Below are 288,358 nucleotides of genomic sequence, written 5' to 3'. Positions count from 1 at the left end.
AGCTGTGCATACCCATGCTATGTTATTGGGTGACAAGTGTGCCTACAGCTTAGGAATAATGGGGTAGCCAACTTCTGTTGTGGATGGAAGCAAGACTTGTTAAGTCTTACTAATTTGAACCTAGATGCAAATAATAGTTTGTGGAATTGAAAGCTTAACATTCAAGAAAGTGATTACACTTTAGCTCTCTGACTACACATGCAAGGACACAAACAGAAATTTGTTTCTTGTTAAGCAGATAAGATTCTGCAATGCATGCCGAGGGTAAGGTTCGCATTACTGTATGCTTCTGGGTTTTGTAAGACTAAATAGTTTCCAGCCAATTTGTTCTAATCATCGCAGCAATCACTTGATATGCACACTTTCCCTGGAAATGCATTAATTTCCCATTTTAAATCAGTTTTTTCAATTGGCCCATTTCCCCTCTGATGATTTAAACCAATCCACTGCGGTTTTCAGCCTCCTTAGGTACTTGGAAGCTTGGTGGTGGGCGAATTTATTTGAGCTTCAAAGAGAAGGCCACAAATCAGTGTGGTATTTTAACCTTAAAGCTATGTCATGAAAAAAGTTAGATTAAGGCCTAACTTGCCAAAGCCAATTACAGGGCAGTCAATGAACATATTTCTTTGAATGAAAGTTCCAATGATTCAAAGGAAGATTCCTTCCAAATAAAAGTGCCTAGAAGTGTGCAAGAGCAGCAAAAATGTTCTAACCCAGTGTGCGTGAGCCTTGGGTCCTCAGATGTTGCTAGATTGAGACAGTGGATAGAGAAACATTTCTCTCTTTCATAGTACAGTGGTACCTCGGGATGCGAACAGGATCTGTTCCGGAGCCCCGTTCGCATCCTGAATGGAATGTAAGATGTGATGGCGCGGGTCGCGTTGTGCCACTTCCGCGCTTGTGCGTGACATTTTGAGCGTCTGCGCATGCGCGAGCGGTGAAACCCGGAAGTAATGCGCTCTGTTATTTCGGAGTTGCCGCGGAGCGCAACCCGAAAGCGCTCAACCCAAGGTATGACTGTACTAGAACGCATGGTCATCCAATGTAGCTGAATGCAAGAAGAATCAGGTGAAATAAAGTAGCGTATTTTTTGCTGTATAAGACGTACCAGACCATAAGACGCACCTAGTTTTTGGAGGAGGAAAACAAGGGAAAAAATATTCTGAATCCCAGAAGCCAGAACAGCAAGAGGGATCGCTGCGCAGCGCTCCCTCTTGCTGTTCTGGATTCTGGGATAGCTGCACAGCCTGCATTCGCTCCATATGACGCACACACATTTCCCCTTACTTTTTAGGAGGGAAAAAGTGCGTCTTATAGAGCGAAAAATACGGTAATTCTTCAGGGCATATTTGAGCTGTGGAAATCGCTCCCACAGGGTTCCGGTGCTATCAGCTTAGAAAGTTTTAAAAAGAAGCTGAGACAAAATTCATGGAGGAGAAGACTAGCAATGGCCATTAAACAGGATGGCTGCATACTCTCTCTACTGTTGGAGGTAGTATTGCGCCTGAACACCAGTAAACTGCAGTCCGGTAGAGTGCTCTTGTGCTCAGGTCCTGATTGCCAGTTTCTGAAGAGCATCCATCTATGAGAACAGGAGGCTGGATTAGATGGGCCACTCTGCCTGATCTAGCAGGGCTGTTCTTGTGCACTTGGAATGGTACTCAGAAGTTTATAACGTTTTAACTGACCAGTTGGATAGGAGGGGGTGAAAGCTGATTCTTTATTCAATACTGTAAGTCACTTTGAAATTCAATACCTGTTCCGTTCAAATTGGAGTACCGTCGCTTAAAGGTTAAAGAGGTTGTGTGTGAGAGAGAACTGGAACTGAGCTTTGCCTTGAGTCTTGATCACAATTTTCTAGCGATTCATTCTTATTTGGCATGCTGATACACTTGAGAAGCTTGGAGAAAATGAACAAGAAGTGGAGTGTAAGAGGCTCTAAATTGAATATTGGCACCGCCCTGCTTCCAATTTGCCTATGGTCAGACTGAGAGGAAAGAGATGGGCTCAAATCCTATGTCAGTGGGGACCTGGACAGATGGGTGTTCTCCCCCTTTTTTTTTACTCTCCTGAAAGACTGTGTACAGTGGTGCCTCGCAAGACGAAATTAATTCGTTCCGCGAGTTTTTTCGTCTTGCGATTTTTTTGTCTTGCGAAGCACGGACTTTGGAAAAGCTTCAAAAATACCAAAGTCTTCAAAAACCTCAAAAAAGCTACCACACCGCGTGCTATGAGTTGCTCTTCGAAGTGAATGCACGGTTTTAAGAAAAAGGAAACAAACTTGCAAGACAAAGGAAACAAACTTGCAAGACGTTTTCATCTTGCGAAGCAAGTCATAGGGAAATCCGTCTTGTGAAGCAACTCAAAAAACGAAAAACTCTTTCGTTTTGCGAGTTTTTCGTCTTACGAGGCATTCGTCTTGCGAGGTACCACTGTATCCTGTTTGAGGACCACAAGCCTTTCCTGCTCTAGTTCCTGTCTTCTTCTTGTGGATAATACAATTTTAAATCTTTGTTTTGATTTTGGGGGTGCAATGAGTTTTGTGTTTGCATTTATGTAGCTTTTGGTTTTTTGTTTTGTTTTGAACTTATTTTAATTTATTGTAAGCTTCCCAGAGAAACATGCTATTGAGCAGCATGCAAGTGTCAAAAGTAAAATGATGAGAGAGGAGGCTGAGTATACTCTAGTTTGCCTTGGGAAGTTTTGCACCCAAAAAAATCCCCTATAGGGTGGCAAATTAGTGCACAATAAAATGTTTCTTTTTTAACGACGACAGCAAACATCTGTCTTGCTTTCTTTTTACATTTCAGAAACAGCACGATATCAACTCAGCCAGATCTTTTCCAACTGGCATTCCCCCCTGTGCACCAAGTGTCCCTTACCGCACAACCAAAAGTTTGGACTCCAGTGATGAGAGCTTCTCAGATTCAGATGAAGACAGCTGTCTGTGGAAGCGGAAGCGACAGAAATGTTCGAATCTTCCTCCCGCCAAACCAGAGCCTTTCAATTTTGGCCCGATCCCTCAGAAACAGATTACTGTAGGGGGTAAAAAGATCAACAATATCTGGGGTGCAGTGCTTCAGGAGCAGAACCAAGATGCAGTGGCCTCAGAACTTGGGATTCTAGGGATGGAGGGAAGTATTGATAGAAGCCGGGCATCAGAGACTTACAATTACCTGTTGGCGAAAAAGCTGATGAAAGAATCTGAGCCGGAAGTGGCTGAAGCATTAGACAAAGAGTTAGATGAATATATGCAGGATGACAAAAAGACATTGCCAAAGGAGGAAGAGGAGGAGGAAATTGGACAAGGCCTATTGAAACGGAAACGGCCTGTTAAGGACAGATTGGGTGAAAGACAAGAAATGAATTACAAAGGGAGGTATGAAATTACTGAGGATGATCCTGAGGAAAAAGTGGCAGATGAAATTGCCTACCGGTAAGATTTTGATCTTTTAATACACCTTCGTCAGATTTTCAATAAATGTCACCTTACACAATAACAAAACTTGAGGGACATTGGGTGTTTATTTTATTTTTTAAATAACGGTGCTAAAGAAAAGCTATTACAGGGTGACCAACCCGCCAGTGCCATGCTTTCATTGGCTCAGGGATACCAGATCCTTGAGATTCCGTTTAAAAAGAAACCAAGCCTTTAGCAAAATGCGCAGGTACCCATGTAAGCAGTTTCTGTGACTGAGCCAGTCTGGCTGCTCCCACCTGCCAGTGTATTTAATCATTGCGTGAAATCAGAGTTCTGAGGTTTCTGTTTCAATTCATGGTGACTGGACAGACAAATGCTTTGGCTTCTGCTTAAAACTGACTGAATAATTTGATCTTGTGAGTAAAGTTGAACCTGGGAGCCTCTGCATACTAAGCAGATTCTACAGCTCTTCCCCAAACCAGAACCCCAGTTCATAATGTTTATTTGCATGAAGTCTCCTAGTCGCCCAGATACTCAGTCAAAATATTACAGGTTTATATAGCCATCCAATAATTACTCGGTACAACACTACTGCACTATACAGAAACCTCAGGACTCTGATAAAATCCAGCTGTTTAGACTCACCCTGAGAATGCATGCTATTCACATGAATTGTGTGGCACCCTCCGCTGCACAGCCATAGAATATGCTTGAAATATATATTGATCTACATAGACGCAACTAAAAAATCACTGTGAGAAGTTAGGAATGCACATTGGACCCATTTTGGTACTATCTCGTTTTCTCCTCTTTAGACCAAATCTGTGTCCTATTGCATGGGGTTTGTGAAATTACCAGGGTGGTGGTTAACTGGAGAAAAGCATGAAGTTATATCAATGGGAACCAAAAGTAATATGAACAAACAGAATTACAGTTTGTCGTGATTATTTGGTCTGTGCATGTGTGAACGTTTTAATGGCATTATCTTTTTAATTCTGGTTTATTGGCTGTGTGCTTCTGGTTTCCCACTGTGGCCTTGGACTGATACAGTTGTAAAATTTTGCGGTTTTGTACCTTGTCAGGAAGGGAGCATGAAGGCTCCCCGCTCCCTCCCCCCCTTTTAGAAGATACTTATGAGGCCAACGGGTGCTGTGGACGATGCAGTCTTTCTGTTTGCCTGGTTTGCAGTTGTTGCAGAGGGCACAGCTGCCCCATGTGAAATTTGGAGCAAATTAGCCATTGTGCATCCTATGCTTTAGGCTCCAGAGAATAAGACTTTATAAAATTAAAGTTTCAAGGTAAAAAGTTCCACTAGACCATATAATTATCATTGGACCATTCTTTACCCTCATAATTTGATAGCTGGTAATAGGTGTCTGTCTGAAATTCCCAATAGCTGAAAACATTCTTAAACCATATTCAAAGGACTAAAGATAATTTTGGGTTGCACTCCCACTTGCCTGGAAGGTTATCCTTAGGGGGGAGTGTGTGTAAAATTGGGGGAGTAAGTGACGGTAAGCGGTAAGGTCAAGGAAAATTAAATGTAGAAAGTACAGGCTGACATTTCAGTTTTTTAAAATATTACCAATTCAGATATATTCCACCCTTCTTCCCAAAACTCAGCACAGCGAGCCTTCACTACAGCAATGCTAGGCGAGTGTCAGATAGTGCTAAACTTGTAACAGTGGGTACATTTGTTCATAATTATGTTTTGTCATTCAAGCAGGTTACAAAATGCAATGGTTTCCAGATTTCATAGAATTTCCGTTCTCCTTTTAGGCTTTGTGAGCCAAAGAAGGATCTGATCGTACGGGTTGTGAAAATCATTGGGAAGAAAAAATCTATTGAACTACTGATGGAAACGGCTGAAGTGGAACAAAATGGAGGCCTTTTCATAGTGGTAGGAAATAATTGCTTTTTCAGCCTACATACTTAATCTTTTAACAAATATAGAACCCTGTTACAAAATTTTTTTGACATGATCTTTGCTCCAAGGGTTCTGTGCACGACTTCTTAGAAATATTTTGAGTTTTTGAGGAACAGCATATTTACAGCAGCAAGTCCTATTGAGTTGAACAGGGTATAGGATTGCAGCTGTTATGTCTACAGAAAGCTTTAAAAAGTTTTCTTTTTCCATTATGCAGAATGGCACTAGAAGAAGAACACCAGGAGGAGTTTATTTAAATTTGCTGAAAAACACACCTAGTGTAACTGGAGAACAAATCAAGGTAAATAACATAATATATGTAAACCATTTAAAAACAGCACATTTTTAGATTACTTTGAAAAGCAAATGTTAAATGAGGATGTTTAAATTATATCTCCTCTTGCTGACTTCTGATTTCAATTTATACATCTTCTAAAGTAGAAAATGGACAGCTTGTTAAGCCAGCTGTTCTTTAAAGATCCCATTTTTAATATTCTTATTAAAAGTATGCTTTCTGAGCACAGTTCAAAGTGTTGGTGCAGACCTTTAAAGCCCTAAACAGCCTCCACCCACCCACATCATTCATTCTGGATACTGAGGTCCAGCTCTAAGGGTCTTCTGCTGGTTCCCTCGTTGCGAGAGGTGAGGTTACAGGGAAGCAGGCAGAGGGCCTTCTCAGTAGTGGCGCCCGCCCTGTGGAATGCCCTCCCATCAAGATGTCAAGGAAATAAACAACTATTTGACATTTAGAAGAGACCTGATGGCAGCCCTGTATGGGGAAGTGTTTAATGTTTGATGTTATATTATGTTTTTATATGTGTTGGAAGCCACCCAGAGTGGTTGGGGCAACCCAGTCAGATGGGCGAAATAATAGTAGTAGTAGTAGTAGTAGTAGTAGTAGTAGTACCCAGTCAGATGGGCGAAATAATAATAGTAGTAGTAGTAGTAATAACAACAACAATAATAATAATAATAATAATAATAATAATAATAATAATAATATCTTCATTATTATCATTATTAATTAGATACAAGAAGAGTAACAACCATTCCATCCCATCGAACAACTCCCCCCCCCCAAACAGCCCCCCCAGCCCAAGAGTTTGTTCAGCAGCCTCAGCTTTTGTAGCTGGAGTCAGTCTGGGCCCCACCTTCCCAGGCTAGGTACAAAAAAATCTGCAGGGGTAGGGAACGGGTCTTCCAGGACTTCCAGGACTCACAGACAAGATGGCCTCAGGCCTTTTTAGCAGTCTTAGCATTTGTATTTCTGAAGGTTTGTTCTTCAAAGAACATGACAGTAAAAAAATACCCCCTAACATTTTTCATAATCCAAAAAGTCATCATATTTCCCTGTTTTTTCCCTAGTCTATTAGTAAATCAGTGAAATCATAAAATTGAAATCTTCCTTCTAACTGCAAAATATGTAACAAATGACTTTCTGTATTCTGGGCACAGACTTGCAGCTGTTTAAAATAGAGCACCTCTCTCACTTTAGGGAGCTGAAGTCTTAATTTTCAAATATTCTGTAGCAGCATTTGAAAGGATATGGCATTCTTCAAAAGAGATTTTTGTTCTTTTGTCATACAGTTAGCTTTCATCTCTAGTTTAAAGGTTAGCAAAGGAAAGTGGTGGTTTCTGAAAGGTGACATTGCCTATTATTCCTCAGCACTTCATGGAGTGTTAACATTCTCTTTGAAGGAAATCTTCTACATTGAAAACCAGAAGGAGTATGAGAACAAGAAAGCAGCAAAGAAGAGGAGAATTCAAGTCCTGGGGAAAAAGATGAAGAAAGCTATTAAAGGGCTCAACCTTCAAGAATATGATGATGCCTCGAGAGAGACTTTTGCTAGTGATACAAATGAGGCATTGGCTTCACTGGATGACTTGCAGGAAGGACATGGAGAAATGAAACTGGATCCTGAAGATGCTATTGAAATTGATCACACTCATGACGTGGATCTCTTTTAATGCATCGGGTACTTGAGAGACCATGCTTTTTGTGAGATATATTAAATTGCAGTTTTTATATTAAGACTACGTCTTGTTTTCATTAGTGGCGATGGTTGTATACTGAAGAGGGCCTTTGTTTTCTAACTTAGTGTCCATACTTGAGTTTTCAGTTTGATTTAGATCATGAAAATACTTTGATCCGCTATCTCCTTTGTTATATAACTCAGCACCTAGTTAGGCTATGTTCCCTCACCTGTGGGATAGTTTCTAGGTAAGAGCAAAACTGAATATTCTCATTCCAGAGTAAGGCTCATGTCTGGCGCCTGCTAGCTGCATAGAAATGTTTTCTGTATTATTTAACTAAAGGTAATATGCAACAAAGTGACATACCACACTTGGACATTTAATCTGCCATGGAAGCATTTATAATAAGCATGGTGTTCATGGTTGCAGAGTTTGGGAACATTTTTCTAATACGGTATTCCAAATGCTTGCAAATTACTGGAAATGTCTCTTTAGGTGCAGCATTAATAATAGGAAGGAATGCAGTGCAGAGGTATTGGGTGTCCTTTGTCTGAATGTGCATTACTATCCACGAGACTGTTTTCTCTAGAAGACTGTAAGGAATGTTCAGATTTATGTTTTGTTTTAATGACAAGGTACCTGGGCTTTTTTTTTTTCTATCTGAAGCGGTAGATGCAAAAATTTGCAGAACTCTCATCCCATTTTTGAATATTGTGCAGTAAGACAAATGGACTTACTGCACCACACTTTTAGTTATGCTGATGAGTTTTGTGCTAATGGTGTGATATTGTGTCAAATTACATGTACTTAAGTACCACTGAAACCTGTTGGACATCGAACACAATGTAACTGGGTACAGACTTGCAGCCCCCAGTAGGCCAGACTCAAGATTCTTGGTTACCATTTAGGACTACAGTTCTTTTTCTAAATGCATATTTTTGTTTTGTTTTGTTCATTATCTCGGGGGGGGGGGGGTCTGAGTTGCATAGTTTAGCTACATGCAAGTGTTGTGTTGTACACGGCAGTTGTGCACAGTACAGTTTGTCGGGTGAAAAAAGGCCCTTCTGAACTTTGCCAGGCTGACTTTTTGGCTCATTCTCCTCTGTATTTTTGTGTTAATACCCAACAATTTCACGAAAGGGTTGTTGAGGCTTAGGCTGTGGTCCGCTGATAGCCTTCAGAGGGTCTAACAGTCTGCTGCATATCACTTACGCTGAAAATTCATGGCACTAAATTGCCTTAAATCTTGACTACACTGACTTAATTGTTTTGTGAGTTGCTGCTCAAATAACAAGTATACCAATTATCAGTGGATCATTAAAGATCAACAAGGCTAAAGATATCCACAGTAACTAAATTTCTTGGGATAGAAATGTTCTTTTCTTAGTATCTGGTATCCGAGATGACCTCACACGTGTATGGGGTATAATGTGAAAGAACCCCAATTTATTTTTGTGTTTTCATTCCAAAATGTTAAGTTAAAACTGCTGTTCCGGATGTGGAAACAATGACATGTTATTGCCAGCTAATAAAGGATTGCTCCCTCAAACTGTATTGTAGAGAATTCAAACTTCACTTATAAGATGGTTGTACTGTACTTAAAAGATAACTATTGCATATACTTCAAGTTGGACATCCTTTTGCAGTGGTCTTGGTAATTTTCCATTTATTTATTAATCGGTATTCTGCAACTCTAGTCCTTAACATCCTAGGGACTACAGTCCTCTGCTGTTCTAGGAATATGCACATGAAAGCAGGCTGTTAGCTAGAAAACTATCTGAAATGCTGCTCTAAACATCATTATAGTGTTGGTAAAGTAGGGTTCTTTGCCAAGGCTGTTAATAGGCTGCATCCTTAGCAACCTTATGCTGGGTGTAGGAAGTCTAAAAGAATCACCCCACAGCCTGTTTCTTAATTAAAACCACTTAATTGGAGTAAAACTGTTTTGCCATCTGCAGTTGCCAAGAGCACTTTATTTTTGCTTTATTTAATATTTTAACATTTAACTGAGACTGAACATATAAATCCCCGATTTTTCCATCACAGTTTAAGATCATTTCCTTTAAGGTCATGGGATTTAACAGTTAAAATCTAGCAACACATTTGCCTGAACCATAATGATAGGCATGCAAATATCCCATTTGTAAAGACTCTGAGAGGACAAAAACAGAGTTTCTCACGTATGATTTAATGTTCAGTCGTAGGAATTAAAAGATAGTTTGATTTTTTTTAATAAAACTTGGTGTGTATCGAATGTTTAATTTCTAAACACCCCACCCCACAGCTTGAAAGAGGCTTAAAAAACAATATAGGAAGTGAAACAGCACAGCGTTGGGGTTATTGAGTCAAGAATAATCAGCACTGTATGCTTATTCTCAGTGTATGGACGCTTCACTTCTAATGCGGTTTCTGTGAGTACCTGACTACTCAGCTCAGACCTGCACAATGAATCACTGTAAGAAATTTTATTGCAGGAGAAGATGGCACTGAGCACACATGTTTCAATCCCCTGTTATGTCAAAAAGTATTTGATCACTTAACTGCCTTTGGCAAAATTTTATTTTCCCATACTCCTGTAGTCTCCTTTTATTGCCTTGCAGTCCTTTTGACATGACAGGTGTACTCAGGGAAACTAACAATACAAACTCCCATTGCACTTAAAAGGGAACCATATTGCCCTGGAATTCTTTTAATCCTTCTTTAAGCTATTGCTGCGGGGATCAAAAGGGGGAAGAAAAGTTGATAAAATAGGTGATGGCCGGAGGCCTCTGTCTGTGGAACGGATCAATATTGTCTTGTCGTTTGCTCGAGTTTAGCACACCCATTTTATCTACTTAGTTTCTGGAGCGTGAGCCCTTCAGGCGTGAATGTCTCTTACGGCATTTTATACAGTGAGCAGGATAAAAATAACAGATTTTTAGCCACTAATATAGAAGATACAATTGATTAAGGCTACGGATATAAACATACTTAAGGAGCCTGTACTGTCAGCTTTGCCAGACTTCTAAGGGCAAGCTAGATGTGACTTGAATCACATGGTTGGCCATTGTGTGTTTTTTCCTTAAGCAAAGAGCAGCTCTTGGCCGTGGTCTCATCCCGGTAGGGAGCAAGATGGGGACAATTGCTCGTGCATATTTAGTAAAGAAAAAGCAAGTGTACTTGGGTCACTCATGCAATCACCATTGCATCCAGTCCATGCAGGAAATGTTATAGGGACCAGGAGAGGAACAAGCTGATATCACCCGGGTTTTTCTCTTCATAACTCAGCTACCCAGATTCCTTCACCAGACCATGCATTTGAATGGGTTTGCATCCAATGATTCAAATGCATTGTAGAAAAGGAGCATGCGGGTACCCACAACGAGCACTGCTGGATCAGACCAAAGGTCCGTCTAGTCCAGTGTCACAGACTGGATGCAGAGAAGGCACCAGCTGGGGAACCCCCTAGGGAAGAAGAGGGTCAGAGCCAGGGAATTGGTGGTGGGATGACGGTGAGCTGTTCAGAGGGAGAAGAGGGAGCAGACTGAGAAGAGGTGTCAGCAGCAGAAGAGGCGATGGGGTTTAGTGAGCAGGAAGAGGCTGTGCAGAGAGCAGTTCAGACTCTGAGGCTGGAGCAGAGGGAGACAAAGAGGCAGAGTGGAGGCGGGATGCTGAAGAATCCAGGGAGTCTTCCCCTTCTGCTGTGACCAGCTCCCCTCTCCACTGGTCTCCTGGAACACACAGATAAAAGAAACAGGCTGAGCAGAGGGTGGCTGTGTGAAGACACTCCTTGAAAGAGTTGCTGAGGGCGCTAGGCCTGAGCTGTGGTTTGCTTGAAGGAAGAGTTAACTTTGTGGGAATGTTCAGGGTGGCAGGAGAGGATATGTTGTTTGTTAATATCCTTCCTAACTTGTGCTAGCAAGTTCCTTTACTTAGCAGAGTTTACATTCCCCTTCTCACGCACAGCAGATAACTGGTTGCAGGCTCGTGTGAGCCTCTCACTATTATACAATTCAATCTGTCTCAGATTGAATTGTGCGTTCCTGGTAAGTTCCCTTGAATCCCTCTTAAAAAAAATAAAGATTCCACAATCTTTTTAAAATATGATAAAAGAAGTTTACTCACATCAGTTCATAGCTGGATTCCTGAAAGCAGACTTAGTTACAAATATGTACATGTGGATCTACCCCATATGGGGGAATAATCCCAGTGCTCCTGCTAGCTGAGAGCTAGCAGAGCAGTCCAAGCTAAAAGCTGGTCAAACAAAGGAGGTGAAAAAAGAGAGGGGGGTGCTGTGTGACTCCTTTTATTACCTGGACAGGTCATAAAAGGTCACGCCCACCTTCTATCACATGCAAAAGGAAGGATGCTCCAGCCAGGAGAAACAGGAAGTTTCAACTGGCTGGACCAAACATTCCCCTCGTGTTCTCTAGCATTACAAGGAATGTTGTACTTGACTGCCTCTCATGGATCACATCCCACATACTTCACTGGCCTCTGGTGAGTAATTGCTTAGTTGAGGACCTGACTCCAGCCCCGACATCCAGCAGGGGTGGGGAACCAGCCAAACAAGCTATCGTATGATGTTGAGGGTGAGAAACATAAACAAGATCATTCCTTTACCATCATAGTTTTACCTAGGCCCCTTTCCCAGCTTACGGTAGGCACGCTTTGGAGAAGTGGGGTTGTGAAACAGCAAGCAGGAATTCTTGAGTCTATCTGATCACTGCCGGCACGTGGCTGACAATGTAAGGCGCCAAATTCAAACCACCAAAGGCAGAGGAACTTCCTTTGCAGCTTCCACTTGGATTTGGTCTGTTTAGGTGATATCGCAGACACGGCTGGCGCTGTGGGTTAAACCACAGAGCCTAGGACTTGCCGATCAGAAGGTCAGCGGTTCGAATCCCCGCGACGGGGTGAGCTCCCGTTGCTCGGTCCCTGCTCCTGCCAACCTAGCAGTTCGAAAGCACGTCAAAGTGCATGTAGATAAATAGGTACCGCTCTGGTGGGAAGGTAAACGGCATTTCCGTGCGCTGCTCTGGTTCATCAGAAGTGGCTTAGTCATGCTGGCCACATGACCCGGAGGCTGTACGCTGGCTCCCTCGGCCAATAAAGCGAGATGAGCGCCGCAACCCCAGAGTCGGCCACGACTTGACCTAATGGTCAGGGGTCCCTTTACCTACCTAGGTGGTATCGCATGGGGTTTTTATTAACCACCAGTAGTCGGCATGGCCAAAGCTTCACACTCCCAGGAATAGTTTAATTCAAGCAGTTTTGATTAAGTATTTGCAACTCTCCAGCGAACCTAATTAATGCCTTTCCTTCTAACTTCGTCCGCTTTCATGAAGTTGTATCATGATGTTCTTCTACATCTATCTTATCACACCGTTTTCAAATGGACCTGATCCCTTCCCGATATTTCTTAAATTACATTTTCCCTTGTTGTTGCTCTAGTGTCATCAGCCTGACAATGGCTGATGCATCATAATCTCCACCTAGGCACACACAGGGACTGGCTGTTTGCACAGATCTCAGCCCAGAGAAGCAGCAGTGACAACGGCGGCAGCATGAGTAACCCAAATGCTGTGCCCGGACAGGGCTCTAATCCCAGTTTGGTTTCAAAGGCAGTCAATACTGACCTGAAAGGGTAAGAGAGAGACTTCATTTCCAGCAGGAGCATTCAGGAGTGGGTAGCCTCCCGCCCCCATGGGCTAGCTAGCACAGTAAACCATTTTGGAAAGGAAAGTTGTGATGTTAAAGATTAACAATCTTTGGCGATCACTCGCAGCGGAGTAAGATTGTCTTCCATGAACATGGTCTTAACAGTGAGTCCGTAAGTGACTGTGGAGACCAATTCTGGATCCACACGTCCTTCCACAGTGGGGACATAGGTTTCCAAGCTGGAGTTGATCACGGTGAGGGTTTGCCAAGCGTGCCTTCCTCTAGCACGTTTCTTGTCCTGAGTTTGAGCTTCTTCAAAGCCCATGACACCTTTGGTAAAGGCTGTTCTCCAACTGGAGCGCTCGCAGGCCAGTGTTTCCCAATTGTCTGTGTTTATACTATATATTTGCCTTGTCTTAAAACCTCTTTTGTTGACCACCAGCATTACGCTTTCCATTTTTCAGTTCGGAATAGAGTAGTTGCTTTGGAAGATGGTAATCAGGCATCCAAACAACACGACCAGTCCAACAAAGTTGATGTTGAAGAATCATTGCTTCAACGCTAGCCATCTTTGCTTCTTCCAGTACACTAACAATAAAGCAGGCCTGCCAAACTGGGCTGATTGTGCAATCCTATTCATATCTACTCATCATTCAAAGCTTTATGGTGCAGCTTTAAACATCCATGCCATCCCCCCAAGAATCCTGGGAGCTGTCGTTTGTTAAGGGCGCCGACAGTTGTTAGGCGACTGCCTTTTCCTCCCGCAGAACTATAGTTCCTTGGGAAGAGGGGTTGATTGCTCAACCACTCTTGAGAATTGAAGCTCTGTGAGGGAAAATGGGATGTCTCTTAACACCTGCCAGCACCCTTCACAAGCCACAACTTCCAGAATTCTTTGGGGGAAGCCATGACAGTTTGAAACAGTATCACAGTGCTTTCAACATATGGGGCGGATATTCCTTTAGTTCCAGGTTGGTGCATAACATAAAGAGGGCTAACCATCAGCTCATGGACCAAATTTGTGTTGCCAAGCTATTTGGGGCAAGCCACACCCAGCTGTTCTACACCTGACATCATGCGAAGGGCAGACATCCATGGCTAGTAAATGGATTAATTCCAGAAGATTCATGCAGGAACTGGCAAAACTTGACAGGGTTTCAGGCCAGGAATAATATTTTGGTTAACTTCTTTCCTAACTGCGCGATTTGATTCCGGACCATTGTCAAGGAAAGGGGTAAATATGTGACTTTGTTTGTTTGTTTGTTTTCCGTTTATAAGCACCACCTTTCCTCCAAAGACTCCATAGTTTCTTCACCTCTGCTTATGCGCAAAACCACCCTGTGGTAGGGAATGTGGCAGGCCCAAGGTTGTGGCCAAGTGGGGACTTGAACGTGCACCCTTTCCACTCTGGTCCAACACTCTTAACAAGTGGACCTCCATGACTAAACCACGTGCTGGTTCTTTTTGTCATATAAATAGCACTTTATAGATAAGTTCAGTTAGGGGTGGGAAGGAAGGGAATTGTTCTCCTCTGTGTTGTTTGTCTCCCCTCTCTGTATTTAAATAACAGCATCCACATGATGTGTGTTTGTGTGTGTGTGTGTGTGTGTGTGTGTGTGTAAAACCAACTCTGTCATGTTCCAGGCTGATTCATTGCCATTTGCCAAGCTTTTCGTACAGACATGGAATGATTCCAAAGCTCTATGTGATGCCCTGGAAACAAGATATGAAGTATCGGGATATGGCTTTAAAGGTAAGGGAAATACATTTATTCCTTGGAGACTCTCCTTTTAAGAAGGACTCAAATTTTTGAAAGATGCTAAGCATCGACAAAGTACTTGTTGAAGTCACTGCAGGTTGAGAGCATTTCTCCTCATTAACATAGATATCATTCAAATGTAATAATTTTATTTTTTAATATCCTGCCCATCTGGCTGGGTTGCCCCATCCACTCTGGGTGGCTTCCAACACATATAAAAACATAATAAAATGTCAAACGTTAAAAGCGTCCCAATACAGGAAGTTGAATGATGCATATATCGTTCAATAATATCCTCCATTGTAACTTTTATATTAATAATAATAATAATAATAATAATAATAATAATAATAATAATAATAAATGTCCTGATACAGGAAGTTGAATGATGTATATATTGTTCACTCATATCCACCATTGTAACTTTTCTATCATCATCACTATTATTATTATTATTATTATTATTATTATTTCTTACCCACCCTTCGTCCTAAGGTCCTGGGGCATGTTACAATCTAAATTACAGTATTAAAAACATTTTCAAGCAAATGACAATCACAGGAATAGGATGGGTCCTGAAAACATACATCTCAGATGTCAAAGGCCAAAGCACAGAGGCAATGTTAAGATATAAATAAAGGCTGTTTAGAGTTGGTCTTTTGGTGACATCGCAGTTCTTTGAAGAAAGCAATTGCCCTGTGGGGATCTTCTCCCCAAATTAGGCTTCTTCTTCTGATTCTGTGTCCTGTTGACTGCACAGAATAAGGAGTTCACTCCATGCTTTCTCATATACTCTAGCGCAGATAAAGCTCACTTCACACCATTTTGCAAAGCAATTTCCCCTAATATGATGCATCTCTGTTGGTGATTTTCATACTGCTTTTACACACTGAAGAACCGAACGGCAAAACCAGAGAAGTACAAATCCCGAAGGACTTCCTAAGTTCATAGTTGCTTAATTCTTAGTGTTTTATTATCGGCGGTGATGTTGTTATTTATTGACAATTGCTTGAATTCTTTTCCTTAGCATGCTAAACTTGTTGAGCTATATACCGGCCCTCTTGAAGACAGTCTGTTTCTGGAGAAGCGTGAAAGGCATTGTCATGGAGAAGACCGAAAGCAGCTTCTTCAAAAAGTTCCCTGTCAACTGACCGTTGAAGACATTCCCATTTATTCCCATCTTTCTAGATACCATAAGTCCATGGTGGCTTATGGCTTCAGGATCAGACTCTGAGGTGCTTTTCTCCAGCAACAGCTGCATCGGACACAAATTAAACAATGCTGCATGAAAACAGCGCACAATTTGTTCACCTTTTTCTAATTGTGTTAACTTTTGCTCAAGTCTGTAAGATGCTCTTAAACAATCCAGTAGTAAAATCAGCAGCAACTAGGCCTTTGACAACCTTCGAAAATCTCCTCCTAACAACATAGGGACATGGCAAGGGGATGGTATCCACAATATACAAAATACTGCTCCAAAATCCCACAAACCCCTTGACATAATAAAAAAAAAACAATGGGAGGATGAGATTAACCTCACCCAATGGACTAGAATGTGGTCTAAACCTCCCTTTAAATCCATATCGGCGAAAAGAAAAGAACTCACTCTTAAACTGATTTACAGATGGTACCTAACCCCACAGAAACTAGTGCTGATACACCCAGGAACATCACCAAAATACTGGAGAGGATGCACCTCCACAGGCACATACCTGCACATGTGGTGGGAATGTCCCAAAATACAACTCTGGACACCAGTAATACAAGAAATGTGCAAAATAACTAAGCAAGTATTAGAACTCACCCCAGAACTGGCCCTACTGAACACCTTCCAAGATAATAATGCCCACTCATATTATAAAGAGCTCATAACCCACCTACTCTCAGCAGCCGGAAGCAGCATAGCCAGATACTGGAGAGACCTGTCAGGAGTGAACATGGACCAATGGTATCAAATAGTATGAGAAACAGTCTTACTAGAAAAACTAACCAATAAACTGAAACTGACATGGGGACAAATAGAAGAAGACTAACCTGATCCAAAAATCCACACCCACTCAAGCACAAAAACAAGTCTGACTACAGCCAACCAAAGACAACCAACCAGACCCACATTTTAAAAAATAAATAAATAAATTGGAAGGTGTTCCGTTAAACGAATGATGTGACTTTATTCCTGCATGGGTGAATTTGAAATTTGATTGGCAACCACTTCCGGAGATTTAGGCTAGGGTTTTTCCTTATTAAATAATCAGGTCATTATACAGAGATATTTTATGAGGAGCATCCAAGTCTCTGTGTCAAATCTAACATTCTTTTCTTGAGTCGGGTAGAGTTGAAAGGGAGCAGACTTTCAGAAATGGAAAAAGCTGCGAACACACTACCCCCAGTTCAGACACTCCATTGTGAGCCATGCCTGCTCAATCTCCTTTAATTTTTCTTTTTTAATAATTTGGCCTTGGCAGTTTTGTTTTGTTTAAAAAAGATGGCACCGAATGGTAATTGTCCGATTGTGGAAGGTATGGAAATAAAGTTTACCTCTTTCCTTCCTCACGGCAATAATGAAGAAAATCCCTCCTCTGAAGCTGAACCTTGACGCTAATGGGGATTTTTCTCCCAGTGCAAGTAGCACCTTCAAAGGGGTCCCAAGGGACCACAAGAGAAGAGGAAAGCATTATCACTGCAGTCCCAATGATTCCTGGCACACACACACACACACACAGCCTGATGCTATTTGCATTTTTTAAAGCATGCTGTTTAGGGGAAATGTGTGTGCGTCTTATGGAGCGAATACAAGGCTTCACAGCTATCCCAGAAGCCAGAACAGCGAGAGTTGCTGTTCTGGCTTCTGGGATTCAGAATAATTTTTTTTCTTGTTTTCCTCCTCCAAAAACTAGTTGCATCTTATGGTCTGGTGCGTCTTATAGAGCGAAAATACGGTAATTCCCTTCCATATCTATGATGCTGTGATTCCGTTACAAGCTCTCGAGTTCTTGCAGCTCCTGAACTGACCATCAACACACCTATTTTTCCCACTGAAGCATTCGGGATTACCTTGTCTATAGAAATGGCCCGAGATGTATCACACACGAGCATCGGTGGTGCTCCGCGGAACTCATTTGTTAAGTTGAACCGAAGCCTTCAAAGACAGGCTGAGCTTCCTTCGCGCTCAAACTGTCGCTTTTAACGAGTTATTGATCTTTCTGCGGTGCCTCATATTTCCAGCTGGAGGTTGTTGTTGCTTTTTCTCCTACACTCGATCTCATCTTTTAAATCTTGCAAACAACAAGACCTGAGCTTCACAGCATAAACTTTCTGGTCTGAATTCAGTAGATATTGACTGTCCAAAGTATGTTTTGTGAAGCATTCTTCTTTCCATCAATGGAGTTTCTGTTTCCAGTAAAACAGCGTTAAGGTCCAAATAACATTTCAACCTCTTTTCTTCATGTGGTGGCATTGCAAAATGGCTGTGACCTCGCATTGCCTAGATTTATGAGGCAGTCAAACTCCAGTTTTTGGCAAAGCCGAGCGGAACAGATGAATATATGGGGACAGAGAGGTTAAATTTTATCTTGATCCATCTCCAGGACTGAGAGCTTCGTGCTATAAAAGAGCACTGGCTCCTTCTCTCCCTTCATCCTGATTATTTTGCAACAACCATGCTTTATGTACTTCTGCGAGGAAAGCATGAGAAACCAAAAGTGGTTTCTGAATACCAATGTTCAGGTTTCAAGGATGTGTTTTTGTGAGGAATTCTACCTTAGAGATCTGGAGTCGAGAGAAATAGAAATCGAGATGTTTCTGCTTACGACTGAATTTTCCCCAGTTGAATCTGTCAGATGGATAAAGTTAAGTTCCGAAAGAGGGTTGCTGTTGTTGTTGTTGTTGTTGTTGTTGTTGTTGTTGTCGTATTGAAGTTATATACTGCCCTATACCTGGAGGTCTCAGGGCAGTTCATGTAATAAAATAAATATAAAACCACAAAATGCATAATCAAAATAAAAACAACAACCCAATAGCCCCCCCCAAAAAAAAACCCCACATAGGATCCTCACAACATTTAAAGTAAGACAATTAACCTGGACAGGAGCCACTACAGTGGTACCTCGGGTTACATACGCTTCAGGTTACATACACTTCAGGTTACACACTCCACTCCTGTTCCATTGCACCAGAAGCGATTTAGGGCAAGTGCTTGCCTGCATGAGTGCCATGCTTGATCTCTCAACATATTCACTTTTCTGTAATAAAGGTCTGTTCTCCAAACATCTACCGCCACCCAAGGATAAATTGAAGCACACACAAAATGATTGTAAAATTAGTGAAATGTCTAAACTTGAAAAGTAAAATACAAATACATAAAAACGGGGGGGGGGGGGTGATCTGCCACTGAGCAATGGATATGCAGCAATTTGTTGCATATACTTCCCCCCTTTCTAGAATGGATATGGGAGCCGTTCTTGAAATAGGGTGTGTGCTTCAATTTATCCTTGGGTGGCGGTAGATGTTTGGAGAACAGACCTTTATTACAGAAAAGTGAATATGTTGAGAGATCAAGCATGGCACTCATGCAGGCAAGCACTTGATTGACAGATAAATGTGTATAGAGCTTGCCTTTCCATGATTGCGCAAAGTGGCTCACAACATCATTTAACACCATTTATTTAAATGAAAAGACTATGGCGAAACTATTAGGTCTATTTTATTGAGTTCTGCAAAACACAGACTATTCTGAACTTAAGCAAATCCAACATGAGCTTGGGAAAAAATGAATTCTGGCATAAAGGAGAAAACGCCATCTTGAGTGATACAAGTCTTTTTTAAAAATATTACTGAAAGTAAAAATAAATAATAATGTGGTTGTGAATTCTTATGATTCTTATGGCATCAAATGCCATGGATAATGGCCCAAATTTTAAAATTGTGATTGGATAGCGTTATACATATTAGAAGTAATTAAAAAAACTATTTCACAGATGTCATTCGCTATTTTATTTACCAGAGCAAAAATAATCAGTGCGAATCAGGAGCCAGGGAAAGATCTTGATGTTAAACCGCAACTAATTGAACTTTATGCAATGTGTGGATTAAGGTTTTGCAGAATTTTCAAAACATGCCTCTTAACGCTTTTGGAATTGATTGGCTTGCATTAAATTAGCCATTTCAACTGGTATTTTCTAGTCTTTTAGGCTGCTACTGAAACACTTCATATATATTTAGTTATATACAACTGAAATAAAGTTATATTTTGATGCTGAAGTCGTTCCTTAGTCAAAACTTACGTATTTCCAGCAGAGGGCAGCCGATCGCTTTGCTCGTCAGGTTTGCCTGCTTTGAGGACAATGTCAAAATTTATTAAAATATTTTCCTGTAAGAATCAATCTGAATGAGATCTGAAATTAATGGCAATACGTAAAAAAAAAAAAAAAGGGAGTTAGTGATAGCATTGTTTACAGCGATGGTCCCAATTTTTGAATGGCAATTCTATTAGAGAGATGCTATCTCTTTTCAATTCAGATGTAATGGAAAGATCAAGAACACTGATTTAAGAAGCCAGCGCTTGCCTGAAACCGCAGCTACAAATAATGAACACTCAAACAACTATTACTGGCGGAAAAATGAAGCAAAATGGCCAGCAGATAACGACTGCACATTTCTTTTACCACATTAAGCTTTTGAAAACAAGGACATTGAATCCTATTTGTTGAACCAAGGAGATTCATTTATGGTATGTGACATGCCGAAAGCATTTAACTAAGCGCAGTAATTCTGATATCCAAATGATACTGAAAGGGCATGCCTGCTCTCACAGTTAAGTGGGCATAGGATTGCAATCTAAATTAGTTCATTCTCCAGCTATGCTTGCTGCAAAACCATTATGATTCGCCGTTGGCCTCTCCTTGACTTTTCAGCATGACACTATGTTCATCCCTCCCACTTCCTTATTTTTCTGTGGCTCCCAAACATTCCCCCCATGAACCGCTTAAAAGCCGCAGAGGGGTCGTCTCAGACCACTTAACGATTTTTTCTGTCCCCTTTCTGTAGCAATTGCAATGTGCTGCGCTACAACCTGTATGATTTCCAAATGCATCTGTATCGCTATTTTTATTTCTTATATTGTCTTTTGCTTTAATAACAAGATGCAATGCAAAAAATGCATTGATTCCTATGCCCTTTTAAAATGTGGGGGTTTTTTTGTGTGGGTGGGTGGTTATTGGGTTGTTGCTTTTATTTCGATTCTATATTTTGTGGTTTTATATTTTGACTTTGTGCTGTGAACCGCCTGAGACATCTGGGTATAGGGCAGTATATAAATTCAGAGGAAGAGGAGGAGAAAACAAATGTAATTTAAAAAACCCATGATAAATATTTTGCGTGGCTGATATGCCAACTTTCATCGGGCCAGCATCATGCTCATTTGTGAAATGAGAATCTTGCAAAGAGAGGAAACCACATAATTATACGATTACAGTGGTGCCCCGCAAGACGAATGCCTCGCAAGAGGAAAAACCCGCTAGACGAAAGGGTTTTCCATTTTGGAGGTGCTTCGCAAGACGAATTTCCCTATGGGCTTGCTTCGCAAGACGAAAATGTCTTGCGAGTTTTTCCGACTTTTTCCCCCTCCCCCCCTTTTTCTAAGCCGCTAAGCCGCTTATCCGCTATGCCGCTAAAAGCCGCTAAGCCGCTAATAGCGCTAATCCGCTAATGGGCTTGCTTCGCAAGACGAAAAAACCGCTAGACGAAGAGACTCGCGGAACGGATTCTTTTCGTCTTGCGAGGCACCACTGTATATAGGATTTGTGGGAAAGGAGGGCTTTGTGTTGATGCATGTCCATGAAGGTGCTCTGATGAAGAATATATCTGTGTAAAAATGGCCAACTGTGGCTTTTCTTTTTTTAAAAAATATATATTGGGTTTTACAAATTCATTCACAGGAAAATATTCTTGCAAATATTAGAATTTTACACAAGATTCTTTCGAATCCTAGGACTTCCCCTTCGTGGGTCCATTAAAAAACTTTTCCAACTACATATTTTAAGTCCATCCAGTTTACAGCCCTCCAGTATATCTAAAGTCTATGTACCATTGCAAGATTTCCTGTTTTGTTGTTGTTTAGTCGTTTAGTCGTGTCCGACTCTTCGTGACCCCATGGACCAGAGCACGCCAGGCACTCCTGTCTTCCACTGCCTCCCGCAGTTTGGTCAGATTTCCTGTAGGACAGGCCAAACCCTACGCCAAAGGATAAATGGACATAAATCTGACACCAGGAATCACAAGACAGAGAAGCCAGTAGGAGAACACTTCAGTCTCCCAGGACATTCAATTTGTTGTTGTTTGGTCGTTTTGTCATGTCCGACTCTTCGTGACCCCATGGACCAGAGCACGCCAGGCACTCCTGTCTTCCACTGCCTCCCGCAGTTTGGTCAAACTCATAGGACATTTAATACAGGATCTCTAAGTACAGTAGCTGTCTTATTACAAAAGAATTTCAGAAACAGACTTGAAAGAGAAGTTGCTGAATTACAACTTATCACTAAACTGAAAACTATGGAGAGACCTAGTCCTTAAAGAGATATTGGATTCCTGTCTCATTACATATGCTAATTGTTATGTACTGAAGTTCTCACCCTGGGCCAGCAGGGGGATACTGTAGATAGTTTTCACTCAGGTCCGCATATGCAAATAAGGAATTGAAAGTGGCGTTCAGTGATTGGATAGTTACAGAAAGTTGTTACTGTTGCGTTGTAGTTGAGCTCTATATAAGCAGGCTGGCTGAACCCTTCAGCCCAGTTCTGTTCTGGCCTGTGAATAAACAAGAGCTGTCTGAAGAATCGCTGTGTCGTCTGATATGTTCACCCACAACTTAACACTAATCATCTGCATACTATCCCTTGCTTTTTCCCGTAGTAGGACTATTTGCGTCTTTAACAGTCGTCAACAGGTTTACCATACCCATTGAGTCAATCACCCATCTCCTACTACCCTCCTGAGAAACCCCCTCCCCACCCTCTCACTATATATATAAGGGTCTGGTGACTTCTGTTTCAGTGTATCTGAAGAAGTGTGCTCATACCCAGAACAAACTACCGTATTTTTTGCACCATAACACTCACTTTTTTCCTCCTAGAAAGTAAGGAGAAATGTCTGTGCGTGTTATGGAGGGAATGCCTACGGGTGGCATGCCTACGGATTTTCCTCCTCTAAAAACTACGTGCGTGTTATGGTCGGGTGCGTGTTATAGAGCGAAAAATACGGTATTTGCTTTAAAATGTAAATTTCCCCCTGGTTGGGCATGTAGGACCCCCCAAAAGAGGACATGTCTGGGAATTCCTGGATGTATGGCAACCCTACTTATGCATGAGTAATCTTTCAAACTATTTAGCACAAATCAAATAAATTTGCAGCCTAAAGGTAAAGGTAAAGGTACCCCTGCCCGTACGGGCCAGTCTTGACAGACTCTGGGGTTGTGCGCCCATCTCACTCAAGAGGCCGGGGGCCAGCGCTGTCCGGAGACACTTCCGGGTCACGTGGCCAGCGTGACATTGCTGCTCTGGCGAGCCAGAGCCGCACACGGAAATGCCGTTTACCTTCCCGCTGGTAAGCGGTCCCTATTTATCTACTTGCACCCGGGGGTGCTTTCGAACTGCTAGGTTGGCAGGCGCTGGGACCGAGCAGCGGGAGCGCACCCCGCCGCGGGGATTCGAACCGCCGACCTTTCAATCGGCAAGCCCTAGGCGCTGAGGCTTTTACCCACAGCGCCACCCGCGTCCCTAATTTGCAGCCTACACGATTGCTATTTCTTGCAAGAAACAAACGGTTTCCATCAGGGGAGCCGACTTATAAAAAATATTGGGGGGGCCCATACCGGGGTCCTGCCCCGGGAAGTTTTCTAAATTTTAGATGAAAATTAGTGAGTTTTAAAGTTTTTTAAAAGTATTTTAGGGTCACATGATCAACATTAGAACCCCGAAAACTCGACTCTCTATAACTCCACACTCTGGGAAACTCGACAAGCCTGAAACACTTTTTGGCTTTGAAAAAAGAAACAAAACATAAACACGCACGGTATTTTCGTAAAAAGCTAATTTAATTTACAGTAACAATTATGCTTATAGACTATTACAGAGCAGTGAATATATAGCTCTGAAAAGACTGAAATGATATTTAAATAAATCCTAAACTATCATTAAAAGAATAAAACATAAAATATTGCTGTCGCACAGTAATAGCACTTTGATTAATAAGTGAAATAGCTAATTTAAGCTTACTTTGAATAAGGCTGAGGGTTCATTAAATAAAAATAATATCTCAAAGTTAATGCTTTAATACAGTTAATAAAGTTAATACAGTATGCCTAATACTGTATGTAAATACTGTAATACTGTATGTAAATAACGGGCTTTAATTGGGTCTTACACCCTAAAAATATTTAAGTATTTGAAAATAACTAATACAGTACTATAGTAATATAGAAATACAGAACTAAACTAGTACTAATATTTCGAAACTGAAAATTTAACATTCTGTATGTATTTAATTCTCTATTTTATAAAGATTTTTAATATCTGACAGTGAGTTTGGAGTAGCCCAATGCAAAAATCCTGAGGATCCATGTGGATCCATGCTTTGTCACCACGTTTTAAATGGGGAGGGAAGGAAAAACACAGAAGGGACAAGAAGCACAAGAGGGGTGTGCGGAGAAGCAGCTGGCTAAGAATGCAGGGGAGGAGTTTAACGGGGTGGGGGGGAGGAAAGGAAGGCAAAAGTGCCCCCCCCCAAGCCAGCCCTCTCTCTCTCTCTCTCCCACCTGCGAGTCCCTAGAGCACGGAGAGGAGGAGGTGGTGGGCTGGAGCCTGCACACAGTGTGACTAGGAAAGAATTAGAAGGAAGGACTCGATCCTTTCCTTAACCCTCTGCTTGCCAGGAGGGCAGGGGATTCCCTGCTCTTTGTTGAGTTTGAGCAAACGCAGCAACAGAAGCGGGTGGGCAGTAAGACCCTGAGGCAGAATGCAGGAAAGCAGCAGCTTCTGCCTTCCCTCCGCCCCCGACCGACCACCCGATCTTATTTTTGCCTGATTTTTGCCTATTTTTGCCCCTGCGCTCCGGCGAGTCAGCTCCAGGGACCACACATTCGCTCAATAACACACACAGACATTTCCCCTTACTTTTTAGGAGAAAAAATCTGCGTGTTATAGAGCGAAATTTACGGTATCTGGGATTTGGGGGGTTTTTTATATATGTATATGCAGTGCTTTTTTCTGGGGGGACGCAGGAGTACGCATACCCCTAAACATTTTGAGAATCTATGTTTGGCCTCATTGAGGGGCAGTATTTCAATATGAGTAGGAAAATGAGAGTACTCCTAAACAATTTTTTTTTAGAAAAAAGCACTGGGTATCTGTATCTGTACCTGTACCTGTGCCTGTACCTGTTTCTGCTCTGGTGGCCCTGGTTCAGGCTCTGGATCTGACTTGGGCAGCCCAGGTTTTAGCTTGGGCTCTGGCTTTGGTGGCTCAGACTTGAGCTTGGCAGTGGCAGAGGGGCTGCCAGGCAATTGCCCTAAAAAAAATTTTTGTGTCCGGATTTTTACCTCTTGAAATATGGCCTTGAGCTTGTTTAGAGGTTCTAGCAGGCGAGCGCAGCTATCGTATACCCTTGACCGAAGAACGGTACAGTCATACCTCGGGTTACAGACGCTTGAGGTTCGGTTTTTCCAGGTTACGGACTGCTGAAACCCGGAAGTACCAGAACGGGTTACTTCCGGGTTTCGGCGGTCGCACATGCACAGAAGCGCTAAATCGCAACCCATGTGTGCGCAGACGCAGGTTGCGAACACTGCGGGTTGTGAACGTGCATCCCGCACAGATCACGTTTACAACCAGAGCGTCCACTGTACACTCCTACTCTCTGGGATGGTCATCCTCTTCCACCGAGTGTGCAGCTTTGGGAGGGACGCACATGGAGCGGTGAGGGAGGAAGGGGACAACCGCCTAGCCAGCCAGATCAGCCGAATCAACCCTGGCGATCATTGGGGTGACAGATGTCACAGCCAGATCACCCTCACATCCGCCTCTTGAAATATGGCAACCCTATGACACGTGGCTGGCGCTGTGGGTTAAACCACAGAGCCTAGGATTTGCCGATCAGAAGGTTGGCGGTTCGAATCCCCGTGACGGGGTGAGCTCCTGTTGCTCGGTCCCTGCTCCTGCCAACCTAGCAGTTCGAAAGCAGGTCAAAATGCAAGTAGATAAATAGGTACCGCTCCGGCGGGAAGGTAAACGGCGTTTCCGTGTGCTGCTCTGGTTTGCCAGAAGCGGCTTAGTCATGCTGGCCACATGACCTGGAAGCTGTACGCCAGCTCCCTCGGCCAATAAAGCAAGAGTCGGTCACGACTGGACCTAGTGGTCAGGGGTCCCTTTACCTTTACCTTTATGCATAAGGCTGTTGGAGAATTCCGACAAAAATGGAAATGGAAATTGCCCATGTTCGCTTATTTGCCCATGCCCAGGATGAAAATCAACCCTGTTGTTGTTGTTGCTTTAATCAAGGATAAACTTTGGTCTTTCAAATTTCAGCATCATCTTGTGCGAGGCCAAAATGTGATCCGCCCCCTTCCATTTTGCTCCATCCACATTGTGCTCTGTTCTGCTTTCATTGATGACATCCCCTTCCTGCGCTTTCACTGAGTTTCTTTTGCATTGAAATGAATGGAGCTGGCGATGAAGCCTCGCCGCTGATGAAGAACATGAACCCCAGCTGGGCTTCTGCCAGAAACTAGAGAGGTACATAAACATGGGACGTTGAGATGGTTCAACAGGTATGCAAGGGGATTAGATACAAGGCTAAGTGCAAGCGAATGCACTGATCCAACAAGTGACTCACACCTGCCACACTTTCCTTTGGAAGGATGGGTTGGGCACAGCACTTAGCACGGGAAATAGCCGTAGTGCGATTTGCAAGCAAACTGGCGCTTCTCTGGGTTGGCTGAGCTTGTGAGGCCTGTTTGCACCAGCATTGGTGTCTCCATGTCCGAGGAGATGGAGATGATGTCTATGCTGGTTCAGTATTTGACTGAGTCTCAGCAGTCCCGTTCTTTGAAGAAGGCTCATCACTGACAGGGAGAAGCACTGGTTCCATCATCATCATCATCATCATCATCATCATCATCATCATATATTATTTGTACTCCGCCCATCTGGCTGGGCTTCCCCAGCCACTCTGGGCGGCTTCCAACAAAGACCAAAAATACACTAAGATGTCACACATTAAAAACTTCCCTGAACAGGGCTGCCTTAAGATGTCTTCTGAATGTCAGGTAGTTGTTTATCGCTTTGACATCTGATGGGAGGGCGTTCCACAGGGCGGGCGCCACTACTGAGAAAGCCCTCTGCCTGGTTCCCTGTAGCTTTGCTTCTTGCAATGAGGGAACCGCCAGAAGGCCCTCGGTGCTGGACCTCAGCATCCGGGCAGAACGATGAGCAGACGCTCCTTCAGGTCAAATAGGACAAATCTGGCAAGGGGTGTCTGGTGTCACCAGAGCAGAACATGTTTCTGCTAGCCCATTTGGTGCCTCCCTGGCTCATCATCCCCCAGGCTATCAGACATGTCCCTAGGCTTGGACAGCTTCATGCATCCAACCAACACTTTCTCCAACCCACAGAACCCTCCAAAGGGTTGCTCAGCTTTCTGAGCTCCTCTCATTCTTCTTCAGACCACCCACTCCATGACAGCTAAAGGAGAACCCAGGCCAGGGGTGGAATAAAAGAATGACAGCATAATTCACATAATTAATTATGTAAGTCATAAAAAGGTAAAGGTAAAGGACCCCTGGGTGGTTAAGTCCAGTCAAAGGCAACTATGGGATTGTGGCACTCATCTCACTTTCAGGCTGAGGGAGACAGCATTTGTCCACAGCCAGCTTTTTAGGACATGTGACCAGCAAGACTAAATCGCTTCTGGTGCAATGGAACACTGTGATGGAAACCAGAGCGTATGGAAACACCGTTTACATTTGCGCTGCAGCAGTACCTGTTTATCTACTTGCACTGGCATGCTTTCGAACTGCTGGCTTGGCAGGAGCTGGGGCAGATCAATGGGAGCTCACCCTGTTGTGGGGATTTGAACTGCTGACCTTCTGATGGGCAAGCCCAAGAGGCTCAGTTCTTTAGACCACAGCGCCGCCTGCTCCCCCCGTAAGTTATATAATTTCACCACAACAAATAGCAAGACTAATAATGCAGTTTGGGGCAGAAGATGAACTACAGCAGAACAGGAAAGAGCACAGCATGGAAGAAATATAGGGTGGAATGTAATATGATGCCTTCTTTCTTTTGAGGTTTTCTCTTATTTTCATTGCTTACCTATTAGAAACACATTCAGTGTGCATTGTGGACACAGCACAGCATGCTCGCCATCTTCCTTTCACGTCTCTCCTAGACAGACATTTAAATTTTTATTGAGAAATGCATTTATAATAAGCAAAAACATCAAAACAAAGTGCTTCATATGAATAGCACATTTCCAGATATGCGTCCCTATTGTTCTCATGTTTTGTGAAATCTCTTTATTTCTTTCCATGCAGAGAACATTTGCGCAGTTAACTGTGCCAGTTTCACTCGGGAAGAAAGAAAAATGCACTTATAAAGGAAATAGGAGCATATGTTCTCCAAGGAAGAATGATCAAATAAAACGCCCAAAGAGGAACTGTGTTTCTCTTTGCAATTATTGGGTAATGTAGGAAGTATGAGCATTCACTTCTTCACTGTGGGGACATGTGTGGGCTCCCAATGCAGGAACAGCTCATGAAGCTCCTCCTGATGAAGTAAATGAGTTGTCCCCTCATTCACTAGGCCAGATGCACAACCACAGGAAGCACAGCTTGCTCACACTTCCTAGATATGGGTGGATTCATCCTGCTATAGACAGTCAGTTGATTCCAGAGTCCAGAGAACTAGCAAGCCATCTTAATTATGCTGGCATGTAGCTTTGGGGTTACAGGCCCATGACATCTGAGACTGCATGAACAGTACAGCGGTACCTCTGGTTAAGAACTTAATTTGTTCTAGAGGCCTGTTCTTAACCTGAAACTGTTCTTTTTTTTTTAATAAAATTTTTATTAATTTCCAAATTTTTAACAAACACAAAAATAACATAAAAACAAACATAAAAAGTCATACTTTCTTTACCTCATTTCCATAAGCCTCTTTTCTCGGACTTCCCCATACCTTCCCCTTTTTGCATCCTTTATTTTAAACAATTGTTCAGCAACCCTTCTTAGCCAATTAAATATAAGTTCATTCTCCTTTTCAATTTCACCCTAAACTTAACACAATTTATCGCTGCAATTCTACGTCTTCCTCTCCCTCTGCATTTTAGCACTCCTCAATTTTATAGTAACTCTTAAGATATATTTTAAACTTCTTCCAATCTTCTTCCACAGTCTCTTTCTCTTGGTCGCGGATTCTGCCGGTCATTTCTGCCAGTCCCATAAAGTCGAACACTTTCGCCTGCCATTCCTCCAGCGTGGGTAGCTCTTGTGTCTTCCAATACTTTGCTAGGAGAATCCTTGCTGCCGTAGTAGCGTACAAAAAGAAATTCTTATCCTTCTTCGGCACCAGCTGACCGACCATACCCAAGAGAAATGCCTCTGGTTTCTTGTTAAAGGTGCACTTAAACACTTTCTTAATTTCATTATAAATCATTTCCCAGAAGGCCTTAATCTTTTGGCAGGTCCACCAAAGGTGGAAAAAGGTACCTTCAGTCTCTTTACATTTCCAACATTTATTATTGGGCAAATGATAAATCTTCGCAAGCTTGACTGGGGTCATGTACCACCTGTAAATCATTTTCATAATATTTTCTCGTAAGGCATTACATGCCGTGAATTTAATACCTGTGGTCCATAACTGCTCCCAGTCAGCAAACATAATGTCATGACCTATGTCCTGTGCCCATTTGACCATAGCTGACTTCACTGTCTCATCTATTGTATTCCACTTCAACAGCAAGTTATACATTCTTGATAAATTCTTAGTATTGGGTTCTAGCAGTTCTGTTTCTAGTTTCGATTTCTCCACCTGGAAACCAATTTTCCTGTCTTGTTTGTAAGCCTCCATTATTTGAAAATAATGGAGCCAATCTCGTACCTTGGACTTTATTTTCTCATAACTTTGTAATTTAAATTCACCACCTTCTTGTTCTAAAATTTCAGAATATTTCGGCCAATTAGTTCTCAAACCTGAAACTGTTCTTAACCTGAAGCACCACTGTAGCTAATGGGGCCTCCTGCTGCTGCCGCGCTGCCGGAGCACGATTTCTGTTCTCATCCTGAAGCAAAGTTCTTAACCCGAGGTACTATTTCTGGGTTAGCAGAGTCTGTAACCTGAAGCGTCTGTAACCCGAGGTACCACTGTACAGGCGACTCCCCCCATACGCAGGGGTCACGTTCTGGGCCACCTTAAGTGAAATTGCATAAAGTGAGGAGCATGTTTTAAATACCCTTTCAATGCCCTCTCTGCTGCTCTCTCCTCAACCCATACCAAAAACACTGTATCAAAAAATATCCACACCCAGAATTGAAGCTCTGGGGCTGGCAGGAGGCTGGAGGACACGTGGGAAAGCAGGTGCTGCTGCTGTGCTACCCCACATGCCAGCTGTTAGACAGGGAGGGTGAGCAGCATTAAGAGGAGAACCTCTGCTTCTTAATGGCACTGTTGGAGGGTTTCCGCAAGGTGAAGTGTTTTTGTACCCAGCGCCTCCCTGCCTTCCACATTCCGTGCTGGAGCAAGAGTCAGGTTCCTGAGATGAACTGTGAGTGAAGCCCATTCCCCCTGTCCCTGGGGAGAATTTGCAAGGATAATTACCCTCAATCATCCTTGTTTTTCCTTCGCCAATGATCTCCCGGTGTTGTGGGGGCTGCCTCCACAAAGTCAGAACATTTGTCCATCTATCTCTAGCCTCTCCTGGTATGTCCCACGGAGGACCTTACGGTCTTCAAACAAAAACATCTTGGAGGTCCTGGGCCACAGAGAGGTTAGACTGGCCTCAACCAGAGCCAGGGCTTTTTCGGTTGTGGCTCCAATCTGGTGGAACACTCTGTCACAAGAGACTAGGGCGCTGCGGGACTTAATATATTTCCGCAGAGCCTGCTAGACAGAGCTGTTCTGCCAGGCCTTTGGTCAGGGCACAGCCTGACCCCCTCCTTTGGTAATCCTCATAGAACTCTAGCCCAATGGTTGCCATCAATTTGATTTGAACTGATTTTATAATGAATTGATTTTATAATGCTGTATTATTATACTGTTATTAGCCACTCTGAGCCTGGCTTCGGCTGGGGAGGGTGGGATATAAATGAAATATTATTATTATTATTATTAGCTCAGTATTATCTATGCCAAGGAAGGGAACAGCTGAGGCCCTTCAGTCTGCAACTCCCACAATCCCTGGCTATGCTGGCTGAGGCTGATGGGCGTTAAGAGACCAGCAAGGGCCATAGGTTCTCCATCCCTGGTTGCGCAGAGTTTTAGACAACCATACCTAGAGGGCTAGAGAATGAACCTGCGATCTTTTGCGCCCACTGTCCTTATCCACTGTGCTTGAGTTCTTCCTACAACTACATATTGTGGCCTGCGCCAGGAATAGTTTAAATGTTTTTGATAGCACCGCAGCCAATTTGAATTTTGGCAGCCATCATTTTCATACTCCAACAGTGGGTGTAACAAAGTGATAAACTGAGGAACGTCTTCCCCGCAGAGGTGTGTCTAGACTCTTCATTGCTCAGCTTTCATTGAATGGTGTACCACAAACACTGGAAAACCCCAGCAAACATTCTATTAACTGCATTTGTTGAGGAATAAAACTCTACTTAGCAAGGCATTCTCTTATCTTATGCAAGCTCATAAATCTCTTCTTTTGGCACAGGAATACAAGAACACAATGAAGCTGTCATTCCATATCTAAGCAGATGACATCCTTGCAAAGCAAACTCAACAGAGAATCAATTCAACATCAAGGTAGTTGTGAAGACTTGTATTAACTTGTTCAAGACATGCAAAATACTCTCAGTATGTAGTCCAACACAGCAAATATCTTTGTGTTAATAAACATTACAAAGACCAAAGCCTTTCATCAGTTGCAGGCAGATCAATTTCTCCGAAAATACAGCTGCCAAACACTCCACGATGGAATCTAACCCTTCATGAGATGCCACATTAAATTATATTCTTATCTGCTTAGCCACAAAAAGCTAATTTTTAGGATTCCAAGCATTCTTTTGGCACCAGCAAAGCCTGAGTGTAATCCTTTAATAATTCAATGAAAATAGAAATATAACTCTGGCAGGGGAGGAAGCAGAAATATTAAAGCTGTATTTCATTAGCTGACCTAGTGTCAGGAAAACCTAGCAGAAACATCTGCAGAATGCTCTGCATACAAGCAAGATCAAAGCTCTGTAAGTAGACAGTTGAAGCAAATTTTGAAGAGGCGTGGGGGGGGGGGAGAGTGTCCCATATTGATAAAAGCATCAATTCTTCGGCGATCAGCCTTCTTTATGGTCCAGCTTTCACTTCCATACATCACTACTGGGTCCTAGCCCCCTACAATTTCCAGAGTTCACGGAGAAGGATTGGTCGTTAAACACACCGAAAATTGTAGCTCTACAAAGGGAGTAGGGCTCTCCCATCAATTGTCAGCTTCCTATGGCAAATCAAGTTGATGGACTATGCCGAAATGGCAAAACTAACTGGGAAGCTCAAGAATCAAGAAGACAAGAAATTTAAAAAAGAATGGGAAATGTTTATAAGGTATATACGAAACCATTGTAAACGGGTCAAAACATTGGCAGGATTTTAAACACACTTGTAACAGAACGTATAGATAACCTAGGAAGATGAAAAATTGGAGAAGTATCGATATGCAGTTGAAAACAGAATCAATAGGACCCATGGAAGGGATGGAGGGAATTTAGGAGATTCAGAGTAATTTTGATAATTAGATTGGGAATTGTTTTTGTTGTATGTTTATATTTTGGAAAATCAAATAAAATTTATTTTAAAAATAATAATTGTCAGCTTCCTTAACAAACTGCAGCTCCCCAATTTTTTTTTTTTTGGGGGGGAGCCATGATTGTTTAAAGCGGTAACATAGTGCTTTGTGAATATGATCTGGAAGGGGCAAAACTGGCTAATGAAGGAAATGGGATGACTGGAAAAGAGAAGGAGACAGATTTTAAAAATATAAATCTAGAAAAACAATCTAATTGTCTGGATAGTCACTTCCTGGTTCACATTTTGCTAAGGATCCCACTTGTGAATTTCATTCCCAAGTAAGTGTGTCTAATACTGCAGCTTAATAGTGCAAAAAATTAGTACAAATTTCCTCCTTGCTGCAGGATCGGAGAGAGACAATTTCCATTTTGTTTTAAATGGTTTGACTTATTTACAAGAGCAATGGGAGGAGGGATGCTATTTTGCATTTTTTAAGTTAATTCTCAACGGCCATCTAATCAAATGCAGAAGAGTTAATCTTTCAAATATGACTCTAAAAGCATAACTAAGCAGTTTCAAATTGCTTCATTAGACATACGCCTCAAAAAAATGGAAATTCTTAACTATCAATCTTTTATGAAGCAAGAACTAAAAATGGAAAATTCAGAGTGTCAAGAAAGGAAAGTCAATCAATCAATCTTTTTATTTTGACCGTCAGTCAAAGAAAAGAATACAAATACATTTGTCAATACACAGTTAAAACATCCAAGAGGATTTTAGAGCCTAGCCAACACTAAAAGGGCTAAACAGATAGCCCCATGTCAATACAATCAATTATGGTCTTGCGACGCTTAAAGGCTAAAAAAAGGAATTTGGCTACCAAGAAAGGTATAGCTCTAGTGACATTATTCAGCAAGTATAAAACCTGGTTTTCTCCGGTTAGGAAACTAAGTTGACATAGAAGTGGGTCTATAAAGTTTTGTCTAAGCTCTGCATAAGAAGGGCAAGTCAAGAGAATGTGTTCGGTGGACTCAACCACACCGATAGCACAATGACAGGTTCTCTGGGCGTATGGTACTCCCCTGTACCTTCCCCACAATATTGCAGAATCAAGGACATTTAATCTAGCCGCTGTAAGAAGTCTGCGGTATTCCACATAGTGGATTTCTGCAAGGTAGGGGGCTGGTATGGGCCGATAAATCTGGTCCCCAGGAACATCCCAGGTTTTACCTGGGCTATGTCCTCTTGTCTGGCAATATCACTCAGTCTCCGGGAGATCACATCTCTAGCTTGATTGTACGTCATAGACTCAAAGTAAAGGTGAGACAATCCACAGGATTGAACCTCGTTAATGACCTCCCTTTCCCACGATGATTGAAAATCATCCCTCAAAAAAAGGAAAGTTGGGAACATCAACATTTTGGGACATCCTTTTAAGATTGGAAATACATTACATTCACCATTTGTTGTCTTCATCAAAGCATTACGTATATTAATTTTGACACCTGATAACAGCAGAATCATGTCTTACATGGGTCGTCCAATCATTTATTTGTCTATTTAAGGCACTTCTGTACTGACATTTCTGTTGTCTATCCCAGAGCTGTATATGACACAAGTTAAATCAATTGTAACAGAAAATGTACAATTAAACCCAAATCCCAGCTGTTAATTGGAAAAATCTGAAAAGGTTTTCCATGCAAATTTGGGTAATTTGCCTAGAGAGATTGACAGTTTGTGCTGGAAAATATTTGGATGCCCTCCTAGAGAAAGTGACAAGGAGATAAGTAACTAGACAATCTTTAGGAAAGTTTTTAAATGTTTTATTATGTTTTCATATATGTTGGAAACCTCCTAGAGTGGCTGGAGCAACCTAGTCAGATATCTAAAGGTAAAGGGACCCCTGACCGTTAGGTCCAGTCACGGACGACTCTGGGGTTGTGGCGCTCATCTCGCTTTATTGGCCGAGGGAGCTGGCGTACAGCTTCCGGGTCACGTGGCCAGCATGACTAAGCCGCTTCTGGCGAACCAGAGCAGCGCACGGAAACGCCGTTTGCCTTCCCGCCAGAGCGGTACCTATATATCTACTTGCACTTTGATGTGCTTTCGAACTGCTAGGTTGGCAGGAGCAGGGACCAAGCAACGATAGCTCACCCCGTCGTGGGATTCGAACCGCCGACCTTCTGATCGGCAAGCCATAGGCTCTGTGGTTTAACCCACAGCGCCACCTGCGTCCCAACCTAGTCAGATAGGTGGTGTATAAATAATACAATTATTTATTATTATTATTATTATTATTATTATTATTATTATTATTGGAATAGGCCATTCCTATTTTCATTGGAGAAATGTTGTCAGGTTTGATATTGTATGTGTAATTGGTAGCCATTCATTATTAGTAGAGAACTTAGGAAACAGAAAACTTTCTGACCATGACACTGTCTACACCTGAGCCGCAGTCCTTCCACTGAATTTACCTTGAATCGATCATCTTTATTGTTATGGAATAAGGTTGCATTACTTAGTGCAATGTGATCTTTGTTAGTTAAATAAAAACAATGGCCTAGAACTTATGGTAAGCTAAGTTAAGGATCCCCTTACCCTATATATGCCTAGTCAGCTGCTTCAATCTGCGACACGGGCACTTTTACAAGTGCCACATAATGCTTGTTCTGCACTTGCAAGAAATTAATCCTTCCACCTGGCAGACCATACACGGTGGAATTCCTGTCCATTGATATCAGGCAGGTGCTTTCTAAGTACTGTTTACAGCGCCCTCTTAAAAAAGATGTTTAGGCAAGCCTCTCCAGACATGTCTCTTTCAATAAGTAAATTTATTTTATTGTGTGTTCCCTCCAAACATCTGTGACCATAGAAAAGGTTCTCCAAACACTTTGGATTGGGGCCATTCTTTATACAGTGGTACCTTGGGTTAAGAACTTAATTCATTCTGGAGGTCCATTCTTAACCTGAAACTGTTCTTAACCTGAGGTACCACTTTAGCTCATGGGGCCTCCCGCTGCCGCCACGCCGCGAATTCTGTTCTTATCTTGAAGCAAAGTTCTTAACCTGAGGTACTGTTTCTGGGTTAGCAGAGTCTGTAACCTGAAGCATCTGTAACCTGAGGTACCACAGTATCGGTTTTGCTTCCCCACACAATGAGTCAAATACCTTATTTTGTTTTATTATTGTTATGTAATGAAGTTCTCACCCTGGGCCAGCAGGGGGATACTGTAGATAGTTATGCAAATAAGGGATCAAAAGTGATGTTCAGTGATTGGATAGTTTTAGAAAATGGTTACTGTTGCGTCCTAGTGGAGCTCTATATAAGCAGGCTGGCTGAAGCCTTCAGTTCAGTTCTGTTCTGGCCTGTGAATAAACAAGAGCTGTTTGAAGAATCGCTGTGTCATCTGATATGTTCACCCACAACTGAACAATTATGTTTTTTATTCTGCATGGAGCAGGCCGCCACCATCAGGTGTAGCAGTCCAGGGCCAAAGGAACTTCAGCCTGTGTGGAGGCCTTGCAGTGCAGAGCACGCCTGCAGTAACCTTGACGCAACCACCACAGAGGCAAGTGAGAGCCTTATACTGCTTTCTCAAAGCTCTTAGTTCTGGCTCCTTACTTTGAATCACCTGTATCTAGATTGCCAAGAACATTTTTCACGAATGATTACAAAGAAATTCAGTCCTGCTCTGTCAGGAATCAGCAACATTGCTCAGAACAGCGCAGGGATACTCCAGACATATTGGTTATTCTCAGATTTAACTTCAGCCAGAATTGCGCCAGCATTCAATATGATACCGCTAGCAGTGAGAGATTGAAAAAGGGAAAGGACTCCTGGACGGTTAAGTCCAGTCAAAGGCGACTATGGGGTTGCAGCGCTCATCTTGCTTTCAGGGTGAGGGAGCCGGCGTTTGTCCAGAGACAGCTTTCCGGGTCTTGTGGGCAGCAGGACTAAACCGCTTCTGGCGCAACAGAACACCGTGACAGAAGCCAGAATGCACAGAAATGCTGTTTACCTTCCTGCCACAGCAGTACCTATTTATCTACTTGCACTGGTGTGCTTTCGAACTGCTAGGTTGGCAGGAGCTGGGACAGAGCAACGGGAGCTCACTCCCATCGTGGGGATTCGAGTCACTGACCTTCTGATCGGCAAGCCCAAGAAGCTCAGTGGTTTAGACCACAGCACCACCCGCATCCCTAAAAGTTAGCATGCACTATGCTATACAGTGGTACCTCAGGTTACATACGCTTCAGGTTACAGACTCCGCTAACCCAGAAATAGTGCTTCAGGTTAAGAACTTTGCTTCAGGATGAGAACAGAAATTGTGCTCCGGCGGCACAGCAGCAGCAGGAGACCCCATTAGCTAAAGTGGTGCTTCAGGTTAAGAACAGTTTCAGGTTAAGTACGGACCTCCGGAATGAATTAAGTACCCGAGGTACCACTGTATAAAGTGATGTGCTTCCCCTCAAAAAAGTCATTTTTTTCAAAGTGCCCAAAGCCTTTCTTCATTTGCAAAAATGTTGCTGTAATGGGCAATGATATATTCCTATAAAAGGTCAGAAAACACAACCGTTTCCATTGCCTATTGTCAACAATGAAGCCGAGTTAAAAACAACAACAATTAATCATTCTCCGAAAGTCTGAAAAACAGGGATGAACCATTGATGGTTTCAGCAAAGAATTAAAAGTAGCTGAGACTAACATTCATATCGGGCTGTTTGCTGATATTTTTTAGTATCACAAAAGAAGGAAAAACAACCCCTTACTGAATTTCTGCTCCAGGAAGCTACCCAACCAGAAAGCGCCCTTAACTTTTTAAATGAATATTACCAGCTGCAGTGGAACCAAACATGCAGAAGGTTATTAATAGCAGGTGCATTTGCTTTGTTAGAAGTGGCTGATTGCTTCTGCACTAGCTATTAAATGGCTGCATTAACTTTATGTACTTCTTAATTAAAAAGCAAATAGGTTTTAGAAAAACTGTTTCACTGGATGCTGAAACGTAGCACTAATGTGAAGCCTGGAAGGAATGGCCTATAATATTAAATTAAGAATATACTAGGGATTAACATATCCATTTTTAATTAAAAGATTATAGTCTTGTGAGAGTCCAACACACGGCCAAAAATGCAGCAGAAGAAAAACCGCCATCTGCAACTATACTATTAAAAAAAGTGTTTAGCATTTCATAGATATGGTAAATAGCATCAGCAGAAACTCCATGATCAGCCTCATTTATCAATCAAATTCTAAATGTACTGTTGCAACCCATGATTCTAAACCTATACCAATTAGCATTACTGAATATTTTATCCACAGTACAGAATTCCGCAATGCATACGATTGGATTTTGAATTTATTTGTGCATTGCAACAACAACAGCACACATTAATGCACCTATTGTTATTTCTTCGCCTTTTAAGTCACACGGCATAAAATATTTGTTCATCTTAACGATCTTCTTAAATCTTACCCATCAACTTTCTAGATTACTTAATCTGTTGGACAAAGTCGGTTTTAATCCGCAGAACTTAATGTCACAATATTGTCTCACAGGTCAATTCTATTATTTCATTTTCATAATTTTATTACGGTCAAAGACCAGCTCGAAAAGCACAACTGGGACAGCTTTCACAAGAATAAAATATACATTTAAAACATTGTACAACATCAGTTTAAAGATTAACATCTGAGATAAACGCGTATACACATAAAGACCTAAAATTTGGGCTACCATACAAATTGGCCCTGCCACCATTGAGACTGACTTCGACTGTTTTCCTAGTGAACTAATTTCTTTCAGAGAGTGGTCTGTGCCTGCAAATCTGTGTGCAGGATCTGGCGACCTTCCAGGTCGTCTTGTGGTCTTGGTCTAAGAGGAGAAAATTGAGTTTAGACTTATCCGAAAGGTTAGCAAGCCTCCCCAGCTGAGGGTCAATGGTATCTCTGCGTATCTCAGGTCAATTCTATTAGCCTTCACTTGGATGTAAATGGGATGTGCAATGCAATCCTAATCATATTTGCTGAGACTGCATACATGTTGTTGTTGTTTTGTCGTTTAGTCATTTAGTCGTGTCCGACTCTTCGTGACCCCATGGACCAGAGCACGCCAGGCACTCCTGTCTTCCACTGCCTCCCGCAGTTTGGTCAAACTCATGCTGGTAGCTTCGAGAACACTATCCAACCATCTCGTCCTCTGTCGTCCCCTTCTCCTTGTGCCTTCCATCTTTCCCAACATTAGGGTCTTTTCCAGGGAGTCTTCTCTTCTCATGAGACGGCCAAAGTATTGGAGCCTCAGTTTCAGGATTTGTCCTTCTAGTGAGTACTCAGGGCTGATTTCCTTCAGAATGGATAGGTTTGATCTTCTTGCAGTCCATGGGACTCTCAAGAGTCTCCTCCAGCACCATAATTCAAAAGCATGAGACTGCATACATACCATACATTATTTCCTCCTACAGAATCTATGTATGGTGGGTACATAGCATAAGATGTGAACAGAGCCAGATTTAGGTTTGATGTGGCCCTAAGATACTAAAGGTAATGGGGCCCTTTATATGTTCAACTGTGCTGCACTGCAGTCTGCAGCTGCATGCTGCATGTTGCGATGCAACCAGTCCATGCAGAATGTAAAGCCTGACCATTAGGTCCAATCGTGACCAACTCTGGGATTGCGGCGCTCATCTCGCTTTATTGGACGAGGGAGCCGGCGTACAGCTTCCGGGTCTTGTGGCCAGCATGACTAAGCTACTTCTGGCGAACCAGAGCAGCGCACGGAAACGCCGCTTACCTTCCCGCTGAAGCGGTACCTATTTATCTACTTGTACACTGAGGTGCTTTTGAACTGCTAGGTTGGCAGGAGCAGGGACCGACCAACAGGAGCTCACCCCATCGCGAGGATTCGAACTGCCTACCTTCTGATTGGCAAGTCCTAGGTTCTGTGGTTTAACCTACAGCGCCACCCGCGTCCCATGCAGAATGTAGGCACCCTATATATAGAAATGAGCAAACCAGGGATATTTTAGGGAGAAGGCGGGGCCCATTACTTACATCATAGGAGCCTACACAACACAAAACACTGTTGCTGTATGTAGGTTTTATTTTATTTGTTTTTTATCTTATATTTTGGAAATGTACATCCAGGTTTTTTTCCTTTAATTTTTTGGGGGGCACCCAAGAGAGTGGGGTCCTAAGCTAGAGCTTGTTTAGCTTATATGTAAATCCGGCACTGGATGTGAACTCCCATTGCATTCAGACACACTCTTTAGTTAAGTGTGTAGGATTGCGGACCAAGGAATTACAGTGGTACCTCGGGTTACAGACACTTCAGGTTACAGACTCCGCTAACCCAGAAATAGTACCTCGGGTTAAGAACTTTGCTTCAGGATGAGAACAGAAATTGTGCTCTGGCGGCGTGGCGTCAGCGGGAGGCCCCATTAGCTAAAGCGGTACTTCAGGTTAAGAACTGTTTCAGGTTAAGAACGGACCTCCAGAATAAATTAAGTTCTTAACCCGAGGTACCACTGTACTCCCAAGATAATTTGCAGACGATCACAGCTTTTCAGCAAAGTTATTTGCATTTTACTCGTAAGTAAGTCCCACTGAGTTTAGTTATTATCTTGGAAGTCTTACTATACCACAGTGATATGCATCCTTTAATTAATTACATTCCTGCTATTTGAAATTTAGAACCGGACCATGAATTATGGGCTATGTATGCATTAGAGTCAGCCAAACACATGATGTTGGCACACTAGAAGAAGAGCTCGTAACCTTTCAAACAGCGATGGATTAATGATTTGCACTCCCTGCGCTTATTTGAACTGGCAGTGTATCAATATGCATGCAAAGAGAACAAGTATGAAAACATTTCCTCGGCTTGTTTTGAGATGCATGCATCATAGAGGAGAGAGAAGTATAGGACAAAAAACAACGTAAGCCATTGTCACAGCTTGGGGTGCAGCCTGCACCACGAGAGGGAGGGAGAAAACCAGTTAACTGTGTTTTCCCTGGTTGCCTGCACTAAAACAGCCCTTAGCCCTCTGTAACTTTGTCATTTCCTATCAACTTCCTTATGGACTGAGCCAGTTCACTAAGCTAGATAAAGAGGTGAGTAAAGTCCGCAAGGTACGGAAATGAAAACAGAGTCATTAAGCCAAGGTGAAACCACAACAAATTTAATTTTTATCAAAGGTCTTGAAAAGCAGCAGTTAAACAGTTGCTGTCTAAACATTTTCTAGCAAAAAGTAGGTCTTGAAACAATTTAACCACAAGAGCAATTATAATATGAAAATCACAGTGGGGAAACCCACATCCTTTGAAATGTAGAACCAGATATCTTGGTTCACTGCAAATCCTACTCTGATCGAGCCAACTTTATTTCACTCCGACTTGTTTTACAAACTGGAGTTTGTAATCAACCAATCTCCCCGGTTCGTAAGAAATGGCGAAAGGGAAACTAACCTGGACAAAGTCCTCCTGGAAGAGGACAGGGCATTGTGAGACCCCAGAGCTTTCCATGGGTTCATTCCAGGTCATGCATGTAGTTCTAGACTCAGGGGTGGCTTATTAAGCTGTGGCCCTTTAGATGTTGATAGACTACAAATGAGGTGAGGCAAGTCCTGGACCATGTCTGGTGTTAGTGATGGGCTAAAAGGTAAAGGTAAAGGGACCCCTGACCATTAGGTCCAGTCATGGCCGACTCTGGGGTTGTGGCGCTCATCTCGCTTTATTGGCTGAGGGAGCTGGCGTACAGCTTCTGGGTCATGTGGCCAGCATGACTAAGCCGCTTCTGGTGAACCAGAGCACGTAAACGCCGTTTACCTTCCCGCTGGAGTGGTACCTATTTATCTACTTGCACTTAGACGTGCTTTCGAACTGCTAGGTTGGCAGGAGCTGGGACCGAGCAACAGGAGCTCACCCTGTCGTGGGGATTCGAACCGCCGACCTTCTGATTGGCAAGTCCTAGGTTCTGTGGTTTAACCCACAGTGCCACCCACTTCCCAGTGAGGGGCTACATGACGGTTAATACAGAGCCGTCTTTCCCATTGGGCTTACTGGCGCATTGCGCCAGGGTGCCAGCCTCTGATGGCCTGGGATTCGGACTCGGATGCTGAACCTGAGGGATCCCAGCCTGCACAGGATTCCCTGCCTCCAGAACCAGCTGAGCCGGGGCTGGGGCTTGAGTCTGAAGGGTCCTCACCTGTGCTGGATCCTCAGGTGCAGGCACCAGCTGAGTCTGCTCTGGCTCCTGAGGTGATGGAGGACCCGTTGCCTGCAGGTGCTCCACTCTCAGCCCCGTCAGGGGAAGCTAAGGTTGCCTCTGGGTCCGGTAACCCTCCAGCCTCTCCTGAGCTGCAGAGGCTCAGGGCAGAGAGGTGGAGGGAACTAAGTTCCTGCAGGAGGAGCGCTCGCCTCCAGGCCAGGAGAGGCAAGTCACCTGTGGACCGGGGCTGCCCTATGCCTCGGGGCAGATAAAAGCCAGCCAGCTCCCCAGGTTGTGGGAGTAACATTGTTGGTTGGCTGTTCCTGCCGGCACCCTGTCCTGCTCTTCTGCCAGAATTCCTGACCTCACCCGACTCCCTGCCTTGGACCCAGCTTCAGCTTTGACGGACAGCCTCCATACCGCACCCTTGACCTCGGACTGGACCCATACCTCGCTGCACGGTTAACCCTCGGGACCAGCACTCGGCCCCTCAGGGGTGCCTCAGTGAGTGGGGCTTGGCCGGCGGCCTCCCCTTTCCCTGCACACCTGCCAGCTGCGCCCCATCAACCATATGGCTGGCGGGCATGTAGCTTGCCGCCCAAGCCTCTGCAGGCGGAGAGCGATCCCCGCAGAGGCTTGGGAAAAGGTTGACAACTCTGGGAAATGGGGGGTGGGGTGGGGCACCGGAGGGATCTTTGCACCACAGCACCAGATATGCTTAAGACGGCCCTGAGTCAATAAACTGAGGCTGAATTCTGGTATGATGTAAGCCCTGTGTGAGTGTGTCGTTCCCTGTTGGTTGCCTGTTCTTGGCAGGGTTGTACTGTCTTGTGAAGGAGCAGGTATGTAGCTTGGGAAATCTCTTAGATCCGTCACTGTCAACGGAGGCACAGGTGTCCTTAGTACTGCTGAAGAGTCCTTGCAGCTTCACCTGCTACAGCTGTTCCTGGACAGAGGCAGTGGGGCAGCAGGTTGCTAACCTGCAGTCTGAACTGCTGGCAATGTGCTCTACACTGCGCTTGTCTTTCATTGAGAAATTGTAGCTAGTGCAGAATGCACCAGCTGCCAGTACATTCCTGAGCAAAGTTCAAGCGTATAAAATCCTAAATGACCTGGATTACCTTGTCCCTTAGGCAGATCACTGTGTTTATCTGGAGGAGTCATCCTGACTACCCAACACTGATTACCGTACATTTGTTTAGCTTCTTTCTACACAAACTAAATCGTTGCTTTTGATTTTGTTATATTATTGTGTTTTTTTAAAAAATATATTTTTATTAACCAATTTCCACATAACAATTTATCAATCCTCTTAACCAATTACATCATTTTCCCCTTCCCCCCCCAACCCTCCCTCTCCCCCCACCACGGACTTCCCTCAGCTCCCCTCCCTGATTTCTTTACATATATTGTTTTCTGCATGTTATAAAATTGTACATATCCTTACTTTGTCTATCATATGTTCAGCTAATAAATTTGTGAATGTCCTGTTCATTTTGTTGTCTTTTTAGATAGCTTGTAAAAAGCTCCCTTGAAGTTTCTTCCTTGAAGTTCTTCCTTGAAGTTGTCCTTTTCACATAGTTTCTTTGTTAATTTGGCCAAATTCCGCATAGCTCATCAATTTTTCTTGTCACAGTTCTTTCGTTGGGATTTCCTCATTCCTCCACCCTTTTGTTAACAAGACTCTTGCTACTGTTGTGGCATACATAAATAAGTTCTTTACTTTTCTTCGCAGATCTTGTCCTACAATCCCTATTTATTGTGTTTCAAGGGTTTTATGATTTGATGCTGTTTTAATGATTTTATTGTGCAGGCTCCATTATATTATTTATGAGTTTGCAGTTGAAACACACACAAACACACACACAAATGAAGATGCTTGCTTGGGCCTTACGAGTAAAAAGAGTCTCCCTCAGGGCTGACCCCCCTGTATCTGCTGTCTGAGGTGTTTGCCTCTTTCTGTCTGATAATAGTCATCCCTGATCTTCCTTTCCTTGGTGGGTGGAAGAAAGGTCCATGGCAAACAAGACATATTTTGAGGGAGAGCAGGGTTTGGAGTGTTTGTTACAGTGTCCGTTTCAAGTGGAATTAATTTTAAATATATGCCTGATTTGCACATCACCATGATTGCTACTTCTGCTGATCTTGATTCTACAGCACAACAGGGACATTTAAGAGGTGAAATCATAATGTAAGTTTCCGCAACTGTGCCTCCAGCACCGATGGGGTGCAAATCTCAGCACTTAAATATAATTGATATTCTGAAACATGTTTAGGTGGCTGATTTATGGTTGTCAGGGTAGAGTTTGAAAGCATATGAGGACACCACCTTGCTGAAGCTAGGCAGGTAGAGCAGCCGCTTACATACAGTGGTACCTCGGGTTAAGTACTTAATTTGTTCCGGAGGTCCATACTTAACCTGAAACTGTTCTTAACCTGAAGCACCACTTTAGCTAATGGGGCCTCTCGCTGCCGCCGCGCCGCCAGAGCACAATTTCTGTTCTTATCCTGAAGCAAAGTTATTAACCTGAAGCACTATTTCTGGCTTAGTGGAGTGTGTAACCTTAAGTGTATGTAACCTGAAGCATATGTAACTCGAGGTACCACTGTATTGCCAGAAAAGGAAGAAAACGCATCTCTGAAAGGAGGGACAGAAGAGGATATGGATTTGCATATATTAATTTATGTGTCTAGGGGCATATTTAGAGTTGAAAAAGAAAAAGAAAAAGAAAAAGGACCCCTGACAGTTTAGTCCAGTGGCGGACAACTCTGGGTTTGCAGCACTCATCTCGCTTTACTGGCCGAGGGAGCTGGCGTTTGTCCGCAGACAGTTTTTCTGGGTCATGTGGCCAGCATGACTAAGCCGCTTCTGGCACAACGGAACACCAAAACCAGAGCAGCGCACGGAAACACCGTTTACCTTTCCGCCGGAGTAGTACCTATTTATCTACTTGCACTTTGTGCTTTCGAACTGCTAGGTTGGCAGGAGCTGGGACTGAGCAACGGGAGCTCACCCCATCACGGGGATTCAAACCGAATAGGACAGCATTATGGGATTTTAAATTGGCCACAACTTTTATTGATTACAGATGTAGGTAAGCTTTTGATCAGGCACTGGGTGTATATTCATTTTCAGCCTCCGTATGGAGGGCTGACACTTCAGCAGTGTCGCATCTGACAGGGCAAATTCGAACCTTGCGATGCCGGCTGGCTGGGAGGCATTCCTGGCTATGACAAAGTCATTTCTCCCTCTGGGGATGTGAAGGGCTTCTGTGCCAGGCCCGTCATGGAATTCTACTCAATATTCATCCAGAGCAGATTCCAATGTGTAGTTAGCAGAGTACCAACTTAAACACATTGCAGGATTCCCCCCAAAATAGACCAGAGGCAATTAATATTTCATCCAGCAGAGCTTTACTGCTGCTGAAGGCAAATGGACATAATGGTCACAAATCCAATACATTCAGGATTGGCACCATCCCTAAGACTTAACTTGCAGCAGACTTAACTCAAACTTACAATAACTTATAATAAGTCTAAACCTTAACGCTAAGTGTTAAGTTGTGGGTGAACATATCAGACGACACAGCAATTCTTCAAACAGCTCTTGTTTATTCACAGGCCAGAACTGAACTGAAGGGTTCAGCCAGCCTGCTTATATACAGCTCCACTACAACGCAACTGTAACAACTTTCTGTAACTATCCAATCACTGAACATCACTTTCAATCCCTTATTTACATATGTGGACCTGAGTGAAAACTATCTACAGTATCCCCCTGCTGGCCCAGGGTGAGAACTTCAGTACATAACACTAAGCATATTATGTACAGAACACCACACCAGAAGGAAAAGAGATAGAAAGAGAAAGCGAAACCCAGGCTCCTTCTGGCCTATTACAGTGGAACCTCTACTTATGGATGTAATCAGTTCCGGAGGTCCGTCCGTCTGAATCGCGGTAAACCCAGTATTTTCTTCCGGATTTGCCGCAGTCGCAACTTGGATCAGGCCCAAGTAGAGGCAGTCGTAAGTAAAGGTTCTACCAGTGGAACCTCTACTTACAACCATAATCCCTTCCACAAGTCCGGTCATAACTAGAAACGTACATAAGTAGAGGCACACTTTTCCATAGAAAGTAATGGAAAAGTGAATCAATCTGATCTAGATGATGAAAAACACCCCCTAAAACAGCAATTTAACACGGATTTTACTGTCTAACGAGTCCATAGATCCATAAAATGAAGGCAATAATCAATGTAAGGTAAAGGTAAAGGTACCCCTGCCCGTATGGGCCAGTCTTGACAGACTCTGGGGTTGTGCGCCCATCTCACTTAAGAGGCCAGGGGCCAGCGCTGTCTGGAGACACTTCCGGGTCACGTGGCCAGCGTGACATTGCTGCTCTGGCGAGCCAGAGCCGCACACGGAAACGCTGTTTACCTTCCCGCTGGTAAGCGGTCCCTATTTATCTACTTGCACCCGGAGGTGCTTTTGAACTGCTAGGTTGGCAGGCGCTGGGACCGAGCAGCGGGAGCGCACCCCACCGCAGGGATTCGAACCGCCGACCTTTCGATCGGCAAGCCCTAGGCGCTGAGGCTTTAACCCACAGCGCCACCTGCGTCCCAAATAATCAATGTACTATAAAATAAATAAGACAGTATTGTAGATGAAAAAATTAACATTTTATTTTCCTTATGTGCACTGAGAGTGGATGGGCTTACTTGACTACAAGTTGCGGGTGGGGCAGTAAAGTGCTGATTCACTTCGGCCAGGGTCACTTTTTTTTCTTGCCAGGCCAGGTTCTTCTTTGGAATTCCTCAGGTTAGTTTCTCGGTGGGGTTTGGGGCTGCAGTGTGCCCTCTGTGCCTCTTGCAGGCAGAACCTCTTCCACAGCTTTGGAGGTGGGATGGGGGCCCTCTCCCTGGCAGCAGAGGCCTCAGCGCAGCTCTGCAGCCGGCCAGGTGAGCTCCAGGCTGCTGGCAAGGCCTCTGTTTGTATCTAGAGGAAAGTTCATAAGCCGGAGCACCTACTGAAGGTCATAACTGGAATCGTACGTAAGTAGAGCCGTACATAAGTCAAGGTTTCACTGTATGCATAGGTAAAGGTAAAGGGACCCTTGACCATTTGGTCCAGTCATGGCCAACTTTGGGGTTGCGGCGATCATCTCGCTTTATTGGCCAAGGGAACCGGAGTACAGCTTCCAGGTCATGTGGCCAGCATGACTAAGCCGCTTCTGGCGAACCAGAGCAGCGCACGGAAACGCTGTTTACCTTCCCGCCAGAGCGATACCTATTTATCTACTTGCACTTTGATGTGCTTTCGAACTGCTAGGTTGGCAGGAGCAGGGACAGAGCAATGGGAGCTCACCCCGTCGCGGGGATTCGAACCGCTGACCTTCTGATCAGCAAGTCCTAGGCTCTGTGGTTTAACCCACAGCGCCACCCGCGTCATAGGAAAGGTTAAAAAAGCAGCATATGCATAAAAAATAAAATGCATACACTGCAGAAATAAAAAGTTATGTAAAGTGATCGTGCTCTAAATGAACAAGATATAATCTTGGCTATTGCTTTATTTTCCTCATTCTGGCTGAAAACTGGTTATACAATAAAGATGGAGAACTGGTCATTCCACTTGCTAAAGCTTGGAAGTGTTGTTTACATGACTTTAAAAGTTCTTAAACTTTTTCTTCCTTACCAAGTTACCTCTGTTATAAGAAAAAAACCTGCTCTTTTCCCCTTATGGGGTACCCAAGAGCCTGTATAGAGTCCTCTTTTTAGGTTCTCTGTCTATAGGAGAAAATAACAGAGGCCAACCAGAGAATATTGAGAAGCAAGGCAGCTAGTAAGCCTGATCTTTCTTAAAGCTGTTGCAACAGGGTGCTCCCCCCATATATGGGGGTGGGGGGTGGGGGATAGAGACCTCGAGCACAGGCGCATAAGCCCTTATATAGACATTTGAAATTGCCTGCCCTGGAGAATAAGACCACCTCCAAAAGAAGGGGTGTAGCCCAGACCACTCCCTTAACACGTCAGAAAAGGAGTAGAAATTTGGGTGTGTTGTTTCTTCCTGTCTGGCAGGTTAGCTGATCGGATTAAATGGCATCCTGGCCACTCTTTTGTTATGATAACTAATTCCTGACTCTAGGTCACAGGCTCACACCCTGATCATATCTTGAATGTGCCCTTAAGACAGGATTTGTGAGGACAGGATTTGTGAGGAAAGAGACAATGGGGAGGTTTCCCACTTTTTCCTTGCAGAGAAATATTTGAGATCAATTTGTTCAGGACCTTTTCTACGGGGTTTCAGACATGTGGTTTATTTATACAGTTATGAACATTTTAAATATATATATGATCTTAAAATTCTTATAACACCTCCTACGCCTATTTGTGTCTGCAATTGTTCATATGTGCAGTAGGCAAGACAGCAAGAGAGACTGGGGTGGAATCTAGACGCGTATTAAAAACGTTGTGAAAATGTTTCTTTTAAAAAAAACGTTTTGAAAAAATATATTGAATTTGCTATAGCTCACCACCGCCGTAAAGTGTCTCATTTGTATAATGCCCTTTACAATACACTTAAAACGTTTTATTTGCAGCTGTGTAGCTGAGTCCTGGGACGTGGGTGATGCTGTGCTCTAAACCAATGAGCCTAGGGTCTTTATATCCACTCAGTTGCCAAGGGCTTTTGTGACATCACAAGAAACCCACAGCCAATGGCAACAGCTGGGGAAGCATCATCTTCATTGCTTTGAGTCTCACAATGGCGGGTGGACCTATCAGTGATTGTGTGCTTGTTTATTCGGGACACGGGTGGAGCTGTGGTCTAAACCACTGAGCCTCTTGGGCTTCCCAATCAGAACGTTGGCGGTTTGAATCCCTGTGACGGCGTGAGCTCCCGTTGCTCTGTCCCAGCTTCTGCCAACGTAGCAGTTTGAAAGCATGCCAGTGCAAGTAGATAAATAGGTACCACTGCAGCAGGAAGGTAAACGGTGTTTCTGTGTGCTCTGGTTTCTGTCACAGTGTCCCATTGTACCAGAAGTGGTTTAGTCATGCTGGCCACATGACCTGGAAAAACTGCCTGTGGACAAACGTCAACTCCCTCGGCCAGTAAAGTGAGATGAGCTCCGCAACTCCAGAGTCGTTTGTGACTGGACGTAACTGTCAGGGGTCCTTTACCTTTAGCTGAGTCCACTGAAAGGGCCAAACTGAAGCTGTACCTCCATGATACCTGACACTCATCTATGGAAACAAACCCAATGATTGATTTCACTCCATTTCCCAATAGAGGCATTGCAGTCAGCTAATTGAATCCAGCTAGTTTTGCCATGGCCTGATGATAATCAGCAGGTGCGCCAAGGGGGGTGGGGTGGGGTAGGGTGGGGACAGGCCCCCCAAGTTCTGCAGTGGCTGTGCGCACACACCACAGGGTGTGCTCACATCACATGTGCAAACACGGGGCATCCACATCACAGATAAGCACGCCCAGTGCTCTGAGATAGCCACAGAACCACCCATATTTCATATTTCTTTATAACATTTTTCATCGGTGTTCTCCTTGCTTCCTCCTCCTTGTTCCCAGAAAACCTTGCAAAAAACAAACTCAGTGTAAAAGGACTTTTTTGACATCACAACCCCGTTGCCCTGGGAACCTCTTCCTTCTAGGCTTGCCATACATGAAGAAAATTCCTGACATGTCCTGGTTTTCGGGTGTAAAAATGGTGTCGGGGGAAGATCTACAAAATGTCCGGAAAAACTCAGGTGTATAGAAAAAGCAGCTTAAAATTACAATTTTGGTGGTTCTCTTTTTAAAAAGCCCAACAACTTTGCGGGTGTCAGGAATTTTACTTTCTGAAATATGGCAACCCTACCTTGGTTACCTTGGGCCTTTTGCCTTGTAAGATGGCTTAATGGCATGTTTTTTGGATATCCCCTTATATTCTACTCAAGGAAAAAATGTCGTTTTTTTTTTACAGGAATTAAATATTTGTTAAGCTGTGAAACCTTTTATATGTATGTACCCAGAAGTAAGCCACTTTGAGCCCAGGCGGCAGCCTAAGAAAGGGAATTGAAGCCAGCACTAAACATCTGGAGGGGACCTCAACTTCCTCAGCACCGCACACAATTTTATTATTTTGGCTCTGAGGTTATGTGTGCACACAGACTCTTTCACTGCAGCGCCAGTTGCTACACAGAGCTATTTAATGCTGTAATCCTAACTCTATGGCAACTTTATATTGTGGCAGGTGCAGCAAGGCAGCTTGTTCTGTAGCTCTTGTTCTTAAGGCATCCCTTCTGGTTACAACAGACTGGGGAAAGCGGAGAGGAAAAACCTGTGCATGTTCCATATATCATTAAAGGCCTGAACTGTGTAAAAAAAAAAAAAAGAGGAAACTGCTCTTTAATGTTTTTATAAAGGACTAATAGGATGTGGTATGAATGTATACATAGCAGCAGTTGCTACAGTTTTAGTCTCCCCTGAGGTGCGCCTGGATTCCTCCTGCATATTTTTCCAGAAACTCCAATGTTCAGACATGCAATGTTCAGACATGGTTCAGGTAGACTTTATTTCTTTACCTTTTCAAAGGGCATGCTCCTTTATTCAATTTAGCATCCATTGGTGCCTTCCTGCCTTCCGTCTTTCTTTCTCTTTCTTTCTTTCTTTCTCTTTTTTCTTTAAAAAAGCACAGTGCATTTTTAGTTTTCTCAAACCTCTCCTGGATTGAAGGATGAGGGAGAAAGGGATGTCCTATTGTGACATCACAGAACCAACCAATCAGCATCATGCACACCGGTGGCCAGCTACTGCTGACAATGAGTAGAATTAGTTTCCTGAAGCTCAGCTCTGGAAAGCGACATTGATAGCTGACCCGAGCATGGTGAGTATGCTTTCAGAGTTGTTCCAATGTAAATTTGCAAATTCCAAACTTAAAAATGGAAAGTGTAATGCTGGTGGGCAACAAAAGAGGTTTAAAGACTCTCTCAAGCCAAATCTTTAAAAATGTAGTATAGACACTGACAACTGGGAAACACTGGCCTTCGAGCGCTCCAGTTGGAGAACAGCCTTGACCAAAAGTGTCAGGACGAAAGGGAGAAACATGCCAAGAGGAAGGCACACTTGGTAAACCCTCACCATGATCAACTCCCACCTGGAAACCTATGCCCCACTGTGGAAGGATGTGTGGATCCAGAATTGGCCTCCACAGCCACTTATGGACTCACTGTTAAAAGCCTTTGTCTTTCAAATTCTTTTTTAACATTCATCTGCTTGAGGGGGGGTTAGTTTCCTCTTTTGATTCAGATTTGACCATGTTGGCTTTTCTTGGCAATTGGCCATGTACTTGTATATTTCATTTAATAGCACTATGGCTACTGCTTCCAACTGGCTTAACAGCACTACTTATACCTCGTGCCAGGTTCTAGGGTCACCACTCCTCTGATCAGTTCCATGAGCAACTGTTCTAGGGCAGAGTCATATTAGGGTATCTAGAAATTTTTCCTTTTCGTTGTGACTGGAACACATATGTAGCCAGTCTATGTGAGACTAGTTCCAGTAGCCCATTACTAACATAATCAACATTTCTTCTTCTGGATGCTTCCTTGATTTCATTCTTCTTAAGATTTCCTTGAGCATTTTCATCAGTGGGACGATAGCACACCCCCTGTACTATGTTATTCTTAGGGCCAGGTTCACCACCCACAATGTTTCTGTGGAGTAGTCTGTCCCTTTTGGGATTTCTAGCATGTTGGGCTCGGTCAATGACCTCTTTAATATACAGAATGATACCAGCTCCAGTACATTCTTCTGACCTTCCTAAAGCATTGTATCCAGACATAACAATGTCCCACTGGTTTCTCTATTCCTCCAGTTTTGCATAATTCCTATTATATCAATGCAGTCCTCTAAGACTAAGCACTCTGTTTCACCCATCTTGGCTCAGAGGCTTCTAGCATTAGCATATAAACACTTGTATATTCTCTCTTTTTAATGGACTATGACTCTTGCTTTTGGACCTGTGGTGCTTTGGCCTTGCTGACTTACTGTCCTTTGCTCCTGCACTCACAATGCCTAGTTGTACAGTCATTTGCCTCCAGAGGCATTTACTTACGAATTACATTCCATTTCTATTACTCCAGAACATGAGATGATAGTTAATCTCGTATAATTTCCTGATTTTTCTCTATAACCAATGCTTCCTGACTTCATTTTATCTGCAGATTTCACCACTCCACATGTACTTTAGATTTCTAGCAAATGTTAAAGACTATATATTTCTGTCCGTGTTTCCTTGAAAAAGCACTCTCTTGAACTCAGTGGGACTTCTTCCAAGTAAACATTCCTAGGTGCAAAATGTGGGTTGCCACAGCTCTCCTGAGATTCTAATGCTGAGATTTAGATAGTTTGAGATCAGGATTAGTGCTTGTGAGAGGAAGCTGGTTTGCACTGATGACTAACAGATGAAAGAGGAAGTCTACCAAATCAGTGTGTGGTGAGTCAAAAATGGAAAGCTACATATATTATGAGCAGTGTGAATAAGGAACAAAGGATTACCACCTCTTCCAATGTAGGGAGACTTATGTACATTGGCTCCCAGTACGTTTCCGAGCACCATTCAAAGTGTTGGTGCTGAACTTTAAAACCCTAAATGGCCTCGGCCCAGTATACCTGAAGGAGCATCTCAGCCCGGACACTGAAGTCCAGCTCCAAGGGCCTTCTGGTGGTTCTCTCACTGCGGGAAGTGAGGTTACAGGTAACCAAGCAGAGGGCCTGCTCGGTGGAGGCGTCTGCCCCGTGGAATGCCCTCCCATCAGATGTCAAGGAAATAAACAACAATCTGACTTTTAGAAGTACAGTCCTTCATTTCAAAATGCCAGGAAACTTAGAAATACTTTTGGAAAACTCTGTATGCTAAAATAGGAACTTCAAAAGAGCTTCAAAATTTTCAGTTATGATAAGGAAGAGCATTTTACATAGAATATTAGCCATATATCTCCTGTCTCATGAAATATTGTTTTGATTAATTTAAACCCAAACTAGTTTCAGTATGAATTGAAAAAAGAACTTGGCTGTATTTTAAGACCATAATATAGTTTACCCTGCATTGCTTTGGAAGTGCAATTATGTAATTCTTAATCCATATCATTTTCTAAATAAGCTGCCTGCCATTTCCTCTATGTTGCTACATTTCCCTTCAAAGTTCACTGAATTTGTAACATTAGTTTCTGAATGATGCATTATGCATCAATAAAACAAGTGATTTGTTTCAGTTACCTTTTTGTGTATGTAGTCTTCTATACATACAGTACTGGGCTTATGCTTTACGCTACCCCAGGGGATGGGACTCTCCGGCCCTCCAGAGATGTAATGAAGACTGCAGCTCCCAATCACCCTTGACCATTGACAAAAAAGTATTTGCTGGCGAATGTAAATGTGCCATCGAATCTAATGCACAACTTAAATTTTTGCAATGCGATTTGGCAAAAAAAGGTGTGCATTAGATTCAAGTAAATATGGTAATTAGTCAAAGGCCCGGGAGACGGGGAATGTTTTTGCCTGGCACCTAAAGATAATGAAGGCAGCAGACGAGCCACCATGGAGAGAGCATACCACAAACAGGGAGCTATTGTAGAAAAGGCCTGTTCTCATGTTGCAACCCTCTGGAGTGAGCAGACAAAAAAGGGCCTCAGATGGCGATTGCGGAGTCCAGGTTGGTTCACATGCAGAGAGGCGATCCTTGAGGTATTGCGGTCCTGAGCCATTTAAGGCTTTATAGGTAAAAGCCAGCACTTTGAATTGGACCTGGAAACTAACTGGCTGCCAGTGCAGTCCGACTAGGATTGCTTAAACTGTCTTCCCCCAGTGAGCAACTTGGCCTCTGAATTCTGCATGTGCTGAAGCTTTCCATCCATGTTCAGAGGCTGCCACACATATTATCGCACGATAAAACATTTCTCTCTCTCTTGGTTTTTAGTCTCCAAGGAAAGGTGCACAAGAGATCAGAGTCCAGCTTTCCTATACAGTCATACCTTGGGTTCCAGACGCTTCAGGTTGCGTTTTTTCGGGTTACGGACCTGCTGAAACCCGGAAGTACCGGAACAGGTTACTTCTGGGTTTCGGTGGTTGAGCATGTGCAGAAGTGCTAAATCGCACTTCGTGCATGTGCAGAAGCGCTGAATCGCAACCTGCATGTGCGCAGATGTGCCGCTGCGGGTTGCGAACGTGCATCCCACATGGATCACGTTTGCAACGCGAGCGTCCACAGTATGTCAGGTGTACAGGACAGCTGTTGACAAATAATGTTAACAGTGGCTTATTGGAAGAGAACCTGCTGATGAGTTTTTGTTTTCCTTACGGGGATGATCTGCTCAGTATTGTCTTATAAATCTTGGTTCGTCTTGTGTCCATTGCCTCCAAGCGAAATGCCAAGAAACCTCCACCCGTTGGTCCTCTCTTCGTTGAGGCAAGGGGAAAGCTGTAGTTTTGCAGAAATGGAGTATATATTTATGGGGGGCAGAGGACCTGGCAGGCTGTAACGAAATGGCCACTTGCTCCCACTTTCCTGGCAAGGTAGGACAGGCGGGGAGGCACTCCCTTCACATGATTTCCTAAATCTGAATACATGTAATCTGAATTTATTTGCGGAGAAAAGGCAGGCCTTTTTTTTAGAAGGCTCCCCTTTTCCTCCTCAAACCTTGGAGCGCAGATTTAAAGGCCAGTTAGCACTGCGGCAGTCAAATATGTTTTCATTTTCTTTATGTTGTGAACTGCCCTGTGAGGTTCAGCTGAAGGGAAGTGTACAAACGTAAGAACTAACAAGACAGAGAGCAGCAAAAGGCATCCCTGTCAATGGAGAGGTGTGCGGCCAAGTTACTTTATCATTGTTTTTTATATTTATGATTTTCAGTTATTTCAATAGTTTTACTGTCATTTTAACATTTCGAAACCTGACTTCCTTCCTCCTCTTTGTGCCGTTCCTTAATTTATTTTATCATTTCCCGCCTATTCTAAATTAACTTCTTTTATTCATTGACTTTAACTATTTACTCTTATCAAACTGCTGGTTATTACAATAATCCTGCCAATGCCCTTGTTGCCGGGAATATTTCTTCATTCCACTTCTCGGGTGCCTGCGGAAGAACATCCCTGGCAGAAAAGGACAAGACCTTTTTTGTGTGTGTGTGTGTGTGTGTGTATATATATATATATATATAATGTGTGTGTGTGTATACACACACACACGTACATACTGTACACACAAACACAAATTTCCAGTTTTGCCATTTAAAATACTCATTTAAACATCCTTAAAATCATTGACTTCCCTTCTTCTCTTTCCATAATTCATTTTGCATATCATAAATCCCAGCCTATTTTACAAAAACTAAACCATTCAGTATTCCATTATTGTATCCATCAAAACGGGACGAGACCCTTTCGACGGGGCGCCTGAAGCGCTCACTTGTCTCCTCAAGGGCAGGGCTGAGCCCGCCTGTTTGACAACCTTGGCCTTCCCATGCCCGCATCTTGGACGCCACCCCGAGCCGGCCATCGCAGCCCCTTCGGTTCCCCTCAGAGTTTTCCCGCCGAAAGCCAACGGTCCGCGCGTTCAAACAGACCCAACGGAAGAGGATGCTTAACAGCGGCCAGGGGAAGTTTCACGCCGCCAGCCCTCACATATAGCCGGGAAGGACAAGTGCGTGTGCGAGGGGAAAGAAAAACAACACAGCGGCTCCTTCCAAGCGCTCCAGGGCCCGATAAACAAGCAGCCCGTCCGCCCGCTCCTTTCCTCCGCCTCCACAAGAGATGGCGGAGAGCGAGGGAGAGAAGAAAGGAACGTCGGCGGCCTAACCGCGCACGCGCACTTGGGGGTTTCAGCCGTGGGTGGGCGTGTTTGTGTGTGTGTGTGCGTGTGAGAGAGAGAGAGAGAGAGCGCGCGCGCGCGCCGCTGCCTCGCCGGCAGTTGAGGGTTTTGAATTTAGCGTCTAGACCTAGGCGAAGAGCCCCGCTCGGCGCCCTATTGGTTGAGCGCGGGTCACGTGCGGTGGGGGCATAGGCGAGCGGAGGAGGAGGAAGGGAAGAGAGGGAGGGCCGGCGCTCGAGCGCGCGACGGCCATATTGGTTCGGAGCAGAGCCCGCCTGTTTTGTGTGTTCTGCCCGGGGAGGAGCGGCCGGAGGCGGGATACGCGAGGCTGGTCGGGCGGGCGGCTCCGCTCCTTGCAGCAGCGCCGGGTCCCAGCTGAGCAGGAGCCGCTTCTCCTCGCTCCCTTTCTTTATTTGCTTGGACCATCCATTTCGCCTCAGCGAAGCACCTGCAGAGCCGCCTTCGTTTCTTTTCGCTCCTCCTCTCCCCCCCCCTCTTCTCCCTTTTTTCCCGCTCGCTCGCTTCCTCACCCTCGCGGGTTATTATTTTTTTGTTCATTCATTTGCATCCTCGGTTCGTTTCCTTTCGCGCCTCACTTTTCCCTCTCGCTGCTCGTTTGGCAATTTGCTTTTTTTTTTTTAACCTTTGCATTGCCGAGTTCTCCGCTTTTGAACCCCCTTCGGGCTCTTTTTTTCCTTCCTGCCTCCCCCTCTCCCCGCGCGTTTTTTGCGCGCCATGGCGGCGGCGGCGGTGGCGGCGGCCATGGCCTCGACGCCGTCGGGGCAGCGCTCGCGGGGCAGCGCGGCGAGCACCCCTCTGAGCCCCACGCGCATCAGCCGCCTGCAAGAGAAGGAAGAGCTGCGGGAGCTCAACGACCGCCTGGCCGTCTACATCGACAAGGTGCGCAGCTTGGAGATCGAGAACAGCGCGCTCCACCTCCAGGTCACCGAGCGAGAGGAGGTGCGCGGCCGGGAGCTCACCGGCCTCAAGTCCCTCTACGAAGCCGAGCTCGCCGATGCCCGGAGAGCCTTGGACGACACGGCCCGGGAAAGGGCCAAACTGCAGATCGAGCTGGGCAAGATCCGCAACGAGCACGACCAGCTCCTGGGCAAGTAAGTGGCCGAGGAGGAGACGGAGGCCCCCTCGATCTCTCGTCCTATCTTGGCTTCAATAAGAGTTCATAGAAGCCAATTCCTAGGGCTAGGCCCCCCCCCAATAAAATATGTGAGAGGGTTCCCCCCCCTCGCCCAAAGCTGATGGGCATTCAAATGTTGCGCGTGCACAACATCATGTGATTGTGTGAGGCGGGGCTCCCCCCCCCCCAATATGTCACTCCATTTGGCACTCGGTGTTTCAAACTCCCATTGTTCTGGGCGCGTTTTGCGTGCTGTTTCTGAGCTCTGGGCATAGCACTGCGCCTTAGATTTCCGATTAAAACTGCAGAGTGGAAGGAAAAGAGGAGCTTTTCCTGCCTCCCCACTTCCAAAGACCGGAGAAGAGACCCTCTTAAGGATATTAGGGGGGGTGGGCTAAACCAGGTGAAAAATGAACATAATATTTTAGCTGCCGTTCATTCATTTTCAGCACTGTATTCCTGTTATAGAAAGCATGTGCCCAGACATTCCGTTGTTGCGCCTGTAGCCTCGTTTTAAGGTGCCGTTTAGGTCCTAGTTTTCATATCCCACTTTCTAACACTGGCTGGCACCCTTGATGGGGTCATCAGGCCAGGAGCATGTGGCCTCTCTTGGTCCCCAAGAGGCTCCCTTCTCACATTGCACCACATGACTGAAGCGGACTGCCTGCTGGGGAGACCAGGGTCTGGGTCTTACTCCGCTGCTTGCATGTTGACGTCATAGACCCTCTTCCATTTCCTGCCTCCAACCCCACCCTGTCCCTTGGAATCTCCACACCATACTTCCTCTTGCCTTCTCTACTCCTGCTTGGGGTGGCCACCTTAGATTTGCGAGTCCCCAAAGCAGTTAATATAGGTCAGCATGGAACTCCTCCATGAAGCTCGTTTCATAAGAGGGTTTGATAACTTCCCCTCACTTTCATGTTTGGGGAGATACCATGTCAGTAGTTAGAATCATGCTATCTACGTAGAGATTTTGGTGTGAGAGAACTTTATTCATGTTTCCCCCTCGGCAACACTTTTCATGCTGTTTTATAGAGGTGCGCATGATGTTCGGTTCCTCCTTTCTGGTTCCTTCTGTTAATTTATTTGTATTTCTGTCCATGCATGGTCTCTATGCTCTATTTGTAAAGGTGAGCAGTAAAGTAAGAGCATGTTTTCACTTTAAAACAAGGCAAAACTTGAGCTAACAACAGATTCAAAATCCACATTTTACTCCATTGAGAGATGAGAATCAGGCATGGTTTGAGAGCGTGTTATTGTCTCCTCCTCTTTCCTCCCATTCATTTCTCGAGTAGTGAGCATATTAGTCTGACTCCTCTAGCTGCTGCCATGTGCTATAGCTAGTGTGGTAATATTTGAATGAATGAAAAAGAGGGCTGGGAGGTTTCTTCTTAAGAGCAGTTTCCGGCCTAACTGACAAGATGAGGTGTATGACACTGGGGTGGGCCATGTTTTCATCATCATTTCATATGTTCAGATATTATTATTATTATTATTATTATTATTATTATTATTAACATGTGATACTTATCTACAAAGTTGTCAACTTACACAATTTGGCTAACTTTTTAAATAGCTTATCTAAAGTGGTAGTCCCCCTTAGAGCTAAAATAGAAGGGGAAGTTTTTCTGTTTGCTTTTGTTGATTTTAGAAAAAAACCCCACAAGATATATTGCAACAACATAGGTACTTACTTGAAAGAGAAGCGTTTAATACGAATTTTTCCCTATTTTGGTAAGAGCATTCCTGTTCAAGCATTAACAATGCATGTGAGAATTGAAATCACTCCTATTTATGTTCATGTTACGTTTTTGAGCTTTGCAGAGCTGCCTACCTAAAGAAATGTGTGTAACTTTGGAAGAAGGCAGATTGCTCCTTTTCTCCAGTGCTCAGTTAATAATTTGGTTCATAACTCCATGGAACCTTTTCATTTTGTAAGCTTTCTGGTATTGGGTTTGTTCCTTTTGCCGGCTGGCTTCACTTCTTTGGAATGAGCAGGTGCTTGCTTGCACTGATAAGCTTGATTCATACACCTCCAGAGCTCTGCAGAGGAATGCTTTCAGGGGTGCCATCGAAGTTTTCCTTTAACAGTTGTGTGCTGTCAGTTTGCTGTTGCTTTGCCTTTTTATTTTTTGTTAATGGCATTCAAAATCGGTTTCTTAGGAAGCATTCACTTGCTTAGGAAGCATTCACAAGCTATTTCTTGTTTTTTAAAGCATTTTCAAATCTGGTGTGTGGCCATACACTTGGGGTGAGAAGACTTTTCTCCCCGTAGACCTCTGTCCCCCAGTCTTATTCTGAAACAGAATGGGCATAGTGGAGGGGTAGCAGAAAGACACTAGAAGTCTTGTTGCCTGCCATTTTCCCTGTTCTCTTCTCTGATCCCCCTCCCCAGCTCTGCGTTTCTTTGTTTGTTTGTTGGCAGTGTACAGCTGCAATCGTGTAAGTGAAATTGGGTAAGATGTATTTAATTATATGTTCTAAAAGCTTTTTAAAATTCATTTAGGACAATTTTGGATACCTTGAAAAAATGGTTCAGGTGTTGCAATTTTTGTAGTATATTTCACAGTGAAAAACTATGCAAAGTAATCATCTTTTGCTCACTTCATCATCAAAGTTGGCCAACTTCTGTATTCTTATGGCAGTACTCCTGGAATTACAACTCTGAGGGGGCAGTAAACTACAGTTCCAGAATTCTTTGAGGAAAAGAATGTACTGCAAATGTGCCTCTCCAGTGGCCTAGGAGAAGTAGAATGTTTTTGCCTGGTGCCTAACGATATGTAATGAAGGCACTAGGCAATGTTAGAAACTGGGATAGAAAAGCTAGGAGCCAAATGGCTTCTGGGATCTGGCTTGTGGGCACCAAAACAGAATGTCTAGGGGCGGGGGGGGGGTCGGCAACAATTTTTATTTATTATTTTGATAAGCATGAACTAATATGCAATTCACATAAGTGACACATTGTTAATACCACATTTTTAGCAGAAATTGTTGATACATGTTTAATATGGTGTTTACAATAAAAAAATTGGTACCATGCTTCAGTTTTCAAAACACACTACTCTTTATTGTGAAACTCGTTAACATATTGTCTATCCTTAACGTACACTTCAAGGCTCCATACATTTCAGTAATCCTTGCGTGACAGCCGGGGGGGGGAATGGCATCCAGACTTTTTGAGGTGCTCGCAAATGGAGAATCTTTAGGTGCAAAATGCTCCTGACACCCTTCTAATTTCAAACTCTGGTGCCAGGGGAGCCTCCCTGTGGAGATCATCCTGCAAACAGGGAGCCACTGCAGAAAAGGCCCTTTATCACGTTGCCACTCTCCAGGTGTCTTGTGGAGGGAGCAAAGAAGCGCCTCAGATGATGATTGGAACTCCTTGCGGTCTCTTTCTGTTTTTAATGCTCTGAATAATTTGGTATCATCGGAAAACCTGGTCAATTCACTGCTCACCCCAACTGCATTATATATATATATATATATATATATATATATATATATATATATATATAGTGGACACTCGGGTTGCAAATGTGATCCGTGCGGGATGCACATTCGCAACCCGTGTCTGCGCACATGTGGCTCGCGATTCAGCGCTTCTGCGCATGCGCAACTGCCGAAACCCGGAAGTAACGCGTTCTGGTACTTCCGGGTTTCAGCGGTCCATAACCCAAAAAAACGCAACCTGAAGGGGCTGTAACCCGAGGCATGACTGTACTGGTTCCAATACAGATCCTTGAGGGACCCACTTCTTACATCCTGTCCATTAAAGCCTACACTCTGCTTCTTGTTCTTTAACCAGTTACTGATCCATAAGAGGGTCTGTCCTCTTATCCCATGTGTTAAGATGACTTTGGTAAGGGACCCGATAGTAAAAGCTTTTTGAAAGTACCATGTATGCAATGTCTATTGGATCATCCCTGTCCACATATTTAAATTGGATAAAATTGCTGCAGTGGTTGCATTTTACCTGCTGACTGCCTTTGATCCATGATCTAAAAGCTTCTTCAAGAAGAAAGTTATGTTCATTTTGCTGTTATGCTTATGGCGTCCTTTGCATCTGCTTGCATGCTTTCCTTGATTCAACTTGCACGTTTGAACTGCTAACTGGTTTTTTAATGCTATAAATTAGAGTTCAAAGCTTTGTTGTCACCATATTCAAAGCTCTGTTTTACTAATTGTGCCTTCTCACCAACATTTGCTGTGGTATAATTTGTGGTGGGCAAGTTTTAAAGCTTGGGAAAAGCTACTTCTAAACATTAGTAATAGTCTCAGATAACAGTCTTCTGGTTTTGTGAGGTGCATTAGTATATATAAATATTTGAGAAGAAGAATAATGTGTCTAGCTGCTGCAGCTTAGGGACTTTGTCTTGCAGTGAGGAAAAGAAGGTGGTGCTATCATTCCTGTAGAGCCAGGTATGTATCTTTTTGTGTTAGGAGATACGTTGCACATCCATCATTCCATATGTGGTGGTAATGGAGTCATGAAGGATAAATTTGTAGAACCATCTATCTGTACACACACTCGTTAATTTTTTGCTGGGCACTTTCAAATTGACTATAGAGTGGTTGAGATAAAATTATGTTTTCATTTGTTGGCAGTAGAATAGGAGAATCCACAATATTAGGTTGGAGTTACGGTGTTCTGCTTTTGTGAAGACCATTGCTTGTGTCTTGGTGGTGGTTCTTAACTCTTGAGGCCATCTTTACTGAGTTTCTGTTGCCTTGCTCTTTTTATAATTAGGTTTCTATGTAGCAGTAACTTCTAGGGTTTTGTATAGCTGGGCTAAATTGTAAGGGTGAAATTAAGTGTGGGAATTATGCATGTGAAATGGCTTTTAATCCAGCAGAAGTGTCTGCTAATTAAAGAGATTTTTTATTACTTCTCAGTCCACTGCATTCTCTCCAATAATGTTCTAGATGGTTTTGGGGGACCCTCCTGTGGTAAGTGGCATGTAGAGGAGGGATGAAGAGGTTATCAGCAAAAAAGGCCTCTTTTCTTAAGTTAGCAGATGCCTCTGCTGCATTTTGCCCTAAAAATCATTACTTGAAAAAGCAGTGCATGGGTCCAGAAATGATTGCAGGAGGATGAACTCATTCATTCCTTCTGTCTTTAGATACAGTGGAAGAGTGCACCTTTGGGGTGCACATTGGAGAGTTACAGCGTCTGCTATGGCTATAGAGATCAATACAGGAGAGACATGTTTTATTGCAGCTGGGGCAGATGAAGGCATCTGGTTTCACTGCTACAGATGCGTCATGACATCTCTTCTCTCTGTGCTCCTCCAGCAGCCATTTCTCCTCTGGTCAGTGCTGTGGATACATGACCTGACTGTGTGTCTCCAGGCACTTCATCATTTGTCAGTCAATTCCAAAAAGAGTAGCTTTGTTAAATCTGTAGCACAATGAAGTTGAGAAATATTGTGCTTAACTATTGCCCCTTTTCTTGTTGCTTCTGTTCAAGTTGTACGCTTTCTAAATTACATTTATTCTTTTTTTAAATACCTGGAAAATAAACTAGTGCTGTGCACATGTTCGCTTGCCATAATTAGCTCTGAAGCATCTTATAGTAGAAATATGTGGTTTTCTGCCTAGTGACTGAATAGTGTAACTCTTGATATGGATTCTATTTCTCTGGGAACTCCAGCTTACCACTGAAAAGCTGGATTTGCAAATTGCTAGAGTAATTATGGTGAATGGGATACTTTGAGATCAAAGTAAATGTACATCTTTTGAAGGGACAGGAATTTCTGTGCGGACTACCCCCTTAAACCTTTAATAAACAGGCTTTTCCATATTAATGAAAACAAGGTTGGAAACTGGGGGTGGGAGGGATATCTTAAAGTGCCAGTAATTTGATTCTCATCTATTTGTTTTAAATCCTAAGGCCCTGCTTCTCATCTTAAGGCCTGATTTGCACATGATTGGCAAAAGCAAAGCCGTTTATCTAGTTCCAAGCCCCTGTGGGGTATTTAGATGTCATGTTCTAATTAATCAGATGGTGGTTGAGTTATTGTATTCCTACCTCAAAAACGAGTTGAAACTTTATTTATTTTTTTGCAAAGGTTTTGAGTTAGAAGCAAATTTTATGTGATTTAGAAGTAGGGCTTGGATTAAAGTACATCTGTGGTAACTCCTGTTTGAGCTGTGAAATGTGCACTTACACGTAAGTATAATACTTAATCACTGGTTCCTTTGTTACTTCTTATATTAGCTTATATTATATTATATTATATTAGCCAGATAAAATGCAGAAATCTGTGATTCCTAATTGTGGGTAGTGTGTTTTGACACATTTCTTAAGGTTGTATTCAACTTTAAGTAGCAGGTTGGCTTTCTGGAAGCTAAGAAGGGAAAAACCAATATTATGGAGAGCTGCTTTCTTCATTAATGTTAAGAACAATCTTGTATAAGCACTCATTTCTGGGTGAACTACTTAACTTCTGCTGTTAAAATGAGTAACAACCCAGTGAGAAAGACCCTTGTAAGAGATATTACTGTATACAGGTGAGCACCCTGGAGAACCATAGTGGCTCGTGAGAAAACCCACCTGAGATCCCAAAGAGGACCTCTTCGGGCTCTGGGAAGGATCTCCTCGCAAGCTGGAGGGGCAGTGGGGCTTTATTGAGCTGCTCAGCCTCACTTCCTAGCATCAGATGTGTCCCCAGAACCCAAAGAAGATCTCAGCGTGAGCTGGAGGGGCAGCAGGGCTTGCTCAGCTGATGCACTGGGATGCGGCTGCTGCTGCGCTACCCGGCACACAGTGTTAGAATCTGGGATAGAAAAGCTAAGAGCCAAATGGTTCCTGGGACCTGGATTGTAGATGCCAAAACAGAATGTCTATGGGCCATTTTGGGGGAGGGGGGTCGGCCACACTTTCTATTTATTATTTTGATAAGCATGAACTAATACGCAATTCACATAAGTGACACATTGTTAATATCACATTTTTAGCAGAAATTGTTAATACTTGTTTAATTTGGTGTTTATACTAAAAATATTGGTATCATGCTTCAGTTTTCAAAACACACTACTCTTTATTGTTAAACTCCTTAACATATTGTCTATCCTGCTCTGATGGTGTTTTCTGCTTGGCAGGGGGTTGGACTCGATGGCCCTTGTGGTCTCTTCCAGCTCTATGATTCTATGATCCTTATTGTATACTTCAAGGCTTCAAAGCACATATAGTTCAGTAATCCTTTAGTGTAAGCCAGGTGCAAAAAATGGCACCCAGACTTTTTTGAGGTGCTCGCAAATGGAGAACCTTTAGGCGAGAAATGTGCCTGGCACCCTTCTAATTTCGAACCCAGCCTGCACGTCAGTTGTTAGGCAGTGAGGCTGAACAGTTCAACAAAGCCCCGCTGCCCCTCCAGTTCACGATGAGATCCTCTGGGGTGAGTTTCCTTGCAAGCCAGGAGTGTGCTCGCTATTTCTGGATACCTGGCACCACGCATATGTGCAGTCACATACAAATAGATCACATGTAAATGGGAGTTGCCTGCATACATATAGCAGTAAATAGGGATGGATTTGTGTCCTTGGTAAGTGTATTGCCTATTACCCTTGTGCATTCTACTGTAGGAAACAGAAACCTAGCTGCTTGTTAATTGTACCTCAACTTGGCTTCATTCCTTGTGCTGCTACTGCATGATTTTGAATATGGTCAAAATAAGTTTGACAGGGTTGGAAAAGTGAAATGGATATGTGAAGTTCTGTGGTATAATACTTAATGCTTGTAAAATCTGTATTGGGTGGCATTACCTGAAACCAAATACATCCGTTTCAAATTGCTTGCAAGATTGTGAAATCTTGCCTAAGAGTAAATTGTAAAGCATGGTACTTTTGCCATTTAAATATTATTGTGGAAAACTAGTAACAGGGGCTTCTGTAATCTTCAGACTTTGTGTCTTAATTTTCCTCATATTATTTAAATGTTATGAAAAGTAAGTTTTAAAACAGTTAAATAAACTAGAACACAATTTAAAAAGAATATACTGCATGTAGTGCCAATTTCACATTAATCAATACCGTAGTGTTTGAAAGTTCTGTGGTGAATAAGTGTATAGACTATATTTTGGAACTACTAGGTTGAGGATTGCCACAAGAGAAACTCTTAAGCACACAGCTGCAGATGTGAAAGGTTGTACAGTATCTATAAGCTGTCAATCATTTACCGTATTTTTTGCCCTATAGGACGCACTTTTTCCCCTCCAGAAATGAAGGGGAAATATGTGTGCGTCCTATGGGGCGAATGCAGGCTTTCGCTGAAGCCTGGAGAGCGAGTGGGGTCGGTGCGCACCGACCCCTCTCGCTCTCCAGGCTTCAGGAAGCTATCTGCAAGTCTTGCAAGCCCGGCGGGAGGTCCTGCGGGCTCGCAAGGCTTGCGGGCAGCAGCCTGCAGCCCAAAAGCTCGGGGGACAGCGGGGAGGCGCAGTGCCGCCACCCGGCTATTCCTCGACCTGGTCTGGAGGCTGGCGGGGGGGGGGAGAAGCAAGCTTGCTTCTCCCCACCCCCGCCAGCCCCACAAGCTCGCAGGATAGCGGGGAGGCGGAGCGCCGCCACCCCGCTATTCCCTGACCTGGTCTGGAGGCTGGGGAGGGGGGAGAAGCAAGCTTGCTCCCCCCCCCCCGCCAGCCCCACAAATTTGGGGGACAGCGGGGCAAGCCGCTGCCCCACGGAGGCTAGAGAGGCTGTCCCTGAAGGCAGAAGAGGGAGACGGAGCGCTCCATCTCCCTCTTCTAGCTTGGGGATGGCTGCGCAAACCTGGGGGGGGGGGAATAAAAAATTTTTCCTTGATCCCCCCCCCCCAAAAAAAAACCTAGGTGCGTCCTATGGGCCGGTGCGTCCTATAGGGTGAAAAATACGGTAGCTTGCATAGTAAGATTGCCAGCAGCTAAGAGGAACAGAATCTTGTACAATTTTTTTTTCTGTTACTATCATCCAGTTCCAGGAACAGAAGATTTCTTTTAAGGAAATAACGTTTTTTTCATTCTTACTTTCCTGCTTCCATTTTTAAAAAAGGCGTATTTATGAAATTGCATTGAAAATCTACATCCCTATGGGCCTGTTATTAAGACAATGACTTGATTGATTCAGCAAGTGTTAAGTATAGTTCAGCTGGTGCACAGGGCAAGTGTTCAGAGGGTAAACATAGTTGAAACAGCTGTCCCAAGTCCATATTGCTGTGTTAAAGTTTGGACCTCAATAGGAGAGTTATTATAATCTGATTTAAATGAATGTTTCTCCCTCAGTTGCAATTCAGTCTATTATCCAAATCATCCCTTTTGCACATGGCCGTTGTACTGTTGGCACAATGATTATTTTCAGTGTTTGAATCCTTGCGCTTGTGAAATCAGACTATAGGTAGATGAAGCTCTTGTCTGTCATTTACTCTGATTCAGCATACAACTACTATCATTGTAAGCTTTTCAGTGATTTGCCAAATGTGCCATATGGTTACGGCAAAGTAAGGCAGCTGGGTCACTTCAAGTATTTACTGAAAACTGTCCAATTTGTCATGTGCCGGCCCCACGTGTTTGGTGTAACACAGTACTCAAATCAGGAGTTTTTGAACTTTCATGAATTTAATATGTCTCAGATACTCCTTGGCATACCTCACCCCCACTCCCAAATAGGACATGCATGTAGAGTGGCATTCTTTTCAAGATAAGATAGGTATACACTATCTGAGCTTTCTATAAACAGAGAATTTACCAGCTGGGTGACTGGGTCTCTGCCATGAGTGTCTATTTTGTATTGTTTTGATTTAAATACATCTGCTGTTTTTGTGTGTTCTAACTGTGTTTTTGCTGGTTTTATTGTACATCATCTTGAGCTGATGGTGTAAAAAGCCATTGATAACTAAGGACAATAATAATGCAGAGAGAAAAAGCTAGTAAATATTATTCTTTTAAGGTCATTGGTGCTGAATATTACAGCCTGTAATAATTAGGCACTATACGTTTTTAAAGGCTGTGCTTGAAATCCTAAAACTAAGATACTTTTCACTGTTTTTTTTATTGCCTTTTCACTTTTTAAAAGCATATATGGGGTAGGGGCGGGGAACAAACTTGGGTTCCCAGGAAAGAGAGAACAAATCACCATCTACATTACAGTAATTTACTGTTTTTTTGAATTGGGTGCCAAATTTAAAAAGCAGAGAAGTATACCACCAGCAGCAAAGGCGGACTCAAGAGTGCCCTTTGAGTGCACTCCTGATGCTTGGTGATTAATTTGCCCTACAGGATTACCTGTGCTGTGCCTGATGCCAGGTGATAACAGGTGGGCATAGTTCAAGCCAAATCATGTCATGGGCCCAATGGGGAGGCCTGGCAGACCTAACCCTAATTAGGCTCCAGACTGGAGGTTTCCTAGTACGGAACAGTGGCTCAGTGGCATATGTGAACCTAGCATCCCTACTGGTTTGTTTGGCCAGCAGCTGCCTGCTTCCTTTACATTCAGTCTAGCCCATTGAATTGCAAGCCCTAGCTGTGGTGAAATTGTAGTGGCCCTGAAACTCATGTTTTGCAAATAGTGTTGTAAAGGGTTTGAGACTACTTGCATTTTTACCTAGGAGACTCAGAAACTGCCCTTTACTAAGCCAGACCATCTTGCTCAGTATTCTGGAAACCCAGAAGGGTAATAGTAAGTAAAAGAAAAGAAACTCAGTTTTGTCCAAGAGGTAAACCAGGCTCCTGGTAAAAATGAATAAATGTGTGCGTTCTTAGTATTTTCCACCTCTTGTTATCTCTTCCGGGTCAGACTAATCAAATCACCTTCCTTGCTGAGAATGGAATTTCTGTTTCTTCTCTGTAGCCCGGACTCATCTTGGTGACAGTATTGAGAATAATGGATATTCCAGTTATGGGGTATGGCACCCCACAATAAGGAACTGCATTATAAAATCACACAGCTTTGATAGCTTTAGCTGTGAAGTAGTTTATAAATAAACAAATACATAAAAACCACAGTTGTACAACACAGCAAATAAGCAAATGCTTGGAAAAGTACTTGTTACATATAGAAACTCTCTAGTATGTTCTCATTAAGATGAGGATTTCATAAGCTGGCTTCCTATGAAATTTATGAAGGCCCACCTCAGTGTTTGCATTGGGAAGAATTGTGGTTTTTTTGGTCTCTGCTGCAGGCCTGCCCACCAACTTACGTACTGTTGGAGTAGCTTCCATTCTGGGGCCTGAAGGACCTCAAATCAAATCACTCTTCATCTAAGTTTTCTACCTAAGAGCTCTATAGATGTTGTGATTGTGTAGGACCAAAGAATGTGCAGCAAGGAGAGAGAAAATTATAGGTCATATCCAACCAAGTTTTACTCAGCGTAGACCCATTAAATTTATTCCAGTGGCTGTGAGTGGAGTTTTAGTAACTTGAGTAGCTGCTTGCCTTTTCCCCATGACTAGGAAAAGCACAGTAGATTGTACACATTTGTTCTGCTTATGTATTTTATTCAGGTCACAGAACTGTTTTCCTTGGTACATAATTTGGATTGTACCAAATTCAAAGTTTTTTGTAGATATGCTTTGGGCTTTTACTTTTTACAGTGCTAGTATCCCAGCTGCACAATAACAATTTTATGATGGTGCTAAAAGCAGTTGAGTGTGCTGAATAACTTGAATTTCAGGTTCTACAGTCATTCAGCAAGTTAATATTGCACTTTGGTTTTTCTCTATAAAATAGAGGCTATACTTAATCTTAGCATATCTGCAATCTTATTCTTCACTCTTTTGGTATAAAGTGCTTGCGTTGCAAAAATAGCTAACTGTTGTTGATTGGTTTATATATAGCCAGCAAAATCTTTATCGCTTATGAAAATCTAGCTATGTACTATGATAAAATATTAGTTTAGTGTTACAGTGGTACCTCGGGTTAAGAACTCAATTCATTCTGGAGGTCCGATCTTAACCTGAAACTGTTCTTAACCTGAAGCACCACTTTAGCTAATGGGGCCTCCCGCTGCTGCCGCACCGTCGCTGTGCAATTTCTGTTCTCATCCTGAAGCAAAGTTCTTAACCCGAGGTACTATTTCTGGGTTAGCGAAGTCTGTAGCCTGAAGCGTCTGTAACCCGAGGTACCACTGTACTAGTTCTTCACTAGAAATGATTACACAGAATAAGGCTTTTCTCTTCACATGGCTTATATATTAAGAACTGTAAGGATGAAGTAAATTACATCTCACCAGAGTTTCAGTCTTTTAGAAGATTTTCCATTCCCCACATCCCAGTGGAATCCAACTATAGTCATACAGCTCTTTTTAAGTTTCATCTTGCATTGAAGAAAATATTTGAGGCAACTTATTGAACTACGTTTTTCTGTTTTTTATTATTGTTGTTTTTAGCTATGCAAAAAAAGAATCTGATCTAAATGGAGCAATGCTTAAGCTTCGAGAGTTTGAAGCTGCTCTGAATGCTAAAGAAGCTGCACTTGCCACAGCACTTGGTGATAAGAAAAGCCTGGAGGTGGACCTTGAAGATTTAAAAGATCAGATTGCTCAGGTAAATATATAAGTTACTACACAATGTGCTTCTGGCCAGCTTGGAATAAGCAGCAACAGCATCTTACAAATGTGGCTACAGCTCGTTGAGTAGTTAATAATGCTCACTATTTTAATTAAAACAAAACTGGTGAGTGTGTTGAGAAATTACAGGGTGGGATCTGCACACCAGCGCAGATTTTGGGGCAAACAGGAGGCTACAATGGGGGGGGGGGGCGGGGAGGAAGGTGAAGTCTGTTCAACCTGAAGTCTATTGCACTTGTGCACTGTGACACCATAGGAAGCAACTTAGTTTCTCATAATAGCCTAGTTTGGATGTAATGATAATGGTTACTGTAATGTACAGTAGCCTAGATCTTATGCACTCGCACCTCAGCTGTTTTGGTGCAGCCAGGAGGCAATCAAAACCTTTAACTTTTGATTTAAATCAACTACAGTTTAGCATTGTGGTCAGAGTGTAAATTAGTTAATCCTAACTATTTTTATTTGAAGATCCGTTTTCCTAAACTATGGGTTGAAATTTACTTGTTTTGGCCAATCATTGCTAAGACCAGTATTTGACATTAGCCAGGTGCCAGGCGCATTTTGCAGCTGGCTTTTGACCACTTGCGACCACGTGAAGATTCCTGGGCGCCAGCATAACACCTGGCATATCCACCATCTGGGGATCATTGAATGGACTGTTTTCACACATTAAGACCCCATCTTGTAGAATTGAATTAGATATATATTATCTGCACAATCAGAATGAATTTCTGGAACCAGATTACGTTTTCTGTGCACCCTGAGCAGGAACAATCACCATTAAGAAAAAGAGGTTGGAATAGGCCAGTATATATGTGGACTGTTGCTGAATCAACAGTCTTCTTTAAGTTCTCAATGCTCTTGACCTAGCCCAGAGTCGTCATCTGAACTAGCCATATGTTTAACTGATAATCACAGTCACTCCATTTGAACAATAAGGCTATAGAGCTGTCTTGCCCCAAAATGGCAACTAGACATTCCATTTTGGTGAGTGTAACCTTGATTTAAGGGGAGCTATTTGGTGCCTAGTTTATATATGCATTTTTCACACTGGCTAAGACTAACTGTGGCTTGTCTGGGTTCACATATAATACTTATCTAATGTTAGTTTGGAACTGAAGCAAAAACCTCCCAGCTCTTTATGCCAGGTGCAAAGGGGTGCAGTGTGTAAGCCCCAAGACTTGCTGTTGCTTGTTCCCATGATGATAAACCAAACAACAGTATGTGAGACATTGTGGATCAGTAAATGAGCAGTACTTAATAAAGAGTGAACTTAACTTCAGTGCATCAAATGTGCTTTATTCTATAATTGGCCAGCTTTATGAAAACTTTGCCAGATGGCACTTAATTTTTACTTGTGATATTTTTATGTGATATTTTATGCTGGAATTGTGTTTTTGCTAATTTGTAATTATTTCTTTTAAGCTTGAAGCCGCTTTAGCTGCTGCTAAGAAGCAGCTCGTGGATGAAACTTTACTGAAAGTGGATCTTGAAAATCGCTGTCAAAGTTTGATTGAAGATCTGGAGTTCCGAAAAAATATTTATGAAGAGGTAATATAGTTCAGGTTCTAAGGTAATGTTATGCAGTGACAAGCTAGTGTGCACCCTGGCTTCAAATCAGGTCTCTGTGTCTGCCTCCAAGTAGTGATAGATGGATCAGTCTATTTCTGATCTGTGTCAATTTTGCACATGTGTGTCTTCCAAAGTCTGTCCTGTTACAGCACTAAACTTCGATTTTAAAAACCACAACACAAATTGGTGTTTTTGAACTTAAATATGGATGTGTGCTGTGTCTCAATGTATGTATTTCTAAAGGTGATTTATCCTAAAATACATGTTTTATACATTTTGGTAAAAGTTTTGAGTGGAGAACTATCGTAACATTTGGGAAAGCATGCTGTCCGAAGGATTATTGTGTTTTGATCCATGTATTAGTATGGGAAGTGAGTATAAGGTCAGTTGCTTATAAAAGCAAACCAAATACATTTCTCCATCTTTACTTCAGACTCTCCAAGACTGTGGGTTTCTCAGCATTGCTTCCAATAAGTGAAGGAGGAGATATGCCCTCCTTTTTCTCTACCTGAAGCATCTCCAGCTATTTCCTGTGCCAGCCCATTGCCCTAGCTTACATGGCAAAAGGGGGTACTTAAGAGACATGGCCAGGACTGTTTACTTAACAGAAGAACTGGTTTGACCTTTTTAGCAATATTCTCAGATCCAGTCTTACAAATAAAGAACCCTAAGACTGGAAGCTATCCCAAGAGGATACCCATTCTAATCCCCAATCTCATAACAGTAATATATTGGAGCACATTTAGTAAGAAGATTGGGGAGGGGGGCATCCTCGTAAAAGTGGCATATCCAAAAAATATATTTGGAGTATTTATCTTAAAAGCTGAGCCCCAAGAAACCTATTTAAGCGAGACTTTCCTTCTTATCAGTACACAAAGCAATTGCAATATAGCTGGAAAGCCAATGGGGTCATACTTTATTTAATATGCCATCCTTGCTTTTCTTTGCTTAGTGAAATTGTGTTATTGAAAAGTAATGTTATTCCTCCTTAGGAAATCAATGAGACAAGAAGAAAGCATGAGACCCGTCTTGTTGAGGTGGACTCCGGGCGTCGGATAGATTATGAGCACAAACTTGCTCAGGCGCTTCAAGAAATGAGAGAGCAGCATGATGTGCAAGTGAAAATGTATAAGGAGGAGCTTGAAGAGACATACCATGCCAAAGTATTAATATTTACTCTTGCATATAATAAAATCCTGATAGTTGTGTTACAAAAACTTTGTCTGAGTAATTGAAATAGAAACTGTTTCTGGATGTTAGCTTAAATTTCATTTCTTCTAGAGATTGATAGGTAGTAATGGGTTAAACACCAGCATTCAAAATAGAAATTTCCTTTAACATGAATGCTCCTTTTAAAAACAAAACTTATTTTGAACTAGTGTAGCTGTAGCGAATAAATCAACAGATTTTTTTTTAATCTGGGCAAAGAAGCAAAGTGGAATATATATTCAAGTCAAGAAGGGTGCATGTTAACATTTCAGAAAAGCTTTGCTAATGTTAAAGATGAGTTACTGTAGACAATTGGAATGTTTGAAGAGCCGGGTGTTTTCTTATAGTCAACCTGGGGCTGCAGGCTTCCCTGTGTTGTACTTGACTGATCTAGTACAGAATGAGCTGTTCGGAAACCACTTGCTTAAGAAAAGGTAGTGCGGGCCCCCAACATTTAATCAGTGCAGCCAGTGTTACTGCTAGTCGTCCATATATGGCCAACATTCCAGGCTATCCCATTTCCTTGTCTTGTGCATCCTACTTAGTTGCAGTTGAGCTGAAAGGGCCATGGCTATGCCCCTAAAGACTCCTGCTCGCATTTGTAGATTTACTTCTATGGGGATCCTGAAGGTCTTAACATGGTGAATAACAGTGGTACCTCTGGTTGCGAACGGGATCCGTTCCGGAGGCCCGTTCGCAACATAAGCAGAACGCAACCTGCGTCTGTGTGGGTCACGATTCACTGCTTCTGCGCATGCACGTGACGTCATTTTGAGCGTCTGCGCATGCACGAGCGGCGAAACCCGGAAGTATCCCTTTCTGGTACTTCCGGGTCGCCGCGGGATGCAACCTGAAAATGCTCACCCTGAAGCAAATGTAACATGAGGTATGACTATAGTTGTTTTTCCAAGACGGAGTCATTTGGCCATTAAATGAATTTCCTTCTTACTGTGTTTCTTTCCTTCATATGTAGCCTTAAAACTTAGCTAGCCCCAGAAGGCATTCTTAAGATACTGTCTGTTAATCTTTGTGCTGGCTTGTGAAGCTGTACTTCATTGCATTGGAAAACTTGCAGCTGTAGTATAGCTGATGTGGATTGTTTTCTTTTAAAAGCATTAAGCAACAACACCATTACCTTCAACTAAATTGAGTTCACTTGTAGCTGTATGACTCTGAACAGTTTTGGATCACTGTTGAAAGTTATTGAGGAGCCATTCTATAAGTTCAGAAGGTCACTTTGATGGTTTTTCTAGTAAATCTTTGCATTCCTTTGAACATTATTTGCTATCTTAGTTCCTTTGCTTATTAAATGCTTCCATATTTAGTTGATAAAAGAGTTGAGGAAATGGCACGTGGCCTAAGGGGAAAATAAGGATAAAAGAATCTGAATATTTTTTGTGGTTGGAGGGGTTGTCCCGGAGAAATACTACATATGTTCTTAGCTGTCAGATTTTCAGGAAAGCCTGCATGACAGGTTTCCTGTATTACACGCAATGTGCGCCTTACTTAATGTTGTTGCAGATATTTTAAAGTACAAGCACTTGCTTCTCTATTTGTTGGCAGACCAAATGTGGAGTGTGTTCTGCTTGTTTTCCTGCAGCTTGAGAACGCCAGACTCTCTTCTGAAATGTCTAGCTCTGCAGCCAACACTGTCAGAGAAGAACTCATGGAAAGTCGCATGCGCATTGACAGCCTCTCTTCCCAACTGGCTAATTTGCAGAAAGAGGTAAGGGATTCCACAATCCTGTCTTTATCACCTTAGTAGCAGGTAAGTACTTCTCAGATATTTTATGCATTACATTACAAGTAGTTCAGTGGTTTTCCGGGCTACTGTTGTGTGTGTTGTACTTTAATCTTTTTATTCTTTTTTTAAAAAAATCCTGCGTTTGAAATAGACTGGGCCAATTTGTTGTCCATTTTTGGGTCAATTCCACCTTTTGTTCTCCTCTTGATTTATGAAACTTTTACTATCGTTAAGTCTGACTCCATTGTATTGATTTCCAAAAATGAACAAGTGCTTCTTTTTGGACAAGAGGAATTCATTGTGTGTTTGTGCTATAATTCTGCTAGAGCATAGAATTCAGTTTCCTAAGATTCTCAACTTTCATTTCTAATTTTTAAATAATAAACAGTGTTTTTGGCCCTTATGTTTATGAAGATATGCTGGAACGTTTGTAGGGAATACCCAAATTTTGGGTGACTTTGTTGGCCAACCAAAAACTTGTCACTAGGGCATGCCCAAATGAGTGGGGTCTTCTCCCTGACCTTATGCTCTATCTTTGAAACATAGCACTTCAGAAACAAACAGAAACTCCTCTATTGTTCCTCTCCAACTTGGCACTGGGGAGGGGTGGATTTGTTTGTTTTTGCCTGTCACTTGGTGCTGCAGCCCCCAAAGTCAATCTTAGTCAGCAGAGCCTGGTTGACTTTTGTCACCATGTCAGGATAGGAGAGTGAAATTGATAAACAGTAGTGATATGTAGTGATACCTCAGAAGATTAGAGGGGTCCAAACATGATTTGCAGTGTCTGGGGTAGGGCTTCAGGCTCCTCCATAGCCCCTTCTTATAACTAGTAAAATAAAAATGGTCCTTCATAGCCCCCTCTTATAACTAGTAAAACCCAGATATTTATGCAAGCTTGCTATATGGGTTGCAAAATTGAGATTATTTTGGTTCACTTTCCATTTTCTGTTCAGTGTGCACAACATCACTGAATATGATCAGTTACATCTTAATGCCATTCCCTTTCTTAAACCATGCCCTTGCCCTTTGCGTAATATGCTAGCAAATGAGAAAATATAAGAAGTGCTGCAGCTTGTCTGTGTTCCAGTAATGAGCCAGTTCTGCAATTGTTCAGTGACTTGCCAGATTTATTCTTGCCCAACATAGGAAGTGTCTGTACGTGTGTGTGTTCTTTTTGTGCTTTTGTTCAAAACAGATTCACAACCATAGACATCAGCTTTGTCACTTTAAAATATGAAGCAATAGACACAATACCTTGCACAACAGGCAATTTGTATTAAAAACAGGAATGTAACACTTGTGTAGCTCTTCATATTCATTCTACGTCTTTGAATATTGGCTTTTAGAAATTAAAATTCCTGAAGTTGGTGTCTGTGCATTTTTTATTTTATTTTTTAGTCTAGAGAATGGCTAGAAAGGATGCAAGAACTGGAGGATATCCTGGCTAAAGAAAGAGATAACTTTCGCAGGGCACTGTCTGATAAAGAGAGAGAGATGGCAGAGATAAGAGACCAAATGCAACAGCAGTTGAGTGATTATGAACAACTCCTTGATGTAAAATTGGCACTTGACATGGAGATCAGTGCATACAGAAAGCTCTTGGAAGGTGAAGAAGAAAGGTAAGAAATAGTTGTCATTTACAGGAGACTAGAAGTTATCTTAAAGATTATGCACTCCAACTACCTGCCCAATTACTCCAGTCACACACTGTCCACGTCTAAGGAGGGGGAGGGATATTGGCCACATGTGAAGAGCAAAATGTTTTGACAATTAGAGATGAATGATGGAAAGAGCTTCTCAGTCAAGTGTAAAACTTTTTTCCAGTCGCTGAATGTGAACACTAATATCTCTCCAGGTATATAATGTCTTATGAAGTAGAAGGCAATTAAATTAGGGTTTATAGGTATATCCAGCCAAGCTACTCCTCTTATGCTTGGTGTTTTGCAAGGTAAATATTTTCTCTTGAAGTTTTAATGGTTGATTTAAATGTTGCTCTTCACCCTGGGCACTCCCAACTGAAATAGTATAATAATAATTTTAAAAGAAAACTTAATCCCTCATTCCCAGGCCAACCCTATCCTTGAAAACCCTTAGTCCCAGCCCTGGTTCTTCCCACCCACTCTAAATGGTGGGGAAATAATCCAAAATGCACATACTTGCTTGAAATCCAACCTTGCAGGTAATTAATATACTCAAAGTAATTATCAGAGTTCACAAAACATGTTACTAATCCATGCTGCCTGAGGAGGAGAGAGATGAAAGCACACTTGAAAAATGTATGTTGATTGGTTTCCTTTTTTCTCTTCTTCCACAGATTGAAACTTACTCCCAGCCCATCTTCTCGTGTGACAGTCTCTCGGGCCTCATCCAGCCGCAGTGTGCGCACAACCAGGGGAAAGAGGAAGAGGGTTGATGTTGAGGAATCTGAGGCCAGTAGTAGCGTTAGCATCTCTCATTCAGCTTCCGCTACTGGAAATATCTGCATTGAGGAAATAGATGTAGACGGGAAGTTTATCCGCTTGAAAAACACTTCTGAGCAGGTATGGAAACCTGAATAATCAGATGAGGTGGTTAAAATGTAGATGACGTTTCCCTGGATGACTGGAGAAAGAAGCAGCAACAACAAACAAAGGTTCTCCTGTGACTGATAACTTGTCCTGCAAGTCTTGAGAGTGGTTTAAGAGTGTAGAACTCTTAAATGGTCTTACAAGATGTGCCCCAGGTGACACAATAAGGGTTGCATAGTGATAGAGTTGATAGAAAGGGTTAGAGGGCATATCTATTTCACCATCCTCCCCGTGTTTTGAATGGCTTAACGTTCAAGTGTATTTAATGACTTAAATGGTAAGGCAGCTACTTGGACGTTCCAGGGATAGTGCCTAAAGCCAAAATCATATCTAGTTAAAACAAACTGGGTGGCATGGCAGGTGCGATTGCCAAAGCCCTCCCCCCTCCAGATGCCCCCCTCTTTCCACCCCATTTTTAATTAATATTTTTGCCAAGCACATTAAGCTGAATGCGCACATGTTAAATGCATATAACTTGCAAGTGCACTGTAGTGACATCCTATACATGGATATTCAGAAGTACGCCCCATTGAATTAAGCAGGACTTCCTCCCAGGTAACCATATATAGTCAAAGTGGGGTACCTCTAGCCTGCGGTCTTAATTATGCCTACCAGAGCATTTTGTCCCAAGCCATGTGCATTTGTCCTACATTTGACATACCGGTATCTGGGGGGGGGGAGGGAGGTAAAAACCTTACTAACTGAAAGGGATGCCTCCAGGCACTAGCAGTTGGCAAAGCCCTTTTCAATGTGCTGTGCAAGATCACAAATGGATTTCTGAAGACCCCTGCAGGCAAAAAAGGTGATGTCAGGTGATTGACAGGTGGGCAGCCTGTCTGTGTCAAACTTTGCTCATAAGGGGTCAGGTGGGGATAAAAACAACCTGGTTTATAAGACTGCAGTCTTAATGTTCAGAAATAAGTACATAATTGCTTGACATGAAAACACCTGCTTTTCTTTAGGACCAACCAATGGGAGGTTGGGAGATGATAAGGAAAATAGGAGACTCTTCTGTCACTTACAAATATACCTCAAGATATGTGCTGAAGGCAGGCCAGACTGTTACAGTAAGTGAAGCCTACTTTTTGAGATATCAAAATGTAACTTGGGATTAGCGTTGGAAACGTGCTTAGGGTCTAACGTGGGTTCTTTGGTAATTGCTGCTACTGCTCCAATCTAGGTGTATGTATTTCATTTTCTATTAAGGACTCTCAGTGGCTTCCTAAAGAGTTGCAAACATTGTTTACACACAGTGATCCTAGTAAATTCATCTCTTGAAAACCCTTTGGTGGAATAATAGGAATATGGTGGTGGAATATTTATATGGTTGGAACAGAATGAGCTTTTAACCTTTTCCCTGTGCCAGTCTCGGTATGTTTCTCTCAGACTTGGGCTGTTTCTTCTACTGCCAGGCTTTCTGGTGCTGAGCCTGGTTAGAAGCAAAATGTAAAAGGTGGAGATGGGTGGGTTTGTCACTCCTCCCCAACACCAGTTTTCCTTTGTCAGTATTTTGAGGGAAACAGTAACTCCTGCTTAGCAAGTGATGCTACTTTGCACTTAGGCACCTCTAACTGGAAAAGTTTGGAAAGCTCTGGTGTGAGCCATCTAACCTGCATCCATGGCAATTACAGAACTCTCCAGAAAGCTGTGGGTCCTGGGTCTGTTTTGGAAGGGCATGACTCCACCCTGCAGATATCTGCATTATCTACAGATATTGCAAATAGGGTGCAACTTGTATGGTGCTCTATAAATCGCTTTTTATAAAGTTCAGTTAAGAAAATTTAACTCATTACAAATGCAGTTATTATGGATCAATCCCTTTAAGCTGAATGTTTTTGTCTAGGTCTTCCACCATTTATTTGCTTCCAGAACTATTGCTGTAGATAGAGCTTGCATAATTCTTTTCTGGAAGACGTATTTTAATCCTTGACATATCTTTCCCTTTCCCAGATATGGGCTGCTAATGCCGGAGTAACAGCCAGTCCTCCTTCTGACCTCATCTGGAAGAACCAAAACTCTTGGGGCACTGGCAAAGATGTGAAAGTTGTGCTGAAAAACTCTCAGGGAGAGGTAATGTTGGAAACCTGGCTAACCTCTGCTCATCACAAACTAATTTGTATAATGAGAATAGCCCCCAAAGTGGAACAGAACTGTACTTTTTGCTTGGATATATGGTGTACTGGTACATGCCACTAGTACAGTCTGTGTCAGATTCTAGATTCACAACAGTCATAGTAACATCCAGCAAATGGTCACTAAAAAATGCAAGATAGCTTAACATTACCTTAATGTTGCAAGCACTGAATAACTGAACAGCTGCATCTGTTACAGGAAGTTGCTCAGAGAAGCACCGTCTTCAAGACAACTTTACTTGAAGTTGAAGAAGTCGAGGAAGTAGATGAAGAACCAGCTGAAGCTGTAGAAGAAGAGGATCTATTCCACCAGCAGGTATCTTATAACTTACTCGCACTGGTATGCTTTCGAACTGCTAGGTTGGCAGGAGCTGGGACAGAGCAACAGGAACTCACCGCTGTCATGTGGTTTTGAACCTCCGACCTTCTGATTGGCAATCTCAAGAGGCTCAGTGGTTTAGACCACAGTGCCAACCGCTCCCTGCAACTTAAATAGTGATATGGAAAATAAACCTATTTCCGTAGTGACCTTGACAGGAGAACAATCCAGGTAATTGTTTTTTAAAAATCAAAATATCGGTATTTGGAAGAATTCTGCAACTCTTTCATATTCCCACAGTGAAGTAAAGTTATGTCCATAGTAACCTTCTGTGTATCTAAAGGTCTTAATATGTAGCAATTTTAGTGGCTACTATGAAGTACCGTAGTTTTCGCACCAAAACACGCACTTTTTTGCTCCTAGAAAGTAAGGGAAAATGCCTGTGCGTGTTAAGGAGCGAATGCACGGATCGGAGCCATGGCTGCCGTCAGTCAAGCAAAGCGGGAGCCGCTTACACACTCTAGGAGGCTCTCGCTTTGCTTGCTTTAAAGCGACCTGGAGCCGGGGAGGAGGGAGGGAAGGAGAGCCATGGCAGCAAAGCGGGCAGCAGCCGCTTACACGGGAGGAGGGACAGACGCTAGCAAAGGTCCGTGCGCTCTCTAAACAGAGCAATGAGGCTGCAGAGGGACGGCAGGAAAGATAAAATTTAAGCAACCAGCAGCAAAATAAAACCAACCTCGAGCTCTGAGCCACGCAGTGAAAACCAGGAAGTTAAAAAAAAAAGGCTGGGGATGAGGGAGAGGGGAAAACTTCGCAAATCCCCCCCCCCCCCCCCCCCGCTGAGAGGGAGCAGCTTGTTTTCAGGCAGGATAGATTCGAGCATTGTCTGGGTCCTAGTGCCCCTACCACTTTTTTGTGCTCCATTCTATTGCTGCTGGTGGCTGCTTATCACTCAGGCTACAAGGAGGAGCGCTTTTACACAGCTAATGGTGAATCCCCTGCAATCCAAGTCCTCCTCACTTGCTCAAATCTATTCTGCCTCAAAACAAGGAGCGGAAGGAAAAGGCTGCAAACTGTTAAATGGAAAAAAACCCAGGCACAGGGCAAGTACCTTAAGTATACCTTTAAAGCAACAGTGCTCTTTCCCTCCCTCCTCCCCGCTCAGCTCGCCGAAAAGCTCCTTCTCCACGCGTGCTCCTTGTCCCTTGAGTGCTTTTCCTTCCCTCCCCACTTAAAACGTGGTTACAAAGCACGGATCCACATGGATCCTCAGGATTTTTGCATTGGGCTACCCCAAACTCACCATCAGATCACATGTCTGTGGCCACAGCATGAACCATAAAAATCATGCACCCACTGTTTCGTTCAGAATATTTTTTTCTTGTTTTCCTTCTCTAAAAACTACGTGCGTGTTATGGTCAGATGCGTGTTATAGAGCGAAAAATACGGTAAGCATTATGTGAGTCCCAAGCAGAGCCCAAAGGTGGGGAACCTAGCCCTCCAGATGTTATTGGGCTAAGTTTCATCAGCCCCAGCCAGGGTGACTTAATGGTCAGGGATGATGGGAGTTGTAGTCCAAACAGGAGGACCATGGGTTCCCCATCCCTAACATAGGCTCTCATTGGTAATTTGAGAATCTCATGGCTGCAGAGACACTGATGTGCTAGAGAACATGTGGGCCAACTCTGGCTAAAAGGGCTGAAACTAAATTGTATTGCTGATCACAGCTTTAAACATGCATGGCTTGTATTGCACTAAATCAAAATCATGGCCTAGAGCTGTGGCAGGCAATATTCTGTTTAACTCATTGTGCAGCCTACACTTTTATACCAAGCATTACATTTTGAAACTTGACTTTCCAATATTGTGGAAAGCAGTGGTTTTGGTTCCTCTCTCAGCAAGATTTCCTTGCTCATCAGCCATGAATTTAGAATGTACTGGTAGTTATCCTTTTCACATGAACTCCTGCTCAAGCCCTTCAAAGGTTTCCATCCCTGAACATTGTTCATGCTGGCAGGGACTGATGGGAGTGAACAATATCTGAAGAAAGTACATGTTCTCCACCCCTGGCTCAAAGTGTTTCCTGCTTGATAAAACATGTGCCCATGAATTTGTCCACAAACAGTTCCCATGACAAAAAGCTCAGTGAAGAAGGCAGACTGTTTCAAACAGTTCATCAAACTACAATTATTGAAAGATACTTAAAATGTCCCTACTTTAACCTTAATTAAAGCTGTCTTTCCTCTCTTTAAAACAGGGAGATCCACGAACAGCCAACAAAAGCTGTGCAATCATGTAAACTCGTCATCTGTTTATCCTCAGTTATGTTAATCCCTTCCTGCAGAGGAGAACCTGCTTGGAAGCACAATATTTTTGTATTTCCTTTTGTGAATTTTAAAGCTGTGTCTGGCCTTAATTTCATTTGTCACAGAGATGGAACTTTTTGTAAGTGAAACCCATATATATAGCTTTTTGAAATGTGAAATATTGACACTGAATAATGTACTGTTTTTCAAAAACAGCCCTCATTTTTATGCTGGTCCTTTTCTAATATCTTCCTTTAAGAATAATAAACTACTGTGTGGGGGGTTTGTTAGTTAGATTAGCCATCTACTCTTTGTCCTTTTACATTATTAGATTTTTTTTTTTGAAGGGGAAGTAAAGGGGCACTCAACAAAACCTTTTGTACTGAAAACTTTTGTATTTTAGCTATCAGGTTATACAAGTTTTACTTGGAACATTTGTAAAGAACATTATCCAACAATTGCATCATAAATAGAAGGATGAAGGATTCAATAAAATTTGTTTGCTAGTTTTGCTTCACTTAGAAACTTCACCACAAATCAGGCTTATGATAATGTGTTAGGTGTGTTTTTTAAATTCTAGTGTAACCTGCATACCTTTTCATGTCAAATTAACAAATAAAAGTTACCTTAAGAAGGGACTTGTATTTTTTTTGGTGGGGGGGTACTCTTTTCCTTTAGAAATGAAATGTTGAACCATCAGATTTGTTGGTGAAAGAAACTGTCTTTAATGACTGGTGTACCTTTTGTGCTTAGACCAATTCTTTTTAGCTATGTACTTGTCTTTATTTTTATTAAACATTTATTCAAAAGTTACAATACAGCTTTGTCCACTGCCATAATATCACAGAATGATCACTCCTGTCCTCAATCCCAATTGTACTTGCCTTCAACATTTTACAATATGCTTGTCACTTACACCTTTAAAACATCAACCAGCTTTCAGTAACCACTACAAAATACTGTTTAGATTTTTCTTGGGGTGTTTGTGTGTTTGGAGTTTCACCACCTGATCTTGTACCCAGCCTACAACAGGTTTTCAAGATGAGGAGCAGTCTTCCTGCTTTTGTCAAGCGTCTTGTAGACTGGATGCTTCTGAGGTGCATTTCCCCACACTTTTCTCCAAGGCAAGGAGGTGCCTTGCACCCCGCCTGGAGCATATTTGGGAGACCATCCCTCTGCTTTGCAAACCGTCCAATTTTATTCAAGGTCTGAGAGATCCCTTGCTCTTCCAAGACACGAGAATCTCAATGTCTTTCTCCCCTTAGGCTGTTTTCTGAAGGGAAGCAAGAATTCACCTGTAGACCAGGGATTCCTCACCCCTGTAAAGGGTCACCCGCATTTGACATTTAGAAGAAATTATTTTTTCATGCTAATAAAACACTAATAGAAGTTTGATATATGAAGTAGGTAAAGGAGGAGTTCTAGTCCTTTAGGCAACCTTACATTGTCTGCATCTACCATGTCTCAACCAAACTAGAGATTCCGTGCTTACAGCTGGGTCAGCAAGCATCTCAGAACCATCTCTATTGTTCATAGATGCTTTCCCTTTGTTCATTGGTCTTATTACAGATTGCCTTTTCCTTACTGAGTGGGTGTTAACCCTCTGTTATTAGTTGGATTGATTAGAGCTCCATAGGTTGCCTACAGAGAAGCCTTGATGTAGTTGGTTATAATTGGGAAAGTGGAATGTGCCTTTTTTTGTTAGTGTTCTCAGTTAATGAAAGTGGAAAAAAACAAATATTATGGCTTGTAGGTGCATTGTTTTAAATGTTTTGCAAGCAGAAATGTCCCTTTGCCAGGATACAAAATCAAGCTAAATTGGCTTCCAGCCATGAAGAGGAATGTTTAACGATACATATTTTGAGAAAGGATACGGAAATCAGAAATAGACATGACCTATTCTAAATGCCATGAAAGCCAAAAGCTTTCTTTGGCGATTCATGTTCTACAACGATCCATTCCGCCACAAGATGGGAGTCTTGCTATTGGAGTGTTCATTGAAGATAGGAAAAGGGTAATTCACTGATAAAATTGACTTCCACTTTGGCCAGGTTCATTACAGCACCGTATCAAACCCAAGAAGTAAACATTTGAGCTGTGCTGAAGTACTGGAAATTAAAATTGTCTAATACCTGCTTAATGTCCAAGAAGGATGCTACATTTGTATTCATTATTAGCTATCATACAACAGTTGTTACCTAAGGATACGAATGTCGTTGAAATGAAACAACACCCCAGAACACTTCCCTTTCACTTCTGTTATCCTTCCCCACAATACCTTTTAATGTGTGAAGTGAAGATTTGGACTGTTTATCCCCTCAAAGAGGATAAACTAAGTGGTGCTTGGTTCAAGCTGAGGATGGAGGAAAGTAGTCTGTGTTGAACTCAGGTTGATAATGTGTTTGAAATAGGCTACAAGTGTTTCATAGGGTGTGTGAAATAAAAAAATAATGTTGATGACAGGACCCAAAAGTGGCCATCCTCCTGCACCCTTTAATTCTGTATGAGTAATGTTGTTTGGCAGGGAAGTGTGTAAGAAAGTTGGTAAATGTTAACCAAAATTAATGCCCATTTAAAGTTTAGTCTTGTAACAGAAATAGTGCTCTAGCTAAATAGCTCTGAGAAGAAGCCATGAAATTCAGGTTTGTAGACATTTGTTCTTGTTTATCAAAATAGTGTAATGGAGTCATGGGAAATTAAAATAAAATGGGATTTGCTTAAAGATACTTTGAAAATCATTCTAAATGATAGACTTTGTGTGCTGAGGAGCTGAAGTAGAGTTGCTTACATGTTAGATCTTTTGCTCTCTTCAGTACTGTTAAGACACCAGGAAAGGGACAGCTACTTACTGATTAGCATCTAATTTGATAATTATCATTTTTTGCAGTGTCATAAAATATCAGATGGTGTAATGTTATGTAAAGGATCTTTATAGGATAAATTGCCTAATTCTGTGTCTTGTGTTTGTGAGAGAATCTTGGCAAAAGTAGTATACCTTCTTTTTCCATGGTAGAAGAAAGAGCACGATAAGCCAAGAGGTCACTTGACAGTATGCACATTAATAGGATTAAAAGAGAGAGGCAGTCGCTAGGCCATATTTTGTCTTTCCACCCATATTTATGTACAAGTTCATCTAATACATGCAGGCAGTCCCTCTCCTGATATAACTAAGGATACTGGATGAGTTGAACATGTAGTTGGGGAAAAAATATATAGATCTACAAAAAATACATAGATCAATCTAGATCAACTTTCCCCAGCTTTATTTTCGCCATAAGTTTTGAGCTTGCAGCTCCAGCCAGCATATCCATGCTGATGGGATGATGGGAGTTTGAATCCAAAACTTCTGGAGGGTACTAGGCTGGGAAACTAACATGGACTCATAGAATCAGGGAGTTGGAAGGGAATCCTCTTGTCCCCAGCGATGCAGGAATTCTTCGCTCAGCGTGGGACTCAAACCCATGGCCCTCAGATTTAAGAGTCTCCGGTTCTACTGACCGAGCCGTAGTCCCTCTTATCAGCTGTCCTGATGAGTGTCTTTGATGTGCAATTAGGAAATAATTAAATGTACGATTGTATTTGAATGTCAGCTAAAGATGCAGTGATGAGACATGTTCTTCCTTTGGAGGAGAAAGTGTTACATATTCTGTTGTCGGCAAGCTCTGCCTCATCTTATTTTTGAAATTTCCTGTTGGGTGACAAGCCAGAAAAGTGAACTTCCAGCTGTTCTAATTTGGTTAGTTCTGGTCAAGGCATTTTCTTGGGAGAAATCCGAAGCCCTGCTTGTCAATAACTTCTATACCATAGGCTGAAGTAGGATTTGCACTTTTGCTAAGTGTCAAGGTGTACAGATCTTACTGCTTTGGCAAAGCATCTTGAGACAATCGGTGCATGACGTGGGATGGGGAAGGGGGTTCAGTGGAAAGGCATTTTCATGCCAAATCCAAGCTTGTGTTGAAATAGTATCCAGTACTAGGAAGTGTTCATTAGGTTGATGGCTGCTGGTTCCTGTTAGCTGTAAAAAAAAGATGTTTTTGCTTTTCATATGATAGTTTGAATTCTATCTAGTTTTTTTTTGTTTGTTTGTTAAGACAAATCTTGGCATCTTGTTCAGTAGCTGGGAGAAGAAGCATGGGAAGAAACAGGCAACAAACTTCTTCATTGTCTTTTTAATTCCATTTGTTCTGGACAAATTTCCCTTTACAGCTGCAAGGAATAAATTTATCATAACCTGTATAATTTTTAATCTCAAGTTTGTATAAAAGCAAGCCTTTCAAAAACTGGCACAAAGTTGCTTTGGAATTTAACATGGTAACAAAAACTACAGGATAGAAAATGAACTTTTTAAAAGCAGCTTTCTACTGAGAATCTATCAGATGGCACAAACTACTTACCTGTATTAAATACCGCTCATCCTCTTCTTTGAAATGCCTCTATATTATATAACTTTCTGTTGGAAATTAATGAATCTGCTACTGTGAAAAGCTGTTTGCAACCACCACCCTCCTGGTTTACAAACATTTATTGAAATTGAAGTTTCATTTTTGTTTTAGTAGTAATTTCAGATACTTGGTGGCGGCTAATATTTAGGGAAGGCTCCAATGTTATCTTTCCCTGTATAATTGTGAATTGTAGCAAATGTTTTGCCCAAGCCTAGTAATGGCTCATTGTGATATATTTACAATATCTAGCTTCATGGCTTTTGCTCTGGAGGCTGTTTGCACAGAGAATTGGTTCTTCATGGGAAGCCTTATTGCTTTTAAAATTATATCTTTCTCTGCTTTTTTTACTCGGAGTAGCTAAGATTTGCCTGGACTATAGACCCAAAACAATTGTTTTCTTTCTAATGAGGTACTAGAGGTAGTTGTTGTTTTACATTCTCTCTTTCCCTCTCAATTAAATATCAGGGCTGTCATAACGATACTCCGAGTTTCTTTGGATTTGGCAAGTCCTTAAACCTAACCCCATTTTTTTCATGCTAAATTGTTAATTAGACTTATCATTGCAACATAAGGTGTAGTCTTTGTATCTCAGCAGGTTCGCTGCATTGTGGTATCTGCTAAGATTTTACAATAATGCCTGTATTTTATAACATTCCCGTTCCCAGTTTATTTTACTGTCTGAATGCAGCACAATGGCAAGTTCTGTATCTGTCTGCTTTTTGTACAAGGTTATAGCCCGGCATAGGCGGTAGTCAGATGATAGAGTGGTGGGAGCTACAAAACATCTCCCAAGAAGGAAGCCGTGATGCAGACACCCTTCATAGATAGCTCTGCTAATAATTTGTCTTAGCTGAGACACTGTTCTGCCTGCCTTACACCCCAAAAACAAAAATTGATCCCGTTGTGACTATATTACACAGTTATACGCTCCCCAACCATTTCATTCTTTGATCACCTTGCTATTTTGTGTTTTTTGAAGCTATGAGGTTTCTAGACTTGTTTTTCTTTGTTCATTCTGTAATGAAGTTAATCACTTATAATCTCCCCTATAATCGCCATACCTGCCCTAAATTTATATTGGACAAACAGGCCAAACCCTATGCCAAAGGATAAATCTGACACCAGGAACCACAAGACAGAGAAACCAGTAGGAGAACATTTCAATCTCCCAGGACGTTTCTATACAAATCTCAAAGTAGCTGTCATATTACAGAAGAATTTAAGAAATAGACTGGAAAGAGAAGTTGCTGAATTGCAACTTACTACCAAACTTAAAACCATGGAGAGATCTGGTCTTAATAGAGACATTGGATTCTTACCTCGTTATACATGATAAAGCTGTTTTTAGCCATCTCACCCCTTGCTTTTTTCCTGCAAGTCCAATTGCAGTTGTAACAGGTTTACCACACCTATCAGCCAATCACCCATTCCCACCACCCTTCTGAGTAATACCCCTCCCCACCCTCTTACTATATATAAGGGTCTGGTGACTTCTGTTTCAGTGTATCTGAAGAAGCGTGCATGCACATGAAAGCTCATACCAATAACAAACTTAGTTGGTCTCTAAGGTACTACTGGAAGGAATTTTTAAATTTTGTTTCGACTACGGCAGACCAACACGGCTACCTACCTGTTACTGGATTACTGTTTGTTACATCTTGGGTAATGATCCTTCACAGAATGCAACTTCATGCATAAACCAATATCTCAAATTGAGAGCTTTGTTCTGCTTTCTCCCTGGGTTCATCTCTTAACATAATATTGGTCATCCCCTTAACGTTTTATGGTCCAGGAAAGCTATTTACCAGACTGGAGTAGTGAAAAAGCTTTCTTATTGAACCTCTGTGTTCTCAGTGAAAGCACTCAGGGTATAGTCAAATGCAGCTATACTTTGAAATAAGTCTCAATGTCTTGCTCGTCAAATGTATGTATTAGAACTTCCATTAAACTAAATTTCTGATTGCACATTGATCGAAATGCCACAACAGTATCACAAACCATCCAATTTTGCATCAGAACTTTGCTACCAATGCTAAATGTTTTCTCTTGGTTAGATGGCAAGGTACCCTAGAATAACTTTTTTTGTCACTTGGTGACACAGTTGCTGCTTGGGAAGCACTTCTTTCTGCCTTCTGCTGAGCTAAGCAATAATGTAAAACCTACTTCTTAGATCAGCTTTATTCTAGGATAAAAACCACACAGAAATATTTCTCTTTGCTTTCCCTATTGAATGTACTCTTACAATTAAACTGTAAAGTGTGAAGATTTTGGTATCTACTAAGATCAGCCTTTCGGATTCTGAAAGTTAAAAATGGATTTATCACATGTCTAAAATGCTGATATCGGAATTCTCACATTGCAAGGCTGCTGTCCCTAGGGAGCCGCAGGCAGCTGCTAAGGAGTGATGGAAATCCTTTCCTTATGCTTTTGCTGCCCCATCTTGTATTTTTGCGCCTGAGTTGGGTAGATGAGGAAACAGCAAAACCTGAAAAATGCCTTGCAAATGATTCCCGCCCCCCCCCATTAAAGTATTTAATTGCATGATTCTCAGTTGTGTTAACTAAACAATAGAAAGTTGTTTCTCAAATTGTAGAACTCTGAGAGCCTTCTCTACCCAGGTACAAGTTGATGGACAGGTCAACACTCACATTTGAAGTTTATGTTCCTGTCCTAAGAAAATGGACAGGCTTTTTGAGTCTTCCCTGTATAGGTTGTGCACCGACAAACTGGAACGAGGCATTTTCCCCCTTTCTAGTTTGTTCATTGCACTATTTATGGTTCACTAGGCCAAACACACCCAGAGGACCACTTCACACATTCTCAAAGGAGATGATAAAAGATACAGCTTTGCATAAAATTTGTGCATGCTAATTCATAGGTGCCAGCCCACTCTAAGTAGAAATACACTACATTTTGCCATAGTTGAGAAGACTGGCATCAGGTAGCTTCTGTCCCTGCTCAGTCTGTTGCGCATGTGTTAAATGTTTCATGGGCATCTTCAGTTCTCTTCTCCCTTATAGTTCCTCAGCAACACTTGGACCTTTCAAAATAAAGACTGTCCTTTGAAGACTAGGATACATGGTGATCCTGAACACAACTCATCCTCTGAATATGAGAGCCTACCAGGGCTTAATGAACTTAGGTTTGTTGCTGCACATTATTTATTATTATTAGTAAAACTTCCCAATACAGGGCTGCCTTCAGATGTCTTCTAAAGGTTGTATAGTTACACCTTGACATCTGATGGCAGGGTGTTCCACAGGGCGGGTGCCACTACTGAGAAGGCCCTATGCCTGGTTCCCTGTAACTTCACTTGTCCAGGCTGAACAATGAGGTGCAGATGCTCCTTCAGGTATACAATCTAATCAGCGGGCCAATCTATGTGCTTCTCCGTCATGAAAGCCCCCCTTAGGCACCTGCCAGTGTTCTGGGAAGGGGTAAGAAACCCCTGCATAAGGCGTAAGTAGGCCTTCCAGTGCCAAAAGCCTGAGCAGGCATAAATCCTTGGCTCTGGAGTCTTAAGTCACATAGGTGCTATGATGAAGCTGCAGAGCTAATCCTTTGAATAAGCCCCGGGAGCTTTGGCACTCGTTGCTCACATACCAAGCAGGTATAGATTGGGCAGTGGGGGGCCATTTTAATTAGGGTTTTGAGTGAAGGACCTCAGGCTCTGGTGCACTGCTGAAATAAGAAATGAAATACTGAAGTTGTTCTAATATCGTAGCTTTTACTGGATTGTCATTTCGAAGAATTCTGCAGTATCTAAAGGGCACCCATGCTCTTGTTTTGAATGTATTCAAAATTATATAAGGATACATTCATCTGTTCAAAAAGTCAGGTGGTCGAACTTCTTAGTTTAATTACGTGGGTTTTGTTTTGTTTTGCCAAATAACAGTTGCTTATTCCATCTGAAATATAAGCCATATTTTTTACATATCCCCTCCCATTCGACCCCCCACAACTGCACAGGAAATTCAAGCCAAATGCAGGGCTTGCCCCCTATATATTTGCCATGACTTTGAAAAAGATAATAAATTGCACATAAGCTACATGTCACCGCCTTGCCAGTGGTAACTGTTGGTACAAGCAAGTCCATTTGATAGCTTAACTCTAAAATGGGTAAGGGGATGAATAAAACAATTCTTTTTTTCTCTTTAGGAAGGGGCAGTCGTAAGCAAAGCGTACCACCACCTAGGAATTTAAAAAAAGAATTCCAAATTGGAATTGGCCACAATTACAAAGCTTGCTGTAAACATTTGTTCACAAATAGACCTGAAGTCTCACTGGTACGAAGAAGTACAGTCTTATATACTCTCATCTAAATTTACCTGTCAAGCAGAAAATCCAGCAGAGAATTGTAGCTTTACTTGATTGTTATGCAACTCAGGCCCAGGCTTCCTAGAACATGTCTAATGAAGCAGTCCTTTATGTATGCAGAAGCTCCTCTTACAAAATAAATCTGGAGAACTAGGGCAAAACTCTGTTCTGATGCAACGTGGCTCACTCAAGATTTACACCAGTATTTACAGCACTGATATGTTTGATACGTGAGGTATGAAGCTACAACATTACTCTGGCCTTCAAGAGTAATGCCGCAGAATGTTCTGCTATGAATCCCAGAAGGAGGGGATCAATAGGAAAAACATGCAGAATCTCCTGTCTATCCCTCAAGGAAATTCCATCTGGTCAGATACAATATCAGATGTTTTAGACTACAGTTTTACCTCGGGTTACAGACACTTCAGGTTACAGACTCTGCTAACCCAGAAATAGTACCTCGGGGTAAGAACTTTGCTTCAGGATGAGAAGAGAAATAGCCCAGCGGCAGTGGGAGGCCCCGTTAGCTGAAGTGGTACCTCAGGTTAAGAACAGTTTCAGGTTAAGAACGGACCTCCAGAACGAATTAAGTTCTTAACCCGAGGTACCACTGTACAACTGTCAGACCCAGCTAACTTTGCTGGGTGATGTGGGAACTGTAGCTCAAGCTTCTTTAGGGGCCAAGGCCAGCAAAGCCTGTACTATACATTGCCTATTCTCCTCTGCAAACTCAGCATTCATGGTTAGCTATAATCCTATTCCTACTTTCCTGGAAAGAAGTCTCGCTGAACTCAACTGGACTTATTTCTGACTAAACGTGTACAAGACTATTGTTAGTAACCAGTCCATTATCTTTAAAGGTAAAGGACCCCTGACAGTTAAGTCCAGTTGCAAACGACACTGAGGCTGCAGCACTCATCTCGCTTTACAGGCCGAGGGAGCCAACATTTGTCCGCTCTGCAGACAGTTTTTCCAGGTCATGTGGCCAGCATGACTAAGCTGCCTCTGGCGCAACGGAACACCAACACCAGAGCAGCGCACGGAAATGCCCCTCCCGCCAGAGCAGTACCTATTTATCTACTTGCACTTTTTGGGGTGCTTTCAAACAGCTAGGTTGGCAGGAGCTGGGACTAAGCAACGGGAGCTCACCCTATCATGGGGATTCGAACTGCCGACCTCATCGGCAAGCCCGAGAGGCTCAGTGGTTTAGACCACAGCGCCACCCGCGTCCTGTCCATTATCCTTAGCATGGCCAAAATAAGTTTTCTTCCTTGTTTTTCTCTGCTCTTAAGATGATAATTTTAAAATAACCAATCAAAATATTTTAACCTTGCATGGAGCACATGAGTGGAGCAGACCACCCAACATTTGGCAGATTATGCTAATTGCTACCTAATTTGCAGGTTTTAAGCATTTTAAAGCAGGGGAGGGCAGATGCTGGACTCCCAGCTTTCATCAGCTGCAGCTAACATGGTCAATGGTCAGAGATGGTGGGAGTTATAGCCCCATACTTGAGCAGCAGCTACCTTCTTCCCCATTAGTGGGGGAAAGGCACACAGGAGCAGAATTTCATCTGCCATTGATTGGGAAGCTCTTGTTCCCATGGCGTGCATGTATGTATGCTAACCAAATAAAGGGTGATCAGTAAATAGACTTTCTTTTGCACATTTGGCAAGTCTTTGTGAGGCTTGAGCGGAATATCTTAAGTCTCTTATGAGACCAATGTGCTGTGTGTGTCAAACCAATACTTCTCTCTCTTTTCAAATGGCATTTCACTTATTAAAGTTCAATTGCAGCACAACATCCTCCCATTCTTCTCGTTTAATGTGGGTGGGAGAGGAGGAATGTGGCAGGAAACCTGTCAAACCACTTAAAGAAATACCGCCACAGACGTGTTTTGCATTGTTTGCCATCATAGTTTAATAATCTTTAAACAACAATAAAAAAGGGTTGCATCCCTAGCGATGCAGCTATCAACATGGGATTGAGGAATTTCATACAGTATCTGCTAAAGTTTAAGCAGGTTTGGCAGCTCAGCAAATATCATATGGTTGCAGCATCCATGATTTCAATTCCAACAGTCGTGTTCTCTCCTCAGCGTAAAGAGTCTTGTCTTTTCATAATAACCACTATCAGGTTTGGATGGAATTAGACCCCCACATGTAGTTCATGGCCCCAGCTCATGATTATCACAATTAAACGATTGTCTCTTTTGAGTTCCTTTTGACTGAATGCAGGCCCAGCAATGACTGCTGGTTTGAAGGGATGCTGACAGACTTTGGGATGAGGAGGATAACTCTTTGATTGGTCCGACGCCATTCATTATATAATCTACAGTGGTACCTAAAGGATACCTGCAGGAAGAACAAGGGGAAAGGGCATATTTGAGATGAGAAGAGCGAAACACGGAGAGCAAAAAAAGAAGAAGTGCATTTCATATAGTGCATCTTCACTCAGCTATAGCATTTCAAGGTCCAGCATTAATCTGAATTTATGATACGGTTTATCTCTATAGATCACGGCATAAGTATAAGATCAACTCTAATATGATAGACCCTCCATGATGAGCTTTGGCGATCCTGGAATAAGCCAGATTCTAACCCCCTTCTGAAAGGCATTTGGGCATATCCTGAGTTGACCCATAAATGACCAGAAGACAAAGACGTGCAAATTTAGTTTTCAAGTACAGTCGTACTTTGGAAGTTGAACAGAATCCATTCCGGAAATCTGTTTGACTTCCAAAATGCTCAGAAACCAAAGGGTGGTTTCTGATTGGCTGCAGGGAAGCTCCTGGAGCCAATCAGAAGCTTCTTGGGAGTTCGGCTTCCAAAAATAGTTCACAAACCAGAACACTCACTTCCGGGTTTGTGGCGTTCAGGAGCCAAAACATTAGAGAACTGAGCTGTTTGAAAACCAAGGTACGACTGTACCTGATACTCAACTCCTCAGTGAGATCTATCCCTACAATGGTAAGGTGATGTAAAGGCAGATCACCGACAAGAGATGGGCAGGTGCAGATACCATCAAAGTCTTTTAATCTTTTGTTAAGCAATCAGGAACAGGATGGCCAAAGATGGGCAAGGTGAGAACTAGGCAGGAAAGTCTGGAAGGGATTGGGCAAATTGTCGGACACATTCTGCAGCCTCTCCCCTCTCCACTGGCATACCTTGGCAAAAAGGTATACAAAAAAGTATATACAGGTAAAGGTGAAAAGGTAAAGGACCCCTGGATGGTAAAGTCCACTCAAAGGCAACTATGGGGTTGCGGTGCTCATCTCACTTTCAGGCTGAAGGAGCCGACATTTGTCCACAGACAGCTTTCCAGGTCATGTGGCCAGCATGACCAAACCGCTTCTGGTGCAACAGAACACTGTGACAGAAACCAGAGCACACGGAAACACTGTTTACCTTCCCACCACAGCAGTACCTATTTATTTACTTGCACTGGCGTGCTTTCGAACAGCTAGGTTGGCAGGAGCTAGGACAGAGCAATGGGAGCTCACTCCATTGCGGGGATTTGAACCGCCAACCTTCTGATTAACAAGCCCAAGAGGCTCAGTGGTTTAGACCACAGCACCACGAGGTTAGTTGGGTAGCTGCAACAGGACAGCGCTTACCCAAGTGTTCCCCAGGACTCAGCATATTTCTGCTTCACTTAAAGAGTAGGTATACTTTCCTTCCCCCCCTTCACTTCAAGTTTATGCCCACGTTTTTGTAAGCCTTTCAGAACAGTTAGGGAATCTTCTACTCTTTAATCAAGGTGTGTATAACTTGCTACCTGCTTAGAATGTAACTTGCTACCTGCTTAGAATAACTTGCTACCTGCTTAGAATGTAAGTTTGCTGTCTAAAGCAGCATCTTTATAGATTCTGTCACTTCCATTTCATCTAATAAACCAAATGTTCTTTATTTCTTTATGAGAGCATCCTGTGGGCATAACGTTAACACACATCCATAACAAGCGTACGCCATAACTCTAGTTAAAGATCCCAAACCTCTCAGCAGTTGTGTATATGAACATACATGTGAGTCCAGGTGCGCACTCATAACAGGACCAGACCTATTAAATGTTACAGAATAAGGTTGCGGTCCAGCCATCAAGAAGCAGTTCTGAGGCTCTTGCAAGATTATAAAGAGCCACCCAGCTGTGCAATGTATAAGCTCACAGTAGGGAGGTATGATTATTTCATTAACTTATTTCCTGCCCCTCCTCTTCCCAAAGGAGCCCAGGGCCACAAACACATCAATACTGAAAACACTGTTAATAGCATTCTAAAAAACAGTTACCGTATTTTTTGCTCTATAAGACTCACCTTTTCCCTTCTAAAAAGTAAGGGAAAATGTGTGTGCGTCTTATGGAGCGAATGCAGGCTGCGCAGCTATCACAGAAGCCAGAACAGCAAGAGGGATTGCTGCTTTCACTACGCAGCAATCCCTCTTGCTGTTCTGGCTTCTGAGATTCAGAATTTTCCCCCCCTTGTTTTCCTCCTCCAAAAACTTGTGGTCTGGTGCGTCTTATAGAGCGAAAAATACGGTAAATACATTTTCTCAACCAGTGACTTCAGTGGTGCCAGGAACATGGGCGAGATTTACTCAGCAAGTCCCATGAGTTGAAGCCCTGAGCAAAGACTTCTGCTTGCACAACAGGGCTTCCCTCCCTGTATCCCCCCCTCCAAATGCCTTGGGGGTGTTGGGGGAAGAGAGAGGAGTTTTTTGCATCTGGCAAGCTAAAATGCTTGCACTGATGGGATGATTGTCTCAGAGTGACAACGAATTTCACCCAGTACCTTTCAGCCATCAAATGCCTAGATGTCAGTAAGGGAGACAGATGCACTTCACTAAGGTGGGCCTCCACAAATGGGGACCTACCACCCAATAGGCTCTGCCATGGGTCAATGCCTATTGGGCAGTCCTCAGTGATGGCACCACCAATCAAAGGTTGGTTCTATGCTCTATGTGAGGGATGGGAGATTTGGCTTTCCAGGTGATATTGGGCTCTAGCTCTCATCAGCTGCAACCAGCATGGCCAATAGTCAGGGATGATGAGATTTGCAGTCCTACAATATTCCCCACTCCTGCTCTAAGTCTGTTCCAATCCCAGGTCAGCCAAAATTCTGGCAGGATGTATAGCCAACTTAGCTCAACTTGTTCTTGTTCCATGTCCATGTTTTTTAAACTATTTAATTTAACAACAACAACAAAAACAAATTTATACCCCAGCCACTCTGAGCAGCTCAAAACAGAATATTATTATTATTATTATTAATAAAGAGATAAAACATCAAACATTAAAAACTTCCCTAAACAGGGCTGCCTTCAGATGTCTTCTGAAAGTCAGTTGTTTATTTCTTTGACATCTGATGGGAGGGTGTTCCACAGGGTGGGTGCCACTATTGAGAAGGCCCTCTGCCTGGTTCCTTGTAACCTCACTTCTTGCAGTGAGGGAACCGCCAGAAGGCCCTCGGAGCTGGACCTCAGCGTCCAGGCAGAATGATGGGAGTGGAGACGCTCCTTCAGGTATACTGAGCTGGGGCCATTTAGGGCTTTAAATGTCAGCACCAACACTTTGAATTGTGCTCGGAAATGTACTGGGAGCCAATGTAGGTCTTTCAGGACTGGTCTAATATGGTCTCAGTGGCCACTCCCAGTCACCAGTCTAGCTGCCATATTCTGGATTAATGGTTGTTTCTGGGTCAACTTCAAAGGTAGCTCCATGTAGAGCACATTGCAGTAGGACTTAGTATATTAGCTTTCTACTCCCAGTTCCACCTAACACAACCAATAAATGTGTATTAAAAAACGGAAGTACATTCAATCCATATTGTGGATTGCCACTAGACAAAAAAAAAAACCCTCTGATGAGAAACAAATTTTAATTTGCTAGCAGCATCAAAATTGCTGATTATTAGATGCCAAGGGGGGGGGGGGGGAGCTATATCCCTTGATATGATGGAAGGCTTCTAAATAACAGGGGGACCCTCCAGAAGTAGAAAACTTTCCACTTCGTAAGAATGATGGTCAACTGTTAAAATGGAGACTGACAGGCTGGAGTGGGGAGATTTTGCCAGATGTGTGGGGAAGGAATCTGAGAGAAATGAATGCTTGAATATGGCTAAGTGGTGTCACTTGTGCCCACTGCTGCCAGTGGTCAGTGGTCACCACTGTCATTGGTCACCACTGTCATGAAACCCCCAGGTGGTGCGCCAATAGGCAATGCAGCACTCGGTTGAAAATGATTCCCCATTTTAAGCCACAAAATAAAAATAAAAATTAAAGTGATTAGGGTTGGGTTAAAAAAAATACTCAGTGCTTGCAGCTGCCTACTTCACAGTGGCCATTTGGCTTCCGTGTTCACCATCATACTGATATCCTTTTGTAGGGTGGTGAACAACCACCTGGGTACAATTTAGGATGTAAAATTTTGGCTGGAAAAACCTAGTGGCGCCTCTTGAAAAAGCAGGATTTTCTCTTAAGATCACCATGCAAGCTCAAGCAAGGCTTCTCCAGGAATAGCTGCTTTGTTGAGCCAGGCTCCAAGTGGCTGCTCGTTTGTTTAAGACATTTTCACAGGATATCCTAGTTAAGCCTGACAGCTTGTTTACAACGGGTTCTTGCCTTCAGGCAATCTCCAAGTGATGTCAGCTACTGAAATTTCAGCAGCGGCCAGGACAGCTCAGCCTCGCGTTTCGCCAGCAAGCTCTCTGGGCAGCAGCTGCAACTTGCTCAAGTGTTAGAGAAATAGTTCACAAACCCAAAACGTGAAGCCTAACCATTTCTAAATTCCCCTTTGAGTTTACTGAAACACTGTGCAGTATCTTTGGTGAACTATCAGCCATTCTAGGGAGATGTAATTCTGTGCAATCTTGCTGAGGCGAGGCTCAATGAGCCAAGGAAGGATTTGCCCCTTCAATGCTTAAAAAAAACACACACCCCAGAATCTTGGATTCAAAAGCTTTCCTGTGCAGAACAGAGACAAGGTTTGTGTGTTGATCATGGAAACAATGATGAGATTCATTCAAATGGATAAACAGCAGTCTCTGTGGGAGACAGGATCTTATTTAAGGATGACGGAAAAGAGCTTCTCTGCAAATGTATGGGTCTCGGTTCTCAAAATAGTTACCGTATTTTTCGCACCATAGGACGCACTTTTTTCCCTCCAAAATGAAGGGGAAATGTATGTGCGTCCTGATGTAGGAAAGTTTTGTTTCTGCACAACAGAAAACATTGCATTCTGACTCGTTCTTGGTCTGACCTGTTCTTAGTGCTTGGCTGACCACATCTATGGAACAAGTTTTGCTATATTAATCACTAGTAATAGTTTAACAAGGAGGTTTTCACGCCTGCCCAATTCTGTGTTCCCTTTCCCAGCCTTTGGTCTATTGATGATTAATGCCTATATGCAACCCTTGTATTGTATTTGTGTTGACCAATCAGCAACAAGCACATATGTGGCAATGCTGTAATATTCAATAAAAGAGACTTCTCGAGACATGCTCGAGAGACGCTCCACATGACACCCACTACTCGTCTGTCGTGATTTTCATTCCTACATCTGGTGACCCCCGACGTGCCAGATCCCTTACGCAGCCAAGCCCCTGTACTTCACTCGACTGGAAAAGTCTCAGCGCGCTACTTCGTGAGTATGGGGGGGGGGGGAACTGACAAAAATCCAAAAATTGCATGCTAGAGAATTGCTTTCTCTAGTTAGACAGCGGGTTGTGGGTGTTCATGTTTCCTTAAAAGAAATTGAACAATTGCTTTGTGAGATTGCTTGCCAATGCCCCTCCTACCCCGAAAGTGGGTCTCTGGAGGTGGGGACTTGGCAAAAGATCGGAAAGACCCTCTTTGCAGAACCAGGGGCTCCGATTCATTGTCTGCTCACCTGGCAGAAATGTGCAGATGCCGTTGCTAAAATAGGACCCCAGGCGTCTCCTTCGGCCCCTGCCCTTCTAGCTGTAGCAGACAATCCCCCCCTCCTTATCCGAAGCTTTTGCTTCCATCGCAGCCTTGCCAACCCCTCCCTATGCCTCAGCCCACAAACCCATCCACCCCTCCCATCCCTCCCTTGCCTGCTTTGCCTGCTTTGCCTGCCACAGCCCCTGCGTGCTCTCCTACAGGAGCTGTGCGCACTGCGCTTTCTTTAGCTAGGCAAAAAGGGCTCCTATCCTTAGAGGAGGAGTCTGCATGGGCTGGTGAAATGCCATCTGCTTTCCCTATCACCTATGCAAATGCAGGAACTGCTCAACCACAGGTGTTTTATGAGACACTTCCTTATTCTGTTTTGAGAGAACTGAGGAGGGCCATTAGTGATTCTGGCTTAAAATCCTCTTATGTGATAGGGATGCTGGAGGGGATAGCCACTGGTTACACAATGTTACCCCAAGATTGGAAAGACTTGATGCGCATGCTGCTCTCACCAGCCCAGTATGTGGTTTTTGACAGTGAATTTAGGCTTAGTGCTTCAGCCCTGTCTGATCCGCAGCATACAGCTAATGAACTTTATGGTGCTGGTCCGTTTGATAATATAACAGCCCAGGCGGCGTTGACACCTGTACATTTTAGCCGCACCGCGATTTGTGTACAGCGCGCCTTTCGGAAAGTCCCTGTCTCAGGCCAACCGCTGAGCTCTTTTGTTAATATTAAACAACAACATTCAGAGCCCTACCATCAATTTATAGATAGATTGAAAAAAGCAGTTACTAGATTGAAAAAAGCAGGTGCGAATGCAGGCTTTCGCTGAAGCTGGAGAGCGAGAGGGGTCGGTGCGCACCGACCCCTCTCGCTCTCCAGGCGTCAGGAGAGCCCCACCGCCAGCCCCACAAGCTCGGGGGACAGCGGGAGAGGCGCAGCGCGCCCTCCCGCTGTCTCCCGACATGGTTTGGAGGCTGGCGGAGGGCTTCCTCCTCCCCCAGCCCCGCAAGCTCCCAGAGCGATGCCAAAGCTGCGTGCAGCTTCGGCATGGCTCTGGGTCCCGTTCTGGGGGAGGGGGAAGCTCGGGCTTCCCCTGCCCCAGCCCCGCGTCTCCAGCCGGGAGAGGGTCGCGGGGGGGGGGCTGCTTTAGCCCCGCGCGCGCTCTCCCGGCTGGAGAGGTGACGCGCGCCTATGGCAGGAGCCTCCATAGGCGCGCGTCACCTCTCCAGCCGGGAGAGCATGCATGGGGCTAAAGCAGCCCCCCGCGACCCTCTCCCGGCTGGAGAGGTGACGCGCGCCTATGGCCGCTGCTCCCTGACCTTCTCTTTGGGGCTGGTGGTGGGCTTCCCCCGCCAGCCCCAAAGAGCAGGTCGAAAGGAACCTGAAGCCTGGAGAGCGAGAGGGGTCGGTGCGCACCGACCCCTCTCGCTCTCCAGGCTTCCAAGGTAGCCGCCTGAACGCACCTTAAACGGCACCTTGTTTTAGAGCGGGAAAACAAAAGGGGGAAAATTCTCCCACTCTCTGCGCAGCGCTTCCTGCCGCTTCGCTGAAGGGGCGCTGGGCAGAGAGCAGAAGAATTTTTTCCCCTTGTTCTCCCCCCTCTAAAACAAGGTGCGTCCTATTGTCCGGTGCGTCCTATGGTGCGAAAAATACGGTACTTCCACTAAACTCTTAAGTTCAATGGGCTGCAGTAGTGCATTGATCGCCCAGACGGCAGCTTTTGATATATGCATACCCTCCATCATACCCTCCAACATTTATCCGATGAAAATACAGTGGTACCTCTGGATACGAACTTAATTTGTTCCGGGTGTCCATTCTTACCCCAAAACATTCACATCCAGAGGTGCACTGTTCTGTGCAGGAGCTGCCAGTGGAAACCTTTCCTTTATTTCCGGGTTTGCCGCATGCATAGCCTGAAGCATTCACAAAGGGGGTGGTTCGTATCCAGAGGTACCACTGTAGGGACAACTTATTCCGTAACAATGATGGTGATAATTTTATTATTTAAACCCTGCCCATCTGATTGGGTTGCCCCAGCCACTCTGGGTGGCTTCCAACAGGCAACCCTCTTTAAGGAAGTTTTTCATAGAATCATAGAATCATAGAATCGTAGAGTTGGAAGAGACCACAGGGGCCATCGAGTCCAACCCCCTATTTGATGTTTTATCGTATTTTTAATATTCTGTTGGGAGCTGCCCAGGGTGGCTGGGGAAACCCAGCCAGATGGGCAGGGTATAAATAAAAAATTGCTACTATTATTACTACTACTACTGGTTGTCTAGTTACTTATCTCCTAGGCTCGGGGGTCGCATGACTCCACACCCTCCAACATTTCTCCGATGAAAAAGTGGGACATTCCGGGATCAAATCAGAAACCAGGGTGGCTTCTAAAAATCTGGGTCTATCCCTGGAAAAAAGGGACCCTTGGAAGGTCTGTGTCAGGGACAATGTAACTTAAAAAAAGACATTTTAATGGCACGGTACCCAAATACCATAAATAACCACACCTGTAGTATAGCTATTAACAACTATTTGTTTTCTCTACCATAACCTCCAACATTTCTCCGATGAAAATAGGGACGTCCTAAGAAAAAGCAGGACATTCCAGGATCAAACTGGAAACCGTGATGGCTTCTCTAAATTAGGGACGTCCCTGGAAAATAGGGACACTTGGAGGGTCTGCTATGGTAACCATTCCTCTAGGCATTGCCATTACAAAACTCAGAACTGTCCTGTGCAAGTCATTTGGCCTCAACCTATCTGTGGGTATCTCAAAGCCAAAATTAAATGGGTGCCACTGGGCGCCAAAGTTTAATCAAGCACCCATGGATTCACCTATCCTCTTGTGATCCAACTGGCACACGGAATGCTTCTCTTTGGCCAGTACTCAGTTGTGGCAGCCAAAAGCACTGCAAGGCAGCACATGGACTGCAACTATTAGAAACAGAAAAGCCAGCACATTTTGGAAGCTAGCAGACTGAGGTCACTACCAAACTTAAAGCTTGGCTAGCTACTTTCTGTGATTATTTGGCCGTGTGTGCGATTAGGCAGCGTGAATTATCGGAGCTGCACTCATGTATTTCCTGCCGAAGAGTTTTTAATGGGCTAAAAATAAGCACCATACAACATTTGAAACCAAAGTGCTCAGGGAATATTACAGTCGAATGTTATGAGTGTTTGTCCGAGCAAAGGAACAATTAGATTCGCCTATAATGATCACTGTGTAGTTTGGGGTCACCTGCTGGGCCATTGTGTGTGAATCTAAGAACAATGATCTAGTGTCAATACTTTTAAGCAACAGGACCTAATGAAGCACACTGAAATATCAAAACTCGGCATGCAGCCGGACAGAAATTGAGATAGGGCTTGAAAACATCTATATAGCATCCCAGGAGGTTAGTTGTACCGAGCCTTGCCGGTGAGATCAGTCGGTGAGATCGTGGGGCTGATAACGTCAAAATCATAGGTTTGAGCCCTGTATGGGCATATATTCCTGCATGGCAGGGGGCTGGACTCAAATATCAGGGGTCAGCAAACTTTTTCAGCAGGGGGCCAGTCCACAGTCCCTCAGACCTTGTGGCAGGCCAGACTATATTTTTTTTGGGGGGAAATGAACGAATTCCTATGCCCCACAAATAACCCCGAGATGCATTTTAAATAAAAGCACACATTCTACTCATGTAAGAACACCAGGCAGGCCCCACAAATAACCCAGAGATGCATTTTAAATAAAAGTACACATTCTACTCATGTAAAAAACACGCTGATTCCCGGACCGTCCGTGGGCTGGATTTAGAAGGCGATTGGGCCGGATCCGGCCTCCGGGCCTTAGTTTGCCTACCCATGGACTAGAGGATCCATGGGATCCCTTTCAACTATGATTCTATGACTTTGGGGCAACTATGTTGACCCATTAGGGGTTCAGCTGGCAAGCAGATCAGAATTGCCTCCCATCTCAATAGTGAAGACCCCTATAACAGATCAAGGCAAGTCATTCCATACTGTGTTCAACAGTGCCTTACAGAAAAAGACACATACAGTTGTACTTTGGATCTTGAACGCCTTGTGACTTGAATGTTTTGGCTCCCGAACGCCGTAAACCCAGAAGTGAGTGTTCCGGTTTGGGAACGTTTTTTGGAAGCCGAACGTCCAATGCGGCTTCTGATTGAGTGCAGGAAGCTCCTGCAGCCAATCGGAAGCCGTGCCTTGTTTGTCAAATGTTCTCGGAAGTTGAACCAACTCCCGGAACGGATTCTGTTCGGCAACCAAGGTATGACTGTACTTGAATGCGAGGGCTGGTTTGCCTGTAGGGCGGCCTCTAGACTAGACAGAGAGTCAGGCGAGAGTAAGGCTCAGGCTTGTATCATCTTCCATTATGTACAGAACCTTAATGTGAACCACAGCCTTTACGCTTGGGCCTAACAACATCTGTGCCCCACTTTTCATGGATGAATCATGCCGGCTGCCCCTCTATGCACTAAAACTTCCATGTGCAGTGGAACGCAGGAAGTTGTCATACATGGAGTCGGGTCCATCTAGCTCATAATGGTCTGCACACTAGTAATGGTTCTCCAGGATTTCAGCCAAAGGAAAGTCCCAGCCCCAGTGGTGTGGTGTGGGGAAGGGAGCCACAGGGGTGGTTGCCCTGGGCACAAAATTTCAATACGTGGCGCCGCCTCAATACAGCTACATGCTTCCGTCTCTGGGCTCCACCGAAAACAACTTCTCAATGAGAACCAGGAATGACCTCTCCAGACAACACGACTCTTCTTTTCTTAACCCCGCACCTGTGATCTCCTGGGTGATGTGGACACCTTAGGCAGTTGCGTGTGCATGTGTACTCAATCCATTTCCTTCCTACTCTGCTTCTGTGCAGCCCCGGGCACTGGTAACCCCTGCTACGCCACTGCCCAGCCCTACCAGGAAATGTTAGGCATTGAATCTGGGCCTTTTCTGCATGCAAGGAAGATGCTGTACTACTGAGCTATGCAGCCATTCAGTGGGGGAAGTGTGTGAGTTTGCAGCTTCCTCCAGCACATAGCCCACATGCTCGGGCCACGTGTCGCATAGTTTCCTATGGAACTTGTTCCCATTATATATGTTTAGCACTACAGTGTACAAGTCCTCTGTATACCCACTGCGTCCTCTTATTATATTGCCAGCTTTGTGTTCCAACAGTTATGTATGTTCCCTATTAAATTGATCCCCTGCTGATACACAACGAAAATTTGAAATCTCTTCCTCGCCTGAGCTGGAGAGCACATTGCCTCATTAATAAAGCCCCCTCCTGTTGGACTTAATAGAATAGGAATGGAATCTGATCTCCCACTTGGCTGCAAAGACAAGCTATAGGTTACCATGCAATTGATAATTTATTAGAAGTACACTGATCTATCTAGTATTCGTATCAGGCTTATGACCACGATATATAAAAATGTGAAACAATGCAAAAAATATGTGCAGCTTATAGATATTTTGTTCCTGGCTGAAAAATACTTAAAAAATAATAATCTCATGAGTTATTTTAAGATGCAAATTATTCTGAGGAGTTGCACTGATAAATAGTTGTTAGCATCCGCAGTTAAAATGCATATTCACCTGAGCAGCGATTAAGCATATTCAGGGTGCATGTTAAATACTGTGTTTCAGGAAAGAACTCCTCCTACATCACTCCAAGTCACTAGCAGCAATTTGGGAGACATAATAAAAAATAGGAAGCTTTCAGGGCCCAGAGAAAGAGCGGCCTGCACCCTATAGTTAAAATGTCAACTTAAGATGACATTTACAGTCCATGGAGTGCAGCAAAGAAGCAGAGGAATATTACTGGAAAATAGAAACCATCAGTGATAAAAGTGTTAATATGCTCTGTATGCTCTTAATGTGCACAGAGTAATAGTTTCACAGCCCTTTTCTTTGAACAGCTATTTTCTGGAGAGAAGAGAATCCGTTATGAAAGGCTGACCACCATGTAAATGCTTATTAAAGAAATACAATATACTAGAGAAATATGAAAAAGATCTGTATTAAAAAGGGGTATTACTTTCCCTCCTTTGTTACTTGCCTGTTTTTTCAGTGTCTATATGTGTTGTGTTGTGTTGTGTGTGTGTGTAGTCGTACCTTGGAAGTTGAACAGCTTAGTTCCCAAACATTTTGGCTCCTGAACATTAAAAACAAAGAAGTGAGTGCTCCGGTTTGTGAACTATTTTTGGAACCTGAACGTCTGACAGGGCTTCTGTGGCTTCCGATTGGCTGCAGGAGCTTGGCTGTAGGGTTGGCTCTGCTATTAGCGGGGGCGCCATCTATGGGGTCCAGAGGGCCGAGGATCCCCCAATTGTTTGTGTGTGTGTGTGTGTGTGTGTGTGTGTGTAGAATGGTACCTTGGGTTAAATACTTAATTCGTTCCGAAGGTCCGTACTTAACCTGAAACTGTTCTTAACCTGAAGCACCACTTTAGCTAATGGGGCCTCCTGCTGCTGCTGCGCCACCAGAACACGATTTCTGTTCTCATCCTGAAGCAAAGTTCTTAACCTGAAGCACTATTTCTGGGTTAGTGGAGTCTGTAGCCTGAAGCATATGTAACCTGAAGCGTATGTAACCCGAGGTACCAGTGTGTATGTGTGTATATATAATTTAGTTTTACAAATTAAAATTTACATTTAAAAATCATGAATTATGAAAAACTAAACAACGATTTAACAAAATCCCTGGATTCCCCGCGCACCCCTCCATGGGTTCCGTCGCCAGTCCTTTTCCGCTGCATATTTTAAGTCACTCCATCCAGTTTTTAAATATCCCATATGTCCCTAGTTCTTGTTACGTTACAAGTGTTATTCAAATCCTGCTAAAGAGCTCAGCTGTGTACAGTGGTCTCCAAGGTAAGTTATAAATTCCCCCCATTCTTTATTGAAATTCTGTTCTTCCTGGTTTCTGATTTTCCCAGTCATTTCCGCCATCTCCGCATAGTCCATCAGTTTGGTCTGCCATCCCTCTCTGGTGGGAACTTTTTCTTCCTGAGGACCCTCCAAATTATAAGCAGAGAGATGGGCCCCCTCAATATTCCTTGGCCTACAACAGGGCCCCACCAGTGGCCGGCCCTGACAGACCTCCTTCTGCCACATCATGTCAATTATGTGCACTGGGCCCCCCCAAAGTTGGGCGGAACCCATCCCCTGTGGGTATGAGGCAAAGTGATGCAGGTGCAGATATTGGGGGACAGAGCCTTCTATGCCATGGGGCTCATCCTAGCCCCTCTAAGCTAGCCTACTGCCCTCAAGCAAGGAGGTTGTGGGGTGCTGTCACAGCAGCCATGGTGAAGCAAGATTCAGTTGCCAGCCTCTATACATGGCAATGGTGAGAGAAGTGGTGCCATCACGCCATCATCTCAGGCAGGCCAGCCCTGGCAGACGGCACTGTTTTATTTTAAGAGATTCTGCGTCTCCACAAAAACCTTTCATATTTTGTCTGGGATCCTTAATCCACCCCATTCAGAGTCCCCGAGGTGAATGGCAGCTCTTAGCACCACTTGATATGAAGCAATTACAGAAATGGTGATTGCAGGATTTTCCATCCCTCTTAAGAGTCTGCTATTTTAGGGCATCGCAAGTACGATCTGCATTAAAATGTTGCAGCGAAGAGTGTTCTTGTTCATTGTTCCAGGCAGTCAGACCACACCCTCCTCCAGGACAATCCATTCCACTTCTCCCTCCATTTTCTATGTGCCCCCACTTAAAAATAAAACCACTCCATGGTTACTGAGCACATTCAGTTCTCAATGAGCTGTTTTCCGCACGCAGAATGATCACCCCCCCCTTTTAAAGGAGAGGTTAATTTCTGCAAACTTTAGGATTCCTACAAGCCAGAAAATACCACCTGCTTGTGTGCAGATGGTGCCAATTTAGCTGCATAATATTTCGTTTATAACCCATTCCCTTTGTATTTAGAGGTCCTATTCCTTCCTCAGCTTGGCAGAAAGTGAAAATAGTTGTTTCCAGGAAAGCTGCCATTGTCTCACAGCTATATGGGTACTGGAGTGACAGTAACTAATACCACAGCTTCCTTCCCTGAAAACCTTTGCTGGTTGCAGAGATAAGGCTGTTGTGTCGCAAGCTGCTGTCGTGTTTAGGTGTGGAGATTTCCTTAAGGGAGGGTGGACCAGGTCAAACTGAAGGCTATAAAGATTTCTGCAGCATCACAAACTGGTAGAGGAAACAGGGCACCAGCCACCCACTGATTTATGTCGAGTATTATGAACGCTAGACAACACAAAGAAATAGCAGCCCGTCTAAAATTAAATGGTTTAACTTATGCAGAGGTTGCGCAGCTGACAGGCACCCATTTCTTTGGAACATTTATTTCATTTACTTGGTCTTAAGGTAAATGCCAAAGATGCAGTTTTTGAAAATCAGACAGGAAAGGACTTGAAAAGCAGAGCAGGAAAAGTACAGAGCAAGTGAAACTAAATATGCACCATATATATATATATATATATATATATATATATATATATATATTTGTCCACTCCAGTGGTTTCCTAGCTGGGGGCAGTCAAAGAGCTACACACATGGCATTTCTTTAGAAAGTTACATATTTGGAGGAGACCGAAGCAAATCATGTTTCAAATCATTTGGTTTACTGACTGGAGGAGACTGCTTGCAGTGTAATCAGAAAGCCGGTGACTTTCAAAGCCTAGAACAGATAACAACCAGTGGGGTGGCAGAAACAGAAAAATGTTAGTGTGAAATTACAGATTATGAAATTGGGGAGGCAGATGGAGGCAAAAGAAAATAAGGTCAGAATTATACCTGATAAGAGTCTTACAGCACAACCCTCCAATAATAATAATAATAATAATAATAATAATAATAATAATAATAATAATAATAATAATGGTGATGTAAGGTAAAGGTAAAGGACCCCTGGATGGTTAAGTCCAGTCAAAAGTGACTATGGGGTTTCGGCGCTCATCTCGCTTTCAGGCCAAGTAAGCCGGCGTTTGTCTACAGACAGCTTTCTGGGTCATGTGACCAGAATGACCAAACCGCTTTTGGCACCACGGGACAGAAACCAGAGCGCATGGAAATATTGTTTACCTTCCCACCGCAGTGGTACCTATTTATCTACTTGCACTGGCATGCTTTCGAACTGCTAGGTTGGCAGGAGCTGGGACAGAGTGACGGGAGATCAGCCCATCGCAGGAATTCAAACCACCGACCTTACAATCGGCAAGCCCAAGAGGCTCAGTGGTTTAGACCACAGTGCCACCTGCATTCATAATAATAATAGTAAATCCCTCCTCATCTGATTGGGCTGCTCCAGCCACTATGTGCAGCTTCCAACATATACAAAAACCTAATAAAACATTAAATATTTAAAAACTTCCCTATACAGGGCTGCCTTCAGGTTGTCTAGTTACCTTGACCTCTGATGGGTGGGTGCCACTACCAAGAAGGCCCTCTGCCTGATTCCCTGTAACCTCACCTCTATCAGCTGATTGTCTAATTTTTCAATACGAGATGCTTTCATTAGTTTATTGTTTATATGACTACATTTGTTACATCTTCTGTTGGTGAATTACACAACATGTTTTGATGCCAGGAGCCACCTTGAAGATGGTTTACTATGGAAAGGCAGCATTCAAAGGAGCAACGATATTGATAAGTTTTAAAAGTTGGATTTTCTGAGATATGTGGGGGAAAGTAGAGACAAGAAGTGGTGTTGTGTTAATGACATTGAACGGATGCTCTGTAAAAGGTGAGTGGAACTCACTGTGGCTATTCTCCAGTAAGAGCCCAATGTAAAAGCTGCCAAAGTCTTCTGGCACCTTAAAGGCAAAACAGATTTATTGTCACAGATTTATTGTCACATAAGCTTTTGTAGACTAAAGCTCACTTAAGCAGATATATGAAGTGTCATTCTCATTTGGCGGGGGGGGGGGGGGAATGTGAACGGGGAGTCCAAAAGATCACGAAATGCAAGAGGCACAGTCACAGAATGTCAGACTGTATCTCTCACTGCATGACCTTTTGGTCCTGCTGCTTACAATTTTCTTTGTAGGTCTCTCTCTCTCTGTAATTTCTCTCTTTCTGACAACTGAGGATAACACTCCATGCATCTTTGAAAGCTTATGGCACACTAAATCTGCTAGACTTGTAGATATGCAAATCACTAGCCTATCGCCCCAAAATACTAGCCAACTAAAAGACTTGTCTCTCCTCCTTCACAGCCAGTGTAAAAATACTGACTACTCAACTTCCACTGAGTAGGATGACAGATGAGGGAGGGACACATCACTCTACATCCTGTTTGGCATTTCCATGCTGGTCATGGAAGAACTTTACTCCCTTGATGGCTAGCACAGAAACCAGGTGGGCTTCTGGAGGAGGTATGGAGATTCTTCTTCTTCTTTGGCGATCACTCGTAGCCGAGTAAGATTGTCTTCCATAAACACGGTTTTTACAATGAGTCTGTAAGTGACTGTAGAGGCCAATGCTGGAACCACACGTCCTTCCACAGTGTTGATCACGGTGTGCATTTGCCAAGCATGCCTTCCTCTTAGCACGTTTCTCCCTTGCGTCAAGTGTCTTCAAAGCCCATGACACCTTTAGTAAAGGCTGTTCTCCAACTGAAGCGCTTGCAGCAAGTGTTTCCCAGTTGTTGGTGTTTATACTACATTTTTAAAGATTTGCCTTGAGACAGTCTTTAAACCTCTTTTGTTGACCACCAGCATTACGCTTTCCATTTTTAAGTTTGGAATAGAGTAGTTGCTTTGGAAGACGATAATCAGGCATTCGCACAACATGACCAGTCCAACGAAATTCATGTTGAAGAATCATTGCTTTGACAATGGTGATCTTTGCTTCTTCCAGTACACTGGCATTAGTCTGCTTGTCTTCCCAAGTGAAGTGTAAAACTTTTCAGAGACACTGTTGATGGAATCTTTCGAGGAGTTGGAGATGGCGTTTATAAGCGGTCCATGTTTCACAAGCATACAGTAAGGTTGGTAGTATAACAGCTTTGTAAACAAGTATTTTGGTTTCCCTGCGAATGTTCCCTCAAACACTCTGCACTTCTATCGGGAGAAAGCCCCACTCGCAGAGCTCAGGCGATGCTGGATTTTCGGCATCAATGTCAGCCCTTGTGGAAAGATAACTGCCCAGGTAGGAGAAGTGATTGACATTTTCCAATGTTACACCATTGAGTTGGATTTGTGGCGCTGCAGAGGGGTTATTTTGTACTTGTTGGCGAAGCACTTTGGTTTTGGAGATATCTGTGTCTCCGTCCACTAACCCACTCTTACTGTATGGAATTCCGAACTTTAAGATGCCACAATATTTTTCGTTCACAAAACTCAAAATATCTATTTAATGCAGGGATGGGAAATCTCAGGCCTAGGGCCCAAATGGGGCTCACTGTTAATTCTTTGGGACTCTTCAAGCCACAGCCACCTTGAGAGCTTCTGCCTGGCTGGAATGTGTCCTTGAACTATGATGAGGCCCACTTGCTTCCCTGAATAGAGGCCGGGGAGATATGCGTCTGTACAGAAACTTCTGACATTTGCGTGGCTCGAAATGTAGGCTTTTGTGTACAGCTAAGAGTCACGACTGTTGGTCCACCTGCCTCTCACTCTGCCCACCAAAGAGATCCAGTCCCCACATGATGGAATGCACCCAAAAAGCACCCCACTCTCGATTTAGTGTGTCAACAGGTTAGTTATTGCACATTGCTGAAAACCTGAACATAGATGGAACTCACTTGTTTCCATTACTACAACTTCGGTTATTACAACAAGCAGGAGGGGAGGGTGCATGGAGGAGCAGATCAGGTACTGCAAAATTTCAGATAAAGAGAAGCAATTTCAGGGATGTCAGTTTTTGCATTTCACATCAGGGTATTTCAGATGTGATGTACACACAGTTTAAATTTGCTATCTCATAGTAACACGCACACAAAAGTGCAACTTCGAAAGCACTTCTACTTCCATGTGAAAATGCCTGTGGGGTGCTGAACTCAGACTCTCATCTGCTGCAACCAGCATGCCTAATGGTTAGGGAAGAAGGGGAGCTGGAGTTCAGTAACACCTGGAACACCAGAGGTTTTTCCATCCCCATCCCTGCTTTACGAGCTGCTCCTTTCTCCAAATCCGTGTACCACAATAAGACATCTTCCAGGCAAGAGAATTCAGTGCAATTTCTCCATGCCTGTGCATCAGACTGGCAGTCCCCTGGAAACAGATAAGGCCAACTTGACGTATTCATGTATTCTGTCTCCAACGAACTTGTGATCGAGCTGCCAACCTTTCCCACAGATTAGAGGAGCAAGTTCAGTCAGTGACACCAAGTCACAGATGTCTAGACAAGGAAACCAGATTGTATTTTTAAAAGTGCTAGAACTCAAATTAGTGCAGTAACCCCCCCCCAAAAAAAACCCCACCCTTTCAACACTGTAACAACATTATCATTGTCTAACCTACAGTGTTAAGCAGACTTGTTATTTCTGAACTTCACTGAGCCTTGGAAAAGGTTGACTTTTCGGCACTCCATATCAAAGGAATGAGAACGGTTCAGTTCTTTCCCACTGTAGTTCGTTCAGTGCATTCCAGGTTGCTCTTGCCCAGTGTCAACAGAAGACCTATTTAGGGAGACTGAGAAAGGTCTTGTGAGCTTCTTGTCCTGAGGCAAGTTCAGCTGTCTTGCAGAATTTGCATTAGAATAAGAAAGCACACTTGTCTCAAGTGTTTTTTCTTCCAACACTCACTAACTTTTTTGGGAGGTTTTTGGGAGTGACTATCGATCAGGGCATGACTTGGAGCGCAAATACCACTGCTCTGGTGAAGAAGGCCCAGCAGAGAATTTATTTCCTCAGACTTTTAAAGAAGAACAATCTGAGTGAGAGACTGCTGGTGTCCTTCTACCGAGGCTCCATAGAGAGCATTCTCACATACTGTATTTGTGCCTGGTTCTCCAGTTGTACAGCTAGGAAGAGGAAGGTGCTCCAGAAGGTCATAACCACAGCCCAAAGGATTATTGGTCATCCTCTCCCATCTTTGGAAGAACTGTACGGTTCCCGTTGTCTTAGGAAAGCAAACAACATCCTGCAGGATGCATCTCACCCGGGATACAGTCTGTTTGCACTACTGCCTTCTGGCAGGAGATATAGAAACATCAAGTCAAGGACAAATAGACTGAAAAATAGTTTCTATCCAAGAGCTGTGGCCTTTTTAAATGCTGTAACTCGATAGTGTGACCTGGGAGTTTGATGGGTGTGGGTGTGGGTGTGGCTGGAATGTGGTTTGTTTGGTTGTTGTTGTTGTTTTGCTTTTGTTGTTTTTAAGGGATGGCATCCAATTTCGTTGCACTTGTGCAATGTTGCACTTGTGTAATGACAATAAAGAATCTATCTATCTATCTAACTGAGGAAAGGAATGTATGCTGGGTGGGATCCCTATACTCCAGATTTTATTTTGCATTTAGCTGATATGAAAAGGTATTGTTTTGTAGGAGGGAAGCATCCACCTCTCCTTTGCGTATACACATTAGAAACTGAAGTGCCCTGCCTCTTTAGCCTATTTTTCCAAGTCCATTCAACTTCGCCGTTCTCTAATTAGAATCTGTCCAAGGTTCCTATGTTTAGAGGCTAACTTTGCATCTCTCAGGTGCCAAAATCCCAAAGGAGCAGAAAAGACTATTTATGTATGTGACCATGGCTGCACGGATGTTACTGGCCCAGAGATGGAAAGAAGATAAAGTCCCTACCGGAGAAGAATGACGGATGAAGTTAATGGACTACGCTGAAATGGCTAAAATGACCAGAAGAGTGAGAAATCAGGAAGACCAAAATTTTAACAAGGAACGGGGGAAATTTATAACTTATCTTGAAGACCACTCTAAACAGTTAAAATTGTTAGTAGGATTGGAATAGCACTCATAGTTTGAGGTTGATTTTGGACATAATGGAAGAAGTAAAAGGTTTGATTATCATAAAATATGTGGGAGGAACTGATTAATAATAGGACCCACATTGGGGAGAATGGTAGTCCAGGATATTCCTTGGAATCTTGTTTTTATGGTTTATGTTTGATATATTTCTGTAAATTTTAAGTTGAAAAATCAGATAAATAAATTTACATCTCCGCAGTCAAAATCAAAGTTACAAAGCTGGATCCCCTTTTGATAAGACAAGAGTTGTGCGGGGTGATCTCTGAACACTGCTACAACATGGCGACATGAAAAAAACCATGGCTCTCCAATCTAAATGATCGTTAACAACAAAACAACAAATTAGAGTACTTACTAGTGTCCAAAAGAGGTAAATTGTGAAGAGTGCGACAGTGAGTGCAATGAGGCCAACAGCTTCTAGCCTACTACTAAAGTGCAGGTGGTCCACTGCTCCCCGAAGACACAGCCAGCCAGAGATGGTAGCCAACGGAGTAATAAACAAGAAGCACACCATGTCCCCAAACAAAGTTCGCTTCTCGTGCTGGGGACCGGGATTTCTTAGCCACTGTAGAAAGAATTAGCACAGAATAAGTCTCAGCAAAATCAATGCTTTCATCTGGATAACTTGGCTCCCTTCCCTTAACACAACTCACAACATTCCACTGTCTTTTTAGTTAGTTCTCTGCTCAGTTTGTAAAACGGATGGTTCAAACAACCCAAAACACAAGCCAGAAGATTGCAAAGGAAGGAAAGAAGGAAGGAAGGAAGGAAGGAAGGAAGGGGTAAGGTTCACAGGCTATGGAGGACTTGCCCACAAATTTATTGACAGCTGCATGAATTATTATAGCTAGGAAGTGGAAGGGGCAAGCAGAATATAAAATGGAAGAATGGCATAAAGAGGTGTGGGATATAGCTATTAACAAAAAATTAACATGTGGCATTAAGGTAAGATGGGGAATATGCAGGAGAAATGATTTTGAGGAGATGTGGAGGATGTTTGTAGAATTTGTACTGTTAAAACAGAAAGGTGTCAAGCCATCACAAGAGGTGTTGAAATTTTGGGAGGTTGGATAGTTTCAATGGAATGGTTTCAGTGGCGGGGTGCACATGTTTATTCTTATTTATTTATGATTATTACTTTGTCAAAACAAACAAACAAACAAAAAGGAAAAAGAAAATGCTATTAAAAACCACTATAAAAAGAGGTAAAGGGAAGGTGCTTCATCTGAAATAGGGCAAGTTGGGTTTATTTGCTATTTTCATTGACTTTTTTCATTTCTGGGGTGCAATACTTGCAAATAGCTGATAATTCATTCAATGCTGTAAAAATTATTTAAGAATTTCTGTGTCACGTTGCAAAGCAAAGTCCACACCCCACACACCCTGCTCCAAGATGGCTTACAATCAAATGGAAAAATATAGAAAATATAAAACCAGTATATAAAATGTTAAAACAGCAGCACGAAATTACTCAGACCAGGAAACTAAGTCAAATGTACCGTAATTTAAAAGCATTTTAAAAGCAGTATCAGTTTAAAACCCGCCCCGCCCTCTTTCTCTCAAAAAAGTATTTAATGCTTATCTAAAAGAAGATAGGGAGGGAGCCAAACAAACCTCTTGAGGGAGGGCGTTTCAAAGATATTAGGTAACTGCTGAAAAGGCTCTTAGAAAAAAAATCATACAGACCAAGTATATAGGACAGAAAAGCACTTATTCTCACCCTTTCCCAAATCTGGACATTTCACAGCTTATCCAGGGAATGCTGGCTTTTACAGGTGTGTTTTGGAAACTGAAGGTAAAACTAATTTAATGAAGACTAGTAATAGCTCTCTTGTTGAAACAGCATCAATAACCTGCCTATAAGCCTTGTGTTGTATTTATATATTTGTGAATGGATGGGCATGGGCATAGGAACAGGCTGAAAAGATCACTCTTTTTAATAATTTGGCAAACCTCTAGACAGGGTCTGGGAGAGAGAAAACCACTGCTGTTAGAGGTGCCATGAAACCTGTTACTTACTTATTTCTTTAAAGAGGGAATAGCTAAAATGCAATGCTAAACAGTTTCAGATTACAATGCAAGAGTAGTGCATGTATTACAGTTTGGGACCAGGAAACCTAAAAGATCGTTTTCCCCTTTATATATCCAACCAACCATCAAAATTGCCTCCTGCGGATAACATCTTAACCAGGAGATGCATGCAATGTGGAAATCTGGCCTTCAGTGTGGTGAGACCTGTTCTTTGGAACTTCCTTCTGTTACATTAGACAGGTACCACCCATGTTGTCTTTTTGGAGCTTCACCTTTCAACAAGGCTTTTAGGTGGAGATATTTATCCTAGCCTGCACATCTATTGGAACTACAGTGGTACCTCAGGTTAAGTACTTAATTCGTTCCAGAGGTCCATTCTTAACCTGAAGCACCACTTTAGCTAATGGGGCCTCCTGCTGCCGCCGGAGCACGATTTCTGTTCTCATCCTGAAGCAAAGTTATTAACCTGAAGCACTATTTCTGGGTTAGCGGAGTCTGTAACCTGAAGCGTATGTAACCCGAGGTACCACTGTATTTTAACTGTTTACACACACACACACACACACACACACACACACACACACAGAGAGAGAGAGAGTTTTTGCACTTTTCCTGTTTTATGGTTGTAACTGTTTTGTTTGTTTTATAATCGTATTAAAAAAAATATGTACCCCACCCTGGGACGTTATGGTAAAGGTTAGCCAAGAAAGCTAATGAATAAATAAGTTGTGCTGCATTACTGCTGTGTCTCTCTTTTCTCAAACTAGCAGAGCCAATGCACTTAAAATCCTAAACTCTTAAAACGTCTATCGTATCCTTATTCACTTAGATCCCAGCCCCTAGAGAAATAACTGTAGAGATCACTATCCCTGCTTATAGATCGCACGATTGTTGCTGTTCAGTTAATTATACGTGCTTCTTGCCTTTCAAGGCAACGTACACAGATATCCTCCCTTCAATTTTATCATTGCAGCCACCTTGTGGGGTTGGTTAGGCAGAGATAAAGTGACATGCTCAAGGTCACCCAGTGGAGCTAGTACTACTTCTTATGAGAAGAGTTTTGACCACACTGGTTTTCACTGATCATTATACTAGAGGTACAAAAGTATTCCACACTAAAATCTTGCCGATCAGAAGGTCGGCGGTTCGAATCCCCGGGACGGGGTGAGCTCCCGTTGCTCGGTCCCTGCTCCTGCCAACCTAGCAGTTCGAAAGCACACCAAAGTGCAAGTAGATAAATAGGTACCGCTCTGGTGGGAAGGTAAACAGCATTTCCGTGTGCTGCTCTGGTTCGCCAGAAGCGGCTTAGTCATGCTGGCCACATGACCCGGAAGCTGTATGCCAGCTCCCTCGGCCAGTAAAGTGAGATGAGCGCCACAACCCCAGAGTCGGCTACAACTGGACCTAAAGGTCAGGGGTCCCTTTACCTTTTTTTAAAAAATTAAAAATCTATATGGCTCATGACTTGTATTTTTTCCTGCTGAGTCTAGAGATTTTTCTAGCAACAAATCATGTTCCGAAGTGACCACTCTGTTTTATATTTGGAGTTGTGGCCGGGGTCTCTTCCTGCCTTAGAACAAAGGATTTGACTAAGTTGACTTTTGTCCTTTCCAAAGTCCTAATTTGCAGCGCCATATCTCAAAGCACTTTTCACAATGAACTAAGAGAGGGTAAGGCTGCAATTGAGTTTTCTAACCTAAGAAACTTCTCCTGTGTTACTGGGATACTAAAAGTAATATGAAGCCAGTAATAAATCTCAACCGTTGAGAGGAGGGAAAAGGGCAGAGGAAAAGAAGATGGGAAGAGCCGAAATGTCACCAAGTCCGCACAAAATAGGAAGGAAGATTTGGAAAACAAGAGCAGAAAAAACAAATCTCTCAGTTCCTACAATTGTACCAAGAAGCATACAAAAACATAGCTCTAATGGCTACATTTCCCCCTCTAAAGCAGGCTTAATAATATCCCCACCACCCCAAGTTACAGTGTATGCTACGAATCATGAACTGAGGAATAAACCAGAAAGGTAACTGTAGCAAAGAAATATCAGGTCTCATATCTGTAGCCTTTGACTTGCTCTAATTGTTTTTTATCCGACAGTTCAATTACAAGATCGCAGCAAAATTTAACTCCTGTTTAAAAAAATGAGAAGAATGCAAAATTCTCAAGTGTTAATAACTGTAAAAAATATTCATTAAAACCACCCAGATAAATGCATCTTTTAGTAGACCCAAGACAATTTCATTTTCAGACTATGGTTATTTTGTGGGTGGGATTCAATCACATCCCATGCAATTCAAGCCGATTTGATGTCCTTGTGCAATAAACTCCCTTCCGTAACAACAAGAACAACTTCTGGGGAAATAGACAAGTGTGGAATAGCAATGCTCAGTAAACAGTGTCTAACCTCCCAACACGACTTCTGCAAACAAATCAGGGTGAATGAAAACTGGGGCAAAACTAACAAAATAATTTTGACTAAACATCAGAAAGACCTTTTATTATTATTATTATAAATTAGACTGGCCTCGACCAGAGCCAGGGCCTTTTTGGCCGTGGCCCCGGCCTGGTGGAACGCTCCCCCACAAGAGACCAGGGCCTTGTGGGATTTGACATCTTTCCGCAGGGCCTGCAAGATGGAGCTGTTCTGCCAGGCCTTTGGGCAGGATGCAGTTTGACTCACTTTCCTTTGTATAAAACAAGCCCGAAGGAGGCCCCCAACCTGCTCACAGGTCCTTGTATGATCAGTGGAAACTGTTGGTCCTGGCAATTATTAACCACTCTCAATTCCACCCTGATAATTGCCACCTGCCCGGATTTTAACTTGTCTGAATTAATTTTAAGATGTATTTTAATTAATTGATATCTGTTTTTATGCTTATTGTGTTGTTTTTATGATGTTAGCCGCTCTGAGCCCGGACTTGGCCAGGGAGAGAGGGATACAAAAATATTATTATTATTATTATTATTATTATTATTATTATTATTATTATTATTATTATCCACCCATCTGGCAGCCCCTCTGGGTGATTTCCAGCACATAAACAAACAGAATAATACTTTTTGATGGTAAGAGCTCAACTGTGGGATAGACTCCCTTGGAAAGTGGTGAGCTTTTCTTCCTTGGAGGTTTTTGGGTGGCTACCTCCCCTGCAGGGATGCGGGTGGTGCTGTGGGTAAAACCACAGAGCCTAGGACTTGCCGATCAGAAGGTCGGCGGTTCGAATCCCTGCGACAGGGTGAGCTCCCCTTGCTCGGTCCCTGCTGCTGCCAACCTAGCAGTTTGAAAGCATGTCAAAGTGCAAGTAGATAAATAGGTACCGCTCCAGCAGGAAGGTAAACGGCGTTTCTGTGTGCTGCTGTGGTTCGCCAATAGCAGCTTAGTCATGCTGGTCACATGACCCGGAAGCTGTACGCTGGCTCCCTCGGCCAATAAAGCGAGATGAGCGCCACAACCCCAGAGTCAGTCACGACTGGACCTAATGGTCAGGGGTCCCTTTACCTTTACCTTACCTGCCCTGTATGATCTAGTTGAGATTCCTGCATTGGACTGCACTGGGGTCCCTTCCAGCTCTATGGTTCTATGAATGCTCAACCAACAGGTCACCTGGAAGCAACCTTTTCTTTGTACCTTTTTTCACTGGGCTGTTGCCCACGGTGTCACTTAGGAGAAAGTAAGGTTCCACCAGTGAAATAGGGGCAGATTGATGGTAATTCTCTGTGCAACTCTCCCTAAACCCATTCCAGAAAGTTGGGGGACCCTTCAGACCAAACATGAGGGGAGCACGTGAATGGCTTCAAATGGTAAAATATTCAGTGTGGACTGTCAGGAGTTCAGCCTACACTCGAGTAGAACTCTGGCAGAGACACATGCTCGACTGGCATGTTCTCTCCCTCCTAATCAATCGTTCAGGAGCTTCAAAAGCTTTCTTCAGCCCGAACATCACAGCGACTGATGCCAACCGACACTGGCACACTTAGGGATCCACAGAGTTTGCGCATCATGCTTAACAGACCTCAGCAACTCAGCATTTTGACTAATCTACTTTATGTACATATAAACACACACGGAGCACTGCAACATGGCTCCCTCTCTCTCTAGCATCAGACAGCAAAGAGCGAAAGAACAAAGGACAATAGTCCCACTTCACGGAATACAGTAACACAAACATCCTGTTTCCGTCACTTCCCACTCTGTGGAGTCAAAACATATATTGTCATGTGATAGACAACAATCCCATGACTGCAATCATGGAGCAGGAATTCTAACATTCATACAAGCTGAAAAATGAAAGTGTGTGAGACTTATTTGTGGCTTTATTTGCTACATTCTTCAGTGAAAAAATAAAGTAGTGGCACATGTAGATTCCATGAGTCTTAGATTCTTTGGCGTCAATGTTTTAAAGCATGATAGCTGCACAATTGTAATAACAGAACCAGCAAACCAGGCCTAGATGCAGGAAAGCAGACCTAGAATATTCCCAGAAATTGGCTGTTGAATTGTTCTTAATTGTAAGAGGAATTTCTTCTGATATTCAGCTGATTCTACCATCCTGTAACTTAAACCCTTAACATCTTGCCCTCTCTTTTAGGGCAGCAGTAAACAAGTTGTCCTCCCCTTTTTGTGGCATTCAGCTATTTGGAAATGGCCTTAGGTTTCCCATTGCTACCACCACCTCAGTTTCCTCTTCTCTAGGCTAAACATACCCAGTTCTTCCAATCTTTTCTCATAGGACTTATTCTCCACACTGCTGGCAATCGTTGTTTCCTTCCTCTGAACCTGTTGCAATTGGCCCATGAGTCTGTAATCTATTTAACACACACACAATTCAGACGTCTTTCCTCAAGGTTGTATTTCCTTTGTGAGAATAATGGGTTCTGTGACCTGTCTAAATTGCATGTTTTCTTATTTTAATCCTATAAGAGATCGCAGCAGTGATTTCTGGCGATGCTAAGAAGGCCATTCCCTTCCAGAAGGCTAGAAATGCCATTTCACAAACATTCTATTTTGTTTTTCAGTATTTCTGTTTCAGGCTAGGAAGGTGCAGCACTTTAAAAAATAATCTGAACATTTCTTAGGGAAGTCTCTTGGAGTTGAGATTGCGAGATGTTTTTCTGTGCCCATTGATCTGGCACCAGCAAAGACTATGATGTAAAACTTTTCCAAAATAAAACAAATAAAATATAGGTAAAGGTAAAGGTACCCCTGCCCTTACGGGCCAGTCTTGCCAGACTCTAGGGTTGTGCGCTCATCTCACTCTATAGGCCGGGAGCCAGCGCTGTCCGCAGACACTTCCGGGTCACATGGCCAGCGTGACAAGCTGCATCTGGCGAGCCAGCACAGCACACGGAACGCCGTTTACCTTCCCACTGGTAAGCGGTCCCTATTTATCTACTTGCACCCAGAGGTGCTTTCGAACTGCTAGGTTGGCAGGCGCTGGGACTGAACGACGGGAGCGCACCCCGCCGCGGGGATTCGAACCACCGACCATGCGATCGGCAAGTCCTAGGCGCTGAGGTTTTACCCACAGCGCCACCCGTATCCCAAATAAAATATAAATCCATACAGAAAATTCTTCACAATCTAGGATAGATAATCATTTCCTTTAGGCATCACGTCCATCCTGAAGTTCTAACAAAACAGGTAGAGATAAAGAAATTTCATATTCCTATAGTTCCACTTACATTTGCTAAATATCTAGTTGGCCTTTTCCGCCTCAACATAACACTTAACATACCAGTGAACAAGAAATGCAACTCATACAAGTCAAACGCCCCCCTCCCTTAAATGCAGTTTAAACTGAACTAGTCAGATTTGTAGGGATGCGGGTGGCGCTGTGGTCTAAACTACAGAGCCTAGGACTTGCCAAACAGAAGGTCGGCAGTTTGAATCCCTGCGACGGGGTGAGCTCCTCTTATTCGGTCCCTGCTCCTGCCCACCTAGCAGTTTGAAAGCATGTGAAAGTACAAGTAAATAAATAAGTACCACTCCGGCGGGAAGGTAAACGCCGTTTCCGTGCACTGCTCTGGTTCGCCAGAAGCGGCTTAGTCATGCTGGCCACATGACCCGGAAGCTGTCTGCGGACAAACGCCGGCTCCCTCGGCTTATAGAGTTAGATGAGCGTGCGACCCCAGAGTCGTCCGCGACTGGACCTAATGGTCAGCAGTACCTTCATCTTTACCTTAGTCAGATTTGTGCTGTAACCAACAGGTTGGGATAAGCATGAAATCTAAAGACCCCAAATCAATCATACACTTTGCCCTCTGCTATCAAGCAACAGGGGGACGCGGGTGGCGCTGTGGGTAAAACCTCAGCGCCTAGGACTTGCCGATCGTCAGGTCGGCGGTTCAAATCCCCGCGGCGGGGTGCGCTCCCATTGCTCGGTCCCAACGCCTGCCCACCTAGCAGTTCGAAAGCACCCACGGGTGCAAGTAGATAAATAGGGACCGCTTACTAGCGGGAAGGTAAACGGTGTTTCTGTGTGCTGCGCTGGCTCGCCAGATGCAGCTTGTCACGCTGGCCACGTGACCCGAAAGTGTCTCTGGACAGCGCTGGCCCCCGGCCTCTTAAGTGAGATGGGCACACAACCCCAGAGTTGGACACGACTGGCCCGTACGGGCAGGGGTACCTTTACCTTTACCTTTACCTATCAAGCAACAGTACTTCTAACTTCTCCTGTATCTATTTCTTAAATTTTCCAGGATTTTTATTATTAATACATTATGAATTTGAATTATTACATCTGTGTATTGCATCTATCCCACTACAAGTTGGATGGCATCTACCAAAAGCAGGGGATGAGAAGTAGGTGGAAGAATACCCTAAAGTAGATTTTTGAAGAAGGTATAGGTGGGATTCTACTGACTAATCCCATCACTGGAAGCCTGCACAAAAACTTCCAATAGAGCAATGGAAAATAGACTTTAGGGTAGGGTTCCCAGACATCCCTGGTTCCCGGGGACAGTCTCTGGATTTGCAAATCTGTCCCCGGGAAACATGGCAGCGACAGCCTCAGCAGCCCGGAGTCAGCCTGGTAGTGCAGTTGGCTCTGGCTGGCTTCAGGAGCTGCTCGCTGCTGTTGGGCCTGCCATATTTCCTCTCTGGAAGTCCCCGTATGTTGTGTCTTGTATGCAACACATCATATGGGGACTTCTGGCAAGGAAAAATGGTGGGCGACATGGCAGCAAACAGCTCCTGAAGCCAGCCAGAGCCAACTGTGCTACCAGGCTGGCTCAGGGCTGCTGACTGCCACTGCTGCCGCCACTGCCGAAGGGGAACCAGGGACATCCAGCAGTACAGATCTCCTGCCCCCTTGCCCCTTTGTTTTGACTGATCGGGGGAGGCTCGGGAGTTGCGGGCAGCATGCCATTGCCCAGTTTTTAAAAAACTGTGCACATTTATGTTTCACAGGGTGCAAAAGAAGAGCTTTGTACCTTTATGCAATATGCATGTGTACTTGGGCCCAGGGTCTTTTGCCTCAACATCCCCACTACTGACCCCCTGCTGCTACTCAGCTTCAAAATAAAAATAAAAAAGTGTCCCTGGATTCATTAAAAAAATATCTGGTAACCATACTTTAGGGGGGAACTAGGAACCCCCCCCCAACAGTGAACAGAGGGAGGGGGCATCGTTCCATCTGGCAAGCTAAAAAGCTTGCATTTCTGGAACAACCACCATAGCACCTCTTTGAACTCCCTAGATTTAATATCAGCATAAAATGAATTAGTAGGATGCCAATAGCACAGGAGAAATTGATACAGCACCTTTCCAAATGCAATGGCAAAAAGTTAACCGACAGGACACAATCTGGAAACAAAATGGCTCTACTCACGAAGGGTGAGAGGTACGACAACTGCCATTGTGGAAACAAAGTGAGACTTTGGCCCAGATAAATAGTGAAGCTCTTTCATGAAATGCTCAATCCGTCAACTAGTAGCCACATTCCCTGCAAGAGACACAAATATCTGCCAAGCTCTCCTGGTCTGAATGCAGACTCCATGCTTCAGAACCACAGAGATGATTTTTCACACACAGCAGAATCTCTTTCGTGCCTGCCGTGTGCTACGTGTGGATATATTCGTTTACTACAAGATAGGATGCAATTGCCAAAGATATACTGCATATAGGCGATTGGGAATAAAGGTTTTTTACATTCACCGGTGGCCAGTAGAAGGAAATGCTGACACAGGAAGCCTCACTGGTGGCAACATCTTGAGATCTTAACTCCTTGAGTCTGAATTCGCCACTAGGCCCGTTGCATTTTCAGGCACGCTCTTTACCTCTCTCTTTTATAATATTGTTTTACTGGTTTTCCAAATTATTACAGATCAGACCAAATTACTTTAATACAATTTCTTTTTTTAAAAAAATCAGGTTTCCCGCTTCCACTTCATCTCTTCTTTAATAGCCACTTGATCCTTCACTTGATGTTAATCCATTATCACAGCTGACCATTATCCTCTCCTTACATACAGTGCCTCTGTTACTTCTCATAAATATAAAATCCATTTCACATGTGTGGTTCCACATAAACGTTGTTCTTGGACCTGGTGTGTTTGCTCTTTACCTCTCTTTTTAAAAAAAATAATAATATTTTTTAACTTTTCCATTTTAACAATCCAGTAAAAACCACACCAAAACATTCCAAATCATAATACAATAAAAAAGCCAAATATTCATGCCAAATTATATATCTTTTGGTGACTTCCCATGCTCTGAAGTTCGGGGAGTGATGATCCAGTATTGTACTGCATTCCTTAATTAGTCCAAACAGTCCCGATAAAACATTTCCAGTGTTGATCCTTCATTTATTTTTAACAGCCTCTGAATTCGTTTAGCAAGTGGATTAGGCCTTTGTAGTTCTGTGCGAAATATTTTAATTTTCTCCTCCTTTATTTTCCTGTTGTAATCCAAAGTTCTCATCGACGCTCATCCACTTTTGCTTTCTGCACAGAAAGGCAATTCTCAGTGCATCACACCCAAGACAAAGGGAGATCTAGCCTTCTGCCATTAGTGCCAGGCAGATATCCAAAATTCCCTTCTGTGATCTCATTCCAGCTCTTTACCACTCTTGACCCACTGACAGATCCTGTAAAGGGGAGTAACTAACTCAAGATGCCTTCACACCAGCTTGCCTATCGATTGTTACTGCACAGGAGGAATGGGGAAACCCCAACGCACAGGTCTAGCTAGGCTTGTCAGGCACCTTCAGTTGACCCACGAGGCCATTTTGTCCATGTCACAGCCACCTGCTCAACATCTGACATCATATATGACATTGATGGCACCAGGAAAGCCCCTTTCAAAGATATGGGATGGGCTTCTTGTGATCCAACCACGTCTTCAGAGGGTCCTCTCACGGTGCTTCTAACAGGACTTCAGATCTTCAAAGTGGCTTCTGAAGATCCCTGTGGGCAAAAAAAAGGCTTCCTGACATCACTGTGACATCAGGAGATGGACAGGTCCACCCACCTGTCTAACATAGCCCATGAAGGGTGAGTAAGAGAAAAACCAGTCCCACCAGGCTTGAAAAGTTCTCCACTCCAGATCATACAGCTGAATGTGTGCAACGACTGCACTGAAACAATGTATTTTGTAGGGACAGCAGGAGGTGTGAATACTCTCAGGGCTGCTAGATGTGCAACAGCTCATTTGCACATACAGTCGTACCTTGGTTCTCGAACAGAATCCATTCTGGAAGTCTGTTCAACTTCTGAAAAAGTTCAAAAACCAAAGCGCAGCTTCCAATTGGCTGCAGGAGCTTCCTGCACACAATCGGAAGCCACAGAAGCAGTGTCGAACATTTGGATTCCAAAAAAAGTTCGCAAACCGGAACTCTTACTTCTGGTTTTGCGGTGTTCAGGAACCAAAACGTTCAAGTCACAAGGAATTTTTGAACCAAGGTATGACATTTCATGTTTATCACCAGAGGTTGCAGTTATGAAGGAATGATTAGCATGTATTAATCATGGGGTATACTTTTGGAGGATTAATTCAATGGCATTTTTTTTAAAAAAAATTCAGGGATAGAAGGTCTTTGCAAATGCCAAATTTTGCTTGAACGTGGGGACTAAATGTTCAAATTTCCTTGCATATCACTTATTGCTGTCACCTCAAGGTTAGTCAAACATTTTGGCAAGGCAGTTGGGAAGATGACATTTTAGAAAAAAACACACACAAAGTGGCGTGTTAAATTACATTCAGACAGAACTCCTGTGCAGTTCTCGGGCATTTTATGCAAGGTTGAAGGGTTCTGTTGTTAGGATTTATCTCATTTCCTTAGAAAATACCGCTGAGGATAGCAGCTGGATGAAGGTGCTGTTGCAAACCCCGATTACAATTGGGCTGCTTCTAGACATGATTGATTGCAACCTACACCTTGTTCAATTTCCATGAATCCTTGTAATGAGAAACTGTAAGACAACCAAGAGGAACTTGAAAGTGCTTCTTTCAAAGCCGACTGCCAAAGAGTTGGAGGGAAAGTTGTTTGCTTAAAAGGTGACCTGCAGCTTTAGAGAATGAGCACCTGGACTTTTCATTGATTGTGGTGGGAACTGCAGGTGCATAACCTGAGCTCAAACTACTGGGAACTTCTCTATGCACAACCCCACTGAACTGAGTTTGTTTTCTTTGACCCCTTGTTTCCAATTCTACTTTACTCAAATTAGATTCCTTAAACTGCATTTGGGGCGCAGGTGGCGCTGTGGGTTAAACCACAGAGCCTAGGACTTGCCAATCAGAAGGTCGGCGGTTCGAATCCCCGTGACAGGGTGAGCTCCCGTTGCTCGGTCGCTGCTCCTGCCTCCCTAGCAGTTCAAAAGCACGTCAAAGTGCAAGTAGATAAATAGGTACCGCTCCGACGGGAAGGTAAGCGGCGTTTCCGTGCGCTGCTCTGGTTCTCCAGAAGCGGCTTAGTTATGCTGGCCACATGACCCGGAAGCTGTACGCCGGCTCCCTCGGCCAATAAAGTGAGATGAGCGCCACAACCCCAGAGTTGGCCATGACTGGACCTAATGGTCAGGGGTCCCTTTACCTTTTAAACTGCATTTGGCCAGGCCATCCTTCTACAGTGGCACCTTGGTTGTTGAACGGCTTGGCTCCCGAACAAATTGGCTCCCGAACGCCACAAACCCGGAAGTAAGTGTTCCGGTTTGCAAACATTTTTTTGGAAGCCGAACATCCGACATGGCTTTCGTGGCTTCTGATTGAGTGCCAGAAGCTCCTGCAGCCAATCGGAAGCTGCACCTTGGTTTATGAATGGTTCCGGGAGTCTAATGGACTCTCGGAATGGATTAAGTTCGACAACTAAGGTACCACTGTATACATGAACACAGGGATGGCGAAATGGGATTCCCTGCCCTTCAAATTCTTTTTTTCTGAAACAAGAAAATAAGACAGGAAGCCAAAGTGTGGGATTAAGGTAGCATCTAAATTTAGACCTCACATTAGTGTCACAATGGCATCTGGCTAGATTCAGGTGCCTAAGACTAGCAATATTGCAAGACTGGATATAATAAATAAATAGAAGCACACCACCCCCACGCAAATATATTACTGGGAAAACTTCACTATACACAGAACACAACTGAATACATTACATGTTATTTTACCCTCTGGTATAAATTAAGATGTATGATATTAAGCATCAGCAGTTACTGAAAATGGCATATGCATACATCCTAATATAGCATGCACTAATTTCTCCTAGACATGTTTCTGTTCTAAATGTAGTTTCCAGGCTGTGTTTCAGAAAAGTGCACCGTCAACCTACTCTACAGAGGAAAAAGTCAAGCCAGCAGATCCATTCATGGAGGCAAAGGCTGCACAATGATCTCGATAAAGTGCTGAATGGGCTTTTTGATGCAGACATATGGTAGGTGCTAGCAAGCTGTGAAAGACTCCTGTCTGGGGCGGAATGCCACCGGTGCATATGTGGAGGTGACCATGCACAGAAACAAATTAAAGCTATGGAAAATGCCAGTGGGGAGAGATCTGTTAAGTGGATGGCTATTAACAACAGAGGCAAACAGCAGAATTATTATCCATGCTCCAGTGACCCTAAAATATCACATACTCTGGGGTTGTTTTTTTCTTTCTTCACAAAGCCCTGCAGAAATGCATTTCTGTAAGTACGCAGTTTAAATGGGAAGATTCATCTGAAAGTTGCACGAGCCTGCTACAGTCTGAAACACTTGAGGTAGACAAGGATTAGGATAATTCTCCCATCCCCTTAATAAATTGGCAGTAATGTTTACTCGTCAATCCTAGGGATATGGGTGGCGCTGTGGTCTAAACCACTGAGCCTCTCGGGCTTGCCGATTGGAAGGTCAGCCATTTGAATCTACGCGACGGGGTGAGCTCCCGTTGCTCTGTCCCAGCTCCTGCCCACCTAGCAGTTTGAAAGCACACCAGTGCAAGTAGATAAATGGGTACCGCTGTGGTGGGAAGGTAAACAGCATTTCCGTGCACTCTGGTTTCCATCACGGTGTCCCGTTCGCCAGAAGTGGCTTAATCCTGCAGGCCACATGACCCGGAAAGCTGTCTGTGGACAAATGCTGGCTCCCTCGGCCTGAAAGCGAGATGAGTGCTGCAACCCCATAGTCGCCTTTGACTGGACTTAACCGTCCAGGGGTCCTTCACCTTTTACCTTTACCCATCAATCCAGCTATCCAACTGTCTGGGATGTCACCTGTTTTCATGACATATGACAATGACAAAAACATCGGGATTGGAAATATGAATGGCTTCGTACATCTTTCTAATCATCCTGATTCTGAAATGGCAGTGACTTGGAGAGGATTTGCAAAGAGGAGTGGGACAAAATACCTCCTGAGATGCGTGCAAACCTGGTGGCCACCTACAAGAAACGTCTGACCTCTGTAATTGCCAACAAGGCTTTTGCCACCAAGTACTAAGACATCTTTTGCAAAGGGATCAAATACTTATTTCACTCATTATAATTCACAACAATCTCTGACTTTTGTCTTCTGGGTTTCTGGGGGGTTTTCCTGTTGTTATTCTGTCTCTCACAACTAACTACAGTAAACCTACCATTAAAATTATGGACTGGTCATTTCTTTGTCAGAGGGCAAACGGGCAAATTTAGTAGGGGATCAAATACTTTCCCCCCTCACTGTATACTACCAGATCTTAATTTATACTCACATATATCAGTATATAGTCTTGAGCCTCTCTTGTTTTGTACAAAAGAAATAAATAGTTCATAGAACCATAGACTTGTAAAGCTGGAAGGGATCATGAGGATCATCTAGTCCAGTCTTGGGTCTCCAGCTGTTTTTTGGACTACAGTTCCCATCATCCCTGACCACTGGTCCTGCTAGTTAGGGATGATGGGAGTTGTAGTCCAAAAACAGCTGGAGACCCAAGGTTGGGGAACCCCGAACTAGTCCACGCTCCTGCAATGCAGGAATCTTTTGCCGAGCGTGGGGCACAAACCCCCAACCCTAAGATTAAAGAGTTTTAATTTTACACAGCTAACGAGAATGAACACTGAGCACTTCTTAAAGAAAAGTGTGCCATTTTTGTACAGGCACTTTTCAGAACAGAAGCAAATGTCAAGCAATCATTTGCCTTAGGTGGATTAAATGGGAACTCTTGACCTTCTCTGGATGAGCAATTAGCATATAGTGAACACATCTCATAAGACTCTGCACATATTCTAGCTAGCCTGAAGATCTAAGTGCAATTTCCAACACTCAGTCATTTAAATCCTTGGGGAATTTTAAATTCATCAGCTATTTAAATAGGAATGGATCCGCAGCTAGAGCTTGAATATTTGGGTTTATCAGTCCTACCCTAACCATGTTGATTCAGAAATAAGTGTCACTGACTTTAATAAGACTTTGGCCTAGCTATATTTGCGTAGGATTACAGATGTACACACCTCGATCCTAAAATGCTGAGACGTTAAACCACCATGTTCAATCAAAGGCACTCCCAAAGTAAGTGTGCATAGCATGTCAATCCTATCCAGAATAATTTGGGGAGCAGATTCCATGCACTTAGTGGAATTTATTTCCAAGGAAACATATACAAAATCTAAATCTTCACCAGTGAAAATCAGCAATGTTTAAGGGACAAAGTAGGCTCAGGCTACAAACTGGATAGATTTGGCTGTAAAGATGGTGTTGTGTATTGAGTCAAAGGATTTTATATCTGTATTATTATTGTCTGTAATTGCATTAGGGTAAAGTAACTGCCTTTTGGTTCCAGAGGGTACAGCTACCATTGGTTCATTTAAGCTGCTGTATTTGGATCCTCTGTCTTATTGGTTGCCTCCAAAAGGCAGGACTGTGATTGCCTGTTATTGTTCCCTCCAAAATGTATCCCTTCTAGCTAGTTCCCTGTCCCTATAAATGTAGCTCTCCCCTCCTCAGGTCTCAGTCTTGTTGCTTTAATAAAGAAGTGTTACTAGAGAGCTGTCTCCAGCATATTATGTCAAGAGAGCTGAAATCACAAACCCCACGTCACAACAGATACGAGACCAGTACACAGTTTTCCAGCAGGCTGCAACAGCAAATGTTCGGCCTATCAGATATTTCGGCCTATCAGATATAAGGGGGAAGGTTATAAAGGACATGGGATGACCACCATCGGCAACAGAAGCCATTTTAAAAGGTCACAGCATGTTTTCAGCTCATGTTAAAAGAAATCCACATTCTAGAATCAATACGCAGGCTTTATCGTAAATTGGTTTACTTCATCACAGGCAAGAAGACACTGAAGTCATTGTTTTGTACCAGCTGCCAGGAAATATGCAAGACAAAGAGTAGGATTTGGGAGATTTAAAAATGTCGAATTACAATAATTGGATAAATATACACTTCTTAATCTGGACTTTGAAAGCTGTCAGGCTTTTTCTAAAAGAGTACGCGGCAACAACGCTCAATGGAAGTTCATAATGAGAACACATAACAGAGTGTGTGCGTGAGCAAACTGGAAACCTAAGATTGGTGCAGGAGTACATGGCATGGGAGGTAGCCAGATTAGGAGTTTTTATGCCACAGTGGCACCTGAGCTACGTATATCGCACCAAAAAATGTTTTTAGGGTGCTAGCAACCATTTTTAAGTTACCACTCAGCTGAGGTATATAGGATATAGCTACAAGGCCTCATGTAGATCTCCTGTTGGTACAGGGATCATTATTAAAGGTAAAGAGACCCCTGACCATTAGGTCCAGTCGTGGCCGACTCTGGGGTTGTGGCACTCATCTCGCTTTACTGGCCAAGGGAGCTGGCGTACAGTTTCCGGGTCATGTGGCCAGCAGGACTAAGCTGCTTCTGGCGAACCAGAGCAGCGCACGGAAATGCCGTTTACCTTCCCACCGGAGCGGTACCTATTTATCTACTTGCACTTTGACGTGCTTTCGAACTGCTAGGTTGGCAGGAGCAGGGACCGAGCAACGGGAGCTCACCCCGTCGCGGGGATTCGAACCGCCGACCTTCTGATCGGCAAGTCCTAGGTTTTGTGGTTTAACCTTCAGCGCCACCCGCGTCATATGGGATCATTATTACCAGACCCCAAACATAGGAAGGTAAATGGCGTTTCCGTGCACTGCTCTGGTGCACCAGAAGTGGTTTAGTTATGCTGGGCACTTGACCCGGAAGCTGTCTGTGGACAAACACCAGCTCCCTTGGCCTATAGAGCGAGATGAGCTTGCAACCCAAGTCATCCGCGACTGGACCTAACGGTCAGGGGTACCTTTACCTTTACACACAGAGTGGAGGCCTTTCAGCATTTCCAAGCTGTTTATTCTAGCTGGACATCATCATTTTTATTCTGTCCTAATGTCTCTCACTGCTCTCGTTTCTTACTCTTTGAAATGAGCTTTTAAAAGAAAAAGATAAATCTTTCAGCACTGCCTTTAACCACCTCAGGAGAGTGTAATGAAGTTGTCCCCTGTTTGGCTTCAGCAGGGTGGATTGCCAGCTCTTGCCTCCGTTAGCCCTTAAAGCCAATGGGCCATTTCGTCTCGCTGATTACATGCCGAAAACCCCTTTTCCCTTCTAGCCTTGACAGTGATCTCTTTGTGAACTGTGTCGGAGAGCATCTGGCCTTCTGCTGCGGTAACAGGATACCAAACTCCTGCTTGGCTGAACAACGGAGGGCTGGGGTGTTCAAAAGGGAGGACGGAACGGAAGTCGCTTCAAAGCTTTACATGGAAAAACAGTCAGATGAGCTTCATATTTCAGTACAAGGCTTCAGAAAGCTTTCAATTACCAAGCAAGCGCATCATAATCCTTTCATGCTTGAAGCTGACTGCCCATCCCCCAGCAACAGCTTCCCAGCTGCCAAGTTAAAAAGAGAGAGAGAAGAAAGTAACAAGTCCTAATCAATGATATTTATTGCAGGCCTCAAGACGCAAAGTTCAGTAGGAGCATCAAAGGATGGTTTGCATGTATTTTTATATCGCATGTTAGCTTTTATTTTACTAGATTATAGCATTCCCTGCATTTTCTTTTAAAGTACATGTTCAATATGTGTGCAACTGTGTTTAAGTGCAACACGCCAACCCAGAAATGTCATAAAGATGTCACTGAAATGCCACTAAAAGGGCAGAACAGGGGCAGGGCGTTCGCAGGCTTTTTCAACGGGTTTCCATTATACGCGGTTTTACTGATGCGTGCGGTGCCTCAGAACATAACCATCGCACACCGCCGGGTATAGGGGGCGCTGAGGGCTCTACCCCCTCAATATTTTGAACCAGGGGGCCCAGCCCCCCAATATTTAGGGGGGGCGACATCCCCCGCCACCACCCTCCAGGTGCCTCACCCCCCATCCGGGAGGGAACAAGTGAGGGGGCAGAAGAAGAAGAAGAAGAAGAAGAGGAGGAGGAGTAGTTTGGATTTGATATCCTGCTTTATCACAACCCGAAGGAGTCTCAAAGCGCTAACATTCTCCTTTCCCTTCCTCCCCCACAACAAACACTCTGTGAGGTGAGTGGGGCTGAGACACTTCAAAGAAGTGTGACTGGCCCAAGGTCACCCAGCAGCTGCATGTGGAGGAGCAGTGATGCAAACCCGGTTCCCCAGATTACGAGTCTACCGCTCTTAACCACTACACCACACTGGCTCTCCGTGTGTACTGTCCCCCAGAGCATGCCCGGCAGCATGTCCCACTGGGTGGGACATGTCACATGACATCACATGGTGCGTCACACAATGCTTCCCCCTCCAATGTGTGTGGGGGGGGCACAAGTTGTTACCCCTGCCCTCACATAAATGGGGGGCTGCCTGTATATAGTCCTTTATGATCTGGTAAGAGATAACATGATTCTTTGTTACAAGAACACAGTAGTAACTTATAAAGTAACCCATGACTCTATTTTTAAATTTATGTGCACCTGAGCACTGGAAATAAAAATATCGACTTGGAAATTCATGCCCAAATTCCTTATATTACTGACACCCAGAGTATAATCCAGAAACCATTCACTCTTTATTATGTACTAAAGTCTGTGGATATACTCAAAAATAAACCTTTTCTAGTCTTGTGATCCATGTAACTGAATTTAATCTTCTAGAAGTTCTACTGTGCTTTCCACAAGAAGCAGCAGCGCAGAAATGGGTTGTCCATTTCCTATAGGACTCTATGATAACACACGTTTTTGTCACATCTTCATGCAGTGTGTTTTACTCTTTCATATTATGTTTAAGCAGTTCTAAGATAACAGAAGAGAAAAAGGAGAAATGGCATTTATCAGATCAATGAATGATCAATTTTTGTCATGATAGAGCTCCTCCAAGTCAGGAAAATCACTAGTTTTCCCACATATTATTAAGACAAAGCAAATTTGCCTGCAACACCTATTTGCTCCTTCATTCATGAATGGATCGGCAGTTATATTTTTGAAAATATGGGAGTCATTCCACATGTGCAAACTTAGCTAAATGTAACAGCTTGAATTAAAGACAAAAATACAAAATCTGATATGGAATTCTGGGCACGGAAAGAACTGCCACCTAACAAACTAACTTACAGATCTGTCCTTGGTCTAACAGGGATGAGAACCTGTGGACCTTCAACTCTCATAATCTGACAACTATTATTATTATTATTATTATTATTATTATTAATAATAATATTAATATACTGCCCTATACCAGGGGTCCCACTACAGGTTCCCATCCCTGGGCTAACACCATCAGCTTAATGACACTGTGATCTTCTTGTGCAGAAAAATATAGGGTAACTCTTATCTATTAGTGTGTTTGAAAGTTTAAAAGCTGGCATTGGTTCATCCAGCTCAGTACGGTGACTGGCAGCAGAATTTTAGGTGGATGTCTTTTCTACTTGGAGATGCCAGGAATGGAAATTGAGACCAGGTGCAGGAATTCCACACAAGGAAGGACATGAAGTCAATTTTATTACTAGTGTGGCCAAATGTAACATCAAATGAAGGTTTGAGCCTGTTTTGCAAGGTAGCTGTCAGGCGTCAGGGAATCCTATCCCCTCCCATGGTAGGCTGCCAGGAATAGATAGACAAGAAAGGCTCTTACCAATGTCTTTTATTCAATATTCACAGAGAGAGGCTTAGAAATGCAGCCTCTTGGAGTAATGGCATTTCTCTGACTAATCTCTCCCCCCCCCCTCTCTCCTCAATCACCAAGAGCAGGCATAGGCAAACTCGGCCCTCCAGATGTTTTGGGACTACAACTCCCATCATCCCTAGCCAACAGGACCAGTGGTCAGGGATGATGGGCGTTGTAGTCCCAAAACATCTGGAGGGCCGAGTTTGTCTATGCCTGGTCAACAGCATCACACACCTTACAGTAGCCACTTAAGGCCGTTTGCTCTCCTACTTTCAGTGCTTGCCAGGTTCTGGGAGAAGAGGGATCTGGAATGCTTTTTAGTTATAATGTGTTAGCCAGCTGCCCCTCTGGCTTTGCCTCCTCCTTCTCTCCCATTATTTCCCAACTTCGCCCCTTATCTACCTCTGAGCATTAACCTCCCACAAACCACTCTTGCAAATCTATACTGTCTTCCTCTTCTCTGGAAGGTTGAGGAGGCGGAGGCAGTCTGCACCATTCCTCCTCCTATCCAGTCCCTGACAGTGGCACAAACCACACTTCGCTGGTTGGGAGGAAAGGCAAACCATGATATGCCTCAAACCAGGAATGGAAGCAGGCAATTGCCATGCATAAAAGTCCAACAAGAAGGAGAGAGAATGTGTGCATCTGAGGCTCATCCTAGTCTCATGAACATGATGCTAGACCATAGTTTAGTGGTTGCTTCAGAAGCAAATCAGTGCTTTCTTGGGTCCAGCTGGGTGGAAAGAAGAGTTAAAATTCTACACGAGTCTGATACATCAGAATAAGTTACAGATAGGTAGCCGTGTTGGTCTGCCATAGTCAAAACAAAAAATTCCTTCCAGTAGCACCTTAAAGACCAACTAAGTTAGTTCTAGGTATGAGCTTTCATGTGCATGCACACTTCTTCAGATACCTATGAGCTTTCGTGTGCATGCACACTTCTTCGTGCATGCACACGAAAGCTCATACCTAGAACTAACTTAGTTGGTCTTTAAGGTGCTACTGGAAGGAATTTTTTGTTTTGACATCAGAATAAAATATTATTAAAAAGTGGGGGAGTGCTGCGCTATAATTTGGCTAGTGAACTGCAACTTCCTTTGGAAGACCAAGTTATTGCAGCATTCCATGGCAGTAGATAAGGCATGCACCGCCAGCGATGCACATTGCAAATGTGGTTTTTTTGTTTGTTTTTGTTGTTGCAGTCAAATATAAACTGGTCCGCCTTCAGAATGCCTATTCACTATATCACGTCCATTACATTTTTATGCCTGATCTTGTGAGAACAGAATCTCTGCTATTTGGTTAAAACTTCTGCTGCCTGCAGGAAACAAGCCTCTTTTATATTGCTCATACAATTCTTATCTATAGCACTGTGGTCTTTTAAAAGGAAAAAGAAATGAGAAAAATCTAATCTCTCCCACTAGGGCCAAAAAAGAAAAGAAAAAGATGCCTCTTATCAAAAGCAACACGCAAAGCCTGGCATCTGAATTTTCATTTTCCTGGTTCCATTTCCTCACAATTATAAAGTATGCAGCTGACCTCATAAACTCCGCTCTAGGATTATTGTTCCACATGGAAAAAGATCTTAGGCTAGGCTGTGAAATAATAAGAGAGGACCTATAATGACTGGCCTATGTTTAAAAAACTATGCTCTAGGTTTACTCTGAAAAAAAGTAGCACAAGTACGTTGTGGTAAGATAAAAGTAGAAAGGAAGCTGTAAACTAGGAGTAGGCAAACTAAGGCCCGGCGGCCAGATCCGGCCCAATCACCCTCTAAATCTGGCCCGCGGACGGTCCAGGAATCAACGTGTTTTTACGTGAGTAGAATGTGTCCTTTTATTTAAAATGCATCTCTGGGTTATTTGTGGGGCACAAGAATGTTCATCCCCCCCAAAAAAAAGATAGTCCGGCCCCCCACAAGGTCTGAGGGACAGTGGACCGGCCCCCTGCTGACCCCTGCTGTAAACTGAAGCCTTCAAGCCCACCTGCTTTGCGCAATGAATGAGGCATAAGGCTAATGTAAAGTCAAGGCTGATTCTGGCACAAATCCATGTTCTCCACAAAGCAAAACAAAAAAAGCTACGAGAGACTGGAGGATTAAGCATGTCACAGAAGTCGTCTTGTCCAACAGCTCATTGAAAACTGTACCCAACAGAAATGTGTCTACTCTCTAATTTTATCAGTTGTATAAAGTATAATAGAACTCAACAGTGCAGGGCTACCATCCATGAAGAATGATGGCGGGATACTTTTGGGCAGCCATGCTGACTCCTTAGTTTTTACACTAGTGAGGGGAGGGAGTTTACTTTGGAAGAAATACTGGTAAAAACAGTGAAGCTACAGGCTTGGGGCGAGGGTCTGGAGGGGGGGTCGGCAACCTAAGGCCCATGGACCACAAGAGGCCCATGGGGGTTGTTTAACTGGCCCATGGACCCCTGCCGCCTGCTTGGTCGGCTCCCATGCGCTGTGCTAAACCGGCGTGGAGCAGAGCGGGGACCGCCTTTCACGACGCTGGCCGGCTTCCCATTGGCTGCAGGAAGCTGCTGCAGCCAATGGGAAGCTGCGCACACCTCCTCCGTGCCAGAAGGAGCACCGGAAATAGCATTTGCGCGCACAAACACTCCAGCCCACCGCGGCATCTGCAGGACCATGAACCGTCCCAAGCCACAAAAACTTTGCTGACCTCTGGTCTGGAGTGTCCATAGGCTGGGCTAGGATCAACACTTTGCTGCCAGGTTGCAGTGTGCATGCTCAGCCCCCACATCCACCAAGGGTCATTTAGTAGGGCAATGTCAGCCTTCAGGGAATCTGATCCCTCCCATGGTGGCAGCCAAGAAGCAGATAAACCAAAAAACAGTTCTTACCAAGTACCGTATTTTTCACTCCATAAGACGCACTTTTTTCTTCCTAAAAAGTATGGGGAAATGTGTGTGCGTCTTATGGAGCGAATGCAGTGCATTCCCATCCTTACGGAGCTCCTTCCATCCCTCATCTTGATTCGCTGGGAAGCCAGCAGACCAAGAGGCGCTGCGCAGCTCTCCCCCTTGCTGTGCTGGCTTCAGAGACAGCTGTGCAGCTTGCTCTGGCTTTTCAGGGAGGTGGGAGAAGGGACGGAGGGCGGCCTGTCAGTTCCTTCTCCCACCTCCCAGAAAAGCCAGCAAGAGCCACTCTATCTTTAAAGAGCCGCGCTGAGCAAGCGTGTCTGCGGCTCTTGCTGGCTTTTCTTGTTTTCCTCCTCTAAAAACTAGGTGCATTTTATGGTCGGGTGTGTCTTATAGAGCGAAAAATACGGTAATTTATTCACTATTCACAGAGAGAGACGAAGGAATGCAGTCTCCCCTAGATAATGGCGTTGCTCCGAGCAAGGTCCCACCCCCTCCCTCTCTCCTATTCTACATCCTCCTTGCATCAGCTGAACTGAGGTTTCTGCTCTTTTGCTTTCCGTTCTACTACTCTCAATGAACTCCTGGTCCTGGGAGAGGGGGGTCAGGAATGCTTTCCAAGGACACTGAGTCTGTCAGCTGTCTCTTCCCTGTGCTTCTTCCTGCTGTTCCTCTTCCAATATTTCCCAGCTTCTCCCTCTGCAGCCTCCGAACTATGTCCTTCTGCAAATCACTGTTCTAAATCTATACCGTGGTACCTCTCGGTAACAACTTAATTCGTTCCGGAGGTCCGTTCTTAACCTGAAACTGTTCTTAACCTGAGGTACCACTTTAGCTAATGGGGCCTCCTGCTGCCGCCGCACAATTTCTGTTCTCATCCTGAAGCAAAGTTCTTAACCTGAGGTACTACTTCCAGGTTATCAGAGTCTGTAACCTGAAGCGTCTGTAACCTGAGGTACCACTGTACTGGTCTCTGGAAGGTCTAAGAGGAGGGGGGGCGGTCTTCACCATTCTTCCTCAGTCTAGGCCCTGACAGGCAATCGAGTACAGTTGTACCTCAGAAGTCAAATGGAATCTGTTCTGGAAGTCTGTTCGACTGCCAAAGCGTTTGACTTCCAATTGCGGCTTCGGATTGGCTGCAGGAAGCTCCTGCAGCCAATCAGAAGCTGCGGAAGCCCTGTCAGACATTCGGCTTCCAAAAGAACATTCACAAACCAGAACAGTCACTTCCGGGTTTCAATTGTTCAGGAGCCAAAACGTCCGAGTTTCGGGGCATTCAACAACCAAGGTATGACTGTACACTCAGCCTGTGGCTAGGAAGCCACTGCATGTAGCAGTTGACATGTCCAGAGGATGCAGGTGCTCCCCTATATTTATGATGAAAAAACTCACTTATGGATTGGCTCTTGATTTGCAGATCTTATGTTGTATTTCAAGAAATATAACCATTCCACCAATATGCCAGCTCTTAAGTCATAGAATCATAGATTGTAGAGTTGGACGGAACTACGAGGCTCATCTAGTGCAAGCCTGGCAATGCAGGAAATTTTGCCCAACATGAGATTAAGAGTCTCATGCTCTACCAACTTCTTCAGGGAATAATAGAAAAAAAATGCCCATTTGGGGAGGAAATCTCATACTGTATATCAGTTCAGTGGCTTTACTGTTTGCATATGTTCCTGTTAACCGTACTTTGATATTTTATATACTTCCAGTTTCTAATGAAGCCTTAGTTCACTGGCTTTCTACAAAGTAACAATCTCTTACATCTAGAACATATTTTTTATTTAAATCAGAAGAGGGGTCAGCAAACTTTTTCAGCAGGGGGCTCAGACCTTGTGGAGGACTGGAGTATATTTTGAAAAAAATAAAATGAACAAATTCCTATGCCCCACAAATAACCCAGAGATGCATTTTAAATAAAAGCACACATTCTACTAATGCAAAAACATGCTGATTCTCAGACTGTATGCGGGCCGCATTTAGAAGGCGATTGGGCCAGATCCGGCCCCCGGGTCTTAGTTTGCCTACCCATGAATTAGAACTTTGTTACTGCAAGCCTTGCAATACCAGTCAAATGTTTACTGGGAAGGATAACTGAAAATTCTGCAACCATAAAATAATTACTAGTATTGTGAATTTTGTTTTCCTGAATTTGGTTACTACTGTTCCTTTGTTTTTCCCTCCATTGAGCAAACAAAAACAAGCATATTTGTTGCTTCTTGATTTCGTCTGCTTTTTTCCTTTGGTCAGAGGGAATGTTCATTTCTCCATAGGATATTAAAAAGCAAAGCTTCTCCAGCTCTGGAAGGGTTAACGTTCAATTTCAGCTTCCCCAGTCACTATTAATTCTCAAGAAATGTCACATTCCATTTGTGCAAAGAACATTTTCAATCCCAAAGGTGAAATTGCAAAAAATTGGGCCCTAAAATCTATTTATTTACTCAATGCTATCTTGTGACCATTTCTTTATCTTAGTAGACTTACAGTCCCCCCCCTTCCGTCCCCCACCGCAAAAGTTGCATTTACTGATAATAAAAAATGTTGATTTGGGGCTTCTGCTGTATAAGACGCCTGTTCAAGATGCCACTGTCTTGTTAGCCAAACTTAGCTGCTTAACTGAAATCTAAAGCTCCCTCCACAATGACTTTAGGGTACCACAATACTTTGTCAAATCGAACTAACCATGAAACTCGTAACTGCCAGAAAGGAGACTTGGATCAAATTGCCAGTTACCTTCAGACTGCAGTCCTTGGATGGAAGGACCCTTTGGCAAGAGGTTAAAGGGCTCCTGGATTACTAGGCCGCCTCCTTGCCAGGAAGAATATCAGGACAAAAAGATGACAGCGTGGCTCAAGCCATCAGTTGGAGACTGAACAGAAGAAGGCAGCTTGATTTCCTGATCCCTGACCGAAAGAATACTCTCCTTCAACTGCCATTTACCCTTGCATTACAAAATCCGAAGGGAAGCACATTCTGGACTGTCAGGGGCTGCTAAGCTGTGCTGCACGTGCGTAGGGACTTCTTTTGTTGAATTACCAATGTTTTGTGGTCGGCATTTACATTTCAAATGGAAATGGTAGTAGGTTAGTGGCAGAGTTTTGCACGTAGAAGATCCCAGCTTAAACCCCGTCATCCACAGGATGGGCAGAGAAAGACATCTGCCTATCAGTGCAGACAAGATAATAATAATAATAATAATAATAATAATAATAATAATAATAATAGTTGATATTGTTAATACCCCACCCATCTGGTTGGGTTTCCCCAGCCACTCTGGGCGGCTCCCAACAGAATATTAAAAACACGATAAAAAAATCAAACATTGAAAACTTCCCTAAACAAGGCTGCCTTCAGATGTCTTCTAAAAGTCAGATAGTTGTTTATTTCCTTGACATCTGATGGGAGGGCATTCCACAGGGCAGGCGCCACTACTGAGAAGGCCCTGGTTCCCTGTAACCTTACTTCTTGCAAGTGAGGGAGCCGCCAGAGCTAGATGGGTCAAACAGCTCCCTATGAAGCAAGGCTCCACTGTTGTAGACAAGCACCCAGGCAGCTTTGTGTGATCAGAATTATGCTGCCCCCACTGTGATTGATAGAAGTTATTTTTATGTTGTCATTTTCTCAACCAACTTTCTATAATTCATTGCATAGCTGACTCTGAATTCTCATCATCATGGCTCCGTTTTCAAATTCCTAAAGGAAAGAAGTGACCTGTAATAATATCATATTTCAGAAGAAAGGAAGAGACTGTGGCTGCAGCCCAGAGAGCAGACTGAAATTTTATGTGCAGTCCAATTTATTTAAAATAATTGTATCCACAACCTGCAAGTCTCAGACCGTAAGTAACCAGAAGAAGAAAAATTGGCTGATGTGACTAATGTTTGGCCAATAAACAAACCAGCGTTAAAACTATAAAGTGGCAATACAAAAAATCCGTCCATGGGGGTGACTTTTAAAAACATTAATCCTTGATCTACATTTTACAATCTGCAGTAATGTGTTTTTTTTAAAAAACAGTGTTCTGTATATCTGTGTTTCCCCCCAAGAGGTCTCCGTTAAAGCAAAGAACAAAATGCATGCTGTAAATATTCTCTCCCAAAGTACGCAGAGTCCTACAAAGGAGCCAAACCATTTGTCCTATTGTTCTCACCCATGTTCTTTGCTGAAAAATGAAGGTTTTAATTACGGTTGCCCTCTTGTTGCCCTTCATTCCCCGCCCACCCCCCCCCCCCCCGCTTCTAAAAACACCCCAAATGTATAGCTTTTCTTTTGCTTCATCGAAGCTGCAAATCTGTTGTGATCCTGGTGTAAAAACAGACATCATTAAAGCAAAGCTTTGGAGGACATGCCCCATTTACTGACCTCAACCAGCGGCCTTGGTTTGCGCTCTACTGCAAACCTGAAGTGGCAGAGTTCACAGTAAGTGGTATTCGAAGACGACAGCCAGTGCTCCAGGCAGCTGCGATGTATAGTCCCCAGGGTTCCTGTACATTCACAGGGAGAAAGCAAGTCTTCTTGACTGCTGCCTTCGTGGCAAATCCTACACATTGGTCGGTCATTGAAAGGGCTGGAAGACAAGCAAGAGGGGTCGTGGGTTAGTATTGGAGTCACGGAGGGGAGGAAATCTGGCCCAACCGCATTGCCACGCCAACTCATCGCCACACGATAACAAGCCTTTCCACAGTAACCGCACCATACAATAGTATACAAGGTAGCTTTGCTCACTGAGAGGACTCACTCACATCCCACGCCACATAAGAAGGTGTAGCTTATTTTTCTGTGTATTGGATGAGGTTTTTTGACACAAAAATCATGTCAAAAAACGGATAGTGGCATGGGGGGAAGATGCTGCTGCATGCAGGGAGCGATCTGGGGGTGCTGGCTAGTGGCACGCAGCTTTCCCCGATGCTGCTGCATGAGGGAAACACTCGCTACCTGCCCACAGGAAATGATCTAGGGAGTGTTTCCTGCCCGCAGCTGCGTGGGGGGGAGAGGCTCAACAACGTTGGGCCATCTCACCTCATCTTCTTAAAATTGAGTCCCCCAAAATAGGGGGGGGTGTCTTATACAAGGGGGTATCTAATAGATGGAAAAGTACGGTATCTCCTCCCTCTCTGCTAGCTAACCTGACCTGGGGTGACATTTTTTCTCACCCACAGATATGGAGAACAACCAACTGCAGAGCAAATTCTGAGACGCAAACTATCTAGAGAGGTGTAACATCTTTGGTTCCATAGTATAGTTTCTCTCAGTGTTTTGTTTCTGTGTTGTAATGTACACTGCAATTCAGCTGGGTAACAACAACAACAACAACAACAACAACAACAACAACAACAATTTATTATTTATACCCCGCCCATCTGGCTGGGTTTCCCCAGCTACTCCCCAGCGGCTCCCAATAGAATATTAAAAACACGATAAAACATCAAACATTAAAAACTTCCCTAAACAGGGTTGCCTTCAGGTGTCTTCTAAAAGTCAGATAGTTGTTTTATCTCATTGACATCCGATGGGAGGGCATTCCACAGGGTGGGTGCCACTACCAAGAAGGCCCTCTGCCTGGTTCCCTGTAGCTTTACTTCTCGCAGTGAGGGAACCACCAGAAGGCCCCAGGACTGGACCTCAGTGTCCAGGCTGAGGAAGAGAACTCTATTTACACTAGTTGCTGGCACAACTGGTATTATGTCCTTTTCTTTTCTCTTGTGCCTTAATGCAGCAGGAAAGGTTGAAGGAGCTGGGTATGTTTAGTCTGGAAAAGAGGAGACTGAGAGGAGATATGATAGCCATCTTCAAATATCTCAAGGGCTGTCACATGGAGGAGGGAGGAAGCTTGTTTTCTCCTGCTCCGGAAGGCAGAACTCAAACCCATGGCTTCTAGTTGCAAGAAAGGAGATTCTGACTAAACATTAGGAAGAACTTTCTTAAAGCAAGAGGGGTTTGACAGAGGAACAGTCTCCCTCGGGATGCTGTGGACTTTCCCTCCTTGGAGGTTTTTAAGTAGAGGTTGGCTGGCCATCTGTCATGGATGCTTTAGCGGAGATTCCTGCCGTGGCTTAGATGACCGTTGGGCTCCTTCCCAACTCTACAATTCTATGACTCTAATAATACAGTTCTGGGCACCACAGTTCAAGAAGGACACTGACAAACTGGAACGTGTCCAGAGGAGGGCAACCAAAATGGTCAAAGGCCTGGAAACGATGCCTTATGAGGAACGGCTAAGGGAGCTGGGCATGTTTAGCCTGGAGAAGAGGAGGTTAAGGGGTGATATGATAGCCATGTTCAAATATATAAAAGGATGTCACATAGAGGAGGGAGAAAGGTTGTTTTCTGCTGCTCCAGAGAAGTGGACACGGAGCAATGGCTCCAAACTACAAGAAAGAAGATTCCACCTAAACATTAGGAAGAACTTCCTGACAGTAAGAGCTGTTTGACAGTGGAATTTGCTGCCAAGGAGTGTGGTGGAGTCTCCTTCTTTGGAGGTCTTTAAGCAGAGGCTTGACAACCATATGTCAGGAGTGCTCTGATGGTGTTTCCTGCTTGGCAGGGGGTTGGACTCGATGGCCCTTGTGGTCTCTTCCAACTCTATGATTCTATGATTCTATGAAAACCACATTAGTTAAAACCACAGTTTTTTTTATTTTGACCAAACCACAAAACTATGGTTTGTTTTTAAGAGACGCGGGTGGCGCTGTGGTCTAAACAACTGAGCCTAGGGCTTGCCAATCAGAAGGTTGGCGGTTTGAATCCTCACGATGGGGTGAGCTCCCATTGCTCGGTCCCTGCTCCTGCCCACCTAGCAGTTCGAAAGCACGTCAAAGTGCAAGTAGATAAATAGGTACCACTCTGGCAGGAAGGTAAACGGCGTTTCCGTGCGCTGCTATGGTTCACCAGAAGCAGCTTAGTCATGCTGGCCACATGACCCGGAAGCTGTACGCTGGCTCCCTTGGCCAGTAAAGAGAGATAAGTGCCGCAACCCCAGAGTTGTCTGCGACTGGACTTAACAGTCAGGGGTCCCTTTACCTTTACCTTTTTATGGTTTGTTTTTAGCCAGGGCTCAAGCTGTAATTTCTTTTGTTTTGGACTTTAAGCTGTAGTTCAACACACTCCTGAAGTGCTGCTTTAATGCTTAAGAGACAAGGGAGTTTGTGGATACTGTTACATTTGAACCAGGCCAGTGACTTTCCCAAATTATGTTCATTGGGACACAGCAACCTAGGTTGTTTTCTCACCAGCACAGTTAGGCTGTAAATGCACTAAAGGCATTGGGACCTTTGTGTCTACCACCCACTGACTGAACAATATTTGCACAGCCTGCTCTCCCCTCTATAGCAGTAGCAGAGCATTACTGCGCAAACTTTTGCATGCTGTAAAAATGGCAGGGTATACTAAAGTCTTGGGTGGTAAAAGAACACTTCCTAGCCATTACTGTACACAAAACATGAATATTTTAAAAAAGGAAATCCTTTGTTAATGTTCTTTGAGATCAGCGAGGTTCTTTGCTCAGATGACTATTTTGCAGTCTGTTTAAGAATTTTTCACCTCTTTTCCTTGGAAACCATATTCTGCTCCCAAGTTTTAATTTTTAATGGACCATGTATAGCCATTAGTTTTTATACCCATGGTCTTTCTCAGTCTCTCTAGTGTATTCATAGTGTGCAGTTATATGCACTCTACAACTCCTTTTGGCCAGGCTGAACAGGCTAAACGTTTTCAATCTGTTCTCCATTCCTGTATTCATTCTGGTTATTGCTTGGTGTATGCTCAAGAAGGATAAATTGCACCAAACATGACCAAAACTGTATCTTCTTTTCCAAGTGAAATCTTAGTTGGTGCCCCTTAAAGACAGGATTAAACATACACTCTCTGACATTACTATGTGTCATTTGTCAAGTAGAAGGTTTTTATGATGCATGCTCCAGATACAGCCTCTGCAGCTATCAGATCTAGTTGGAAACACTAGCTCTCTTGTCGTCTTTAGCAAGTCTACTTTCTGTGGAGATAGCAATTCTATTTCCTGATAGAATTTTGCTGGCTAACATATGATCCCTAGCAGGTATCGATCCCTAACTTCCTTTGTGCTGTCTTCTCTTCCTTATGTCATAGCTATCACCTCTCCTCTTCCAGGTAGAACCAGATCCTGTCTCTGCTTCTTCCAAGTACATTGAAAGGTTCAGTGGAAGAGCTGTTTGACAGTGGAATTTGCTGCCAAGGAGTGTGGTGGAGTCTCCTTCTTTGGAGGTCTTTAAGCAGAGACTTGACAACCATATGTCAGGAGTGCTCTGATGGTGTTTCCTGCTTGGCAGGGGGTTGGACTCGATGGCCTTGTGGTCTCTTCCAACTCTATGATTCTATGATTCAATCTTTACTTTTCTTTTATGCTGGCTGGATTTGGCTTTGCCAAGATCAGGTGCACTGTCTCTTGTTCTTGGTGGTAAGCAAGGAGTAGGAGGGGGAGGCGGGTGGCACTGTGGGTTAAACCACAGAGCCTAGGACTTGCCAATCAGAAGGTCGGCAGTTCAAATCCCTGCGATGGGGTGAGCTCCCGTTGCTCAGTCCCTGCTCCTGCCAACCTAGCAGTTCGAAAGCACATTAAAGTGCAAGTAGATAAATAGGTATCGCTCCGGCAGTAAGGTAAATGGCATTTCCGTGTGCTGCTCTGGTTCACCAGACCAGGACATGATCCAGAAGCTGTACACCGGCTCCCTCGGCCAATAAAATGAGATGAGCACCGCAACCCCAGAGTCGGCCACGACTGGACCTAATGGTCAGGGGTCCCTTCACTTTTAAGGAGTAGGAGAGGCTTGTGTTGTTGAGGAGAGGCATCCTGCCCTTCTAAGGAAGAGTTATCATTGGTGAATCTCAGAGGCTCGCAATGGCCTGGCACATTTAGCTCAGCACAAACATGCTGAGTTCCAGTCGCAGTCATTTTGCTCTTTGTTGGTCCTTGCCAATCAGAAGGTCGTGGGTTCGAATCCCTACAATGGGGTGAGCTCCCGTTGCTCTGTCCCAGCTCCTGCCAACATAACAGTTCGAAAGCACGCCAGTGCAAATAGATAAATAGGTACCACTGCAGTGGGAAGCTAAACGGCATTTCTGTGCACTTTGGTTTCCGTCACGGTGCTCCATCGTGCCAGAAGTGGTTTACACATGCTGGCCACATGACCAGGAAAGCTGTCTGTGGACAAACACCGGTTCCCTTGGCCTGAACGCGAGATGAGCGCCTCAACCCCATAGTCACTTTTGACTGGACTTAACCGTCCAGGGGTCCTTTACCTTTACCAAGCTAAGGCAAGGTTTGGCTTACTGTGACATCCAAACTTGGGCTCATGGTTTCAATCTCCCATGGTAACCATGAGTCATAAACCAAGAGTCATAAACCATGGTTACAGCTCATGGTTAGCCCATAGAGCAGGGGTAGGCAACCTAAGGCCCGGGGGCCAGATGCGGCCCAATCGCCTTCTAAATCTGGCTTGTGGATGGTCAGGGATCAGCATGTTTTTATATGTAGAATCCTTTATATGTTTTTATATGTAGAATCCTTTTATTTAAAATGCATTTCTTGGATATTTGTGGGGCCTGCCTGGTGTTTTTACATGAGTAGAATGTGTGCTTTTATTTAAAATGCATCTCTGGGTTATTTGTGGGGCATAGGAATTCATTCATTATTATTTTTTTCAAAATATAGTCTGCCCCCCCCCATGTTCTGAGGGACGGTGGACCGGTCCATGGCTGAAAATGGTTGCTGACCCCTGCCATAGAGAGAGCTAAACCATCAGCCTGGGTTTAGACAACACGCTCAAACCTTGGGTTGATGTGGTGCAGCAGCAGCAGCAAGGACTGCCGAGGAGCAAAGCAACTGCAAGCTCCCCACTTGTGGAAGACCACCAGCTCATCTGCCACTGCTTTGATTCTTTATATCTCTGTATGTGCTTGCCTGTCTTTCATGTTCCTTAGGCTCCCCAGACTCTTTCACGAATAAGGATTGAGGAAAGGATCGTTAAACTATAAAAGGAAAGTGGATTATTTTAGAAGAGACAAATGAATCAATGTGGCTGGACCTTTCCTTAAGCTGAGGGAGGTGAAATTCTAGAATTGTAGAGTTGGAAGGGACCACGAGGGTCATCAAGTTTAACCCCCTGCAATGCAGGAATCAACCTCAGGTAGCCCTATATACCTGAAGGAGCGTCTCCACCCCCATCGTTCAGCCTGGACACTGAGGTCCAGCTCCGAGGGCCTTCTGGCAGTTCCCTCACTGCAAGAAGTGAGGTTACAGGGAAGCAGGCAGAGGGCCTTCTCAGTAGTGGTGCCTGCCCTGTGGAACACCTTCCCTTCAGATGTCAAGGAAATAACCAACTATCTGACTTTTAGAAGACATCTGAAGGCAGCCCTGTTTAGGGAAGTTTTTAATGTTCTATCGCTTTCTTCTTCTTCTTCTTCTTCTTCTTCTTCTTCTTCTTCTTCTTCTTCTTCTTCTTCTTCTTCTTCTGTTGGGAGCTGCCCAGATGGGCAGGGTATAAATAATAATGATGATGATGATGATGGGGATGAGGAAGCAGTGGCCGTCACCTGGCCTGAGCTCCGCCCCCCAGCAGTTCCCCTCTGTTGAAGGACACAGGTATATATTTGCCCCTGCTAAACTTAACTCCTGTGAACGACATCATACCTTTGCCAATGCTGAAGGAAGATTTAGCCCTGTCAGCTTTTGTACACGCAATGTGGAAAGGGCACCATATTGTCTTTTGCCTCAGGCAGCAAAACGTCTCAGGCCAACCCTGCCTATCAAGCAGCTTTAAACTGAGTTAGGCCCAGGGCTTCTTTTAGGGGGAACTCACAGGAACTCAGCTCCAGCACCTCTCAGGTGAGCGCCATTGCTTTTCTAAGAGAATGAGGAAGGTTTTCACGGTGAGTTCTGACACCTCTTTTTCTAGAAAAATAACACTGGTTAGGCCTGTGGTTGATTCTAGACCAGTCTCCAATCTTCCCTACCTCAGCAAGGTGTTAAGAGCATGTGGTGGCATCTCAGCGTCAGGGTTCCTGGATGAAACAGATTACCTAGATCCATTTCAATCTGGTTTTAGGCCTGGTTGTAAAACGAAGACTGCTTTGGTTACCTTGGTAGGTGATCTGCATTGTGAACTGGACCTCTCAGTGGCTTTGGAGACCATCAACCATGGCATCCTTTTGGACTGTCAGTTTCGGGTGGGACTTGAGGGCACTGTTTTACAGTTGATATTGTCCTTCTTAGAGGGGAAAGTTCAGAAGAAGAAGAAGAAGAAGAAAAAGAAGAGGAGGAGTTTGGATTTGATATCCCGCCTTTCACTCCCTTTTAAGGAGTCTCAAAGCGGCTAACATTCTCCTTTCCCTTCCTCCCCCACAACAAACACTCTGTGAGGTGAGTGGGGCTGAGACACTTCAATGAAGTGTGACTGGCCCAAGGTCACCCAGCAGCTGCATGTGGAGGAGCGGAGACGCGAACCTGGTTCCCCAGATTACGAGACTACCACTCTTAACCACTACACCACACTTGCTCTCACAAAAGGTGGTGCTGGGGTGTGTGTCTCCCATTCAATCCTGTGGTGGTTTAAATATGGGGTCCCTCAGGTCTCCATCTTGTCCCATGCTATTTAACATACGTAAACATGAAACCTCTGGGAGAGCTCACCAGAGTTTAGGAGCCATGCTGATGGCACACAACTTTGTCTCTCCTTTCCATCAGAACCAAGGAAGCAGTCTCCTTAACACAACAGGAAAGGCTGAAGGAACTCGGTATGTTTAGCCTGGAGAAGAGGAGACTGAGGGGAGATATGATGTTGTTGTTGTTGTTTAGTCGTTTAGTCGTGTCCGACTCTTCGTGACCCCATGGACCAGAGAACGCCAGGCACTCCTGTCCTCCACTGCCCCCTGCAGCTTGGTCAGACTCATGCTGGTAACCTCGAAAACACTATCCAACCATCTCGTCCTCTGTCGCCCCCTTCTCCTTGTGCCCTCCATCTTTCCCAACATCAGGGTCTTCTCCAGGGAGTCTTCTCTTCTCATGAGGTGGCCAAAGTACTGGAGCCTCAGCTTCACAATCTGTCCTTCCAGTGAGCACTCAGGGCTGATTTCCTTCAGAATGGAGAGGTTTGATGATAGCCATCTTCAAATATCTCAAGGGCTGTCACATGGAGGAGGGACAAAGCTTGTTTTCTCGTGTTCCGGAAGGCAGATCTCAAACTCATGGCTTCCAGTTACAAGAAAGGAGACTCCTCCATCAGAACCAAGGAAGGCCTGATCCAACTTTTGCCAAGCCAAGAAAAGGAGAGTGCCTGTGCATATTTTCATACATTGTTTTCTTTCTTAAACATTACCATTTGCTCAGCTGTCTTATTCCTAATTCAGACTTACATCAATTAAAAATAGCTTAGTAATATGATCCTCTTCTGCTTATTTTAAGTATTTCCATTTCGAGACAGTATACCGCAGTGTAGCTTCTCCTAACAGTGTGGCATTTTAGACCACCATTCTCATCGGCCTCAAACCAGCATGGCCAATGGTCAGATATTATTGTGACTACTGCAAAACAGCTGGGTGGACCAAAGTTAGGGAAGGCTGGTGTAGTAGGTTTGGAGGCTCAAATTCCCTCTCAGTCATGCATCTTTCAGGGTAGCCTTTGTGCACAGCATCACCTCTCACTAACCCTGAAGGGAAGTTATTGCAAGGATTAAACAAATTTCATGTATCCTGCTTTGACCTTATTGGAGAAAAAGCATAGAATACAAATAGGATGGATGGATGGATAACTAACTAACTAACTAACTAACTAACTAAGTAAGTAAGTAATTGCACTTTTTTTTAAAAAAAGCACACTTACACTGCTATAAAGGTAAAGGGACCCCTGACCATTAGGTCCAGTTGTGGCCAACTCTGGGGTTGCGGTGCTCATCTCGTTTTATTGGCCGAGGGAGCTGGCGTACAGCTTCCGGGTTATGTGGCCAGCATGACTAAGCCGCTTCTGGCGAACTAGAGCAGTGCATGGAAACGCCGTCTACCTTCCCGCCGGAGCGGTTCCTATTTCTCTACTTGCACTTTGATGTGCTTTTGAACTGCTAGGCTGGCAGAAGCAGGGACCGAGCAACGGGAGCTCACCCTGTCGCGGGGATTCGAACAGCCGACCTTCTGATCGGCAAGTCCTAAGCTCTGTGGTTTAACCCACAGCACCACCCACATCCCAGCCACTCTGGGTGGCTCCCAAGAGAATATTAAAAACACGATAAGACATCAAACATTAAAAACTTCCCTAAACAGGGCTGCCGTCAGATATCTTTTAAAAGTCAGATAGTTGCTTATTTCCTTGGCATCTGGTGGGAGGGCATTCTACAGGGTGGGTGCCACTACCGAGAAGGCCCTCTGCCTGGGTTATTGGAAGGCAAATCTATGAATTTAAAAATGTAATTGAAGCACAGCTCTTCATACACAAAACTTTCTAGAAAGATATCAGCTCACTCTAAGAAGCTATGGTTAAGGGCATGACAGGGGATATTTTTGAAATCAGCACTGGTTGAACAACATGTCCCCCCCCCCCTTTTACAAAATATAACGATTTTCCTAAATACTATATTCTACACACATTGGCCGATTGCCTACCAATAGACATACCAAGCCATTAGACATTCTTCTGAATGGAGTTTAAAAAATATATAACATGACCACTGCTTACTTACACCATATCAAACTGCTGCCTGCCAGCGGTGAAAAAAATCTCATACAATACCACCCGCAAGACCCACTCCAATCCATGGACATGAAAAAGAACAGCAAATTCTGTACCTAGGCAGTGGGCATCGTGTTGAATATCAAGTTTGCCCAGCTGCCCAGCTACACAAAACGTGGTCTAGAAGTATAAAAGATGAAAGTCCACAATACTCCACACAGAATGCGATAGGCTAGATATGAGTTTTCCTCCCAGTCTCTCTCACACACATGCAAACGTGAAATGACAGCCCTCACTGGGAAGCTGCGAGCACCATGCTCAAGTCAGCAGAATGTCACTCCTGAACTTTTCTCTTTCGCCTCAGGAGGATTAATGGCCTCTCCATCCCTTTGCCACCTGCCTCCCCCAACGGTCCCCACACCCCCTTCCTTGCGCGAAGCGGAACGAGTTGAATCGCCAGGGATCGTGACAAAGTTGCAACACATTACGAACTCGAAGAGGAGTCGAGCTTTTGCTCTCTTTAAAGTGAGCAATGCCGTGCGCATCATTCAGAGAGAAAGGTTACAAACAACACAGGAGAATTGAACGTGCAGCTTCCCATCTGCCTGACCCTGAAACAGACCTGTGATGAAAGACCCCCAAGTGCACTTAGGGAGGTTCGGGTCTTGCAATCGCAAACCCCCTCCCCTGCCCGGCACTTTCTTCCCCGCGCTTAACAAGCAATCGGATGTTTCCTTGGCTCGGTATGACCGTACCTCTGTGTGGCAAGCGTCCGTACTACTGATGACAGCAGCTGCCCGTCCTTGGCCGAAACTTGCATGACATACTGCGGCTGCCCATTCGCGAGGCTGCTACAGTCCTCCACCGTCTTCACCACCGGAGCAGCCGAGCTGGTGCAGTCTGGTAAGACTTCGGGCAGGTGACTGCAGCGGCTGGTTGTCATGGTAACAGACAGCAATTACTCTGCTAATGGCTTCCACATTCATACAGGATTTCCATCTAGGAAAGAAAGATTAGAAAACAATTTATCGAAGGCAGGGGCTGCTGAGAGCGGACGCCGGGCAAGACACACATGCAACAAACCACCAACGTCTCCGTTATTAAAATTCAGCAGGACTCAAAGAGCATTGCTTCCCATTAGAAAATATTCTAACACAAAGGTGGAGGGGGGGGGGAGAGAGAATAGAAAGGCAGGAATTGTTAATAACAATGCAGCAAGCACCTCCGTGTACAACTCTGTCTTATTGATTCTCTTTGAAAATGAGATATTTCTCTCTCTGGCCCCCCCTGCACCTCCTATTTCTTTTTTTCCTTTTTTTAAAATTGCCCCTGCTATTTGCAGGGGATGGGCAGCCTCACAATTACGTGGAGTTGAGAAACTGCGTCTCTATGAAGTGTGTATTATCTTGAAAAGCAATTTTTCTCCCTTTACTTTTCTCCACAGACTTTAGTGCCTTGGTGATAAATGGAAAGGCTGAAAACCTTTTGTCTCTCTCCCTCTCTCCCTTGCCGCCACCTTCCACCCCCCCCCCCCCCAGTTGTGAGGTGGTAAGGACACCTAGCTTGGGCTTGCTTCAGCTCCACATCAGCCTCTTCCCCATAAACGCAAGAAAAGTACCAAATAAATTCGCAATCTCTCGGAGAAAATAACCTGTTATTACGAAGTGCGTTACACCATCAAATAGGGAGCACAACACCCAAATCAGTATTTAATGACAGAGGGGTTTTCTTCCCCCAACCTCACGACTCCGGCCCCTTAATGATAACCTGCATGCAGTAATAATACAGGCTGCAAGGTAAGGTTAGAGGGGGGTGGCGAAAAAGAGAAATCATACTTGTATATGCCACGCTCCTTTCTCCCAATCATTTCAAATAAATGACATTTAAAATGTTTTGCTGGACAGGAGTGGGCATCCCCCCCCCCCCCAATTTAGGGGCCAATTTTGCACAGAAACACAAACAACAGAAATATGCGACGTTAGAAAATGTGGGTTAATTTACTGGGAAGTGTCATGCCCTGCTCTCCTCAACCAGGGTGAGAGTATAACAGCACCTCCAGGCCTTATAGAGGATGTGAGTGTATTGTATTTTTGGTTATTATGCTACGTATTTGTGTGTGTGTTTATGCACATAAAAGACCACATACAGATTGTTCAAATACGAACATCACAGAACAAGCCCTTTCCTTAGAAGTCAGCAGCCCTAATATAGAAGGACATTTCAAAGGCCTGACTGCGGCTAGCTGCTAATTCTGTAGGTTGACTCTACTGATTTAAAAACAGCCAATAAAACAGGAAGAATAAAATTGCAAGATAATATAATCATCAACTTCTTCATCATCAACAACATAGAAAGCTTAAAAGAAAATGAGTGGCATAAAATATATTCCACAGTGGAATACAAGATTCATATTTCTACCAAACATACCAAATATTCATGGACGTTGCCAAATAAACTCATATTTGAAAGGACTGAGCCAACCAGGAGAAAGATTGGTCATACTTGTATATACCACACTCCTTTCTCCCAATCATTCACAAGTCACGAATGGCCCCCAAGTAGAAGCAAAGTTGGAGGGGTCTGCATCACCCCTGGCGGCATGTATTTTATGAGTCATTTTTCCAGAAATGGCAATGAACATGACTTCTTTAAACCATCGAGCCACAGGAGAACAAGATGTGTCTTTCCATTCTTGAAAGATCACTAGATGAGCAGCAACCAAAGGAATTAGAATTCCCTGTTGAGAAGTAAGGTCAGAACCACCCCAAATGGCTAAGAGACATAGCTTAGTGTCCAAGGCAGCCTGTTTGCCAGCAAAACACCAATCTCAACTGTAACCTGCTTCCAGAACTTGTGTACATAATGACATCCACACCACATATGCCAGTATGTTCCTCATACCTCACAACTCGGGTCAGTGTAAGGGGGAACTATATCTTCCAATACATATTTTTATACAGTGGTATACAGTGGTACCTCAGGTTAGGGACGCGGGTGGCGCTGTGGGTTAAACCACATAGCCAAGGGCTTGTCGATCAGAAGGTTGGCGGTTCGAATCCTCACAACGGGGTGAGCTCCCGTTGCTCGGTTCCTGCTCCTGCCAACCTAGCAGTTCGAAAGCACGTCAAAGTGCAAGTAGATAAATAGGTACCGCTCCAGCGGGAAGGTAAACAGCCAGAAGCGGCTTAGTCATGCTGGCCACATGACCCGGAAGCTGTACGCCGGCTCCTTCGGCCAATAAAGCGAGATGAGTGCCGCAACCCCAGAGTCGGTCACGACTGGACCTAATGGTCAGGGGTCCCTTTACCTTTACCTCAGGTTAAGAACTTAATTCATTCTGGAGGTCTGCTCTTAACCTGAAACTGTTCTTAACCTGAAGCACCACTTTAGCTAATGGGGCCTCCTGTTGCCACTGCGCCGCGGCTGCACGATTTCTGTTCTCATCCTGAAGCAAAGTTCTTAACCTGAGGTAATATTTCTGGGCTAGCGGTACTACTATACTGTAAACTGCCCTGTGATCCTTGGATGAAGGGTGGTACGTTGAAGAAGGAGAAGGAGAAGAATAAGAATTAAGAAGCCAGCCCTAAGCTGGTGCTCTTTCACTGCCAATGGACTTCAACTCCCATCATTGTGCTGATAATGCCATGGTTTTAGGTTAGATCCCCATATGCGACAGCTGCATTGCAGGGCGTTGGAAGAGGGGATCTTCAGGGTCCCTTTCCAACTTCACAATTCTATGATCTCTCACTGTTGGCTGTGCTGCGTGGAGCTGATGGAAGTTGTAGTCCAATACATCTGCAGTCACAGGTTGGGGGAAGGTGGCCTTAAAGCACATTAAAGGTAGAGAAAGAAATGTGTTTTTGTGCCCCTGGCACTAATTCAAAAAATGCCACCTAACTGCTTATCTGGGGAATACTCCTATCAAATGCATTTTATTGATTTTCTCCCCCCCCTTTTTTTAATGGTATTCCACTGTCCTGTCACTGTTGAGGCTCAGTGTAGCAGCCACCGAAAACAGTTGCGCAACAGGAAAAGAGAGCTGAGAGCGGCTATGGGGCAACAGATACAAAGAGTTCTATGCGCTTGTGTGTGTGTACCAGCAATCATTTTCATACTCTCCCCCTTCCCATTTCTGAGCCCTATCCTTTGATTCCCATCCTCCCCAGAGTGAGTGCTTGTGTGATTCCTCGGGGATAGGTTTATTCCCTCTTTCTTGTAAATCATTTTTATAGGTTTTTGTGGAGCATAAAAAGGGCAGGAGAACACTTTGGGAATTCTGACTCCCCAGGGCTCTTCCCCACTCCCCCCCCCCACAATGTCTTCACAATGCTAAGGGCAGAACCAGGCATTATGGGAAATGCACTGTTGCTCCAGCAATCAGCAGCTTCTGGTACCCTACTTTTCTCAGTCTCCTGTAGCAAGTACTAAGATGATGATTTTGTCACAGTATGTTTCCGAGCACAATTCAAAGTGTTGGTGCTGACCTTTAAAGCCCTAAACGGCCTCAGTCCAGTATACCTGAAGGAGCGTCTCCACCCCCATCATTCTGCCCGGACACTGAGGTCCAGCGCCGAGGGCCTTCTGGCGGTTCCCTCATTGCGAGAAGCAAAGCTACAGGGAACCAGGCAGAGGGCCTTTTCGGTAGTGGCGCCCACCCTGTGGAACGCCCTTCCAGCAGATGTCAAAGCGATAAACAACTACCTGACATTCAGAAGACATCTGAAGGCAGCCCTGTTCAGGGAAGTTTTTAACGTGTGATTTTACTGTATTTTTGGTTTTTATGGAAGCCGCCCAGAGTGGCTGGGAAGGCCCAGCCAGATGGGCGGGATATAAATAATAAATTATTATTATTATTATTATTATTATTATTATTATTATTATTCCAAGATTCTGCATTATCAGCCCTGCTCCAATGGCTGAGATACCACAGGCAGAAGCCACCAGTCTGGTCCTCTCTCTCTCTCTCTCTCTCTCTCTCTGTGTGTATACACACACACACACACACAACCATGATAGAGCATGGCAGACACAATCCAAATACTGTACTGAACACCATTCTTTTATTTGTGTGTTCAGACCCAGAAACCTCCCCCCCCCTAAATAAACTCACATTTGACTCAAATTTTAGTTTTGGTTTTTGGCAGAATTTAGGCCACAACTTTATTGATTACAGAAAGTGAGTGGTTGCATAGGCTTTGGTTAGACCAGCTAACTGCACACTTGCAGGTAACGCTGACCCAGGGCACCAGCATAGGTCAGCCAAGGGTGAACATCTGAGGCAGGTGAAAAGCCCAGGAACAGACTATGTCCACTCCCCAGATGCTCCCCTGGACTCAGGCACAGGCACAACCCCCTCTCGGGAGTTGACCAAACCAAGTTGAGTCCCTGGATTGCTTTAACGGAATACCCTTCACATAGGGATGGCAAGACCGTTCTCCCATCCCTATCACCTGAACCAGTGCCTATCCGCAACCTTACAAGTTGTGACGATTTGCTACGCAGCAGGTGAAACCGAAATGGCAACAGCCAATCAGCCAAGTGGGGAAAACTCCTGCTGTGCCCCTGTCCCAATGACAGACAACACACGACAGCATCACAAGGTCAATCACAAAATGCCCTAAATATAGGGTGGAGGGCGGGTGCTCTGATGCATGAGCTGAAAGAGGAAGCTCAGGGTCACATGCACAGGTATATATAGGTCCCTTGGCCCATTTAGACAGCTCCCCATTGGCCAGATTAAACCCAGCAATAAGGGACCTACCAATCGGGTGTTGTGGCTGTCCAATATACCCACCCACAACCAAGAGGTCAGTCTCCAGGTCTCACCGCAACACGTGCCCTCTTTTAGGGAGGACACATTTTCCTTGCCTTAACACCAAAATAATTTAAAAATCAAAACCTTGGCCATTCCTTTTGTAGTTTGATAATCAACTGGCACAAAGCACTTTGTGGCACTTTCCAAAGTTAGCCAAGCAGCTAGCTGAGGAAGAAAGCAATTGGATCTAGGCAGAGAGACATCAGGGATGCCATACCACTCCCATAGATCACCAGCGTTGAAGCAATGATTCTTCAGCATCAACTTTGTTGGACTGGTCATGTTGTGCGGATGCCTGATGATGGTCTTCCAAAGCAACTACTCTATTCCGAACTTAAAAATGGAAAGCATAATGCTGGTGGTCAACAAAAGAGGTTTAAAGACTATCTCAAGGCAAATCTAAAACAAATGTAGTATAAACACCAACAACTGGGAAACACTGGCCTGCGAGCACTGCAGTTGGAGAACAGCCTTTACCAAAGGTGTCATGGGCTTTGAAGACACTCGAACTCAGGACGCAAGGGAGAAAGGTGCTAAGAGGAAGGCACGGTTGGCAAATCCACACCATGATCAGCTCCTGCCCAGAAACCAATGTCCCCACTGTGGAAGGACGTGTGGATCCAGAATTGGCCTCCACAGTCACTTACAGATTCATTGTTAAAACCGTGTTTATGGAAGACAATCTTACTCGGCTACGAATGATCGCCAAAGAAGAAGAAGAAGAAGAAGAAGAAGATTTACGAACAGGGCTGAGTGCTTGACGATACACCTATCATCGTGGGGATGGCTTTAGCTACTTTTGCAGAGAATACATTCCCTAGGGAGCATGCATGTTGCCTATGCGCTACTTCGTAGCAGTTCTGACGCTCAAAGAACAATGAAGAAAAAGAATAGCATTGTGATCCTCATATACAATGACAATGGAGCAAATGACTAATTCCAAGACCATTAGCACACAAAGAAATGCAAAAGAATGCAGCCTTATGAGAACGGCAGCCACAGACTCTCAAAGGAGCGTGCGTAGGGACATGGATTATGAGCTACATTTTAGTTTTGAAATGCATGCTGAGACTGTTCAACGAGAGTATGCAGCAGCACAGTAGATGCCTCATTAAACTTAAATAGCCTAGACAGGGCTGTGCTTATAGACCCATGCTACAGAATTATACATTTCCTTGCTCACTGCTTCGCTGACCTCATTATGTACAGCAGGAAGATTATCATTCTGCATAAAGTGACCATCCATGCTTTGACAAAGGCATCCGTCAGTCAGTTGAGGAGTTTAAGGGTATTTCTTAACCACCAGATGATGCCGTTAAGAGCAAAATATTAATATATGCACAACTCTTTGCTTTAGCGGCTACTTAAAAAAGAGAGAGAGAGCTATTTGGGCAGCCCAGCAGAATATGTTTCTTCTTAGCAGCTTGATAACATATTTTAAAAATAGGAATATCTGACTATTAATTTCAATGGATATGGGATTTCTGCTATTCAAGGCAGTTGGAAATCTGATGTGGGTCACTATCATTTGTGTTATATGGAAAACAGAAAGAGAAGGAGCAGCTTGGCCAAGGCAGCTGACGTTCATGGCCAACGTTGACATTTGAAAACAGGTCTAATCCCAGCATTTTACCGGTGCCACCCTGATTTACAAAGTGCTGATTTTTAGAAAAGCTCTGACAACACAAAATAAATACCAGCCTTTTGAACATGTATTAAAAATCATAATAATTCAACCCCGGCAGAAGCCCCTATAATGCAATTCATCCAATTCCAACAGTTGAGTTTGTTTTCAATATTCTCCCTCATAAAATGCAGCATGATATACACTTTTGAAAATGGTGTAAGTAATAAGCAGCGCGTATTGAACTCTGGAGGTAAATATCAAGAATGATTGTTCTGAGAAGTACCTATTGACTAAGGCAATGCCAGTGCATACAAAAGCAAAAATAAATCTTGCCACCTAAGAAAACCCCAGCTGAATAAATGCTGCTGTATTCTTTTTATGCGCTTTCATATGAAACACATGGAAATAGCTTTTGACCATGAGCAGATATTGTTCATTTTCAGGGCCATAAGGTTCATTCAGAGACGCTGACAAGGCCTATATTGTATCATTATAGCAAGGAGCCAGAAAACCAGGGGAAGCCAAGAGACTGAGTACTGGACCTACCAGAAAACGGTTGCCAAATCACAAAAGTCAGAATCCAGAAGGCTACCACAGGGATTTTCTAGTCATTCACACATTTCATCACGGTTTGGCACTGCTGTTAAGAGCTGTTAAGACATAGGTCTGAGACATAGGTCTGAGGTGGTGAGTATAGGCAGAAGACCTTTGCCAATTTATATGCTTATGGAATGATCTAAATTCTGCACCAAGAAATCTCAATTCTGCAACCTGCCTATGTCATGCAAATGTACATGTATTTACTTATCTTGCATAATTTATTCTGATTCTGCTAATCATATTTTTTTGGGGGGTAGGGAGCAGAGAGCAATGCAGGACTGTGAAACATTGCTCTCTGCCCACTAAAAATCCTGCTAAGCTTCCTTTGTTGGCTCCTGTGATCTCATTGACACTTCTCATCTAGTTTCAAGGCTATCTTCGTAACCTTATGTCAGGGAACTGCCATCGGAAGGACAGGTGGTGAGAAGGCTTCAGGAGAATAGGAGAGACACTTCTTCAGCAGAAGAGGGAACCAGTAGGGGGAGTGCGGGAGCTCCAAAGGAAAGGGAGTCGGAGGGGAGGCTCTGGGATACTTCCAGTGAGAACAGTGAGGAGGTATCAGGACACCCTTTAAGGACCCCCACCCCTCGCCGGAAACTGTCACGCAGGGAATCCAGGAGGCGCATGTCCGTGAAACAGCTTTTATGTTGGAAACGTTTCCGCAAACGCCCACTGTCAGATTCTACCAGCGACTGACGGAGCCACCCCGAAGGGCTCCGCTCAAGGCAGGGCTTCACTACACTGAGTGAGCTCTGAGGGATCAAGCTTTAACGCACAAGCAGCTCATTATCCCACCACAGCAATCTGACAGTCCCTGAAAGCAGCTTGTGCAAAGAGAGGCATCATGAGCAACCCAGCCGGAGCCGGAGATGGGGGAGCAGCTGCAGCCGGTCCTAGCCTGGAAGAAAGGTACAGGATGTTGGAGGTACAGTTAGCTCTGCAAACGGCGAGGCTTGAGGAGAGGAGGGCTCATGATGCAGAAAAGGGGAAAGCCGCCCAGCTCTCGAGGAAAGTGCCTGGACTGGTGCAGAAGTTTGGGGGTGATCCCAGGAATTATCAAGCCTTCAGGACAGAGATGCAATATGCCCTCAATCTGCAGTTTGATGATTTTCCTGATGAGGATTCGAGGGTTGCTTATGTGATTGGGCATCTCGAAGGCGGGGCCAAAGATTGGGTGAGGCCACTAATGGCAGCCAATAATGAAGCCCTAAGGGACACAAGGAAGTTTTTTCGCGCCATGGATCTGATGTTTTCCAGCGAGATTGAGCAGGGAGTGGCGCGCAGGCAGTTAATGGCGTGTAAACAAGGGAACCGATCTGTCCGTGAGTACTGGACTGAGTTCACCATGTTGATCCATAAATTAGGTTGGGATTTGTCAGCGGAACCGATACAAATGCTGTTCGAAGAAGGACTATCTTCGGCAGTGAAAGACGAACTTTCCCGGGGGCCCAGGGCGGAGTCTATGGACCATCTGACTAAATCAGCGCTGGCCATAGGATCACGCCAGGAGGCCAGAGCCTTGGAGAAGCGGGAAGGGAAAGGGGAGCGTTGGAGGGATTTCCGCATTCCAGAGATTCCAGAGCAGCCTTCTCTGCCAGCAGAGCCGATGGAAATTGGAACAGCGCGCGCGCGCGCAATTTCAAACCCCAGTGAAGGGCGGAAGAAGGAGGGAAAAGGCGCCAAGAAATGTTTTCTCTGCCAACAGCCAGGTCACTTTGCCAGAGTTTGTCCGCAAAGAAAGGAATGGCAAGGAATGGTGGGAGCTGTTGGGGAGGAGGGAGAAGGAGCTAAGGAGCAAGTAAAAGCCAACGCCTGGCTGCCACCGACGGGGCACAGCAGCCAGGCCAAGGAACAGTAAATGTGCCCACGCCAGAACCCCCAAGACCAGCTCTTGTAATAGAGGTATTGCTGGAGCTGGCAAACGGACACCCACTAAAGGTGAAGGCGCTATTAGACTAAGGCAGCTCCTGCAACTTTATGAGTAAGGAGTTTGCAGCCGCACATCAGATACAGACCATCCCTTTAAAAAATCCCCTGCAGGTGACCACGATTGATGGGAGGGCGCTGTTGGGGGGAGAAGTAAACCAGCAGACTGTCCCCATGACAATGAGGGTGGCAAGACACACGGAACTGATAGCGTTTAATATAGCCACTTTGGGAGGAGCGCCCATCATTTTGGGGATGAGCTGGCTAGCGCTGCATGATCCGCTTGTGGGATGGCATCAGAGAGTGGTTTCCTTTGGGTCAGCACATTGTATGGGACACTGCACAGAAAAAGGGGGCCAAGTAGGCACTCAGGCCACGTTAGCAAAGATAGAAGCAACGGATCAAGGTAGGGTACCACGAGAATATGCAGATTTTGCCGACGTCTTCAGCGAAAGGGAAGCAGATAAACTACCCCCGCACAGACCCTTTGACTGCCAAATCAACTTACTCCCAGGAGCACAATTGCCAGTGGGCAAGGTGTATGCAATGTCTGACAGGGAGATGCAGGAGCTAAGGGAGTTTATTGACAAAAACCTCAAGCGTGGGTTCATCAGAGAGTCACGAGCGGTGGGGGGTAGCCCAGTGTTCTTTGTGGACAAAAAAAATTCGGACAAACCGAGATTAATTGTGGACTTGCGGGCCCTAAACGCAGTGTCCGAACCCGTGACTTTCCCTATGCCCAGAATCGATGACATTCTGACCCGGGTGAGAAAAGGGAAGATTTTTACCAAGCTGGACCTGAGGGGGGCGTATAACCTGATACGTATGAGAAAGGGAGATGAGTGGAAAACCACTATGTTCACCCCCTTGGGAGCATTTGAGTACTGCGTTATGCCTTTCGGCCTCCAGGCGGGATCGGCAGTATTTCAATCATTCATGGATCACGTACTAGGACCATTGCTGTACAAGAACTGCGCTGCGTTCTTGGATGATGTACTGGTGTACTCAGAGGATGAAGAGCAGCATGTGCGAGATGTACGAGAGGTACTGAGGAAACTGCAAGAAAACCAGCTGTGGGTGAAACTGGAGAAGTGTCAGTTTCACACCAGGGAGGTGGAATTCCTAGGGTACCGGTTGTCGGACAAGGGGCTGGCCATGGATCCTAGCAAGGTGCAAGCGGTGCTGGAATGGAGGCCACCGAAAACTAAGAAAGATGTGCAGAGGTTTTTGGGGTTCGGAAACTTCTATCAGAAGTTCATCAAGAACTTCGCCCACTTAACAGCCCCCATCACGGATTGTCTCAGCAGTAAGAAGAAATTTGTCTGGACGGAAGAAGCGCAGCGAGCTTTCGAAAGTTTAAAGAGGGCGTTTGCTTCAGAAGAACAACTCTTACACGTGGATCTGCAGCAGCCGATGAGGGTGGAAACCGACGCGTCTGACAGAGCGGTGGGCGCCGTGCTCCTGCAGCCAGGACTGAATACGTCAGAATGGAGACCGTGTGCCTTCTTCTCGAGGAAATTGAACAAATCTGAGAGGAATTATACAGTGTACGACAGAGAATTACTCGCCGTCCACGAAGCGTTCAAGAGATGGAGACACCTGTTGATTGGGGCGCAACACAAGGTTCAAGTGCGGACAGACCACAAAAATCTAGAATACTGGAGAACAGCCCGAGTATTGAACCAGAGACAAGTAAGATGGGCGCAAGAGTTCTCCAAGTTCAATTTTGAAATTCGCTACGTGCCAGGGGCTGAGAATGTCAGGGCGGACGCTCTCTCCAGAAAACCTGAGTACTTGGAGGGGGAAGGAGGGGCGGAAGAAAGACATATCATCTCAGAGGACCACTGGGTTTGTGGGGCGGCATTGGTGGGGCAAAGAGAACTGGTAGAGGGTATTGAGAACGATGAATATGCCCAAGAAAAACTTAGGGAACTCAGGGAGACAGGTGAGAACGCAGGGGGTTTTGAGGAAAAGAACGGAAAACTATATTACAAAGGGGCACTCTACATACCAGATGGGGAACTAAGAGGGCGGGTGCTCAAACAGTTGCATGACAGCCCCACGGCGGGGCACTTCGGGCAGCACAAGACCATGTGGTTGGTTACCAGGGAGTTTTGGTGGCCCAAGGTGCGGGAAGACGTGCGGGAGTATGTCAGGGGATGCGACAGGTGCCAAAGAGCAAAGGGAGAGAGGTTGGCGCCAGCAGGGTTATTAGAACCCTTACCCACCCCAGAAAGGCCATGGGAGATGGTATCCATAGACTTCATGACCGATCTACCGAGATCCAAAGGGAAAACCGCGGTCATGGTGGTGGTAGATCTACTAACTAAGATGTGCCACTTTATAGCTTGTTCACATGCAGTGACAGCGGAAGAAACCGCAAGGTTGTTTGTGAAGCACATTTTTAGGTTGCATGGCGCCCCCTTGAGGGTTTTGAGCGACAGAGGAAAACAATTTACTTCCAGGTTCTGGAGGAAACTAATGAGCATGTTGCATGTGGAGGTAAGTTTTTCCACCGCCAGGCACCCAGAAACAAATGGGCAAGCAGAAAGGGCAAACGGGGTTTTGCAACAATATCTGAGGTGTTATGTAAAGGACAGAGAAACTGATTGGGTAGACAGGTTACCTCTGGCAGAATTTGCCTACAACAACGCGGAGAACGTGTCCACAGGGATGAGTCCCTTTCTAGCCAATTATGGGTGTCATCCTCGGGCGTTTCCAGGAGAAGGAGGGGGGAGGTGGAGTGTACCTGCAGCGGAAAATTTTGTTGAAGAGATGGAAGCGATCCACCGTCAGCTCCAACTCAACTTAGAGAAAGCCAAAGAAGAATATAAGAAGCAAGCAGACAGAAATAGGAGGGAAGGCGAAACCATAAGGGTGGGTAACCGGGTGTGGCTATCCACCCAAGGACTGCCGTTCAAGGGAGGGTGTAAGAAATTGAGACCCAAACGGTTGGGACCCTTTGAGGTCATACAGCAGGTCAACCCAGTAGCATTCAAACTCCGATTGCCCAGTCACATGAAATTGCACCCAGTATTTCACAGGTCATTACTGTCGCTGTACAGAGAGGGACGTGAGTGGGGGGAACATGAGAGGGAGGTCACCCGGACACCCGTCATAGAAGAGAGAGAACGCAACATGGATGTGGCAGGGATCATTGATTCCAGGTGGAAGGGAAATCAGGTGGAATACTTGGTAGAATGGGAGGGGGAGGAAGAGTCAGAAAACACATGGGTACCAGCAGAGGAAGTCAAAGACGAGATTTTAATAGAAACGTTTCATCGGCGTTTCCCAAGAAAACCACAACCAGTGGCAAGATTTAGGAGGGAACACTTCGGTACTACAGATGAGGAAGGGGAGTTTGAAGGGTTCCCAGAGTCGGGGGTGGAGGTGGAAACAGATTCCGACGAAGGAGAGGAAGATGGGGAAAGAGACGGAAGGCCGTGGTTAGAAGTGTTTGAATCCTCGGAGGATGAGGGGAGTTCCTTCCAGGGATTTCCGTCCTCGCCGCCAGTAAGAGAAGAGGCGGGAGGGAGTGAAGGGGGCCCTGGGGGGGAGGTGGATGTCAGGGAACTGCCATCGGAAGGACAGGTGGTGAGAAGGCTTCAGGAGAATAGGAGAGACACTTCTTCAGCAGAAGAGGGAACCAGTAGGGGGAGTGCGGGAGCTCCAAAGGAAAGGGAGTCGGAGGGGAGGCTCTGGGATACTTCCAGTGAGAACAGTGAGGAGGTATCAGGACACCCTTTAAGGACCCCCACCCCTCGCCGGAAACTGTCACGCAGGGAATCCAGGAGGCGCATGTCCGTGAAACAGCTTTTATGTTGGAAACGTTTCCGCAAACGCCCACTGTCAGATTCTACCAGCGACTGACGGAGCCACCCCGAAGGGCTCCGCTCAAGGCAGGGCTTCACTACACTGAGTGAGCTCTGAGGGATCAAGCTTTAACGCACAAGCAGCTCATTATCCCACCACACCTTATGAGCTAGACCACAGAAGCGGAATTTGGGCACTGAATAAATACAACACTGAACCAAAATGATCATGGAGGTGTCCCTAAAAGTACGTTTTGGGGAGATGTTCCAAAGATGGGGTGCTGCCATTGAAAATGTTGGGTTGGCACTCATCTAATCTCCAAAATGGTGAGCCTCTGAAAAAGGTCGTCTTCAAGCCAGTCTTAACAAACAAGATGGTTGAAATGAGAAAAAGTGGCCCCTTGCTATTAAAAACCATTTCTTCCTTCTGTAAGTCTGGTTAAACACATAAATGCAGAGCTGCATTTCTAGCCTTCAGTCTTCTTGTGAACAAGTTGCTCACCCAACTTCACCAAGTACTTTTGATGTGTTTTCCAATAAGCTCTGCAACTTGTGGGTTATAAGCATGATTCTGCACCTTGCCCAACAGAGGAAAGGGACCAAATGGAAGATGTTCCGTTTATCTGATTCGCCCCGTTCAGGTGACAGGCAAGTTCAAAATGTCATCATACCATTGCTGCATCTTAGAACGAATGCTTGCCATACTGCATTTTGTTTCTTGCAATGTAGAAGGCAGAGGTCTGGGGGGAAAGTAGGCAAAGGGAAATTAAAATTTTAATGGAAAAGTGATGAAATACCAACAAAAGAACAGCGGCAAGAAAAGTTGATGGAATATGCTGAAATGGTGAAAATAACTGAGAAAGATAATGACAATTCCCTTCAAAAAAGATTGGGAACCTTTTATGATGTACATACAGAAACAATGCATTGAAATGAACTCACTTGCAGGATTCGAGTAATACACTTACAATGGACAAACATAAACAGAAAATATAAATATGAGGTTAAAATGTTAACAACAGTTGGCAAGGTACAATTTTAATTTTAGTACATAAGGCATATAAAATTATAAGCAGAAGAAATAAGCACCGTATTTCTCGCTCTATAAGACGCACTGACCATAAGACGGACCTAGTTTTTAGAGGAGGAAAACAAGAAAGAAAAATATGCTGAATCAAATGTTGTTGAAGAGGCTTTGCATGGCTATCTCTGAAGCCAGAACAGCAAGAGGGATCGCTGCGCAGTGAAAGCAGCAATCCCTCTTGCTGTTCTGGCTTCAGCAATAGCTGCACAGCCTGCATTCGCCCCTTAACACACACACACATTTCCCCATACTTTTTAGGAGGGAAAAAGTGCATCTTATAGAGCGAAAAATACGGTATGCTATAAACCAGAAACAGAAGTTGGGGGAGCTGAGGGGGGTTAATTGAAAATGTAAAACTTAATTTGAATTTTTGATTATGCTAAAACTTGTAAAATTTTAAATTTTTTTTTTTTTTTGAAAATATAAAATTTTCTTTTGCAGAAGGAGGAGAAAGAAATTACACTAGCTGCTGCAGAGAATACTGTCATTACAACCCGCTTGTTCCTCAAGGGAGCGTCACAGAGTCAGGCGAGTATTTCCCTTTTGCATCTCTGCTGTTGATTTAAATGACAGGTGTGAAAAGTGCAGGGAGTCAGACTGCTCCCGACTGACTCCTCATGTGGGGATGCTGAATGGTGATGGCACTGCAACACACACAACCGCCCCTCCAAGGAGCGCTAAAAACCTTGCAGCTAATGAATTGGCTCTCCTGCGAGGCATGGATATAGAAAAGCAATGCTACGTACAGCTAGAGCGTTGCATAGACTGGGGAAGCAATTTTGGCAGAATGCAAAGAAGTTAGGACAGCCTTAAGACATAGTCTTCTGTTCTCGTATCCTCCAGGTGTAGACCTGTACTTTTAACAATTTGCTGGGAAGATCAAAGATTGCGTTTCAGGAAGGCTAGAATTAGAGCTGGGAAAATCCTCCTGTTTTCAAGGAGGCATTAATCATCTCATCGATGCAGTTTGTCAAATCCCCTCTTGCTACATGCTATCAACCAAGTAGGGCAAGGATGGAGCCCACAGGTAGAAGGTCACGTTTCTCCTAGAACCGTATCTATCACTTCTTTATTCTCAACACGGGGTAATCTTTGTTTGGAGTACTTATACCAGTACTTCAAGCATGTTGGCTAGGCAGGTAATAGCTTGACCTTCACACTTCTAGTGGGCTTTAATGTTTCCTACTGAAAGAAGCTGCCTTTTCCCCACATGGCCCATTAGACCAACCTACAGAGTCTTCCAATTCACACTGGAGAATGGGAATCAGAAACAGGATATTTGTGGCTGACCTAAAGTTGTGTGATTCACTTCTCTTAGAAATTTGTCCGAGGCTGAGCGTTTACTGAAAGCTTTCCATTAGCAAAAAAAAGAAAGAGCGAGGCTGTGATTCAAATCTGTTGGGACTGGTGAATTTATATTAAGGTGTGGGTATTTTTGTTCATGCCTAGTTTTCTCCCAGCGCCGTAATCCGTTTTCAGCCTGTAGGTTCAGACACCCAAAATAATACATTAAATTAAATAATATTAGTTCAATAAAATATTTTTTCTTTCCTTATTCTGTTCATAGCTGTCAACTTTTCCCTTTTCTTGTGAGGAATCCTATTCGGAATAAGGGAATTTCCCTTAAAAAAAGGGAAACGTTAACAGCTATGATTCTCTTCCATTAATCCACTTCAGGTCAATATTATTTTACATACACAGCGGTACCTCGGGTTACAAATGCTTCAGGTTACAAACTCTGCTAACCCGGAAGTAGTTACCTCGGGTTGCAAACTTTGCCCCAGGATGAGAATGGAAACCGTGCACCAGTAGCATGGTGGCAGCAGAAGGCCCCATTAGCAAAAGTGCACCTTAGGTTAAGAAAGGTTTCGGGTTAAGAACGGACCTCCGGAACAAATTAAGTAAGTAACCCAAGGTACCACTGCAATTTTATCATGTCACTCCCTCTGTATGTGTTCAAAATTTGAATGTACAGTGGTACCTCGGGTTAAGTACTTAATTCGTTCCGGAGGTCCGTTCTTAACCTGAAACTGTTCTTAACCTGAAGCACCACTTTAGCTAATGGGGCCTCCTGCTGCTGCCACGTCGCTGCTGCACGATTTCTGTTCTTATCCTGAAGCAAAGTTCTTAACCTGAAGCACTATTTCTGGGTTAGCGGAGTCTGTAACCTGAAGCATATGTAACCCGAGGTACCACTGTATACAATATGGAGCTCTGGGGTTGCTCTCTTTGGTATCGTTCAAGAATTCAAAATGTCACTGCCGATCACTGTGGCGTTTGCCCTCCTAGGTGTGTGACATCATACTGGGTTCATAAGGAAAGGGTTAACTAATTGTAAAATGACTAGCCAATGGGAACCCAAGGGGAGGAGTTATTTAGAGTTAGGGTGGTTGAGAAGTCAGTCTGGAGTTAGAGAAGAGACAGAGAGGATAAGTCTGTGGGTTGGGCGAGTCTGGTGTGAGTGAGTGAGAGAATCTGTTAAGAGGAGTCAGTCAATCAGTTGATATAATCAGTCAGAAGGTATTAGGAAGGTATAGGCCGGTAAAGAAACTAAAGTTAAGAAACTGACAGGAATAATATCTGAGAAACCATAAACTTGTTAATGCTTATAAAATAACCTTTTTTATTTGGTTCAATTTTAAGAACTGTCTGGACTCAGTGTTTTACCCTGTGGTGGCACAGGGATCAATAGACCGTTAAACGTCCATGGACCCTGTGTGATCACCACAATCACTCGCTGAGAAATTCCAAGGCAGTGAGGGACCCAATGTGTAAGTTCTCATGCCAAGACAATGCCAACAAGGCAACATTATTGTCAACGTATTTGCAAGAAATTCTTCAAATGGTCCCATCAATGAAGTGTTCGTTTTCCATCGTGGAAGGACTGCGTAGCAGGAGATGCATGGCTCTGAAAAACGGCAGGACTCCGCAAATGCCTGCGAGCGAGGCCCAGGGATTCTTATTAAGTTATAGTCAAACATATGGAGATGTCAAACGGCAGCCTTGCCAGCCTGGAGATGAATTTCAACACGGGCTCATTTGCATTTACAACAGAAAGCCAAGTTGGAGCTCTCATTGCACTTTGACTACCGTGCATAAATTGAGCTCAATCTCCATTGCATCAAGAACTACCATGTTGATGAATTCAATTACCAAAGTGGATCTCCACACCCCCCCCTGCCCATTTCAACAAGGAGAGATTCCCCTCAGAGCCGCTGCAGAAAACCCTGAGTGGTTTTTGATTCACATGAGACAAAAAAAGCTCTCATACCGTAAGCTGTGGGAGGCAGAAGTTATACAAATATTGAAGTAGAGCTCTTATGTGAATTTCCCATTTGTGCCTTTTCAGCACCTTTATTAAAAACAGCACAGAATGCATCCACAGTCTTCAAACGCTTTCAAGCACTCAGAAACCCACACTAAACTTCCTATTTCACAGTATTCCCAGGAGTCTCCTATTAAGTTCCAAGAAATGCAACTCAAAAACTTGTATCCTGCAGCTTTTAGACTTTAAGACCAAGGGAAGAAAAAATACAACTAGCTTGTTACCAAGGGAAGCTGTCCTAACAGCCTGGCAGCCAGTTATTTAAAATAGGGAGTTAAGGGAGGATCACCCTGAAAATGAAAAATATGTGTGTTGGGAAAGCAAATAATCATCCTTGGTTTTTATATTCTGTGCGAGAAACTATAAATTCTGCCGGCATGTGGTAAACATGCCATGTGTATTTTAGCTGACGTTCAAATATATTTAATTATTGAAATGCCATTGATTGTGGAAGTTAATCATTATCCACGGTTAATTATTTTCCAATTTAATATGAAGCTAAGGGCTTACAGCCTATTTATGACTCTTTTGAAACTGAGATACAAGTTTGCATAATTTCATGTTTCTGCAAATCACCCACTGCATGTGGAGACAAGGGGATATTTTGACGTCCATTGAGAACTTCTGATCTAAAGGAAAGCAAGAGAAATGTAAAGTAGAATGAGAACTGATTTGACTAACAAAATTAGCAAAAAACATAGTGTTTTACATGAAAAAATATCGTATTTTTTAGCAGGGGGCACAGGTTCTCCACCCCATCCTAGAACCTGTTCCCCCAGTACATGGAATGCTAGGCTGTGGGAGAGAATGTTTCTTATTTAGTTAACTGGGAGACAACCAAAGATGCCATAACACATGATCTCAGTGATCAAGGTGGGATGGAAGGGTTTGGATGGCTGCTAAGCTATATTTAACGTAAACTTCCCAAAACATGATGTCATGCTGGCGTTGCAACATCATCACAGCAGCACCAACACTATCTGCTAGCAAATATGCTCAGTAGGCAGAATCATTTTCAAAGGTACACTGAAATCTCAGTTTGTAGACTGGAGGCACACAAAGGGCAAAACTATCACTGTCATTAATCAGAAGAGAGGGGAGCCAGGTTAAGTTTGAAATTAACCTTATGGGAGTTTAAATATGGATAGTTTCGCATGATAGGTATTAAGTAGTGGGTGGACATAGCAGACGACACAGAGATTTCTCCAAGTAGTTCTTTATAAGTAAGCTGGAACTGAACTGAACAGCAAATAGCATAGCTGGCCTGCTTTTATAGGCAGCTGGCTGCCAACATTGTAACAACAACAACCCAGGGTTTCCTGCCTAAATTAACTGACGTGGACCTGAGTGAAAACTATATACACAATACCCCTGGTGGCCAGGGTGAGAACTTCAACACGTAACAATAGGGATGTATGCAGTAGTCCCCTAAATAAAGTTTACCATGCGATACAAAAATTAAAGAAAGTAAGGATTAGTATCTTAGAATTTTAAAGTTGGAAGGGACCACAAGGCTCATCTAAAAAGGTAAAGGACCCCTGGACGGTTATAAATCCAGTCAAAGGGGACTATTGGGTGCAGTGCTCATCTTGCTTCAGAGCCGGCGTTTGATCGTGGACAGCTTTCTGGGTCATGTGGCCAGCAGGACTAAACCGCTTCTGGCAAAACGGGACACTGTGACGAAGCCAAAGCGCATGGAAACACCGTTTACCTTCCTGCTGCAGCGGTACCTATTTATCTACTTGCACTTTGACGTGTTTTCTAACTACTAGGATGGTAGGAGCTGGGACAGAGCAACAGGAGCTCACCCCATCGCGGGGATTCGAACCACCAATGTTCTGATTGGGAAGCCCAAGAGGCTCAGTGGTTTAGACCACAGCTCCACCCGTGTCCCGAATAAACAAGCACACAATCACTGATAGGTCCACCCACCATTGTGAGGCTCAAAGCAATGAAGATGATGCCTCCCCAGCTGTTGCCATTGGCTGTGAGTTTCTTGTGATGTCACAAAAGCACTAGGCAACTGAGTGGATATAAAGGCAGGCCAAAGGGAAAGCCCTTTTCTATTTCCAGCAGGACACACCTGCAATGAATGTGACATTCAGCACTGCCCAGGTTTCTTCCACTTGGAGGAGGCAAACTGGTGAATGGAAGGAGGCAATCCTTTGGCAGTGGGATGCTAGGGAGCAATAATAAGGTAAGTTTCCTTGCTTGAAGGCTGCTGGTATCTGTGGTTGGAAGCTGGTGGAAGTCTCATAATGGACCTAACAGTAGCTTCTGGCACAATGGGACACCGTGACGGAAACCAGAATGCACAGAAATGCTGTTTACCTTCCTGCCACAGCATTACCTATTTATCTACTTGCACTGGTGTGCTTTCGAACTGCTAGGTTGGCAGGAGCTGGGACAGAGCAACAGGAGCTCACCCTGTCATGGAGATTCGAATCACCGACTTTCCAATCGGCAAGCCCAAGAGGCTCAGTGGTTTAGACCACCGCCCCACCCGCATCCCTCACAAGAGTCATCTAACCTGCATTCTGGGAATCTTTCACCCAACGTGGGGCTCTTACCACAACCCTGGGATTGAGAATCTCATGCTCTACCAATTGAGCTATCTGAACTGCAGTAATATTGGGATTATGTCTGCATTTATTTTACCGTTATTATATCTTTACCCTCCTTTCCACTAGAGAGCTCAAGCGGGTGTTCATGCCTATCTCATGAGATCCTCAAAGCAACCATTTTGAGTGTTACGCTTCCGATTTGAGTGCCACACTTCCATTTTGACTGTTACGCTGAGGTCTGTCTGTTTTTGCTATTTATTTTGCGTTTTTGTTTTGCGGCTTTTTTGTTTTGTTTTTGTGACTGTGTGGAACCCAGTTCAGCTACTGATTGACTGATTGCATGACTGCAGTACATTGCTTATTGTTTTCATTTTATGGATCAATGGTCTTGTTAGATAGTAAAATTCATGTTCAATTGCTGTTTTAGGAGTTGTTTTTAAAAGTCTGGAACAGATTAATCCACTTTGCATTACTTTCTATGGGAAAGTGCACTTTGGTTTTGGAACGCTTTGGTTTTGGAACGGATTAAGTTTGAGAACCGAGGTACCACTGTATATTAATAAAGGCGATTTTTGCTGAAGAAATGCTACTCTGCAAATCATTAGAGAGCACCACTATTGCCACTGATATATAATAAGCTAAAAAATTACTTCGATGTCAAATAATATATCAATGGAAAACATGTCACGGGGGTGGGGCATCAGGATTTTAAAGATGCTTAGGTTGGGGATCACTGGTCTAAAGTGTGAGGGGCTGTTTCTACTTGTGTGAGCTCCCTATATAATGCAGATGCTCGCAAAACCAGGATTCTACCTCTCATCACCCTCCCCTACGTGTGGGTATTCTGGTTGGAGGATATAGGGCACTATCTCACAACATGATTTCGGACACCACACAGACAGTTTTAAATGATTGTACTGTGGTCATCTGATTCTGCCCTCTTGACAGGGACAAAAAAGTGTCATTTGAAAGTCTCGCGGTCCACAACAAGCAAACCATTGATTTTCCAGCTCAAACGAGGAATCAGCGAAAATCACTTGCTGCTCTTGGAAGCTTTTGCCATCGGATCAAAGAGCCTTCCATCAGTGGTGGGAGACAACTGGATGCAACCCACTGGATGCTGCAGTAATCTTTTACAACATATAGCCATGCCAGATTTAATCAATACAGAAAAAGCAAATCTATCTGGTTTTCTTTGGGCTCGTATCACCCTTGCTTTGGATTCTGGGGTATAGGAAATTTTCAGCTGAGTTGGTCTGAAAGTAACTGCACAGAGCTTCGAGGGTCTTTTATGAACATCTATATAAATTACCTACGCCGTGCAACTGGGGGAGCAAGAGCTGTTCTCCCAGAATTAATGATGAGTTTTAGATAAAGGGGCTAAGGCAATCCATTGTAACTACTCCTAAATTTATTGCACACTTAAAAGAAAAACTTCCAGTGCACAACCATGACTCACGATACTTCTCAATATGCCTTAATTTCATTTTCAAGCCATTTGCTGCCAATGGTTTCTTCTTTTTTTGCTTTGCAAAACTGAATAATGAAATCCATTCACTGGCAATGCCATTTCACTACATGCACAGTTCATGGAAGATTATACACTGCAATAAACGGGTAGCAAAAAATGGAAAAGATGATAAAAGTAAAATACAATGATGGAAATTGGTGTTTGGAATAAATGTCACTGATTTGGAATCTTCCAATATCAGGGTCTTCTAAAAATATATATATGTTATTTTTAAAAGGGTGTTCTAAAATATATATATATTATTTTTAAAAGTTTGTTTAAACATAAAAGCAAACCACACATTGTGTGCATGAATAAAATGCCTCAGGGAATTTTGGAAGGCTATGGTTGGATGTGCCATCTGATTTTGAGTGACTCCCCACCCCCAAAAGTCCCCTCACACCACCCCAAAGCCCCCAATTTCCCAGAGAAGTTATTCAGATGTCCCAGTGGCAGGGGATGCTTTTGTTCCTTAAGTAAACTTATCTTAGCACTGAAGCCATTGTATTTTCTTTTTTTTAAAAAAAATAGATATATTACTATGTGTTGCACTGCGAACATCCTGCTCAGTAGACGATGTGTTAACTTTCTTGTTTTGTGGATGTTGTGTTTGCTTTTTATTTATTTATTCTTGGCTGTCCATTAAAATGGGAACTGGTAATGTTTGGATAAACAGCTCTAGGTCCTTTGTATTTCGCGATAAGTCAATTCCATCTTGTAATGAACCGCTATCTCGCAACTTCAGCAGCAACAGCCTTCATTGAATCATGAATCTTGGCAAATCTCTCTTATCGCTGGAGGAGCCACAGAGCAAAATAATGGCTGGGTGGCTGTGGCTCGGAAAGGAATTGGAGGCGGCTTCCCTTATTTCTCGCAACGAGGGAGAAAGTCACAAGAATCCGTACTCTGCAGAAACGGTGACCTCCTATCTACGCGCAGATAAAAAGATCCTTTCCTTGCAGTGTATTTTCAAAAATAGGGAAGGCTTAATTCGATCCTATGACACATTGATTTACTACAGCGCATCTTTTCTTCCAAGCCTGACCTCAGTTTGACTTTCACATTTACTGGCTAAAGTGAAAAACTAGACCACTGCACGTTAGCATGGCTGCAAAAGCCAAATGAGAAGGTGACAGAGTGTGCTCTGTGCAGCTCTTGGGTTTCAGAAAAAAGACCCCTGGGTTGAACTAAAACATTGATTAGGTCTACACCTTAGCATTTGGCTGGTTTTACTAGTTTCCTACAAACTGGAAGTGCCACATGAAGACATATCTCTGGGCCAGTGCCAGATTTATGTATAAGCTAAACAAGCTATAGTTTAGGGCCCCACTCTCTTGGGGCCCCCCCCAAAATTATGAGTCTTTGTAAATTGTGTTTCTAAAGGAACTTTTGTTATTGCCAAATGCCAATGTATTTGCATTATTAAGTCTGTTATGAATAAAAAATCATTTTAAGTTAGAGCTTAATGATTATTTCACTATAAATATACTTCTTCTTAATTATATTTCACTATTAATATACTTCTTCTTAATTGTATTTCAGTTCAACAATCACTTCGATAAAATGCATATTTTGTTATGTGCAAATGGCTTTAGATTCCTATTAGGTCCATAAATTACCATATAGCATATATTCAACACAAAAAAACAGTGACAATTTGTTGTTGACAAAGGACAGCTGGACATATACAGTGGTACCTCGGGTTACATATGCTTCAGGTTACATACTCCACTAACCCAGAAATAGTGCTTCAGGTTAAGAACTTTGCTTCAGGATAAGTACAGAAATCGGGCTCCAGTGGCGCAGCGGCAGCAGGAGGCCCCATTAGCCAAAGTGGTGCTTCAGGTTAAGAACAGTTTCAGGTTAAGAACGGACCTCTGGAACTAATTAAGTACTTAACCCCAGGTACCACTGTAAAGGGCCCCATTACCTTCAGTAGCTTAGGGCCTTATCAAACCTAAATCCGGCCCTGCTCTGGGCTACTGGAATAGCCCATAAGGGGACCACATTCTGTCTTCTCAAATGCTAGCAGAAGCAGAAGTTTTTCTGCCTGATACCCAGCTCTACCTCTCTTTTAAAGCAGATCCAGTGAAGGTGGTGAAGGTCCTGTGTGAGTGTCTGGAGGCGGTTGGAGGATGGATGGCAGCTAACAGATTGAGGTTGAATCCTGACAAGGCAGAAGTACTGTTTTTGGAGGACAGGGGGTGTGTGGTGTGTGGGAGACTCCCTGGTCTTGAATGGGGTAACTGTGCCCCTGAAGGACCAGGTGCACAGCCTGGGAGTCATTTTGGACTCACAGCTGTCCATGGAGGTGCAGGTCTATTCTGTGTTCAGGGCAGCGGACTATCAGCTTCATCTGGTACGCAGGCTGAGACCCTACCCGCCCGCAGACTGTCTCACCAGAGTAGCGCATGCTCTGGTTATCTCCTGCTTGGACTACTGCAATGTGCTCTACATGGGGCTACCTTTGAAGGTGACCTGGAAACTACAACTAATGCAGAATGCTGCAACTAGACTGGTGACTGGGAGCAGCAAGTGGCAACAAAGGGCTTTTTCATTTGTGTTTTCCCAGTTCTGGAACACTCCCAAAAAGATGTACACCTTTTCCAATCTCTTTTAAGAAGAGAAGAAGAGTTTGGATTTGATATCCCGCTTTATCAGTACCCGAAGGAGTCTCAAAGTGGCTAACAATCTCCTTTCCCTTCCTCCCCCACAACAAACACTCTGTGAGGTGAATGGGGCTGAGAGACTTCAGAGAAGTGTGACTAGCCCAAGGTCACCCAGCAGCTGCATGTGGAGGAGCGGGGAAGCGAACCCAGTTCACCAGATTATGAATCTACCACTCTTAACCACTACACCACACTGGCTCTCAAGACCCCAGGTTAAGATGTTTTTATCCTGGCATTTTAATCACTGGCAATTTCAGAAATTTTCGAAATTGTTTTACTAGTCATTAATATTTCACCATATATATTTTTATTGCTGCTGCTCTGGATTTTTAATTGTTTTGCAAACCATTCTGGGGAAAATGTTTGTGAATGTCAGTGTACAAATGGCTGGAATGATTATGTTCACTACAGCTTTGTATTGCAACTTAATACTTCTTAATACTTTTTCATGGTTCCACTAAAGCACGTGCTCTAGCCTTAAGAATTAGGCGATGTGAACACAGGTTGAAAGTTTCATTGTATGCCAAGCATACCTCTGGCACATCAAGTGTTGTCTCTTGCTTAATTAACACAGCTATTATTGAATTTCCTGATCACCGTGGAATAGGTAAGCAGGTCACGGCAGCTTAATCACAACCGTGTAACAAACTCCAAATCCTGTGCCAAGAAGACCCAGGTTTTTGGACTGAACTCTGCTAAATAAGAAATGTGCATGCAGATTATGATTCATTTTCACGCTATATTCTGCTTAACTGAGGAACGAAGGAACGAAAGCACTTAAAGATTAGGGCTAGGAGCGCTTTAGAAACAGTGAGAAACAGTGAGAATGTTGGACCCTAATGTGTAGCCCAGGGTTTCCCAAACCACAGTTCCTGCTAGCTAGGGATGATGGGAGTTGTAGTCCAAAACAACAGCTGGAGACCCAAGTTTGGGAAGCCCTGCTCTAACCCAATGGCTAGCAGAAGGCCTCTTGCTTCCGAAAGTTCTTAAATTATAGTGTTATATGTGTGTGTGTGTGTGTGTGTGTGTGTGTGTGTGTACCTCAGGTTACAGATGCTTCAGGTTACAGACTCCGCTAACCCAGAAATAGTACCTCGGGTTAAGAACTTTGCTTCAGGATGAGAACAGAAATTGTGCAGTGGCAGCGCAGCAGCAGCGGGAGGCCCCATTAGCTAAAGTGGTCCTTCAGGTTAAGAACAGTTTCAGGTTAAGAATGGAACTCCTTAAGAATGAATTAAGTTCTTAACCCGAGGTACCACTGTAGAATATACCAGCAATCCTTTAAAAACTGGGGGGGGGGGGGGGGATGGAGAGGAAGGGGGGAAAGAAAGACTTGAATTATATTGGTGACAAAATTTCAAGAAGCATTTAATGGGGCATGTGAGGTTGCAAAATACTAAAGCCAGTATGTCTGCTCATGCACTTCTTCAAAAATAAAAACCTGCCACCTTTTAAGAAGGATGGCATTAGGAGATATGGGTGTACTGTACGAATAAGTCAAAGCAGTGAGAACTGTCTAGGTTAAATGAGATCACAGGGGCATGAACTGAAGGTTATAAAACTGACCATTAATACATTGAGAGGAGTCCCTGCCATCGTTCGAAACTCTGAAAGATCCTCTTTTCATGACAGCAATCCCACTTATGTGCAATTATCAGGATCTCTCCCCCCCCCAAACTCCTCATGCACTTTTAATTCTTCAAGTTTTCTATTCACACAGTTGAGATGGCTGAATTGCTCCTGGTTAATTACAGTTCCCACACCATCTGGGCATTGTTCTGGGTTATTCATATGTGATGTCAATTTGTTTAATGGTCTGTCAAAAGCAACTCTGGTACAGCAGATTGTTTCCTCTAGAGTTTATACTTTCCAGTAATCTCCTCCTTCTAGGTTCGTTATATCCACAGCTGGGGAAAGAGAGGTGGGGCAGAGAAAAGAGAAGCGAGGAACTGTTGGATTTCAGACACAATAGTCGGGCTGCAATATAAACATGATGTGTAGCTTTGGTGCCTAAAAAAAGTCCATTGTTTCTTTTTAAACTCCCGAAACCAGAAGGAAACAATGATCCAGAAGGATGTCTGCTTAGCATGTGTTCCCACACCATCTATTGAAACTTATTTCCTAAAAAGAATATTTAGTGGAAAAACTCCCACCTGAAGACTATAACCAAAAACAGAACAGGGAATTACAGTGTATTCCTATAAATGTCTACTCAGAAGTAAGCCCTACTGAGTTATAAGACTTATTTCAAAGCAAATCTGTATACAACTGCAGACACAGCAGTGATGAGATGCGTACGGATGGGTAATGTAATCTATTTTTAATTGTCAGCCTACTCCAGCATTAAGCAGTATAATAAAGAATGATCGCTTTTATTTTTTTTAGTTACAGCTTTTATAAACCCCCCGCCAGTTCATGGTCCCTGGACAGAAGTTCATATATGACATTAAAACAAGAACATAACTCATCTGAAATCCAATACTCACAAAAAAATTAAGTCAATACTTTAACTGTCAGAAGCTGCTGCCCCACAGAAGCAGCCGGCAAATCAAATCAATAACCGAGGATAACAGAACTGACAATAAACCTCCCTCTGTCCCCAAAGCCTGGGCAAACTGGTGTGTCTTCACCTGTTGACAAAATGCCACAAAGTCAGAACACGGCTTCAGCTGGGAGGTCATGCCGCAAGTTCTCACACCACCAATCCTGTGTTGGAATCACAATTGGGGTTCCCTGGTAGATCTTAAGCCCTATGCAGGCCAATACTGGAGGAGGAATAATTTTAAATATTCCCAAGAGGTTGCCAAGATGTCCAGGACTTTATATTTAGATATAAGCACCTGGAACTGAGAAAAAAATTGGTAACCCGTGCAGTTCGTTCATTCATTCATTCATTTATATACATACGTACTGTATATACATACATACTTTTCAAGTTTATACATTTCACTAATTTTATACATTTCACTAATTTTATACATTTCACTAATTTTACAATCATTTTGACATTTCAGAACTTGACATTCTTCCCCCACTTTCTGTAGTTCCTTAAATTTGTTTTTAATATCTTCTGCATATCCAAATTAACTTAATTTACTCATTTATTCATCTTCTTTAAATATACAGTCGTACCTTGGCTGCCGAATGCCTTTGAACCAGGGGCGTAGGAAGGGGGGGCGGAGGGGAGCAAGCCCTAGGCTCTGATCAGCAAGCCCTAGGCTCTGTGGTTTAGACCACAGTGCCACCCGCATCCCTTAGTCCTATGGGACCTTGGGCCAATTCCAATAGGGCCAAGCAGTCTTATATTATCCTCTGAAAGTTACCTTTCAGGAGAACCACTGTGTCTCCAATTCCCTAGGGAGAAGCTGCAAGGGGTTGCTGTGGTCAACAAGATCAAAAGCTGCTCAACAAGGTTGAACAACCCCTGCCTCTTCCCTGATGACCAAGGTAATTTCAAGGCAAGGGCCTGAGGCTTCCTAGAATTTGGTCCAGATAAACTGCTTGCTCCAAACATGCCAGCAGTTGAGCTGATACCACCATTGTCCCATAAACAATCTACAATCCCTAACACCTCGACCTGCTGAAGCATTGAGTGAGGTAGCTGAGGAGAAACAAGTACCACCCATTTAGTTATTTAATTTATTAAAGTATCAGCTAAAAGTGTAGCAAGAGCACTGCAGAGACTCTGTGTGCCAGGAGCTAAATTCATGGTGGTTAACTTTTGTAAAAATGTACAGCTTCTGATTGGCCCGTGCAGAGCTTGTCTGAAGCCCAGGGGAGGAGTATTGTAAAAGGTTATAAACTCAAACTCGAAAGGGACATGGGTGGCGCTGTGGCCTAAACCACTGGGCCTCTTGGGCTTGCCGATCAGAAGGTCAGAGGTTCGAATCCGCGTGACGGGATGAGCTCCCGTAGCTCTGGCCCAGTTCCTGCCAACCTAGCAGTTCGAAAGCACGCCAGTAGTGCAAGTAGATAAATAGGTACTGCTGCAGCGGGAAGGTAAACAGTTTTCCCGTGCGCTCTGGTTTCCATCATGATGTCCCGTTGCGCCAGAAGCAGTTTAGTCATGCTGGCCACATGACCTGGAAAGCTGTCTGCGGACAAACGCCGGCTGTCTTGGCCTGAAAGTGAGATGAGTGCACAACCCCAGAGTCGTCCGTGACTGGACCTAATGGTCAGGGGGTACGGTTACCTTTACCTTAGTCAGATTTGTGCTGTAACTAACAGGTTGGGATAAGCATGAAATCTAAAGACCCCAAATCAATCATACCATCACGAGTAGATAAACTGGTACCACTGTGGTGGGAAGGTAAATGATGTTTCCGTGTGCTCTGGTTTCACAGTGTTCCATTGTGCCAGAAGTGGTTTAGTCATGCTGGCCACATGACTCAGAAAGCTGTCTGCAGACAAACGCTGGCTCCCTCGGCCTGAAAGCGAGATGAGCGCCACAACCCCATAGTCGCCTTTGACTGGACTTAACTGTCCAGGGGTCCTTTACCTTTAACCTATAAACTCAAACAAAAAAGCAGCCAGTCCTTGGTGGGGGCCCCTGACCAATTTATCCCTCCAAGGTCTGGGGCAAGTGTACACAACTGTCCCCCATCCACTCTGCACATGCCTGGTTGAGGAGCTGATTCCTAGTGTGACAAGCCTACAGAAACTCAGTTTCCAGCTCTACTCTAGCAGGAAAGCATTGAGGGGCCGCAGTGGACAACAGCCAAACAACAACCATAAACGCAGATTAAATCCCATTGTTAGAGAGGAGGGGGATACCACCCTGATAGAAAGTTCTGTGCGAACGTTTATATAATTTAGCACAGTTTAAACGATCCCCTGTTTGAGTTTATGCAGCGACATGTGGGTTGCTAACTCGTCCTATCAATAATTATACCTTCCTGGTTGATAATCCCTTTCTGTCCCTCTTAAAGAAAACACACATGAATCTGAATCATGTTAACATAAACTACTTTACTATCGTTTCCGTGCGCTGCTCTGGTTTGCCAGAAGCGGCTTAGTCACACTGGCCACATGACCTGGAAGCTGTACGCCGGCTCCCTTGGCCAATAAAGCGAGATGAGCACAGCAACCCCAAAGTCATCCGTGACTGGACCTAACGGTCGGGGTCCCTTTACATTTTTACTTTACTATCAGATTCATTCAGGTTTACAGAGTTGTTTCTGAAGGCAAGCTTAGGTTACATAACAGATAAACTATATCCTAGATAGTAGTGAGTCATGAGAAGACTGCATCCGAGCCGTTACCAGTTAACACTCCTAGCAGCAACTAACCAACCAACCGACCAACTGACCAAACTGCCTGTCACATAGAGGCAGGTGGTCCTCTCGGAATGGTGGACTTGACTGACAGCTTTGTATCCCACAAGTTTCACACACACCAATGGAAATGTCAGCTATAAAATGTAAGCTTACCATTCATCTCAAGCTCATTGCAGGCCTTAGTTTTAGTTTAAAGGGGCAACGTATAAACGAAATAAGTTTTATTCACCCATTGCAGATCCAGGATCCCCACCTTTACCCCAGACTTGCATTTGGAGACCCGTTGATCATTTCTTTCCGTCAAAGCTAAAACTTAATTGATTCATGATTTCTGATCCTGGCAATTTCATTTGTTTGGCTCATCTTGCCCGGACCCCTTTGGAGACACTATTAAATTTATTAGGGTATATATGGATGCACAGATGCTATTGCACATTTAAAAGATTAACACGTGTGTTTGTGGGATCCGATACCATTAAAAAGACCACACATAGCCTGATAAAAAGCATGCAAAGATTCATGGCAGGGCAGTGAGTGACATAACAAGAATGAAATGCGGCAAGAGCGTTCGCCTTGATGCACCTCTTAACAGCAGCAGTGGTCCTCAGGCTTGTTTCTGTTGCTTCTCTTCTCCAGAGGCAAGGCTGTCATTTCTGATGAGCTACCACTGGCTATTAGCACGCTAATGTTTATGCAATAAAGAGCCTATGGCAAGTCAGGACTAACCAGCCATTGTGCTCCGTAGAGCTGAAATGGGGGCAATTCTCGCTATTACGATTTGTGCCTGAGCAGGTAGGCAACACATTTTCTAACTGCCTTTGGCTTAAACTGTACTTTGCTTTTGTAATACTTTGATGTTTGCATGCACTATTCTCGGAAACCTATTATCGTCACAGATAGATGATGGACCCAAAGAAGAAAGGAAGTTGGCGGTGTTTTGCAGAGTAGTTTGGACAGATTGCTAAAAATAAAAGAATAATGGCCTCAGTAATTTTACATACAGTCCAATTGATGAAGGTTTGGTGTGAAGGTAGAGGAGAGAGAGATTGGGAAGTTTTGCCACAATTTTAATTTTTTTAAAAAAAATTGCTACTATCTTCCAAATACTCTGACATCGTCCCATAGGCACTATGACCCTGTTTAATTTTATGGCCTTCCCCTTTAATTCCAAATGCAGCTGACAGGATTACATGCTGATACGACGCATTGCATTGTGAATCGGTGACTTCAGATAAAAAGCGGGCACACATGCTTATCTGCTTCATTTTAGAGAAATGAGGACTCCAATCGCATTGCATATTCACTGATATGCCTCTAACATTACTACGTACAGTCCACTGGTTAGAAGCCTAGGCCACAAATCAGGAAGTTAAGTTCAGACTCTCCAAGTGTCCCTGTTTTCCAGCGACAGCCTCAGATTTATAGAAGCCGTCACAGTTTCTGATTTGATCCCAGCATGTCCTGCTTTTCCTTAGGACATCCTTATTTTCACCAGAAAAATATTGGGGTGAGGGGGTAAAGGAGTTATGCAACCCCGAGCCAAAGAGATAAGTAACTATACAACCTTCAGAAGACATCTGAAGGCAGCCATATATAGGGAAATTTTTTAATGTTTAATGTTTTAATATATGTTGGAAGCAGCACAGAGTGGCTGGGGTCCAGTGAGATAGGTGGGGAATAATAATAATAATGGAATAGAACGTCCTAATTTTCATCAGAGAAATGTTGGAGGGTATGTAAGTTCAGTTTCAAACCACCCCTCTGCGACATCAGAAATACGGGAAGAAGGTATACCAATTTCACAGGGTTATTCTAAGGAGACCAAGGTCTGTCTGTGGTGCTTAGCTGCACAGTGCTAAGTAGTTTCTATTATTTTATCAATTACAAAAGAAAGAATAAATAAATATTGCAATATTGGGGGCTTGTTGCATATCCTGTATGTTTACTCTTTTCATAGGGAGGCGGATGGCGCTGTGGTCTAAACCCCTGAGCCTCTTGGGCTTGCCGATCAGAAGGTAGGTGGTTTGAATCCCTGCAACAGAGTGAGCTCCTGTTGCTCTGTCCCAGCTCCTGCCAACCTAGCAGTTCGAAAGCATGCCAGTGCAAGTAGATAAATAGGTATTGCTGTGGTGGGAAGGTAAACAGCATTTCTGTGCACTCTGGATTCTGTCACGTTGTCCCATTGTGCCAGAAGCTACTGTTAGGTCCATCACGAGATGTCCGCCAGCTTCCAACCACAGATACCAGCAGCCTTCAAGGAAGCAAACTTGCCTTATTATCGCTGCCTAGCATCCCACTGCCAGAGGATTGCCTCCTTCCATTCACCAGTTTGCCTCCTCCAAGTGGAAGAAACCGGGGCAGTGCTGAATGTCACATCCATTGCCAGGTGTGTGTCCTGCTGGAAACAGAAAAGGGCTTTCCCCTTGGCCTGCCTTTATATCCACTCAGTTGCCAAGTGCTTTTGTGACATCACAAGAAACCCACAGCCAATGGCAACAGCTGGGGAGGCATCATCTTCATTGCTTTGAGCCTCACAATGGCGGGTGGACCTATCAGTGATTGTGTGCTTGTTTATTCGGGACACGGGTTGAGCTGTGGTCTAAAACACTGAGCCTCTTGGGCTTCCCAATCAGAACGTTGGCGGTTTGAATCCCAGCTCCTGTCCAAGCTCCTGCCAACCTAGCAGTTCGAAACATGCCAGTGCAAATAGATAAATAGGTACCACAGCGGCGGGAAGGTAAACGACATTTCTGTACACTTTGGTTTCCATCATGGTGTCCTGATGCGCCAGAAGCTGTTTAGTCCTGCTGGCCACATGACCTGGAAAGCTGTCTGTGGACAAACGCCGGCTCCCTCGGCCTGAAAGCGAGATGAGCGCCGCAACCCCATAGTCACCTTTGACTGGACTTAACCGTCCAGGAGACCTTCACCTTTACCTTTCTTCGTCTTCTTCTTCTTCTTCTTCTTCTTCTTCTTCTTCTTCTTCTTCTTCTTCTTCTCTCTTTTCATATTTACTTTAAGCTCCCTAGATCAGGGGTTGGGAACCTGTGACTTTCCAGATGTGGGTGGACTCCAACCCCCAACAGCTCTATCAGCCTGGCAGATAGTCAGGAATGATGGGAGATGTAGTCCATCTGGAGGCACACAGGTTCTCCAACAATGCTTTAGACCACTGGTCTTCAACTGGTGGTTTGGGGCCCAGTAGTGGGCTGTGGCCAGATCCACAATAGATCACAACAGGAGCGCAACCGCTATGCAAATATATGGTAAAAAGTTAAGAACTGGGTATCCAAAAGAGTGGTTCGATTAAAAGTGGGTTCTGTGTCATCTTGGGAAAAGTAATGGAGGGAGGACTGAAAATTTACAGCATGCTATGCGTTGAAGGAGAACTATATGAAAATGATGTATCGTTGGTATTTAACACCCACAAAATTAGCAAAAATGTATAGAACTGCTTCAAATGTATGTTGGAAGTATAAGGAGAAGGAAGGCGTGTTCTATCATATGTGGTGGACGTGCAAGATGACAAAAGCATTCTGGGAAATGATATATAATGAGTTGAAAAAAATGTTTAAAATAACGTTTGTGGAAAAAACCGAAGCTTTTTTACAGGAATTTTAGATGCAGAGTTACCAAAGGAACAGAAACGATTATTCATGAATGTGATGACAGCAGCGCAGATACTACTGGCCCAGAGATGGAAAGAAGATAAAGTCAAGATCAGAGACAAATGGTTGATGAAGATGATGGACTACGCCAAAACGGCGAAATTGGTCAGGGAAATCAGAAACCAGGAAGATAGAAACTTTAATAAGGAATGGGGGGAAAAATACCATTTACTTCAGAGAATACTGTAAACAACTAAAAACTTTGGCAGGATTTGAGTAACACTTGTATTAAAAACTAAGGTAAAAATGGAGAAAATATATGATGCAGTAAAACAAGTTTGATAATGGAAACCATGGAGGGGTGGAGGGAAGTCAGGGAATCTTAAATGTTGATGATTATGATTAATGTTTGAATTCAAATAAATTGAATAATAAAATTGAATAATAAAAAAATAAAAGTGGGTTCTGTGTCTGAGGATGCCTGCTGGAGACTGAACAAGTGACTTGGGATCTTTCTTACGTACCATGAGTTGATAAGCAGAAAAGGACGACTGATCTTGTGCCATTCCTATGCCTTTATTCAGTCCTTCAAAAAGCAAACGCCTGCCCTGTAATGGACTTATGACAGCGAGGCTCTGCCAGCTCTCAGCTAGCTCAGATTTGCCAAGCATCTGGCATGAGTAAACAATGTTGCTTCCAACATTTTAATGTGACAAATTCAGACGGCATTTGTATTTGTGCGTGTGTGAGAGACCACTGGCGGGAGAGAAAGAGTATACATTCATAAAAACCTCTGTCAATCACTGCTTCAACGGTAGCACAGGAGGTGGCGGCAAAGCCAGAGCAGTTCGTTTAAGGGCTCTTCAGCAGACACAAAGAGCTCTGCACTGAAGTAAATGGCTTGTGGATTTTAGCTGAAAACGACGGAACTGGTATTTGGTAGCTTAAATGCAGGTTATTAATTTGAAAAAGCAAACAATTATAGCAGGAAATAAAATGCCAGATGACAACTGTGGCTCAGTTTTGCACCGTCTTCTACTGCCGCTTGGCATTTATGCAGCACATTTCAAATGTTTGAAGAAGTTCATATACGTTATCTCCATAATTCTGCTGGGGTGGGGAGTTAGCAGCTAGCCTAAGGCCACCCAGCGAGTACACGGTGACATCTCATCACAACAGCAATTCAACTTGATGTTTAGTTGGCATCAAACTGAAGACTAATCGTTGAGAAAAGGAGATCTGTTAGCTTATGGAAGGAGAGGGAAGACCCAGTTAAGTCTACTCACAGCTGCTGAATCCACGTCAATATTGGGTAGCTGCTAGATGAAAAATGCACATGGCACTTGACTCTCACACGACACGCTCCCTACATTGGCCGAAATCATTGAGGTGGGCAGACACAGCTGGCTGGTTGAATGATAACTGTTTCTAGAGATGGACGAGTTGTCACAAGCTTGTTTTCTATCACTGGGGTTTTGTCACATGAGGACTAAAGCAGAAGACAATTTGACCAATGGGGGAAATAACTGCATGGTGACTCTTTCATTAGTTTTTGATTGCCAATAAGTTTCAAAATGGAAGGGACTTTACCAAACCACAGACTTTACTCCACTAGGTCTTATGTTTTGTCAAACTTGGGACATGGCCAGTGTTTCTCTGGCATGTGGCGAAGAATAAGCCATCATATTCTGAGAATATTTTTACATTTCATTTCCCTGTACACCATACTGTCACCCAGCAAGAACTTGCTGCCATAGTAAGGAGGCTGGTCAGTAATAATCATAATCATAATGATTTATTATTTAAGCCACTCTGGGCGGCTCCCAACAGAACATTAAAAACACGATCAAACATTAAAAACTTCCCTCAACAGGGCTACCTTCAGATGTCTTCTAAAAGTCAGTTGTTTATTTCCTTGACATCTGATGGAAGGGCGTTCCACAGGGCAGGTGCCACTACTGAAAAGGCCCTCTGCCTGGTTCCCTGTAACCTCACTTCTTGCAGTGAGGGAAGCACTAGAAGGCCCTTGGAGCTGGACCTCAGTGTCCTGGCTGAACGATGGGGGTGGAGATGCTCCTTCAGGTGTATTGGGCTGAGGCCGTTTAGGGCTTTAAAGGTCAGTGCCAACACTTTGAATGGTGCTCAGAAATGTACTGGGAGCCACTGTAGGTCTTTCAGGACTGATGTTGTATGGTCTCGGTGGCCACTCCCACTCACCAGTCTAGCTGCCGCATTCTGGATTAGTTGTAGTTTCTGGGTCACCTTCAAAGGTAGCGCCACGTACAGCGCATTGCAATAGTCCAAGCGGGAGATAACCAGAGCATGCGTCACTCTGATGAGACAGTCTGCGGGCAGGTAGGGTCTCAGGCTGCGTACCAGATGGAGCTGATGGACAGCTGCCCTGGACACAGAATTGACCTGCACCTCCATGGACAGCTGTGAGTCCAAAATGACTCCCAGGCTGTACCCCTGGTCCTTCAGGGGCACAGTTACCCCATTCAGGACCAGGAAGTCCTCCACACCTGCCCACCCCCCGCCCCCACAAATCAGTATTTAGTCCAGATTCAACCCAAATCTGTTAGCCGTCATCCATCCTCCAACCGTCTCCAGACACTCACACAGGACCTTTACCGCCTTCACTGGTTCTGATTTAAAAGAGAGGTAGAGCTGGGTTTCATCCACATACAGATGATATGCTATCTCAAGTCCAGCATCAATCAATAAAGCAACACCTTAGCAAAAGATGCAACAGCTGAACTTGCTGGTACAAGAAATACAACTGATTAGAACCTTGTCTTAGAGGTTTAACCCCACTTAAAACTGCAGGTCCTTCCATAACAGGTGAGCACGCTGAAGCAATATCTCAAAGCAGAATCAGTGGGTTACCTGCTCTACCAGGTAACCCACAACTTCTGGAACAGCCCTAATCCTAGCCTGGAGGGAATGTCAGCAAACATTAGGCAAAACATCGCCTTGCCTTTGGAAAGGCTAGCAATGAGTCATTGCTATTCAAGACCATCCAGTGATTAAAACCAGGTTACCACTCACATATTCAGAGCTAATCTAAAGTCCCTTTTTCTAGTTACATTTTCTCTTTTAAAACAAATGAGCCAGGACTTCATTAACATGCTCTTCTGCTCAGAAACTTTTATGAAATAGCTGCAAACACCATGACCGGAGGCTTTCAGTTCAAAGCAAATTCTTCTTGCTTAAAAAAAAATAAATCCAACTATTTTGTCCTTAGCAGGTACAATGTTAAAACGGTATCTTATAAGTTAGAAGAGGTCAAGACAGCACATTTCTTTTCACTCCTCGCTCTCTGCTAATAAAGCCTGCAACTGCATTATATGAAATTAAATGGGAACCGTTATCAACTTCCCTTTCCCCCTGGAAAGTGCAGCATCATTGGTGCTCAAACAGTCCTTTTAATGAACTACCAATTACCATATTTTTCGCTCTATAAGACGCACCAGACCACAAGACGCACCTAGTTTTTGGAGGAGGGAAACAAGAAAAAAAAAATATTCTGAATCTCAGAAGCCAGAACAGCAAGATGGATCGCTGCGCAGTGAAAGCAGCAATCCCTCTTGCTGTTCTGGTTTCTGGGATAGCTGCGCAGCCTGCTTTCGCTCCATAAGGCGCACACACATTTCCCCTTAATTTTTAGGAGGGAAAAAGTGAGTCTTATAGAGCAAAAAATACAGTACTACGAAGCGCAAAGGACCTCAGTGGCCAGGAATCCTCAAGTCCGTTATCTAGCACAAACATCTATGCAGCTGCACTATAAATTCTTAGAGGGCTGGACTGTTAGCCTGCTAAATCTCTAATGTTTCAGGTGCAAGAGATGACCTACTCTCTCCTCGTTATATTTCTAAGTGGGAACCCAGCCTTTCTTTCCAGTTCATTTGCCAAGGTGCTTACTGAGCCAGTAAAGTTTCGACTGAGTGAAGGACTGCCATGGCATCCTCTGCCGGCAATGATGGCGGAACCACCCAACTGCTAGGCCATAGAATTAGTGAATGGCTGCAAAACAGCAGTATTTATCCCGTGCCAATTCAGTCAAAATGCCAAGCTAGCTTGTGTTTTAGTGTTTCTTGGTTAACCTCGGCAACTGCAGTTTTTCATTCAAAGTGTATTCATTTTATTTTATTTTATTTTATTTTATTTTATTTTATTTTATTTATTTTATTAATTTGTATTTATACTTTTCAGGTTTATACATTTCCTTAATTTTACAATCATTTTAACATTTCAAAACTTGACTTTCTTCCCCCTCTTTCTGCAGTTCCATATATATATATATATATATATATATATATATATATATATATCTTCTGCATATCCAAATTCATTTAATTTGCTCAACTTGTTTATCTACTTTAAATATGTATTTTTGTTCTCTTCCGGGTTGGCGCCATCGCCGAATGGCGGACTTCCTCCGAGCTTCGGAGGGAGCCTGCTCGGCAGGGGCTGGGTTCTACCGCGCCGGTGACGCGGGGACCCTCAAAAACCATGGGCGCTGAAACCCATGGGCATGGTGACTCGGCGGGCACCGTTTGCGTCCCCCCGACCCGCGAAGGATCCTTTTTAAAGGCTGCAGAGCGGGTGACAGGGGGGGGGGTGCTGTGAGTCCTCCGCTTCCCCTGCCGAGCGAAGCCGCATGCCATTCGACGGAGAGCGCTGACTTCTTCCATTGAAAATTTGGACTTTAAAAGAATAACCCGTGAGTAATTGGAACTTGGATTAAAAAAGGGGAAAAATTCTTTTTAAATTCGGAGCGAGCGGGGGAGGTGCAAAAAGGAAGTCAGCCTCCCCCCTGTTGTAGAGGAGCTAAAGCAAAGGATTTGACAACTAAGATCGAGTGCAACCTTTTTTTGATAAAATTATTAACTTCGCAATGGAAAATTATAAGACTGGGCTGGAGGAGAAAAGTGGAATGTGAATTAAAAGGCAACCCCCCCCCCCCGGAAACCCCGGGAGCGATCCGTAAGAGCGCCGGGAGAGGAGAAATAGAGGTTTTGACAGCTGTCAAAGGAGCTGTCAAAGCGGAAGAACAAAAAGAGAACTTTGTTACGAGGACTTTGCTGGTCACATTTGTTACAAATTGGATATAAATTGTTTAAAACAAGGAATAATAAGTTACTTTGTTGGGTGTGATCGGGAAGGAAACTGAGCTACTATAATCCCTCTAGAGGAGCTGTGGGACACTACAAGTATTGTTGGCATCGAATTTGAATAGGACTTTTTATCTCCTGGGAAACTGCAGAAATGGAACACTATTTTGTCTACAGAGGTCTACACACTAAAGGAGACAATAGATTTATCTATTGAAGAATGGAAGGGACTTGACGTAATGTTTTGTTCCTGAATAACAAAGCCTCTGCAGAGGAATTAGAAGCTTTTTGGAATTAGAACATTTGTGCAGGAGAGCAGGAACAAAAAAAAAAAAAAGAGGAGGAGAGAGAACAACAAGAACAACAAGAATAACAAGAACTGGACAAAGTTGGAAGATAGACTCCTTCCAAGATTGGACATGTGAAATCAAAGATGACCAAAAGACGGCAAAGACTAATAAAAAGACGGCAAAGCGGACTGGTGAAGGACTGTGGTTTAGATGTGGGAGCTCCAGGATGACAGTAGATATTGACGGACATTGGGAACGCAACCGGGAAAGGGGGGAGGGAAATTTGGAATCCAAAGGGTGTTAAATTACATTTTATTCTTTTTTCTATTTTTCTGTTTATTTTAATCTGTATTGCATATTAAAGAGGGGAACTCGTGGAAGGGAACAGGTCGATTTTAGGGGATGGGAAAATATTTTTTAAATTGGGTCAATGATAAATAATTTTAAAATTTGGGGTAAGAATTTGTTGAATCTATTTGAAAGAATTGGAATACAAGAGGGGGAGGGGAGGGGAAGTCCTGGAAGGATGCCAATGAAAATTAGGTTTTAAATTTGGATGTTTTTCTTTTTCTGTTATATTTGAAAATCTTTAATAAATATTATTTTTTTAAAAAAATGTATTCTTGTTAAACTGCAGGTTATTACAATAATCCTGCTTATGTTTTTATATGTTTGAAATTTATCTGTAAATATTAAATAAACAATTTCCATTCTTTTATAAAAAGTTTGTTATTTTGATTTCTTATTCTTCCAGTAAGTTTTGCCATTTCTGCATATTCCATAATTTTTTTATCCATTTTTCTTTTGCTAGGACTTCTGCTTCTTTCCATTTTGGGGCGAGTAATGTTCTTGCTGCTGTAGTAGCATACATAAATAATTTTCTATACGATTTAGGTAGTTCTGTCCCTATAATTCCCAAAAGAAAAGCTTCTGGTTTCTTTACAAAGGTTATTTTAAACATCCTTTTCAATTCATTATATATCATTTCCCACTAAGCTTTGACCTTAATTTACTCGTATTAATTTAAAACATTTGTAGCTGGTATAACTCAGTTGGTAAAGCCCAAGTCTCTTAATCTCAGGGTCGTGGGTTCGAGATCTGCAAAAGATTCCTTGATTGCAGGGGGATGGACTAGATGACCCTTTTGGCCCCTTCTACAGTTCTATGATTCTGTGATTTCTTTACTGCACTTCATCAAAATATTCCAAGGTGGCATCCCAAAACGCAAATAAAGTCCAGCTAAAATGTATTGAAGTCCATCTTCACAATCATCAAACCAGAACGCCCCACTAGCATCATTAATGCAAATTAGCAACTTGACGTTAACTGCCTTTTTATTCTGAGCTTTGTGAGCTCATAACATCACCGCTATCTGACATTTATGCTTTTGCTGTTCCATCATAAGGCTTTAACGTATACCCATTATAGGGGATGCGGGTGGTGCTGTGGGTTAAACCACAGAGCCTAGGACTTGCCGATCAGAAGGTCGGCGGTTCGAATCCCCGTGATGGGGTGAGCTCCCGTTTCTTGGTCCCTGCTCCTGCCAACCTATCTGTTCAAAAGCACGTCAAAATGCAAGTAGATAAATAGGTACCACTCTGGCGGGAAGGTAAATGGCGTTTCTGTGCGCTGCTCTGGTTCACCAGAAGCGGCTTAGTCCTGCTGGCCACGTGACCCAGAAGCTGTACGCCGGCTTCCTCGGCCAAAAAAGCGAGATGAGCGCCGCAACCCCAGAGTCGGCCACGACTGGACCTAACGGTCAGGGGTCCCTTTACCTTTACCTTATACCCATTATAAACAAGAGCTAGAAAGGGGAGCAGTTAAAGCAGGAATATTCAAAGTCCCCTGCAGGGGTCAAGATGGAGCAATTCCATATGCATCCCAGTCCCTAGAAATCAGTGTAATCAGCTGAGAGAGAAAAAGGAAACACATAAGCAACTACAAGCAACAACTGATTTAGGCCCATCTGAATGACGCATAATTGTGCATGTGTGCACAGTGCCAAAGCCAGAAGTGGCCCTCAAAGGGCAGGGGCAGGGCGGGCTTATGCACACTCCACCAACATGCACAGGAGTCTGGAGCATAAAGCGAGTATTGCCTGTATAGACACACAAAATATTTCAATGAACAAGCAAATCCCAGCCGCAGTCGCAATGAACTCTGAAGACATCCTTGGTTAGGGACTTAAGGTACACAATTTATACAGGGCAATACTGGGAACAAAATAAAAAGAAAAGGAGATATCCTTATACAAAAAGCCACAAGACTCTTTTCGTCCACCTGGTACTTTTCAATAGGGATTTCGTACTACTTGGCTGTCTATAATCAATTCCGCATATACCTGTGTCTCAGTCTCTCTCTTGAGGCCTGATCTTTTACAGATTGTGGGTGGTTTTGTGGGTGGGTGTTCAAGTCACACAAGCTCCTGCCGTCTGAACATTCAGAATCTTTCATTCTGCTCTGCAACACAAAGTTCATTGCCATGAATTATTTACGTAAGGAGAGCTATTTGTAAGGAGCGATATCGTCATGAGAACATCAGATATGCAATTAGATAACCGGACTTCTTGTCCTCGCTTTGAAATGGACCAGATGATTGAATCCGGGCCAAGACAATTTCCTGTGTCCCTCTATTTCCCCTCCTAAACGTTTGTTAGATTGTCTTCTGACATTACACGTACTTCATGATAAAGCGTTGCAAACGCACTCATGTTCCAGTAACATTACCTATTTATTGTTGGTCGGTTGTTTATTATCCGTCAATTGCTGAACCAAACGCTTCCATCCAAAACAGGAATATTGTGTTATTCTGTATAATAATAATAATTTATTATTTATACCCCGCCCATCTGGCTGTGTTTCCCCAGCCACTCTGGGCCGCTCCCAATCAAGTGTTAAAAACAGTACAACGCTAAATATTAAAAACTTCCCTGAGCAGGGCTGCCTTCAGATGTCTTTTAAAGATGGGATAGCTGCTTATTTCCTTCACATCTGAAGGGAGGGTGTTCCACAGGGTAGGTGCCACTACTGAGAAGGCCCTCTGTCTGGTTCCCTGTAACCTCACTTCTTGCAATGAGGGAAACACCAGAAGGCCCTCGGTGCTGGATCTCAGTGTCCGGGCTGAACGATGGGGGTGGACATGCCCCTTCGGGTATACAGGACCGAGGCCGTTTAGGGCTTTAAAGGTCAGCACCAACACTTTGAATCGTGCTTGGAAAGGTACTGGAAGCCAATGCAGATCTCTCAGAACCGGTGTTATGTGGTCCCGGCGGCCGCCCCCAGTCACCAGTCTAGCTGCCGCATTCTGGATTACTTGCAGTTTCCGGGTCACCTTCAAAGGTAGCCCCACGTAGAGCGCGTTGCAGTAGTCCAAGCGGGAGATAATCAGAGCATGCACCACTCTGGTGAGACAGTCCGTGGCAGGTAGGGTCTTAGCCTGCGTACAAGGTGGAGCTGGTAGACAGCTGCCCTGGACACAGAATTGACCTGTGCCTCCATGGACAGCTGTGAGTCCAAAATGACTCCCAGGCTGCGCACCTGGTCCTTCAGGGGCACAGTTACCCTATTCAGGACCAGGGAGTCCCCCACACCCACCCGCCCCCTGCCCCCCCAAAACAGTACTTCTGTCTTGTCAGGATTCAACCTCATATAACCTCATATGTATAAGCCTTCAACAACCTGGTGCTCTCCAGGTGTTTTGGACTACAGTTTCCAACAGCTCCAGCCAAACCCTTCCATATTATTGTAATGGTTCAATGCTGATCGAGCAAGTCTGCACAACTTGTAACTCAACAAACCCAAGACGACAATGCTCTGTTGCTTGACATTTCCTCAACATTTTGTGTTCCAGGGAAGCCATAAAAAACAGAAGTTTATAAGCCCACCTACCTAGCTGGCAGGTTGCCTTTGATCACAAGTTGGAAAAAGTGGGAAATTACACATTAACAGATTATTATTTTTTAAGTATGAGAATAAAGCTGATCTCTTTTCTCTTATTTGCTCTGTTCTCCCATACAGGCAAGGTTTGGGGTAGAGATATTACAAATAATTTGGTTGGGTTGATGTGGAAATAACACCTCCATTCCTTTCAAATCTTTCCTTTCAAGCTTCTGTAGCACAGACAGATGCAACCGCCCCCCCCCAAAGCCAACACACAGGAAGTCGGCATTTAATTGTAGCTGTAGTTTGATATTATAAAAACAATAAAAGGGAACTTCCAGTTCCTTCCTCAAACTAGCCAAGTAAGTGAAATGTCTTTCCACTTCCAGCACATTGGTATTTCTGAGATAGCCAACGATGCACAAAAGTTAAAGGAGGAAACAAAAAGTATTGTCATACTGAATGGCAGTGGCTCGGTGACTCTGATTTGGGGTCTCTCCCAGCCCAGACCTGGAAATGCCAGAGACTAGACCTAGGAGCACCTTCACATGCAAAGCACTGCTCGTATCACTGAGCGATGACAGTTCTATTTCCTTGGTGATATCGCTGTTTTATCATGGTTTATCTCCCAGCCTTACATTCTTGGGACTGAGGAATGACAACAAAGATCATTCTAGATTCTAGACTACACATCCTCACAGGTCAACCCATTCATCCCCCCATTCTTCACATTTCCAGACTCAAGTTTTAAAAGAGATTTTTTTTGGGGGGGGGGAGGGGTAGGAAAGCATTGGGAGGGTGGGAAAGAGAAGATGAAAAGAAGCCAAAGAATGATGTTAGAAATCCAGGAGCACAACTGCTAGCCTCAGGGCTGAATGTTTTAAGTGAATATGACCTATTAAACATGGAGAAATGGAGCGTTTATAGTAGATATCACATCAGCCCTTTTTAAACTAATAAAATATTTACAAAGAATATACAGTGGTACTTCAGGTTACGAACTTAATTCTTTCTGGAGATCCGTTCTTAACCCGAAACCATTCTTAACCTGAGGCGCACTTTCTCTAATGGGGCCTCCCGCTGCTGCCGCACCGCCAGCATGCGATTTCTGTTCTCATCCTGAGGTAAAGTTCTTAACCCGAGGTACTACTTCTGGGTTAGCGGAGTTTGTAACCCAAAGCGTTTGTAACCCGAAGTGTTTGTAACCTGAGGTACCACTGTACCACTGGCCTCGTGCCTTTTGGGATTACAGTTGTAATATACTTCAGGTTACAGACTCCACTAACCCAGAAATAGTACCTCAGGTTAAGAACTTTGCTTCAGGATGAGAACAGAAATCGTGGTCCGGCGGTGCGGCGGCAGCAGGAGGCCCCATTAGCTAAAGTGGTGCTTCAGGTTAGGAACAGTTTCAGGTTAAGAACGGGCCTCTGGAACGAATTAAGTACTTAACCCGAGGTACCACTGTATATGTGTACAACACACATACACCCATTGGAATGTGTGGGGTGTATACACATCAGAAAAGGGACAATAATCAGGTGCCAGATTACCTTTGACAACTGGGAGTATTGTTTAGCCCGTTGTGGTATTGATAAAAATGCTACATTTTATAAGTGATGTTGTGAAGAAAATCCTGGGCATCTGTTTCCATAGGAAGGATTCCAAACAGCTTCCCCATTCCCAAAGAAAGCTACTAAATCATCATATGGGGGGTGGGGGTGGAGTCAGTGTTCAAACAATCATACAACTGGAACTGACTCTAAGGGGCATCTAGTCCAACCCCCTGCAAGGCAATGGTTAGAGCAGGGGTAGTCAACATGATGCCTTCCATATGTTCTTGAACTGCAAGTTGTATTCGGCAGGAATGGCTAGGAATGATGGGAATTGTAGTTCACCAACATATGGAAAGTACCATGTTGGCTACCCCTGGGTTACAGTGTTGGATTAGGGCTGTGAAGACACAGGTTCAAATCCCCATTCAGCCACAATGCTCACTGAGCTATCTTGGTCCACACTCACCCCATACCCTCCAACATTTCTTTGATGAAAATAGAGACGTCCTATTCCATGCCTTCCAACCTTTCTCTGATGAAAATAGAGGCATCCTAAGGAAAAGCAGGACATTCCAGGATCAAATCAGAAACCTGATGAAATGGAAGGTGCTCCGTTTCTCCTGCTGCTTCACTGAAGGGGCGTTGAGCAGAGAGGGGGAGATTTTTTTTTTCTTGTTCTCCCCCTCTAAAACAAGGTGCGTCCTATGGTCCAGTGCGTCCTATAGAGCGAAAAATACGGTATCTCCCAGGGCTTTCAGAAATATAAGAAACCGAAGAGTTCTAAGTATTATTCAACCTTCCCCATCTGAAGTTTTGCTTTGTTGCATAATTTGGGATAGTAGGTGATTTTTCAGATCAATTCACTTGAATGCTTGCAATCTCTCTAGCTTGCCACACCATTTCTAGGCTAAAGCTCTCAGTATGTATAATTTCTTTTCATAAAAGCACTTTCAGAAATACATTCTGCTCCTTTCAAGCTAGTGCATTATTACCTTTCCACTTTCTATTTCCAGCTACAAAAAAAAAAAATCACCACACATTAAGAGAGAAAACAAAAGTTATTTGGAAAAATATTGCTACTCCTAAGTCACATACTGAGAATCTGAAGATTGGTGGAATTCTAAGGACATCAAAGGCTAGTTCTCTTTCTAGGCTAGTTTTCTCAAGCTTGGTGCCTTCCAAATGTTTTGGACTACAGGTCCCATCAACCATGCTGCCTCTGGCTGCTGGGAGTTATATCTGAAACCATCTGGAGGTTCTCAGGAGAAGGAAGACTGCCCCAGAAGCACAACCAGCACCGCTCACCCAGCTTCCATTTTGTTTCAACAGAGGCTGTGCAAGAAAATGGTGCCCTGTTTTGCTTTCTCCCTAATTCTTCAAATGAACCAGAAGCGACTTCATGTAGTACCCTACAACCTTATGTAGAAAAATCTAGTCTGTTTGCTCTCACAACTTGACCTGAGATGGAGCGGTTCTTAACATTTGGGATGCATGTGCTTAAAATTCTTATTTTAGTCAGTTGATATTCTTCATTCAAAAAAAAAAAAAAGCACCCCAAAGTCTCCAGAAAAACCTAAGCTGCATTTTCAGAGCCTTATCATTCCATTCCATTCCATTCTGCAGTTTCAATGCTCATAGGGTACTGCCTATAAGACATTTCAAATGGAATGAATTTAGAGGCAGGCAATTGCAGTCATTCGCCTCATAACAGAGTCTTTTAAAGACGGGTCCAATTACCCCTTATATTACTCCACTATTTCATGTAGTTACTTATCTGCTCACATGGAAAATTTCCCCCTAGCAAGAGTATGTCTGTGAAGGTACTCCAACCACAGGATTCCCATAAAAGACAAAGGGACGAGCTGGAGAAAGAAAGTGGCTGTGCTCCTTAGGCCTGTGCTGTTTTGTTTCTCTAGTGACTTTGCTGGCACCTTGTGAGCTACTGCTGAGCTGTGCCTGAATCTTGCCTTGACATGCTGACATTTCTGAGAAGGATAATTCTGGTTTCAAATCATTTCTTTACGGCAAATGTTGACAGGCAGGGTTGGTCCTAGAACATCAGCTTTGCATGTAAAAAGTCCTAGGTTCAGTTCCAGGTATCTTCTGCTTGAAACCCTGGAGAGGGACTGCTGGTCAGTATACGGAATACTTAGATGGACACTAGCAATGATTCTTCAACATCAACTTCGTTGGACTGGTCGTGTTGTGCTAATGCCTGATTATCGTCTTCCAAAACAACTACTCTATTCCAAATTTAAAAACGGAAAGCATAATGCTGGTGGTCAACAAAAGAGGTTCAAAGACTCTCTCAAGGTAAATCTTAAAAAATGTAGGATAGACACCGACAACTGGGAAACACTGGCCTGCGAGCGCTCCAGTTGGAGAGCAGCCTTTTCCAAAGGTGTCATGGGCTTTGAAGACACTCGAACTTAGGACGAAAGGGAGAAAAGTGCTAAGAGGAAGGCACATTTGGCAAACCCTCACTATGTTCAGCTCCTACCTGGAAACCTATGTCCCCACTGTGGAAGGATGTGTGGATCCAGAATTGGCCTCCACAGTCACTTACAGACTCACTTTTAAAACCGTGTTCAAGGAAGACAATCTTACCCAGCTACGAGTGATCGCAGAAGAAGACGACTTAGATGGATCAATGGTCTGGCTCAGCGTAAGACAATTTCCTGTATCCTTGTACTCTGCAAGTTTAACTTTGCTGATACCTGGCAGACAGGAGCACTGCTGAATTTCGTTCTGGTAAAACCTTGTGGGAAATAGATGTGCTGGAGGCAAGAGAAGACATTTGACCCGTAGGTGTAGGCACAGGGCTCTATATTCCAGGGACAATCCTGGAATTACAGAAGCCATCCCGGTTTCTGATTTGATCCCAGAATGTCCCGCTTTTCCTTTTTCCTCCCCTCCATGTCTCAGAGAACAATTAAAAGTGGGGTTTCTGTGTAGGTGCAAAAATGGAGTTTATACTGAAAATAAAATACCTGCACCAAATGAAGTGGGCATATGAAGCCCTTCCCATAATTTTGAAGGAAGAGGTCACCAATCCACTTGGTTATGATGGTGATGATGATACCCTGCCTTTTTCTGACAGGGACACAAGACAGCTTATCACTAAAGGAATATTTCATTCCATTTATCCGTGGAAGATGCTGCACACGATCCCTTCCCTCACACAGTTTTTCTTTACAATAATCCTGTGAGGTAGGTTCAGCAGAGAGGTTGCCATTGGCCCACAGTGACTAATGTATATGTGTCTATGACATATACATATATTCAGTGAGATCAAATGCGGAAGAGGTTTCCTGATGTAGAATAGAACGTCCCTATTTTCATCGGAGAAATGTACATACAGTAGCTGAACTAAAAGGTGACGTTATGTAAAAGCTGATGTTGTGGAGGTTGGGTGTTTGTTTTTTGAAAAAAAAAAAAAGCTCACTGCTAGAAGTACTGTTTTTGGGGGACAGGAGGCGGGCAGGTGTGGAGGATTCCCTGGTCCTGAATGGGGTAACTGTGCCCCTGAAGGACCAGGTGCGCAGCCTGGGAGTCATTTTGGACTCACAGCTGTCCATGGAGGCACAGGTCAAATCTGTATCCAGGGCAGCTGTTTACCGGCTCCATCTGGTACGTAGGCTGAGACCCTATCTGCCTGCAGACTGTCTCGCCAGAGTGGTACATGCTCTGGTTATCTCCCGCTTGGAATACTGCAATGCGCTCTACGTGGGGCTACCTTTGAAGGTGACCCGGAAACTACAACTAATCCAGAATGCGGCAGCTAGACTGGTGACTGGGAGCGGCCACCGAGACCATATAACACCGGTCTTGAAAGACCTACATTGGCTCCCAGTACGTTTCCGAGCACAATTCAAAGTGTTGGTGCTGACCTTTAAAGCCCTAAATGGCCTCGGTCCAGTATACCTGAAGGAGCGTCTCCTCCCCCATTGTTCTGCCCGGACACTGAGGTCCAGCTCCGAGGGCCTTCTGGCAGTTCCCTCACTGCGAGAGGTCAAGTTACAGGGAACCAGGCAGAGGGCCTTCTCGGTAGTGGCGCCCACCCTGTGGAATGCCCTCCCATCAGATGTCAAAGCAATAAACAACTACCTGACATTCAGAAGACATCTGAAGGCAGCCCTGTTCAGGGAAGTTTTTAATATGTGACATTTTAGTGTATTTTTCATCCTTGTTGGAAGCCGCCCAGAGTGGCTGGGGAAACCCAGCCAGATGGGCGGAGTACAAATAATAAATTATTATTATTATTATTATTATTATTATTATTATTATTATTATTTCTAATTATTTCTCATACGTTTTCTGCATTGTTTTACTTACTAACCACTTAATATGCCGTGAATCACTTACAGAACAATTTTCTGGGAAAGTGGCACACGAATAAACAGACGGTGATGATCTCAGACAGGAAAGCATTAAGAGTGGCGTTCAACTATGTTTTACTTGGAGTAAACCACTGGAATTAATGAACATGACTTAACTTTGGTCCATTCATTCCAACAAGTCCAGTCCGAGTAAAACCTAGCTGAAAATCACCCTAAGAATATTGGTTTAACTGCAAACATAATTCCTTTTATTAAACATTAAACATGTGCTCCCATAGGGGAAATATCCAAACAGTCTTGAGGAAAAAATGAAAATCCTGGCTATTAACTACTACGTTTTTATTGCCCTATTAACAAACCGCCTTAAAAATCCCAACTGCAGACAATGGGCTTGGTGTTATACAAGGGCCAATGCCCTTCCACCACTTAATTCTGCAGCTCTGTTTTGAATGCAAAGCTCCGTCTTGCGCTGCCCATTAACAAAGCCATTTTTCTTCCAGCTGTTAAGGGTTAGATGTGCAACATCCATTAAGAGAGCTACTTGATGGCATGACTGGCAAGGATGCTGCAAAAGGAGAAAGATCATCGCAGGCCCGGAAAATTAATGCATCCTTCAGAACAGAGCTCCCACCATCCATTATTACCAAACATTGATTAAGCATCAGTGTGATCAGCAGAACCAAATATTTTTTATTGCTAACATAGGAAGATGTCATGTCCACCGTTTAGAGCTGGGTTAGGGAAGGGAGAGCATTACACTAGCAAACGCATCACAAGGAACCAGCGGCGCGGCATTAGCATCCAACCTTTGGGCAGATGTTGGCGGATCCCATTGAGTGTGCATGTGTAAATAAAGCACCTACCTCTTTATTCCTTCAAGCTGAGCATAGGGTGGATTTTGAACTACAGTGGTACCTTGGGTTAAGTACTTAATTCATTCTGGAGGTCCGTACTTAACCTGACACTGTTCTTAACCTGAAGCACCACTTTAGCTAATGGGGCCTCCTGCTGCCACTACGCCGCCGGAGCACGATTTCTGTTCTCATCCTGAAGCAAAGTTCTTAACCTGAAGCACTATTTCTGGGTTAGCGGAGTCTGTAACCTGAAGCGTAGGTAACCTGAAGCATATGTAACCAGAGGTACCACTGTACTGCTGATCTCAGAAAAACTGAAGCTTGGAGCTGCAGTTTGGAAGTGGGAGAAACACACAGGAAGAACGCCAAACAGTGGAGGTTAAACCAACCCATTTCCAGCCCCGGGAGGAGCAAGCAAGCGTTTGCACGACACACCTATACACACTGCAGGTGTCGCAACACACAGTTTGGAAAGCTCTGCCTTAAATGAAGTCTGGACTCAGCATCACAGGGGAGCGACTGGTGACCTTCAAGAGAGATGAGGCAACGTGGGTGACCCCAGTCCCCTCACTCCAAGTTCTGAGTAGCAGCAGAAGAAATCCTTACATTTTTAACATTATGAAGTTTCTCTGTACAAACACACAACCAAAACCTATGTTTTCTACCTCCTGACCCCCGGACTGGACACCTCTGGTTTGTGACTTTTAAGCCAGAATTCAAAAAGATGTCACAAAGGAGGGCAGGTCACTGTTACCTTGACAACCCACCTACCTGGGCACTGCTCCTCAGTCTTCAAAGTTCTTCAGAACTTTGAGGCACCTGATACACCTTGTTGAAACATCTCTGTCCATATTCGTATCTCCATTTCAGATTATCCTGATTTCTAAGAGAACCACGCCATCTCCTTTTCAATACAATATGAAACGCGTCTCGATAACACAGCATTAGGCAATCTGCTTTATGAGCAGATCTCAGGTTCAATTCCAAACATCTCCAGGTAGGGACAGTGCTTTTTTCTTTAAAAAAATGTTTAGGGGTACTCTCCTTTTGACTCAAGAAAATCACCATTTTATAGTTCAAATTGGGGGAAATAAATACAGTAAATGGACCAAAGTACAAAGATTCACAAAATGTTTAGGGGTATGCGTACCCCCAGAAAAAAGCACTGCATACAGGAAATGCCTGTTTGGGGTAGAGGAAGGGTGGAGTTTTCTAGATGTAAAGTTTACACTATACAAAGGAAATGTGCAGAAAAGGGAGCGTCTTTTTTTGACATGTCTCACTTTTACCCAGCGGGAAAGATTTACCATGGATCTGCAGTCACAATGGTTTGGGGGAGGGATAAGTAAGTAGAAAGAAGACCACACAGAGGAAAGTGAATCCATTTTACTTACCTGCAATCAACTTTAAAGCACAAAAGCTGCTGGATCTGTTTGTCTGCAATCTGATGCGTTTGTTATTCAGGAGCGCGTCTCGTGTGTCTTCAGTTTTCAAGCCACAAAACACTATGGGTGATTAAGCGATTCCTTTTTTCTTTTTACACATCCCAAACTGCAAAGCCTGTTCTTGCAGGAAGAGCATCATGGCCATTCATCTGAAATTTGGCAGGGATGCCTTTATTGCAAATTTCATCCGGTTCTCCCCTCCAACGAACAAGTTTGAGGCAATTCCTTTTTCTACAAAGAAACAAAATGTCCAGCCCTAAAGCCCCCTGGATGGATTTGCTTGTAATTTGGCAGTCTTAATCCACTCTGAGGGGCGGCTGCTATGCCTACAAATGTCATCCATTTCTAGAAAAAGAAGCAAATAATAATAAAAATAATAATACGGCCACTTTTTATTCCCTCTAATACTGAATGGTGTGGAACGGAGCTTTGTTTTTAGCTAAACAGCTTCAGACCAGAAATAAAAGTATAATTGGATGGTTCAGAAAAACACACAGAATAGATCAGACTGCTTCCTAAAATGAGAGACAGATCTGAACCCAATCCTGTGGCCAGTGCACAATCAAACTAAATAGAAAGTTTTAATCTTATGGCGTATGAGGGTGGGAGCAGAGGGCAGGATCTGAGTGCATAATATATTAGGAGAAGTTGACTGGGGGCAATTGTCATGTAGGCAGAATATTAATTAGGAGGAATACAGTAATTTAAGAAGACTTAATTTAGAGGAGGTTTGGGGACAAGGTCTGCGCCACACAGCGGGACTTACTTCTGAGACACCATGCATAGGATCAGTTTTTGCCTGCTGAGATGGAGGAGATATTTGAGTGCTTCATATTTGAAGCATGTAAAGGACCCTCAGTAAAACCATTAAGTTAATTGTCTAAGATTTTTAAATATCTACAGTCGTACCTTGGATCCCAAATAGCTTGCAAGTCGAACATTTTGGCACCCGAAAGCCGCAAATCTGGAAGTGAGTATTCCGGTTTGCGAACGTTCTTTGGAACCCAAATGTCCGACAGGGCTTCTGCTGCTTCCGATTGGCTGCAGGAGCTTCCTGCAGCCAATCAGAAGTGGCTCCTTGGTTTTCAAACTTTTTGGTAAAGGTAAAGGACCCCTGGACAGTCAAGTCCAGTCAAAGGTTGTGGTTTTCAGGCCAAGGGAGCCACCGTTTGTCTGCAGACAGCTTTTCGGGTCATGTGGCCAGCATGACTAAACCGCTTCTGGCACAATGGGACACCGTGGCGGAAACCAGGGCGCACGGAAACGCCATTTACCTTCCCACCACAGTGGTACCAGTTTATCTACTTGCGCTGGTATGCTTTCAAACTGCTAGGTTGGCAGGAGCTGGGACCAAGCAACGGGAGCTCACCCTGTTGCAGAGATTCGAACTGCCAACCTTCTGATCAGCAAGCCCAAGAAGCTCAGTGGTTTAGGCCACAGTGCCACCTGCGTCTCCTGAGTCAGCAGTAGCTTCTCACCTCTCAGGAACTATGCAAAACCTGTGGGAGAAAAAGTGACTGCAACATCTCCAAGGTGGGACAGAAAATAATGGCATAGCATCAATTTCCAGACTGCAGCCTTGTATCCCCTTTGCATCTTAATCACCTCAACTGTTTCTTCTGTTTGCCCAAGTTTAATATTAGGTGACTAATCTCTTCTGTTTGCCCAAGTTTAATTTTAGGTGACTAATCTCAAGTATTTGTCCAGGGATTTTTTTTCCTCTCTAAACGGTGTTATCCACAACTGAGATAAGCTTCGCAAGAACTGAAGATCAAAAAAGCACTCTTTGGAAGAGTTCCTTTCAAAACCGAGCCGGTGCATGAGAGGTTGCTTGCAAGACGTTTTAGGCAGATTTGAACTTGACACATGATGTCTGCAACAGATTGTTGCAGTGTATCCTAGCCCTCTAACAGGAATGCTCCTAGTCAAGATTCCAGCCGGTTAGGCGCTCCTCCAGACTATGATAACCAACGAAGACATTGGTATGTATTTCAAAGTAAACATGCTCAGACTTGCCCTGAAAGACTAGAGAATCACAATGGATTTTAAGGGAATTGACCAATTAGCAAGAGAGACTTTGTCTCCTATAACGTACACACAAATTTCACCAGCTCTCTAGTCAAATGCATTTCACAGATTTTCAAAACCAAGGTGGAATCTACACACAGATAAAAAACCATTCTGAAAATGCTTTGTTTTAAAAGCTTTTTTAAAAATACATTGAATTTTCCATGAGGCTCACCACCGCCATCTAGTGTCACATTGTATATTGCACTAAAAACATGCTTAAAACCTTTTATTTGCAGCTGTATAGATGAGTCCCAAGTGAAAATCTGAAGAACAGATTGTACCAGAGGCAAATGGAGGAGGCATGTAGACATTAGGAGTGATTATTCCTTTTCAATGCTATCCTCTACCCTCTGGAGCAACTACCATCTGTCTTCAGCCTAAGAAGTCAAGCAAATCATTTGCTATGTAAAGATATTAATCTTGTACCATCCAATTACAGCCATTCTCTATACTGCGAAAGCATTCACAGTAAAGTTGGACATATTTGGACTGAGTAAATGAACCAAGAAGAGGTTATATCATCTCCACGATTCTGGAACCTAAGTATGGGGGATGCAGTGGATATTTAGCAACTGTATCTGAAAGCTTCAGCCAATGATATAATGCTTAACATATCAAGAAGAATCATAGGCAAACATAATTCAATTACCCAATTAGAATTTGAGTAATTTCCCTAAGGTCAGGATACAGAATAATTACCTTTTACCAAACCTTTGCCTAGGTTTAAAATATAACACAAGATCCAGGAGAAGCTTGTACAGTCGTACCTTGGAAGTCAAATGGAATCCGTTCCCGAAGTCCATTGGACTTACAAAACGTCTGAAAACCAAGTCATGGCTTCTGATTGGCTGCAGGAAGCTCCTACAGCCAATCAGAAGCCACGGAAGCCCCATCAGACGTTCGGGTTCCAAAAGAACATTCACAAACTGGAACAATTACTTCTGGGTTTGCGGCGTTTGGGAGCCAAATCATCCAGGGCATTCGGGTTCCAGGGCATTCGGGATTCAAGGTACGACTGTTGAATGAATCCTGGCTTGCCATTGAGCTAGAGCATAGAAGACAACACAGAAATAATGCAAAATAGTGTGTGTGTGTGTGTGTGTGTGTGTGTGTAGGGGGGCAGGGATTGTATACAGACCTCTTCTTCGGTATTGATTTTAAAATCAACAAATTGATTATTTTATTGAATTAAGATGCAATTATCACACACACACAAACACACACACCAACGAAAGTGCTTTTAAGGATCAGGAAGGAAGCAAACAAACAGGCTTGTCTGTTTCGTTAACTGAAAGTTTGTTTGTTTGCTTGCTTGCTTTTTGCAAAAGACCATTCTTTGCCTATATTTTGAAATATAAAGCATATGGCCGAATTAAAACCACATTCATAATAGGCACCTGCAAATTAACATGTCAAAGAGCTACGCATCACTATTGCGGGAAATTCAGGTTTAAAGAATACACTGGCACCTATTTCACCTAAACGCCAACATCACTGCTCAAAGCTATAGTGAAAAATGTAGAAAGCTGCCATAGGGAAGAACTATGTGGGAAACGAATGCATGGAACAAGACTCAGAATCACTTCCACCAGGGTAGGGGTAGCTAACAGGATGCTCTCCAGATGTTGACTACAGACTCATCATTTCTAACTATTGATCCTGGTGGTTGGGGCTGATGGGAGCTGCAATCTGGAAGACACCTTGTCAGCTTGGTCTGCTCTAAGGAAGGGAAGTTTAAGAAATGTGTAATTTTGAGTAGAGAAGCTCAGATTACAACAACAGACCCTCCAAGTGTCCCTATTTTCCAGGGACATCCCTGGTTTAGAGAAGCCATCCCAGTTTCTGATTTGATCCTGGAATGTCCCACTTTTCCTTAAAAGGTAAAGGGACCCCTGACCATTAGGTCCAGTCGTGGCTGACACTGGGGTTGCTGTGCTCATCTTGCTTTATTGGCTGAGGGAGCTGGCGTACAGCTTCTGGGTCATGTGGCGAACCAGAGCAGAGCACAGAAACGCCGTTTACCTTCCCACTGGAGTGCTACCTATTTATCTACTTGCACTTTGACGTGCTTTCGAACTGCTAGGTTGGCAGGAGCAGGGACCGAGCAACGGGAGCTTACCCTGTCGCGGGGATTCAAACCGCCGACCTTCTGATCGGCAAGTCCTAGGCTCTGTGGTTTAACCCACAGTGCCACCCACGTCCCTCACTTTTCCTTAGGCTGTCCCTATTTTCATTGGTGAAATGTTGGAGGGTATGGAGTTATTCGACCTCCAAGCCGTCTGAAGGCAATCCTAGATTCAGGTAGGTAGCCGTGTTGGTCTGATGTAGTAGAAATATATAAATAAAATAAACAAATTGTCACACACAAAAGCTCATACCAAGAACAAACTTAGTTGGTCTCTAAGGTGCTTTTTTATTTTATTTATATATGAAGGCAATCCTGTATAGAGAAGTGTTTTGTTTTTTAAAAAAAAGTTTAATGTTTTATTGTGTTTTTATATATGCTGGAAGCTGCCCAAAGTGTCTGGGGCAACCTGGTAAGATTTGTGGGGTATAAACAGTAAAATTATTATTATGGAATGGGACGTCCTTATTTTCATCGGAGAAATGTTGGAGAGTATGCAACAATAATGCAAACAACATGAGCTATTGTGTTATTTGTATTTTTAAAAGATATTTTGCATAGCCTATATGGCTGTAGGTCTTAAAAGAGATGTGGGACTTCACTTAATTTTCAGCTCCTCAGGCTTGCTCTTTCATGCATAACCTGCAACATTTATTTTTTAAAAAACAAAAACAGAAGGAGAGGATCATTTGGCCTAATCTTCAGGTAGGAAAATGTATTGTGCTGGCACTGTCAGCCCCCAACAATTAACCGCAGTAGGAGGAGATTTTAATAAGATTTTAATTTCAATTGATTAGTGGGTGACATGCGGGGGACGCAGGTGGCGCTGTGGGTTAAAGCCTCAGCGCCTAGGGCTTGCCGATCGAAAGGTCGGCGGTTCGAATCCCTGCGGCGGGGTGCGCTCCCGCTGCTCGGTCCCAGCGCCTGCCAACCTAGCAGTTCGAAAGCACCTCCGGGTGCAAGTAGATAAATAGGGACCGCTTACCAGCGGGAAGGTAAACGGCGTTTCCGTGTGCGGCTCTGGCTCTGGCTCTGGCTCTGGCCAGAGCAGCAATGTCACGCTGGCCACGTGACCCGGAAGTGTCTCCGGACAGCGCTGGCCCCTGGCCTCTTAAGTGAGATGGGCGCACAACCCCAGAGTCTGTCAAGACTGGCCCGTACGGGCAGGGGTACCTTTACCTTTACCTTTAGTGGGTGACATTAATCAACTAAAGTGTGCAACTTTCCACGTGGGTTTTCTTTTCATCACCATGCAGACATCTTTCCATACATTTTATTAGCAAGCAAAATTGCTGCGAAAATTAGCTCATGGGTTGCTGGCATTCCTCTCTTTCCTTTAAGCTCCCCGCTTTTGCAATTGAGCCGCTGAGCCAGCATATATGGTAGTGACTTATATGAAGTACATGCAGCTGCGTGACCCAAATGCCATCCTCTGAAGTGTATACTCGGGCCACGGAACGGATCTCTGCTGAGCTGGTATTCTGCCTAATCCATTGCAACTGCCCCAGAAGCTACTGAAATGTCATGGTGATAATGAAACGCCTTGCCTTTGTAGACCTCCATTCTCAAATTAACCTGAATTGACTTTCAATATGCAAAAGAGCAGGAGCTTGTCCTTAAAAGCATCGCAAAAGGACTTAGCATTCCAGGAAGTGTTGCATGCTGCTAAGAAGGCACGAGTCGCTTTGTTTCGTGGTCCATTCAGCCTGCGTTTCGGAAAGAGTCAAAGCAGTCTTTCTGATCCTGCAGACCACAAGAAAACCAACCACATTCATCAATCACATCCTTGCTTTACTTGTGTCACTTTCCTGAGTGAACAATCGCAGCTTCCTGTAGTCCCTGCCGGCCACGTGATTGCAAAAGAGCAGTAGCTGCAGCAACAGCTGATTCAACATTTGCACCACCTAGATGATCCCAAACAGCATGATGAAGACGGACAGAAGCAGCTGAAAGAAGCAGCCCTAAGCTCTGAGTGGTCAGCAGCGTTCAGATGACTGCTTTCTTTTTGCTCAGCTCCGGAAAGGATTCTTGTAAACTGGGATAAAAGTAAAAGATGGTGGGATTTTCCCTGGAGTCAGCATAGGATCTATTTATTCATTTTAAACTTCAATTCCTATAGAGTAATTGCCGTGGTGAACTTGTTCACTAGGCAAGAAGGATCTCCAGCCACAGTTCTGAGCAAGGTTAGGCTTCTAATTCTGGGAATTCGCTGGAAAAGTGTAGGAGCTTAAGTAACTTCAAGGTCCAGAGAGAGTTTTCTATGGCATGCAACAGGTATCCAACTAGAAGAAATACTGGGTTTTTATCAAAAGGCAATCACATTGTATCTGCACTTCAGCACAACAAATCTCTGCAGGAGCTTTTGAGAAACAGTGAGATTTCTTGTCAACACCTGAATCCTTATTTGCAACCAATGGAAAATGTTACTAGAGAACAAAGAACGGTTGAGGAAGGGTGAGACAGCAAGCAATATTGAAAACAAACCAAGGTACAGAAGGCACCAGCAAGCCATGGTTTCAGACTGTGGTTTGTTGTCAAGCCATTGTTATGTGTGAACCTTTTCCAGCAATTTAGCACGATGCCATAGTTTAAAAAACCACGGTTTAATGTTATGTGTGACCTAGGAAGAGCAGCCAGCATTTGTTGACCCCAAAACAACTCAAGAGTTTTGTTTTGATTTTTTAAAGAGCAGAAACTATGTTGATGCCTCTGTGATATTGTGTCATCTTTTGACACTCTGCTAAGACCGTGTTCATGGAAGACAATCTTATTCGGCTACGAGTGATCGCCAAAGAAGAAGATTGTGATGGAGGGCCAAGAATTAATCTTTGAATATACTAACTAAATTCACCAGCAAACTTCATCAATTTTAGCAAATTCTCCTGTGCTAATCTGGTGCAATTCTTATTAGACGTGCTTTGAAATGAAAGTAAAAGCATGGCCATAAGAATTCTCCCATAATATGTCAGTTCTGTGGGGGGGGGGTTTAGGTACTCTAAGGATTATGAACACTTTAAATGGTGGGTCTTGAATGGCGAAGCAAAAGAATCATCTGCAGCTTCATTATTTCAACAGTGAAACAAAGAACGTTTGAAACCATTAACAAACACATTAGTGTCTTAAAGCAAAATGACTGTTCAGTCTTCAGTTCTGATCATGAATGCTAATTACATCCAAGAATAATTGCTTGGATAATCATCAAAGTGTTTTTTTTTCACAACATATAATGAGTTTAGGTGTGATCACATTTTTTTTTGCCTGAGTATTTTTTGTAAAAATATTGAAGCAACTTGAGCCAAAAGAAAATGAACATGTGCTGTGACTTCCCATACAAATTTCCTCTGAAGTAAGTCCTGTCACCTTCAGTGCATACAAGGCTGAAGCCCAAAAATAGACTTTGTTTTTTGAACATGAGTGCTCAATAAAGGGAGGCAAACTTTGCAAAAAAAAATTTACAGCTTTGACTCTTGGTTATATAATTTTTACATAAACAAATCTCTTTAATTTCAGTTCCTTCCCCTTTCAGTTCTTGAATCTTTTTTCAAAGCATGTTCTGGAAAAACCACCAACAAGCAAGGTTAATTTCCTTACTGCCAGTGCAGAATACCCAATAGAAGTTTCCTTAAAAAAACAGGATAGTTTGAAGAACTGTTTTAATCATTTAATAGCATATCACACTTTTCCCCAACCTCGTGCTCTCCAGGTGTGTTGGTCTATAATTCCCATTATCCTCAGCCAGCACAACCAATGGGAAGGGACAAACCATCTGACCAGCATCAAGCTGGAGAAGGCTGGGATACTATTTCAAGACTATCTATTGACTTCCAAGTCTCTCCGGGTGGTTTTCAGGAGCATAAATTGGAAAAAAACCAACCCAAAAAACTACAGTGGTACCTCGGGTTACATACACTCCAGGTTACAGACACTTCAGGTTACAGACTCTGCTAACCCAGAAATAGTGCTTCAGGTTAAGAACTTTGCTTCAGGATGAGAACAGAAATCGTGCTCTGGCGGTGCAGCAGCAGCAGGAGGCCCCATTAGCTAAAGTGGTGCTTCAGGTTAAGAACAGTTTCAGGTTAAGAACGGACCTCCGGAACGAATTAAGTACTTAACCCGAGGTACCACTGTATAGGGATTGGAAGACAAAAATGGAACATGCCTCTTGGTTGTGATAATAACCCCCATTTTAAAACTGCTGTTTTGGTTGCCCTTTCATTTCCAGACCCAATATCACTGTTATCAGTCCTTTCCGGAGTTGGAATCGTCATGTCATAGCTACAATGAGTCTACTTTTACAAAAAGTATAGAGTAGTTCACCGGATGAAAACTGAATTGTAAAAACTGGATAGGGTACTTTTCTTATGCCAACTGGCTAACTAACTGCTGTGACCTCCTTGCTCATGTTGCATCATTCTCACATGCCCTGTACTGCTGCCATCTTGAGCATTACTGCCTATGCGCTCGCAGCACTTTCTCATAAGCTGCCCTCACCCAATTTTACCCAGTGGCCTGCTCTCAATGCAGCCCTCCCAAGTTTCCAGCCCCTGCAAGTGTCCCTATTCTCTAGGAGAAGTCGCGGAGTTACAGAAGCCATCCCAGTTTCTAATTTGATCCCAGAATGTCCCCATTTTCCTTAAAGTAAAGGTAAAGGTACCCCTGCCCGTACGGGCCAGTCTTGACAGACTCTGGGGTTGTGTGCCCATCTCACTTAAGAGGCCAGGGGCCAGCGCTGTCCGGAGACACTTCCGGGTCACGTGGCCAGCGTGACATCGCTGCTCTGGCGAGCCAGAGCCGCACACGGAAACGCCGTTTACCTTCCCGCTGGTAAGCGGTCCCTATTTATCTACTTGCACCTGGAGGTGCTTTCGAACTGCTAGGTTGGCAGGCGCTGGGACCGAGCAGCGGGAGCGCACCCCGCCGCAGGGATTCGAACCGCCGACCTTTCGATCGGCAAGTCCTAGGCGCTGAGGCTTTAACCCACAGCACCACCTGCGTCCCTTTCATTTTCCTTAGGACGTCCCTATTTTCATCAGGGAAATGTTGGAGGGTATGGAGTTATGCAACCCCCAAGCCAAGGAGATAACTATATAACCGTTAGAAGACATGTGAAGGCAGCCCTGTATAGGGAAGTGTTTTCATGTTTAATGCTTTATTATGTTTTTATACATGTTGGAAGTTGCCCAGTGTGGCTGGGGCAACCCAGTCAGATGGGCTGGGTATGATGATGATGGAATAGGACATCCCTATTTTCATGGGGGAAATGTCAGAGGGTATGACTTTCATTCCTCAGGCTTTACCCGAGGTTCCCTGGATCCTTAGGAGAGGCTTTAGAAAGCGAACAGGGTCTCCACTGGGGAGGAAGTAGCAGGAAATTTCCCCTGCACAATCATCCATGTGCCTCATTGGATATTGATCGTTATGTACTACAACTTCTTGCCATTAAGCAAATCTCTTAACCATGTATAGTGGTACCTCAGAAGTTGAACGGAATCCATTCCGGAAGTCTGTTCGACTTCCAAAACATTTGGAAACCAAGGCACGGCTTCCGATTGGCTGCAGGAAGCTCCTGCAGCAGCCAATCAGAAGCCCTGGAAGCCCCGTCGGACATTCGGGTTTCAAAGAATGTTCACAAACTGGAACACTCACTTACGGGTTTGCGGCCTTTGGGAGCCAAGACATTCAACTCGCAAGGTGTTCGGGATCCAAGGTATGACTGTACAGTGGTACCTCGGGTTACAAACACCTCAGGTTACAAAGATTTTGGGTTACAGACTTTGCTAACCCAGAAGTAGTAACTAGGGTTAAGAACTTTGCCCCAGGATGAGAACAGAAATTGTGCAGTGGCAGCAGGAGGCCCCATTATCTAAAGTGGTTAAGAACTGTTTCAGGTTAAGAACGGACCTCCAGAACAAATTAAGTTCATAACCAGAGGTACGACTGTACTGCAAAACCACAAAGAAATTTACTAAGCCTTATTCTGCAGACACGAAGTCAGGAGTCCACATATGAAGTTTGGATCAACATTCTGACTTTTTTTAAAATGAGAACTTGGCGCCCTGAGATCCTAAGCTTTGTTTATCACTTGGTTTTATATTAAAATGCATATCAAGCGATAGAGCAGATGTGTTGAATGTCAGTAAATGACTGCCAGATAAACTCTGCAAATTGTAAAAACAGAATAAACCAACACTGCATTAGCCTTGGCTTGGCAGAGATTCCTCTTGTCTCTGGCTTGAGTGAAAACATTTGTCCTGAAGCCAGTAGCACTGATCAAGCAACTGAAACTACTTGGTGAAGGTGGAGGCGATACAACAGGCCTGAAAATATTGTTGGCATCAATACAGGATCCTCATCTGCAATTCCAAAGGTCCTCAGTAGGACTGGTTAAGCTTTTCATATACTGCAGTAGCATTAGGTAGCCTCTCTTGCAGAACAGCTCAGACAGCACTGACAGCTTCTTCTATAATTGGCCATTCCTTTCCTTGTATTGCATTATCATAGCTTTATTTGACACGTTCTCCGCAGAGACAATGGCTTGGATCCAGACTGCTTAAGAGCTGAACCCTGTTCACAGAATGTCCCCACTGGCAGAAGCGGCGAGGCCCTCACAGCCCCCTCGACTCTCCAAAAAATCTACTCTAGAGACTCTCCAGAGCAGTATGGAAGGAAAGGAGAATTGGCAAAAATTGCCTCGATATTCTGCCAGTAGGAGCCTTCATAGTCTCTGAATGGAATCCAAGCCCATTCATAGAGAGGAAACGTTCTTAGAATGTGGGAAAGCAAGAGTTTCCTTACTGGATCCAAAAGCAACTTCCTTCCAACGACAAATAGCTGATTGCATCGGGGCCAACTTGAACAAAATACAGTGGTACTTTGGATCTCAAATGCCTTGGTACTCAAACGTCAGAACCCGGAAGTAAGTGTTCCGGTTTGCAAACGTTTTTCAGAAGCCAAACGTCCAATGCGGCTGTTGGCTATAGTTTCCGGGGCACCTGTACCAATCAGAAGCTGTGCCTTGATTTTAGAACATTTTGGATGTCAAATGGACTTCCGTAACGGATTAAGTTTGGCGCTTTTGTTTTTGCTATTTATTTTGCACTCTTGTTTTTGAGGCTTTTTTGGTTAATTTGTTTTTGTGACTGTGTGGAACCCAGTTAAGCTACTGATTGATTGATTTATTGATTGATTGAGCAACTGCGGAAATGGATAAAAGCCCCCCATCCAAAGAATGACGATCATCAGTGCAGGTATGGAAAAATAAAATAAAATAAATTCATCATCTACAATACTGTCTTACTTATAATACATTGATGACACGGGTGGCGCTGTGGGTTAAACCACAGAGCCTAGGACTTGCTGACCAGAAGGTCGGCAGTTTGAATCCCCGCGATGGGGTGAGCTCCCGTTGTTCAGTCCCAGCTTGTGCCAACCTAGTGGCGGTTCGAAAGCACGTCAAGGTGCAAGTAGATAAATAAGTAGATAAATAGGTACCGCTCTGGCGGTAAGGTAAACGGTGCTTCCGTGCGCTGCTCTGGTTCACCAGAAGTGGCTTAATCATGCTGGCCACATGATCCGGAAGCTGTCTGCAGACAAATGCCGGCTCCCTCAGCCAATAAAGCGAGATGAGCGCCACAACCCCAGAGTCGGTCACGACTGGACCTAATGGTCAGGGGCCCCTTTACCTTTACCTTGATGATTGCTTTCATTTTATGGATCAATGGTCTTGTTAGATAGTAAAATTCATGTTAAATTGCTGTTTTAGGGGTTGTTTTCAAAAGTCTGGAAGGGATTAATCCATTTTGCATTACTTTCTATGGGAAAGCGTGCCTCAGTTTTGGAACGCTTTGGTTTTGGAACAAACTTCTGGAACGGATTACGTTTGAGAACCAAGGTACCCCTGAATGGGGGGGGGCACACCACACTTCTCCCCCCTCCTCGCACTTCTGCAGTGCACACCTTCTGACCCTGCTTGTGACCGGGCACAAGCCTAACCTTTCCCCCCTTTTTTTGCCTCTTGCCCCCCCCGCATGCCTGCAACAAATTTCTGCCTGCACACCCACCTCCCACACCCTGCCGCTTGCCCCCATGCCCACCCACCACCTACCTCTCCTACTGACCTCTCCAGCTGCCCCGGCTCAGATGTGCTTGGAAATGGTGCCAAAAGTTGGTAGGCAAGTTGGGAAAAGATGGTGGTGTGTGGCTGGGGGCGGGGCAGGGAGGTGTCTGCCCAAGGGAGGGAAGAAGAGACCAGGGCCCCATAGATTTGGAGCCTATGGCAGCTTGGGGGGGGGGGAGAAGGGAGTTAGTGAGCTCCATGACCCTAACAAAAGAGTTGAACTTTTTCTCTACCAATCTAGACAGCCCCCTCTAAAAAGAACCCCAAACAATCAGTTGTTACCACAAACCACACAAACAAACACACAAACTTAGTGTAATGCACAGTTTAGCGCTCTCGAACCTTGCACCAAATTAGTTTCCTTCAAGCCACATGGTGACCAAATATTTGCTCTGCAAACACTAACAGTTCCAGGGAAAGTATTTGTTAATCCCAAAGTGGGGGGAGGGGAGGGTGGAATTGGGTAAAAAGGAGTCCTTAAGCGCTTATCCAAAGCTTCCCAAACTCATCAGATTTCCTTCATCCAGTGATTTCTAAAATTTGTGTTGTAAAAGAGAAAAATGACTTGCCTAGGCCCACAATTAAAGGATAGCTGTTGGCTTTGCCCCTGTTCAAGCTCAAGACTTGCGAATCCAACACCATGATCTAAGCAGGCGCCATCTTTGAAATGGCTAGGATGGAACTGGTTTTGAATGCTCCAGATACAGAACTGCCCACCCTCTAAAAGAGGGCCCATCTCTGCAAAGGTCTCTTCTTTGAACTCTCCTCCTTCAAAATAAACAGGAACACCAAAAAGAGTAACTTATTTACTCATATATGTATACTTTCCAGGTGTAAAAGTCAAATGCATGACTGGATTTTAAGTTCAGGGAGGAAAAGAAATTTATGTCACAGAGGTCTTGCATCACCTCAGTTAACAAAAGTTCAGAGTATCACGATGACCCTTTTACATCAACCTCAACTGACTTCAGACACTACAGAGTCCAAATTTAGCTTGAATTATGATACGGAGGTGGGGGACAAAAGGGGAGCTGAAATCCAAAGTGTTTCAAAATCCCCTGGCAAAATTCAGGGAGAAGAACAAAGTTTGTGAGAGCGAGATCCCACTGCTATTCTTCCAACAGCTGCTGACTTCTCATCCTCACACCGCCCCCAAAAATCCAAAGAACACAGCTATGTGGCGACATAATATCACTGTGATGGAGGATATTGGGGAAAAGATAGCAGCAGCCAGCCAGCAACAGAAAGCAACAGTTTCATTCCCCCACCCATAATCATCAAAATGTTCCCCATGTCACCACCTGCAAATGGGGCAGTAAGACATTGGGAAGGCAATTTCGGCTTGGTCCTGATTTTCATGAAACCTGAGAAGGATCTTCCAATTTTTTTCCTCTCCCCCCAGTTTTAAAAAATGCTTTATTGCAGTATGGTAAAATATCAGTAGGGGCGCGAGTGGCTCTGTGGGTTAAACCGGTTTGAATCCCCGCAACGGGGTGAGCTCCCGTTGCTCAGTCCCTGCTCTGGCGGGAAGGTAAACGGCATTTCCATGCGCTGCTGTGGTTTGCCAGAAGTGGCTTAGTCATGCTGGCCACATGACCCGGAAGCTGCACGCCGGCTCCCTCGGCCAATAAAGAGAGATGAGCGCCGCAACCTCAGAGTCGGTCACAACTGGACCTAATGGTCAGGGGTCCCTTTACCTTTACCTTTAAAATATCAGTAAGGTATAATTTCCTCAAAAGGAGGGTTTCGAGTGACGGTGACTATCATATTGACAAACTTTATTCAAAACTCTCTCTTTTTTATTATAAAAAAATCCCTAATATATGTCCCACCATGTGCCGAAAGGGCCATTTCATTAGTTGATTGTTAATATGTGAATACCAATATTAAAAATATCACCACCATTAGCTGAGAGCCAGGCCGCATATTATGGTTATCTTGACGGTGTAATCTTATCACAAGGGGCTTGGTACTGCATTTAATGGTCTGCCTTCTCTCATATGTACTTTCTCAACAGTTAATATAATTTTTTAAGACCTTTATCCGGGTTCCCGCTTTTCAGAAGTTAGGTGAGTGGCTTCTTTGTTTTGTCACCCAGATTTCAGAATTCTTTCAGAATTCTTGGTGCTGTCATAATTGTCACCATGGTATCAACATCAGTTTATGCTGGTTTATACTGTGTACAATACTTTAATCAAGGTTAAAACCTTTTTTTTTATACTGAACTGTTTGTTTTGTGCTACAGTGGTACCACTATTTTCGAACGTAATCTGTTTCGGAGGACTGTTTGTGTTCTGAAATGTTTGAAAACTGAAGCATTTACTTCCGGAAGCATTTACCTGCAAAAAACTCAATACGGGAACCGTGTTTAATGTTCGACTTCTGAAAAGCATTTGAAAACCAAAGCATTTATTTCCTGGTTTTCGGCGTTCGAAAACTGAAACATTCGACTTCCAAGATGTTAAAAAACAAAGGTACCACTGTATCCTTTTTAATGTCTGATATAAGTTGTCACCACATATTTTCACAATAAGAAGTCAGTGGGGAGGGGGATTGAAAATACAGGTGAAACAACACCTGGCAATTTTTTTATGCTGCCCTGCCAGGTTTTTTAGGTTAATTTCTCAGCATGTTTCTATGATAGTTAAGATTATTTATCTCAGCTGCCTTAACTTTGGTTTCCATTTCTTTTCTTTTGTGTGTACCAAACAGTGTATTTTGTCTTGTACAGATGATTATACAGATTGATAGGCAGAACAAAACAAAAAAGGTGATTTCTACAGTCATCGTTGCCGATTCAGCATCAGTAGGCAGATCAACAAACAAAGGCTAGAGAGGAGGGGAACCTGTTCCCTTTCATAATTCCTAATTGCATTGCCTTCCCATGGTCTGAAAAAGGTCAGTGGACGTGGTAAAATTGACCAGATGGAAATCAACAAATAGCCTTCGTTACAATCAATTTCGCTAGCAAGAGAGAGGAAAAAGGGGGATGGAATGAAAATACTTTCCAATAGCAAGGCAGTTGCTGAGAAGGGTAGCCATACACAAAACACAATGTTTGTAATATTAGTCACATCATCTGAACAGCACGTAGGGGAAAAGACAGTGAGAAAACAAGTGCGGATCTGCTCTAATTCACAGACTACTCTTGTGGGATTTCTTTCTTCTTCTATAACGGTGCCACAAGCAGAAGATGGAGATGAAGAAGCAGTCACCTGTCATATCCCATGGTGGATCCAGCTTTTGACTGAGCAGAGCTAACCGTTATTTTGAAGTGCTTGTAGTGATGTTTGCTATATCAGCGGCTCTACTTGTAGCAGATAGATCAGATAACCACTTGCTCGCCTCTGTCTTTCCTTCTTCAATGACAGGAAAATAAAAAAAAAGCTACCACCCAAGCAACAAAGAAAAAGATTTATAGTAATACGGAGTCACTTTTCTTCCAGCTAGACAACTAAGTGGCTGTTATGATCTAACCCATATTAGCCCGTGACAAATTAGGAATGGAATATTCCAAATACCCTACTACAATGACTAAAACTGGAAGAACTCTCTCAGTTTCTGTGGCATTAAGGACACAGGACTCCATATTCTTGTGGTAGCATATTTACGATGTAACAATTCTGAAATATTTTAGAACTAATTGATTCTAAAATATTTTAAGACTTAACCAGTGGGTAATAAGTGGCTTCTTCTGTCATTAAATACTACTCTTATTGATCCAGAGCAGAACTCCGACATATAGTTACCAGAGTAAAAACCTAAACACATTGCAGGATTCCCCCAAAATAGACCAGAGGCAATTAATATTTCATCCAGCAGAGCTTTACCGCTACTGAAGGCAAATGAGCATACAGTGGTGACCCGCAAGACAAACGCCTCGCAAGACGGAAAACCCGCTAGACCAGAAGCCCATGGGAACCCCATAAGCAGGACCTGAGCACAAGAGCAATCTCACTTCCAGTGTTTTTCAGCAACTGGTACCCAGAAGCATACTGCTTCCAGCCCTAAAAGCATAGCCATCATGCCTAGCAGGCACTGATAGCCTTATCCTCCATGGATTTCCCTAACCCTTTTTTTAAACCCAACCACGTTGGTCACCATCCCTGCATTTTGCAGGAGCAAATTCCACAGATTTAAATATGTTCTGTGTCTAAAGAAGTATACAGTGGTACCTCGGTTTTCGAATGTCTCCGTTGACGAACATTTCAGTTCCCGAATGCCGTAAAGCCAGAAGTAAATGCTTCGGCTTTTGAACATGCCTCAGAAGTCAAACATGCCACGCGGCTTCAGCTGACTGCAAGTGTCAGGAGCTCGTCCTACACTTGAGTAGGTCCCTGGCAGAGACACATGCCCGACTGGCATGTTCTCTGCCTCCTGGTCAATCGTTCGGGAGCTTCAAAAGCTTTCTTCAGCCTGAACATCACAGCGACCGATGCCAACAGACATTGGCACACTTAGGGATCTACAGAGTCTTTGCAGCTTGCGTAACAGACCTCAGCAACTCAGCATTTTGACTAATCTACTTTATGTACATATAAACACACACGGAGCACTGCAACATGGCTCCCTCTCTCTCTAGCATCAGACAGCAAAGAGAAAAAGAACAAAGAACAATAGTCCCACTTCACGGAACACAGTAACACAAACATCCTGTCTCCGTCACTTCCCACTCTGTGGAGTCAAAACATATACTGTCATGTAATAGACAACGATCCCATGACTGCAATCATGGAGCAGGAATTCTAACAGCAAGATCTGGAGGCGTAGCTGTTGGCTATTGAGTTTTCGGTTTTTGAACATTTCAGAACCAGAACGGATTACGTTTAAAAACCAAGGTACCACTGTATCAGACTCTCCAAGTGTCTCCATTTTCCAGGGACAGTACCGGATTTACAGAAGCCATTCCAGTTTCTGATTTTATCCCAGAATGTCCTGCTTTTTCTTAGGACATCCCTATTTTCTTAGGAGAAATGTTGGGGGTATGGAGTTATGCGACCCCCAAGCCAAGACAGCCTTTAGAAGAAATCTGAAGGCAGCCCTGTATAGTTTTATTATGTGTATGTGTGTACACACACACACACACAGCCCTTCAAGGCATCTGGGGCAGCCCAGTCAGATGGGTGGACTATAAATAATAAAATTATCATCATTATTATGGAATAGGATGTCCCTGTTTTCATTGGAGAAATGCTGGAGGGTATGGTATATTTCGATGCCTGTCCTGAATCTTGCAACACGTAGCTTCACTGGATGCCCATGAGCTCTTGTGTAGCGAAACAGGCAGAGAAACTTTCCTCTATCCGCTTTCCCCATGCCCAGGCATCATTGTATACATCCTTCCTGCAGAATTTGCTCTAGCTCCTTGATCACTTTGCTTCCCCTGTTCTGAACCTCTCCCAGTTCTACAATAACCATTTATTAGGTAAGGTGACCTGAACTGTACACACTCTCACTCCTGGTCAGTCGAGGCCACTTCAGAATCCATGAGTGTACATGTGAAATTAGGATTTTTGGCCACCAGCATGCCTCACTTTATGCTTGTTTATGTTGAATTGCGTTTGCCTTTTTATGGCCCATTTTGTCGGGTTGAATAGGTCCTTTTGAAGCACTTTGCAATCCCTTTTTGTTGATCCTGAACAATTATGACCAGCATATGATATGCTTATACTTAACTCTAGATCAGAGTTTCCAAACGTTTCCATCTGTTTTTGGACTACAACTCCCATCATCCCTACCTAGCGGAACCAGTGGTCAGGGATGATGGGAACTGTAGTCCAAAACCAGCTGGAGAACCAAGTTTGGGAAACCCTGGTCTAGATTGTTTATGAACAAATTAAAAAGCACAGCTTCCACTATTGACACTTGGGAAGACTCAACTTTCTACATCCCTCTGTTGAGAAAACAGTGCACTTATGCCCATGCTCTGCTTCCTGTTATGCACCTAGTTCATGACCTACAAGAGGACATTGATTTTATTCTATGACTGTAGTGGGTATTGGCTTACATGTAAAAATAAAAGATAAGCTGTGTCTGGCATTGAGATTTTCCAAGCACTTCAATTATTGCATGCCAAGAGCAAAGAAGAACTTTAAAAGCTGGGCTATTAAAAATCTTATAATTTACTGCATCACATAGAAATGCAAGGATTGTCAGAATTTTTGGTGCATGATGTATTGGGACACAACAGCCATAGTAATTTAGTATAATTTATGGAGCATGGAGTTGATTTTACAGGTGCATGCTGGCCTGAACACGCTAATGAAAAATGCTGTACTGGTGTTTTAAACTAATCATGCAGAAGGCCCGGGTGATGCAGACAATGCTAAAATAATATGAGAAATAAACAGGAAGGGGGAAATCTACAAAAGTATCTGCCTTAGGGATGTTATTACTGGTTTATCTTGCAGGATCATTGTGCAAATTACCAAGATAATATCTTACATACATTATTAAAATAGTCATTCAACAATACCATGATACTGAAGATTTATAAACTTTAATGTTTTAATAATCATAGACCAAATTCATTATTATTATTATTATTTAATTTATTAATCATCTTCTGTATAATTGCCTCAATGTGATGTAAAACACAAAACAGATTTAAAACATTTAAAAACATACAAGGAAACGCAAGCAGATACATTGAAAACAAAACAAAAACCATACAAAATAGACACTCGTGGCAGAGACCAGTTTATCTAGCTGGGAAAACCTGTCAGAACAAAAATATCTTAAATAGTTTCTGGAAAGTGCAGATAGTCAACATATTCAGGACTCCCCCCCCCCCCCAGACGGAGCTCAGTGGACCTCAGTTCTGACACATCTCAGGTGGGCACCATTGCCATTCTAAAAGAACAAGGGTGAGCTCATGGTGAGCTCCAGCTCCCCCTTTTCTAGAAAAATAGCCCTGGATAAAGGTGTCCCTCAAGTAAGCTGGTCCTGACCTGTACTATACCTTATATATGAATGCAATGGGTGGCGCTGTGGTCTAAACCACTGAGCCTCTTGGGCTTGCCAATCAGAAGGTTGGTGGTTTGAATCTCCACGACGGGGTGAGCTCCCGTTGCTCTGTCCCAGCTTCTGCCAATCTAGCAATTCGAAAGCACACCAATGCAAGTAGATAAATAGGTACCTCTGCAGCAGGAAGGAAAACGGTTTCCATGGGCTCTGGTTTCCGTCACGGTGTCCCATTGTGCCAGAAGCTACTGTTAGGTCCATCACGAGATGTCCGTCAGCTTCTAACCACAGATACCAGCAGCCTTCAAGCAAGCAAACTTGCCTTATTATCACTCCCTAGCATCTCACAGGTGGCGCTGTGGGTTAAAGCCTCAGGGCCTAGGACTTGCCGATCGAAAGGTCGGCAGTTCGAATCCCTGCGGCGGGGTGCGCTCCCGCTGCTCGGTCCCAGCGCCTGCCAACCTAGCAGTTCGAAAGCACCTCCGGGTGCAAGTAGATAAATAGGGACCGCTTACCAGCGGGAAGGTAAACGGCGTTTCCGTGTGCGGCTCTGGCTTGCCAGAGCAGCGATGTCACGCTGGCCACGTGACCCGGAAGTGTCTCCGGACTGCGTGGCCCCTGGCCTCTTGAGTGAGATGGGCGCACAACCCCAGAGTCTGTCAAGACTGGCCCGTATGGGCAGGGGTACCTTTACCTTTACTTTAGCATCCCACTGCCAGAGGATTGCCACCTTCCATTCACCAGTTTGCCTCCTCCAAGTGGAAGAAACCGGGGCAGTGCTGAATGTCACATCCATTGCCAGGTGTGTCCTGTTGGAAATGGAAAAGGGCTTTTCCCTTGGCCTGCCTTTATATCCACTCAGTTGCCAAGTGCTTTTGTGACATCACAAGAAACCCACAGCCAATGGCAACAGCTGGGGAGACATCATCTTCATTGCTTTGAGTCTCACAATGGCAGGTGGACCTATCAGTGATTGTGTGTTTGTTTATTTGGGACACGGGTTGAGCTGTGGTCTAAACCACTGAGCCTCTTGGGCTTGCCAATCACAAGGCGATGGTTCAAATCCGCATGACATGGTGAGTTCCCGTTGCTCTGTCCCAGCTCCTGCCAACCTAACAGTTCGAAAGCACACCAGAGGAAGTAGATAAATAGGTACCACTGCGGCAGGAAGGTAAACAGTGTTTCTATGTGCTCTGGTTTCCATCATGGTGTCCTGTTGCTCCAGAAGTGGTTTAGACATGCTGGCCACCTGACCCGGAAAGCTGTCTGTGGACAAACGCCGGCTCCCTCGGCCTGAAAGCGAGATGAGCGCCGCAACCCCAGAGTTGCCTTTGACTGGACCTAACCATCCAGGGCTGTTTCCCATACTATTTGGTACATTGTTCTGGCCAAACTGCAGCATTCAGGATAGGAATGGTGTGGCCCCCCTTGAACTACTGTTACAGAGGGTGCATTTGCAGCATCTCAGATACTCATTTCACCTGCACATCAACTCATCGTAACACTGGAACAGAATGTGTCCCAATCTCTTTTTCCACACTGCCTGTGAGTCACGCAGTATTGCACAGGTTTTCCCTTGAGTAGAAAAATCCGATAAGTACAGTAAAGTAAAGTAAAGACTGGTACAGCTGTGAAAACTGGGTGCTTCAACTCAAAACTGTTCAGCATTTGGAAGTGGTGCTCTTCTGACACCTTGTGTGACACTACTTCATTTCCAAGAGGAGTCCTAGGAAGTCCCACTTTCCTTTCATGGTGGATTAATGACTGCTGAACGGCTACTGATGCAAAAATGGGCTGCAAAAACCAGGAAGATCTGTGGCAGTAACAAGAGACCCTTGAACTACTGGGAGGTGGGGAACAAAATCTAGGAGCAGCTTAAACAATATTCATTGTTTTAAGCATATTGCTCAGGAGATGTCTGCATAATAATAATAATAATAATAATAATAATACAGACCTCAGCAACTCAGCATTTTGACTAATCTACTTCATGTACATATAAACACACACGGAGCACTGCAAGATGGCTCCCTCTCTCTCTAGCACCAGACAGCAAAGAGAAAGAAGAACAAAGGACAATAGTCCCACTTCACGGAACACAGAAACACAAACATCCTGTCTCCATCACTTCCCACTCTGTGGAGTCAAAACATACACCGTCATGTGATAGACAAATATCCCATGACTGCAATCACGGAGCAGGAATTCTAACACATTTATACCCCACCCATCTGGCTGGGTTTCCCCAGCCACTCTGGGCAGCTCCCAACAGAATATTAAAAACACGATAAAAGATCAAACCTTAAAAACTTCCCTAAACAGGGCTGCCTTCAGGTATCTTCTAAAAGTCAGATAGTTATTTACTTGACATCTAATGGGAGGGCGTTTCACAGGGCGGGTGCCACTACCGAGAAGGCCCTCTGTCAGCTTGCTCCATTAAAGAAATGCTGGGTCCTAAAATGAGATTGCCTCAAATTTCATCTCAGGAAACACATACTGGGTCACTTGGAAATTGCAGCTTACGGTATGGATAAAGGAATTCGCATGGCTCCAAGGCCTGTAGTTCCTGTGAGTTCACGCAGATTAGGATGCAGAGCCATTTTATTTCTGCACTGATCAACACAACTATGATAGGCAGAAATGATGCAAAATGAGTTGGGCAACTGAATCAGCACAAAGCAGTAAGGAAGCAGAGCAGCTAAATGAACTAAATGGCCTGTCAAAAAAAGAGAGCATGCAAAATAAGAAAATATAGAACTTAAACGTTCCAGGAAGTTTGCTTATGATTAAGGACCGAGCCAAAGTGCTGCAGAATTGAGATGGCTCACATTGTTGCAACATGTTTTCATGCTTAAATCGTTTTTTGGCACAATAACAGATGGGGAAAGCAACACAATCCATTGCTACATTGCAAAAATTTGAGCCACTGCTTTCAACTTCTTCTTCTCTTTTACTTCTTGTGCATCTCCACAAAGTGACATCATAGTGCCCTATATCACGCATGATCACTCTTTCTAATAGCAAACTCAGGTGGTTATTTTTCTAGAAAAAGAGGTGCTGGAACTCACCATAAACACCTCACTTGTTGTCTTGGAATGGCAATGGCACCCACCTGAGCGGTGCCGGAACTGAGTTTGGGGGGAGTTCCGAATGGAAAGACCCCCTCACTGGAGTCGAAACAGAGTCATAGAATCATAGAATCATAGAGTTGGAAGAGACCACAAGGGCCATCAAGTCCAACCCCCTGCCAAGCAGGAAACACCATCAGAGCACTCCTGACATATAGTTGTCAAGCCTCTGCTTAAAGACCTCCAAAGAAGGAGACTCCACCACACTCCTTGGCAGCAAATTCCACTGTCGAACAGCTCTTACTGTCAGGAAGTTCTTCCTAATGTTTAGGTGGAATCTTCTTTCTTGTAGTTTGGAACCATTGCTCCGTGTCCGCTTCTCTGGAGCAGCAGAAAACAACCTTTCTCCCTCCTCTATGTGACATCCTTTTATATATTTGAACATGGCTATCATATCACCCCTTAACCTCCTCTTCTCCAGGCTAAACATGCCCAGCTCCCTTAGCCGTTCCTCATAAGGCATCGTTTCCAGGCCTTTGACCATTTTGGTCAATGAGAACGAAGAGGAAGACACTCAGGGGAACTTTGGTTTTGATATTGCTGCAAACCACTGGGATATATTTCTTAAGATACAGTCATACCTCGTGATGCTTCAGGTTGAGCATTTTCGGGTTGCGCTCTGCGGTGACCCGGAAGTAATGGAACGTGTTACTTCTGGGTTTCGCCACTCACGCATGTGCAGGCGGTCAAAATGACTTCACACGCATGCGCAGAAGCGGCGAATTGCAACCCGCTCAGACGCGGGTTACGTTCACCTCAGGATGTGAACGGGGCTCCAGAACGGATCCCGTTCGTAACCAGAGGTACCACTGTACAGTGGTATATAAATATTTTAATAAATTAATAAATAACTGTAATGGTTCTAGGGGTTGCTCGTGAGTAAACTGGTGCAACGCCTGGCTTTGTTGCCTGAGTGAACCTTTTCTGTCCGGACAGCCACTCACCCGTGGCTGTCTCAATCGCTGGCAGAATCCGTCAGTGGGCGTTTCTTGAACTTCTTCCAGCAAAGAAGCTCTTTGACGCCTAGTCTCCTCCTACTCTCCCTGCGCGGAAGCCTTCTGCGCAAGGAGGGTGTAGGCAGCGGAGGACCCTTACTCTCCCCGCTGGTCCCTGGCAAGGAGTCATGGGACCGCCTCGCCGATTCCCCCATCTGCCCCCCTTCTCCACTGGTGCTACGCTGATTCTCTTCCCCAGAAGATGGGCTGCCTCTCCCCATCCCGGGACGCTCTCTGGAACCCTTCCAGAGCCCACTCTCTCCCTCCGGCCCTGATGGCAGTTCCCTGACAATAACTAAGCAAAAACAGAACGAAAAACAAAGAAAGGCTTATACAAGTGTTAAAAAAATATTTTCTTAAAAACTCCAAACCTAAAAGTGTGTGTGTTTGTGTGTATGTGTGTGTTATATGAAATCCCTGGGCTCACTTGGATTGCCAAACAAAGACACCAGCCAAGAATATAGCCTGTAGGCCTGATCTTTATTCAAGGAACTGTTGCAACAGGACTTCCAGCCACCACATGGAAGGAGGAGGAAGAAGCCCAGAACAAAGGATGGCTCCAACTTTTATAAGTTTCCCTTTTTACCCACAACACCCTTAGTGAAGCATCACACATACATCATTTAAACATCACAGCTGTGTCATAATCTGGGAAGGGTCTCCTGGCAGAAACCTGAGTATTAGGTTTGCCCACATCCCTCCCTTGACCTCCACTTCACACCCATTAAGTAAAACAAAAGGTGAGTACATATGTACATTTTCCTGTTCTCCCAGTCAAGTTAATCACACCCCTTTGTCTTGACCAAGATCCTAATGAGGTTGGGTTTACCACTGTTTCTGGAATGGCTACCTGTCTAGCACTCAGGGGCCAGGATGCCAGCGATTTTCATCCAGACAAGAGGTTGCTGAGTATGTGGTCTCAGGTGTGAGGGATTATGGCTGCCCACATGCCTGGCTTCTCTCTTGGTAGCCATTCCTTCCCTGAACAGAACAAAGTTGGAACGTTGCAATTCCGATACTGGAGCGATTTTATATGGCTTTCTAAAGCTTTCCCAATGAGCCAGTACATACATACATTTATCAGTGAACTGTTACATTTGATAATGTCCAGCAGAGGCCCTTTGAATGGGGGGGGGGACTGTGTGATGAAGTGTTTTGTGGGGACATCTGCAGGAGTGATTGTGTTGATTTTGGTAGTCGTGGGGGTGTATGATATCAGCTGGAGGATCAACACCCCCCACCATTCCATAAATTCCAGTAACAATATATATAAACCCCCTCAGAAAACAGTCCAATGAGGTCTACAGAATGCAGAATGACTACTGGGAAAGAGAAAGGTGGCAGAGGGAAATAACAACAACAACAACAACAACAACAACAACAACAACAACAACAACAACAATAACAACAATAACAATAATACCTCTATTGTCAATGTACAACCTGTGTACAATGAAATTAACCGAGCCTTCCTCGCCCCCAAAAAACACTCATTCTCATTGTATTCTGTGTGTTTGTCGCACATCACACCAACCCCGAAAGTCAGTTGCACTATATTATTTTCTGTTCAGCAGCCTAACGGCCCATGGATAGAAACTGTTCTTTAGCCTGTTGGTACGACTGATTATACTTCTATATCTCCTGTCCGAGGGTAGAAGATTAAAGAGGTGCTGGCCGGAGTGTGAATCATCCCTGAGAATTTTGCTTGCTCTCCTAAGCCAACAATCCCTTGCAATGTCATCTAGCAGGCTCAGGGAACAGTCCATGATATCATGTGCTGTGTTCACCACCCTCTGTAAAGACTTTCTGTCCATGGCAGTCAAGCCAACGTACCACACTGTGATACAATATGAGAGGACACTTTCTATGGTGGACCAGGAGGTCATCAATTGTTGTTTAACATTGTTCTTTTGCAAGACCTTGAGAAAATGGAGTCTCTGTTGGGCCTTCCTAACCACCTGAGTTATATTGTTTTTCCAAGTGAGGTCTTCACTAAGGTAAACTCCCAGGAATTTAAAGGAAGAGACTCTCTTCACACAACCCTCCCTGATATACAATGGGGCTAGTTCCCCTCTCTTCCTCCGAAAGTCCAACACCATCTCCTTTGTCTGACTTATCTGCTGACATATCACTTGTCTCTTCAAAATAACATTCTTAACATTGTTTGATAGAACTACTAGTACCGTTGTTTTCTAGAAGATACTCTGCCCAGGAGAAGAGCCTATCTTGTTGCCATTAGTTGCCATAGCAAAGGCTGATAAAGCACATTGTCAACATCACATCCTTTCTCAGGAAAACTTTACAAGAGTCAAAATTTTAAAAAACCCAACATTTAACACCCAGATTTCTAGGCACAGCAGTTTCAGTTAAAAATGTTTCCTGCATGCCGCATTAACCACCTTTATAAGTGATTACGAAAATAAATTGAAGACAAAGGACCATATGGCTATGATGAGACAAAGGCATTTTATTATTATCCCCTTTTTAGATTTTCCACAGTATTTTGTGAAGTTCAGATCCGGCACAATAGTGCTCAGCCAAATGCACAAGAAAATAAACTTATCTAACAAGTGCAGAGCTGTGCATGCCAGCCCTAATCCCCATGCCCCCACACATAGCAGCACCAATCATCTCCACCCTTTGGAAATGGAAGATGGAGCAGTGGACATGGAGATATGAGGTATCTGCGCCCTCACACCTTTGAATGAACAAGAGTGTGTGACATCCCTTCCATATTACAATTTATGGAGATGAATAACTCCCCTCCACACAAACACGGTGTGTGTTTGTATACCTATATCTTAATGGGAAGCCAAAATGCTCGTTTACAAAGCTATGGCACTACCAACCTTACTGTATGCTTGTGAAACATGGAGCACTTATAAATGCCATCTCCAACTCCTCAAAAGATTCCATCAATGGTGTCTCTAAAATACTTTACATATCACCTGGGAAGACAGGCAAACTAATGCCAGTGTACTGGAAGAAGCAAAGAGCACCAGTGTCGAAGCAATGATTCTTCAACATCAACTTTGTTGGACTGGTCATGTTGTGCGGATGCCTGATTATCGTCTTCCAAAGCAACTAGGTAAAGGTAAAGGGACCCCTGACTGTTAGGTCCAGTTGTGGCCGACTCTGGTGTTGCGGCGCTCATCTCGCTTTACTGGCCAAGGGAGCCGGCGTACAGCTTCCGGGTCATGTGGCCAGCATGACTAAGCCGCTTCTGGCGAACCAGAGCAGCGCATAGAAACGCTGTTTACCTTCCTGCTGGAGCGCTACCTATTTATCTACATGCACTTTGATGTGCTTTCGAACTGCTAGGTTGGCAGGAGCAGGGACTGAGCAACGGGAGCTCACCTCGTCGCGGGCATTTGAACTGCCGACCTTCTGATCGGCAAGCCCTAGGCTCTATGGTTTAGACCACAGAACCACCTGCATCCTTCCAAAGCAACTACAGTCATACCTCGGGATGAATACACTTCAGCTTAAATATTTTCGGGTTGCGCTCTGCGGTGACCCTGAAGTAACGGAGCACGCCGCTCGTGCATGCGCTCAAAATGACATCACGCGCATGTGTGGAAGCGGCAAAATGAGACCTGTGCACGCGCAGACGAGCAGTCGTGTCTTACATTCACTTCAGGATGCGAATGGGGCTCCGGAACGGATCCCGTTCGCATCCAGAGGTACCACGGTACTCTATTTAAAAATGGAAAGCGTAATGTTGGTGGTCAACAAAAAAGGTTTAAAGACTCTCTCAAGGCAAATCTTAAAAAATGTAGTATAAACACTGATAACTGGGAAACACTGCGCTCCAATTGAAGAACAGCCTTTAGCAAAGGTGTCATGGGTTGTGAAGACGCTCAAACGAAAGGGAGAAACGTGCTAAGAGGAAGGCACACTTGCCAAACCCTCACCATGATCAACTCCCACCCGGAAACATATGTCCCCATTGTGAAAGGACATGTGGGTCCAGAATTGGCCTCCACAGTCCCTTACGGACTCACTTTTAAAACTGTGTTTATGGAAGACAATCTTACTCGGCTACGAGTGATCACCAAAGAAGATATCTTAACACATATATCTGGAAGTACATTTCAGCCCAGGAAGTCAGCTTCCAAAAAGAACATTACTACCTGAAAGGTCCACAAAATGTAAGGTCAACAGTAGCCAGTGGCGTGTGGTGAAATGTTTTGCAGGGGAACAGATACAAGCTTCCAAGGGCAATGTGGGACATTGCGCGTCTGACATTGTGCGTGTGAGCATCGCACCTCCCTCCCTAAGCTGGGCAGAAACTTCCCAGGTTTGGGAAGGAGGTTCCCGGCCTCTGACAGGATTCTGGAGCCGCCCTTTTGCCTTCCCAAATCCAAGCAGGCTGCGGGAAGGTGGCAGGAGGGACTTTGGACCCGTCAGAGCATCATGCCTGCCTCCCTGAGCTAGGCAGAAGCTTTTTGGGCTTTGGGAAGCAGACACCAGGGGAACATTTATGGAACTAGCCCTTCAGAGATTACAAAAGCTGCATGAAATCTGAATGTTTGGAACTGGCAGCACCCCTAGAAAAGGGGCACTGCCCCCAAAGAATGGCAGGATGATTATAGAGCAGATGCAATATGTGCGGGCTTTTATTTTTTTGAAAAATAAACCAAAATTGTCTTTTTGGGAGACATTTCCCTCATAAGTCTCTTCCTGACCGCCTCCCCCAGGTGTCCCCTGGGCATCTTCCAGAATTATAAGAAGAGCACAAGGGTGAAGTGGCCATTCTTCTTAGAGGCCATCTGGATAACATAAACATACAAGCAACTCATTTAATGAACCTGCACATCTTGCTGACTTTATGAGCACTGCATTTCACAGCTGTGATGGCTACAGAATCTAACCTCTCCAAGGCTCAGCACAGGAATAATATTGATTTGTATAAAAAGTATAACATTTCCATAAATCTCATTCTGCCTGTCGGGAGAGTAGCTTTCTAATGAGAGCAAATCTCCACTCAGAGAGAAAGAGCGAACACCCAGGGACCACGTTGATGCATTCATAGGTTCAAATTGGGTCCAGCACTGAATGAAAAGAGTCAGTAAATTAAGTTCAGTTGTCCATATTTTCTGCTAGGCCTTTTATTGCACAACTTAGGATCCTTTGTGGGTTAACAGGTAAGTAGGATCTGTGCCAGGAGAAAGGAGTTTCATACTCAACAACACTCTTGAGGCCTCTGGTAGAAGCACCAAGCTGTTCATATCTAGAGGTTTCCTTGGCAATAACAGCTATTGTTTTAAAATGAGTGTTCAGTTTTTGCATGATAGCTCCCAGATTCTGCACTAAGGATGCCTTCTGTGGCACAATTTCAAACCATATAGTTATCTACACTTCTTTGGTCAATGTGAGCAGTTCTGATCCTGCTATTGAACCTTGCTGGTGTTACAAATAGATTGCCATGAACAATTCTGGACATAAAACCAGGCAGATGGAAGGTTTATTTGGATACAAAGAAGTAAAAAAATGAGGTTGGTGAGGTGTTTTTTTTAAAAAAAAAAATTTAAATTTAATTAAGCATAAAAGGTTGGATTTGTTTATTAGATCTCTATCTGAAAAAACAGCAACAGTATTTTGCAGGTTTGGCCAAGTGACTCCAGCATTCTGGCTAGAAATGAACTTGAGACAGAAATCAATGCTGCCTGCTTCAATGTACTGCAACATTTTCAGAGCCAACACTATTTTTCCTAAAGCTCCACATCACCACCTGGCTCATCTCAGACAGTTAACATAACTCAGTGTTTATAGATTACAAGTTTGGAGAATTAAAGCAATTATTCTTCATGTCACACACAAGCACAAGAAAGGAAATTTTGCAGTTAATTTTCAAAGCTGCCTAGAATGGGGCCTGTATATACATATATTTAAAATACTTATATTTGATTTATAGGTTACTCATAAGCCTCTGTAAATAGGCTTTATCTTTCCCAATAAAAAGTTTTTTTTTTAAAAAAAAAAAACACCTTCCATTACTTCAGGAATTTCTCATCATGACCAATATTAAATCAAATCAGGTTGACAAGAAAACACACAAAACACCACAATCTACCCGCATTCATAGCTCACTGTCTTACACATGGTGACTAATGGAAGAAGGAAAATACACACTGCAATGCTATACTGTAGGTGCTGCATGATTTTAATTGCATTTTTATTACTGTTTAGGGAAGTTTTTAATGTTTTGTGTTTTATCATGTTTTTAATATTCTGTTGGGAGCTGCCCGGAGTGACTGGGGCAACCCAGCCAGATGGGCAGGGTATAAATAAATTGTTGTTGTTGTTGTTGTTGTTGTTGTTATTTGGAGCGTCATACTTTACTTTAAAAAGGTCCGTATAGTAAAAGCTATGTAGTTTTGCCAGTAGTGATGTATGGAAGTGAGAGCTGGACCATAAAGAAGGCTGATCACCGAAGAATTGATGCTTTTGAATTATGGTGCTGGAGGAGACTCTTGAGAGTCCCATGGACTGCAAGAAGATCAAACCTATCCATTCTGAAGGAAATCAGTCCTGAGGGTTCACTGGAAGGACAGATCCTGAAGCCAATACTTTGGCCATCTCATGAGAAGAGAAGACTCCCTGGAAAAGACCCTGATGTTGGGAAAGATGGAGGGCACAAGGAGAAGGGGATGACAGAGGATGAGATGGTTGGACAGTGTTCTCCAAGCTACCAGCATGAGTTTGACCAAACTGTGGGAGGCAGTGGAAGACAGGAGTTCTTGGTGTGCTCTGGTCCATGGGGTCACGAAGAGTCAGACACGAATAAACGACTAAACAACAACAACACTTTACTTTAAAAGGAATTCTACCCCTCCCCCCCATTTTGAATACAAATAATAAAAAACAACAACCCAGAAATGGCACCTAGAAAAGGCTCATCAACCAACGTTTGGGGGGAAACACATGTCTTGATGTGCCTTCAGTGTTCCCATGTGCATGATCCATGCCTTAGTAGACAGATGCGAAGTATGAGGTTACCCACAGCCGCGCTGGCCCAGAGTGAACAACACAGACATTTCCAGCTTGCCTTCCCTAAGGGAGCAGAGCCTGTTAAATTGATTGAACAGTTTTTCCTATGTTGTCACCCTCATCTCTTGTGACACAGAGTCCCCGTCCCCCCTGTAACAATACATGCCTCTAGTCATTGAAGGCAGCTGTCTATTTTTGTGACCAAGGACAATGCAAGAACCCAGGAAAGGTCAAAACAACTAATTGGTTACAGAGACGTTTCTCCCGATGCAGAAGCCTGTGGTGAAAGAAGGGGTGTAATTATGAAGTAATCATCTTGACATAGCTGGATTAGTTGCTGCAGGTATTGCTGTCATTTGCAACTCTGAGAACGGTAATTTCTCGTTCACTTTCCAAATGGATTAAACACAATCCTGTTGCACATCTCTCAAGGAGAACATTAGAACTATCTCACTGTAAACAAACGGCTTTGTCTTATCTGTTTTCAAATAATTTGCCTGTCTTTGTAGCCCAGCTTTCCTCCAAACCTCAGAGAAGCACATTTCCCTGTTCTAATTTATCCTCATAACAGACCAATATGGTGGTCATGGTCCTCATTTTACTAGGCAGGAAAACTGAGGCTAAAGGACGTTGCCAGAGGATTACGGTAGTTTCTGGTGAAGGAAGTGCATGGTAGTTTATTTATAAAAGATTTGCTGTGGAATATTCAGATGTCTTTCCTTAAGGCAGAATTTCTGCCCGAGTGACAGTTGGTTGGATCTTAAAGGTTTGAGTGTCAGTGTGATGTCGTGGATAAAATTCTGGACTAGGGACTTGGGAAACCAGGGTTCAAATCCCCGCTCAGTGAAGAGGCTCGCTGGGTGACTGTGGGCCAGTCACTATCTCTCAGGCTAACCTACCTCACAGGGATGTTGTGATGATAAAATGGGGAGCAGGAGAAGCATACGTGCTGCCTTGAGCTGCATGAAGAAAAATTGGATACTTATGCAATAATGAATGAATGAATGAATGAATGAATGAATTAGACAGCTGTAAGGCCTCAAGTGGATTGCCATCAAAGGAGTTAATAGCCAAGGTGATATACATACCACCACATTTTCAATGTCCAGCTCTGTTAAGTATAGTAATTTAATTCACTGAAATTGTAAATGATTGCATGCTTTACTATGTGTTTGAATTTGACTGTATGGTAACTGAATTCTAGAGAGTACTCTAGTAGTTCTCATGTGATTGGCTAACGTTGGACACATGGAAGGTAACCAGTGATTTTATGTGATGCAAGGTGACTGTGTTTTAGAATCCACTGTGAACACTGCTAAGTTGAGTAGAGGGTTGCAGCGCTTCTTATCTGCTTGAAAGAGAGAGAGCAAAGCTGCAGGAGAAGGAAAAAGTGGAAATCTCTCATAGGAGCTGCAAGGCATGGCCTAATTGAGATACAGAAGGCTGAAAGTGCTGAGCTCTGGAAAGAGAGGAAAATACCGTTGTTTGGAAGTAAGAAGAGACTGTAAGCCCATGTTTAGACAAGCATGTAAATATTATGCTCTAATTCATCTATACGTTTCTGCAAGTAAAGTTTTGGAATATTAAGTCTGGACATTGGTTTAATTTCCAAAGAAGAGTGTCAAGTCATATATTTGATTTAGCAGTTCGAAAGCACACCAGTGCAAGTAGATAAATAGGTACTGCTGTGGCAGGAAGGCAAATGGCATTTCTGTGCACTCTGGCACTCGTCACAGTGTCCTGTTGCGCCAGAAACGGTTTAGTCATGGTGGCCACATGACCCGAAAAGCTGTCTGTGGACCAACACCGGCTCCCTTGGCCTGAAAGCGAGATGAGTGCCACAACCCCATAGTCTCCTTTGACTGGACTTAACCATCCTGGGTCCTTTACCTTTTTTTTTACCTTTATGATTTTAGCTTCTTGGCTACATTTGCACTATCCTTACTTCACCTTGCCAAAGCGGTGCTGTGTGGAGACATTGTCATTCTCCAATGTCGGCCTCCCGGAAAAGCAGCATTTCCAGTCTCGGTTATTTGCTTCAAGTAAAAGCAACAACCTCATAGTCCAGGTGAGCATAAATGTGGGCTCTGCTTTATTACCCGGTCACTCAGTTTTATCCTCATCGCTGGAGACAAATCGCTGGGACGTCTCCAGATTTCAAAAAAAAAAAAAAAATACACCAGTGCTGCTCTCTGCATGAGCAAGGGGTGGGGAAAAGATGCTGGAGAGCAGAGAATCTGGCATCTTCCCAAGAGACCAATCACGCTGCCCCATAATGTGCTTACAACTCCTTTCCCCCCCACCCTCCAAACCCTTGTCTGGCACCAGAGAGAATGAAGCCAGACAGAAGGCAACAAGAGCGATGCCTCTGTTTGCGGCAGCAGGGAGCAAAACCCTCAAGGGCAGAGCACTCCGCAGACCAATCTATTCCTTTCTCATTTAAGCAAAGGGAAGATGCTCTTGGGCTCAAAATCCTCCTGTAGCATCCTTCTTCCAAACATGTGTGATGCCCTGCTGTTTTCGGCAGGAACTCACCCCACCACGGTTTCTTTAAAAGAATTGGGGGAGGGGGAGGGAATACTAGGTCATCTGCCTTGGCCTTGAGTAAGATGATGGACTTCAAAAAAAGTCCCTTGCACTGGTAAGCTTCATGTCAGGTAAAATATGCCCGAAAAACTTCTTTGAAAGGAAAAGAGAGAGAATACGCATTCAGAAGCTGGTTTGATGGCAACGCATGTATTGCATGTAACTCTCTTAAGGGTGGAGGTGGGGGATGGGGGGCGGGGGGGGGGGGGGAGGAAGCCTAGTAACAGCCTCTTAACTGCAACAGCTCCACAGCCATCTGTGCAGGGTACCCTATGTTCATAAGCTTAGGTTATTTCTGCTGTTTGGCAAATGCAGGAATACTTGCTCTCATAACAGATTCAAATTCAATCATCGCTGCATGCTTCCATCGACGCATCCAAATAAGCCCAGGCATTTCGGGCACGGATCCAAGTGCTTAATCTAGCATGAGGGGAGGGTTTCCATCACCATCCAAAGCAAAGATTCAAAGTAGCACCAGCAAACATGGAATTAGAGACGGAAGAGAGGGCCCACTCTATCGTGATGAATGGCAATGTGTTCTGCAAGCTTTTCAAACGGCCTTTTCAATTTTGGTGTGTGCTTTTATCGATATACAGATACCTGGCCTGGGGTTCTTCCCTGTTTCTTAGCTTACTGCAGAAACTTGCAAGTCACAGAAAGCTGAGTCTTTCATTCCTCCTGTTCACAGTTTATTACCCACACAAAAAGGTGAAGATTGCCAAACAAATTTATTCTCCCCAAATGAAATCCTCCAAAATGTTTTCTTATTTTTTTATATGCATTAGAAGCAGTGGTTGTTTTTTTCCAGGGGGTACCCAAGGTACAAAATCCTGGCACCTCTTTTGTTGTTGTCAAAATGTGTGGCTTTTATTGTACTTCATGGTGAGTTCCAGCACCTTTTTTTCTAATAATAATAAAAATAAATAATAATAGAATTTTATTTATATCCCGCCCTCCCCAGCCAAAGCCGGGCTCAGAGCGGCTAACAACAATAAAAGGAAAAAAAGGAAAAAAGCACTAGCTGAAAGCCACCCAGAGTGGCTGGGGCAACCCAGTCAGATGGGTAGAAGACAATATATAAAAATAATAATAATAATAACCAAATGAATAATTCTAAGATTATGGTACTCCTTAGCAATGGGGAACAGGGACCCCATTTTGCACGATGGTGTTTGCAGTTGCTGCCAAGCCGACTCAAGCCTTGTCAATAATACCCAGTGTTTATGCAACAAAGTGCTGCGCAGTTTTCTGTGGCATATGGTTATCTCAGGGCACATCCACATGGCAGCTTCCCACGCTGTTGGTTCAGTGCGCAAACAAGAGCATGGGAAGTGTCCTCGGAAGGCAGATGCTCTCCTCCAGGAGTGCCCGGGAACAAAAGCATCTCATCTACGAGATTTGGGGCTTGCTACTAATCCATAACGAAGCACAGAAATCCGTACGTATTTTCATGATTGATTAGCAGCTTTCAAACTGTTCTCCAAGAAACCCCGGGGTTTCTGACCAACTGCATAATTGGGAATTTCTCAATCATTAGCAGCAGATTACAATTTCTCTAAAAGAGAGTTCAGCCACCACTACTTATCTTTGCCTTTTGCAGGGCCCATTACATGTGGGGGAGCATTACAGTCCCAAGAGGTTGGAATGCATATACAGTGGTACCTTGGGATGCAAACGGGATCCGTTCTGGAGCCCTGTTCGCATCCCGAACGGAACGTAAAATGCAATGGCGCGTCTGCGCGTGTCGCGTTTTGCCGCTTCCGCGCATGCGCGTGACATCATTTTGAGCGTCTGCGCATGTGTGAGTGGCGAAACCCCAAAGTAACATGCTCCGTTACTTTCGGGTTGCCGCAGAGAGCAACTCGAATGCGCTCAACCCAAAGCACATTCAACTCGAGGTATGACTGTATAGCATTCTTAACAATAACATAAAGAACAACAACAACAAGAACAACAATTTATGATTTATACCCTGCTGGCTCCCAACAGATTATTAAAAACATGATAAAACATCAAACATTAAAAACTTCCCTAAACAGGGCTGCCTTCAGACGTTCTCTAAAAGTCAGATAGTTTTTATTTCCTTGACATCTGAAGGAAGGGCATTCCACAGGGCAGGTGCCACTACCGAGAAGGCCCTCTGCCTGGTTCTCTGTAACCTGACTTCTTCCAGTGGGGGACCACCAAAAGGCCCTCGGAGCTGGACCTCAGTGTCCGGGCTGAGCGATGGGGGTGGAGGCGCTCCTTCAGGTACACTGGGCTGAGGCTGTTTAGGGCAGGCGTAGGCAAACTTGGCCCTTCAGATGTTTTGAGACTACAATTCCCATCGTCCCTGACCACTGGTCCTGTTAGCTAGGGATGATGGGAATTGTAGTCCCAAAACATCTGGAGGGCCAAGTTTGCCTATGCCTGGTTTAGGGCTTTAAATATCAGCACCAACACTTTGAATTGTGCTTGGAAACATACTGGGAGCCAGTGTAGGTCTTTCAGGACCAATGTTATATGGTCTCGGCAGCCGCCCCCAGTCTCCAGTCTAGCTGCTGCATTCTGGATTAGTTGTAGTTTCCAGGTCACCTTCAAAGGTAGCTCCACATAGAACAGCACATTGCAGTAGTCTAATGTATGGCAGAGGGAAAGGAAGCGTATGCGTTCTTTCACCACCCATGGTTAGAGGGTTCGACTAGGACACGGGAGAGTAGGGTTCAAATCCCCACTCCGCCAGGAAGCTCATTGAGATCATTGGGAGATAAACCTGGTATATAGACATTATTTTAAAAATAAATGAAAATAAGTGCCCAAAGGCAAGATCCATGTTGTGCTCTGATCAAGACTGATTCATGCAGCACAGTTAGCCCAGCCAAGGCCTATCAGGCTGTTGATAGGAAACATTTGTATGGCATTTTAAAACTTTGTGGCGGCAAGGGAGAAAAAAACCAGTAAATAAATCAGATTACTCATTTATTATTAAAAAGTGATGCTGGGGAAAAAAATTATTCTATAATCAACAGCTCACAGAATGGAAGCGGCCGTTCTAGTAAGTTTTTGGTGGCGATCATAATTATTAATTCCAATATTAAAGCTTACCTCCCAGCTTTGTTGCAAAGATGAGAGGGGGTAAAGATTATAACACAGAGAAAGTGCCTTATGAATGCTAAGCTGTGTTTTCGGAACCCCCATTCTTAGAAGCAAGCACTACAATGTTATCATTATGCGTAAAGATAAACTTAGATATTTCATCTTGTTGGCCTTGCGTAGCCTGCATCTTAAGAATTTGAGATTGCCAAGGACCTAAATAGAAACTGTGTCTTTTATCAAGCATAGCTGATTTGCAACTAAGTTTCCTCGTGCAGGGGGGATGAAGGCTTGATATTTTGTTTTCCTCAGTGAAAACCACTCTTACCAAAACAGCACATAGAGCAGTATGATCTTTTAGTGAGCTAAACATATCTGAGCTAAAAACATATCTTTTAGTGAGCTAAACATATCTGATGATATAGCATGCACCACAGTCTCTGAGTGGCAAGAGATTTCAATGGGTACGCCTCACGCCACGGGGTTTGCTTCCTTTGAACAAAGTTACTGCAGACCAAACAAATTATTGGGGGGGGGGGGGAATCATAGTATCAACACTCAAACAGATTATGCTCCCACATAATGGACACAGGTGGCGCTGTGGTCTAAACCACTGAGCCTCTTGGGCTTGTCGATCAGAAGGTTGGTGGTTCGAATCCCCGCAACGGAGTGAGCTCCCATTGCTCTGTCCCAGCTCCTGCCAACCTAACAGTTCGAAAGCACACCAGTGCAAGTAGATAAATAGGTACCTCTGCAGCGGGAAGGGAAACTGTTTCCGTGGGCTCCGGTTTCCGTCACGGTGTCCCATTGTGCCAGAAGCTACTGTTAGGTCCATCATGAGACGTCCGCCAGCTTCTAACCATAGATACCAGCAGCCTTCAAGCAAGCAAACTTGCCTTATTTTCACTCCCTAGCATCCCACTGCCAGAAGATTGCCTCCTTCCATTTACCAGTTTGCCTCCTCCAAGTGGAAGAAACCTGGGCAGTGCTGAATGTCACATCCATTGCCAGGTGTGTCCTGCTGGAAATAGAAAAGGGCTTTCCCCTTGGCCTGCCTGTATATCCACTCAGTTGCCAAGTGCTTTTGTGACATCACAAGAAACCCACAGCCAATGGCAAAAGCTGGGGAAGCATCGTCTTCATTGCTTTGAGCCTCACAATGGCGGGTGGACCTATCAGTGATTGTGTGCTTGTTTATTCGGGATGCAGGTGGCGCTGTGGTCTAAACTACTGAGCCTCTTGGGCTTGTCGATCACAAGGTTGATGGTTCAAATCCACATTACGGGGTGAGCTCCCGTTGCTCTGTCCCAGCTCCTGCCAACCTAACAGTTTGAAAGAACAACAGTGCAAGTAGATAAATAGGTACCGCTGCAGCAGGAAGGTAAACAGCATTTCCGTGTGCTCTGGTTTCTGTCACGGTGTTCTGTTGTGCCAGAAGCGGTTTAGTCATGCTGGCCACATGACCCAGAAAACTGTCTGTAGACAATCACCGGCTCCCTCGGCCTGAAAGCAAGATGAGCGCCACAACCCCATAGTTGCCTTTGATTGGACTTAACCATCCAGGGGTCCTTTACCTTTTGCTTACCCACATAAGGTTTCAAAAGTGCATCAACACTGGGTTCTCACAGAGCGGCAGGCTTCTGTGTTCCCTTCACACAAGACTGCTAGACTGTTGCCCTCTTTATCTCTCGGGCAAGGCACCTTGGGAGGGGAGGATAAGCCTAGATTCCCAAATAGCTCTGTTTTTTCAAGGAGAAACCATCCATTGAGAAAAATCAGCTTAACAAAAGAAGGTATTTGACCGCTCTTGCCAGAGCTATCAAGATAATCTCCACCACTCCTCCTGGTTTCATTTATCCTCTTCTGATCAAACTTCTGTTTCACAATCAAGAATCATGGGGCTGTAAGGAACCCCTCAGGTGAAGATATAGAAGATTTACCGTAAGTTTCAGATGCACATATTTCTAAAGTCAATCCATGGTAAGTGCCATCTACAGGCAGGTGTTTCATTCACAGCTGTGTACCCTCCAACATTAATCTGATGAAAATAGGGATAATAATAATAATAATAATAATAATAATAATAATAATAATAATAATAAATAATGTTATTATTCATACACCTCCCATCTCACTGGGTTTCCCCAGACATTCTGGGTGGCTTGCAGCATATATAAAAACATAATAAAACATTAAATGTTAAAAACCTCCCTATTAAACATTTAAAAAATTATTCTAAAGGGTGTATAGTTGCTTATCTCCTTGGCTCAGGGGTTGCATAACTCCATATCTTCCAACATTTCTCAATAAAAATAGGGATGTCCTAAGGAAAAGTGGGACATTCCTGGATCAAATCAGAAACCAGGATGGTTTCTGTACATCTGGGTCTGTCTCTGGAAAATAGGGACACTTGGAGGGTCTGCAGTCGGTTGCCATTGTGAGAAGAGGATGTTAGATTAGACGGGACTTTGGCCCAATCCAGCAGGTCACATATGTTCCTAAATTATTTTAAAGCTCCTTTATTCTCCCTCTTTTTCTCTCACTCATATCAAAATATCCTATGTTGGACTGATCTTGCATATGCATTGAGCTACTTTCCAATTTGCCCAAACTTGGTTTCCCCAAAACAGCTATTGGTGGGTTATTACTGTGCTATAAAATCCCAACAAAAAGGGGTTCACACAAAGCTAGACCTCAGTATGTGTATACTGCAAACTTTTACAAACTAGAAGATGTGAATGGATTTTTGGCAACTCATTGAGAGATTGGATGGGGGTGGGTAGATGATGGTTCCATTTGTCTGAGAGAAAAGCATCAATCTACTGTGTAACTTTGAAAGACTGCCCTAGGAGATACACAATCTAATAACACCCAGTGCAGAAGATCAAATACCCTTAAAAGGAGCTGAAAAGGAAATAAAAGCAGATGTGTCCCGCACTATAGGGGCCCATGGTGCAAGATGGCACCAACATAGGAAAGAGCTGGCATATTAATAAGGAAATCTATCGTGCCCTTTGTGCCAGAAATGGCAGCACATTCATGACAATACATTCCTAGGACAGATGTGCATACTCTGTTCAGTACCAGAATAAAAACTTGGAACTGTATCTTAACACTGAATTAATGAAAATAGCATGGTTTTAAAAAATTCCCTATGACAATTTTGACAATTTTATTAATTCCAGAAAAATTGAGAGGGGAGTGGTACCCACGGATTATAATTTTATTATAATAATAACTTTATTATTTATATGGTGCCCATCTGACTGGGTTTCCCCAGCCACTCTGGGTGGCTCCCAACAGAATGTTAAAGACATGATAAAAGATCAAACATTAAAAACTTTCCGAAACAGGGCTGCCTTCAGGTGTCTTCTGAAAGTCAGATAGTTGTTTTTTCCCTTGACATCTGGTGGGAGGGTGTTTCACAGGGCAGGCGCCACTACCAAGAAGACCCTCTGTCTGGTCTCCTGTAACTTCATTTATTGCAGGGAGGGAACTGCCAGAAGGCCCTCGGAGCTGGACCTCAGTGTCTGGGCTGAATGATGGGGGTGGAGACATTCCTTCAAGTATACAGGGCAGCCTCTGGGCTTTAATATGAGCACAATTTACTGGAAAAGTGGAATACAGTGGTACCTCGGGTTAAGAACTTAATCCGTTCCGGAGGTCCATTCTTAACCTGAAACTGTTCTTAACCTGAAGCACCACTTTAGCTAATGGGGCCTCCTGCTGCTGCCACTGTGCCGCCGCTGCACGATTTCTGTTCTCATCCTGAAGCAAAGTTCTTAACCTGAGATACTATTTCTGGGTTAGCGGAGTCTGTAACCTGAAGCGTATGTAACCTGAAGCGTTTGTAGCCTTAGGTACCACTGTACATAGTTCGCAAATAAATATACACAACAAAGTGGTTAAAGAAGATGGTTTGCAATTTTCAGAAAATAACTTGTGGGTTATCGCGAAGCAGATGAAGTCCCTTCCTATGGCAGAAATCACAGCAAACGGGTGGCCACGTGAACTTCTAAATCTTGACGTTTATGGAAGCTGGTTTTAAAACCGAGGTCTTTGGCGTCCTTCTCATTTTCCTCTGCAGAAGGAAATGCTGCTCTCTCATGTGTTTTCAGCCCTCCCCCCCCCCCCCGGCAACAAGCTTATTTCACATTCCTGCTACACCACAGCAATTGCTTCTTTATTACAGCACAGACATTGATGTCTCGCATGGTTCTAAGATCACAGCAGCAGACAAGCCCAAATACTTCAGTTGCCTTTTCCCGAATGAAAAAGGGCATTGCATTATCCGAATTCGGGGAAGGAGGGTTCCCACTCTTTCTCTCCGACTGGTATGAATTCAGATAGTTCAGAAACTCTTTCAGATGGCAACAATGTACAAAGAGGAATGTCAGGCTGGTGGAAAATGCATCAGTTTGGCTTACCATGACATTTCCTGTCTCGTGTCTGATATGAGTGATTTCCTTGTTCGGCTCTATAGGATTGTCAGAGCTTTTAAAAACCTCAAATCTGAAACGCTAAATCTTTATTTTATATCTGCCCACCACTGGTTCTGAAAATCATTGCCTTCTTTGTGTGGTTCCTTTATATTCTTCTGTCTGTTATGATACAAAGCCACACTCTGTGATCCTAAACATATTTGTGCAAGGGGAACCATTTAATAAGAGTGTTCCATCTTTCCAATATTGCTTGCATTCTTCCCTAGCTGCCCTTGCCTTGGTCTCATCATTCTCTCTCGTCAACATTTAAATTGTAAGCTTCTTTTCACCTACGATCCTCTGTGAAATGCCATGTACATCTCTGGTATTAATATAAATGTTAAAATATACTAATGAGACTGTAAAGCAGGGGACTGCTGGCCACCTCTGCCAGGTGGGTGGGGCTGCCTGCCTGTCAATCACCTGACATGATGATGTCAGGTGACCCATTTTTGCCCCTGAGAGGTTCAAAACTTTGCACATGGTCCCCTGCAACCCTGATTATTAGAGCCCTGTGCAGTGCTTTGAAGCCGTGACAATCAACTGATTGTTGGGGCTTCCGAGAATACTAATTTTCAAAAGGCTACAAGCTTAATACACATACATCTTTAAATTCCTCCATAATTTTCAACTAACATTTGACTTCCACCCCACTCCTCCATGGTTTCCCCTTAATTTCTAATATTGCTGCATATTATGACACACTTTGCACCCTATCGTCTTCATATTATTACAAAAGACATAGTTCACGGCTGTTTGTTATTCAAATCCTACTTGTTCTTTAGTATGTTTACGATCACTTTTTAAGTATTTTATAAAAGGTTTCCAATCCTCTTTAAGTACACCACTCTCTTCAAGCACTACAAATCTTCAAAACTTACAAAGGACCACAAACAGCCTGCAAACCCCTTTTTTGTCTTAGCCATTACTAGACCCAACCCACACCTGATATAGGGCAAGTGGATGTGGGCTTGACCAAATAAGGAGGCCAGTCATGCTTTAATTGGACCTGCTCTAAATCAAGACTGTATACAACCAATCCTTAATATTTTATAGAATTTAATAGCACAAATATCCCCTGCTCTAATGTTTGTTATAATAATCTTAAGAGGAGCTTCTGATAAAAACTATAATTGATGGGCAGGTTCAAGGTAAAGGTAAAGGATCCCTGATTGTTAAGTCCAGTCACAAACGACTCTGGGGTTGCGGCACTCATATCGCTTTACTGGCCGAGGGAGCCGGCATTTGTCCGCAGACAGGTTTTCCGGGTCATGTGGTCAGCATGACTAAGTCGCTTCTGGCAAAACCAGAGCAATGCATGGAAACACCGTTTACCTTCCCGCTGGAGCGGTACCTATTTATCTACTTGCACATTTTGGCGTGCTTTCGAACTGCTAGGTTGGCAGGAGCTGAGACCGAGCAATGGGAGCTCACCCCATGACGGTGATTCGAACCGCCGACCTTCTGATCAGCAAGCCCTATGCTCTGTGGTTTAGACCACAGCACCACCCGTGTCCCTATAGATAGACTTTAAAGCTCTAAAACAGTGTTTCCCAACCTTGGGTCTCCAGCTATTTTTTGGACTACAACTCCCATCATCCCTAGCTAGCAAGACCAGTGGTCAGATATGATGGGAATTGCAAGACTAGCACTTTGGATTCCACTTAGCAGCAAAGCAGCAGACAGCAGAGATCATTTAGGCACTGGTGTAAAACGTTTGCAGTGGTCAGCCCAAACGTGCCAGCTATAGTTGCAAAAAGCTTTTTAAAAGCAGCTCCATGGGTGACGCACAGGGATGGAACAATCCAGCAACCCAGGTTTCTCATTTCTCCAATCTTATATCCAGTTCACCGCATTTCTGCACCAATTTGCAATTTTTATATAGCAATATCTATCCAAAACCTGATAAGCATTTTCATGTACCTTACTCCTCATTCATACATTTTTGTACACATTGTTGCCCGATATACACATTTTTGCAAGCTGTTTCCCTGTGATATAATTACTGTAAATTTCTACACATTGCTTTCACTAATATACACATTTGTGTACACACTTTCCCCAAACATACATTTTTGTCCCATTTTGATGGTCAAACAACATTGCAAAACGCAGAAAATTGCAAATTTCAAAGGACTGATGCATTTTAGTTTATGTGTAGGAAGTGAGGACATTCATGTGAACCCTAACCAATTTATGCCCTATTCCATAGGATGTCATTGGAGATGGAATAACTGTGACCGGAGTATATCTTTCCAAGGAGTGATGCAGCTGGCGTACATGCCAGAACCGATGAAAGGCAATATGAGCTATGAATGCCACCTGTGCACTTATCAGCAATCAGGGATTTAAAATCATACCCAAGCTGCAGACCTGATCCTTAGGAGGGAACACAACCCCATTCAGAACGGGTTGAATATCCTTTCCCTCAGCTGACAAGTGAATGACCAACAGCACATCGGTTTTGTCTGTATTAATCTGTATACTAACCCACATCCAGCCCATTACTGACTCCATCTACCTGTTATTTATTTACAGTTACACCAGGTTCCAATGAAACGAAAAAGTAGAGTTGGGTGTCTTCCACATATTGATAGCACCCAACTTCAGATGACCATTCCCATAATGCAATATAACAACAACAACAACAATAACAACAATAATAATATTACATTTATACCCCACCCATCTGGCTGGGTTTCCCCAGCCACTCTGGGTGGCTCCCAACAGAATATTAAAAACACAATCAAACATCCAACATTAAAAACTTCCCTAAACAGGGCTGCCTATCTTCTAAAAGTCAGATAGATGTTTATTTCCTTGACATCTGCGTTCCACAGGGTGGGTGCCACTACCTAGAAGGCCCTTTGCCTGGTTCCCTGTAACCTCACTTCTCGCAGTGAGGAACCGCCAGAAGGCCCTCACCGCTGGACCTCAGTGTCCAGGCTGAACGATGGGGATGGAGATGCTCCTTCAGGTATATTGGGCCAAGGCCGTTTAGGGCTTTCAGGGTCAGCACCAACACTTTGAATTGTGCTTAGAGTAACATGGGGACAGGACAGAACTGAGATACCATAAATCAAGTAATATGATACCCTTTTCCAATCTGGCAACATCACCTTCTGGAACCAACTTACAGATCTTCTGAGAAACAGTGTTTCCAATTTACTTTCAGTCAAGAGATCCAGTAGAATAATCAGGGATGCACTCCCCATCACACATCTGGCATAGATCAGTCATCGGGGACAATCAAAGGGATTTCCATTCCATAACCAGGTTGTTGGAAGCCACAATGAAATGGGCCCAGAAAATCAGTATTGCACCTGAAGCTTTTCAATACACTTGCTCAAGAATCTTGCCCCCCAAAGGAGATTTGCTACTAGATGATAGGCAGAGAAATAATGAAAATTCAAGAGAAGTTTCTTCAAGAGGAGCATTACAATCACCTCTTGAAGAATTAAGGAAAGAACAATGACCAGGGGTCGGCAAACTACGGGCCGCGGGCCGGATGCGGCCCACCAGGCTCGTAAATCCGGCCTGCGGACCCTGCCATCCGCTCGGTCAGTCCCCGTGCTGAGCTAAACTGGCATGGCGAGGCGCCCGCGGCTTCTTTTCGGCCATCTGAACGGTCGGTAGAAAGCCTGAGCACAATCCTCATTTTGATGGGTTCTACACGCATGCAAATGGAACATCCATATGCTCTGCACAAGGGGCTGCTGAACACACCTGCGTCACAGTTCCCCATGCTCTCAGCCTGATCACTCCATGTTCCTGCAGCAAAGGGAATGAATAGGCTAGCATGCTACCACCTGCGTCATCCGAGTGTCAAAGGGGCTCGTCTCACCTCACCAAAGCACCAACAGAAGGACGGACAAAGACAACCCCCTTCCCCTCAAGCGTTCTCACTGGAGCATCGGAAAACATCTTTCTGTTACTTGCGGAGGAGGCCATACCTTTGACGCCGGTTGTCATTTCGGCAGCGAGCTTTAGATTAACGGTGGTGGTGGTGAAACGCTCCAACTTGGCTTGCTGGGACCAAAGGTGACGGGCCAAACCTGAAATGTAACAAAGAAACAGAAAGACGTGGTGAAAAAAACGATGCTTCTTAGCTATGCGCAGAAAAGAAAAGTCACTAACTCACAAGTTACTACAGTGGTACCTCGGGTTACAACATATGCTTCAGGTTACATACGCTTCAGGTTACAGACTCCGCTAACCCAGAAATAGTGCTTCAGGTTAAGAACTTTGCTTCAGGATGAGAACAGAAATCGTGCTCCAGCGGCGCAGCAGCAGTGGGAGGCCCCCATTAGCTAAAGTGGTGCTTCAGGTTAAGAACAGTTTCAGGTTAAGAACGGACCTCCAGAACGAGTTAAGTACTTAACCCGAGGTACCACTGTACTGCCTTTTCAAAGATGCTTAATCGGCGCTAGAAACCCAAGATATATCAGCTAGGTGCCAAATGGCTCCTGAAACCAAGGTTACAGTCGCCAAAACAGAATGTCTGGTTGCCATTTGTGGACAAAACGGCTCGATAGGCTTATCTTTCTTTCTTTCTTTCAATTTTTATTTATACTTTCTAGGTTTATACATTTCACTGATTTTACAATTATTTTAACATTTCAAAACTTGACTTCTGGGGTTCGTTAAATTTATTTTTAATATCTTCTGCATATCCTAATTAACTTAATTTGCTCATTTGATCATCTTCTCTAAATATATACTCTTATGAAACTGGAGGTTATTACAATAACCCTGCCAATGTACTTATCTGTTTACAGATTGTTTGTAAATATTCAGTAAACCATTTCCATTCTTTTATAAAAAGTTTGGTATCTTGATTTCCTATTTTTCAGGTAATGTTTCTCCTTTCCACATATTCCATCAGTTTTTGTATCCATTCTTCCTTTACTGGGACTTCCTCTTCTTTCCATTTTTGGGCAAGTAGCATTCTTGTCGCTGTAGCTGCACACATGAATAAATTTCTATACAGTTTGGGTCATCCCCTTAATATTCTTAAGAGGGTCTCTTCTACGGTCTTCAGAGAGCGGCTGGAAGTGGGGAGGCAGAAAAAGCTCCTCCTTTCCTTCCACTCTGCAGTTTTAATCTGAAATCTCAGGCACAGTACTGCACCCTGAACTCAGAAACGGCTCGTGTTAATGAAATCCCCTGTCGCAAAAATGGTGCCCAGAACAATGGGAGTTTCGAACGCTGTTGAAGACGTCAGGTGCCAAAATGCGCCTGGCTACGTTTGAACACTGGTCTTAATATTATGTTACCATATACCTCGGTCCAGTATACCTGAAGGAGCATCTCCACCCCAGTCGTTCTACCCGGACACTGAGGTCCAACGCCAAGGGCCTTCTGGCGGTTCCCTCACTGCAAGAAGCCAAGTTACAGGGAACCAAGCAGAGGGCCTTCTCGGTAGTGGCGCCTGCCCTGTGGAACGCTCTCCCACCAGATGTCAAAAACAACAACTACCAAACTTTTAGAAGACATCTGAAGGCAGCCCTGTTCAGGGAAGCTTTTAATGTTTGATGTATTACTGTATTTTAATATTTGGTTGGAAGCCGCCCAGAGTGGCTGGGGAAGCCCAGCCAGATGGGCAGGGTATAAATAATAAATTATTATTATTAATCTGTTCTCACCTTCTCCTCATAAAATCCAATGAAGACCCTCTCCATTTCAAAATCACTGGGATTTTTTTAAAAAAACAAAAACAAAACAACAACGCTTAAAGCCTCGCCAGAAAATGTAATGAAGAATGTGACCCTGGTAACTGGTATGTTCCTAAAAAACACATTTTGCTTTTTACTATCCCGGTACACACCTTACTTTTTAATGGCACTACCAACCACAGCTGTGTTGCTTGCAAGAAAGCAGTCCTGTTTAAACTACAGCCAGGTGCAGAGCTAAATCTTCTACTGAGGTTTATCTGCATAGCAAAATGTGGGCGAACACCATCACTCCCAAGGCTCAGCTCCACCAAATAGCCTAGCACAGATGGAAGTAGTCTGTAGCATACCTAGTTAAAACGGCGTTTTAAAAAGCCTGGTGCCATTTCAGCTCCAAAACAGCTGCTTTCGTGCATCATAAAAGAGCTTTCAAAATACAGTGTGTGCACAAGGGAGGGGGGGGAGAGAAGAAGCAGAACATGCCCGGCTGTGGTTTTACCCAAAGAGCATTGCTCAGATTACTTGAGAAATATTCCAGCTATGTGTGTCCATTCCAGAATCTAATTTTTTTAAAAAAAAATAATACAAAAATTTATGCTATACATTTTGTATGAATTCATGCTGCTTTGCTACCCAGAGAAGTTAGGAACTGAAAACACATGCATGACCTGTTCGATAGACAAGCCAATTGAACCTGGTATTTTATCAATCAATCAGATTTTTCTTCTTCTTCTTGCCTTCTCCCCTTGTATTATTAATACAGCAAGTCATGGCATACCGTGTATATTGACAGCAGTCAGCTGCTGCCAAGAAATCACACGAGTTTCTGTTCTAATGGCTTTGTTTTTCAACTCGCCTGAGCGTAGGAGAACGTATCGAATGCTGCAAGACATTTGCAAAAGTCTTCTGAATAAACAAGGTCTCCCCCAATGAACTTGATTTACTGTGAACTGTTTGGTACTTGGGGAAATGCCAAGAGAGGCTTAGAGCTCATGATTGCTTTCCACTGAGTTCCGCACAAACTTAGCTGTTACGGAAGCAGAAAACAAAGCAGTTGTGCTAGTGCAGGGGTCGGCAAACTAAGGCCCGTGGGCCGGATCCGGCCCAATTGCCCTCTGGATCTGGCCCGCAAACGGTTCTGCAATCGCCGCTTGGAGCGACGTGATTGCCATTTTTTGCAGATTTTTCTCCGCCCTTCCCCTTCCTGGCTTCTCCCCGCCCTGCAGAGGAAGGGGGCTGGGCTCTGATAGGAAGCCTCACCACCCGCCTCTCCCCATGGCTGCGCTGTGGGCTGGAGCTTGGCATGCCTGGTGTCCGGGAAAACTGGCCTGAAAAGGAAAGGCACTTTTGTTGGGATATGTCCAGGGAGACAGAAGAGAAGAAGAAGAATTTGGATTTGATATCCCGCTTTATCACTACCCAAAGGAGTTTCAAAGTGGCTAACAATCTCCTTTCCCTTCCTCCCCCACAACAAACACTCTGTGAGGTGAGTGGGGCTGAGAGACTTCAGAGAAGTGTGACTGGCCCAAGGTCACCCAGCAGCTGCATGTGGAAGAGCGGGGACGCGAACCCGGTTCCCCAGATTACGAATCTACCGCTCTTAACCACTACACCACACTGGCTCCACCCTGACGGAGGCATCAGGCAGGCTCCCAGTTGTCTCCGGACGATCACCGGTCTCCCGTGGAACAGCATCAGTCAATTAGCAACACGAGCCTCAGAGACGTTCCCAGACCCGTGCACACCCTTTCAGCAGTGTGTAAGTCTCCACAATGAAAGATGCAGACAGAGAGAGAGCATATTTACAGCTTTATTCAATGTAGTTCAGAACAAAGGAAGAACATGACTGCTTGCCTCCATGTCCAGGAAAAACAGCAGCAATACAAAAGCTGTATACAAACGGAAGTTCCCAGCGAGAGCTGGAAGTAAGCAGGCATGTGATACACCAGCCATGCCTGCTCCTTTTAAGGTGGAATGGAACTGTATCCTAACAGCGTTGCCACTGCCACCAGCTCCCAACCGCAGGCAGAGTGGCGGAGGAGGTAGGCAGGGGGAGGGGAGGGGCTGGGGGAGAGAGAAGCCCCCTGCACCAAATCTGCACGTGCCTGAGCAAGTAGTCCGGCCCGCCACTAGGTCTGGGGGACGGTGAACTGGCCCCCTCCCCAAAAAGTTTGCTGCCCCCTGTGCTAGTGGCTGTTTTTAAAAAGCCTCAAAAACAAAAACGCAAAATAAATAGCCAAAACAAAAGCGCCAAACTTAATCTGTTCCGCAAGTCTGTTTGATTTCCAAAACGTTCGAAAACCAAGGTGCAGCTTCTGACTGGTGCAGGCACCGACAGTCGCATCGGACTTTTGGCTTCCAAAAAACGTTCAAAAACCGGAACACTTACTTCTGGGTTTTTGGCGTTTGGGAACCAAGGCATTTGAGAACCAAGGTACCATTGTATATGCGTTTCTCTAACAGTAGAACAAAGTTGATCAGTTTATAGGTCTAATTATTTGCCAGTGTTTAGCTATTCATTTTCCTTGTTCAGATTTAAGATATTGCTGTCCAACAAGCAAATGCTTAGGATAGAGCACATGTATCACTGAACAACTATTCTGGCTCTGTTGTAATTTTAAAGTATGGATTTAGTTGGTCTCATCGTTTATAACAGATCATTAATATATCACTAGGACCGCTTTGCCTTTCAGCAAGAACACAATCCATTTCTGGCAACAAAATTAGGGAAAGGACGGTGTGTGCTTGTTTCTTGACTCTCTGGGACACCGGCTGCTTGCCCTGGTAGAGGACATTGTTATTGTCAAGTTGTTATTTGTCATAAAAGAGATGTTACAGCATTCCTTGTTACCAAAATGTGAATTAATCCAAGCCCAGCTACACAAGCACGACAACCGCTTCTTTCTATTTTTGATTACAGGATTACAGGGAGAAACATCTGGGTGACCAAACATGCAGTGGTCGGCAGCTGCGTTAGAAAAGTTGAGTTCCACTCCAACTGTCTGTTGAGCTGCAGCAAGATCTCAGAGGGTTCCAGGCACTCACCTAGGGCCTGTGGTCCTTTGGAGAACTGAGACACGGTGGAGACTGTCATAGTTTTAAGAAATATGGTTTCTTCACCTTCAGTGTGCATGGAGGGAGTCCAGATCTTACGGCACGGTCATTTCATTGTCCTCCACAGCAGTCCATGGTGTCCAAGCCATCTCTCCCAGCCAGCCTTCAGCCATCCTGCCCAAGATGAATCCCAGTCTTTTCTCTTCCTGCTTCTTCCTCCCAGAACAGCCTGTTAAAACCTCACACCCAGTTGCCCTGGCAACCTTTCAAACCCCAGTCTCTGTTGACACTTCAGTACAAGGGGAGAAGGACAGTTCTTTTGCATTGCCAATAGCCCTCAGTGGTTTCTTAATGGCCCTAGCTTGGCCAGGTCATTTTGCATAGGCTTAGCCCAGGAAATCTCTGATTTCTCCCTTCACATCCCAAATAATCAAAACCCTACCATTTATTAATTTCTAGGGTTTTGGTTATAGAAACAGCTGGGTGACCAAACAGGCAGTAGTCATGATGGAGGTGGATTGGGAGAAAACGCTACTAGAGAAAGTGCTTCTACAATGGCAGAAGTGATTCTAACACAGTCCAGATTTCCCAAACAGGTGAGCCAGTGAGCATGGTCCATTTCTCCCCCTCTGCATGATTCTTAAAATCATATGAATGAACACCCAAATAAGGTGAATAAAATACATGAGGACATACTTATGTGCCAATACGCTTCCCCCAGCCTTGTATGGGAACTCCCCTACGGAATTTGAATTTTGTTTTATTGTGGTTTCATTTCCTTTGCTGAACTGTCACCCAAGACTAGATTCACTATGCACTATTACTTCCATAATCTTTCTTTACTCTGGGTTGAAAAATTGGAAGGAAGTAATCGTAAAGTAACAGGCAACAGCTAAGGCTCACTCAGCCTGGGTCCCTGCTGTTTGTGAAGATTACCGCAGGACATTTATATAACAGATTGCTAATCCTGTATAACAATAGTGATCTTTGCCATTTGCTTGCTGCCTTGTAAAAAAATAAATAAATCACATTCCAACTTCTGCACTGAATTTCCAATTTCCGTCAACATTCTAGAAATACCCCACAGTGAAGCAAAATAATTTTGTGCATACCATACTTCTGTCAGGGAATGCCACAAGAAAAGCCTAAAATATAAGAAATGTCTAAAGTTTACCATTTCTTATTTATTTCGCCCTTCGCCAAATGATGGTCGAGAAGGTACAAAAACACCACAATTAAAATAACAAAACAGAACCACACAAACAAACTAATATTGGAATAATGAAACAGTAGCACAGCATTATGGAAATTGGGCTCCCTGCAGAAGTAGAACCTAAATGCTTTCTGACACTTCAATGAAAAATGAAATTTCACTGATGGCAATGCTTTATTGGTAGGCAAACTGGAGAGGGGAAATGAGGCAGCTTCTCTTTCATATCTCATTATAAAACAAACAGAACCCAATATTCGCAGGACTCATTGATCCTGATGATCTTTCAGGGGTGCCATTGGGTGGGCCTCTTAGGAAAACAACAGGAGAAAGGCCCACATGACCAAAAGATGAAGATGTCATGGTTATGACTGATGAATGTCTAGTTGCAAGGCAAAAACAGGATTTGTTTACTGCTCAAGGTCTCCTACGATAGTTTCTATTTAAAATTCTGAAGTGCAGTGCTTCCAAGGTAAGACTAGTCGGGTTTTTTCTTTTCTTTTTTAAACTTCTAGGATCAGTAGAGGCAACATTTGTATGAAATTGTGTCTTTGAATATCTGGTGCGGAACAATGATTTTAAGACAAAGATGCATATAATTGCCTTTTAAAGGGGACATTTGCTTTCCAAAGTTATTTTTTTAATTTCCCAGAGTATGGCAATAGCTGTAACTAATGTTCATTTAAATGTGTGCACAGGAACCTTAGACCCTCCAAGTGTCCCTATTTTACAGGAACGTCCCTGATTTAGAGAAGCTGTCCTGGTTTCTGATTTCATCCAATAATGTCCCGGTTTTCTTTAGGACATCCCTATTTTATTGGAGAAATGTTATCAGACAACCGAGCCACCTGAAGGAAATTCTGTAAAGGGATTTTTTTTAATGTTTCATGTTTTATTATGTATTTATAGTGGTACCTCGGGTTACATACACTTCAGGTTACATACGCTTCAGGTTACAGACTCCGCTAACTCAGAAATAGTGCTTCAGGTTAAGAACTTTGCTTCAGGATGAGAACAGAAATCGCGCAGCAGCGGCGCGGCAGCAGCAGGAGGCCCCATTAGCTAAAGTGGTACCTCAGGTTAAGAACAGTTTCAGGTTAAGAACGGACCTCCTGAGTGTGATCTGATTGGATTGTTAAAATGGAAAACTTAATAAAAATTATTTTTTTTTAAAAAAAGTTCTTAACCTGAGGTACCACTGTATATATGTTTGAAGCCGCCCCGAGTGGCTGGGGCAACCCAGTCAGATGTGTGGGGTATAAATAGTAAAATTATCATTATGGAATGGGATGCCCCTATTTCCATTGGAGAAATGTTGGAGGGTATGGAACCTTCAACACCTTTCAGCCCTCAGGAGGTGCCGAACTCTTTGCCCTTCCATTGTGATGTAGACTTTTCACCAGAAGGATTGCTCTTCACCTTTATGATTTCCTCAGACCACTGGCTTACTCTTTTTAAAAAAGTTTTACAGACACTTGCTTAGCACTATTTTGAAAGGAGAGGACAGGACCCAATCCTGAAGGGAAGCCACATTCATTGGCATGGAATCTATTTTTGATCCAGATCACAAGAGCCGTGAATGTGAGTGACTCAGTAGCGAGGTCAACAACTCTATCTGCTCATATCTAGTCATCTGATTTCACATGATCCAGGATTGCACCTTGTATTAAAAACCAGAGATGGTGTAGCAGAGTGGCCAGAAATTGGACTGCCAATCAGGAGGTCCTTCAATAAAATTTCATCTCGGCCATGAACTCACTATTAGGCTTAGAGATGCCATTTCTGCCTCAGTCCTCCCATTTGCAATATGGGGAATAATATTGATTTACAGGGTTGCTGCAAGCAGAGATGGCATGTGAAAGGCACTGAGAGCACTGTATAAATGTTGCACACTGTTATTCTACTAGTAAATCCCTTAAAGAGGGCACGTATTGCGTTGAGACCTGGCAAACCAACACCCTGTGTTGTGGGTGGGTACAACTGGTCAACCACAACACCCAATTGGAAGGTCCCTTGAAGCTGGGTACAATCTGGCCAATGGGACGCAGTCCAAACAGTTCAAAGGACCTATTTATGCCCATGTACGTGACCCAGAGCATCCTCTTTCGGTGTGTGCATTTGGAACACCCGCCCACCTCTCCCTACTTTTAGGGTTTGTTGCACTTGACCTTGCTATGCCGTCGTGTGTCATCTGTCGTTAGGACAGGGGCATGGCAGAAATTTTCCCCACTTGGCTGATTGGCTGTAGCCATTTGGGTTTCGCCTGCCGCATAGCAAATTGTCACAACTTGTAAGGTTGCGGATAGGCTGTGGTTCAGGTGATAGGGATGGGAGAACGCTCTCGCCATCCCTATGTGAAGGGTATTCCGTTAAAGGAATCCAGGGACTCGATGGTTTGGTCAACCCCTGAGAGGGGGTTGTGCCCGTGCCTGATTCCAGGGGGACATTTGGGTGGCGGAGTTAGCCCGTTCCCGGCTTTCCGCTTATCCAGGTGTTCACCCTAGGCTGACCTATGATAGAGCTCTGGGTCAGCGCTATCTGCAAGGGTGCAGGGAGCTAGTCGAACCAGAGCCTATGCAACCAGTCACTTCCTGTAATCAATAAAGTTGTGGCCTAAATTCTGCCAAAAACCAAACCAAAAATTTGAGTCATGTTTGCATTTATTTAGGGGGGGAGGTTTCCGGGTCTGAACACACAAACCTTGGCTCAAATTAGGCCTACAGCTAACAGTGGAGGATATAATGTAATAGTTATCTGTCCAAGTTGTGGTGTCTGGTGTTATTTATCTGGGATTTTCATTTTTATTTGTCAGAAGTTATTTGGAAGCTGTTTGTGCAAGCTGTTTTACTGTTAATAAATGTCAAAAGGCAGATCCAGTAAAAGAATATTACTTCAGATAAACAGGATGCTGCCTATTAATGTTGACTTTCCAGAAGACAGTAGTTACTGTAGTATTGCTAAACAAGCAAGAAGAAGGATGTCATACGGAATCTATCCTGAAACAAGTATATTTTGGGCAGAGCTTTACTAGTTACATGGGTGACCAAATAATATTTCATTCCATTTATTTTCCGGCCAAATATGAAACTTACAGCACATAGCGAGAACCCAAAAACTTGGTTTAACATATGCAGCTTCCACATATACACAGAAGTGCTTCTCAAACATTTCTAAAATACAGTACAGTGGTCCCTCGGGTTACAGACACTTCAGGTTACATACGCTTCAGGTTACAGACTCCGCTAACCCAGAAATAGTACCTCAGGTTAAGAACTTTGCTTCAGGATAAGAACAGAAATCGTGCAGCAGCGGCGTGGCAGCAGCAGGAGGCCCCATTAGCTAAAGTGGTACTTCAGGTTAAGAACAGTTTCAGGTTAAGAATGGACCTCCAGAACGAATTAAGTACTTAACCCGAGGTACCACTGTACCTAGCATTTGATATTGATTGATTGATTGAATTTATATACCGCCCTATGCCAGAGGTCTCAGGGTGGTTCACAACAAAGATCACAATATATAAAATCAAAATAAAAACAATAACCCAGTAACATCCCCACAAAAAGAGCCGCACTTTCAAAGGTTATAGAATGTCGATTAGGTCAACCAAAGTAAAAGTAAAGGGACCCCTGATCATTAGGTCCAGTCGCGGACGACTCTGGGGTTGCGGTGCTCATCTCGCTTTATTGGCTGAGGGAGCCAGCGTACAGCTTCCGGGTCATGTGGCCAGCATGACTAAGCCACTTCTGGCGAACCAGAGCAGCGCACGGAAACGCCGTTTACCTTCTCGCCGGAGCAGTACCTATTTATCTACTTGCACTTTGGTGTGCTTTCGAACTGCTAGGTTGGCAGGAGCAAGGGGAGCTCACCCCATCGCGGGGATTCGAACAGCCGACCTTCTGATCGGCAAGTCCTAGGCTCTGTGGTTTAACCCACAGTGCCACCCGCGTCACAGGTCAACCAAAGGCCTGGTTAAAAAAGAACGTTTTTGCCTGGCGCCTAAAGGTGAATAATGAAGGCGCCAGGCTAACTTTCCTGGGGAGAGCATTCCACAGATGGGGAGCCACTGCAGAGAAGGCCCCCTTGTCGTGTTGCCACCCTCTGGACCTCTCAAGGAGGAGGCACACAAAGAAGGGCCTCAGAAGATGATCTCAGGGTCCAGGTAGGTTGGTATGGAAAGAGGCGGTCCTTGAGGTATTACGGTCCTGAGCCGTTTATGATTTTGGAGTGGCTTCTTAGGGAACGTGGGGTCACAGGACCAACTTGAGCAGAAAATGGGGGGACAATGACATGGGCATGATGCCTATGTGACACAGGGATGCTAGGAGAAGCCAGATGGTGTTGCTGAATGCAGCGGCAGCCCAGTTTCAATGGCTGGCAGATCTGTTCCTGCTCCTTTTGCCGCCACTGGCCTGGGCTGCTTTCCCCTCTCTTTCCAAAGAGGAGGTGGAGAAGGAGACACCAGCCATAGAAGCCATTGGGAGCTCGGCTCCTCGCTCAACCTCCTCTACCCCCCAATTGTTCTCAATACTGAGGGGGGGGGTTCAAATGTTTTATGAGGCCCCTGAAGGGATCTGGGCCCCTCAGAGTAGATGCCTATGCATGGGGCTCCTCAGACTCTCCAACACACTCACAGAACTCAGCATGAAACTCAGTTATGGCCCATTCCTATGGAATGACAATACAGTGGTGCCTCGCAAGACGAAATTAATTCATTCCGCGAGTTTTTTCGTCTTGCGGTTTTTTTCGTCTTGCGAAGCACGGACTTTGGAAAAGCTTCAAAAATCACCAAAGTCTTCAAAAACCTCAAAAAAGGCTACCACACCGCGTGCTATGACTTGCTCCTCGAAGTGAATGCACGGTTTTAAGGAAAAGGAAACAAACTTGCAAGACAAAGGAAACAAACTTGCAAGACGTTTCCATCTTGCGAAGCAAGCCCATAGGGAAATCCGTCTTGCGAAGCAACTCAAAAAACGAAAAACTCTTTCGTTTTGCGAGTTTTCCGTCTTTCGAGGCATTCGTCTTGCGAGGTACCACTGTATGGCAATAGAGCATGCTCTGGTTACCTCCCGCTTGGACTACTGCAATGCGCTCTATGTGGGGCTACCTTTGAAGGTGACCCGGAAACTACAACTAATCCAGAATGTGGCAGCTACACAGGTGACTGGGAGCGGCTGCTGAGACCATGTAACACCGGTCCTGAAAGACCTACATTGGCTCCCAGTACGTTTCCAAGCACAATTCAAAGTGTTGGTGCTGACTTTTAAAGCCCTAAAGGGCCTCGGCCCAGTATACCTGAAGGAGCGTCTCCACCCCCATCATTCAGCCCGGACACTGAGGTCCAGCTCCGAGGGCCTTCTGGCGGTTCCCGACAAAAGAAAAATGGATACAGATACTAATGGACTATGCAGAAATGGTGAAACTTACTGAAGAATAAGAAATCAAGGCAGCAAACTTTTTAGAAAGGAATGGAAATGGTTTATTAAGTATTTACAAACAAACTGTAAACAGATCAAGACATTGGCAGGATTATTGTAAAAAACCTGCTGTTTTAAATATATATATAAGATATATATGAGAATAGATGACTAAAAGAATAAGTTAAGGCAATTTGGAGTATGCAGGAAAGGACAAAAATAAATGTAAGGAACCGCAGAAAGAGGGGAAGGGACTCAGAATTTAAAATGTAAAATTATGGTTAAATAATTGTCGTAATGCATATAAATGAAAATTACAAATATATATATTTTTAAAGACATACACTTCAATAATTTAGACACAGCAATTCAGAACTCAGAATGAGCAATCTTTCCATTTTGCTTTGCTCAAGAAGTTCACAAACAGATTTCTATTAACTGATAATATTTGTTAGTTTGCTAAAAGCAAACATGGCACTTGCAAATTAATATTAAAATATTAATAGTTTTTACATATCAAAGTAAGGTGACATCACCATATACAATTTGTATACATGAGCCTTCCCCAATCTACATGGCTATGCCAATTGGAGTAATGGTTCGAAACATCTGGAAGGCGGAAGATTGAGGGAAGCTGGCATACATTAAGAAATTAGCTAAAAAGATCCCGCATAGCTCCCTCAAACTACCTGAATTTTGGAGTTTAGGCATTCACTTGTTCATCAAGGGCCAATTATGATAGTGATGGGTATTTTGTGTTGCCATTTCCATTGTTGATCAGTGACCATATGCAGGTATCATCAAGGATGCTCAACTGTTGGTTTAGAGCTAACCTGAAAACAAACCTCTTGTCTATACTGGAAAGATTCCTAAGAAGTTGTTGATAAAGGCAACAAAAGAGTGTATCAGACCACTGTGTGTTTGCCCATTTTTACCTATATATACAGGGTAATGTTATCACAACAGAGGACAACATAGAGCTTATCATCATCTAGGGATGCTTCCTCTTGCTTTCAACATGTGTAACTCAGTCTCTATAGTGTAAACAAACCTGACTGGAGCAGGTGAAGGTGTTATAGTCACAGAATAACAGAGCCATAAAATGAATTGGAAATTGTTTGAATTCCATGCATGATCATATTAAGGTTGCCATATGTTCTCTTTTTGCAGGACACGTCCTCTTTTTCATGGGTATGTAATACAAGAGTCGTCATAGCAATCCATAGTTAAAAGTATTATTACTATTATTATTATTATTATTATTATTATTATTATTATTATTATTATCATCCCACCCATCTGACTGGGTTTCCCCACCCACTCTGGGTGGCTCCCAACACAATATTAAAAATACGATAAAATATCTAACATTAAAAACTTCCCTAAACAGGGATGCCTTCAAATGTCTTCTAAAAGTCAAATAGTTGTTTATTTCCTTGACATCTGGTGGGAGGGCGTTCCACAGGGCTGGTGCCACCACTAAGAAGGCCCTCTGCTTTGCTTGGTTCCCTGTAACCTCACTTCTTGCAGTGAGGGAACCGCCAGAAGGCCCTTGGAGCTGGACCTCAGTGACCGGGCAGAATGATGAGGGTGGAGACGCTCCTTCAGGTATACTGGGCTGAGGCCGTTTAGGGCTTTAAAGGTCAGCACCAACATACTGAATTGTGCTTGGAAACGTACTGGGAGCCAATGTAGGTCTCTCAAGACCGGTGTAATATGGTCTCAGTGACCACTCCCAGTCACAAGTCTAGCTGCCACATTCTGGATTAGTTGTAGTTTCTGGGTCACCTTCAAAGGCAGCCCCAAGTAGGCAAATGTGTCCCTTTTTTTGTTCTTCAAAATGTGGCAACCCTAGATCATATGGAATTTTGGCTACTGAAGTTATACCTAAACAAATAATTCATCTCCAGATCTGATCAGATATTCACACAAACCCAGTGTAAACACTCAGGCCTTTTTTTCTACAGGAGCAATGCTTGTTGCGCCGTTGTTTTCGCACATTGACCTGCGCATCCCTGTTTCATGCTGAAGTTGCCATTATTTCAGGACAGGTGCCAAGGTGCAAGTTTGAATGTGTTGGTGAACGGCAATGAGATGGTTCAGATTTTATTAGGAAAGTTACCCCGTTCATTTCAGCGCTGCCGAAAAGCTGCAGCTTCCAGGACTAAATTAATTGGGAGTCCGGTCCGGTCCCCGTTCTTGTGCATGCTTCACTCAGCATAACATTATTCAAGGTCAGTATTACAGGCTCATCATTTCTGTGTCGGATGACAGATGAGGCTGATGGCTTCTGCCTCAGCTGTCATCAGAGCACCCATGAAGAACTAGCAAGCAGTCAGAGTTCTATTTTAAAGACCCAATTCTCCTCACTCGCAGGGGTCTAACAGCACACGTGTCCCTCAAATCTAATTCACTCGGGCTGCTTTCAGATACTGTAGTATAACGGCTGAGAAGCCGAGCTTGGAAGCAGGGAGCCATGAGTTTTAGTCTTGCCTCTGTCAAAATTTGGTGGCGTTGAGTAAACCTCTCTGTCTGACTCTCTGTCTGCCCTTCCTCCTCATATACAGTGGTACCTCAGGTTACATACGCTTCAGGTTACAGACTCCGCTAACCCAGAAATAGTGCTTCAGGTTAAGAACTTTGCTTCAGGATGAGAACAGAAATTGTGCTCCGGCGGTGCTGCAGCAGCAGGAGGCCCCATTAGCTAAAGTGGTGCTTCAGGTTAAGAACAGTTTCAGGTTAAGTACGAACCTCCGGAACGAATTAAGTACTTAACCCGAGGTACCACTCTACAGAAAATATAATAGGGATCTATCTTAAGGGGTGGTTGTAAGCAGGGCTATTTTTTATAGAAAAAGAGGTACCGGAACTCACCATGAACCACTCCCTTGTTCTCTTATAATGGCAATGGCGCCCACCTGAGAGTTGCCAGAACTGGGTTCCGGTGAGATCCAGCTGAAAAAATGCCCTGGTTGTAAGGATTAAATATTAAAAGTTTAATGTAAGCAAACGTGAAATGATGCGTGCTGGGGCAAAAACTCCTAAATTCACATATACATTAACAGGGGGTGAACCTTCAGTGACTGACGGGGATCAAGACCTTGGGGTCATGGCGGATAGTCCTCTGAAAATGCTGACTGGCTGAGGGGAGGTTGCAACATCTGGGCCTTTGCAGTTGATTCAGGGACAAAACATGTTAGAAGAGAATATCATTGTGCTTTGCGTGGAGAAAGGGGACAGAGAGATGTTTTCCTTGCTCTCTCACAATTCTAGCATTTGATATTTGATATTCTATGGCATTTGATACTGCAAGATGCAGTGATGGTTGCCAAATTGATAGCTTCAAAGGGGGATTAGGCAAATTCATGGCGGGTAAGACCATTAATGACTACTAGGCATTGTGGCTATATCTCCTTTAATATCACAAATTATTATTATTATTATTATTATTATTATTATTATTATTATTATTACCCCACCCATCTGACTGGGTTCCCCAGAGGCAGTATACTTCCATATACCCATGAAGTGTTTTGAACTATATGCTTATTATAAAGGCAACAAACTCATACCCTCCAACATTTCTCCGATGAAAATAGGGACGTCCTATTCCATAATAATAATTTTACTATTTATACCAGGGGTAGGCAACCTAAGGCCCAGGGGCTGGATGCGGCCCAATTGCCTTCTCAATCCGGCCCACAGACGATCCGGAAATCAGCATGTTTTTACATGAGCAGAATGTGTGCTTTTATTTAAAATGCATCTCTGGGTTATTTGTGGGGCATAGGAATTCGTTCACCCCCCCCCCAAAAAAAATACTCCGGCCCACCACATGGTCTGAGGGACGGTGGACTGGCCCATGGCTGAAAAAGGTTGCTGACCCCTGATTTATACCCTGCCCATCTGACTGGATTGCCCCAGCCACTCTGGGTGGCTTCCAACATATATAAAAACATAATTAAACATTGACAAACTTCTCTAAACAGGGCTGCCTTCAAATGTCTTGGGGGATCAGATAACTCCATACCCTCTAACATTTCTCCGATGAAAATAGGGACATCCCACCATACCCACCAACATTTCTCTGATGGAAATAGGGACGTCCTAAGGAAAAGCGGAACATTTTGGAATCAAATCAGAAACCCAGACGGCTTCTGTAAAACCAGGACGGTCCCTGGAAAACAGGAACACTCCAAAGACATTCAACGCATGTCATTATAATAAAGACTTCAAACACCCAGGAGAAATGAAGTAAAGCTGAGTAAAGGAGGCAGCTCAGATTTAAAGCTATAGTATGGAAATAACTGTGAGCTTCATCCACATAGAACATAGTTTTAGCGCTGGCCCTACCGTAAGGCAGGGTGAGGCAGCTGCCTCAGGCAGCAAATGCAGGAGACAAGGGAAGGGGTGACCAAGAACTGTGTGTGTACAAACACCAGACAACCTGCCCTGTGCCCACAATGTGGCAAAGAACATTGCCCTGTCATCAGTGTTGAAACATGATGCAACTTCCAGTCTGGTCTGCTTCTGTGTGCAGAAGGATGGTTCCCACATTGCCTTTTAGCTCAAGTAGCAAAATGTCTCGGGTCTGCTGTTCCTTCTCCCTCTCACATTGGTTATTTAGCCTAATCATGGCTAGGCCATTTGTGAGGCAGGCTAAAGGCTCCAGAAGAGCTAACGGTGGATGATGAATTTGGGGTATAATTTAGAGGCGACAGATGTGGAACACAAGCCCTGAATTTATGGATTCCAGTCCTTCCTAGCATCAGCTCTCTTAGCTAGACTGCTCTGGGAAGTATGGATGAAGCCAAATGCCTGGTCCTATACTGAGGTACTCCTCCCTTCTGGGAAAACCAGATGAAGATCAAGGACAAGAGACTTCGCTTTTTTGTCATAGGTGATAGAAAGATCTTCCTTAGTACAAAGTGCCATCACCAGGGACAACATTAGACATTTCACCATTCATTCTCAAATCCAATAATTTATCTCACATGTTCAGATTCATCCCTCAGTGCACTGTCAATGCTGTACCAGGAAAGACTATTGTCAGAAAGCTTCTGGCAATCAGATTTGAGGTTGGATGAACCCTTGGTCCAACTTGGTTGGAAGCCAAGGCCAAGGTGCTTGGCAATTCACAATTGTCAAAGGACCAAACATCCATGAATGAAGAGAAATGTGAGCCCAAGTCAGGTATTCCTGAACCTAACGACTGCCGTTTCTCCAGTGAAAACAGCCAGGTGATCTTGCCAGCAATTTCTCTGGATTCATTATAATTTGCCATAATGGCTCTTTGTACATTTGTCTGTGCGAATCAGCACCTACTAATATGCATTTAGGGCTCAGCAGAAAAACAAGCGATGCTGTGAGATATAGATCAGCTTTAGTTCTTTGAAAAATTGCCAACAAGGTTTCCGTCCTCATGGTCAGCATAACACAATAATTAAAAACAACATCAACAATACGACGCAGCAGACAACAGGACGTGGGACTATTAAACTCCACTCAAATTGCAGACCAAAGGCCTGAACAAATATGTTTTAAACTGACAATTACATGAGATACAACAAAATCTCCACAGGGAAAGAGTTCCCCAAGCAAAATACTGGCACCAAGAAGGCCCTGTTTTGTGGTGTGGTACCATGGGCTGCTGGACAGGAGCAGGGGGCTACAAGCCTCTCCTCATCTGTGCCCCTGACCCTCAAGGGACTGCAAAGGATCCAGAATTACCCCAAGCTGCATACCTGCTCCTTCAGAGGGAGTGTAACCTCATCAAGAGCGGGCAACCTCCCATCCACCTGGTCTAGGAACCACCAACTAACAGGGCCTCCATCTTATCTGGATTGAGCTTCTGTTTATTGGCTATCATCCAGTCCATTACTGAGGCAAGACAATGGCCCAGCACTTCCACTGCCTCACCTGCAGTTGCAAAGGAGAAGTAGAGTTGTGTGCCATCAACATATTGCTGACAATGTATTCTGAACCTCCTGATAACCCCACTCTGCAGTTTCATGTAGATGTTAAACAGCATAGGGGATAAAATTGAACCCTGAGGAACCTCACACTGAAGGCTCCATGAGGCTGAAGCATCGCCCCCCGGAAACCTCCATTCAAGTAGGACCGGAACCACTGCAAAGCGATGCCACCCATAACGGACAGCCGCTCCAGAAGGATACCATGGTATTGAACACCGCTGAGAAGTTGAGGAGAATTAACAGGGACACGTTTCCTCTGCCTCTCTCTTGACACGGTGATCAAAGCAGTTTCTCTGCTGAAACTGGGCCTAAACCCCAGTTGAAATGGATGTAGAAAATGAGTTTCCTCCAAGAGTGCCTGGATTTGGTCCACAAGCACCTGCTCAAGAACTTTGTCCCAGAAGGGGAGATCAGAAACTGGGGAAGGTTTCTTGAGGAGTGGTTTTATCACTGCCTCCTTCAAGCAGGCGGAAACCATCCCCTCTTGCAAGGAATCACAAATCATCTGCCTGGATCAGTAACACATGATCCCATCTCGCTGCTCTTCATAGCAACCTGGTAGTGGCCTTATTCACCAGCGGCAGGTTCCGGACTGTCTTCAAGGTGGCCCCATGGATTGCTGTAGTCCTGCAAGGAATCTATTACAGCATGAATCACTGCAGTCAGATTACTCTGATACAGGAAAGGTCATAGCTAGCTGGACATAGGCAGTCCTCACAGCTGAAGCTACCTGGGGCTCAGGTGACAGCTTATGCACCTGTTCTCTGGGGGTGGGGAGTTCTATGCCACCCAGAACAGGAAGTTTCCCTGATTCCTGTAAGCCAATGATATCCAAGGAATAAGGCATGTGCCATAGTGAAAGATGGCATAACGGAACCAATAACACTAAACCTGAGATACAAGACAAAAAGGCACCCTTTCTCCAATTTTATTTGTATTACTTATTGAAGTTTTAGCCAACGTAATTAGAGACAATGAAAATATAAAAGGGAAAGGTAATAAAGGAAAAGAGAAAATGAGCTTATTTGCAGGTGGCGCCTTGCTGATAATTGAAAATCAGGTGGAAAATATGCAGGTAATAGAACCATATTTGAAGGAATTTGGAGAAATGACAAAGTTGTGAGTTAATTGGAATCAGGGAAATTTTCCCAATTCTTGGACTGAGTAACCATCTACCAAAAGAATCTCCACCTTATTGATATTGAGTCTGCGTTTATTGACCCACATATGGACATCAGTCTAGCCTCTCCCAGTACAGATTTGGGTATCTCTCTTACAATAAAAACAAAACAATATTTGTGCTTTGCCTTAATCCTCTTCCCCCACCTTTCGAAGTGTGTGCAATATCTGTTCAGCACAGATATCTATCTTGTCTATAGAATTATATTTTTAAACAAATATTTCCTATACACAAAGCTGCTCCTTCCAGTAAGTGAAGACAGACAGGATTATCTCTTTGCAGCTAGTGCACACACAAAACACGCAGCTAGTGCAAACACAAAACACACACACAAAATCTAGAACATGCCAGCCTAGAGGGATTCTGAGTTTTCCACAGAACCTGTTGTAAACCATTCAGTTACTGAGGTGGAATACTCACTTTAATCACTGTGCATTTATTCCTCTCAGGTTACCATTGTGAGCATATTTACTTCACGGTAAGTGCTACCGAAATCTATTGGACTTACTTCTCAATAAACCTCAGGGTCAGCAGAATGTCTGTGTTTTTAGCACCAAATGCAATAGTTTTTCCTCTTACAGACACAGCACAGCTTTGGATTGACAAACAGTTAAGGAAAACGGCATGCAAGATTTCCTTAACCAGCTATGGTTTGGCACAGACGAAGATATGAAGATTTTCCATTAATTAGATAACTCTTCATTGCCTCTCAGCCTCAAAATAGCCCAAACAAACCAACCATTCACAGAAGCCTATCATTAAAAACAATTTGGCAAGGAACCAAAAAACAACAACAACAAAAGCCCTCCAGACCCTTGAATTGCCAGGATGTTAACTCAGTTGTGCTCAGGTTCTCAAAACCACCATTTCCAAAGCTCCTCACAAGTTCAACAACATGCCTAATTTCATACTGTGTTTTAAGATTCAGGAAAGGCAGTGTTCTTTTTGGGACTCTTTTCTGGATTCTTGAGCTCTGTCTGGAGTGTGTTTTAACAGATGGGCTGGCTGGCAGACTGTGGGCTGTAAACCAGCAAGCCGTGTGGAATCTGCACTGAATGATTTGGAACCGAGCGCTCGTAAAGTTCACGGACACAGGCAGGCTCAGACTTGTACGCAGTCGCACACAGAGGAGGTCACACACAGAGTACACATCGCTAGGCAGTCTTCCTCCATCCCCCAACCGCGCAGGGGAAGTTCAAGACTTGGCATTCGGAATTACAATCCTCTCACATACATTGCAGCTCCTCATCTGGCCGAAACAAAGGAAGGGAAACAAAAAATACTACATATACAGTCTCCAAAGAAATTAGCATCTCTTAACACAGCCTGCAAACAAGCGATACAGAAAGAGGCATTGGGCAACTATCATGGATGGTGACTGGAATTTCCCCCTGTTGTCAAATCCAGCATATAGGAGGAAAATAAATTAAGGGTAGGATGGTTACTGAGTATTTGTTTGCCCTAAGAAAAACTATTCCCATCTCTCACTATTCTGAGACAGGAAGAAAAGATAGCCCAAGTGGAAATTTAGTCCAAGCCAGCCAGCTTTTGTTAGTTTGTGTTTACAACCAAATAGTTACCATGGCATGTGTTATATTTGTAATAAACACACATACACACAATTCTGACATGTACAGCAACTGCACCCTGCATTAGAGATGGCTTGCATGCACGTTTGGATCATAGGCTCTGTATTGCACATCTGTATTACACCAGCCTTCTGTGTGCTCCATTAATTGCTTTTTCCGTCTTTACACAAGGTAATTATTGCATTACAGTATGAAACACCATCAGGGAAGCTTCCCTCGCATACTCTGCCCTTTGGGTGGTGGAAACAGAAACCAAATACCACTAAGAAAATTACTGCCAAGAAAGGATGACAACGTTTTCCCCATACGCCGTTGTCCCCAATTTTAAAGACCTATTTTTAAAAGTCCGTCGTTCTCAGCAGAGCAACAACTCTGTGATCTTACCTTAACAGAAGTTTCTCAAGCAGATGGGCAAATACTGGGGGAGGAAAGGTAACAAATATAAGAAACAGGGGGCCTTTCTTTTTTTCCTCCTCCTGCTCTGGAAGATGGGACTCCAATGGCTTCAAGTTACAAGACTAAACATCAGGAAAAACTTTCTGAGCTGTTCAACAGTGAAACAGATCCTCTCCTTCCATGGAGGTTTCTAAGCAGAGGTCGGATGGCCATCTGTCATGGATGCTTTGGCTGAGATTCCTGCTTTGCAGGGGGTCAGTCTGGATGACCCTCGAGGTCCCTTCCAACTCTACGATTCTCCAGCTCCCTGTATTTGAGGTTTGCAAAAGGAGACTCGCTGCTCAGTGCCAACCTCTTCTGAAAACCATCGTCCTCTCCTCTCTCTGGCTGGTATGAACTAAGTTGGGGTGGGGGGGGGTGGGGGATAGGGAAGAGCTCAGCCCTTCCTTGCAAACTGGGGGTGGGGGTCCCTATGCAAGCTCTTGCCTGGAAGAAGGGAATCACGCGCGGACCTGATGGAAGACTCCACGTCCCCACCGTGTCCAGCCCGGCTAGAGAGAGAGAGAGAGAAAGATCCACTCACCCTTTCTTTCTTTCTTTCTTTCTTTCTTTCTTTCTTTCTTTCTTTCTTTCTTTCCTTCTCCGGAGGGGTCCCGTTTCTCAAGGCGCAGCTTCCCCGGCACGGGAGGCGCCGGGCAGCCGCGTCTCTGCCCTTGCGGGATCCGGGGACGGGCAGGCGAACAGCGGAGTCCGCCCCCCGCGCCGGCAGTTCATGGATCTATTTGCTTGCGCTGGAAAGAGAGAGGCAGCCCAGGCGGGGGGGGGGGGGGGGAGGGGCCAGCTCTCCTGATTGACAGCCGCCTCCTCTTTGCCTTCCTGGCCCTGGGAAAGGGAACCGGGCGGAGGAAGCCGCGTTTAAGGAGGACAAAGGGCGGCGGGGAGGACCCCTACTGGCCACAGAGGGGAATCGAACCGGGAAAAGCGCCCAGGTAAGAGCGCCGGAAAGATGCTCCAGGTAGATGCGGATGCAGCTGGCGCCGCACACCTGCCCATTAACCCCTTCGTCCCCGCGTGGCGCTGCGGTCTGAACCGCTGAGCCTCTTGGGCTTGCCCATAGGAAGGTCGGCGGTTCGAAATAGTCCGAGAAAGCTTTTCATTCTTCCACAAAACGTTCACCATTAGGTTCTTCTCTTATTTTATTTTATCTCCTCCCCCTTTATTTATTTCTCTTATTTTAGCTGGTAGCTCTGCGGATTCCGCAGAGTCCCATCACTTTACTTATCCATTCTTCTTTGGTGGGCACTACTGGTGCATCCCACCAGGTGTCAAAGAGAAGAACAACTACCAGACTTTTAGAAGACATCTGAAGGCAGCCCTGTTTAGGGAAGCTTTTAATGTTTAACAGACCACTGTATTTTAATACTTTGTTGGAAGCCACCCAGAGTGGCTGGGGAAACCCAGCCAGATGGGTGGGGTATAAATAAATAAATAATAGTAATTATTATTATTATTATTATTATTATTATATTACTTCCTGTGGGAGCAGGTGGTGCTGTGGTCTAAACCACCGAGCCTCTTGGGCTTGCCGATCAGAAGGTCGGCGGTTCAAATCCCCATGATGGGATGAGCTCCCGTTGCTCTGTCCCAGCTCCTGCCAACCTAGCAGTTTGAAAGCACATCAAAGTGCAAGTAGATAAATAGGTACTGCTCCAGCGGGAAGGTAAATGGCGTTCCCGTGTGCTCTGGTTTCCATCACGGTGTCCCGTTGTGCCAGAAGCAGTTTAGTCATGTTGGCGACATGACCCGGACAGATGTCTGTGGACAAACGCCGGCTCCCTTGGCCTGAAAGCAAGATGAGCACTGGAACCCCATAGTCGCCTTTGGTTGGATTTAACCATCCAGGGCTCCTTTACCTTTACCTATAGGGCAAACCACTTTCTTTGTAGTTGTAGAGTTTAAAATAACAAGGGCTATTTCAGCCGGAACTCAGTTTCAGCACCTTTCAACTGGGCGCCATTGCCATTATAAGAGAAAAAGGGAGGTATATGTGGTGAGTTCTGGCACCTCCTTTTCTAGAAAAATAGGCCTGAAGATTAACAGAACCCTTTTTTATCCCCACCGGTGGCTCATCCTCTCATGACTGATATGAGACAGGTACCTTAGCTCTCAACCAGAAGCAGAACTCTCCCAGAGAGAGAGGGGATGCCTCAACACATTCATTTCTCACCAAGAATGGTAATCTGTGCACCTGTAGATCACCTCCTCAATTGGGTCCCATGGGTAAAGGGTAAAGGGACCCCTGACCATTAGGTCAAGTCGTGGCCTACTCTGGGGTTGCGGCACTCATCTCGCTTTACTGGCCGAGGGAGCCGGCGTACAGCTTCCGGGTCATGTGGCCAGCATGACTAAGCCGCTTCTGGCGAACCAGAGCAGCGCACAGAAACACCGTTTACCTTCCTGCCGGAGTGGTACCTATTTATCTACTTGCACTAGCGTGCTTTCAAACTGCTAGGTTGGCAGGAGCAGGGACCAAGCAACGGGAGCTCACTCTGTCGTGGGGATTCAAACCACCGACCTTCTGATCGGCAAGTCATAGGCTCTGTGGTTTAACCCACGGCGCCACCCGTGTCCCTCAAGTGGGTCCCATGGGTAAAGGTGCATGGGAAGGCTTTTTCCAATCACTCCAAAATTCCCACTTTTAGGTGGGATCAGTGCTTGTCAAAGTTACCAGCGCCTAATTTGCTATGCCAGAAGAATAGTTTGCACACAATCTGCTGCTGCATAAATGCCTGGATCAGGGCCATCACACCAAAGTTCAACTCTTTAAAGCCATTTACTTTCCACACATTTGTTTTTGGACCAGATCCTCCGTTTCCCTGCTTGAACGGTGGGCATTAAAAATCTCACTCACAGCCTGGACCAGTTATGAAGATGAATGAGTTCATAACCATAATAAGCTCTCGTTGTTTAAAGCAATATGCTTTAGTCGTTCAAAGTGCGAAGCAAAAAGAACACAAATTGTAATCAAAGCAACCAGAAGCATCAAAGAGTGGGGATGAAGGGGGGGGGGGAGGAAAGGATTTAAAGAGCGGGGCAGAGAAAGCACATAAAGGGAATATTAATCTCCATTTACCAAAGATCTATTCAGAAAGCTAACAACTAAACTGACGACTGAAATATTTAATTTTCGGCATTAATGAATAATTATCCCTTTTTAAAATGCTCTTGAGTTTGCTGGGAAAACAGTGTCCTTCAAGCAGTTTTCTTTAGAAGAGAGATTATAAAAAGCCTTCTATCAGATTGAGTTGACTGGGAAGCCCAGCTTGAATATCACTGTGTACAAAATCTCTCAATCCTTTATTCAGAGTAAGTGCACTTACTCTGATTGTGATAACCTCTCAACTCATTCTGTCTACATCTCCATGAGAGTAAAAGCAAATCGCATCAGGGGCTTTCACTCAGGGCTGAGGCAGGAGCCTTGCTTTATGGTAGCTCCTTATAATGATATTTAATGAGGCATAAGCATACTAAATCTCTATGTGGGACAAGAAGCTACAGTTAGAACTGGATATGGAACAACTGACTGGTTCAAAATTGGGAAAGGAGTACGACAAGGCTGCATTTTGTCTCCCTGCTTATTTAACTTATATGCAGAATTCATCATGCGAAAGGCTGGGCTGGATGAATCCCTAGCCGGAATTAAGATTGCCGGAAGAAATATCAACAACCTCAGATATGCAGATGACACAACCTTGATGGCAGAAAGTGAGGAGGAATTAAAGAACCTTTTATTGAGGGTGAAAGAGGAGAGTGCAAAATATGGTCTGAAGCTCAAGATCAAAAAAACGAAGATCATGGCTACTGGTCCCATCACCTCCTGGCAAATAGAAGGGGAAGAAATGGAGGCAGTGAGAGATTTTACTTTCTTGGGCTCCATGATCACTGCAGATGGTGACAGCAGCCACGAAATTAAAAAACGCCTGCTTCTTGGGAGAAGGGCAATGACAGGCCTAGACAGCATCTTGAGAAGTAGAGACATCACCTTGCCAACAAAGGTCCGTATAGTTAAAGCTATGGTTTTCCCAGTAGTGATGTATGGAAGTGAGAGCTGGACCATAAAGAAGGCTGATCACCGAAGAATTGATGCTTTTGAATTATGGTGCTGGAGGAGACTCTTGAGAGTCCCATGGACTGCAAGAAGATCAAACCTCTCCATTCTGAAGGAAATCAGCCCTGAGTGCTCACTGGAAGGACAGATTGTGAAGCTGAGGCTCCAGTACTTTGGCCACCTCATGAGAAGAGAAGACTCCCTGGAGAAGACCCTGATGTTGGGAAAGATGGAGGGCACAAGGAGAAGGGGGCGACAGAGGACGAGATGCTTGGATAGTGTTTTCGAGGTTACCAGCATGAGTCTGACCAAGCTGCGGGGGGCAGTGGAGGACAGGAGTGCCTGGCGTTCTCTGGTCCATGGGGTCACGAAGAGTCGGACACGACTAAACGACTAAACAACAACAACAAGCATACTAAGAATAAAGTCTTACAGCAGAAGGGAAATTATGTAGAAACAAGGTTAGCAAAGAAGTTGGATGTGTGCTTCTTCCGCCATAAATACGTATTCTTTTTCAAAGCAATATGCAAGAGCGTAGCTTAGCTTTACTTTGTTCCTAGATAAACAGGGTTTTCAGATATGAGGAAAACACATATACAGTGGTACCTCAGGTTACATACGCTTCAGGTTACATACGCTTCAGGTTAAAGACTGGGGTGGACGGACCATAGGAGCCAACTCCTAGGGGCCAAGGTCTCTTCATCCCCCCCTAAAATATTTGAGGGGGCCAAGGCACCCCAAAGTTGGCAGCCATTGCCATTCAAATGGCGTGTGCCACCCTTCTACCATATGTGGTGGACGTGTATGGTAACAAAAGTATTCTGGGAAATGATATACAATGAATTGGAAAAAATGTTTGAAACAACTTTTGTTTAAAAAAAACACACAGAAGCTTTTTTATTAGGAATTGTAGGTACTGAGATCCCAAAGGAGCAGAAAAGACTTTTTAATGTATGCAACAACAGCCGCATGGATGTTACTAGCCCAGAGATGGAAAGAAGACAAAGTCCCCACCAGATAAGAATGGCAAACTAAGATGTTGGATTATACCGAAATGGCAAAACTGACCGGAAAGCTCAGGAACCAAGAAGACCAAAACTTCAATAAAGAATGGGCGGGGGGGGGGGAAATATAATTTACTTGAGAGACCACTGTAAGCAAATGAAAACATTAGCAGGATTACAATAAGACTTGTAATGTAGAAGATATTAAGGAAAAATGGAGAGACATAACATTTGGATGATGAAATAATACGTAGTTGAAAAGGTTTATAATAGGACCCATGGAGGGGATGGTGGGAATTCTAGAGATTTGGAGAAATCTCTAAATATGGATATGCACTTTGTATTGTTGTAACTCTACACCTGTAAAATCAAATAAAAATTATTTCAAAAAAGCAACAAATGATCTTATGATCGATTTTGCGCAGTGGGGCTCACCTGGCCCCCCGCAATATTTTATTCAAGTTGGCATCCCTGGGGCAGTCAGGCGATTTAGAAATACTTCTAATTGCACATTAACAACAATGTGCAAATGTGCTTTGAAACACTGCAGGGAGAAACAAGTTAGCTACTTTTTAAGCTGGCAATGTGTTCACAACTCATCAAACTCTGCCAGCATGGCCAATGGTCAGGCTATGACGGAGAAATTTAATAAATGGTGATGACGATGATGGGACTTGTAGTCCAAGCTGGGGAGGCATGTTCTATGCATGCCCGTGGAACTCATTTCCAGGCTCAGTAACATTTACAGATCCTCAGCTTTAACAGGGGTGGATAACCTTTGGACCTTCAGATATTGTTGGACGATGGTTCCATCATCTCTTGCCGGCATGTTGGCTGGAACTGTTGGGATTTGTAGTCCACTAGCATCTAGAGGGCCACAGGTTAGCCAACCGCATTTAACAGAAACTCAAGCTCTTTTTCAATTGTTTGAAATGGCTCTCCTATCCAATAAATCCCAAAGGCCCTTAAGCAAAAACAATGTTTCAACACCATTAGAAACTGTATATTCTGCCCTTAGTAGCGATTTAAAAGAAGAATGTGAGCATCCCTAATCTTTTGCTAGCAGGCTTGCGAGAAAAATTGTATTGCTTTTGATAACGTGGAGAGAAAGGTGGCATAGAGAAGCATAGTCAGTATGTTCCATTTTATTTCAGGGTCAAGTCGCATTATGCTGGTTGACTTTCAACAAAGACACTTATGAGCTGATGCAGATGGTATTAGCAGGAACTCCAAAGAGCTTAAGATTCCCCAATAAATATAAATGATTACATAGATATTAGTGCTGTGTCACATGTCAGGTATCTGAAAAGCTGCAAGGATACTCTAGAGTCCCAAGCAACTGTATTTCATCATCTAAGTTACATTTAATCTAAAATATGCCTTTTCTCCTTTCCGCTTTGAGCAAAAGAAGTTGAAGTGCATTGTTAAATCCCTACAAGCACAGACGTATGCAGACATCACCCTGACATTTATTCATTTGCAAGGAACAGCATTTTAACAACATGGAGGCCAACGTGATGGTGACAAAGATTCTTTTTTTATCTAAAAGTCAAGTTGTTTGGTAGCCAGAAATGGGAACAGAGCTGGGTATGCATTGCTCTGCAGGGTTTTTATGAAGGCTGCAAAACCAAGTTAAACATATAAATTTGAATTTCAAGAAATTCATGCAGTTTATTTGTGAAGAAGGCGATACAAAATGATCACAGCATTCTTTTGCAGCCCACAGCTGAATGACAAATACATCATCTCGCAGCTCTGGGTTCAACAGCCGTTACTCCAGTTTTTGTATATCCACACGGTATTTCATTAAAAATTGCCCATGTCATACTTGTACTTTCCAAACCAGGATAAGCAATTTGGAACAGTGATGTCCACTTCCTGCAAAATAAACTGTCAAAGACAGCAAAACTCAAATAAGAAGCATTTAAAAACAAAGGATGCATACTTACTTAGCTGCACTGAAGTAACTGGAATGGCCTCTAAAGAAAATACGTTTACAATCAGAGTGTAGAGTTGGTGTATTCTAAAACAATAGTTTTTCATTGCATTTATTATGGGTGGTATCTCATTGGTTCTTCTGTGGATGGAAGGCACCCATCAGTGCAATAGGATGCAAGACCATTTTGGGTCTTGCATGGTTCCCAAAATCTGCTCAGAAGGAATGGAGGACCTTGTGGGACAGATTTTCAGAGGACGCAGGAAGCTCTAGGGGAAGGAGGAATCACTGAGAATTGCCTTCCAACCCATTCCACTGAAATATGCTTTGCTTCAGCAGCCAAACACTCATTGGATACCATCTTGTGCAGCCAGCAATAATTTCTGAATGAGTTGAGCAAGCAGATGTTGGCCCTTCAATGAGAAGGTGCACTACAGATCAATTGGCTCTTGAGAAAGAATTCTTGTGCCAGTTTAGTTCCAGAGAAATGTGCAATTTTGAAATTGGCAGCCTGCGCATTGAAAAGTAATGTAATTTTCAGTTGCCTCCTCTGTAGACGTGCCTGTTGGCTTTCTAACTGGCAATCTTAAGCTGCCTGCATATAATAGAGTGCATACCAATTAGGTATGGGAGAGTATGGGACCACTTATAAACGCCATCTCCACCTCCTCAAAAGATCCCATCAACGGTGTCCCCAAAAATTTTTACACATCACTTGAGAAGATAGGTGAATTAATGCCAGTATACTAGAAGAAGCAAAGATCACCAGTGTCAAAGCGATGATTCTTCCACATCAACTTCATTGGACGGGTCATGTTGTGTGGATGCCTGATTTTCGTCTTCCAAAGCAACCACTCTATTCCGAACTTAAAAATGGAAAGCATAATGCTGGTGGTCAACAAAAGTGGTTCAGAGACTCTCTCAAGGCAAATCTAAAAATATGTAGTATAAACACCATCAACTGGGAAACACTGGCCTGCGAGCGTTCCAATTGGAGAACAGCCTTTACCAAAGGTGTCATGGGCTTTGAAGACACTTAAACTCAGGACAAAAGGGAGAAACATGCTAAGAGGAAGGCATGCTTGGCATACCCTCACTGTGATCAAGTGTGTTTTCGCCAAAGAGGGATACATCACAAGGTGACTTCTCCTCAGGAGAGGGGCGTGGCAGAGCTCAAAAGTGAAGCTCTGGTTAAAGCTACAGAGGTTTTGCTGTCAGATTCTGGTTTGCCTCCGAGTTTTGGGGGGAGGGGGTTAAAACAGCCAATTTCACGTTTAACAGGTCCTACAATTCAGTGGTAGGTGAAACCCCGTTTTATATGCTCCACGGAGAGAAGCCGCAGGTGCATTTATTCCGTGTTTTCGGGTCACAGGCCTTGGTGCCAGTACCAAAAGCACAACAAAAGCAAGGTGGCCCTAAATTCCAGAAAATGCTCTTCTGTGGGTATGAACCTGCGACAAAGGGGTGGAGGTTTGCATATCCAGAAGGTGATCAGACCAAGCTTCTGATCAGTAAACATGCTGAGTTTTGTGAGCAGAAAGGTTGGTCAAAGATTCATGCAAGGCATGACGTTCTCTCAGAATGTCTGTCTGATTCTGAGGAGGAAGGAGAGCCAGAGGCTGAACCTGTTGCTGACGACCAAGTCTCTGAACAGGGTCAAGAACAGGGTTAGGCATCTCCACAGGTTGTTAAAAGAGAGCCCAAGAGTGAGCCTTCATCTCCTGTTAGCAAAGTACAGAAGGCCCGAAGACGCGCAAAGTCAGAGGGGGAGGATATTGATGGAGAGGACACACTTGCTGACCACAGTGAGTCAGAAGGAGCACCTGAGTTTGTGCTCAGACGGTCCACTCGCACCACAAAGGGAATTCCACCTGAGAGGTTTCAGGTCACCAGTACGTGGGTTGGTTTCGCACAGTGCGAACCTGGGAGTTGTGAGGAGGTTCAACAGTTGCCTGACAAGGACGCCAGGAAGGGGCGAAAGGCAATGGAAAGGGGATTGATCTCTCAGAGGTCTGTAAATGTATGTTCACAGGTCCCCTCAGGATTTGAGACGAGAGGGGGTGTGGATAGATTCAGAACTTACAGGGTTAAGAAGTTCTGAGTGACGTCTCACATTCCTGAGGCGTGGCCAAGGTTTCACAGAGGGGAGTGTTTTTGCTCTGTGTTTTTCTGTTCCGTGCTTCTGACGGTGAAAGAAGCAGAATGAGCGCTCTGTCGCCGGGTGATCTATGAGTTGTTTATCTACACGATTAAAGACTGAAAGATATACGCACTAACGCCTGAGTGTGTTTGATTCGGTACACACACGCACAGCAACAGTTTCTACGCTGCGGAAGCTCTGCTACAGTAGCTGCCGGTGGACGGGGAGCTGAGAGGCGCAGCGGAAGTGTGCTGGGCTCCAATCCAAAAGCTATGCTAATTCCACAAGTCCCGCCCAAAAACCTATGTCACCACTGTGGAAGGACGTGTGGATCCAGAATTGGCCTCCACAGTCACTTACAGACTCACTGTTAAAACTGTGTTTATGGAAAACAATATTACTTGGCTATGAGTAATCACCAAAGAAGAAGAAGTAGAAGAATGTATACCAATTAGGTATGGGAGAACTCCACTGGTTCCACTTTTGTAAAACTGGTGCATGTGGGTTTCCCCCTAGACTTGGATAAAAACCAGCCAGATCCCATAACTACATGCCGGATTTCATTCTAGAATGGTAAGTTTCATGCCCAAAGGCTTCTGTAATTACAGCAACATGCATAGCAGATTTGGGAGGCCTCCTGCTTCCATCCCTCCAAGGTCATGCCACAGTTTGGCAGTGCACAGGCTACAGTCACCCCAGATGCCTTTCAGAACCAACATGTCTGGATGAGGCCCTTTCCTGGAGGCTTTGGGTGGGCCTATAAGTGCTGATAGGAGTCAGACACCCACAACAAGGTAGATGCAGTTGACATGTTCTAGTAAGTGAAACAAAAAATCTAGCAACGCAACCTGAGGCTACCTGTGGATCACTTCGCCACTTCTTGAGGGCTTCCCAGTGGCAGATCGAAGTGCTTGCTTGGTAATGTAATGCTTGCTGTTTGGAATATAATCTTTAATCTTCTCTCTTGCTTGTGTTTGTACTGCTTCTGAATATCATAAAAAGAACCACCTCGCATTTGGCAAGACACAGAGATGTTTCAACAAGATGTTTCAGACAGACTATCAGGTGCCTCAAAGTTCTGAAGAACTTTGAAGACTGAAGAGCAGTGCCCAGGTAGGTGGGTTGTCAAGGTAACAGTGACCTGCCCTCCTTTGTGACATCTTTTTCAATTCTGGCTTAAAGGTCACAAAGCAGAGGTGTCCAGTCCAAGAGTCAGGAGTGGTAGGAGCAGTGTGAAAGTGTGTCCATGGGTGTGTGAGAGAGGAGAAGAGGATTTATATTTTGTTTTGGTATTTACACATTTTCATTCATCTTTTTATTTAATGCTTCCCATAGCCTTGTATATTTTTAGACTGATATTTAGAGATAGGGGTTGGAGTAGCTTTTGTAGGTTTGGTCTGAAGCTCAACATCAAAAAAACTAAGATCATGGCCACTGGTCCCATCACCTCCTGGCAAATAGAAGGGGAAGAAATGGAGGCAGTGAGAGATTTTACTTTCTTGGGCTCCATGATCACTGCAGATGGTGACAGCAGTCACAAAATTAAAAGACACCTGCTTCTTGGGAAGGAAGCAATGACAAATCTAGACAGCATCTTAAAAAGCAGAGACATCACCTTGCCAACAAAGGTCCGTATAGTTAAAGCTATGGTTTTCCCAGTAGTGATTTATGGAAGTGAGAGCTGGACCATAAAGAAGGCTGATTGCCAAAGAATTGATGCTTTTGAATTATGGTCTGGAGGAGACTCTTGAGAATCCCATGGACTGCAAGAAGATCAAACCTATCCATTCTTAAGGAAATCGGTTCAGTCCTGAGTGTTCACTGGAAGGACAGATCCTGAAACCAATACTTTGGCCATCTCATGAGAAGAGAAGACTCCCTGGAAAAGACCCTGATGTTGGGAAAGATTGAGGGCACAAGGAGAAGGGGACGACAGAGGACAAGATGGTTGGACAGTGTTCTCGAAGCTACCAGCATGAGTTTGACCAAACTGTAGGAGGCAGTGGAAGACCATGGGTTCACGAAGAGTCAGACACGACTAAACGACTAAACAACAACAACAGCAATGTGGGTTTTAGGGAGGTAGAAAAAATAGGTTTTGGTTGTGTGTGTTAAATTACCTTTCTACAGAGAAACTTCATAATGTTAAAAATGTAAGTAGGATTTCTTCTGCTGCTAACTCAAAACTTGGCGTGAGGGGACTGGGGTCACCCACGTTGCCTCGTCTCTCTTGAAGGTCACCAGTTGCTCCCCTGTGATGCTGAGTCCAGACTTCATTTAAGGCAGAGCTTTCCAAACTATGTGTTGCGACACCTGCAGTGTAAAGGTGTGTCGTGGAAACGCTCGCTTGCTCCTCCCAGGACTGGAAATGGGTTAGTTTAATGATGCATATCTTGAAAGAAATGAAACATCAAAAGTTTGGAAAGCTCTGATTTAATGATTCACACGAGGCCTGTCTTCACCACGTACTGAGCTACAGAGACCAGTAGAATTACAATGGTACCGTGGTTTTCAAATGCCTTGGTACTCAAACAACGTAGAACCCAAACACTGCAAACCCGGTAGTAAGTGTTCTGGTTTACGAACATTTTTCATAAGCCAAACATGCTCCATTTTGAGTGTTTCACTTCTGATTTGAGTGCCACACTTCAGTTTTGAGTGTTAGACTGAGGTCTGTCTGTTTTTGCTATTTACTGGTACTTTGTGTTTTTGCTTTTGCGGCTCTTTTTGTGTGTATGTGTGTGACTGTGTGGAACCCAGTTCAGCTACTGATTGATTGTGTGACTGTGGAAATGGATAAAAGCCCCCCATTGAAACACTGACCATCATCAGTGTATGTAAGGAAAAAAAATAATTTTAATTTTTATCATCTACAATACCGTCTTATTTATTTTATAGTACAGTACATTTATTATTACTTTCATTTTATGGATCAATGGTCTTGTTAGATAGTAAAATTCATGTTAAACTGCTTTTTTAGGGGTTGTTTTTAAAAGTCTGGAATGAAATAATCCATTTTGCATTTCTTTCTATGGGAAAGCGTGCTTTGGTTTTGGAACGCTTTGGTTTTGGAACGGTCTTCCGAAACAGATTAAGTTTGAGAACCAAGGTACCACTTTACTCCACAGAGTGGGGTAGGAGAGCTGAAAATAATGCCAATATAGTTCATGTCTGGCAACCAATGTGCCTCTTTGGTTTCAGATTATACAATGAGTCTAAAAAGCCCGGGATGCAAATTTTCACGGCCCTCTAGAGGATATGGTGGCTCATTTACCAGAAGTAATGTATTTGGTGTTAATTCTGAACCTATTTGTTGCTGACCAAAGTAAGCTTCTTAAAGCACAATATACACCAGGAGGCTTGGTTCGGTCAGATTCATGTATACACTTCCCGAGTTAACACAAAATACATTACTTCTGGTAAATCAGCCATCGTAGCTGCTAGAGGACCATGAAAATTTGTGTCCTGGGCTTTTTAGACTCATCTACCCATGTACTGGCGGAGGTGGGTGGCGCTGTGGGTTAAACCATAGAGCCTAGGACTTGCTGATCAGAAGGTCGGTGGTTCGAATCCCTGCAACGGGTTGAGCTCCCGTTGCTCGGTCCCTGCTCCTGCCAACCTAGCAGTTCGAAAGCACGTCAAAGTGCAAGTAGATAAATAGGTACCGCTCCGGCGGGAAGGTAAACAGCATTTCCGTGCGCTGCTCTGGTTCGCCAGAAGTGGCTTAGTCATGCTGGCCACATGACCCGGAAGCTGTACGCCGGCTCCCTCAGCCAGTAAAGCAAGATGAGCGCCACAACCCCAGAGTCGGCCACGACTGGACCTAATGGTCAGGGGTTCCTTTACCTTTTACCCATGTACTATCTGAAACCAAAGGGGCATTTGGTTGACAGATGTGATTTCCCCCCCCCCCCAGGTGCTGTAGCCCACTAACATCGAGAAGAGCCTCCTCTATATGATATCTCAACCTTAAAGCATCTAGCAGGAAGTGAATCCCACAATTGCCATTCTAATTGCAGTTTTGTGAGAGTGATTTGTATCATGTTCGTGCTGCCCCTGACAAGGTACTCATCTTCTCTGTCAATGAGTGATGGACAGCTTTGACCTGGACACTGCTGTATCTTGATTTTCATCCACGCAGCTAAGTGTGCAGATACCCCAGATATATGTAGAGCAGGAGGATATAAAGCCGGGGGGGGGGGCAAGAACACCAACGCTTTCTGGGAATTAGTATTATGGAACTCAGCAGCACAAACCTTTCAAAGAAGTTGGAGAAAGAGCACAGAAAGTTCAACACAAAGTCTTCCTCCAAAATGTTGCCATTTTAAATTAAATTATTGCATGCGTCCAAAGAACTATAGGGCTCTGTTACATATATGGTTCATGTGGGATGTAACATCACTGAAGCAGTCAAAGACAACATTTCCTGTTTGCTCAGAGTGGACACACAGGGTGTTATGTACTAACCTTGGATCCTAGAACAATAGGCAAGTAGGATCCTAGAATGCAACAACTGATTGGCTTGCAGGAGAAGACCAATCAGGCTCCAGGAAGAAGTTAATCAGCCTATTAGGCTGGTAGAATCATAGAATGCAACAACTGATTGGCCTGCAGGAGAAGACCAATCAGGCTCCAGGAAGAAGTTAATCATCCTATTAGGCTGGTAGGATCATAGAATGCAACAACTGATTGGCCTGCAGGAGAAGACCAATCAGGCTCCAGGAAGAAGTTAATCAGCCTATTAGGCTGGTAGGATCATAGAATGCAACAACTGATTGGCCTGCAGGAAAAGACCAATCAGGCTCCAGGAGGGAGGCAGAATCAGCCAATCAGACGGGACTCATTGTGTAAATAATGTATATAAAAGCCTGAGATGTGGGGAGGCAATTCAATCACTGTTTTGCAAGCTGCAATAAAGAGCATGAAATCACTATAGGACTCCGAGTATATTTCACAGGGGAATGTTGCACCAGCCAGGAGGACTTCCTGTCACACCTGGTCTGGAACTTACTCCACTTGCATGTGACCAGGTAGATGGGTGTGACCCTGGCAGACCCTATAAAGGGGCTAGTCATGAAGCCATCTCTCTCACTCTCACTCTCTTGATCCGATCTCTTCTTGATGCTTTTGCTGTCTGCTGGCTCTCAGACAGCAGCACATAGGCTCATCCCTCACAAGAGGATGAACCCACACTTTTCTCTGTAACTGTAACCACAAGCTAAAGCCTGCCTTCAGGACAATACTGTGAACTGAATGTAAGTAAACCTTATCATTACTTTTAAAAGAAGACTGCTGTGTCATTATTGTTTTTAAGAGGGAAGTAAAGGGGATTTACCAGCAACATGTCACGGCTAAAAATTGGCCGCTGTTTCTTTAATGCTTAAAAAAGCTGGGTCAGCATGAGTTAGTGGCCTGCAGTGACTCATGCAGCCTTTCACCAGATTGTGCTTGTATATATAGATTGAGAAATGTTAGTTTGATGTTGGGTTGGTTGGTTGGTTAGTGAAAGCTGGTAGTGTTGATGTGTGTACAGTTGGTCAGTCGCTTTTGCAGAAAGCCATTTCCACCTGAGAGGAGAGGGGGTTGTGGGCAAAACCCTACACCCACACACGCGGGGGCGGGGTCTTGCCCCCACGTGGTCAGGGAATCCTCGGGCGTGCCTTCCACCCCATCCGCCAATCGGCGGACCGGGGAGGCGGGGCCTAGCCCATTTAAGGCCAGGCATGCCCGGGGACTGCCCTCTTTTCCCTTTCCCAGCTGAGCGGTTTTCCCATCCCACCCACCCTTTAGGTTTAGCTAGCTATGTCCTTGCTATGGACTTCGGTTGGTCGCTGCAAGGGGCCTGGTAGGAATTTTTCCAAGTTGGCACACTTCAAGCCTTTTGGTTTTTTCGCCTACCTCGTAGCAAACGTCACAACTTCCGCGGTATTGGCGGTTAGGCATTGGCAGGGGTTTATTGTTATGCAAATGAATGGGGGGAAGGAAGCGCCATCACCTTCCCCAATGGAAAGGGTAGTCCGGTAGAGGACTCCGGGGACGTTGCCTTGTCCGAAGCCTAGGGAGGTCAGGGCCCCCGGCACGCCCCCGAGCGGTGACACCCGTGGGATCCTAGTTGGCGTACTTCAACAGGTCTCCCACGGCTTGTGGACAACCCATCCCGGTCACCACGCTGAGTAGACGGTAGGAGCCAATGCCTAAGGCCAATACCTTTCAATTCTGTAATCAATAAAGTTGTGGCCTTTTTATGCCCAATAACCTTAAATAATGTGTCCAGTGTCTTCATTTCTCTCGGGGGGAGGGTACTTGCCACGCAAAGACTTTTAAGAATAAAAGCAGAAAGTACCCTGCAAGGATACACTTCTCATGGACTCTTTTATGCTGACAAGGGTCTGAGGACCAGGCTGAGGTGACGAAGGGAGGTCAGAACCCCCCTTTTTTTTACGAACACTGACAGAACACTCCAATATGGACAAGCCAGACTGGATTGCTTAACTCAAACGGTTCTCACGAATCCATCAACTAGCTTCCTGCAATGTACAAGGGAATGTGCTCTGCTACTAGCTCACTAGCGTGAGTGAGGAAGGATAATATTTAATCAATATATCCTCTTCTACCATCCTCAACATTCCCACAGTTGAAGCACCGCTTTGGCTTCATCACACAAGAAGCAGGGATGCTTCAGGAGAGAGGGGGAGACAGACAGCAATCAAATGAAACTCTGCGACACATGAAGCTCCCTTGCTAACATATTCTCAGACAACTGATCCCGCAAGATCCTCATCACTGTCATATCCTGCTCCATATTAAGATGCCACTGGCTTCTGTGGCACGGAGTTAGAATGCCAGGTCAGGATCTGCAAGCCAGTGTGCAGTGTGTCACAATTATTATTTATTACATAAATAATCAAAGGATGGCAGGGCTGCTTACGATATAAAATGCAAACCGGAATGCAAAATGCAACACCATGAGAGTAAGTGGGAAGATGCAGGCAGCATTTCCATTTCTTGGAATTAGCCGGAGCAGAAGAGAACAGAATATTGTGGGAAAAGACCTCAATTATGGTTACAATACAATACTCTTACATGCACAAAGATGGAAGGACCCAGCAATGGAAGGAAGGCTGTTAAAATCAACAGACTTGGCTGAGATGGTGAAATGGACATGCTTCATCAGAGAAAAGCCATTGCTAACATTGGTTAAGGACTGGAAACCTCTCATGGGCTTCTTGTGTGAAAAAGAATAAGAAATAACGATGGGGTCCCTGACAGCACCACAAGCACCTCCGCCTCCCGTCACGGGAGAGGGAGAGGGAGAGGGAGAGTACGAAGCAGAGCAAATTCTAGACTCCAGGATGCAAAGAAAGAAGTTGCAATACCTGATTGCATGGAAGGGTTATGGCCCTGAAGAAAGATCATGGGAGTGCACAGAACATGTCCATGCGCCAGACTTGCAAAGGGCATTCTATACATGCCACCCCAACCGACCGAAACCACAGGGTGGGAGGGCACTGGAGAGGGGGGGTGATGTCTGTGGCTGGGCAGAGGAGGAATGGCGGAGACCACCTCCCCACCCTGACCCTTCCAGGGAGGAGGAAATGGAAGACAGTATAGATTTACAACAGGGTTTTGAAGGAGCTCACAGCTCACAGGCAGATGAGGGGGAAAGTCGGGAAATAATGGGAGAGGAGAAACAGGCAGAACCCAGGGCTGGATTTAGGTTTGATGAGGCCCTAAGCTACTGAAGGTAATGGGGCCCTTAATATGTCCAGCTGTCCTTTGTCAACAACAAATGGCCGCTGTTTTTTGTTTTGAATATATGCTGTATGGTAATTTATGGACCTAATAGGTATCTAAAGCCATTTGCACATAACAAATAGGAGCCCACACAACACTGTTGCTGTATGTAGGTTTTATTTTATTTGTTTCTTATCTTTTATTTTGGAAATGTAAATCCAGTTTTTTTCCTTTAATTTTTTTTGGGGCCCCCAAGAGAGTAGGGCCCTAAGCCAGGGGTCAGCAAACTTTTTCAGCAGGGGGCCGGTCCACTGTCCCTCAGACCTTGTGGGGGGCTGGACTATATTTTTTTTTTGGGGGGGGAGAGATGCAAGAGCACCACGAGCCCCAGTGGCTGCTTATCTGTGTCTTGCGAGCGGCACAGGCTGGCAGTGGCAGTGGTGGAGGGACAATGAGTGGCGTGCAAAAAGGCTCCAGAAAGGGGCTGCTTAAAATGGCAGCCACTCAAGCACTGCTGCTGCTGCTGGCACCAACAAAGCCCAGCCTCCTTCCTCCTCTAGGCAGGGCAGGGAGAAGCCAGGAGGAGGGAGGGAGGGAGGAGGTGCCGCTGCTGCTGTGTGAGGGAGAGGGAGGGAAAAGGGACGCATGTGCTGGCGATCCATGTGGCAATTCCCATACTGTCTGCGGGCTGGATCCAGAAGGCAATTGGGCCTGATCTGGCCTGAGGACCTTAGTTTGCCTACCCATGCCCTAAGCTATAGCTTGTTTAGCTTATACATAACTGGAGGCGCAGCTGGCTGGCTGACATGTTGTCACTAGAAAGCATCCCAGACCCTCTATCTCCAGAAGCCAGCAAGCCTTAAAAGTTGGAGAGCAAAGACCTCAAAGACAGAGGGCACTTAGTGGCATCTGTAGAGGAGATGATGGTGATGATGACGAATGAGGAAGTGGGAGAGATGGTGGGTGGAAGTCACTCGGGACAACGCCATTAACCAAGAGACTAGGTTCTATTGCCTCTCTCTGTAATATTGAAAAGAAAAAGGGTGGTAAGAAACTTTCCCTTGTTTTTCTACTTCCCTGGGCAACCAGCCGGGAGCCGCTGACATCATCCTGACAGCATATGCTCTGTCACTGAGCTTCAGCCTTGCATGATAGGCTTTTTTCAGTGACAATGGGCCTGCTTTGTTCTTCAACAAGGAACATGGGGCAATCGCACCTTTGCTATTTCCAGTTGGGGTTCAATCACAGAGCAGCAAATTCAAGTTGCGCAACAAGCCCACTTCCACCCCAAATCAGACTTTTTGCAATAAAGAGAGTGATGGGGTAACACTAGCTTTGACACACGGCTACCCAACAAGTCAAAATGGATGTTCCTGAAACAGCCAACATCTCCCTGAAAATATCTGAATCTCAGGTTGCGGGATTGCATCCCACCAAAAGTTGCCTGTTTTGCAGGGGGTTGGACTGAGTTGACCCTGTGTGTCTCTTCCAGCTCCATGATTCTATGATTCTTACGTAATCAGGATGAAAGCTCAATAAACAGGTCATCTGGAAACGCCAATAAAAAGTTGCCAGGTGGACCCTTTCTGCAGTGGAATTTTTCTCTTCTTTTCAGATCTCAGAAACGAAGTTCACAGAGGCCAAATCCTTTTTCTATATGAAGCCGTTGGGAGAGATCATCAGGGGGTTTGGGCTGGGTGTTCATCAGTATGCAAATGACACCCAGCTCTACCTCTTCTTTAAATCAGAACCAGTGAAGGCAGTGAAGGTCCTGTGTGAGTGCCTGGAGGCGGTTGGAGGATGGATGGCGGCTAACAGATTGAGGTTGAATCCTGACAAGACAGAAGTACTGTTTTTGGGGGACAGGGAGCGGGTGGGTGTGGGGGATTCCCTGGTCCTGAATGGGGTAACTGTGCCCCTGAAGGACTAGGTGCACAGCCTGGGAGTCATTTTGGACTCACAGCTGTCCATGGAGGCGCAGGTTAACTCTGTGTTCAGGGCAACTGTCTACCAGCTCCACCTGGTACGCAGGCTAAGACCCTACCTGCCCGCGGACTGTCTCGCCAGAGTGGTGCATGCTCTAGTTATCTCCCGCTTGGACTACTCGCTCTACGTGGGGCTACCTTTGAAGGTAACCCGGAAACTGCAATTAATCCAGAATGCGGCAGCTAGACTGGTGACTGGGAGTGGCTGCCGGGACCACATAACACTGGTTCTGAGAGATCTGCATTGGCTCCCAGTACGTTTCCGAGCACAATTCAAAGTGTTGGTGCTGACCTTTAAAGCCCTAAACGGCCTTGGTCCTGTATATCTGAAGGAGCGTCTCCACCCCCATCATTCTGCCCGGACACTGAGATCCAGCGCCGAGGGCCTTCTGGCGGTTCCCTCATTGTGAGTAGTGAGGCTACAGGAAACCAGACAGAGGGCCTTCTCGATAGTGGCACCCGCCCTGTGGAACGCCCTCCCATCAGATGTCAAAGAGATAAACAACTACATGACATTCAGAAGACATCTGAAGGCAGCCCTGTTCAGGGAAGTTTTTAATATTTAATGCTGTATTGTTTTTAATACTTGATTGGGGAGCCGCCCAGAGTGGCTGGGGAAACTCAGCCAGATGGGTGGGGTATAAATAATAAATTATTATTATTATTATTATTATTATTATTATTATTATTATTATTATTCAAACTCATGGGAGGAGAGGGAGATGAACACAGAACAGAGTTAAGTATAGAAGAGTTCATACTCCAGAGTCGCGGGACGTGGACAGTTAAATAGCCTGGCACTTCCCTTAGAAAGAACTAAGCCAACTCGACAATAGTCCATTTTTGGAACAGGGATGTAGCTCCAGTAGGAGACCTCTCTGAAAATAATACGCTTACTGGTCAGATTCTCAGCAGCCTAGCTTTAAGCAGCTTTTTTTATGGGATGCCAAAGGAGATTTCTGAATAGGTAATGCCTTTCCGCAGAGCACTCAGTTGCTCCTGTCGCAAATGGAAAGCCAAATCTTCCACAGAACGGACACACAGACCTGCTGGGCACCAAGAATGTGAAATGGCGAGTTTTATCCCTTCCCTGCAGTTTCACAGCATACTTCCCTCCTGACTTAAAAACATAACTGAGGTTGGACTGAGTGGACCCAAGCTGGGAACACGAATTAGGCTATTAAAAGAAGCCTGCACTTTAGGGAGATAACTTTGCTCTGCGAGTCCACACATTCCCTGCAAAAAAAAGAGAAAAAAATCAATCCCACATTCACATAAGCACGCATTTAACAAAAGAGGCCAATCTAAAATACTATTTCCAGTTTCTTGGTGACAATTTGCCCTTAACGTTTCAAACTGCTATGACTCGGCATGTGCTAAAGCATCACAAAAGACTTTCCCATCACCCAATTATTAACCTCTAAAAGTAATCCCGTTATTCACTACCTCATTGCTTTTTTGGATTATAAAACCGCATGGGCAGCTGGCAGAGAGAAGGAGAAAGAGAGAAGGAGACCCGTGACTTAATGTTTCCTCATCGAAGGAATGGCTTTGAGCAAATGAACCCAAGGATGCTTTGCTTCAGCTTAATTGGATCATATTAGCGAAACCAAATATTCCAGGATCAGGTTTATTGTTAGTTCTGCGGTACCCATTACACCTTGCATCAAACATTTGCTTTCATTTCCCTCCCCAAATCCTCTTTACAGCTTGGCAGGAACATTTGTCTAATTGTGAGGGTTCCACACTACCAACCGCAGGAGTCATCCACTTAAAAATGGTAGGCACTGGAGGAACTGAAATAAGTGTAAGACGTAGGCATAGACTTGATCATCTGTCATAGGAAGTTGGGGTAATGGCTAAATTCCTTTTTTAAAAAAAATCATATCGATATTATCTATGTACTTAATTGATTCTGACAACTTATATATGACTGAACTACAAACATCATAGGCCTGTCATTCCTTGGACTACTGCAATGCGCTCTACGTGGGGCTACCTTTGAAGGTGACCCAGAAACTACATTTAATTCAGGATGTGGCAGCTAGACTGGGGACTGGGATTGGCCGCCGGGACCACATAACACCGGTCTTGAAATACCTACATTGGCTCCCAGTACATTTCTGAGCACAAATCAAAGTATTGGTGCTGACCTTTAAAGCCCTAAATGGCCTCGGCCCAGTATACCTGAAGGAGCGTCTCCACCCCCATCATTCTGCCCAGACACTGAGGTCAAGTGCCGAGGGCCTTCTGGCGGTTCCCTCACTGCAAGAAGTGAGGGAACCAGGCAGAGGGTCTTCTCGGTAGTGGCACCTGCCCTGTGGAATGCCCTCCTCTCAGATGTCAAGGAAATAAACAACTATGTGACTTTTAGAAGACATCTGAAGGCAGCCCTTCAGGGAAGTTTTTAATGTTTGATGTCTTACTGTGTTTTTAATATTCTATTGGGAGCCGCTCAGAGTGGCGGGGTATAAATGATTTAATAATAATAATAATAATAATAATAATAAACCTCAAATCTGGTCATTACTATGATGACGATTGGGGCTGGATGATATCTGATTTACAACAATATATCACTGACTAAATATCACAATATATCAATATACCATGATGTCTGAAATAAAGATGGAACTAAGTCGGGGGGAACAGTAAGGCTGGGCAATATCTGGTTTTCAACATTGCGATATATCACCTGCTAAACATTGTGCTATACTGATACAGCGGTACCTCAGGTTACATATGCTTCAGGTTACATACGCTTCAGGTTACACACTCTGCTAACCCAGAAAGAGTACCTCAGGTTAAGAACTTTGCTTCAGGATGAGAACAGAAATCGTGCAGCGGCAGCAGGAGGCCCCATTAGCTAAAGTGGTGCTTCAAGTTAAGAACAGTTTCAGGTTAAGAACGGACCTGCGGAACGAATTAAGTACTTAACCCGAGGTACCACTGTATATCATGTCTGAAATAATGATGGAGCTCTGAGGAGACACCAGCGGGCTTCGCGGTTCTCCCTGCGTCGCTGATTTTTGCCAGCGCCTGCTCTTGTGATTCGCTGCCTCCAAGGTTTTCCAAACTACATTTTGGGTCATCATGTTTGGTTCATTCAGCAAAGTTGTGCTTACCTTGGTGAACTGGCAAACTGGCACTTGCTTCCCCTGCCAGCCTTTGCAATGGACTTGAGCATTTTGCCAGCTGCGATGTCAAGCTCTGAAACCAGAACCAGAAATACCCTGTAGAAATGATAAAATATTCCCCTGCAATTATACGCATGGCACATTTTAATTGGGGGCCGTAAGTTATATATCAGCAGACAGTCACCAGATAGCAAGGATGCTTCAACGAAAGATTTGAAACATAAATGCAATTATAAATCATTTTCACATCGCTCCGAGAGAAAAAAAAGTTTACTACCAGACAAGCATAGTAATTTAATGCGGCACAAGAGGCACTGTTTAGAATTTACATTACATTTTCTTCCTGTAATGCCTCTTTTAAATTCACTAAAACAAACGCTGATATAAATACATTACACAGTTTCAAGGAGACACATGCCAGTAAGTATTAGCCAGTATTAGCAGAACACAAAGTGCTGTGCTTTGAACCTCTGATAATCTTACGGCATTGCTTGGCATAAAATATTCGTAGTTCTTCAAAATTATTCTAATAAACAACCGGTACTGTAGGCTGAAATGTTAAACTAATGCGTCCTGCAGCAAACATGAAAAAGAGTCAAGATGATTTAACTGTGTAATGTGACTTAAAAGCTTGCAAATTACCTTGTGGATTTTTTTAAAAAAGCAACAGTAAATTAATGTATGAAATATTTTATTGCTGGACTTCTTTAAAGCAAGCTTTAGTTTCAAAAGAAAAGTGCAGTTTAAGTTTTATTTGGGAAGATTATAAACTATAATTTGGTGCACATATTGATTTGTAACTTTATTAATGCTGACTTTCCCCCTCAATGTGGCTCTTTTCTTGCTTTTTTATTGGGGTGGGGGAGAAAGACAGTATCAATGATACCACTGCTGCATATAAAGAGTATGGGTTTTACCTGACTTAATGAGTAGACCGATTGAAATAAGTGAA

General features: G+C 44.0%; 4 protein-coding genes and 3 long non-coding RNA genes across 11 annotated transcripts in view; 4 read left to right on the top strand and 3 right to left on the bottom strand.

Moving 5' to 3' along the window:
• Positions 1-8,871, top strand: part of PHAX (phosphorylated adaptor for RNA export) — a 13,820-nt gene extending 4,949 nt beyond the window's left edge. The window contains exons 2-5 of the mRNA XM_079995740.1: positions 2,811-3,436; positions 5,201-5,321; positions 5,566-5,649; positions 7,047-8,871. Of these exons, the coding sequence (XP_079851866.1) occupies positions 2,811-3,436; positions 5,201-5,321; positions 5,566-5,649; positions 7,047-7,316 (1,101 nt within the window). The 3' untranslated portion in view covers positions 7,317-8,871. The remainder of the gene's footprint in view (positions 1-2,810; positions 3,437-5,200; positions 5,322-5,565; positions 5,650-7,046) is intronic.
• Positions 8,872-11,752: 2,881 nt separating this feature from the next.
• SPMIP10 (sperm microtubule inner protein 10) lies at positions 11,753-16,015 on the top strand. The gene is made up of 4 exons (XM_079995894.1): positions 11,753-11,801; positions 12,801-12,948; positions 14,607-14,715; positions 15,749-16,015. The coding sequence occupies exons 1-4, from the start codon at positions 11,768-11,770 to the stop codon at positions 15,953-15,955; spliced, it is 498 nt and encodes a 165-aa protein (XP_079852020.1). The 5' UTR covers positions 11,753-11,767; the 3' UTR covers positions 15,956-16,015.
• A 10,143-nt stretch (positions 16,016-26,158) lies between these two features.
• Positions 26,159-42,413, bottom strand: LOC307226937. The gene is made up of 3 exons (XR_013843717.1): positions 42,284-42,413; positions 28,083-28,154; positions 26,159-26,496 (listed from the first exon to the last, which is right to left on the bottom strand). It is a non-coding gene; the product is annotated as an uncharacterized lncRNA (long non-coding RNA).
• Positions 42,414-54,406: 11,993 nt separating this feature from the next.
• On the top strand, positions 54,407-81,924 carry LMNB1 (lamin B1). Of its 2 annotated transcripts, none has more exons than XM_079995584.1 (11): positions 54,407-54,477; positions 69,262-69,418; positions 70,867-70,992; positions 72,006-72,176; positions 73,823-73,948; positions 75,365-75,585; positions 76,281-76,506; positions 77,496-77,600; positions 78,484-78,603; positions 78,865-78,981; positions 81,242-81,924. In XM_079995584.1, exons 2-11 carry the CDS (start codon positions 69,296-69,298, stop codon positions 81,281-81,283), a joined length of 1,377 nt encoding a protein of 458 aa, XP_079851710.1. In that variant the 5' UTR covers positions 54,407-54,477; positions 69,262-69,295; the 3' UTR covers positions 81,284-81,924. The 2 variants fall into 2 exon arrangements, with proteins under 2 accessions (XP_079851710.1, XP_079851709.1); XM_079995583.1 differs by lacking the exon at positions 54,407-54,477 and adding an exon at positions 56,465-56,883.
• Positions 81,925-88,234: 6,310 nt separating this feature from the next.
• On the top strand, positions 88,235-90,213 carry LOC307226958. Its single transcript, XR_013843741.1, has 2 exons — positions 88,235-88,874; positions 89,891-90,213. It is a non-coding gene; the product is annotated as an uncharacterized lncRNA (long non-coding RNA).
• A 1,731-nt stretch (positions 90,214-91,944) lies between these two features.
• MARCHF3 (membrane associated ring-CH-type finger 3) lies at positions 91,945-244,927 on the bottom strand. 3 transcript variants are annotated; one of them, XM_079995829.1, is made up of 5 exons: positions 244,826-244,927; positions 149,808-150,051; positions 139,725-139,929; positions 112,252-112,461; positions 91,945-92,403 (listed from the first exon to the last, which is right to left on the bottom strand). In XM_079995829.1, exons 2-5 carry the CDS (start codon positions 149,993-149,995, stop codon positions 92,245-92,247), a joined length of 762 nt encoding a protein of 253 aa, XP_079851955.1. In that variant the 5' UTR covers positions 149,996-150,051; positions 244,826-244,927; the 3' UTR covers positions 91,945-92,244. The 3 variants fall into 3 exon arrangements, with proteins under 3 accessions (XP_079851955.1, XP_079851957.1, XP_079851956.1); XM_079995831.1 differs by lacking the exon at positions 244,826-244,927 and adding an exon at positions 200,293-200,311; XM_079995830.1 differs by lacking the exon at positions 244,826-244,927 and adding an exon at positions 194,171-194,238.
• A 40,037-nt stretch (positions 244,928-284,964) lies between these two features.
• Positions 284,965-288,358, bottom strand: part of LOC307226912 — a 22,203-nt gene continuing 18,809 nt past the window's right edge. The window contains exons 2-3 of one of the 2 annotated variants that reach the window (XR_013843688.1): positions 287,395-287,502; positions 284,965-285,505 (exon numbers count right to left, since the gene is read on the bottom strand). This is a non-coding gene — a long non-coding RNA (uncharacterized lncRNA). The remainder of the gene's footprint in view (positions 285,506-287,394; positions 287,503-288,358) is intronic. The other variant, XR_013843689.1, reaches the window with a different exon arrangement.

The sequence above is a fragment of the Podarcis cretensis genome (assembly GCF_951804945.1).
Source record: "Podarcis cretensis genome assembly, chromosome: 11".
In the NCBI taxonomy this organism is placed as follows: Eukaryota; Metazoa; Chordata; class Lepidosauria; order Squamata; family Lacertidae; genus Podarcis; species Podarcis cretensis.
Note: the sequence above shows the minus strand (reverse complement) of the source record. Positions and strands in the feature narration are given on the sequence as shown.

Coding starts and splice junctions, on each gene's coding strand:
- SPMIP10 (XM_079995894.1), top strand. CDS start 11,768: ATGGATCACATCCCACATACTTCACTGGCCTCTG. Junction 12,949..14,606: donor GTCAATACTGACCTGAAAGG/GTAAGAGAGAGA, acceptor GTCATGTTCCAG/GCTGATTCATTGCCATTTGC. Junction 14,716..15,748: donor ATCGGGATATGGCTTTAAAG/GTAAGGGAAATA, acceptor TCTTTTCCTTAG/CATGCTAAACTTGTTGAGCT.
- LMNB1 (XM_079995583.1), top strand. CDS start 56,507: ATGGCGGCGGCGGCGGTGGCGGCGGCCATGGCCTCGACGCCGTCGGGG. Junction 56,884..69,261: donor CACGACCAGCTCCTGGGCAA/GTAAGTGGCCGA, acceptor TGTTGTTTTTAG/CTATGCAAAAAAAGAATCTG. Junction 69,419..70,866: donor TAAAAGATCAGATTGCTCAG/GTAAATATATAA, acceptor ATTTCTTTTAAG/CTTGAAGCCGCTTTAGCTGC.
- MARCHF3 (XM_079995829.1), bottom strand. CDS start 149,995: ATGACAACCAGCCGCTGCAGTCACCTGCCCGAAGTCTTACCAGACTGC. Junction 112,462..139,724: donor AACCAAGGCCGCTGGTTGAG/GTCAGTAAATGG, acceptor TTCTTTCTACAG/TGGCTAAGAAATCCCGGTCC. Junction 92,404..112,251: donor TTTACCTCTTTTGGACACTA/GTAAGTACTCTA, acceptor TTCTTCCTGCAG/GTATCCTTTAGGTACCACTG.